This window comes from Tubulanus polymorphus, chromosome 4, assembly GCF_964204645.1.
Source record: "Tubulanus polymorphus chromosome 4, tnTubPoly1.2, whole genome shotgun sequence".
Taxonomy (NCBI): Eukaryota; Metazoa; Nemertea; class Palaeonemertea; order Tubulaniformes; family Tubulanidae; genus Tubulanus; species Tubulanus polymorphus.
This window is the reverse complement of record NC_134028.1, coordinates 18,966,022-19,254,379: the sequence shown is the minus strand read 5'-3', so window position 1 is coordinate 19,254,379 and position 288,358 is coordinate 18,966,022. Positions and strand designations below refer to the sequence as shown.

At 38.0% G+C, this 288,358-nt stretch overlaps 10 protein-coding genes and 2 long non-coding RNA genes across 31 annotated transcripts; 6 read left to right on the top strand and 6 right to left on the bottom strand.

The window, feature by feature from the left end:
* Nucleotides 1-5,833: 5,833 nt before the first annotated feature.
* LOC141903844 (von Willebrand factor A domain-containing protein 3A-like) lies at nt 5,834-37,138 on the bottom strand. Of its 2 annotated transcripts, none has more exons than XM_074792184.1 (28): nt 37,014-37,138; nt 33,465-33,536; nt 31,786-32,034; nt 28,055-28,144; nt 27,679-27,835; nt 25,500-25,606; nt 25,249-25,374; nt 24,980-25,088; nt 22,736-22,801; nt 22,233-22,364; nt 21,339-21,477; nt 21,148-21,251; nt 20,807-20,982; nt 19,804-19,923; nt 19,411-19,485; nt 18,667-18,761; nt 17,670-17,915; nt 17,075-17,193; nt 16,933-16,977; nt 14,192-14,264; nt 13,074-13,336; nt 12,179-12,297; nt 11,812-12,099; nt 10,215-10,359; nt 9,929-10,080; nt 8,931-9,057; nt 8,625-8,804; nt 5,834-6,206 (listed from the first exon to the last, which is right to left on the bottom strand). In XM_074792184.1, exons 1-28 carry the CDS (start codon nt 37,043-37,045, stop codon nt 6,132-6,134), a joined length of 3,681 nt encoding a protein of 1,226 aa, XP_074648285.1. In that variant the 5' UTR covers nt 37,046-37,138; the 3' UTR covers nt 5,834-6,131. The 2 variants fall into 2 exon arrangements, with proteins under 2 accessions (XP_074648285.1, XP_074648284.1); XM_074792183.1 differs by lacking the exon at nt 16,933-16,977 and adding an exon at nt 15,356-15,487.
* Nucleotides 37,139-37,794: 656 nt separating this feature from the next.
* On the bottom strand, nt 37,795-49,489 carry LOC141904367 (dynein axonemal assembly factor 5-like). The gene is made up of 10 exons (XM_074792952.1): nt 48,829-49,489; nt 46,620-46,949; nt 45,548-45,780; nt 42,895-43,104; nt 42,191-42,334; nt 41,264-41,432; nt 40,979-41,129; nt 40,455-40,602; nt 39,550-39,898; nt 37,795-39,055 (listed from the first exon to the last, which is right to left on the bottom strand). The coding sequence occupies exons 1-10, from the start codon at nt 49,487-49,489 to the stop codon at nt 38,901-38,903; spliced, it is 2,550 nt and encodes an 849-aa protein (XP_074649053.1). The 3' UTR covers nt 37,795-38,900.
* A 1,897-nt stretch (nt 49,490-51,386) lies between these two features.
* On the bottom strand, nt 51,387-62,756 carry LOC141904589 (uncharacterized). Its single transcript, XM_074793205.1, has 3 exons — nt 62,627-62,756; nt 60,679-61,233; nt 51,387-54,715 (listed from the first exon to the last, which is right to left on the bottom strand). Exons 2-3 carry the CDS (start codon nt 61,187-61,189, stop codon nt 53,340-53,342), a joined length of 1,887 nt encoding a protein of 628 aa, XP_074649306.1. The 5' UTR covers nt 61,190-61,233; nt 62,627-62,756; the 3' UTR covers nt 51,387-53,339.
* Nucleotides 62,757-68,283: 5,527 nt separating this feature from the next.
* LOC141903169 (uncharacterized) lies at nt 68,284-86,543 on the bottom strand. 3 transcript variants are annotated; one of them, XM_074791198.1, is made up of 12 exons: nt 86,490-86,543; nt 80,533-80,738; nt 80,367-80,426; nt 80,003-80,143; nt 77,526-79,040; nt 77,276-77,377; nt 76,177-76,293; nt 74,975-75,066; nt 73,917-74,030; nt 72,632-72,760; nt 72,400-72,500; nt 68,284-70,622 (listed from the first exon to the last, which is right to left on the bottom strand). In XM_074791198.1, the coding sequence occupies exons 2-12, from the start codon at nt 80,668-80,670 to the stop codon at nt 70,501-70,503; spliced, it is 2,631 nt and encodes an 876-aa protein (XP_074647299.1). In that variant the 5' UTR covers nt 80,671-80,738; nt 86,490-86,543; the 3' UTR covers nt 68,284-70,500. The 3 variants fall into 3 exon arrangements, with proteins under 3 accessions (XP_074647299.1, XP_074647300.1, XP_074647301.1); XM_074791199.1 differs by having other exon boundaries at nt 72,632-72,721; XM_074791200.1 differs by lacking the exon at nt 80,367-80,426.
* On the top strand, nt 85,874-102,025 carry LOC141903170 (testis-expressed protein 47-like). Of its 2 annotated transcripts, XM_074791201.1 has the most exons (10): nt 85,874-85,930; nt 86,715-87,152; nt 89,347-89,419; nt 89,612-89,715; nt 90,610-90,657; nt 93,377-93,483; nt 99,257-99,413; nt 100,236-100,299; nt 100,375-100,476; nt 101,852-102,025. In XM_074791201.1, exons 2-10 carry the CDS (start codon nt 87,051-87,053, stop codon nt 101,893-101,895), a joined length of 801 nt encoding a protein of 266 aa, XP_074647302.1. In that variant the 5' UTR covers nt 85,874-85,930; nt 86,715-87,050; the 3' UTR covers nt 101,896-102,025. The 2 variants fall into 2 exon arrangements, with proteins under 2 accessions (XP_074647302.1, XP_074647303.1); XM_074791202.1 differs by lacking the exon at nt 90,610-90,657 and having other exon boundaries at nt 85,878-85,930.
* Nucleotides 102,026-111,218: 9,193 nt separating this feature from the next.
* On the top strand, nt 111,219-111,773 carry LOC141904641 (uncharacterized). Its single transcript, XR_012619161.1, has 3 exons — nt 111,219-111,239; nt 111,394-111,526; nt 111,713-111,773. It is a non-coding gene; the product is annotated as an uncharacterized LOC141904641 (long non-coding RNA).
* LOC141904639 (phospholipid-transporting ATPase ABCA3-like) lies at nt 111,765-140,670 on the top strand. Of its 6 annotated transcripts, none has more exons than XM_074793268.1 (21): nt 111,765-111,896; nt 119,732-120,049; nt 120,208-120,504; nt 120,796-121,049; nt 121,136-121,373; nt 121,609-121,782; nt 121,867-122,048; nt 122,695-122,853; nt 125,230-125,359; nt 126,796-126,950; nt 127,883-128,038; nt 130,734-130,944; nt 131,030-131,279; nt 131,614-131,774; nt 131,864-132,856; nt 133,661-133,876; nt 134,110-134,342; nt 134,650-134,982; nt 135,357-135,544; nt 135,649-135,819; nt 138,759-140,669. In XM_074793268.1, the coding sequence occupies exons 2-21, from the start codon at nt 119,734-119,736 to the stop codon at nt 139,276-139,278; spliced, it is 5,337 nt and encodes a 1,778-aa protein (XP_074649369.1). In that variant the 5' UTR covers nt 111,765-111,896; nt 119,732-119,733; the 3' UTR covers nt 139,279-140,669. The 6 variants fall into 6 exon arrangements, with proteins under 6 accessions (XP_074649369.1, XP_074649370.1, XP_074649371.1 ...); XM_074793269.1 differs by lacking the exon at nt 111,765-111,896 and adding an exon at nt 111,912-112,014 and having other exon boundaries at nt 138,759-140,670; XM_074793270.1 differs by lacking the exon at nt 111,765-111,896 and adding an exon at nt 111,988-112,007 and having other exon boundaries at nt 138,759-140,670.
* A 1,162-nt stretch (nt 140,671-141,832) lies between these two features.
* Nucleotides 141,833-242,323, bottom strand: LOC141904043 (tRNA-dihydrouridine(16/17) synthase [NAD(P)(+)]-like). Of its 11 annotated transcripts, none has more exons than XM_074792488.1 (12): nt 242,223-242,278; nt 204,353-204,479; nt 157,355-157,621; nt 155,877-156,036; nt 155,415-155,527; nt 146,764-146,846; nt 145,980-146,228; nt 145,793-145,889; nt 145,127-145,224; nt 144,199-144,397; nt 142,044-142,119; nt 141,833-141,963 (listed from the first exon to the last, which is right to left on the bottom strand). In XM_074792488.1, exons 3-12 carry the CDS (start codon nt 157,607-157,609, stop codon nt 141,857-141,859), a joined length of 1,437 nt encoding a protein of 478 aa, XP_074648589.1. In that variant the 5' UTR covers nt 157,610-157,621; nt 204,353-204,479; nt 242,223-242,278; the 3' UTR covers nt 141,833-141,856. The 11 variants fall into 11 exon arrangements, with proteins under 11 accessions (XP_074648589.1, XP_074648585.1, XP_074648586.1 ...); XM_074792484.1 differs by having other exon boundaries at nt 157,355-157,610; XM_074792485.1 differs by having other exon boundaries at nt 157,355-157,610; nt 242,256-242,278.
* Nucleotides 242,324-256,613: 14,290 nt separating this feature from the next.
* Nucleotides 256,614-262,700, bottom strand: LOC141904366 (uncharacterized). Its single transcript, XM_074792951.1, has 3 exons — nt 259,912-262,700; nt 257,389-259,807; nt 256,614-256,691 (listed from the first exon to the last, which is right to left on the bottom strand). The coding sequence occupies exons 1-3, from the start codon at nt 262,698-262,700 to the stop codon at nt 256,614-256,616; spliced, it is 5,286 nt and encodes a 1,761-aa protein (XP_074649052.1).
* A 7,287-nt stretch (nt 262,701-269,987) lies between these two features.
* On the top strand, nt 269,988-271,340 carry LOC141903952 (uncharacterized). Its single transcript, XR_012619114.1, has 3 exons — nt 269,988-270,283; nt 270,955-271,052; nt 271,220-271,340. It is a non-coding gene; the product is annotated as an uncharacterized LOC141903952 (long non-coding RNA).
* Nucleotides 271,341-272,187: 847 nt separating this feature from the next.
* LOC141904640 (COP9 signalosome complex subunit 3-like) lies at nt 272,188-287,800 on the top strand. Its single transcript, XM_074793273.1, has 14 exons — nt 272,188-272,313; nt 274,256-274,385; nt 274,728-274,837; nt 275,000-275,049; nt 277,291-277,383; nt 277,537-277,611; nt 284,535-284,639; nt 284,794-284,934; nt 285,666-285,767; nt 285,845-285,916; nt 286,371-286,457; nt 286,939-287,052; nt 287,138-287,218; nt 287,610-287,800. The coding sequence occupies exons 1-14, from the start codon at nt 272,262-272,264 to the stop codon at nt 287,673-287,675; spliced, it is 1,278 nt and encodes a 425-aa protein (XP_074649374.1). The 5' UTR covers nt 272,188-272,261; the 3' UTR covers nt 287,676-287,800.
* On the top strand, nt 280,926-281,426 carry LOC141903286 (uncharacterized). The gene is made up of 3 exons (XM_074791384.1): nt 280,926-280,935; nt 280,985-281,108; nt 281,297-281,426. Exons 1-3 carry the CDS (start codon nt 280,926-280,928, stop codon nt 281,424-281,426), a joined length of 264 nt encoding a protein of 87 aa, XP_074647485.1.
* Nucleotides 287,801-288,358: the final 558 nt, after the last annotated feature.

Sequence of the window (288,358 nt, the reverse complement as noted above, 5' to 3'; positions counted from 1 at the left end):
CTATTCAGAATGGTTCTAATATATAGATATTAGTTAAAATGATCCATCGATGGCCTATTTAAATTTGGTTCATTTATCAGAGACGAGATATTTGGGGGTCTTAGGTTTATGGGTCTTAGGTTTAGTATATTATATATAGGTGTCACTAAACCTAAGACCCCCTAAACATAAGACCTAACGGGTCTTAGGTCTTAGGTTTAGGGGGTCTTAGGTTTAGTGACACCCGGTGGCTAAATGCAATACCGCAGGGGCGGGTCGTATAGAAAAACCATTGGCGATAAATCCAAATTTAGAAAATATTGGCAAAAACCATAGGAAAGGGTAAGTACTACTCGGAAATACAAATTTTAGTTCCAAAAATTGTAATTTTTCTTGTCGGCCCCTGGTGGCCATAATTTGAATCGAATCGACCCATAATAAGGGTTCTGACCCAAGTGATATCCCACTTGTGTTACAAGGCTGTTAAGTGCACTGTCGGCGGCGGTGGCGTATTCAGACGCGGGTAAATAAATCTACACGCCTCTCTCAACTAATGTTGAGCCGGGGGCATAAAAAGATCTATCCAATTCGTCTTCGGTCTTCGTCGATATCAATTACGTAGAATGCCCGGGCATCGAATCCGTTACACCACGGGCTTTAAGAAGTCTAAACGTCAGATAATTAAAGTGCAGTACTCAAGTACAGCGCAACAATCGTCCAGACTTCAAAACACGAGTTTTTTCATCAATATACTCTCAGGCATGCCAAAAATGAATATTAGAATGTCAAGCGTTGATTACGTATTTATATAGATTACCCATAAAACTGAGGCAAATATAATTGCCCCTTTAGTTTAAGACATCGCCGATTAACACTTACTCAAATTCCTCATGCCCCAGCCCAAAATGAGCACTGAGAATAAAGGACCACGGGTCCAGTAGGATCAACTGAGTACATTTTACATTTGAGCACAAAATCGATTTGTTCTTGGATTTGCAACAGCGTCTGACGTTCTAGTATAACAGATAAATGTTTTAAGTAATTCTAGTTTATTACTCAACTCGATATCTCCCGGTTGATTTATGTAGCCCCGGCAGTAATGTTTCATATGGCCTCTTAAATTATCAGGTTATCCACCTCTTCAGAAATCCTAGATTCATCGCTGGCAGAGCTATGTTTAGAGGTGTTTTTTAAAATTAAGTAACAAGTGAGTCCACCCGAATTAGGAATGAGGACTTTGGATTCCGATTTAGACAAAATACATGAACCTGATAAAGTTAATGCGACGAAATAATGTTGAATGATAAATTTATTGTCAACATCATAACTAGCCATCTACATATATAAAAAGCAGTACGAGAAATATATGGTTTTGTTTTAAAAACACATTTAAAGCTGTGCATTGTGGTTGGATATTTCGAAATTTTTACTCATTGCTGATGAATAGATAAAACGATGTATATATATATATATATATATATATATATATATATATATATATATATATATATATATATATATATATATATATATATATATATATATATATAAAACATTTAAATTGTTGTTTGGACGTAACATATAAACTTGTCATAACGTATGAAAAAACATTTTAAAAAACATTAAACCGGTACAAAGATAACCTTAACTCTAGTAGAGCCATGATAGATTTGATCACAAATTGCACGGACGGATAGATATTCACCTGCAATGCAAGCCTGTAGATGGATAGGGCGGATGTCTTTTCGAATTGGTTTGATGACAATTATGATTAAAATCAAAAAAGTTGCGTTTCTTTCGTAAACAAACCTCCTCAAATTTCTGGCTTGTAGCGCGTCACTGAGACGTTATATAGTTTTCTCGAAGTACTAAATGTATCTATTTCAAAGTCTGATAAACTCAATAATTCAAAGTCAATTGAGTTAGCAATCAATGCATGGCTTACAAGCATGTCGCATGTGATACCCAACCAGTATTTTACTTGTCACAAAAATAATTTTGATGTGGTACCTTTTAAAGTCCTCCTACAAGATGAATCAAGTAAATAATTCACAGAAATTAAACCTGAAATACTCATTTGTAGCCCTATCAACCTGGAAATAAAAAAGAGGACGATACCCCAGTTCACTTGAACACCTGCTATTATCTACAGCTAAGTGGATCAGCGAAAAGGGCCTCATTGTGCAGCACAAGTAATTCAAAATTGTAAAATAATAGAACAGAAGTGTTCAGTATGATTCTTCTAATAATTACAATAATTGACACAATTAATCCTCTGTAAATCTCGGCCAGCCTAAAAAGTCCTCTAGCTCTTCCTAGTTGCAGATATCTTTTCTACATGAATTCGTTCCTGAGAACTACCGCTATGTAAAGCCACTCCACTTCTACTAGGACTCTGCTGTCATTACACGGTTATTCTGTTCCAGAAATAATCTTTCAGTCTGATTATTAAAAGGTGTGTCATGGTCCGTTACATGATTCTGTATCTTCTTAGATTAATAAATAGAGTGCATATTGGGTTCAGGCTCTTGACATCCAGATATGTCCCGAGATATTTTACTGGAAAGAAATGAAAATAATGAAGAAAAATATTAGTACATGCATATACATGTACAGCTAGTATACACCTCATTTCCCTTTTACCATGAGGCCAGCAAGGCCTTAATAGTTTTGTTCAGACCATTTGAAATGATATATACTTTACTTCAGATCGCCACTTAGAAACCCTGTATCCATAATTCCTTCAAATTAACACTTTTCAATCGTTTATATTTCATTAATCTGACAATCATTACAGCTCTAGAATTTCTCAAGAATGATTATTCTGTATTATTGTAACATAATTTATCGTTAAAAACAAAAGCTATTGGTGGCCTATAATGTAAGCCTATACAGACACAAATGATCTTGAAACTCATCACAAAAATTATATCTAATTTCAAATCGTGAAAATGAGCCAAATTTCATAATTTGCTTTAGCAGTGTGCATTTTTTTGCTATCACATTTGACACTTTCTTCCTTTGGTACAAAATTACTTGTGAAAGAGGCTTAGTTTCTCTTCGGAGCGTTTAAAACAATCAATGTACGGTACTGATTTTGGTTAACAACGATGGCTGCCAGTAGGCCATCATGATTCTGATTAGGCCAGTTTAAGGACAGATGTATCTAGGTTAGATACATGTATAACCCAAAGATCAAGACAATCCATTGAAGCATCTTTAAAATTTCCCAAAATAACTAGATTCTGTCTATGGACGAACAGAAGGACAAAAAGGGAACGCAATAGCCCACTGGTAGGCTAAAAAACGAGATGGCTATTCATTTGCAATGAAACACTTTATTCATGGTATACATGCTCCAAAATATAAGGTCAAATTTTTAGGTTGAATTTGATGGAAAAATCTCAAGGTCCATTAAATTTGAGTAAAGCAAGCATTTCCACAATAACTGAACCCCTGAACACTTTCTATAAAATCCACTTAAAGTATGTGATAGAATATCCAGCGTATCAAAGTTTTAAATGGATTTAGTTATCTAAAACCTGGATAGATGAATCTACATCAATATACAAGCTGTCTCAGAAAATGTGTTACCCAACTTTTAAGCTTAACTATTCATTAACTATAATGTAATACATTTTTGGGAGGGAAGGTTGGAAGACCGAGATGTTTACTCAATGAAGAAACGCTGAAATGCAATAGTAAGCAATGCATGGCTGAGCAGTAGTGTGTTTATGAATGGCCATGAAAATGGTATGGAACCGAAATTACATATTCTTCCATTGTGTATGTTCATTGTTAAATGACCAGCTGCCAGTAAGATAATTGAAACTAGAAAGAAACTTTAAAAGAGGACGTTCGTTTGTGAAACGCATGTAGACCCAGACACCTCCCACATTGATTGGAAAATTTGAATACCGGCTATTCAAGTGTCATCCTACTGCGTAATTCAAAAATTATTCTTTGGGATTCAAAAATCGAGGAATCAACCATAAATTCTGCCATAAGTTTTACATCTATTCAAAAAATTGAGTAGGAGGCCGGTGAAGGTTTTAACGTTTTAAGTTAGTTCTCATGAGACTGAATGCAAGTGGATTTAGGGGTTGGACTAGTCCTACCCTTCAGAATTTGAATGTGCCCGCCAAAAAGTATTTGAATAGATTTTCTAAGCAAAAATAAATCCAAATGGCATAAAATACCCCTTTTGGTCCTATGTATTCGGAGGGCCAAAGGAACCCCACCAATGTTTGCCTTGCCCTTAGATAACCATAAAATAAAAGTAGTCAGGAAGTATTAATGGCAAGAAAACTTGAGTAAAATATTTATTAAACACATTTTATAACAGGATATGATCTGTAGTCAAATGTGTGTCTGCCAGATGATGTTTCTTCTAGGCTGTTTATATCCTAAAAGTAAAAAAAAACAAAAACAACGACAATAGATATTTCAATACATGTCCCCTGGACAAGAATTATTTCAGAGAGAGTCTATAAAACGTGAATACTTGATTGTACAATCTAATGGCATAGCAGTTGGCCCCAGTTGAAAAATCATTGGACAAAAGAAAAAATCAAAAAAGTTTTGGCGCCAAAAAATCTAATTTGTTGCCAGGTTTGTTTACACATGTGCGCGATGCACGTGGTTATATTATTGTTTACATCTGACGTCATCGGCAGACCGCAAGCCCCGCCCCACGTGTCAATCAAATGGCTTATAGGCAAAATGTTAAAAGAACCCAACTAAAAAAACTATACAGTGCAACAATCCGGGATTTTCGGTACAGAATCCGACGCCAAATACCTTTCTCTTAAAGGTTTTTTGGTGTATATCGGATAAATAATAATTATGATATGCACTTCATAAAATTTGAAGTGGATTGCTTCTGATTCATGGCGGCTGTATTTAGTCACGTAGGTCAAACTGACAGCATGTGTGTGCACAGGGGTTTGGCGATGGGCTTGGATTTTATTTCCGGGTTGTTGATAATCTCGCGAGAATGGCGCTAAATATGAACTGCGAATAAATTCAAAATATCATGGAAATACCTTGTGTTTATATTGTTTATTTATCCGCTATAAAGTTTCGATAAACAATTGGTCGTTAAGAATCATTATCAGACGGTCGTCACGCTTTACTATATAAAATCACAAGGGATGAAACGCAGTTCAATTCGTGCCAGCCAGAAAGTTGGGACAGTCACGTGACTTAACGCTTCTTATTTGACTGAATGCAAACCCGAAGCATCTAAGACGGAAACTATGATACGAAAAATATTTGAGAATAACTTACATTCAGATGCATTTTTTGACTATGAATTGTATATTTCATCATAATTTATTCTGTATAAGTTATTTATTTCATATGAATCCTAATCTGACAATTGATATCGGTCTGTGAATATGTTAACTTTTCATGTTGAAGTTTTAAATGCGATGACGTCATCAGAATGTCACGTGACTGTCCCAACTTTCTGGCTGAAAATTTAAGTACAGCGGAGGCCTGGCGTTTCATCCCTTGTTCTTTTATATAGTAGCGTGGCGACCGTCTGATAATGATTCTTAACGACCAATTGTTTATCGAAACTTTATAGCGGATAAATAAACAATATAAACACAAGGTATTTCCGTGATATTTTGAATTTATTCGCAGTTCATATTTAGCGCCATTCTCGCGAGATTATCAACAACCCGGAAATAAAATCCAAGCCCATTGCCAAACCCCTGTGTGTGTGTGCGTGTCGAGCGGACCATTGCGTAATTTTCAATGCTGCGAACGTCTGTAGATTCTCACAGGGCCTCTATGCGCTCACAAAGAATTAAGTTAAGTCACCATATATGTTGACACTCACCTTTAAAGAGACTTCGTACGGTCCTCTAAAGTTAACATCCACGATACAACGATTTTAAAAATGGCACTTCTGTCGATCACGTCATAAGCAACACGTGATGTGTGATGTCACATAAACGGCGTGAAGAGCATTTTTTCAAGAGGGCACAGCAAAAACTAACCAACTATTTTTAACCAAATTCAATCCCAACTTGAAGACACCATTTCTGATGCGGAATTCGAGGAAATCTCTAACTAACTGGCTTTAAAACGACCTTAAACATCTGTCAACCAAATCGGAAGTGCGTCATCAACCGGCAAACCGATCACAAGGACGTTCGTCTAACGAACGTCCTAATAAAATCACCAAACCACTGGATTTCACTCTCTGTGATATTTTCCTGCGGGGAATTGTAAAAAACAAGGTATCAGTATTCAAAACACCACGAGCAGGAATCCAATACTTTAGTGTTCGGAAAGTAATAGATTTTGGGAAATACTGAATCTCATGTGTCAAAATCGACGTCGAGCTCAACTGTACATTGGTTAGATGGTTACCATACTGAACAAGTTCCAGAGTAGATTAATTAGTAAAGCAGACCAACAATTTTATCAAGGAGATGTCAGTCTTAGTTGATTTAATTGCAATGTCTCAAATCGAGTCAAATGACAGCAGAACATTTATAATAAAACACACACAATGCAATAATCCTTATCTCTTGTATTGGTTCGACTTCATTTTAAGGGCCATTCAAAACATGCTAGTACCCAGCAATGCGTGACCCAGTTATGCATTTCAACTGGCCATCCTCAAACAAACATCTACGTCTACCTACCATACCCCCTAAAAATTGTATTTCAATTATAGTTCATGAATGATTAGTCTAAAGCTACACATTTTTTGAGACACCCTTCATATTGGTGAAACATATCATAGACATCATTTTTGACTGTCCCAATAAACCAAACAACACATTCTGAAAACTGCTCAGTTAAGTGAACATTTGGATGTGTATTTGAATAACGTCCCCCCCCCCCCCATAACTTATTCATCTCAAAATTTCTCTCTTCACTTGAACCCCTTTATAAAAATTTTTCCCTTCTAGCCTGCCCTTCTTTCTTTTGGTTGTTTCCATTTACTCACTGATTAAGCTTTGATGTTTTCCATCACTTTAAATTTGGGTTTTGTGTTCAAATTGCTTTAATGTGTATCATTACCCCTAGTTTGCTGTTTGCTATTAGGCCAAAAAAATATATATTCTGTTTCTGGTCAGGCCCTTCTGTACGAAATGATGTGGTGATGCGTTTTTTTGTTGTTGTTTATTTTAAATGTTCCTACATTTGACTATCGAGTGTGATGGATTAGTCGACAGGAACAAGTCTGAACCGACGTATAGTAGCCGGCCATTCAAAATTGACATCGATATCAACATGCTTTTGGTTTTCATTCACAATCAGACAATAGCAATGAATAGATAGATGGACTAAACTTCCGCGTTTTACTTCCGCGGTTGACGACATCGGCGACTAGTTGGCGCTAGCGCACAGTGCGCAAATTTCGGAGCCGATTTTTGTTTCCGAAAAAAAATTTTGATGCGGGGGTTCTAGATCGACGCGCATGCTGACCAGTAACAGAATACATTTTTTGTTTGGCCTTACTTACTCTGTACTCAATTTTTATTTTATTGTCTTTGTTATAAATTACTTTACGATTATGAGTAATACGTTTAAGCCGAAAATGTTGCTTTAAATATATTCTCGTCTACATCTGAAATTTAACGCCTTTTGCTGATTTATAGTGGGATTTCTCTCGATTATTCATCCTACACGGATTTTGTGTATCATCTCGACTTATCTCTGTAATGGTTAATGCTACCCACTAAACTCAGGACAGCCAAACACTGTGCCAATAATTGCATTTAAAGGTCAACTGCCCTCTAAATAGAATATTGAGTAAAACCTATTTTTCAAATGTGACACATGTATGTATATAAATCATAAGTGTGTTACTAATTTTGATTTTGGTAAAGCCATTACTGAGAAATAAGACTTTAAATTCGGCTATTTTCACCAGCTTCCCGTAGACAGCATGTGCGCGTTTGCTGTGAAAAACCCACGATTGCTGACGTCATTGTAGTCAAACAAACATTTCCACGCGCATTGTACCACTGAAGAATAACAAACTTTTGGTGCGTTTTATGAATAGCTAAGCTATGGAAAACTAATAGATTTGATTGAGAACAATGAACTTAGCTTTATTCGATAGATTTTAAAACAATCCTTGATTAAATAAGCACTGTAAATCTGAAATAATCCAATAATTTCATCAAAAACTGTTTTTAGGCCTACGATATACAATACAACAAGTAGCGGCACACCTCAACGAGTAAGAATTCTTTTTTTTAGAAAGGCCGATCACCACAGCCATATCGGTGTCAAAAATCGAGGGATATCCCGATATGACATCAGGCGGGAAAATGATAATTATTTTACAGAATTCCTTCAATTTCTCCTTTCAGAAATAAATTAGGAAAAAAAAGTAGGAATTAGAGGGCAGTTGACCTTTAAGTTGGTTCCCAAACATAGATTTTTATCCAGGTGAGGAATGACCACCAACACTGGTTTAGTGCCTTTACATATGCATATCTGAATGTCAGCTGTCCCAAGTATTGCGGGCAGATTTAAGCATTACGAGAGTTTTCTGCCATTCTTCATAGTATAGATAGAGGAACGTGCATTGGATCATGAGTAACAATTGCATTGAGACTGACTGTTCTATGACAACTTAGTAGAAGCTAATAGTCCAATTAATTACTTACCACCTTTCCAAGGATATCGTCTTGCCTAGCCATTCCCTTAACAAAATCTCCAGCCCCTCCGTGATGCGAGTCATACATTTTTTTGAATGAATGACATTGTTGTAAGTATTGTCGTGCTTGTGCAATTTCAGCTCCTAATCGTTTCAAATCATCTCCTTCAAAATCTGGTAGTTTTGGATACTGAAATTTTCAAATACAGCATACATGTATAATGTTGCTTCTAAAAACAAAAATTCTATAGCAGTTTCAGAAAAGTTTGAAGGCTTATTTTTTTTAGGCTGGTTTTTTGGTTTCTATGGTTCTCACCTCCAAATCATGTGCGCCTTCACTTATCAACTTGTGTGCAAACAGATCGGCGTCAAAGTCACTATGACAACTATGGTATCTTCCACCAGTTTCAGCAGCTAACAATTTGAGGAAATTATTAGCAGTGCTACAAATGAAATGAAGATGATTTGAGTACAAAGCTGAATCAGACATGAACTTAATTCCCATATTTTCAATATAATTCTAAAATTGCTAGAAACCTCAGGTGACTACCATTATCAGATGTTCATTGTGTGTGCCCACGTGATATGTCACACCACTAAGCGGATAGCATCCACCGATCTTAACCACCAGGTACCCGAATGAATTGTTGTGTAATCTTTGAAAGTTTTGTGGCAGCAGTTAGGAAAAATACTGGTAATAAGTGATGATGGCAAAGTTAGTAAACCAGGGGTCTAGGGACACAATGCTAGACTTTCTGATGATAACAATTTCCAACATCAATTTCCAAAAAAATATTGGTACAGAATTAAAAAACTATGATACTCAACACAATCATAGAACATTTTGTATACTACACTTCTGCAGTTGATTGTGGTTACAAAAAATGGATAGGCACTAATATCTAGAATACTATATTATCCCACTTATCAACCCGTGTGTCCACACATGCCAACCTGTACAATTTGACCGTATTCGTTACCCTTTTTCACTGAAAATAATTATCAGTACCGTAGTATCAATAATGTTAAAAAATCACAAAAACAACCTCAAGAAATTTAAAAACTACGAAATTTCTCAAACCTCAGACTGATATTAGTTACAGGTAATTAAGATATGATCGGTAAAACTAAAATCGTAGTTTATAAATCTATTGATATTTTTTTGTGAGCAAGTAGCATTTTATGAAAAAAAAAAAACGTAACAAATACGGAGGAATTGTACAGGTTGGCATGTATGGACACATGATAGATGGTGAAAGCTGAAAAATATGAGTGAAACAGAAGTGAAAATTCATTATGTTGAAAAATTAATACCTATCAGCACAGTTGAATGAGATTGTATTGATGTTGACTTGACGTGTTTCATTCATTTTGGCCACTTCCCTAAGAACCAAAGATGTTGATGTGTCTGGTTTGCCATCTGTCAGCAAATAGATAGCTTCAACATCTGCATCGGCGAATGCTACCTATGAAATAAATGCATGAAACTGCACACTAATCTAGTTGCTATTTGAGGCCATATCAATGTCAATGGGTAAGAGAGATATGAACAGTAACAAACTTAAATCATATACATGTATTTATGAATTAATTTGTTTACCTCTAATGCTTCAAGAGTGCAAGTATTTCCATTGGCTTTCAGAGATGATACCCATTGTACAGCACTATGACAGTTTTCTTGATTGGCAGGTACAATCATCTCCTCCCATTGCTCTACTTCACCAGAGAAGCTTATCACGTTGAATCTAAGAAAAACAGTATACATGATAGACAATAAACTACGGTACATGCTGCCTGGTATAATGAAATGCTGATCATCTCATGATTTTACAAACATAGATGGTAGCAAGGTGTTTTATGTCTATTATACCTCTATATAAGATATTTCCCATAATTATGCTGACAATTATCAAATATCTAGACTGTAACTAAAAACTTGTCGACATTTTCCTCAAAAAAAATTTTTCACATCTACGTTTGAAGTCTGATGAGATTAAATATGGCTGCCAATTGTGAAAAATTGACCAATCAAAAACCTGTTATTTTTTAGACACCCTGTATAATATGACAGATATCCATATCACACATTTGAGCTTAAATGTATTTAGAACCCGGTCAAATGTCCTTGACCAATCAGATGGCTGTATTTGCCACTTCTATTTTGTGTATAAACTTCTACAAGCTCTGCCAGTTAATAAGAACCTGGTACTATTGTATATAGAAATCTATCATGCGACCAACCACTTCTCTGAAAACGACAGGAACGCAATGGGATTCCAGACTACTGAAACCGTTATCAAAACCTATACCACCTGAGCTACGAAGGATTGATATAGAGGCCTGTATTTCATAAGCTATAGTTTTGGGTAGTTACCTAATCATTGCTTGTATTACACACCACATGAATGTCATCTTATATTGATTCTACAGTGGCGGATCCAGGCTAACATTTCAGTACTGCTCAAAATAATACTGTGAAGCGAGCAAATGTGATTGATGTTTCTAACCTATACACAGAATTCAAAATAATGCCCCAAAATTTTACAAGTTGTTTTAATCATATTAAAAAAAACACTTTTATTTGTTGTTTTTTATTTTTTGTTGAAGACATCATTCAAAGATTTGCTTTGGAATGTCAACATACTGCTGTATGAATAATGTTTTTGCGATTACAGAAAGTTGTCAGAAACAAAAACTTCCAATTATCCTATAGTCCAAACATTGTGAATGAAATTGAATTGAATTTTTAATTTGTGACTGGAAAAATCCATATTGGAATATGTGCCTTTTATGGATAATTGTGTAACAGGTGGGTATGATCATAATAAATGCAATCATGAATTTGCATTTGTGTATCATCAGTGTCCAGATTAGATTGATAATAATTTCATCACTGCGACAATCCAAACACATGGCTAATTAGCATGATGCAGGATACTGACAAAAAGTGAACACACCAGGCTGCTGGGACTTAAGCCCAAGTAAGCTCAATATATGTCGGCAAGGCACTACAAGGTACATAGGGTAGGCAGCGCATCATGCAGCAACATGACACCTTCTCCTGGAAGATATTGAAAATTGCATGCTCTGAAAATCATGCTGAGGTTTGTCTTGCAGCTTAAAACCTTAGAACACCTCACACTAAAACAGAACACTCTGGAGAGAATGGTTCAAGAACATGCACAACCCATTCTCACCTTGCATTAATTTCATACAACTGATCCCACACAAGAGCCACTAGCTCTTTCTTCAACTCATCCATGTGTGGTTCCATCGAACCCGACGTATCGACCAGTATGCAACACTTTCTGTGTATAACTGTACCAAAAACACGCCTGCTACCACTCAACAACCACTGTAAGCGACGCAGGTATCGTTTGAGAACAATCTCAAGTTTTTGTTGATATGTTTCCATTTCGTGCGGCATTAATTGTAAGTGTCTGATCGTACCTTTTACATTTACACTTGGAAACACATTGCAATACCTGGAAAACAATTACACTTAATAATTTTTCATCCTAGTCAATGGATAACATACCATCACAGAATACTCTTTGTACGTACTTTGCTTGAACATTCTTGTTCAATGACTTCACCTTTGATTCAACATGTTTACAGTCTGGTCCCGACACAAGTTTTGACAAATCTAAGTGCAAATGATTCAATCCATACATCCGTAACCACTATGAAAAAATAAGAACAATATATCAGAGAGGAAGACACCAATCAGTTCAAATTGAGGATTTGTCATTTTTCAAATCTATTTTAAAATTAGTCAAATTCCCCGAGTTGTCTCAGATTTTTCTAGACTTTTCAGATTCCTTTTCATTTTCCAGGTTTCCTATGGCCACCCAGTGTCATCCATGTTTAAAATGAAACAATACAGTATATGCACATTACCAGCTTTAACAGCAGTCACTATATTGATTGGCAGCTAGATGGGACATAGCCAGATTCTTGGAAAACTTTACCTAGGTAATTTTTTCGCATGATACGCACTGACTACAATACACATTTATAAACATATGTAGAGTACTTGCTCAGTTGGCTTTTTTTGTCAAAGATAACATATTTTGCATCGCAGAAAAAAATGTTTATGCAGTACTTATGAAGTGCGGATGGCTGGGTTAAAAGCAACAAAAATTTCCATTGTAATATGAATAAGAAAAATATTGTAATGGCCAGTATTAATTATTGGCCAATTAATATTTGCTTGCCTGAAAATTAACAATTAGCACATAATACAAACAAGAGCCAACTGAATTAAGTGATTTTGTGGAGGGAACGATCTATACATGTCCATACACTATTCTGTTTTGCCACTATTCTATTTATTCTGTCTAGTAAAGAAGATGACTAGAATGCAGCAGAAATTTAACCTTTGAAAATTTGAAAAAGCTTTGATCAAACACATCAAAATTCCACCCATAGAGGGGTTATTTGTTTGGTAATTTGTTACCTGTTTCGAAGTAACTTGGTCCTCTTTCGTGGGAATAATTGGGTCTCCAATTTTCTTGCGAATAGATTTCTGTGCAGGGTAGGCTTTAAAGACCAAGCCTACTTTATTCTTCTCCCCAGTATAGAATGGTTGCTGAATAGCTTTCTTGTTTGTTTTGATTGGTGACCGCACGGATACCATCGGATCACGACTCGTGTTAGGAAGACTATTTGATGATTGCGACCTCCGTCTTGTCAGCATTAATCGATTTGTACTACTACTTACTAGGAGATTAAAAAAATTCTCAAGCAATTAGTTTCGGGATTTAGTAAAATTTCTAGTAAACAGTAAATCCAAAAGTTTAACTAGGGGTCCAGGGACACCGAGCCCACTTGGGAAGTGGTTTAAAATGCTCAACAATCTGAAAATTTCAATATTCAACATCCCAAGGTGAATGACCTTGGAACTGAACACAATCATAGAACATGAGCTGCAACTTTGCAATTGATTGTAGTTAATTCATTTCAAGGAAATATGGTATAAGCTACCAAAGGTTCTGTAAGTTGAAACCTGATATATTTTTCCATCCATGAATGAGGACTGGTGACCCTAAGGTGGCTGCCAATCGCATGACAATTGACCTATCAAAAAACCTTTTTGGTCATGTGTTGTTGCTTGATAAGTCTATCTTGGAAATTCTGATGTTTGCTGTTGACATTCATTGTATTTTCAAAGAGTTGTAGGCATTTTCAGTACCGGATGACGGTTAGATAACACGTGGACATAATAAACAGCTGATGTGTCAGCAGTCATCAAACGACTAACGGTAAAAGTTACCAGAGGGGTAAAATGGCAAAAAGGCACTAAGCCTAGATCAATGTTCAAACAACAATAGTCTGATAGTGAAACTACAGTCAGGTTGGCTCAAACCAGTCATTTAAATCTGGATTTTGATGTAATGCAGATATCATTTACAGTCTCTATTGAACAATATGATATTCAATCCAGATTTCAGGTACAGTAGTACGTTGTGGTAGGATATTGATCCAATTGTAATAGTAATTAGTAAGATGTTCTCAAAATAAAATCTAGAACTGGAACCGGATGTTAGATTTCAAACTTTTCATTAACCTGCTTACCATCCATTTTAGCACTTGATGGTCTCATTTTGGCTTGTGGATTTTCCTCATTGTCACGAGTTTCTCTCATATGCTGTGAAAATAAGCATTCAATTGAATATTAGACACATTGAAAATTATACAGAGACCTTCTTTACTTAGACAAATAAAGATAAAAGAACTTAGACAAATAAAGATAAAAGATACTAATTATATAAGTATGCCTACAATACATTCTTATGATGATGAGATAAACTAGAGGTTCAGGGAATCATGCCTTGTCGAAATGCTTGACAATCTGTCAAAATTCAATTTTCAATCCATAACCTTCACACTCACCACATCTTGATTCTGTTTGAGCTACATAGGGCTGCAGATATGTCTGGGAAAGATACATGTACAGTCAAACCTCATTATTACGCCCTTTGTATTACCGCCATTCTCACCTACCACCGTCTTATTCCCGTCGCACCGTTTAGCTGTATCTAATTGATCTTAAATGCTCTCGCAATAACCCCCCTCGCTTTCCGCCGACCACCACCACACTATCAACAATACATTCCTACAGTAATGCATTGTTAATATGCCCCCAAATACCGCCATCGAGATTTAGTCTACCCTGCACGCTGTGTCAGCGTACAATGCTTCGAGACAAAGAGACGCTCCCTTACAGTTCATCCATTAGCGAACTATAGCAAAAAGTAACAATAATACATCTATCCTGAATCCACTCTGAGTAACCTGGTCAATTAAGAGATATTATTAGTTTCATCTGAGACCAACAGAGGGGAAAGTCCTTAAAGTAGTGCCCGAAGAATTCAATGAATATGAAGAGAATGCGATGATGGTGCTTTTGGTAATTATTTGGAGGATCACATCGAGCATTTCTTTATACCCCCATTCCCGTTATAACGCCAAAATAAGCCAGGTCCTGATGGTATAACGAGGTTTGACTGTGTAACCATTATCTATAATATCAAGACAATCCATTGAGGCATCTTCAGAATTCCCCAAAATAACTGGATTCGATTTATGGACGAACAAAAGACAAAAAGAAAACGCAATAGCCTGCTGGGACTTAAGTCGGAAATGGGCTCTAGAGAAACTAGGCATTAAGCATTAAAGATTCTTTGTATAAGATGTAAGATGGCATGAAATAAGATGAAATAAGATGCGCTGACTTACAGATCTAGCAAGAGACAGGGCATTGTGTTTTGGCTTATATTTAGGTGCAGGTAAAGCTTTACATTTTGGCGGAGCTGGTAAACTCTTCATTATTTCACTTTCATCATTGCTAAATGCTTCATCCTGCATAACCTGAAATCAGCCCAAGCAGATATTATATATATAGCAATAAGCGCTAGATCTTACAAAGGTAGCATGTACGCATACCGTAGCCATACGTTAACCCATTAGCACTCAGGAATTTCACTATGTAGTGTCAATAACTCCTCAGAAAATGTTATTCCGTAGTAAATAGTCAAGGCTTTCATATGCTGAAAGATTTGATGGGGTGGGCCCATGAAATTCATCCAAACTTACTTGGATTTGAACTGAGCGCTCAGATCTGTCATGTTCATACTCGAAATACTCGAGAAATTGAAATAGGAGGATGTTGATTTCTGTTCGGTATTTCGAGGACTTAGGTGTCTAGTTTATCATTAGCTATTGGGTTCGTATCATAACAGTTTTTGTGCAGCATCTGAAAAAGGTGCCGGGACAGATTCGGGCAGCTTGCAGAGTAATAGACGGCTTGAGTGCTAATGGGTTAGATAGGACTAATGGTTTCCATCCCAATTTTCCATAGCAAAATCTTCCATATACTTCCAACATTCCAGGTACATTATCAGTCATAGGCAGCGCTGCCAACCTTGTTTTTGTCTTTGGCTGAATACATATAGAACACATGTCCCAAGTTTACCAGTAGTTTCAACAATTTTTCCAGTAGTCCCAAATTTTCAAACCAGAGGACATTTTAAGAGAACAAATGTTGGTCGCCATATTTGCTTCACAACTTTTTATGCTTTACTAGTGCCCCATCTCCACTTATATGGCACTAGTTCAGTGTAAGAAAGACCAGATGAAGACTGGCGGTTTCCATGAGTTAAACGAAATAAAGATCGTTGATCATCGGGTCAAAATATCCAGCTGGCAATATGGCACTAGTTCAGTGTAAGAAAGACCAGATGAAGACTGGCGGTTTCCATGAGTTAAACGAAATAAAGATCGTTGATCATCGGGTCAAAATATCCAGCTGAACTTACAGGTATGATTGAGAGAAATATATGAAAATAAAATGTAATTTGCCACAAAAAATTGATTTTGCATATCTGTAACATGCTAATTTTTTCCAGTACTCTCTGGTGTAAAAAATCTGTAACAATTTTCTTAAAACAGAATGCCATATTAACACACAATTCTACCAAACGGTTATGGAAAAATCAAAATGGTTGGCAGCTCTGAAAAGACTATAAATAGAAACCCCATTGTCTCCAGCTCTTAGCTCTTCAACGTCTATGAAAAGTTCAAAGAAAACATAATTGAAAGTTAACTGTCTTGATCCATAATGAATGGCCAGATACACACTGACAAGGAGTCGACCATAAAACATTCACACACAACCTTTGAGCTATCTAAGTGAAGAATATATTTTGCAGTTTGTATATCATATCTAGGCCTATGGTATAAGTACAAGTGTAAGCTTTGTGCAGTGTTAAAGCATACAGCAAGTGGCTCAGGTGTCTGAGTAGATTCAGACTTGCCTTCATAGAGAACGTTGTTTTTATTGGACGCATATCAGCGAAATCCTGAAAACATTTCATAACAAATGATTTTGTTAGAGATGCAACATACCATGAGACGAAATCATACTTTTGAAAATAAAATTGATGGAAAAAATTTTACCTGATATTTTGAGTATCGGCGTTTCACTGAATCGACTAACATGGAACATTTTTTTGAGAAGTTAATGGCTCTTTCAATCTCCGCAGTCAGCCTCAATATATCATCACTCTCAATGATACCTACATTTGAATATACAGAGACATTCATAAGTGAATATTTCTAACTGGATTGAGAATATTAATCTATGAATGACTTAATTTATGAATGGATGAACTCTAATGGCACAGAAACATAAGACAAGCAAAACATATAGTGAATAAATATTACTATAAATAGGCAAAGAGGGCACATGGTTTATAATTGTACTTCACGTAATTGGTTAAGCTGGGGAGATGTAAAAATATCTTTGTTTTATAGGTATCTTTCCAGGTTTCTAAAGTATGCACCAAACTGAATCATAAGATGATTTTGTTAAAGTATTTTGATATCATAAATATGATGGACGTAACACATTAATAATATAATAATACATTCCAGAAGCTCATAATAAACTCACTGCCAGTGTATCGTTAAGTTCAAAGTACTGAGCTAAAAAACCTGTGGTTTCCATGGATTTTTTGCTGGTCATTATTTATTTCTTCATCACTTTTTTTACCTGTTTCTCTGAACCAGTGAAACCGTCCACCAGTTGAATGTGCTAATGATCTCAATGTATCAGCTGTTTTGGTTATGTTAGCGTATCTACTTGGAATCGCTCCTGAACTGTTATAATCATCAACGTTAAACAGAATCGTATGAATCCTAGCATCACGTCCAGCGCAGCCCTCTTCAGCATATGAACAGACAACATCTCCAACCTGATCCGGTATGCCACTTGTAAACAAGTATACGCCATTCACCTCTGCAAATTAAGGATTTACTTTTATTTTTTGTTATAAAATAAAATACTTTTATTTTTTGTTATAAAATAAAAAATATAGTTAACTTCAAGGGCGGAGCAAGGATTGTTGGAAAGTGGGGGACCAGGGTCCTGAAGGGCTCAAAAGTAGAGGCTCTTGAAGAGCCTATCACCTATCAAAGAGGAGCATCATCATTATCTATAGCTGTCAGTGATACAACAATTGCTATTTACAATTAGTCGCAAATGATGAACTTTCAGCAATGCAAACTGACTGATCCAACACTTAGTCTAGCACCGAATCACCGACCATTGCCAGCAGTCTTCGGTTATAGCACTTGATGAATCGTTAGTTGCCAATGGTTCTGTCATATTGTAGGGCACACTTGAGCCCCACTTTCACGATGTGTGACAGGTGCTGCCACCTTGCCCTAGAGATATTAACTAGACAATAACATGTTGGTGGCTATGACAATGTATTGCAAGGATGAAGAGAAACATAACATGAACTTATCCTCGAGTTTTATCTAGTTTGCCTTTTGAATTCTGGATCAAAATGCCTGATTTTTTTTGTCATACTAAATAATTGATACGTAGGTTCAACTGTGATGAAGAAAGATTTAACTGGACATACAGTAAAATCTGCTCCACTCTGTGATTTGGAAATTCATAGGAACCATGCAAATTGACTCAAAGAAATGTCTGCATTTAAGTCGAAATTAGGCAGTTGGTATTGCGCAGGGCAAATACTAACCGATTCCATGTTTATTTTCCTCTTCATTTTCGAGAGCCATTCTCAACGCCCCTAGGAAGTTACGACTTCCTTCACACTGAGATTCCAGTATCCATCTATAAGAGAGATAATTACATACATAACAAAACCTTTTGAAAATGTTTAAGAGCAACATTAATTGTACCGCTATACAGTACATGGTTGTATCTATATAGATAGAACATATTTTACCAAAATTCACTCTGTGAACATTGGATGAAAATGTGTTGAATCACAGGTTAGCAAAAAGGAGCAGTTTGGCCATAACAATCCTGTTTTGCCACATGTCATCACATTCTCACAAGAATAATGAAAAACAACATATTTCATGAATATTTAACTGGAATGAACTTAATTTTGATTCTGGTAACAAATTAAGAAAGCTTCTCTCCTACTACTACTCAGGATACAACCGGGAATATGACGAACCATGCTGAAAAGTGAGCGTCGTATATATCGTATTTTTCCGGGTTATTCACGGAATTCATTTACAACACAACTTATAGATAACTATAAAAATACGACTTACACGTGACTCGTACATCACATAAGTCGTAGAAAAATCGTCAGTCCCGAGGGCTACGACTTATGCGGGGTTGACTGTATAACGGATACTTTACAATATACACATAATGCGGATTTTGTACCATCTGGCACTTTAGACCCAATGTTAACTTAAGTAAAATAAGCTCTTTGACTTGCGAAGATAATATGCTTTAAACTTACTTCCAAGCGCTTTGCAGAGTTTCAGGAGATACTTTAGCCATAGCAGTTCTCCATGCTTTTGGATTACTACCAAACCTAAAAATCAAATACTCAATGATAAGATGTTTTGCATAGGCCTATGTTAACTATGTTTATCAGAAATTTAGCTAAACCTTTTCATACTTTTATATGTAATATTACATGAAGTAATCGGTTGAAAAGATGCTATGAAGTAATTAAATAAAGTTTAAATACCAGGGTAAGTAAGAACCTTGTATTGCATCCTGATTATTTATGAATCTTAATGAATTTAGAAGTCCAAATTAATAGCGTACGTTAGAAATGGATGAAAAATTTCTCTTCTTGAAATATATGTGAAAATGCACTGTCTATTTTTAAGGCATTGCAACTTACCCGATAATGTTGAAGTATCGTTTATTGGCAAGTTGTTGTTCCATGAGCAGACGCAGAGAATGCTGTATGTGAATTAGGTAATTCACATTCGAGACAGACAAATCAATCAGAAATACAACACTGCAAACACAAACAAAATATGATGTGACAAAAATTGCTATTTCATGACATGCGTATAAAGCTAGTTCATAAAAAGCTAGTTCGTAAAGCTTGTTCATTAAGCTATTATATTTAGCACTTCAAGGTTGTGGGAGTTGCATGCTTAAAGCTCCAATACCTAGATCTAAATCTCATAAATTTTAGAATAAATTGTTAGTTAAAAAAACATTTTCTCGTAAGATATGTTTTTACCAGGGGGAAAGTGACATTTAATCCAGATACCACTACTAAAAATATTGCCACTATAAAATGTAAGCAATGTTGTCCAAATTGATTTTTAACGCATTCTAAGCAGGGTCCGATCTAAGGAATAAAAGCCACTTGCCCGTGGGGCAAGCATATCTGAAATTTCATTTGCCCCCTCAAAAATCATCTTGCCCTTCACAAGCAGTCCAAATGGTGACACAATCATCTGTTGTATCAAGTGGGAAAAAAGCTTTGAAACATTAAATTGCACATAAAAGTGCTTAGATCGGACACTGCTAAGGGAACTTCGCATACATTCTACATACGACTGGTCTATTATGTTTTGGGAAACCAATACCACTTCGAAGGAATTCCTGTAGCATGAATTGGATGTGATGGAAAATCAAATTGATTGAATCTATTACTAAGACTGGTTATTTTACTGGTTACGAAGACTGGTTACTTGGTAGTGAAATAGATATCTAATGAGAACGAGTCCTAAAAGTACTGTCAATCAAATTAATACATGACTCTCCCCCAAGCAGTTCTCTAATTAGGCAGTTCATCAATATTCTAGAAAACAACAACTGCTGACTTGCAAGAACTGTTCTAATGAACTGAAAATTTTGCATAAGAAGAAACATGCTTTAAATCTTACTTTTGCTCAGCTATAGCTCCAAATATGCGTCTGCTATTATTGGATAACCAACTGATACGTTTCTCATACAGACGAACTGTATGACCTAACTGTTTCTGATATTCGAACAACTGAGCCATATCTACGTGCACATTTTTCATTGAACCATCATGCCACTGAAACTGTGCCATTACTTTCTACAAATAGATAATATGACGGATTATGATAATATTTCACAGCTACTTAATCCATACAATAAATGAGCGAATTAAGGATCCGGCATTAGCCTCCGAACTACGAGATATAAGAACAGGCATATCCTATTCTTTTAACCACAAAATTGTTTAGTGTGAAATACTTACTTCATGCACTTGTGATTGCACAGTTTTTCTAATAACTGGAATGAATTCCTCCTTGAATGAATACGCATTAGGTGCTAGAACCTGATAGAGATCTAAATTCTTGGCTGTAAATATCACAAAGAGAATGTGTAGCAATGAAATCTTAATAATGAAGAAATAAGAAAAAATTATGTTTGTGATGTGTAAAATACCTTTTAGTCCATGTTGTTTAAGCCAGATGTCCGAAGTTGTTGGTTGAAATTTTGGCATTTCAACAGTTAATGGTTCCTCATGTCCAGGTGGTCTTGGTAAGAACCGCGATTGAGGTAATTTTGACACTTCAGTCGAGATCTGAAGTCATAACAATGGAATTTTACAATAGAAGCGGAGAAGCATTTATATATTCTAATGCAAATAATAATTGTCAGAATCAAGTGGCTTTTCGAACTTGGATGATGCTAGAGTCGACTACGCTTATATAAGGCTGGGGACTGGCTATATCCATATAGTATAACAAACCTGCCAACCCAACAGATATCATCTCAGGGACATGAACATTTTTTGCAGGGATATTTGAGCTTTGACAGGGACAATTAATGTGGCTGAAGTACAGGGAAAAATCCTTGTTTTTTAGGGGAAAAGTACTAATTACAGGGACAAAGTACAAATTTCCCAGGGATATTGCAAGAAATTCAATATTTCCGCCGTATTGGATGAGCGAGAAAGCTAATTTTCAATAGGTTTCATTCCTGGACCAACCCCATCATAGCTACCAACTTTCAAGAAAATCAATCGTAATTTGGAGCGTGAAGAGCGCATGATGAACGACAAATAAAATAGAATCCCACCCCACCCTATCAGAGTGACATTATTATTTCTTTCTACTACGAGACGCGCTTGATGAAACACTCTAAGCTTCTGAAGATATTTCATCATCGTGCGCCTTGATGAAAGAGACCATTTTTCAATCTGGCTGTCGGTTGGAGCTGGCAGACTCAACGCAGCGCAGTGCTGCTGGCGGAATTGACTTTCTAACTACCAACACAGTGAGGAGTCCATTTTAGGATATATACAATGATGATATATATGTAGCCAATTGTTTTTACCTCATTCATGATGCTTATGAGAGCGCTACCCATCATTCCTTGTCTCATTTCTTTGATTTTGTTTATCACATCCTGCACTTTTTGAATCTCTCTTAATAATGTGCTGATATCAGTGCCTGTGTAAATTTGTTCCTGCCAATGGAAGAATTCAATGAAATGTCTAAATGCCAATTAATGAAATGTGAGCTGTACGTAAGATTTACAGCATTTAAATATGTAAGATTACTGAACTTTAGAAGTACGTCATCGAAATATGAAAGATTTCATATGACTTCGAAGAAGTTATCAAAAAAAATATTGCCTTTTCTTTGATACAGTTCTTTTTAAATTCATATTTATCAGAATTCCAATCCTCCATTTTATTACTTCCCACAGTTATTTCATTATATTGCTCAAAAGACCTATATGAACCGACTTTTCGAAAGTAGAAGTAGGCCTAATGTTCACTGAATGTATCGCAAATTGGTTGCTAGGGATCTTACAGTCAACAGAGAAATTTTTACCTCACATGTCGCAGTGTAACAGTGATATCTGCCTTTAGATTCATCAGCTAACTTCCTCAATGTCAACTAGAAAACAGAAATAACTGTATTAAGGGCAAATGATTAGACCAAATAATTGGCATACACGGTACTTCAGTAAATAAATGAAACCAAGTCAGTAGCCTAAATAGCATACTTGCTATTTGAAATTAACTAGCTACTGAAGGTCACTGGCAACTTCAGAATTCCAGAATGAATACTTAATTGATTTAAGTAGAATGCTTGAATTAGGTTCTATTGAAGAATAACTAGGGGTCCAGGGACACAACACTACTTGGAAAGCAGTCTGAAATGCTTAACAATATTCAAGGCCTTCCCTGAATATTGAGAATCGTTATGCACTATTGTAGATAGCCTAGGCCCATATATCTATAAAAACACCAGCAGCCCAGAATGAACTCAAGAGAACATGCCTCAGAAGAGTATGTGGATGGTATCTGCAGCAGATGCCTCCTTGGCAAATCCAGTGATATCACGGTGATCCATTGTACTGAACTACACAGTGAAACAGTGAGTCGTTTTCATTATGTTAAATAAATCAGTAAAATTATGACAAAAAATGTATAGTTAGGTTAATAGGATTGGTATTAAACTGCAAAATAGGAATTTCAAAAATTAAGCAGCTGCCAATGATCTTGTTTAACTCTTATCCACCTAATTCAACAAATCAAGTAGAATCGTATAAGAATAGAGGAATTGAAAGAGAGTTACATGTCTATGCTATAAGAGACAAATGGCGAAACTTTGTCACGGGTTGGCGCAGTCTGTGTGATTTGGATTAACAAGTTTTTGGTACCACATGAAAGGTACTGGCAGTGTGTATGTTAAAGTATCAATTTCATGCCGATACGATGAAGTTTAGACTTTTGGACAATTTAGGTTTGGACGCTCCATACATGTATAGTATGCTTGACTACAGAGACGCGGGCGACCCGAATTCACTTCCTGCCTGGGGAATCTAATGGTGGAGATAACTGTATCTATCATCGTGCCTTTTTCACACTGATAGCTATCTGTTTGCAAGATTCAAAGGCTATTTTGTTAAGTGAAACAAATTACCTGGCTCACGATAAACCCCCCTCCGAAAAAGTAAAAGTCACAGTAGTTTAGGGAATATATATTGCTCACTGATAGGCATATGTTTTTGCTAGTTTGGCCACATGTGGCCATATCTATTTTATGAATATTGAACAAAATGAGCGTCATCATAAAGCTATCTTATATCAAATAAAATAAGAAAACTGGAAAAACGAACTGCAAGTCACATCAATATAATGTTGGCATTGCTATGTAACCTGACCACAAAAATTGCTGATTTTTCCAAACAACAAAGGCTGCCAGTTGGCCATCTTGAATATGATCAAGCTAGTTTTTGGGCTGCTGATGTGTCTTTGATGTGTCTAGGTTAGATACATGCACAAAAGCACCAAAAAAATATTAAGACAATTAACTGAAGCGTCTTCAATGTCTACGCACAAACAGGCCAGACAGAAGAACGGACTGACAATGGATGAAAAGTCGATGCAATAGCCCACTAGGACTGGAGTCCCAAGTGGGCTGAAAACCAAAAAGATAGAAGTTTAGGACAGAAGTACCGTAAACTCTGCCTAAGTCGGATCCGGCCGAGTCGCATTACCGCTCAACTCGGTGCAATATAAAAAAAATTTCAGTTTCCTTTATAAAGTAATGCTTTAGTATACACCTAAGTGAAACTGGTATTCACCTAAGTGAAACTGAATTCTGACATTTTATGACCAGACCGATAAAGCTCGTAGGGCCAGCGCTGATGGTTCCGAACAGTAAATGAATTCTGCGGGTGGGTTCGAATCCCGGATAAATGTCGCTGACAGCAGAACGACTGCTGGCATGCGAGGTCGCACCCGGCATGTGAAAGCTGACGAGGAGATTCCACGGCTACAGATTTAGGGCCAATCGATCATACATGAGACAGATGATACAAGCCACAAACAACCAAAAACTGAGGTCACTTATTCAGACAGTACACATTTGATTATTTGTATATAATGCAATTTTTATATAATAGATTTTACAGTGAATAAACCTTATATTAGCAACCATAAATGAGTTCCAAAATATTCAAAAAATTGGTCTTCCAAGTAGGATTCCGGCTATGTCGGACGAAGTTATCGGGTACAAATTGATCCGACTTAGGCGGAGTTTACTCCAATAAATAGGCCTACTTACATTTGTGAGATGGTTACTGCAGTCATAAGCTACGGTATGTAGAGGCATATCTTTTCCAACTCCCATCTGACTGACAAAATCACACAGGATGTCTGCATTTTGATCTGGCCTAAGGTAACAAATGAAAAATGAGTGACAGGGGTTTCGGACACCGATTAGGCCTAGTTTTCCAGCACACAAATATACCGTTGGGAACATCACGAAGATGGTGGCCTCCAAAAATTACACAATATACATTGGAGAATTAGCAATTTCATTTGGAAACTTACACACTTCCAAGAATCAGCACAATTGAATTTATATCTTTGAGTTTCATCACATGTTTCATGGCTTTCAGTAGATTACACCCTCCACTTGGAGTGAGACCATCTACAAATTCTTTAGCTTCATCAATTCTACAATAACATGTTTTTAATACCAAAATGAGTGGAAGGAAGATCTTGCGAAACTGGAAAACCTAAAACAAACTAGCACCATCTATGAATTAATTATTACATTAAAAATATACTTAAGGACTTACATCCTTCCATTGACGTCGCGTACAGTTTTCCAACACGAATTTACCTCTGAGCCAAATGCACATAAGTACAAACTCTTCTTGTTGGAAAGTTGTTCATCGATTAAATGCTAATTCAAAACAAAAAAATAAGAAACGTTTCAAAATTCGCACAACACGAAACAGAGGATTTCTAAGTTTGTTGTGGGCAAGAGCCAAAATCTATCACCAATAGGAACTACTTTCATGAATATGTTTTACTCAGTTTTGTCAGGCACTCATTTGTAGAATGAATTCATCGTTACACAGATGTCAAACTGTTAATGCTCTAAACAATTTTATGAAATGAGGCCCTGGGCTCACGAGCAAAAGGGTTAAACAGGAAGTTTCTTCCCACGGCGAATGAACTGAGGAGTTCCGATTTGAAAATGAAAAAATGTTTACTCGCAGTTTGATAAATGAAAATGATCGGTTAAGTCAGACAAAGCTGGCCAAAGTCTTGCACTATCATTGGATGGTTTAACTTGAAAAATCCAACCCTGCATTGTGGGAATGTTAAAGCTTCTTTGCTTATTGGCCAAGTTTTAATTGCCATTTCGGCAAAATATACCAACATTTCAAATAGGGTTCTTACAGATCAGGGAGCCTTAAATTCCCTGGCCCTTGACTAAAAGTTCCCTTTTTGAATCATCAGATATCCTGGGGCCATTTCTTCTGGTTTATCAAAGAATTTGTGATTCTCTCCAAATGTATACAAGTAGTCCCTAGGCCGGTCACATGGTATGCAAATTGCCCACACGCTTAACCCTAACTCTAGGCTGATTGGTCAGAACTGATCACATGGTATAAACAAATAGATCACACCCGCAGCATTACCAAATCTAAACAAGACCTTATAAAGAAAAAGGCTCGACTGACTGAAGGCCTTGTTAGTACGACTGAACTTCTCTTTTCTGCTGGTAAATAGTGGCTCAGATGTTATAAGCCACTATTGCACCAGATGTTTGAAATAAACTTTCAGTACTGACTTTTCCCTTATTTTCAAGAAAAAAGTCAGAACCCCCTGATTTTCCCTAGAGGAAGAAAAAAATTCGGAATTCCCTAATTTCCCTGATCTGTAAGAACAATATCCAAATTCATTCATCAGATCTGCACAAAAAGTCCAGAAAAAGTTGCCTGTGAGAGCGGTACATTTGGGGCTGAGCGTGTTTTCATCAAAAACTACATTGAACTCATTTATACCGATGGAACTATAATCACATGTTCAGCAAAGCATATTGATTGAATAAACATTGGCTCAAGCATGACATAATCGATGAATTAAGTCAAAAACTTCTCATGAACTGGAATGATTTCATTTACGCAGATGATCTGGATTACTGCGAATGTGACGATGGCAGCATGGAAAAATAAAGTTACCTATAAATAGTAGCAGATTTGTCCGCTTGGAATCCCCTTTTTCTGTATCTAGTTTATTTCTATGGTTCTGATAACACTGTCTTATCATTTTCTCTTCATTGATAAGTAATAATTTAATTATGTATTCTAAATAACAAATCCTAGTGGTATGATGTGAATGCCTTGGAAGTTTAAAAAAATTTCTAAAAAGGTGGCAGCACTTACAGATTGCTGATTGAAGATATATCTATACGATATATCACCTTTGTTCACACGTACATACCCTACTAATGATGTAGGCCTATATCGCTACATGTGAGATAATACAGTTTTCATAATTTGGTCTTATCGAATTCTATAGGGCATATGTTGTTTCTTATTAGTGAATCAGAAACAAGTTTCAATTCAGTATTTCATGTACATACAGCCGCAGGTTATAACATTGTTAACACAATAGTTTAATCTAGGTTACTGCCAATTACAACATATCTTTCAACAAAATACATTTTTCCTCAGATATGATAAAACTTAGATTACCTCATTAAGCAGATATGTTTTCAAATCATTGCCACAACTTAAGAACACAAAAAGACCACTCTCGTGTGGTTAAGCCCGAAAAATGAACCAGAGAAGAAATACTTCACTACTATATCAAGTCTGTTCTGCTCAAAAAACCTGTAAATATTCTTACGCATTAGGCCTATATCAACCTCCTCATCCAGTATGCACTAAATGATACATCAATGACCCTTAAGTTAAAGTTAAAGTTAAATCAAAAAAGAAAAAGATATTCAATCATACTAACTAGAAGTGCTTCTTGAAATGCGGTAATCCTTCCAAAACCTGTATTTGCATCACTCGTATCGACACAAACTGCCACTTTAGTTCCTTTCACTAATCCAAACATACGTTTACTGCCCATTAACAACCATTTTATTCTCTTCGTATACATTTCTATCGCCCTATAAACATATTTTTATCACCAATCAAATATGATGCAATAAGTCAATCAATGACAATGAAACTGGCTTAATCCATATCAGTACAGACGGAAGAAATCCATTTGGTTTATGAAAAAATTCTTAAACTTTTGTATTCATAATCAATGAATGGTTTCTTAAGGAATATCCACATTGGGTTTGAAATTTCCATTGAATTTTCAGTTGATTTTGAAAACTTACAAGTTGAGCTTGTATTCAAATTCATTGATGTCCATGGATTCAAACTGAATATGTTGACTCATCTTTCCAGTCTCTTTGTTCGGTTTCGGTCTGACATAGAAAATTCAAATAAGCATTAAAAATAGAATAAGGTTGCCAGAGACAATGGATTTGGGCTCTCTTGGGTGGGTGAAATGCTTGTCAATCTGGAAATTTCTATATTCAATGACCCTGGTGACCAAATACAGAAATCAATCACCTTGAAAGTCGACACAATCATAGAACATTATGTAATGAGCTACAATTTTGCAATTGATTGTGGTAACAAAATATCTATATGTGCTGTACTGACACAATGGAAATAGAGTAGACTCTGCCCAACTCAGATCTGATCAACTCTTATAACCGATCAACTCAGATATTTTTCTAGATATTTTTTGTGACACTAATTATGAAATACATAACATCCAACTCGGATATCATACAATTCGGACAAACTTTTATGGTCTCAAAAGATCCAACTTGGGTGTAGTCTACTGTACTATTTTATTCTTTATTCAATGCCCCCTGGTGACCATATAACATATAGGCTTATATTACTTAAAGAGTCAATCTCCTATAGACCTTATTGGTTAATCTGTATTGATCCTTTTCAGCTAACGTTATTCCCTTTAACCCTTTCAGTGCGTCTACACAGCAGTGAGGTGTATAAATCAGTGATAGATTTTGCTAGTACACCGCACTGCGGTGTATTGATGTAATTAGCAATCATCTCTCTTGAAAGATGGCAGTACATGTCAAACATAGTGAAATATCAGTAACTAACGATACACCGCGCTGCGGTGTAGACACACCATAGTGGTATTCCCATTGTTCAACATACTAGGGTGTAATTATTCAAAATTATCTCCAGCACTATAGGGTATTAATAAGTCAGCACTGGAAGGGTTAACCTTCTCTGTCTAATTCATTCAGTGGTTCAGATACAGATTTTTTTTCATAGATGTACATTCTAAACTTGAACTTACTAGATGACATTCAGATCAGGTACAATATATTTCTAGATTATTGAAAATTGAACTGGGAAGCATCTTGTGGTCGGGTTAGCAACAAGTTCGATAAGACATTCGATGAATTCTCAATCTGTTCACAACCTACAGCAAATCAGTTCAACTGTTCAAAATTAATGATAGTTATCTATGAGACCATCAGTCCTTTTTTATTTTTATTTAAAAACAGTTTCCACTGAAAAAGTTTCAAATAAAAAAAAGTACAGGATATAGTTTTCAGAAGTTCTTACTGTTTGTCAATACAGTGGAACCTCATTATAACGAACTCGGATACAACGATTCTTCAGATATAACAAATATAGAATTTTGTCCCAAGTAAAAAAGTTTAACTAATTTCATACTAGATATAACAAACTATTGGTTATAACGAACATATTTTCTGGTCCCATGAAGTTCGATGTAACAACGTTCCACTGTACCATTCTAGTAGGTGTGTAGGTCTAGTTTGAATGCTAGTCTGAATACCAGTCATTGTTAAGGGTTCCCTACAACATCTGACGCCGAGTCCGAATCCATATTTGTAATGTTGCTTCACTTCAACTATTTTTTGAGGCCACTAGTCAAAAGTTTTGAGTAACTGCAATCATAAAAAGCTACTTAAGATTACAAATTTATGCCCTAACAATAGTTAACTTCCATCTGATTACAGAAGAGTCAGTTTGAGGTAAGTTAATGGTGTTTTAAGTGGTGAAATAGACGCTCAAAGCCTCGTCCTTCAAAATGAGGGTCTAAAATTAACCTTATATGTGCACTTTGGCCCTTGACGTTGTTTGGGGAACAACGGCTAGGTACTAGACTAGCTTGAATGCCAGATGTTGGATCATTCCTAACTTTCTGTTTTTCCCCAATTTTCGAGGGTACGTCAACTATTCAACTATATTTCTAAATGGCCAGAATGGAAACAATAAGCAAGACTCTGCTTAGTTAAGCTGCCAGACCTTGGATTATTCCTAACTACCGTTGCTTTTTCTTCAGTGGCTACAAAGCGTTCTAGAGCATAAGCTTTAGTAAATATTAAAGAAACGCCATTAGAAAGGGAAGTTATCATTCAATATACTAATAAAGTGCTATGAATTAAAGATCTAAACGTAAGTGAAAAAATATTTTCCAAATCCGAGTAAAGAATCGTTATCATCAGCATGAACAAAATATAAATTACCTTATATCTACAAACTAATTTTGATTTTTAGATTACAACTTCAGAAAACAATGATTTTTTTAAGAAAAAATAGTTCAAGTTATAATTGTTCGTTTGCCCCCTTTGCTAACAGAAATATAGACATTGTCGAAATGATGCACATGGAGTGGACTAGTCTGAATACCAAATGATGTTACGGGTTCGGGAACAACAGCTAGATACTAGACTATGAGTGTTGTCCCGATATCACGCTATTCGGCATCTAATTTTAAACAAGTAAAATCGTTATACTACTTATATTGACAGGCCCGTTGGTTTTTATTTTCATCATTTGCGTCGTAAAAAAATCCCTTTTTTCCACGAAATTCTGAATAAGAACCTATCGATATTTTTATCGCTCCAGAAAACCCGGAAGTCTATGACGCAATGGGATTCCCTGTATAACTGAAGCAAACGGATATCAGCCGCTTGAAAACCCAGGTATCGCCGATCGGCGACTTCCACCATGAGATTCCATATGCATGAACTCACCGATCAGCGACCGCGACCAGTTAAGAGCTCGGAAATTAAAAATATAAAACAGCTCCTGGTGACCTTGACCTTTGACCTACAGGACCCGAAATAAAACCAGTTACTCACGGTATCTAGGATAAGCCATCCAAAAAATGTCACCAAATTATCTTAAACCGTCTATGAGATAGTGCTCAGAAATGAAAAATACATAACAGCTTCTAGTAACCTTGACCTTTGACCAACAGGACCCGAAATTTAATCAGTTATTTATGATCTCTAGGATAACCCATCCATAGAATTTGAGTAAGTTATCTTAAACCATTTATGAGTTAGAGCCAGGAAATGAAATTTTGCAAAATGGCTGCGTGTGACCTTGCTAAGAGTCTTCTTTAACTCATTTCAATCAGGGAAAAGAGAATCCATGTAATGAACTAAATCAATTAGTAATATATGTTTCCATCACAGGGGTTGGCGATGGGCTTGGATTTAACTTCCGGGTTGCAGATGATTTTGCGAGAATGGCACTAAATATGAAATGCAAATAAATTCAAAATATCACAACAATACCTTGTTTTTACGTGTATATTGTTATATAAGGCCATAGGATAAGATTGTTGTTTTCGAGCAATCTTATATTTCTTTTAATGTATGATGTGCCCCAAGTGCATACATTGAAACATCAAAACAATAGATCAAAACGTCTGCAAAATTTAAAAATTGACGAATGTGCCCATAGGAACTGGTTGCCAGTCAGTTATCTTGATTCCATGGAACTTCCCAAAATAAGTGGATTCGATAATGAATGGAACACGTGGACAAAAAATGAAAGCAATAGCCCTCCAGGTTTCCCCCTAAGTTGGCTAAAAAAAACTTACACCATTAGGGCCTACAAGATATTCAGTGGCACAAGAATCATGTGGCAGAGAAATTAAGTTGTTGTCTTAATCAGGGCCCATCCATGGTTTCAACAACTCTGATGCGAGAATGTCCTGCTACTTTTGTATTGCATATAGAATGAATCGGTTACTCACTTTCCTACTTTGCCCTTATCAACTAGATCTTTGAGGGTGAGCTGTAAATGTTCGATATTATGATTTCGTAGCCATTCCTCCGAGCTCTGACCCTCACTTGCTGAAGCGTACATATCTTTAACTCGCTGTAGATCATGAGTCTGGTTGATGTGCGTAACAGTCAATTCTAGAGGAGGTTGAGCATCTTTGTACTGTGTGATCTTCCAATCCGGAAGTTGAATTTGTAGATTCATCATCTGTTTGCTTCTACTATCAAAAGAAATACCAAGAGTTGATACTTAAATACTGTGAAATACTGTTTCACCAACTGGTGAGTGCTAGAATCCCGATGCCGGATTGAATGGCCAGCTTGATATGTATATTATGGTGCAACAAGCACCCGGGTGATGCCTATTCATTATTTCATATTTCAGTAATGACTTTTCAATCAGTCAACAATCTAAATTTAACAATTTTGAAGCGTTTTGCAAAATCTGTTTATAGGATTTCTCATTTCACTTAGGAGAAAGCTCTAACAAAGATCGTTTTCGACTCTCAGTCTTAAAAAATGTGATTCAAATGAGAAATAATTCTCATTCTAAAGTTGGGAGATCAAAGTTACACTCTGCAGTAAAAAATAAATTAGCTTGGCGCCACCTATCCAAGTATAGCAAAACACATGTAAGAACTGAATTGTCATGTTACCCCAATGAAAATTGGGAGTGGGGGTATGTCCCAAAACTCTTGCATAAACGCCCCCTGGTTTTACAGAAAAATGTTGGAATTATAAGTGCTTGCCCGACAGAATATGGTAATAGAGTAAACCTATAATTTTTTCATAACTGACCTGCAGCTAAGGCAAAAAGGATTTCCGTTTGCTGTAATCAAGTTATTAATTGATCTGAATAGATGCTGAAATAGGCAACATTTCAATGGATGTGTAAACCGCTATAACAATGGTGTGACAAACAGCTGTGTGGTTTTTGCGTTTTTCATCTAACGTTGGCAGTTCATTTGACAGGAAGATTTGGTGGATTTTTCCTATGATTCATGCTTAATAAAAATGAATGAATTGGGTTGTTGGATGAATAATATTAAATTGAATTTGATATTTTTGGGGTGAATGAATCGAATTGAATTTATGGATCAAGATTAAATGTAATGAATTTGAAGATCAAAACTTCATAAAAATTAACGAAACTCAAGCTGTACCAAATAGAGCATGTAATTCAACTAAATTCAAGTCACAATGATTGTTTATAAAGATCAACTGATACAAATAACAAGGTTACCCCTCACACCAAGTGATGTAGTCATCCGCATATCTATTGACTTGGACCAAAGAATGCAAAAATAGAATCTATCAGCGATAGTTTACTCAGAATGCAAGATAGACCAATTTACACAGATTTCTTTTTCTACTTATAACACTTTTCTACTGTTAATTTTACGTAGGCACTATAGTCGGGCTTACTTTTTTATTCATTTTAGGGGGACATATTACTAGTAGCCATTAGATAGTAGCTTAGGTGACATAGTACAAGTCACATAAGCAAGTAACATGACTCGAAAATCGTGTCACTACATCATCGCAGCTAACAATGTTCAGAATTGAACCAGTGCCAGTTGGGCTAAAAGATTAACATGATTGATAAAGTAAATCTGAATTAGGCCTATTTCTTGGTACAATTGATAAATACCTGTTTTTAAAATTCATGTCAGTCTCTTCTTCAGTTTCATCTTCTTCCCCTTCTTCATTTACATCCTCATACCTACATGATAATCATAGTGGTCAATAGTAACAATGTCATTCAGCTTTGAAAAAGACTCCTGATAGGTCACAAAACGTCAGCGCAGGTAAATTTCAAGGTTATGATTTAATATATTTAGTGACCATATGAAAAAAAAAACCAATGACCTTGAAACTCACCGCAATCATAGAACATGTAATGAGCTACAATTTTGCAATTGATTGTTGAAGCAAAATATGCCTAGGTACCAATATAATATAGAAATACTAAGCAATTGTACTATTCAACGCCCCCTGGAGACCATCCAAAAACAAATGACCTTGAAACTCACCACAATCATAGAACATCTCATGAGCGACCACTTAGCAATTGATTATGGTTACAAGATATGCATGTGCCAGTATAAACAGGTATATTATTCAAAATATTTAACTCCCCTGTTGGCAAGAACAATGAATCGGGTCATCCAAATTCCTCGTGAAAAGATGTATCCTATGCCAGTGCTGATCAGATGCAAATATCAAGACTATAATTCAAGACCTAAGTTAAAACTTGATATTTTCCTCAAAAAACCTTTTTCTTCATACGAATGAGCACTGATCACACTAAGCTGGCCACCAATTGCGTGTTAATTGGCTGATCGAAAATACCTGTCTGATGTATTAAGGACCTCTTTTCATAGAATGCCCATCACAAGTTACAATGCGAAATGGCAAACCATTAGGAAGAAACAGGTCTCAGAATTCAGGCCAAAATTGGCCATCTTGAGTCTGATTGACCCAATTTTTATCATGCTGATGGAACCTTGGGGGGATACAAATATATCTGAAATATCAAGATAATTGATTGAAAAGTCTTGATTGAAATTTCCCTCGAAAGCTAATTTTGGTGAACAACAATGGCCGCCAGTTGGCCATTTTTAAATTCTGAACAGGGCAATTTTTTTGTTGTTTTCATCTCTCAGCTATAGTTTACTCAGAATACGCTTATCTAATGCTCATAGGCCTTAACAGCTTCAGCGGACCATAATGTGGCATCATCTACATCGTTATGCTAATGAATAGATCGATGAGGTCATAGCAATGTCTATGAGTGATTTTTTCAGCATTACGAACATGTGCTGAGCAAACTATCTAAACCTCTAATTGGTCTTAATATGACCAGTGAAACTGTGCAGTCTCAATAAACCATCGTTTTTACATCCATCAGACACTGTATTGAAAGATTCCCAAAAAGTTACCTTTATCATATTTTCATGTGGAAATGATCAGCGTTTCGGTTGAAATTTTAACAATATGTTTCCTGTGTTTCCATGCCTACGAGCCATGACCAGGCCTGTACATAGTGGGGAGGGGGAGTTCGAAGGGTTCGGACGAACCCCCTTTTGTGCCCTTCAAATTTTCAACGTATGAAAATTTTCGCAAAATTTTTCTAAAAAGTTTCATCCCAAAGTAAACAGGGCACATGTAGTCGTCTCTATTAATCACACAAGTAGAGAAGGGGCAAGATTTAAAGAAAATTTCAAAGAAAAAGGCACATTCGTTCGTCAATCAATTCTCAAAAAACAAGAAAGGGTATTTCAATCCCAAAAGTAGAAAGGGCGCACAAAGGCAGGTAATTTCACCAAAAGGCATACCATTCTTCATGATTTTATCTGTATTGCCAGGAAACTACATGTCTATGCAGTAAATTTCCTAGAAAGCACTTTGCATCAGGACTTCTTATTGCTTGGAAATTGAACCAAAAAGCAGTCAATTTTCAAAATTTTCCTGAGGACCCCCAAACCCCCTCGTTTCAGAGATTCTTAAAAATAGAACATATGTAATATACATTGGAAATATATAAATAAAGGTACATATTCAAAAGTCTCACGGCCACCAGCACCGGGATTGCCTCATGTAAAGTCTTTGATCCTGGCTTGATTGACATGGGAAACAATAACCCTTCCGATTTTTGTCATGTATGCAGAAGAAAATACATTCAAATTAAAAAATAAAATGCTCTAATTGCTGCACAAAAAGAGTAAACGAGTAGATGATACAAATATATACCTTTATTTATATATTTCCAATGTATATTACATATGTTCGATTTTTAAGAATCCAGTCACAGTCTGAAAATATTATAAAACTCTAATTTAACCGATCCCAATTAGCAAGCGATGCGTGGGCGGGCTGCAGCGGTTGACATGTGTCAATCGGCGCGCGTCGCACGTGTCCGTTCTGTGACCGTAGCCGGAGCGCTCCATATGTGGGAGTGCTCCATAAGACGGTTTTCGGCGGTAGTTAGCACAACTGTGGAGTCGGAGGAACCAATAGGCCTATGGCGTCTCATTCGGTCGAAAAAACGGCTAATTCAGGCCCAAAATATTAAAATTTTGACCCAAAAAAAGTAAGTTTTTTTGGCTAAAAGTTACTAATTTTTATTCCCAAGACCTCACTGATCATCCTCGCTTGCCAGGGGTCAGGTATCACTACCAAACTCGCTTCCACCAGCCCCCTGGTCTCACGAAGCGTGATTTCATTACTGGCGCTGTTACGTATGACGTCATATATCGATGTGCGAAATACTTCCTTGTTCAGTAAAACGTTCACTGATTGGTCTATTCAACGGGAAAACCAATAGAAGCCTAAATTCGTTTGTTACAAGCGCTGTGATTGGTACGACCGGATTCTGGTCGGCTAGTAACGACTCCAACGACTCGTGAGGTCAAGGGGTTCGGCGAACAGCTTTAGCGTAGTGGGTTCGAATCCCTTGATGGGTGAAGATGCTCACTGATAAATAATATGCTAAAATAAACATTTTTGGGAGGGGGTACGAAAGTACAATAGCGCCCCTTTTGTGTCCAGTCCTTGTGAGTGAATTAAACTGGTCATCCAACAAGCAGTACCAGGATGGACGTAGGCCTAATTTAGCCTACTAAGTAATTACCAAGACGTAGGCCTACCACCGAGGTGACATAAAAATATAACTTTTTAATCGGTTTTTACACATGGAATCATACTATACGTAAGGTAAAAAAAGTGCAGATCCGCACCTCTCGTGATTGACGCAATATACTCAATTACACATCACTGTTCTAGCTTCGAACGGCAGCGAACGTGTTAATCTAGCCAAATTGTCTGATATGTTTGTTGCAATTGACAAGAAATTTTAATTTTTCTTCCTTTAATTGAGTAGTTCACATTTTTTCAGCAAATATTCTAAACAAATCTTCACTTTAGATTTATCCATCCAATACTTGTTCAAAAATTGTGACGATCTCGAGACAAAATCCAGGCTAAAATGTACTTTCTAATTAGTGTAGATACCATAAAATAAACCAGTGTACTGAATAATGAATTGCTGATGACATTTTGCCTTGGGTCTGAAAATCAGTGATCACTGATCATTTAGATTTAAAATTTAGTTAGGCTCCTGACCTTATCTAATGTAATTTTGATTGAACCATTTTGCACTTTTGCCTGCATTTTTAACTGACAAAACATGAATAAATACCTTTCATCCTCGCGAAATTTACGATCGGCCATTTCTGTCAAATTCTGCCTTTAATACTTTAATAATGCCTATTAGTTTCTTATTTCGTTCCAATGTTTGTTGCCATCAACAACAATCTGTCGCCATCTTTCTTAACATCAATGCAATTCAATATATTGACAAAACTATCGAATTCAAATTCAAATCTATCGTCTAGAACATTCTTTTTTATTCAATGATACTTGAGACCAACGATTTCATTTGTAATGGAACACACGTTCGTGAAGCAACTTCTTTTGAAAACCTATCTTTAATCGTTTGATGGCTCAAACCCACCTAGGAAAAATATTACAGATGTAGTGCAGCGTTTGAACGCTAGATGACACGCCTAGTCCGTTGTCATGGTTACGTGTAAATAACGCTACCTGGCCACCAGCACACAATGCAACAATGCATTAATTTTTTTCTTAATTCCTCAAACGATTCATTATTTTTTCAATAATTCGATTAGGCGTTAACTTGTAGCCTACATTCTTGTGAAACTGGAAGCCACCACACGAGGTTGGTGAGAACAAAACAGATAGTCCTAAAATGTCTTGAAATTTTACTACAGACACAGTCTCACAAAAATCAACTCAAATTAATTTACTCATCCATTTATCGTAAATTGATTTAAGGAGTTAATCTTTTTCCTGAACTGGACCCACATGACCTTGTCAGTTTTTAAGCAAATCCAATTATTCAACGAAACTCAACTTTTCGAATGTAATAAAAAGTAATAAATAAAAATTTATTTGCTCTATCAAATACATACAATGGCCATTTTCACAAGTTTCTGGATAACTATAGGTCATTCAACACGAGTAGCAGCTTTTCATGTCCTGGACAGAGATTAATCAAAAATTCTGAAAAACAGCCAATTTCTTTCACAAATTGTGACCATAATTATTTCAGCAATAGGCTAATTGTTTGAATAGAATTTTGAGAAATTTCCGACATGTAACGATGAATTCTAATCTGTAGAAATTTACTCTGAATTACTATACCAGCACCAGACATTGTCATATCCCCGATTTTTGCATTCAGGTTTCGTCGCAAAGATGAACTATTAATATATATGTTTGAAATATTCATAAATCTAATCTTGTGATAGGCTCTGTCTACACAATTCATCTTAAGTACGGGGTAGTCCCCTACTAGTAAAATATTCTTAGAATGCCGTAATCATTTTCTATCCTCACGGTATCTAAAACAAATCATCTCCATCACAGTTTTTTTGGTGCTCATTCATCTCCGTCACAAAAATTCATCTCCATCATAAGCTAAAACTAACAATTTAATACTTTATAATAAATAATAAGTAGTTTTAGCAAATAGTACATCTCTTTAAAATGCAAATACGGTAAATACTGTTTTTACCGAACAGAAATATCTATCGTAACTTATTATTTGTATATATCCTCATAAAGAAACATTCATATCTAATGTTTTTGTATCCAATTCTTTTACCCGAACTATGTGTGGTTAAATGCAACATCAAAATTCAAAAAAGCCTAGAAATTACCTCGAACTGCATTGACCAATTCAAAATTGGTTTCTCTTTCACGTTTTTAAGTGACTTTGATTTTTTCAACCAATTCTTGACGTGATGGAGGTGATTTTTCGGTGACGTCATAGTGGCCATCTTGGCATGTCTTAGTCACTGCTGAACATAGATGGTTTAGGTCCTGACCAGTTCATTTATCAATTCTTTTTGAAGAAAATGATAGATAAATCATCTATCCAGAGTTTGCTTAGGAAAGCAGCTACTCGCGAAGAATCACCGAACTATTCATTTCTCATGGCAAAATTCATCAAATACATAATTGATCTGGCAGTAATTATAGCTCAGAAATTAACCCCAATAAATCAACTGTTATTCGAGTTAACGTATTCTAATCGTAGTTTCTCTATGTGGATGATTAATTCATCACAAAATTTCGATGTACGATGCTTGTACTTAACATTCTCTGTTTCAATTTTCAGCAAAGGTGGATGAATACTAGCAGCAATTTTCAAAACATCTACAAGAAATAACAAAACAATGAATCAGAATAAATTCAGTGGGAGTGGATACCAGGTTATCATGGAATTCAAGTTCTAACAGCCTAAAATTTTCTTAAAAATTTTCAAGACTGAATTATAATATATAACCACCGCACTGTAAGAATGTGCTTCCTTCCAAAAACTATTGGATTAAATCCCAATATATATTTCAACTTTGCTTGAGAGGATGTTGGGTGGCCTATAGCTCAGTCAGTTTTAGTAGTACATGCCTAATAAAGGTCTTAAAAGGAGCAGAATGGATGGGCAGCTGAACTAAAACATTGATTTTTAAGCCGTTTTTATTGATGGAGTCATGTATCTCTTTTTAACCGCATTCAAAGAACACTTTTTGGCAATCCTTCTGTGTGTGAAATGGATTAATCAATGTTTTAGTTCAGCTGAGCTAGGCCACCCGATGTCCTCTCAAGCTAAGTTGAAATAGACATTAAATATCCTATTTCTGGATTCTTACCAAATACAGCCTGTTGAATTTTGGGTTCCGGGTCATCCATATGAACTAGCAAACCTCTGTATATGGCTTCAATATGAGCCTTGTAAAGCCCGACATCATAATTATTTTGGAAACAACCAAAATATGCATTAAATGTATCACATATGGCCAGACGTATGTCATCTTTACTGTCGTCTAAACGTTTCAATAATTCCGGGTACATGTTGTGCACAATGTCCATATCTAAAGAACCAGCCATTGTTGAAAATAGACGTGTCAATGTATGACTGGCAGTCAATCTCGTAGTGTGGTTGGTATCATCTAACAGTGAAATAAGTTGAGTCAAAAGTTGATTTACCATAGGTTCAATCTAAAACAAAAAAAATTGAATATCTTAAAAATGATTATCAAAGTGAATTGAAAATTGAAAACTAGTAAACTTATGATTATAGCATAATATTGTAGCAAAGAAATTTTCCTTTCTACAGCACTGATATGGGGAGACCATTTCTCACATTCAACCCAAAAATTCAACCCTCAATTAATGCATATAACTACCGGTAATTCAGTGTGACAATGATAATAAGGATTATTAGATATAATAATAGCTATTAATATAGCTGCAAAGCAGCATTTACAGGTTTTCTATCTCAAAACATCTAGGCTTGATATACAGATTAAAGGGAATTATTGAAATGAAATAATTTGTCGATTGTCGGGATTCAAACCTAATATATGATGACTGGTACAACTATGTTAACATAATATATCGCGATCTGACCCTCAAAGTTACCTTCGAAATCATAAGGTTCGAACAGGCACTAAACCCAAATTTAATTTGAATTGACATAGATCGGCTTCAAGCTCAAAGTGAATTTCATCACATGTAGGAGTGTAAAACAATGTGATAATTTGATAAAACTTACAGTCTCTTTACTGAGAACTCGGCTTTTGAACAAAGTCCACAGACACGCTACAGCTATAGTACGTATGGCGCCAGCAGTTTTACCGGCTTTCCAAATACAATTGGGCATTACCATCTGTTCTACTACAATACCAGCATACAAACTAAATCTATAATGAAAAGAAGAACACTATTAGGTGAAAATGATGCAGATCATTGGCTCAATTTGGACCCCTTGAGCAAAAGCTCTTGGGCTTTACTTTTTGTTGGACCCCTGGCAGTCAATATTTCAGATAGGCCTAAGGGCACAGACAAATTTAAGGGGTCGCATGTGTCGTGGATGCAACACCCTGCATCCGCCCCCGAAATCCAATTTAAACTTAAAATAAACTCAAATTAAATTTTAACTTTCGGTTTATCATTATTCAACTAATACAAAGTTCACATAATTGACCCCCTCCGAATGACTGTCAATGTATGCAATTTACCAGAAACGTCCCCTCCCCTCCCAACATACACAATAAACCAATGCAACCTCAATCTTACTTGTCTTTTGAATCGATGCTATTCGTTGAATTATTCACTAGTTTTGAGAGAAGGGTGAAAAATTTTAGTCTTATTTCCGGATCTTTCTTGTTGTGAAGACAAGCTACAAATATCGGCATTATGTCATCAAGAAAATCACCAACAACTGGTCCTAGAAATAAAACAAAGAGGTAAAAGATGTCAGGTAGTAGATGGAATTTTCTTCATATGTTATAAATGGAAACTGTTCTGTAAGTATAAGCGGTGCATCATGAAGCCAATCATCAGAAATACAATAGAATTTACCTGAATCTAATAGAACTTTATCGAATATAGCTCGTTCTAAAGAAAGACTTGTCCAATTATTGTGACTCTGTTGATATTCGGTTATCAATTCTTTCATATGTAAAGTGTAGAGCATTTGCAAACTGTCGAACTGGTGAAGATCTGCGAGGCTTTTGAGAACTCTCTGGCACTGTAGGAAGAAAAACACCGGTATTCAAATGAGACCAGGTTTCTCTAAGTCCACTCTTATTCACAATATAAAACTAGTAATAAAAGGTGGGAAGCCTACCCCTAAATAAGTGCCTATTTTTTCTCGCCTCAATTTCCTAGATATAGTAGAACTCACTTAATTCGGATGACCAGGAACTGCCAAGATTTATTTGAATTAGATAAAATCTGAATTATGATTTAGATAGTTCCAGCTTAAATGAACCAAATATATCATCCGAATTAAGTGAAAATCCGGATTGAAAAGTCGCAACTAAGCGAGTTCTACTGTACACCATCATTAAGACCATCTGCTGTTTTGAGGAGTTTAAAGCTTAGCGTACAACTGCGTGGCTCATGCCAGTTGCTAGGTCCATAACTGAAATGTGTTATCTAGCAAATGTTCTTGAGGGTATCTCAAGTCACGTGACAAATTGCTTTGTTTTAGTCAGTTGCGCCATGTGTTATTGATTATTGGGGGCTCACATCGAGGGATATGACAGTAACTGAGCACAACTAGTTGCTCAAAAGTAGTGGACCTGGAGGTAGATGGACGCTAACCAGTCGTAAGCTAGCGCAAATTGACAAATTCGAGCAACTGATTGTATCCAGCCAGTTCCTCTCATCTCATGCTCTGAAAACTGCCCAGCAACTAGTTGACTTTAATCGCAGTGTCGATGTACGCTAGGCTTAAGAACATCCTCAGCTGATCTAAAATTCACTAAAATTGTCAATACTTACCTCAATGAATATATCTTGTTCAAGACACAAAGCAGAAACTGCTATTAAAACACAGAATAGTGGATAACTCTGCTCAGTGCTCGAGTCTTTAAAAACTGACATCAAACCATCAACACACGATAATAACTGGCTATGTACAGAATTCTGGAAACCAAAACAAAAATGTGAGAAGAATGTTGCTGCAGATGACGTATGCCTGACATGACGCTTAAGTGTATAATATGCTCTGAGCTTATGTCAACTTGTGTAGAGTTTTAGCCAGGATTATGGAAAACACAAAATGGCTTCTGGTGAGTTTGATACTTGATGAACTGGACCAAAGATCCAATCAATAACGACACTGTCTAATTCACCAGTGAATTGACACAAAAATTGTGTCCGTGTTGGAAATAAGGCTCATTGAAAATAATGCGCCAGTATAAAAATTGTGCATCTTGCAATAGAAAATAAATATTTTCAAGTTTCCTTAGTTTGATAATTACTTTCTCTTAATTACAACATTATCAATAACCAAGGGTAAAATGACTCTTAGTCTAAACTGTTAAGTTAAACATATGAGAGGCAGACTGAATATTTGGGTGATACATTGAAAAACTTTTTCTTCCTTTTTCAACTCCAGGATTTCTCTAGGAAAAATTTCTCCAACAAGGTAAACTGTATCATCGCTCAATGTTATGAGGCCTACTGAGAACTTTGAAACTTACCAAACTGGTGTGACAGACATCCGGTGACGAAATAGTTTTAGCAATGAGTCGAAAATATGGCATCAGTTGATCGCTGGAAGATCCACTAGTTATTCCTGTCAAAACCATTAAATGATTGTAAGACTGGCTTGACTGAATGGCTGGTAAAACAACCTTAACCCAAACAGATGGTTCCACGAAATATCCTAGTAACTCTGTCACTTTACAAACCTACCAAAACATAAAAACAGGAAAACTTCAATTCAAAAATAATGCATCATTGGACCTGGATTTAAATGATGAGGCAAAAATTTTTATCCTTGAGCCATAGGCCTATCGTATGATAGCATTAAGCAAAACATCATTCTCATAGGTTCTTTGGGCATGAGGCTACTATTACGGTAAGTATTATCACAAAGACACTAGGGGTCAAGGGACACCACGCCTACTTGGGGAAGTGGTTTGAAATGCTCAATAATCAGAAAATTTCAATATTCAATGCCCCTGGCAAACATATTTAAGATTGAAATGACCTTGAAACGGACCGCAATCATAGAAAATGTCACAAGCTACAATTTAGCAATTGAGTGTGGTTACAAAATATGCCCAAGGACCAATACCATAACAAAATACTAAGTTATTTGGCTATTCAACACCCCCTGGTGAATATATTAAGAAAGCAATGACCTTGATACTCATCCCATTCATAGAACATGTCACAAGTGACAATTCTGCAATTGATAGTGGTTATAAAATATACTTGGGTAACAATACAATATGAAAATACTAATAAGTTATCCAGTTATTTAACGCCCCCTGGGGACTATCTACAATATCATTCTGATGACCGAGAGACTCAAAACAATCATAGAATGTCATGAGCTACAATTTTGCAATTGATTGTGGTTATAAAATATCCATAAGTACCAACATAAATAGGCAAATTGTACATATTTCAATATTCAACTGCCCCTGGTGGCAAACAAGTAACTGGGCCACCCCAATTCTACAATAATCTTATGAGATAAATCTTATGACAGCGATAACATATATCAAATATCAAGACTATAAAACGAAACCTATCGATATTTTTCTCAAAAAAATTTTTTCTTCCTACAAATGAGGACTGATGACACGAAGATGGCTGCTGATTGCATCACGCTTGATTGATCAAAAGATCTGTCCGATTTGTTTAAGATCCCTTTCAAAAGTATATAAATCATGAATTTCAATGGAAAATGGCAAACCATTCAAAAGCTACAGGTTTTGGAATGCAGGGCAAAAAGACCTTTTTGGGCACAAAAATAGTCACAGGACGCCCATCTTGCGTCCGATTGACCAATTTCTCATGCTAGTGCACCATATGTGGATACAAACATACTTAAAAGATCACGATAATGTTCAAAATTTCTCATGTCAACTTCAAAATGTGTAATAAGTACTGACTTAGACAAACAAGTCAGCCATCTTGAATCTGACCAGGCCAGTTTTTGGCCAAATACGATCGAAGCGTCTCCAAAACTTCTCAAAGTAACTGGATACTGTTTCCGGACAGATAAACAGATTGGCGATGGAGGAAATGTGAATGCAATTGGGCTAAAAGGGGGAAAGAAAATGATCGTTATCAACAGGTAATACAGTCTTAATACCAGTCGTTGTTACAGTTCTCTACAATGTCTGACGCCAGACTGTCATATAGAGGTTAACTCCTGTTTTTTGCAATGTTACAACTGATTTCAGTGTCAAATCAAACCTTTGTACTCAAATGAATTAATTAGTTACCTTTTTGACTTTGAAAACGTGCTTTATAATAATATTTTTGATGATTTAAATCGGGAACCAGAGAATTTATTGATTTGATATGAATTGAATTGATTGTCACAATCGGGATTTCCAATACGGAAAAAATTAATAAAATGTAAAAATTCAATATGTCTCTCTAAAATTACTCTTAATATGATTTTTTGTTGATAAAATGTATTAATTTTGGCGAATTTTACCTTAAGAATTTGAAACAAGAATAACATCTGCATTGGCATCAGTGTCAGTCCAAGTTAAAGTCCAAATCCGTAATTTACCCTCCCATCATGCAACGCGAAAAGCCGCCATATTTGTAATGTTGCTTCACTTCAACTATTTTTTGAGGAGACTAGTCACAAGTTTTGAGTTACTACGATCGTCAAAAGCTTCTTAGGATTACAAATTTATGCTCAAACAATAGTTAACTTCCATCTGATTACAGAACAGTCAGTTTGAGGTAAGTTGATGGCATTTTAAGGGGTGAAATAGACGCTCAAAGCCTCGTCCCTCAAAATGAGGGACAAAAATTAACCTTATATATATGCACTTTGGCCCTAAACGTTGTTTGATGAACAACGGCTAGGTACTAGACTACAGTTAATAGTTCTCAACAGAATAACAAGTGGGTTTTCTACAAAAAAAGCAGAAGACCCTGATAATCAAGGGAATTACAACATGATTTCCTGTCTAATGATCAGGAAATCCTAATTTACTATCAATCATTATACATATCTTGTAGATAACAGCAAGTAGTTACATCCTCCATTTATCACCATGATAATTAGTAATGTCAGGATATTTCAAGAAACCATCTTTCTGATAGGATCCATATTTAAGTCTTAATTTGGTAAATTTTGGAAAGATTGTTGCTTACATTAGCTCTAACAGCCACTTCCTCATCACAACATGCCTTATACAATGCATTCAATACTAATTCCAAATGTTGTGTAATGTATTCCTCTGCATTCAGTATCAGATGGTACATCAGTTGCGAGGCTTTGATTCGTGTATTTACAACCCAATCACCAAGATCACGACTTAACGCTGGCAGAATCTTTGATACGTGTCGGAACATCAGTGTACGACAGCCTAAATTTGGACGCTCAACTGAAAAAAAAAGACAAAAAATATAAGATCTCTGAAATATCATTTCACTCTATAAATTACATTTCCTTCAATTTAATGTTGTTATAGACAAAATTAGTAAACAAGTCTATCTGCTGTTGTTTCTATCTACACTAGCAGCGCGTAAGTGGATTTTCCAAGCTTAACCCTCTTTTACATTTCAATGATAAATAATATCACTCTTTTCTCAATCAATTTACTAAACTATGAAGAGTAGGCCTAAATATACACTGTAATATCCATAACTTCATAGTCTAGTTGTAGGCAGAGATATTTTGGATTTGGTGTGTAACTCCAGTTCGAACAAAAGATTGAAGTAAGATAAAATCCCACTATTTACAGATTAAAAGAATTTTAAAACAAGAATTTATTTATTAAATCTAAAATATTTAAAAGACACGACGTTTCGATCTCACCCTAGAGATCATCGTCAGGTGTCGATGATATCTAGGGTGAGATCGAAACGTTGTGTCTTTTAAATATTTTAGATTTAATAAATAAATGCTTGTTTTAAAATTCTTTTAATCTGTAAATAGTGGGATTTTATCTTATTATCCGTTCACCACGTTTGAGTGTGGTCATCGTTCTAAAAGATTGAAGTGTTTTCAAAACTTCCCAAAATAACTGGATTCCATCTATGAACCGACTAATGTACTATAGATGAACAACAAACATAATAAGCCTGCTGGACCAAAGTCCCAAAGAGGCTAAAAATCTTGAGGACTTACCTTATAAGAGAGCTTGTAAGTCACTGTCTTAGGCATTTATTGGTCGAATGCCTCATAATTACAACGATAGAATATATAAGTCATAAATTTTACCTGTTGGAGGGTAATGGGCTGGCGGTGGTTTCATAAAATCCTGTTTATCTTTCAAGTCATCTTCATTTTCTTCTTCATATTTCAGACCAATGTCATGCCAGAGTGACTTTGTAATATCATGCACTTCGATGACATCATCGCTCATGCTCGATAGTAACAATGGAATCAATTTGTGATGAAATGAGTAACGATCGCGTAAATCTAACAACCATCCTCCAACGACTTGCGTAACAGCTTTCCGGACAGCGGGTGATTGATCAAATAATCTTTGAGCCAAATGTGACACAACATCATCAACGGATTTACCATTACCGTTCTGTATGACATCACCTACAATCAACAACATTTTTAATAAAACTACAATAAGTGGGATATTTTTCAGACAATACTTGAACAGAGATGAACAAATTTCTATTCCTTAATGATGTCCTTATAAGGGCCAGAAAGGACTGGAAGTTGACCTAAAACATTGATTATTAATCCATTCTTCACTGTATTGAAGGATAGCAAAAAATCTGCACTGATAGGGTTTCATGAGAGAAAAGTGACTCTGAGCCATTATTTGAAAGCTTAACAATATGTTTCCATGTCTACCAACAGAAGTTTGGTATGTAGGCATGGAAACATATTGTTATACTTTCAAATCATTCAAGTCACTTTTCTCTTTTCAACTCCTATCAATGAAGACTTTTAGGATATCCTTCAATTCAGTTTAAGATGGATTAAAAACCAATGTTTTAGGTCAACTTCCAGTCTTTTCTGGTCCCAAAAGACTTTTATCGGGTATGTACAAAACTAAAAGTCTATTTATTTCTAATTGTCCATAATCTTTTTGGGATATTTCGCTTAGTTTTTTACATACATACCTCGAATAGGTCTTAATCGAATCAGTAGAGTTTTGCAGTCCAGATAAATCATCGTTTTATATCCATTTTGCACCGAGTGGAAGGATTGGTGAATATTCTCAAAAATTTAGCTTTAAATCGGCAAGAAAGACAGATCCATTTGGATCCAGTTTGTTTACTTCTTATGCAAATGAGCAGTGTGTACCATGTGATCTGGGTAAGTTTATTTCTTATGGGGAGAGCACATTGCTCGCACGTGTTTCACTACGCGGGCACTACCACAATGGTTGCGCTATCATAGGCCTAAATCATTTCCAAACCGCATTGTTTTGATAGCTTTGACAAAGCCATGTTTATTTACTAAAACAGCTTTCTAGGGTAATTAATATTGTGAGTCGCTGATTGGTCTCTTGGCGACAAGAAGCTGCTTCATCCCCCATGATATAATTGACGCATCCCCACCTCATTGCACATGTGTGCAATGACTCATTTGCATAAAGAAATAAAAGAACAAAAACAAAATGGCGGTCGTTCTCGCCGATTTAAAGCTTGATTCGAGAATATTCACCAATCCTTCAACTCGGTGCATATGGATATAAAAACGATAACTTATCAGGGCTGCACAACTCTGCTGATTTGATTAAGACCTATTTGAGGTATGCACACCCAAAATCAAGCGAAATATCCCAAAAAGATCGTGTACAATCAAAAATAAATAGACTTTAGGCCACCCGATGTGCTCCCAAGTCAAGTTGAAATAGACATTAGTCATAAAAATGCAGATACAATACCACACAGTAGATGGTGGGTTCAAATTTGAATATAAAAATCTTAGTTTCTCTTCGATGCCATCTTCAAATTTCTAGGTCCAGCACTGAGTGGGCAATGAGAATATGCTATAGGTAAAATAGTTTGAATTGGTTACACATACATGACTACGTACGCGCATGCATGCAAGAATAGGGTTAGGGTTAGGTGAGGCTATAGGCCTATACTTTCATCAACCCTGTAGTTGAGTTCTGTGGCTCAGTGGGTAGGGTAATACACTGGATGACTGCGCTAACCTACCCACGTATGGCTAACCTGTGCCGTGGAATTCACCGTACAGTCACGTACAGGTAACCACAGCGTGAATACAGTGAACCCCCATATACTGCCCACATCGGTGCAGAACTAATGTTGGCGGTATAGAGAGTATGGCGGTATATCGGGAGTGTTTTACTCTGTATTGGTGGTGGCGGGGGTGGCGCTAAATAGACAGGCAGTATACCGAGGGTTGACTGTAGTTACAAGAAGTCGAAGAATACTATTGGCATCATATCCACTGAACTTCCTTCATCATCTCATGCAAACTTAACACTCACCTAGGCATTCAACAGCAGCTGTTCTGACTCGGGAATGCTGGTGTGACATAGTCAGTAACAGTGGTTTAATCAATGCCTCAGACTGCATGTGAAAATGTGTCGAACATTTCTTCGATAAATTTGATGCACAACGACAACTTTCTTTCTTCACCTCCGGATACGGATCGACGATTGTTCGGATCAAAATCCGCACAAAGTCATCGAGATAAACGTGAATTCGATGATCGCCGAGTTTAATGAGTACGGAAAGCAACTGTATCAGCAGGAAACGCAATTCTTCCGACCCTTCGGCTAAATCTTGTTGTCCGAGCCGCTGCACTAGTACAGGCATTATACTTGGTAGGAATTCAATCGGTTCAGGAATCTTCATCAGAAAATCGGTTTCTAATTGAATGGCCAGCTCTCGGTTCTTTTCGGCTTGATCGGAAAATGAGTACAAAAGCGATCTAGAAATTTCGGAGAAAACGGCTTGCAATACCGTAGCGTCGATCGGGTTTGAAGCATCGATCGTTTCATTTCGGATCCCCTCAAGAGCTTTTTTACGTTGAAATTTGCTACCGGTGCCATCAGATATAACGTTTAGAAACCTTGCACTCGACTGGAGGATGGCATTAGCGGAAATGTCGTTACCCGCTGCCGAAATGTTATCACCGTTCGCCATATTGTTTGGCCAAGTCGTTAGGGTAAGATCAAATACAGTAGAAGCGGTCATACTAAACACCGTCAGGAAGACCGTCGACACCGTCCTCTCCTGTCATGAACTTGGGTTATACCGCCAGGAAGTTTAAATATAGTTTTGAATAAATAATATAATGATTGTAAATTGTGATTGTGAATATTCTATCGTAAAGTCAACACTACTGAACCTACTGTGCAAATTCAATAATTGGCAAACTGTGCAAAACTGGTTCAATTTGGAAATTGAATTTCTCTGGAGATTTTTAGTTTGGAGGAGGAACATAGTGAAATCACTAAGCCCTACTGCGCAAATATCAATGTTTTATAGTTATTTGACGCCGAAAACCCCGATACCTATGCCTTTGTTTATTTAAAGGCCTCAGTTCCGTGTAGTCCGCTGCGTCATCAAAATCGGTGTTTCCAAATTACGTGGATTTGCCCGCTGGGAGTTCATGGCTTACTAATAACAGAAAGCCGGCGTTAATCTCCTTGTGATTTTTTCAGATTCTTTTGGGGAGGGTGTGAACTACAGGCATCGGTAACTCGCCGTCAAATATTTCGATCATCTAACGGACCAATTGGCGTATGCTACGCAGGTCGGATTACGGTATTGTCATTTGAAGCAGATAATGACTACAATTATGACTAAACCACTTATAATAACTTCAGAATTTGATATGAAAACTTTTATGAATTTGTAGTTTTTGTGGAACTTTAATTGTGTTTGACCTGTAGTTACTGTTGTGAGCCAAGCGTATATTCAATGAAAAAACAAAATACTGTAGGGGCAGCCGTTATCAAGCAGTGTTTGCTACCCGGTTACCTATCATCCATACTCCTCGGCCGATCTTCCTGTACCGTACACGACTATTCTTGATTATATTGAGAAATATTCTGTCAAATTCGGCACCGCACAAGTTTATGCGGTACTTCCTAGAATCTCATGCGAACGCCACTTTATTTCAGATGGATCTAAACATGGAATCTTCAGTTTCAGTGGCAATGATCTAAGCCGCGTTCACACGAAAACTAGTTAGACCGGTCTAAATGGGTCCGTACCTGGCCCGGTCCAAATATAGACCGGACCAAATTTTGGTGAGCGTTCACACGGCGTTTTGACACGCGGTGATAAAATCGCTTGTCATCGGGCCCACAAGATGTCGCCATCTGCTAAATAATTAATTGCGCCTGGATGAAGTCTTGCTTCCAGATTCCAAGTAGAGCAAGACATTATTCATTTGACCAATTCGATCCTATGTCACGTTTATACATTTTTGCGAATTCGATTTTATTCTATCACGCTGAAACTCTAAGTGTCGTTTAAACACGGATCAAAGCACGGCAGTAAAACGGATGATGATCGCGATATACGAATACGAATTACGCTCCAAAAATTTCCATTGAATAGGGAGGAAAAAGGGTACTTAAAAATAATTACATAAACGATAATAAAAGCATTTAAAACTTAATAAACTGGACTCACACTCTACCGCAGAGGTTGCGACATCTACCGCAGAGATTCAGAATTACGATTTAGACCGGACCTGGTACCAGTTTCTGTCCACACACGCGTATTTAGACCGGTCCAAAATTTGCTCCGGACCTGGTTCGCTCTTTAAGACCGTGCCAAATTAGTCTGGTCTAAACTAGACCGGTCTAAATTTCGTCGAGTGAACGCGCCTCTTATGAACCATCGGATATTGTGAACATTTCATTATTCCCCCCAGCGATTCGTTTTTTAGAACCTGGTTTAGGAACCAGGTTCGCAATTAGCTACAAGCCTGCAAAATTAGTTCTTTTGAGTTAGTGAAATGCAACAAAAAACTCAAAAAAGAAACAAAGACACTCAATTCACAAATATTTAACTATAATTTGTCAGGTGTTAATGATATTAGATAACAAACAATACCGGCAATGTGTCACAACAGTTAGAGGAAAATTGAGACAATTTATTATGTACATAGATCTGCTTCTGTAGTGCCAACTGATATTTTTCTCCATCAGTATCTCTTAAGTATTAATGAGACGCACTATATGAATACATTCCTGTCCTCGTAAAACCTTTCACAAAATATTGTCGGCAGTGAACTGAAGGTAGGGGCGCACGAGCGTATTTTTTGCCCGATCATGGCAAATTTGTATATCGGTCGAAAAAATCGCCCGTGTGGCAGTTCACGGCGACGGCGATTTCGTCGGCCAGCATTAAACATGTTTGATATTAACACCCGATTATTTACGCCGGCGATCGGATCGCCCGCAAAAATTCGCCCGTCTGCCCGCACTCGGCGAATTCCGCCGAGCGATCCATTCCTATCAAACAATAGGACGCATCGTTGATATCACGTGATTTATTAACCGTCTCCCATTTAAACGGCGTATGCTGTCGGTTTGGTCGCTACGTGTGCCCGCTCTTAATCGGGCGTATAAATTCGTCGGCGGAATCAGGCAAAAAAGTACGCTCGTGTGCCCCTAGCTTTACAATATGTATATCATATAACATCTTTTTAAACATAATCAAAAAATTCTACTGAGAAGCAAATTTTAAAATACTGGTAGGGTCAACCATGCTCAGATTTGATTATCAATAAACCAGGGCTGATCAATAGCTATTCTATGATGATATAAGTCAAAATCTTATCAATGCTAGCATGAAATCTTCTGTCTGAGATAGGAATAGTATACTAAGTCAACCCAGATATACCACCACCGATTGATCCCCAACCTGCCTAACACCCCCTTCAAAGACTATACTTGAGCCAATTTATGAACCTCTTGTTAAATGATTTATAGGATCTGAAGTCATAAGATGTAACATAGATTTTGTATTGGTGGATGTGAAAATTTCCCAGCGGCACTGGGACTGGGACCAGCAAAATGTTACTGGTATACATTTCGGACCATTCAGATTGACAAACACTGGGGACATCAAATCATTCTACCAGTTTGAACAGAATGACGAATTGAATTACTGAAATTTATTACTTCGTTGTTCTTAAACTAAACTCATTCATTACTGATCATGAAATAATTTATTCATTTATGACAGGGTGTCATTTATTTATTACGTACGCATCAAGGGAGGGGGGAGGGGGGAGGGGACAGTGCAATTGCGTACTGTAACGCTTAATGTATATGAAAAAATGGCGGATTTTGCGTACAGAGGGGAGGGGGGTTGGAAAACTCAAATTTTATGCGTACGTAATAAATGAATGATCCCCAATTAGTTAACGAATTACATGCACAATGATATAAAATAGCATGAAAGCCATTATTACTGCATTGAAATTTTACCATTTTTGGTGGAATAGTCGTCAAATTTTGAAAATTATATCACGACTATCATCGAAAATAAGTGAGTCGCCGAAAATGTGGACTTCGCTATCGCGATAGTCTAAAAAGTGTGAAAGTATACAAAAAGTTCTCGGTAATCTTCTTTGGTACACCACCTAAACTTGCGTATTGTCAACATTTTAGAAAATTTAAAACATTTTAGTATTCGTTTGAAAAACTTACATCACCCCCACCGCTTAAGAATTCATTACGTACTAGGCCTACCAATTTCAATTACAAAGATATACTGTCCAAAGATTGATGAAAATGTGGTTTACGGGTTTCTTTTCTAGTTACACGTACAGACATTAGTCATTTATCACTATACTACAAACAGTGTACTTCACACTACAAATTCAATGGTGAATTTCTGAAATGGGTGCAGATTGATACCTGCAAAAAATACATTAGTCTATTCATGATAACTCCAAGCCAACTGTGAGTTGTCAGTTACTACTTATGAATCCACCTCTGGGATTTATAGCTGGGATCAGTAATAGTAATCATTTATGGTGTTTTTGTTTTGTAGATCGTGTGTTATGACTGCTATTACTACTATTATGACTGCTTCTTGTTTGATAGCCAGATGATGATCGATGCAATATATCAATGTCTACAGCGGTGGTGCTACTAGTAACTGTAGCTGATTGACGGTGCGTGTCTTGAACCCAAGACGTCAAATAATCCTGCCTCAGATTGGCCGACCTTGTCGAGTTATGTTCATTATTTTGATCGGAACCTTCAATCGGGCTAGACTGATTGCGTTTCTTCGCACTTTTCTTGGAACCTTTCTTCCTACGTTTACGCGGTTTCGAAATATGATTCAAATTATCATCTGATGAGGACCAGTCAAATCGGTTTTGATCCGGGGTGTTATTTTGTGGACAGGTCCCTGACGTGCTGGGTATTGACGGTGACAGAGGAGGTGTAGGTGAAAGTTTACGCTTACGAGCCTCAGCTGGGTTTGAAAGAACCGGTGAATGTTTGATTGCAGCGTGTTCTGGTGATTCATGCGATTTCTCACGTCTCCAATCTCGTTTTTCTGAAGCCGATTGCGAATCATCTGACTCACTTCTCAGAGAGGGCGAACACATTAAATTTACAGCTGAATCTGGCGAATATCTAGTTTTACTTCGATAAGAAGAAAACCCACAACTATCGGAATCATTTTCAGCCTCATAACGAGTATCTGACCGCACGGGAGAACGCTCCTGATTCGAATCATATTCGGATGGACTGTAAAGATATCCTGGATCTTGGTAGTTGTCATTATTTTGCAAGGAAGCGTTTTCTGACAAATCATTCTGACCAGATTCGTCATCGGAGCCGTTATGTCGAGTGGAGCCATTATAATCCGAAACGTAACTTTGCACAGAAATACCGTTATCAGACGCATCGTTTCTTGGAGAAGCGTATTCCGAAGGTGAACGCCCTAGAAACGATGGCGACGGAAGAGGACTATCAGAAAATCCGGCAAGTGAATCCGATCGAGCATCTTCATTCACATCATCATTATCACGGTAATCTATATCAGACTCAGCTAGAATATCACTCGAATTTTCATCATTACCCGAACGTACATCGTTTTCATCCGGATTTGCCCATGCGTCGTTATCGCCATCGTCATCACCATTGCCAAATAAATTTTCAATGTTACGCTCAATTTCATTCGTCGCGAATTCATCGGCAACATTATCTTCTTCCTCATTGCCAGAAAAAGATGTGAGATCATCATCATTTTGGAAATAATCATCGTAATCATCCATAAAATCACTGTAATCATCATTCACTGTATTATTATTCCTCTCCTCGACCTGCGACAGCTGCATTCTCAAATCTAAAACTTCAGTTTTCAAATTCTCCACAGTTTTCATCAAATCTGAAATGAATAAGATTTTCAAAATTGAATGAGCAGAAATCAGAAACATGATACAGTAGACTCTGCTTAAGTCAGAGCCGATCGACTTGGATTGCTGTTCAGACTCAATCAGTCATCTGTACAGCAGTTCTTTAGCTGGGATGAGCTGACAACCTATAAAATCTGTGGTATTTTTGTGGAGTTTCAAACGTGAACCAGCTGAAGGCGTAATTTCTTTAATTAAAAGCGTTTTCCGAGCACTTAAAGCGATCTTGAACCCATGCACGACTATTATATTTTGGAAGGTAATGGCTATTTCCAATGTGGCACATCCTCATTCGTTGACAATCAGCATCTCATGCATTACGGTTGAGGCTGAATTATTGCAGTAAAAATGTGGCGATGAATGCTCACTAAAAATCATCACAGCGTTTAATATCTGAAGGGGCTTGCCACATACGAGCGCGGCAACAGTAGTAGGCCTGTATACATTACTACTGTTGCCATGCGCGCGTCTCTGCAACGGATGATAAAATACATACACATGTAGTAGATACAAAATCAGTGTTGCAATGAAAACGCATTGAAATGCAATACGAGACAATAAGTAAAACAGGTGCTGAGCGCTTTTCAGTACACCAGATTACCAATTGCACCCGACCAGCTGCGTGGGACCATCATCACCCCCTTATACTTTTACATCATTTTAGGACTATTTAGAAGAATCATTTTTCAGTACCGAAATCCGCGGGGAAGTCTCATCCCTGCTTTAGAGAGGTGTTTAAGCAAGTGTAATGTTTGTTAGTAGATTAACCAAAAGCTACCCAGGGCCAAAACAAGGGTCTGAAATATTTAGAAATTCCAATGCATTTTCAAACAATTTCTAGGCACTTAAGTGACATTAACGAGAATATAAGCTAAATCTTGTAGTGTGTTGTAGACTATTGTCTTATTCATTGCGGGTGTAAAAAGTGCTCCGAAAAAATTGCCATTGTATTTTCAAAAGGGCACAGGAGAATTGCGACAGGAGCATGTGCTCCTGGATCGTTCTACCATATAGGCCTACTTCTTGGCTACCATATTAAATGGGAAAAACCACTCTTTCGTTCAAAGAAATATGACTTGGAGTATGTTTGAAAAGCATTTATTTGCTGATTTGCTTTTAGAAGGCATCAACCATGCAAAAGCTGCATACATGCAGTTATACCAGATCCCTATCCCTTTCCCTAGTAACTAGCATATGGGAATAAGAGGGCAGCCTACAGACACCAAGTCGACTTGGTAAAATGCTTTGACAATCTGACAGTTTTGTAATTCAATGCTACCTGGTGCAAAGAAAGTAATAGCCTCAAAACGTCCCACGCACGCCTTGTAGCCTACCCGCCACCCCCCGGCCCAGCACTCTCCCTTGAGGGAGTTTTCAAGGAGTTTTAGGCCTCGCTTTAGATGTTTTCAAGGGATCTAGGAGTCGTAGGGAGCCTATAAAATACAGTGCATACAATTGAATTGGATTGGATGAAATTTTGTCAATAAAATAAAATTGCATTTGATGTTTTTTCTTAGAGGATATAATTTGATTGATTTTACAATTCATGCACATGGCAAATTAGCATAGGCCTATCAAGGTCATCCAAGCCTAGCATCGATTTGAGAAAAAGATATTTTTCCTAACAGTTGTCAAGGATAAATTTTCTGTTGTGCAAAAACCAAAAGTCAACACACAGAAATCGATCTTGAAATACAATTTTTAATCTTAATTAAAATGAAATCCTGAAATAAAACAGTAGGCCTAGAAAACGCAGGTTCACCTAAACACCTGCTGATTTCTGCGGCTAATCCAATCATGGAGGAGACTTGGCTCTCTGACTGGCTTTATAGAACCGATAATTCTGCATTCAGATTTTCGTGAAAAAAACCTCCTGTAAATTCTAACGAGGCCTTTTTTCAAAATTTGTCTTCCTAGGAAGGAATTCGAGAATGGATAATGCTGTAATGCATGATATGCTCTCTCAGTTGCTTTGCTTATAATCTGAAATCCTTTAAATTACTTATGTATTTGTAAAGATATATACGTTGAGAAAACCTGGGAGTATGTGGGAGGGCGATATATCGGGGGTTGACCAATCTGAGGGTTGTGTTACAAACTTTAATGGTCCGTCTGTCCTGGATCTCGATGTTGGTGATAGGCTGTCCATGATCGTGCCTGAAATCCTCAGCATATCCATGATATCCTGGTGAAACTTGCTGCTTTTTCTGGCGAAGACTTGACAATCAGTTTTTATAAGGATAGTGATAGCCTGTTAATTGTCTGAGGGGGTGGGTATAGACAGCAGATTGACAGCTGCATAAAAACCTTTAACTTATCTACGCACGATACATGGAGACTGACAAGACTAAGATGGTCACAAATTACGTGAAAACTGCCAAATAAAAAAACATGTCTTAAGTATTTAGAGATCCCTTTCCCAAATAACTCATCAAGAATTTTAACAGATAATTGCAAACCATTTGTATTAGCTATTTGTAAGGTCAAAACTCAGGCCAAAAATGACCTTTCTGGGCATAAAATGGTCATAGGGCAGCAATTTTGTGTCTGATCAACCCGATATGATGGTGGGTCCTAGGGGCTTACATATCAATATGAAACATTAAGGTAGATTAAAGTGTCTTCGAAATTTCTCTTGAAAACTTCAGAACTGTGCAATAAGGGCTGATTATTTTGGCAAACAAAATGGCTGCCGGTCAGGCATCTTCAATCTGATCAGGCCATTTTTTTGGGCTGCAGACATGTTTAAGGTAAATTAAATATCATGAAAATCATTGAATCATCTCCGAAATAACTGGATTACGTCTGCGGGCGGATGGGACAGACAAACAACTGATGAATAGAGAACACAATAGCCCGCTCCAGTCCCAAGTGGGCTAAAAAGGCGCCATATTATTTAGGCTTTGGCCCACATATATCATTGGTACACATTATCTTGATCTGATAAAAGGTGCAATATAAGTAATGATTCATTGAAACATGGGCCAATGTTTCAATGAATCATTATTTATCCTAAATTGCCCAAGGTCTTTAATCTTGATTTGATAAAACTGTAGGAATAAAATCTAATAAAATTGTAGCGGTTTAAAGTTAAAGGGTAACTGACACTTTTTTTTTTATTTCAAAATATGATGTATTCTATTGATCTATACACTCATCTTCAACTGTTCTGTTCCAAAATGTTTAATTAACGCGCAATTTGTGATTTTGTAACAAGATTTTTGACCTCATTTCGTTGTTTACATCGCTTACTGTTCAGCGTCGGCTAAATCAGCAGGTGCGCGCTGCAACGTCATTACAGGCCGAGCTGAGAAATAGCGTCTATAGAAATGCGTTGAATTTTGAGGAAACTGCGTGTATTTTCCGTTATATCTCAATGCCAGATTGTTTTACAGCTTTGAAACTGGCCAGGGAGGTAAAAGGATCTATTGTCTATTGCATAAACCTATTTCAAAGAATCAATGAGTAATTTGAATAGGCTAAAATCGATCAAATTGAAGATGCAGATTTCAATCCGCTGCTATGAAGCTATTTTAAAGTACATTATGCTAAGCTCTCAGCACTGTTACTGCTGCTCCATAGTTCACCTATAGTTCAGCACCACAAGCATACTACAGTGTCTTATGTGATCACAGATTTCGATCTCGCTAAAGAATAAATAGATTTATATTCGTTTACTATTTACTATTTTTCAAAGTCAAAGTCTTTTCTAAGTAGGCCTAGTTTGAAAACTAACACTTCAAAACTCTACAAAAACTTTCATAAATTTCTACAGCCTTTACAACAAATATTCAAAGGATTAATGTTTTTCGATTAAAGTTACACGCTGCAGAAGAGTTTTGATAAAAACATCACAAATCTTTCACAAACATTATTTCTAAGTTTTAAAATAGGATGGATGAGGAAATATTCTTATTTTGTGACCAAAGCCGCTACCAATACAAGGTATATTTCAAGAAAAGAATTGAAATTATTCTTGCAGGTAATTCTGTCTTAGTTTCATCATCAGTTCATAAGTCAAAATATTCTTAGATCTAACCATGATCTTGCTTACTATCACTAAATGATATTACAAAACGATGATTTAAACATCCATGTTCCCTGCTGTCTACTAGAAAATGCCATGGATTGCTATTCAAATCCTATTTTTGCGCTTAGTTTGAACGGATATGGTCCGTTCAACAGCTAATTATAATCATTAATATGCAGACTTTCAAAATCAAGAGGCATTTTGTCTCAATTCGAACGCCAAATAGGTATAAAATTAAGTTGAATTGCTCTTGTAGCTTATTTCCTATTCATTTCTTTAGACATCATTTCCGAGCCGTTACTTTAGTGACGTAGTTCTATTAATAGACACAGCACCACGCGTTCAGCAGAAGCAATGTATACACTGAACAGGTGCGCGAACATCAAAATCATCAATTCTGACTAGATTGAAAAGATTTTTTGACGCCTTATAAAACGTTACCATTATGAAACCTAAACAATGTTAACCATTCAGCGTCATTTTACAAACGACAACCGTAAATCGATGTGCAAAACGTCACAGGTTTATGTGTACACATACAAGCTATTTGGCAAAATATTATTGATAAAGATGTAGAATGGCTCCCTGTGATTATATAATGACGTCTATTTGAACGTCGAAATGTTATATTGCATTGAATATCATGAGAAGATGTATTGTAATAGTAAAGGATGTATGATTATATCAGGAGCGGCAGGCATAAATAGAAATGATAAGTAAATCGGACTATTCGGTTAAATGGCGGATGTATACACGATTTGGAAGTCTGATTAAAAGTCAGACCCTGACATGGGGATGCTAGTGGAATGACGAAGCTATCTACGATCTGAGTAGGGCCGGCGTGAATTTCATCGGCGGCTACAAGCGGTAAAAAACGTGTTAACATATAATTTCAATATTCAAATGTTTTAGAAAATATGTTCGATATAAGGGGTATGCAAGTTTCATGAGATTAGCAATTTATAATAGCATAGCTGTCATATACGGCTCCGCGTCCATTGATGGCATGTGTATAAGGTGACAATTCAATTCAATACTTTATTGATCCTTATTACATTGAAATTCCGGGATAAAATTGAAAAAACTTACAAATCTTAAAATAAGAAAATACAAAATACAAGACACACGGTTAATTCATACAGAATAACATGAATAAGTTCTTTAAATGACAATGTCTACTTCAACCCAGACTCAAGTCTAGGATATCGAGTGACAACCAAACCGGGCCCCAGGACCGGGCCGGCTGGCTACACGATATGATCAACGTCATGATGAAGCAAACATCCAAAGAACTCTTTCTTCAACCATGGAGGCAATGAAGTTGCAGACCAGCTTAGAGGCAAAAGTGAATCGATGTCGGTCACAAGTTGACAATTTTTTTAAAATTAGACCAGTTGAAGACTGTATCATCTACCCAATCGCCAAATCTCATAATTCCCCAAATTTCTTAAAACTTCGATTTCAAATTTGCAATTCCACATTAGCTTCTCGCAGAAATTCTACATTTTTTCGCAGGCGTCAAATAATTTATTAAAGTTAATTTTCTTGTTCCAATTATGAAATCACCTAGCCTTATTGTATACTATAATATATCGTTTAGTGTAAAAAGTAGAAAATCTTAAAAAAAGTGTCAGTTACCCTTTAACAAAAAATGGAGAAACTGACCAGTTGGGCTGCAAATTTGTCTAGGATAGATAAAAACATCAAGATAATCCATTAAGGCGTCTTCAAAACTTTCCAGAATAACTAGATTCTGTTTTATGGATGAACGACAAAAGTGAAGGCAATAGCCAGCTATAAAACTATCGTATCTAGAACATAATATATCAAATCTAATAATCATATCAAATATCTAGAAAAGTTTCCAGCAATGTCAACCTCCAGAAATCGATAAAACGGCTTACTTACCGGCAACCATATTTCTCAGTGATTCCACACAATTATGAGTGATCAAATCTTTGGCTAGAATATGAAGGCCACATTGTTTATTGCACTGGATTTCTTTCCAGTCACATTCCGAATCGTGCTTTGCTTCGTGCTTTGCTAAAATCTCACGTTGACACTTCTTATATTTACAACGAATGAATCGATAGTCACAGTTATCCTGATGAAACTGATCAAAGAACTCGACGACAAACTGCACCGGGCAGCCATTTGTGAAATTCTTGCATCGTATTTCGAGTTTATTGATCATGTTCTGTATAAGCGGCAGTGCAGGTTTCAGGTGAGCCTCGAGCAGCGGAGAATGACGACACGTCGGACACGAATCTTTTGTATCGAGCCATCGAGTAACGCAAATACGACAAAATACATGTCGACAAGGACTTTCCACTGGTTGGTCTAAAACAAACTGACATATGCAGCATATGAGTTCGTGATCGGGGGGCTTCACGAAGCAATCCACATCAAATCGAGACATGACGAGGACAATCGTCGTCCTTAATACCAATGGTGAAACTTGTCCTAAAAAAAGGCAAAACCAAAACGTTACGTTATTACTGAGTATGGGGTCATTCATTTATTACGTACGCATTAGGGGAGAGGTCAGTGCAATTGCGTACTGTAATGCTTAATGTATACGAAAAAAGTTTGTGTACAGAGGGAAGGGGGGGTTGAAAAATTCAAATTTTATGCGTACGTAATTAATGAATGATCCCAATCTACTACGTTGATGACTTTAATAAACAAATGACTTAGGTATGGTATTCGCTTACTACACGTCTAATGGCTGAAATGGACCTGCAAAAAAAGTGGCCAGAATGTTACGTCAGGTGTACCTGAGAGTGAGACCACAGGCACTTGAATATGGGCTTTGATAATGGATAAATATTTAATAATTCACCAGCGATACGTTGTTCCTACTTCGATAATCCGCCATGTTTTATAATATTTTACCCATGATGCAACGCGCGCCCGTCGTTTAACTATACTATACAGAAAGGCTGTATCGATTCTATCTCCGTAATGCTTAAATCTACCCGTAATTATCGGGACAGCCGAACACTGCCGATGATTGCCGAAGTACGTCCTTAGTGTCAATTTTAAACCTGAAATATAAGGAGCGCCCATAATTTCAATTGTAGATGATTTTTTTGGAAACATTGACACTGTTTTAGCTCCATTAAAGATTTTAACTGGCAACAAAATTGATTTTTGAAAATTCGCGATGCCTCTTCAGGATTGCTGTGACGTCATCTGTCCCGATATTTGCGGGTAGATTTAAGCATTACGGAGATAGGAACGTTTCCAGCCTTTCTGTATAGTATAGGTAGACGAGGGATAGAACGTAGTAGTGGCTTTCGGATAATGTCATATTTGATAAGATTTTCAGTTAATATGAGGGACGCATTGGATCATGGGTAAAACAGTTGCATCATGGATAATACGGGTTATAGGCCTAACGTTCGTTACCGGAAGTAGGTATCAGTTTTCGCGTCAACCGACTACATTTCAATGAAAATCCGTCGGTTCAAATTTCCAGTAAGCATTTTCTCAAAAACTATAGACGCACTCACCTCTTCCAAGATTTTCCAATTTTTTGAGAAAATGCTTACTGGAAACTTGAACCGACGGATTTTCATTGAAATGTAGTTGGCTTACGACGCGAAAACTGATACCTACTTCCGTCCAGTAACGAACGTTAGGCCTATAACCCGTGGCAACCCCATTGGTGTTTTTATCAGAGATTACGATAAATTTTATCATTTTTAACACACCAACAAGGTCAAAGCCCATATTCAAGTGCCTGTGGTGAGACTAAGAGTATTTTAGCAATAGGCAGGCATGATGAATTTGTGTTGAATTTTGAATGAATCGAATGTGAAGAAGGATGAATGAATTGGTTCGGTTTACACACCACCCGCAGGACGATCTGATGTATTCACACTTTACTGGTCACTCGATAATTTCCTCGACTCTGCATCAAAAGCGCAATAGCTGACTCAAAATTGCTGCCATCAGTTAACTTGTTAACTTGACCATTAATGAGTAAATCGATCGCTCCACTCCACCTCCGCTCCCGATCCAATCAGTTGCACTAATTATCAAATAAAACCTGTCATCGTGTCGATGTCGATACATGTTCGGTATGTTGTAGGCGCTGAGAGGGCCGGCTCCGTCGCTGAGATACTTATTCTGATGGGTTACTGTAGTAGTGGCTTTCGGATAATGTCATATTTGATAAGATTTTCAGTTAATTTGAGGGACGCAGGTTCTTTGTCGAGATTTGTGAAGTGGACCAACGGGCACGGTTTTTGGCCACGCACTTATTGTCGACCAAATAGCAATTTTCACTACGTTTATTTCTCTCCGCGACTTGAGTAGATCCAAAAACACGTTATTTCGTTTTTCAGTCTTCAGAACGTCAGAAAAATTCTGCGAAAAAATCCCAATACTTTTAAATGACTCTGGATCACTGTGCCCGACTACTGGTAGATGGGAAACCAGTAAAACTATTTTTTGAGACTAAAATAGAAATAAAGAATCAGCTATTCGAAATTCAATTTTTTTTCGAAATTTAGACGGAAATCAGGGAAAATTTTTTGAAATGTTATGTTAATGTGAATCAATAATTGTTTCTTTGATCGATGAGGTCACCGCAAGAATCCAGCTATATGGTGACGGTAAATGTTGACATCAATTTGCAACTATACACAATGTATTGTTAAAAATTGATATCAACATTTGATGTTGATCAACGGACTGGTTCGCCCGTTTTTGCTTGAAATATTGCGAATCACTTTTTGCGGGACTTTAATACAAGCAATACGCCAACTATTTTATCATTGGTCCATCCCTTGCGTAACGTGGTCCATCACATAACATGCCTATTATCGATGGATGAACGTACTGTGGTCTATTAACTTTATTAACTATGATCGATTTTATGATTTTTGTATTCGAACATTAATACTTAACTTAAAATTCATTCTTAAAAGTCTTTAAACTTGATAAAAGGCCTAATTCTCTGTGATCGATATAACGATGTGGAGTCCGCCACTCAGGGTTTTTGCGAGGGTGAAGTTGGGCCCCAGAAAAAGTGGTATGGGCCTATAGTGCCTACCGTTCTATAAAAATGCACCTTGAAAAATATCAATTATTTACGTAATTTATTAAAAAGCGTTATCAATTGCGCGGAAAGTGCGCGAGAGTTTAGTTCACGCAGAACGGGAAAAATTGATGTTTGCAAGGAAAGTACCCGGTATATGATATGTGAGTGGATTTTATCGAGTACCCGGTACGCAAATTTGGAGGATTTGCGACGGAAATGCGTTGCGTGGCGTTAGTGAAAGATCACTGGGCCTATTGCGATGAAAACGATCCACCGAATTCTCTTTCCAATCTTAGTTTTTCAAAGAACATTCATTTTTTATGCGAAGGCCACAGGAAGTAAAACTGTAGCAAAAGATGCAGAATCAATGAGAGAAATATATTCCCTAAAACTACTGCGACTTTGGCTTGAGTTATGTCATTGAAGCAGATGTGGTGATATGTGTTCGGGGTTTCTGGGGCCCACACTTGTTTCAAATGACAAAATAGCCTTTGGATATTTCAAACAGATGTGCACACGGCCATACACGGCCAATGTCTTTCATGTGGTACCAAAAATTTGTCAATGCCAAGTGCACTAGACTGCGACAACCCGTGACAAAGTTTCGCCGTTTCAAGTATAGATTAACACCATGCATATGTGTCATAGTGAAAAACAATTTTATACGATATTGAAGATGCACTCTCGCAGATGGCGGTTTTAAAACACTGCAATTTACCAACCATAGTAAAACTGTGAGTTCTGCATTCCTCAATATCAGGATATCATCAGCCATCACCAAAAATGAGTTTGCATGTTAGAGCTGGCCGGTTAACTGATCCAGATTATGGTAGACCGGTAGGCTCCCACAGTGCTGACGACAGTGTTATGTTTTTGGGCCAGGGAGCTAGTTTCGGTGACGATATTTTAGCTATAAACTAATACTTTACATTCATGTTATTTTCACAATTCGTCATAAATGAGAGATGTTAAATGTTGGGTCCAGCGCAAGCCTTTGAGGGGTGCACTTCCAAGACCCACGCGTGTTAAGGTACTAGGCCTATACTCTCTATTGAGATAATTCAGAAATTGACATCTGTTGGAAATATTCCGCGCGATGGATGTCCTCATTGGTGATGTGTCGATTGGTGCCACCGGGTTAGTTTGGGTTCGGTATATTGTTCCGCGGTCCCTTACTCTATTGTCTTTTTCCTCTATTACAAACTCCGGTCCCTGGCGAGAAAGTCGACCACGAACACAGAAACCCGAAAACCAAGGAATAAAAGGAACTCCGGATTTAGATATGATAATACTCAACTTTTATTCTAACAATTTTAACTTAACTTTAGTCTCAACAATTTATAAAATTCCCTACCTTTTAATTTTGAATTTTGTTACAAATCCCACACACAAGAAGATACAATTCAACCAGATAGCCGAAAGTTATCTGTTCTATAGTCTTCTAGTGCTTCCCCTGAAAATGCTTTCTAAAATAGTCCGCTCTCTCTCGAGGTGCGGCCCCTTTTATACGGCTGCGTCCACACCCAAGAAAAGTCCAGAACCCTGCTTGCGGCCAGCCGTAAAAGGGAACGAGCAACCAACGCAGCACCACGACGCAGAGCTGGGGTCCTGATTCCTAGACTTTTCATTCGCTGCTAACTTTAACCCGGCCCTCGACGTCATGATACCTGCCGGTCTGCTCTCCTTCTCAACCGCACCGAAGAGATTACATACTATTTTTCCAACCCTCGAACTCATTTATTTTAACTTATCCAATGATTACAATTCCCACAATGAACGGTATTTAATTTTGTCTAAATAGTAATATACAATGTAAGCCGAAATATCATTTTTCTTATTTATATTTTTATCATCATTAGTACATTCAAAATTAAACACACAAACTTTTATTAATTAAAATAATAAAACCCTTTAATGTCACTCTTTAATATTACTCCTTATTATCGATTTATCAGACTAAGGGTCAGCGAGTGTTTCATAAGTTTATTTCATAATTGCTCATTTCCACGAATTCTTCTCATGACTACAGCGCCGTAATTACCTTCAAATGATTTAGAATGCTCGTCTGATACAAGTATAAATGTTTCAGACAAACAACCATTAAGGCGGATAATGTATTATCGTACAAATGATAAATTGTTTGGCAGTTGAAATGATAAATTGTTTGACAGTTGAAATGATAAATTGTTTGACAGTTGAAATGATAAATTGTTTGACAGTTGAAATGATAAATTGTTTGACAGTTGAAATGATAAATTGTTTGGCAGTTGAAATGATTAATCTGTCAATTTAAATGTTATTCATGTAAATTATGTTTATATATATATGATTATTTTAAGAGGAATAGGGGTAATAGGCTTTCAGGTTAAAGGTTGAAGGGGCGAGTGAGTAAAAAATGAAAATAACAATAATTTACAGTTGAATTAGGAGTGTGCGCGACTAATTCAACTGTAAATTATTGTTATTTTCATTTTTTTACGAGCTCGACCCTTCGACCTTTGGCCTGAAAGCCTATTATCCCTATTACTGGAATCGATACAGTTACTAGGTGATTAGAAACCTCTGCGAAAATTTGTAAATCCAGTATCCCTGCTGCTTTATAGGCCTACTGTCCCAGCGAATCCACGTACGTGGTACTCGGTAATGTATGGCCAATATTCTTGACAGTTCATGAATTGAAGATGCATTCTAGGTTAAAATTTATAAAAAATGTCCACAAAAACCCAGCAATGAAACAAACAATATTGCATATTTTGATATTAGGGGACTTTTACGAGATTTCATGGATCAGTTTTCATGAATCAGAAACTGTTTTCACATTTCATCATTTCTCATTCATCAAATGCAATTTAATTGTGAAAACATGTTTCACGTCAGCTGAAATTGTCGCTTAGAACTGAAAGAGTATATTGAATCTAATTCACAGATGATTTATTTGTTTGACAAAATTCTACAATAAATTTTTATCAAAATCTCACCCAGAAAACTTCTAGTCACATGCAACACGGTAATTTGTAATTTGATTAATGGAAATAAACATTCAGAAAGTTAGCCTCGACGGAAATGAACTCCTCGAGTGTGGAACCTCATCCAAACCTTGAAGTCCTCGAGGGTGTGGATCGATCGATCCGCGTCATACCTTGAACTCCAAGTGCGGAGCCCTATCACAAACATTGTGAACCAAAAAATGAAATCCGGTGTCCAAAGTGACCAGATGTGTTTCATTTCATTTTTTCAGGTCATAGAAGTGAATTGTAACAAGTCCTTCAATCTGTCGGAGTGTCCTAAACTCAAGGCTGAGTGTTAAATTAGGTCCGTTGATTCAATCGAATTTCTAGGAAACTTCATGGGATCAGCTCATTAAACAGCATGCACGGTTTTTGGGACAGCTGTGTCGTCATATATCATATAGTTGGGATGATTATTATGTTGACGACTTAAACAAATGGCGACTTGGTTTGATTACGTTCGAGATACTCATTCTGATTTAAAATAGAGACGACTTTAAAAATCTGACGACTATAAGCGAGTTAGACATTTTATTTGACGCGGGTCGGTGCGCGCATTTTTCATAATTTTCTTTTTTTCAGATATAGTCATACCTCGATTTAACGCCTACTGCCTGGATTTCATTGGAAACTGAACATTCGTATCTAAAATGTACAGGAAAAACCCCAATTTACCGCCCCTCGCATACCGCCACAGCCAACGTAATCTCCTAGTACAAATGTATTACAATATTTCCCGATTTACTGCCATCTTTGAGTAACTTGATCTTTAATAATATTACGATACGCCACCATGAAACGATACCGATGTCCTGGTTCATCGATCCGATGATCACCACGCTTTGTTGCAAGTCTATCCCACCGGTAAGGTACGGTAATTAAAACTATTTCATTAGATGGCACCGACACCGAAACGAATTGAACTAACGGTAAAAGATAAAAGGAAGGAATAAAGATGACCAATTTTCCATACGATGGAATAAGAGTGATTTACGGCGATATATGCATAAGGCGGCGGACAGTGGCGTGTCTATTTACGAATCGATCTGCAGCGATTGGTATCGTAGTATGAACAATAAATGTTGCATGTGATTTGATACCTATTCTATAGCCTACGATGTTTTCCTGATGATGCGCCCCAATGTTTATTATGTAAAAAGATTTTAATTGTAAAAGGATGTTTTTTTTCAGATTTTTTTCGATATTCATCACATCAATATACATCGTAGCCTACTGAGCAGATAATAGGTTAGTTATTTGAGTGACTCGACATAAACCCCGATTTACCGCCATACTCTATTTACCGCCAAAATCAGGAATCCCCAAGGGTGGCGTTAAATCGAGGTATGACTGTATAGTGGCTGCACGGCTTCCACAACCGATGAGGAACCAACAATTCATTTTAGTGGCCTTATATCTTACTTTCCTAAAAACAAAGAAATCGATATTTTCTCGCAAGTCTAACAAATTTATTGAGTTCTTTTTCAAAGCATTTACAACAAATTTTCATGAACAAATCAAATTATCAATCACGAATCATATTTTCAATTTTCAAATACGATGTTCATGCGTGGAAGACAGAAGAGATCAGAAAATTAATAATTGCCCAAATAATCAGCAGTTACCGTCGATTCAACTAACTCAAACAATCGAAATAATGTCAACATTAAGAAATGTCAAACACCTTGAAACAGACTTTTGTAAAGAGAACCAGCTCTACAATTAAACCTGTACCGTATTGTGTGACTAGCTCAAATGTAGTAAGCGCCAAATGTTAATTAAGTACTGTACATAATTTTGTCCCAAACCTTTAATAATAAACTATCGGTATTCAAGAGTTTGCTAGGCCAGCCTGGAAACCCATAACACCCTTACCCAACTATCACAACCTTCACAAATACTTTGATTCAATTCACCTCAGGCTTAATACAAGATGCATGAAAAGTAAAGAAATTTATAAACTACATTCAAGTGGTTAAAAAGCTTCAGTGAAAATTTGATCGCAACACATGTAAGCTTATTTCATTTACATCCTGCCATGGTACAGCCAAACTAGCGTAAGCCATCTTTTCATACAATTTGTAAAATCACTAAGGCTTTAAAATCTTGTTTCTTTCCCTATTCAAAATGCGTTTAAACAGGGCCCCTACAGATCAGTCATTCCAGAATTCAAGGACTTTTCAAGGAGAAAATTCAAATTTTCAAGGAAGTGCCTGCATCATTTTCATATTCCAATTACTGTAGACTCCTCCTAAATCGGTAGTGTTTATCTTTATTTAGTAAACCATTTAACTCGGTGGATAATCCGTGTATAAATATATATCATAACTAAGCCTAATTCCTAACAATTTTCTAATTGTCAATTTTTCAAAATTCAAGGAGTTTTCAAGGACTTTTGGGCATTTTGTTCAAATTCACGGATATTTAAGGACCTTGATTAAACATTTTTGGTTTAGGAGTTATCAAGGAATCAAGGAGTCTTAGGAACCTTGATAAAGTTGCATAGTAAATATACACTGTACATACATATGTGCATATAGCGAATTCATACGACATATATGAGATGCGAGTGCAGCTCAGATCTCACTCACGTAATTCGTATCAATTTGAAAGGTCCCAAGAGCAATGACTAATTAAGAGTTTGAATGTACCATGGTATCACTATGTTGTCGGTCTATACATGAATGTAACATTAACAAAAACCTTCATCAGTTATCATTGACTACAGGGGCGGATCCAGGGGCATGTTGTGACCATGTCGACCAAGAAAAAAGGGCATATTTTCTTAATTTTTGGCGGAGAGGCATATCAGCAAAATTTTTTTAATTTTACTATCATTTAAGAGCTTTCTGAGCATTTCTGAGAGGCATTTAGTCAAGAAACAGGTTATATATTTAGGAAAAATATCTATTGTGTATCTCAGGTGGTTGCAACAGCAAAAAATAAAAAGGCACTAAAATTCTGACTGTGTCGGGCGACACGGTCTAAATCTGCCCCTGGACAATGCATATAAATTGGACCGCCCGACGGTATCGGTATTCCTCATTGACACTCATATAAGCATTGTTAATAATGCATGTATTGGTGGAGTTGACACTGATTTAAACAGCTGGCCCAGATTGAAATGCAGTAGAGTGATACAGATTAACAGAAGTTAATTATCAGTCTGGCAGTTTTTTATTACCACCAACATTCACCATCACATTGTAAATTCTTATCAATCACTGACAGATGTCTGACCCGGGTCAAGTGAGCAGCGTAAAGTAAAATTAATAGTTGTTTCAAAGAACTTTGGCACTCACATGAAGCTGAGCAGATTTTTAATACCGGTAGGGTTTTTGCAAAGTAGGAGAATACACTTAGTAATGTTCGAACGAAATTCACCAGGCCCGACTGATTCAGGTTAGGAGTCTACTGTACAATGTACCAGTATATATGGTTAGGAGTCTACTGTACAATGTACCAGTATATATATATATATGTAAAGCAGATGTAAAATGGAATGTTTTATTCTACAGTGTATATTAACTAAAAACACTACAAGAGGTTATATAAGAGGTAATGCCAAAATCTACACTCAAACAATATCCGGAAGAAAATGCATTTTCAAAATTCTGGTAGAGTTTTAAGTCATTCATCTATGAAGACTTTCGATTCTCCTGGTTGATGTTTTCATCTTTGGCTGCTGAATTTTGTACGTGAAGGTTTCCCAGTTGAAGAGACTGTTACACTATTTGAAACTGCCTTGTGTTTCTTCATATTTGCATTACTAACACTAGGGTTCTTGCGCATACCTAAAATATTGAGAATACAAATGTCTATAGGTTACGAACACTACAGCATGCCCACTGTAAAATCAGATGTTAGAAGGATAGCTGACAAGATTTTGGCAACCATAATTGCCAAGACTTATGTGACAATTTGAATAAATGATGCTGAATCTCGTCAGTGCAATCATAGACCATGTCAGCCGAAAACTTTGCAATGATTGAGGCTACAAAATATGCATTAGCACCTATTGAAAAAAATAACTTCGACCGTCAATTCAATTTTGACCTTATTGGGATAATCCTGGTTCCCGTTCCGTGACAGTGCTGACAATCATAGATTAGTCAGTTGTTTAGTGAAGGCCTTTTCTTGGAGAATATCAGCAGGTGATGGCATCGCTACACTCAGCCACGGCAGGAACTCCTGCCACACTAGACCACGTGTGCAGTTTGTCCCACGAAAACTTGCGCCACCAATCAGATTGCTTGTTGTGTATTCGCTGAGGCTAATCTTCACGGAAAAACTATACACGGGAAAACCTGGGCTAAAATAAAACAGGCTATCTGATTGGCTCGTAATGACATCCTCTAAGCTGCCATGTAGCTGCACACTAAGTCTAGTGTGGAAATCTTGATGCCATCAGGTTCGAATCCCTGCTGGGGGAAGATGGTTCAACTACAGGAAACTTGCCTAGCTCGGTTCTATTAAGGCCGTAATTTTTCTATCCACATAACCAAATACTGACTTTTAAGATTTGGGGAAGATGGTTCAACTACAGGAAACTTGCCTAGCTCGGTTCTATTAAGGCCGTAATTTTTCTATCCACATAACCAAATACTGACTTTTAAGATTTGGGAATTTTAGGATTTTTACGTCAACAAAAAGTTCATCTAACTTAAAATATATGAAAATTTACGGGTTTTTTAGGCATTATCGTTCTATTTAATTACTAAATTACTCTACTGCATGCATGCGACCTAATTTCATGTTTAACAGAATTTGCTAGCTATAATCTATGCTGCATCAAATTTCATGATCCTAAGTGAAATTATTTCAGTACATGTAGTTATAGATGTTTATAAATGTGCTGCAACCATCGCGTCAAAATCTACATAGCCTACTATCATCAGAGTTGGGGCATAAAAAGCATCTTCAAAACTTTCGCAAACATCTGATCTGTGTCTGTGGGTGAAAAGTGAATGAATTAGCTGGCTAGACTGTCAGAAGTGGGCTTAAACTCCCGCCTGACATGATCCCTTCCAAAAATATGTCTATCATGAATTTCAATGGAAAATGGCAAACCATGAAGATACACATCTCAGAATTCAGGCCATTTTTGGCTCAAAAAGGTCACAGAATGGCCATATAATATTTATATTAAAGGTCGAGATTGAAAACTTGAACAAAAACAACAAGCCCAAAGGCTTTGACACTACAGCTATATTATCCCCACAAGGGCCTCCAATGTTATTCAAGTAACAAGGTTGAGGTTGTGCTTAGATCAATGTTACCGCGTTGGCCCAGCGGCAATCACTTATCAGACTGTTAAGTATTTTTTAAGGAATAGCCAGGAACACACTAAGGGTGAGCAATTTAAGTCATTTTATTCTGCTTTTTGGCCACCAAACAGCCCTCATGATTCTGAAATGTTCCATCAAAAAGTAATTTGATTCTACGGTTGAACGAAAAGTAAACAAAATAAACCTTAGGGGCTTAAAAACCCCAATGTAGTTTGCAAAACTTCTTGCCGAGAAGCAAAATTTTATCAAATAACTAATAGCAAAATTGATGAAGAGGTTTTACCTGTGTTATCAGTCTTTTTAGATTTGTAATGTGTTGGTATTTGATGAACAGAAGAAGCAGATTTCCCAGGAGCCGTCTTCGGCCGTTCATTTGCAACTGATCTAAAGATGATATAAGCAAGCAAAACAAACTTTTGAGACAAGCTTTAGTTGGAGAGCAGAAATTCAGGTTAAACCCTTAACCCAACTACTCAAGTCAAAATGAAAAATCAAAAAAAGAAGAAAGGACATACTTGTTGAAATCGTCTTTCACCGGTTTTGAAGATGTCCCTATGTTTGATCGCTGAGTTTGTGGCTGGTGTCCCTGTATTGGTTTTAGTGCCCTGTTGAAAAGATATTGAAATTGTCGTCTAACTGGTCCGCTGTAAAGAAAAAAATATACCTGCAAGCAGGACTAGCAGGTTACCACCACCACCACAACATCCTTGATTTACCCTTTAACATTTTCACATCCCCAAATGTCCTTACGCCAATTTGGCTATTAATTCTTTCGGTACCATTCTCCCATTATTGCAAGATGAGGAGTCAGATATTGCATTCTTGCAGACCAGATATAGATGGCATCATGTTCTGGTTTTGCTCAATTTGTATTGCACTCAAATGTTATTATTTCGATCAAATTCACAAAATAGCCAACTTTTTGTTTTTTCTTCAACTTTTGGCTGAAAACTAGATTAAAAACTAGACAGACCACTTGAGTTTGTTGGTGCATAAATACTCCGAGATTTAGCAATATAATGCAAGTAACAATATAGTTAAAAGCTTTTAAATAATCTACAATACATCCTCAGACTGCATAAGACTGCTGACGATCACGAGTAGTGACTAAGACTGTGGGCATGACACTCTTCTTGTAAGCAAGCGACTAACTGGTCCTGTCATTACGATGAAAGAGTTTGCATAGCCAAGGGCGTATCCAGACTGGTATAATGATTTTATCTGAATTAATTTTCATATCGAAGGAAAACTTGCAAGATGAATATATATTTAGAAAATTAAGACTATTTTAGTTTCTAATGTTAATGTAGCAGATTAAAATGTATAAATCATACCGAAGGTATTTTCACAATCAAATCACAGGAAGAAATGGAATTCAAGACAAATTCTGATAGGTAAATAAGTAAAATGAATGAGAGAAAAACGACGTCTGGTTATATCCCTTGAAGTATGAAATAGGAACTTCCAGTTGCATCCGTAACGATGATCCCGAGCCATCCGAAATGGTGAATTCAAACATTTTATAATGTTCGATAGTTGCTACAATCTTTTAGTAGAGATTTTGACTAATTAACACCTCAGAAGCAAGCCATTGAATACAAGCGAATATAAAGCGTACTAGGGTAGACGCAGTAAAAAGTGCTAGATTTTATTCAAATTATCAACGTAGTCCACCTTTTACACAAATTACATTCTCTACCCTCAAACAATATACAGATGTATGAGTAATTTCAAAATGTAATCAAAATCTAATTCACAATATCCAATCTCTATTTTGAGTGTCTTGAAAATAACACCGACCTTAGATCAATATCATTAGAGCGATTGGTGATTTCCCTGGTGGTTGCAGGAGTTGGAGAAGTGATGGGAGCTGTTTTAGGTCTTATATTGGCAATCATTGCTTCTTCAGCAGCCCTAAAATAAATAAAACATACAAATCTTCAATGAGGTATTTCTCACCTGTGCTTATCAAGTTTTTAACAATCACAATCATAAATACCGTTTAGCATTTATGGGGTCTTTTACATATCAGATGGGTTTTTTGAGGAGTGAACTCTTATGTAATTTGGGCCTATCTTAGTCTCACAGGCCCCTTGCATAAGGAATATCCATGTGGATTCGTTTTTAATTTGGATAGAAGTGAACGCAGGTCTGAGGCCCTTCCCAAGACAATTTTGAAAATTTGATGCAAGAGATAGCTTCTAAGCGATTTCCTTCATAACGACGCTATAAGTAAATGAACAAATAAATTTATTTGTTCAATACAGTGAAATTGAATTGGATTTAATTTTTTTGGCAGAATAAAATTTGATTGAATTTCCAGTTTGAGCACATGACCAATTAGCATATCAAGGTCATCCTTGCAATTTGAGAAAGAGCTATTTTCCCCGCACTTTGATAATTGTCAATGAGATTTTCTGTAGTGTAAATAAAAATTTTCCTCCCAAAAACTAAATCAACTTAAAGATTTCACAGAAATCAATCTTGAAATTCTGCGACTAGCCAACCATAGAGGAGTCATTGCTTTCTGATTAGCTTGAAAACCGATATTTTTGCGTTCAGATTTTCGCAACAAAGTTCGTGAAATTTTAAATGAGGCTCTTTTTCAAAATGCAGCTCGTTAGGATTTGGAGAATGGATAATGCTTTAATGATGATTTGTATGAGTATATGCTCAGTTGCTTAGTCAAAAAGGCCTTACCTCCGGAAACCATGTCATTTAAATTCGCTCAATTTGTATAGTAATAGGCTCAGCCTACGGCTGGCCTGATAATCATGAAACTAATTAGCAGAGTAAGGCCAGGTTCAACGAACAATGCCCCTTAATAGATTTTCATTCATTGTATTAAAGCATCTTACTTGGCACGCTTTTTTCGTTCTATAGCTTTCAGGGTAGCAGAACTGACTTTCCTAGTAAGAGACTGTCCACCTGTGCTGGATCTACGCGAGTCCTACAAATACAAAAGCAATTTCAAATACGAATAGCAACTACATCTAAATTTTCACATGTAATATATGCATGAGTTTTTACTGTGACTGAGCCTGTCTCTCACTCTATTACTCTACTTAACTCACATATACTCTTTTCTCTTCTCAAAAATGATCTAACTATATATGTTTAATGTACTTTTGATAATCCATCACAACCAGGACAGCATTAATTTTACCAATAAAACAACTACGCGCCCAGGACACCATGCCACTTGGAAAGTGGTTTTGAAATCGGCGAACATCAACCTGCTGTAATTCATCCTGCACTAATTTGCTGTTTTTGACTTACATACCCACCCTAGCTGAAGGGGTAATGAGTAAAACAGGCACTGAACACTTTTTAAGTTAGCCCCGATTACTTATCCCGATCGTGCCAGACAAACCCACTTATAAATGGCAGTGGACCAGGTTAGTGACATCAACCCCAGGCCTCAAAATAATCTTGAGTCCTATCGACCCAATTTTTGTTATGCCCATGGGCCCTGGGGGGATTCAAATATAAATGAAAGATCAAGATAATTGATCCATGTGTCTTCAAAATTTCCCTCAAAATGTTCAAAAACTTCCCAAAATAACTGGATTCCGTCTACGGATGGACGGACGGACTAACGAAAAGTGAACGCAATAGCCCGCTTGGACTAAAGTCCCAAGTGGGCTAAAAACTGCAGTAGGTTTTTAAATATTGCTGTGGGTTGCTGTGCCCACCCACAGCATTCTATGCTAGAAAATGCTGTAGGTCATAATTGCCTAAATTTGAGGCCTGCCACCCCCCTAACTTTTTCATTATTTTTTGACTAATCAGAAAAATGTTATTTTTTGGTACAGAAACTCACAGCCCACCACAGGGAATTCTTATCCCTGGAAATGCTCAACAATCAGATAACTTCAATATTCAGTGCCCCCTGGTGAACATAGATGGTAACCAATAACCTTGAAACTCACCAAAATCATTAATGTAAGGAACTTGTCATGAACTATAATTTTGCAATTGGTTGCGGTAACAAAAATGTGTACCAATATAATATGGAAATATTATAAATTCTTCTGCTGAAATCTTTATCAATACATACCATTTCTCTAAAGCGCCTTTCTTGCTCTAATTCTCGAGTCAATGCTATATATGACATCCTCTGTGAAATTGGGATGGTGAAGAATATGTCATGAATTTCCAGTAATGCGGCTCTCAACTACAAAAAAAAGTAACACTACACATACTGCAGGCAACGATGATATAATGGTTGACCATGTTAAAACTACACTGCTTACCTAAATCAATTTCAGGGGCCAGTTTTCACAGAGCATAATTAATCCTTGATTATGATTAAATAACTAATCATAATTAAATTATCATAATTAAATCCAGTTAGGTGGTTCAGAAAATGAAATTAATGAATTTAAGGATTATTATCAAATAAATCACAAAATATAATTCGTCTCTAGAGCGTTATTAAACTATTGTAGCAAGGAACTTATCTGTTGCATGAGATAAGGTATCCTGCGTACAAGACATGCTGTAGACATGTAAAAAGTGCCACTGACAGAGTAAATCATGAATATTTCGAAAAACCTTTTTAATGCCTCGGACAAGTTAGTTTTTATTTTTGACTTTCTGAGAATCTGTAATCAGGTATATTACTAGTACGACACACGGGTAAATCGTTTCTTGAAAGCGAAATTGATTAAGATAAATCATGCTGATTTTCCAAGCGAAAAGCTGGGTTACTGCCGTACGGCAACGAAGTGAGACATCAAAGCAGATAAAAATAGGCTGTCGAGCCTTCGATGGATCCATCAATTGATGATGATGATGACAACGATGTAGGCCTAACCTCCCTAGCGCAAATTTGGGTCATGTGCATCTGCAGCCAAGACATCGACAAACTTTGTCAGCTGATGTCGACAGCAAGCGACTGTTTGTTACTGACGGGTGCATCACGCAATACGCCAGCGCCAGCATTCAATAAAAACTGCAACTATGATTGTGCTGGGTTTGCAAATTATAGTTTACTTTTTGCGGTAAATACGATAGTTACGGATACAAAACCAATCTTAGGTCAAAATATACACACACAAACGCAATCGCTGTGAATAGTGATAATCTAACCATTAATGTTCCTTTTTATTTTAGATCTCATTTTTGTGTAGGTTTCATCAATTTAACATACATACCTGTGCAATGACTCTCTCTTGCAATGTAACATCCTGCGATGAATATATACCACGTTTTATAGGAGTCTCTGATTGAAATGTTATAGCAAATTGCGCAGTATCCTGTTGAATAAATCAGAGGTATCAAAATAAATTCAGCCACCAACAAACTAGAATGTGACAACCCCACGTACATCTCCCTGTCTTTTACAACGGGTAAATTGAGGGATTGAACTTTTAAGATATATGCGCGTCATCATTAATAACTTACTTTAACAGTTTTCACTAAAGCCTGAACTTTTTCAGAGGCTAGCAATCGTCTTGTAAGGAACCCTTTAGCAACAGCAGACAATCGATTGAAATTCACCTGCATCTCAGCAGTAAAGGCTTTTTCCGGCACAATAATGGTGGGCGTTTGTTCTCTACGGTTGTTGGGTTGAAAGTGATGGTAGTGAGGAGCTACATGCTCCTGGTTAGGTATGAATGCCGTTTCAGGTTTCGTTTTATGATCGATGATTTGAGATTCAGGTGTGGCATCAGTACCGCGATCAGTTGTTGACGATAATGGCTGAGTAACCGCTGATTGTTGGCGCAGTTCCTCTTCAGCTTTCTTGAGCCGACGTTCCTGCTCGCGCATTTCCAACTGTAGTAAATACTGTTCGTGTTGTTGTTCCCATAGCAACTGAGCCAACTGTTCGCGCTGTTGTTCTTCGAGGCGTTTACGCATTTCGTCGAAATGCTGTGTCTGCAGTTGTAGATATTCCTCGTCAGTCAGTTCAGATGAGTGGTGATCGTAGTTCATGGAAAATGAACTTGGATTCATGTGAGTTCGAATCGTTTCCGGAGCTGTGACGTAAGTAGATGAATCGGAACTCTCCGATGAACCACCTCGGTTGTTAATGCTCAACGGTATATGTTGTGGTTGTTGACTCAAATGTTGTAAGTAACGTTTCAAATGTTCTTGTTTTCCAGATCTTTGCTGAACTTCCAACTCAGAATGCGGTTGCGATTGAGAATCAACTGGAGGATCATTTGATGCTTCAGATGTGGCCTCCACCCGTTGAATGACAGTTACATCGTGATCATTCTCATGGTCCGAACTGCCGACTATCGTATCGCTATCCCGTAAGATTGACTCTCTTGTTGGCAAGGTGCCAGTAGAACTAATTGTAGAAACAGATCCATTCATGTACTGCATTATATCGGTACTGTTAGTGGATAAAAGCGTAGCTGAATCACCTGATATAAACATATTATGATCTTCTCGACTCGAAACTGCCAACTGATCTTGAATCAAACTATTTTCTGCAACATCGCTACCAGAGCTGATTCGATCGCGAGAGGATTTGTCACTAACAGGACTTAAACTGACATTTCCCAATAATGATGCTGGCTTTTTCGTAGTTTCTTCAACTGTTGACTTTGTCGTCAATGGAGCTGACGATGGAGTTGATGATGAAGCTGACAGCTCTTCTTCAAATACATCATCTGTGGGAGAAATCTGTGTCTTTTCTTCTCGTAATATTTTTGCAACTTGCTTGAAATGACTCGACTCGTCCCGCGCTATCACTGTCTGTTGATATTCACTGCTATCACTACTACTGAATATGTAACTAGCCATTGGCTCTATCTCTCCAGGAGAAATTGCGCCACCAGTGCCACCTGATGACATCCGACTCGTTGAAGGTTTTGGAATATCTCCAGAATCAAAATCAAAACTCTGATTGACGTCTACACTGTCTGTGTAATCGTGTATTGGTGGTACTGTGAAAGCCCTTTGAAAACCCTGAAACAAATCATAAATTGAGAAACATTGTACTTTAGATCCATAACAATTCTTACAATTATTGAATATGATTTCCAGGGATGAGAACGCCGACCTGTAAAATCCGCGGGTTTTTTTTCTTGAGTTACACACGCGAACAAGTTGACGGCATAGCCGTCAGCACTAGCGAGCGCCGAAAAGCGCGAAGCTATTTCGGGAGGTTTGGCGGCCCTCCCCCAAGAAAATTCTAGAAATTAAATGCGAGCACTTAGAGCGATCTTGAACCCATGAACGACTATTATATTTTGGAAGGTAATGGCTAGTTCCAATGTGGTACATCCTCATTCGATGACATTCAACATCTCATGCATTATGGGTCGAGCCCTGAATTATTGCAGTAAATATGCGCCGATGAATGCTCACTAAAAATCATCACCCAGTAGTGTATAATATCCGAAGACGTTCGCCACACACGCGCGGCAACAGTAAGTAGGCCTATATACATTACTACTGTTGCCGCACGCGCGGTTCGGCAACCGATCGATAAAATACATACACACTCATCAAGATCGTAGTACAAATGTAGATACAAAATCACTGTGTTGCAATGAATATGCATTGAAATACGATACTTTTACGTGACGATGAGTAAAACAGGCACTGAACGCTTTTACGGTTCACCTGATTACCGATCGCGCCGAAAACGCCGGACCAATTGAGTGAGATCATCCCCCCCATACTTTTACATCATTTTTGGACTATTTGGAAAATTGATATTTTTCAATACCGAAATCCGCTGGGAATTCTCATCCCTGGATTTCAAAGCCTGTCGAACATTTTCTCCAAAAATCCTTTTCCCAAATAAGAAATTAAGAACGAGGACTAATGAGACTAAGATGGCTGCTGATGACTGAAGTCCCAAATGGGCTATAAAGTATCGAATATACACGAGTCCCTCTTTTACAAGATAAGGTTAAACTTACAACAGTAGTAGTCGAAGAATTGTCAACAATCTGCTGAACTTTTGCCAATAATTCTTCACGTTTCCTAGCTTTGATACGACTTTCGACTAATAAAGCTTGATGTTTGTATGTGTTGCATTCTTCGCGTATTCGAGGAGTCATCTACAATGAATGAAAACACATCGATGCCAGAAGGGATCCAGAACAGAAAACAACCTGTGTTTTGCACAACAAGCGCCGAAAGTATGAAGTGATTTGCGACGTCCATGGAAAAACGTACGAAAAGTGAACGCAATAACCCACTGGGACATAAGTCCATACGGCTAAGACTGTGATTATATGATTTTGTGGATTTACACCATAAAATACAGAGTTCAACCATTACGTCAATTTCAAACAATCCCCAAATGGAGGTTTCTGTTTTTGTCAACACAGATGGAAATTTCTTAAACAATCAAAATGCCATGCCAGATTAATTTTGATTAAAATACTTAGTCAAACTGAATTTTACTAAACTAGGGAGAATTTCGAACAAGGTTCAGAATTCTTACCAGTGGTGGTAGAAGTGGTTTTCCGTTTAATTTCATGTTGGATACAAATCCTTTTCCTATCAATGCAGCTATCCTCATTGAAGATATTTCATTTTCGACGTAGTCATCATCAAACAGTTTCATTATTTCATCCATCATGTTTTCATTCAGTACAGGTATTTCAGAATCATTTAGATCAATGCATAGGCCCCAATGAATTCTTGTCTCTGTAAAAAAAAGTTAACTATAAGATCAGTGGTTCACAGTCATTAAATAGACTCTGCACTACTGCACACGTGTATCATGATATCTGCTGTACCCTATAGAGATTATGGCGATGCACTGAATCTTTTTAGAACATTTTCGTTTCTGTGGTATATTGGGAGAAATTTATTGGAAAGGGCACTTGACAAGTGTAAGTGGTCGCATGTACCGCAGGTGTGACCCCTGCATTGTTTAGTAACCTAAGAAGTCACGGCTTTGGTTAAGATTGGAGTCAGAAGTAAGACATTTGTAACATTCAATATCATAGGCCCAGCTATTAGCTATTAGGCTATATGATGCAATTTTGCATGATATTGATGGCAATAACTTGAAAATGAACAAATCCGTCTTGTCTGTTTTTCATGTGTTACTGGCCAAATGGTTAAACGAAGCTGTGGCTATGCATTTAATAGGCACATATTCAGTTAAGGGATCTTGAATGATTTTTTATTCCAATGTTCCATTGCAATGCATGACTGGGACTTCAGAAATTGATCGACATGTTATTAGTTAAAAGCATCCCATTTAAGCGTATACTGACTGCAATCAGAAAGGCCTAAAATTAAAATTTTTGGCTTCAATTCTGTACTAGGCCTACTACATAGATAGCCAGCAGAGGGGTACTACCGCATCAGCCTAGGCCTGCTTCAGATCTTGAGCATGTAGTAAATTATACATAGTGGCTTTCGTAAGGACCTGTACGAATAATATTCCGGAGGCTATTCGTACCAATGGTGTTGGAAGTGCACCTACGAAAGCCGCAGCAATACTTTACTGAATGACTTTTTTTTCTTTGATTACCACGTTTTTGAAGAAATAAAATAAATTCGCCATGGCAATATTTAGAACCTGTCCAAAATTGGTATTTGGCCGCAGCAATCAAAAATTGGATTCAGACTTAAACTTGGACTGACATTGATGCCAATGCAGATATTATTCTTGTTTCAAATTCTTAAGGTAAAATTCGCCAAAATTAATGCGTTTTATCAACAAAAAATAACATTTAGAGTAATTTTAGAGAGACATAATGAATTTTCACATTTTATCAATTTAGTCCGTATTAGAAATCTCGATTGTGGTAATCAATTCAATTCAAATAAAATCAATTAATTATCTGGTTCCCAATTTAAATCATCAAAAATGTTATAATTAAACAAGTTTTCAAAGTCAACAAGGTAACTACATAATTTATTTTAGTACAAAGGTTTGATTTGACACTAAAATCAGTTGTTGCATTGCAATAAACAGGCGTTAACCTCTATATGTCAGTTTGGCACCAGACGTAGGGACTGGTATTCAGACTACCGATTGTGAAACTAAACCACAGACAGGTTACTGACTACAACCAGACGGGCGTTTAACAACCGATAAATTCAACCGATTTTCCAACAATTCAAGCAGCCTTGCTCAAACCGACGCCAGCGTAAAAAGATGGTGAATCTCCCGTTGAGGGCGCCACTTAATGGTTTCTCAAAGTCTTTATTTCGGGTCATCCTTATTACCGAGATGACGTATTTTACCGGGATGAACCGAGATATAATGAAATATAGCATATTTATTTATTCCTTATCGATTTTAACACTTGAAATCATGTTATATCAGTAATAAATACCTTCTAGTCATATTTTACATATTTTTTTATTTAAAAAAATTTTGACTTCAAATACGTAAACTCGGTTAGCAATAAAATTTCATTGAATTTGATTGATCGACGATCTCATCTCGGTAAAGTTAAGTTATTTTTCTACAAAAATATCCGACAAAATATGTAAAATATGACTCCAGGAGGCATTTGTTACATATGAGTCATTTTCCAGAACCTGCCCTGAGAGGCCACATGGCTTCTCAGGGCAGGAACCTGCCCTGAGAGGCCAGTCGTTTGAATCAATAGAAAATGAAAACCCATACAACAGAGTGAGCTGAAATGGCGGCAAGGTGATCGGGATATTCAGATTCAAACTAAAGTTTTCGATCATACAATAGAAGACTACGCTGTATTCTATAGAAATAAATTGAGATATACAAATGCTTTTAATCATATTAAGCTAAAACAGTTAAAAAGTCAAGACGATAGGGAAACAAAAGTTACCTAAAATCAAAATATGAATTTTTGTTGAAATATATAAGAAAATAGAATTAGAATTGATATTTTTCAGAAACAAATTAAAAAATACTAATATTTTTCATAGAAATAAAGAAATGAAAAAAACTTTTCCTTGTGGGAACATTTCTTATCAAAACATCATAAAAAATTTCATCTATAACTTAATGAAGAAGAAAAATCACAATTATTCTCAGGAATAGAATTTTGCTGCTATGTTAGGTAATTAATGATAACGATGATACAAGTTTTTTGTAAAAATTAAATTATATGATTCCAAGCGGCGCTGTTTTTATTTGTAATCTATAATTTATGATTAACGTGCTATATGTTTCTTCTAATTTCTTTGCACTTCACTTTCTTGTGTTACATTTGCATACGTATTTCTATACATTGTTTGCATCAATAAATATGAATGCACTTGTGTTAAATAACAAAGTCCTTATCGCATCGTAATTAAACTGGCTATCGGCTTGCTCACAAATTAATGGGAGGTGACGAAGAGATGAGGAGAGCATGCCGCAATTGCTCATTACGTCAATATAAAACATACGACACATTTTCTAAAATCATTTTGGTAACATGCGTGAGGCCTAGCCTAGATTGCAAATGTAGGAAAAATCTGTATTATCGAAACGAAACTGGCCTCTCAGGGCAGGTTGATATTGGAAGTCAATCTGCAGCAGTTGAACTGGCCTCTCAGGGCAGGTGATATCTGCAGAATGAAACTGGCCTCTCAGGGCAGGTTGATATCAGAAGTCAAACTGCAGCAGTTGAACTGGCCTCTCAGGGCAGATGATCTGCAGAACTCAAACTGCAGCAGTTAAACTGGCCTCTCAGGGCAGGTGATCTGCAGAACTCAAACTGAAGCAGTTAAACTGGCCTCTCAGGGCAGGTGATCTGCAGAACTCAAACTGCAGCAGTTAAACTGGCCTCTCAGGGCAAGTTGATATCAGAAGTCAAGCTGCAGCAGTTGAACAGGCCTCTCAGGGCAGGTTGATATCTGCAAAATGAAAGTGGCCTCTCAGGGCAGGTGATATCAGAACTCAAACAGCAGCAGTTGAACTGGCCTCTCAGGGCAGGTTGATATCAGCAGTCAAACTGCAGCAGTTGAACAGGCCTCTCAGGGCAGGTGGTATCAGAAGTCAAACTGCAGCAGTTGAACTGGCCTCTCAGGGCAGGTGATATCTGCAGAATGAAACTGCCCTCTCAGGGCAGGTGGTATCAGAACTCAAACAGCAGCAGTTAAACTGGCCTCTCAGGGCAGGTTGATTTTGTGCAGAATGAAAGTGGCCTCTCAGGGCAGGTTGATATCTGCAAAATGAAAGTGGCCTCTCAGGGCAGGTGATATCAGAAGTCAAACTGCAGCAGTTGAACAGGCCTCTCAGGGCAGGTGGTATCAGAAGTCAAACTGCAGCAGTTGAACTGGCCTCTCAGGGCAGGTGATATCTGCAGAATGGAAGTGGCCTCTCAGGGCAGGTGATATCAGAACTCAAACTGCAGCAGTTAAACTGGCCTCTCAGGGCAGGTAACGACAGCAGACTAGGTACGTATATAATTGAACCCGCAGGGCTGAACAGATTAGATTCAATTGCATATGCCTTATTGCATGTGGCAACTATAATTATGCCATTGTCATTAGATAAAGTATAAAACTGATTAAAGTTGGCCTGCACTCAGGTAATTAACCTAACGAAATAATAATATGACATATGATCAACCAACCCTTACCCCGGAGAAGAAAAATATGATCAGCAGAATTACAATAGAGTTTCTGCAAAAGCAGTAGAAACTCCCGAAAAATTCAGTTGAATTAGAATATACAGCATATTGAAACACACTAATATCAGTGGACGACACAAATTGTTTCTGTAGGCCTATAGGATATTTGAATTATTAAATTAATGCTTTGAAATTTATATAATCACCATAACTTTTCGTCGTCGGTTAACTACATACATTTCTTATTATGAATGAATGTTAATTGAAATATTACTTTTGTTTTATTTGTTAGGTTTCGATATATCAATACGTTTAATTTATTTCATTTTAATCCATTTAATTTCATGACTCGACAATGTGCATGTCAAACATCGGCGAGATAGTTCGCCGTTTCATCAGAATTATAGCCGAGTTTTCCATTTACACTGCTTAATTGCGCCAATGGCCTCTCAGGGCAGGTTTCTGCCCTGAGAAGCCATGTGGCCTCTCAGGGCAGGTCTGCGGATTCTTAAGAATGACCCTTCTCATTTGTTACTGATATATAATATGATATCAATTGTTAAAATCGATAAGGAATAAATAAATATGTTATATTTAATTTCATCTCGGTTGATCTCGGTAAAATACGTCATCTCGGTAATAAGGATGACCGTTTATTTCTGGCGTTTTCCGCCAATTCCGGCCAAGCTAGCATCGGCTAGGCTAGTTAGTTACCTAATCGTTGGTGGTAAGCTTTTTATAATCGGATGGGCTTATACCAACGTTAGGGATGACAAGAACCAAAACACGGTTGAAAAAAGTAACACTTCAAAAATATACTTTCTATTCACTTCAGTCCACAATTAATGGCTTAATTCACAAACTAACACAGGTACCTTTCGAAATAATCCAATTTTATGTATGTTTCGAGTGGTTAATGAACATTATTTTGAGAAATTAATTAATTTCTCCACCAATTTCGCCATTGGCCGCCATTTCTCTGTATTGCACATGTGGCATGATAAGACAAGGGGACCTACAAGGATTTATATAAAACTTCCAAGACGAAACGACAATTTTTATTTTTGATGGTTTTCCAACTTATATTTCAAATCTTCGTGTTTTCCATAATAAATAATGAAATAATAAATCCTGGTAAAAGAAAAATGTGAATAAGTGTTGATTTCTTAATTTTTTTCAATTTCGTCGTTTCGCTTCGTCAGTTTGAGCTGTTGTCCTGGCCTCAGTCCACAGGTGCCAGCACCTCCAGTAATTTTCAAAATGGCAGCTGTTGACCCGACGGAAATTTACTCTCACTTTACGGCCGATTTGCACATGGATTAAGATCGTCAGGTGAGGTGTTATAGGTATCAGACAAACTACGAATCTGTTGTGCATCGATTACAACAAAAATTAGACGGATATCTTAAGAGACAATGAAATGCCAGGCAAATTACTAGTCAGTCAAATTGGCTGACGAAGATTTCATACAAAAATGACCTTCCCATTCCTGACTGTGGTTTGTGAAAATATCCGATTGTGAAACTAAACCACAGACAGGTTACTGACTACGGCTAGGCCTATGTATGTTTCTTTTTTACAGGGAACGTATTGAAGGGAATAGAGCTAACATTGTCGACAAATCACACAGTGTAGCCTGTAGGTTAATACGATAGATTCTATCTGCTATTATCCCTAGTAGTACTACTAGTACTAGTAGTACTACTAGTAGTAGTACCAAAAAAGGGGCTCGTAAATGTATCAGAGTTGTATGTAGGTAATGTAAAAACGATAATCTATAGACATAGGATTAACAGAATATCGTTTTTACATTACCTACAACTCTGATCTGTGAGTAGTACAGAATTCTTAATAGGCGATGCGATGGAGTATTCATCAATAATCATAATACCATTAATCCAAATGCAACGACAACCCACTATAAAAATCCGGGGAAACGCTATAGAGCGCGCACAAGTTTCAATTATGGGTAGCTCCGAGAATATCCCAATTAGGAGGGAATCGATATAGTGGCAGCGATCCCATATAGCAAAAAATACGGCAGGATGAGTCCAAAGTATAAAATTCAAAATGATTCGAATTTCCTTTCATAAATTAGTTTTTCTTTTAATTCTAGCCGGCAGTCAGAAGGTCAAGACCGGCAACCAGTCTACACGCGTTGCCGGCTAAAGGATCGCATTTCGTTTGGCTTTTGCTGGTATAGAACTCAAGAGTTCTATGGTTTCGGTTCCTATATTTTTTTCTGAGGAGTAGCAAACTTCCCCCTGATTGCTAAAATGGGTTAAACGTAAATCGCAATGTCGTAAATCCTAAACCGACGCTTCACATTGACGCTTCATGAATCGGGACTTCTCACGCAACACCGCGGTTTGAAAACTCCAAGGTCATATGGAGCATTTCATGGCAACAAAAATAACAAATCCTACTCAATCATCATCATTATTGCATCGATATGGACTTCGATAGGCTCGCTCACGATGAAGAAGATACATTTATCGACAGCCGAACTTCTCTTTTAGATATTGTAGAAGACAAAATACGTGCCCAAAATAAAGTTGGTTGATTTTTTTCAATTGTGTAACTTGCAGACTAAACTAAATAAAGACAAAGTAAAAAAGAAGCAATTTTTGCCCAGGCCACAGGCACTCGCCGATGGGCTTGGGATACAGTTGCTGGGGTTTTTGATAGTGTATCTGTTTTGAGTGGTTATTCTGCAATAAATCCGAGAAAAAACGTCCTGTGCAAAAATTGCCAAAGGGCTTGGGTGATTTTATTTCCAGGTTGTTGATAACCTCGCGAGAATGGCGCTAAATTTGAAGTGGATATAAGTTTAAAATATCACGGATATACTTTGTGATATTATTTATTTATCCGCTATAAAGTTCCAATAAACAATTCATCATTGGTCGTTACGGATCATTAGGCAGTCGCGACGCCTTACTTTTAAACTTTGCGATGCCTTACTGAGGTGTCGCAACTACTTGATAAGGATCCTTAACGACCAATTATTTATCGGAACTTTATAGCGGATATATAAACAATATCAACGCAAGGTGTTTCCTAGGAGTCACAGTCATAACGTCCTCATGTCAAAATGTCCTTGTGCCAAATAATTAAACATCCTCCAGTCGAAACGTCCTCGGTCAAAACGTCTTTATCTGTATAAGGGGCTTATGTTCTCTCCACACTCTATCAACGGTAGAGGAGAGAGGGCGGCACCTCACGATAGTCACCTTTAGGAACCTTGATGCTTTAAAAAATCTGAATTTTTTTTAGATGTATTTAGATCCCTCCTCCGATAGTATGTAATTAGTATGTTGTAAATAACGTTTGTCTTATGTTTTAAATACTTTCATTTTCTGTTTTTGTAAATATTGATCGATGCCTCATACGCCATATATATTAAAGGTCATATATTCAGCTTATAACTTGGATTTAACAGTAGTAGTAACTATATGCATTGACGGAATTTATTGTATGATAAAGATATTCTGGCGTGAGTGAGGAAGTTTCGACCGACGAAAGTGAGGACATTTTGACCGGGTATGCGAGGACGTTTTGACCCGACACCTTTCCTAGTTAGTTACCTAATCATTGGTGGTAAGCTTTTTATAATCGGATGGGCTACACCAAGCCTACCAATATGTAGTTTGTGAAAATATCCGACCGTGAAACTAAACCACAGACAGGTTACTGACTAGGTGTTTCCATGATATTTTGAATTTATTTGCAGTACGAATTTAGCGCCATTTTCGCGAGATTATTAACAACCCGGAAAAAAATCCAAGCCCCTGTGTTTTTGTCCTTCCAATTCCATCATGTCCATTCCATTCCAATAGTGCAGTGGATATTTTACCGTATACGGCAAAGTGTTTACTTCCACTATTTTACCGTAACATCATTGCTATATATTATATTAACTTAAACTAATAAAAGTAACAATAAAATCATTTTATTGGGTTTAGGGTTTACCCCTAGGGATAGGGTCAGGGTAAGGTTAGGTGCTATATCTAGTTACAACATTTTGTTGGCTTTCAGCAAGCTTGGTGGTCTAGTGGGATGACGCTGCGCTAGAATTAGTAATATACTGGCCCAGGTTCGAGTCTCGCACTATCCGCTCTATTTTTTCTAACTATGTTCTCCACACTTTCCTTGAATTTTCTAAGTCGCGCACCAGTGTGCACATGCACAGCGTAAATGAGCCAATCAGCGACGATGTACGATCATATAGCGGAAATAAACACTCTGCCGTATCCGGTAAAATATCCACTGCGTTCCAATAACAACAATTTTCTCACTTCTTCGTACAACTGTCGTAGTGTAATGTCGTAACCCCCTTTCAAAAATGTTTATTCTTGCATTTATCAGGAATATAAATCGGTTACATTTAGCAAAAATCTCATTACTTCACCCACACAGCGATGGACTTGGGATGGGGGGTTTGTAATTGATAATACGTCTGTGTTCTTAGTGGTTATTGTGCGATAAATCAGAGAAAAATCATCTTGCTACTGATACATTTAAAAAGATAATGGCCACTGGCTCCACACACAGCGACATCACAAAACACTAACAAACTTCGTTTTTCAATCTAGAATTAAAACTTTTATTTCATATGACACTCACTTGTGACATATGACACTCACAATCATGTCATTCCCAGTAGCTCATAGCCAGTCATTCTCTGACCATACAGATTTCTATATGGATTGCAGCTTGATTTTGAACTGCTTTATTTGAAATTGTAGAAAAACCTAGTACATCGGACTGTCATATTATCTAAACTGCAGCAAGATGTTCAAGAGAAAGATGAAATTTCAGGTGAGGCGTTCTATTTCAGTAAATCTTGGATATGTTTCAGCCTGGGCCAATATAACTTATTTGATCGTGTACTCTGTAGGCTACATCGCGTGATCAATGATATGACTATATCAACTCCAAAAATTTCTTCATTCTGCTATTTTAGGCCTGTATTCAAATTCAAATAGGCTAAGTCAGTTTATTCAATTTCAGGTTATTATGATAGATTATTCAAAAATGCACTGAATTCATTACAAGGAGAACCTGTGTCTGGATTACTTCTGATTTATCCTGAATATTGTTTACATATCGTAGAAGTAAGTGGTTTACATAGATGAACAATCTCCGAATTTCCAAAATTTCAAAAACACCATATTTTTTGCTAACTATGTAACACATACAGTCAAACCCGCTTTTTCCGAATCGGTTTTTGGTCTAATCCAGATAACATCTGCATGCCATTTCTTCATTAATACCGGTATACAACAAAATAACTTTAAATCCAGATTTCCCGGAATTTCCAATATTTAGCGGATTCTGCTGTATATGCATTATTTGTTTCCTCGATGCAGGATCAGTTTTAAGGGAGCATCTCAAAATTTCGATGGTTACTTCAATTAGAATAACTCGCGGAAGGCGGTGAGGGGGGTGTTAAGGCCTCCTGCCGATTCATCACAACTGCCGAACTATCGATTTATTGTGGTGCAAGATAACATTGAATTGAATTGCAGTTTCAAATATATAACAGGCAGTTGATTTAACTGTCTCTCTTTTAGATGCTGTTGGTATTTTAGATATATTTGACTTTGTTTATAAAGTCCATTAGAGTTTAATAGGTTTTCCACTTGTAATTTTGCTATTTAATTTTTCAATTAAAAGTTGTGATCGAAGTACACTCGTGAGATGCCTTATCTTTGTCTGTGGTCTCTCATTAGAAAATCAATAGTTCCAACTTTGGCATGTGTCTAATCAAAGGGGGGGTAAGGGGGGGTTAAAACCAATTAGACAGTTATTCTAATTGACAGAACAATAGAAATTTTTTTGAGATGCTCCCTAAGTTTCTCGAAGCTGAGTTTTGTTATGGCAAGTTTCTAGAACCCATAATATTTCCTATGATTGTGAGTTTCAATAACACATGTACATCACAGATTTTAATACAAACAACTTTGCATAAGTCATACAAATTTATCAAAATAATATTATATTTTTAGCTTCGCTGTGACCGAGGGGTTAGGGGGGTGAGCCGTCGTCGTCCATCGGTTAGTTTGTTCATTCATTCATTCATGCGTGCGTCTGTCAACTTTTTGTTTAAGTTGCTACTTATCCTACATTTTTAATCAGATCAATTCCATATTTGGTATGAATGTTCTATGGACCAAGGCCTAAAAAAGTTACAGAGCCATTATTTAATTTGTCCACCAGGGGGCGCTTCTGGGGTGTAGATTCTATTTCTTCAAATTGCTACTAGCCCTACAGTTTTAGTCAGATCAATGTCAAGTTTGATATGAATGTTCTATGGGCTAAGGCCTACAAAATTACAGAGCCATTTTTGGATTTGTCCCCCAGTGGGTAGCCCTGAGGGTTGGGCTCCTATTTCTTCAAATTACTACTACTCTTAGAGTTTTAACCAGATCAATTCCAAATTTGGTATGAATGTTCTATGGACCAAGATCTACAAAGCTACTGAGCCATTTTTAGATTTTTCCCCCATTGGCGCCCCTAGGGTTGGAGCTTCTATTACTTTGAATTGCTAATAGTCCTAGTTTTAATCAGATAAATTCCAAGTTTGGGATGAATATTCTTTGGACCAATACCTACAAAGTACAAAGCCCTATTTTGGATTTGGCACCCCTAGGTATGCAGCTTCTATTTCTTCAATTCACACAGCAGAGCTTAATAAGCCGATAGGCTACTTGTTTAAAATACCCGGTAATCAAGTTCATTTGACTTACACGATGTACAATGAATACCGGGTAAGTCAAATATTTGGGAATCTTTACGAGTTACTGCAAGGCGACTACTGTGAAGCTGACTGTATTCAACTTTTGAATTATTACCTGGTAGTTCCTACACATGAATGGTGATCCCTGGACCTCTGATGGTAGGATAATATGAAAGCATAGCCAATCTGAATTGGGTTGCGTATTACCAATAGGCCTACCGTTATGAGCCATTTGTAGAATATGGTACCATATGCACAATTTGTGCATACAATGTATTTTCAATGGTATAGACAAGCTGTTTTGACCACTAGAAATGCAAGATTGCCCTGAATTTCACTGTCGGACAAAAATCCCTATTTTAGATAATAATATCTAAATTCAATAAAAAGGTCGGACAGGATTTGATCGTGACATAGGGATGATTGTTCCCTTATTTCTTTGATTGATTGATTTGATGTGACGCTCATTTGGTGTCCATTACAAACATCCAGGGAGAAACACACTTGATGATAGGATGGTAAGATCAAAGCTGTGGGTAGTTGGGTGGTGAATGGGTAGTGTAGTGTGATCAGTGTGCATTTGTGGCCAGCACACAGATCACAACGATCATGGTTAGTGAAGTTAATACGTCCAGGGAGAGGCAACATGTGAAATGAGGTGACAAAAAATTCAGTTTATTTCCAAACCACCCAACGCATTTCTTTGAAAGAATCAAATGATTTAGATTTCATCTTTCATTTTGATCACTCATCATCGTACAAGATACTAATTTTCCATTTAAGCACGAGCGGGGTGGCCGATCGCATGTGCAATTATTTGCAGGCTTTACGAATGTTTCTTTAATTAAATCCTCCAAAAGTTTATGAGTTGAAATACATATGAATGAAATACATGGGAAATTATCAATATTTCAAAATTTTGCATATGCTCAAAGATCCATCTTAACCATTGAAGATCCATCTTAACCATTGGAGGTCCCCTGGTATGCTGATAAACAGGTTGAAACACTATACACGAATAAAAAATGTGAAAACAGCATCATATTAATCAATCATGATTGATTTAATCATGTAGATATAAAATCGTAGGAAAGGTGTCCAGGTTGGCGGGTTCCGGTAGGCTATTTGACGCTGTTTTGTTAGTAGGTTTATATCCGCGGACGCTGATACAGCAAGTGTAGTGTAAACATGTGGATTGTGTTTACAAACAGAATGGGGAGCATGCGCACTGCAAACAAGATGGCAGAAATTCTCTTGTGAAAAATTGCATCCCAGGCAACCATCAAGGCCAAACATACTGATCGTGAACATTCAATTATGAATATGTACAAAAAAATATGTATGATATTTGGCATTTATTGTCAGTTTCAATGTTGTGCCATTCTCGCAAGATTTTCAACAACACGGAAGTCAAATGCGGTAAATCATGACTTGAATTGAATGACTACCTACCACCCCTCATTATTGTTCCAGAACCAAATGTTCCGCAGTGACTACATATTAGTAATATAATTTTAGAAATGGCCATAATTTTAACTTAAGTTGTATATCATTATTATCTTTCAATCGTGATTGCTATAGGCCCTAATGTTTTTGTAAACCGCCATTAAGGCTTCATGTTTCGTCTGCAATTCACTGCAAATAGTTATGTAACTACACAAATTTATATGTTATTGGCCACTGTACACTCAATTGGGACGGTTCGTGACTAGCTTCACTGCGGCATTATCATTTATTAGCATCGCCATATCACATCATCTAGTTATATTGTGCCTTGAAACCCTAACAGCTGGAATAATTGAAATTCATACAATTTCTAACATTGATAATTAAAAAGGTGGCCATGTTTGTTTCTGTTGCTTGGCGTAAATCCCGCACGGTGGCACAACTGCACGGAGTGAGGCCAATACATCCAGAATGATCAGGCTTTACATAGTACAATACATAGGGAATCCCCCTCACCCATAAGTGTTCGACCTATGTACTTACTGAATGCCAATAACCAATTTATAAATATTTTTAACGTCATATTTCAGAGTTCATCTGACATGCTTGTTTTGCTCTTCAAAGATTTACTGGAAAATGAAAGAAAGAAAACTGGTTTTATGGAAAAGTCAAGAATCTTAGTTATATCACATGATATATCCTTTTATCTATGATATTCATGTTACTTTTTGGCCAATAAAGAGCTTTGGTAGACACTCTAGGTGGCACAAAACAAAGTGTTGAAAACTGCGTACAAGAGTGTTTCATATAAAACCAGACCCTCAGAGAATGGCCCATAATTTCGGTGAAATTGGTATATGGAGCTAAGTATTATTGAGATTACATAGGGGATTGTTGGGTAGCTCTACACAAAAAATCACTGATTAGTGACAAACCACTTGGGCGGACAATAGGAGATCACAAACAAATTTCTATTCGCAAAAAGCATCAACCTCAGCATCAACCAAGAGTTATGGACCATTTTCACTGGTCAGGGTCCGGTCATTATTAAATGCTCTGTAGATACCCTCAAGCCCAAGCCCGTAGGTTCATCCTTTCAAATGAATGGCCTTTTTGAGCCATGTTCCGTTTTGAACATTTGATTATTTCAAAAATATAATGACTAATTTTTGCGCTAAACACCGTTGTTCAGTAACAACATTTGACCACACTTAGAACAAAACTGTTTAATTAGATGTGTATATGTAGGCTTATGGGGATATTATGGCCAATGGCCAATAGTGAGATGAAACTGACTTAGTCTTTAATTTGAAGGTTTGTTACATTATTTGTAAGATGTCATAAACCTCTTTGTTTGCTCCCAGTGTACCCATTTTGGTGATGATAGAATTGCCCTTTTGAAAAGCTGCCTGTACAGACTTGGCCCTGATTCTGAATTAGCACAGTAGAAACCTATTTCTATTGGGAAAACAGCTATTTCTCAGAAGATATACAGGGTGTCTCAGAAAATGTGTTACCCAAGTCTTTAGGTTACTCATTATGCGAAGCAGCAGAAACCCTCTTGTAATTCTCGTGATTATTACCTTTTCCACTTTCCAGACAAATTTTTTTTCATAAAATGTAACTCTTCTCAGATTCGAATACTAACAGCTTGTAAATGTGATTTTCAATTCTGACAGAAATATAACTTAGCGTCTGAGCATTTCGAATTCGCTTATAGTGATATATGATGAATTAATCTCGGGTAAAAGAATTTTATCATGTCAAAAGAGTGACCAAGAATGTATGTAGGTGTGAATTTGATATCTAAGCTACTTTGAGTTCTATCATATATAGTCTACCTCGGATATAACGTAGCAGTCGGGATGAGATAATTTACATGTTATAACCGGAATACGGTATAAGTGTATACCGAAGAAACATTGTTATATCCGAATGTCATTTAAAACCAAGGCCATGCCTGTGTGCATAACAAAAAAAAATCTTTCAAAAATTGTTTTGCAAATCGTCAAAATCTTGTAGATTGCTCATGGGTGTCAGTGGGAAAATCGAAATAATAACCAAAAATTTGAAATTTTTTTTAATTCTGGCGTTTGATCCATAATACCAAATCCGTTACCGTACAGTGCTGCCATCTCTCCATAATCATTTCACTGGTTTTTAGCCCACTAAGGACTTTAGTCCCAGTGGGCTATTTATTGCGTTCACTTTTCATCCGTCCCTAGACGGAATCCAGTTATTTTGGGAAGTTTTGAAGATCCTTCAGTGTCTTGATATTTGGGTTACACATGTATCTACCCTAGACACATCTTCAGCCCAAAAAACTGGCCCTGTCAAAATCAAGATGGCTGCCCGGCAGCCATTGTTGTTCACCAAAATCAGCACTTTTTTCCACATTTTTGAACTTTTTGAGGGAAATTTTGAAGACGCTTCGATCAATTACCTTGATCTTTCTTATAGGCCTATATTTGAATCCCCCAAGGGCCCCTCAGCATAAGAAAAATTGGGTCGATCAGACTCAAGATGACCATCCTATGACCTTTTTAGTGCCCAAAAATGTCAATTTTGGCCTGAATTCTGAGTCCTGTAGCTTCCTAATAGTTTTCCATTTTTCATTGCAATTTGTGATGGGTATTCTTTGGAAAAGGATCTTTTATACCCAAACAAGTATATGTGATCAAGCAATTATGATGCAATTGGCGGCCATCTTGGTGTCATCAGTACTCATTGGTAGTTGGAAAAAAGTTTTTCCACATTATAATGATACTTAAGCATATTTTGTTACCACAATCAATTGGGAAGTTGTAGCTCATGACATGGTCTATGATCGTGGTGAGTTTCAATGTCATTGGTTTTTGCATATGGCCACCAGGGGGCATTAACAATGCAATAACTTGGTATTTCCATGTTATATTCGTACCTATGCATATTTTGTTACCACAATCAATTGGAAAGTTGTAGCTTATGACATGGTCTATTGTTGTGGTGAGTTTCAAGGACATTTGTTATTCAATAAGGTCACTAGGGGGTGTTGAATAGAAAAATAACTTAATATTTCTTTATTTTATTGGTACCTAGGCATATTTTGTTACCATGATCAATTGCAAAGTTGTAGCTCATGACATGTTCTATGATTATAGTAAGATTCAAGGTCATTGGGTTTTACATATGGTCACTACATATGGGACATTGAATAGTAGAATAACTTAGTATTTCCATTTCCATATCATATTGGTAACTAGGCATATTTTGTTACCACAATCATTTACAAAATTGTAGCTGCTGACATGGTCTATGATTGTGGTGAGTTTCAAGGTCATTGGATTTTTCAAGGTCATTGGATGGGGCGTTGAAAATTGAAATTTTTAGATTGATGAGCATCCGAAACCACTTCCCAAGTGAGCATGGTGTCCCTGGACCCCTAGTTACATTCCCTTTTTCTAACAGGTTTATGTTTGATTTGTATAGGCTTATGGACATTTTATTCATATTTTTCAATAGTTTTGGTCGTACAGTCATATCAAATATGGATATTCTTACAGCCAGGATTTTTATTGTAAGCGGGTAATTCTCGACATGGTAGATATGCAATATCATACATTGTTTTGAGTCAATCGAATGTGACTGTATGTCTATCCGTCCTTCAGCTGCTGAGCTTTGTTAATGATGTAATCCGTTAACACATTTTAACTTCGGCCAGAGGTTTATTGTTATTGCTGGTCGGTCTACAAATCTTCACACTTATTGACAATTTGCTGGTGACCAAGCGTGTTTGATTCTAATAACCAAGTGACTGCTCAGTTTATTCGGCTACATAAACTTCCACGGTTCGTTGACCATCATTGTTTTTTTTTCAAGTATGGATTTAGAAGTCCTTAAAATCTAGTATCAGCAGTGGCCCAGGACCAGAATAAATGATAATAATAATAATAATTTATAAATATAGCTGCATAGCAGCGATAACAGGTTTCTGCCTAACTGGTTCATACATGTATATCGCACTTGGCAGCGTCATTGAAATAATTCTACAGTCCATAACATATGACTTATTTCCAAGAAGCCCAACCTGGGTCAACAATATGCTGGATATGTGGATCCAGCTACATACAAGGGCTACCACGTAAAAAGTATCGATGTACCAAAATGGCTTAACTGAAGATATGGTTCTTTCAGAGTCCCCTGGTGGCAGTTGCATGAACTAGTCTGTCACACATGCTCTCCTTGCGCGTTTTGATCTATAATTTCGTTAATACTAGGTTGATCTTTCTTTATGCATCAATTCGTTCAGTGAGGAATTTGCATTCAGAAATAAACAACGAATTTTTTTTTAAAGTTGTTGAAAACTTAACGACGTATGCTCAATGAACATTAATTTACTTCAATCACAAAGAGGGAATTATAGGTAACAAAATTATTGCATTGTCGGGATTCGAACATGATGTGGTATCAACTGCGTCAACGTCTTTGAAGCGATTTAGGTAATGTTGAGTTCATCTGCCAAACGGAAGATGGTACAAAATGGCGGCGATAGATGAAACAGAAAGGGGAAATGACGGATCGGGACTTCTATCAGTCCGAGGGATTACGTGATTTGCGAAAACAAAATGGCGGCTTTTTGAATCGCTCATATATGAATCAGATAGCGAGAATTGACGTGTCCGGACTAATGTGAGTCCGAATCCGTTGACGGTTGAGTTGACGCTCAAGGTCATCCGGTAAATTTTAGGCTTTTCGGGGTGCACTTTTATCAATGGATGACGATTCTTTGCGTTATTCTTGTCGCTTTTTAGACCCGGAATTTACGCGGGATTAATTCATAATAAATTACTATACGCAAATCGAAATGGCCAGGTGCTGAGTTACATTTCTGACAGAATTGAAAATTACGTTTATAAGCTGTTAGTAGTCGAATCTGAGAGGAGTTACATTTTATGAAAAATTTTTGGCAGGAAAGTGGAAAATTTATAATAATGATAATAATCAACAGAATTACAAGAGGGTTTCTGCGAAAGCAGCAGAAACCCTAATAATAATGATAATAGTGCTTTCTCGGCGATCTACAACTTACATATGTATGTATTGAAATATTTCAATAAAACATTTCTTTTATCGAATTAACAGTGATTCTTATCTCTGTTATTTTGTTCTGCACGTCAACTTATCAGATTAAGATTGAGTTCTTAATAGAACAAATCAAGATCTTTAGCGATGTGATATTATCAAAATGCTTCACGAATGCATGTTGAAATCAATTAAAATCTATTGAGTACACATGGTTTAGTCCAGTTTCAAAGCTGGATCACATCAAAAACTTGGTATAAGTACATATACACATAAGTGCCATATGCAAAGGGGTACGATTAGTTCATGCAACTCCCAACGGAACTATGAAAGCACCGAACAAGGTACATCAGTACTTTTTAAGTGGTAGCCCTTGTAGATCCACATATCCCGGATATGTGTCACGCTCCTTCAGAATAGTCATATGTTACGAACTGATAAGAATTATTTTGGTGAAATCTTTGTGTGCTTCCGAGTGCGACATTTAAACCAGCAAGGCAGAAACCTGTTGTCAGTGCTTTACAGCTATATTTAGCTATAATTTTAATTATAGTTTAGGGGGTAAGGTTAGTAGACTTGGATGTCTACTTGAAAATGAAATGCAAAATAAGTCATGCATGGCTGAGGACTAGCATGTTTTTGAATGGTGCTTAAAATGGTGTCGAACCAAAATTAAAGATTGTTCCATTGTGTACGTCTTTTGAAAAATCAGCAGCTGCCAGTTGAAAAAATGATTTAAAATCACCAAATCACTGGATTTCACTCAAAGTGATATTTTCCTGTCGAGATATGTAAAAACCAAGGTATTCAAAAGACCACCAGCAGGAATTTTTGACTTAAGTGTTGGGAAAATGACAGATTTTGAGAAATACTCAATCCGATATGTCAAGATTCGACGTTGAGCTGAACTGTACATTAGTGACTAATGGTTATGATATTGAAGAAGTCCCAGATAAGTCCCAGAATAGCTTAATTAGTTAGAAGGACCAACAATTTTGTCAAGTCGAGCCAAGGTCTACCAACCTTACCTCCCAAAAGATTTATTTCAATTACATTTAATGAAAAATTAATCTTTAAGCCACGGTAACACATTTTTGAGACACCCTGTATATCTCCAGCTGTATGGGATGATGAAAGGTTAATATTTTTCCTGTCAAATCTGCTTGATTTCCTTATGAAATAAAATTCCAGCTCAGTGGCCTGAACATTTTCATCTAGCAGTGAGTTGTACATGTACATGTAGTTACAACTGTTTTAACAGCCCCAGTCAGACAGTCCTGTAAAATAGAACTTTCATCTGCATTTTTTCATAAACTGAATGCATTTCATTTATACATTATGATTTAGAATAGGCTCAGTCAACGGTTTTAAGCTCATTCTTTTAAGTACCTTAACAGTTACTTAAACATTCCGACACGTTCGTATAGTGGTTGGAACTCACGTGTGCTAGACATCCAATCACAGAACATAGCCTTATATGAACCGTCTGATTCAACTGATAAACTCATCGTTGATGTTCTAAATCAGCTTCTTAAACTTGGAAATTTTCTTTCAAAAACCCCGAAGGTGAGGATTAAGAATATAATTTTTCTTGTTCAGTTTTAGAAAAGGCTTTTTTTTATTACTTTGAGTACGGATTTAACCAGGGAAAAAAAGAAGAGCCGATGGGAATTATTTGTTTTAATATCACAGATGTCTTCGAATACCTAGTACAGTCAATTCCAATTTATTCCTTTTCACTTTAACTTCTTACTATGTACTACGGACCGCCTACTGATGGCATAGTTAACAGCCAAAACGAGGTTTCAGTTTCAGTAGTTTTACAAAATTATTTCTTTAAATTTCCAATGTTGGTCTTGACACATCTAGAATGTTTTATTTAACTACCTAGTAAGCATCAATTTTCATCTCATTGGACTCATAAATTGAATAAATTTGAAGCAATTGAAACTCAGACGGATTGGCATCATGAATCAAGATAATTGAAAAATAATGCGCTGGTTATACACAATCTTCTTACCACACTGTCTAAAATTGATGAGATACCTCAACTACAATAAAAGTTTTTATTTCCACGTTTTTTAAACTATAAAATGAAAAAGAATAACCCCTGCCCTTGTTTGATACCTTCATGTTGCTGTGATGAGAAACAAGGCATCTTTTTTGTCTGGCCTTAAACACAATCCTCTTTACCACATTAAATACAGTGGAACCGCATCATAACGAATTCGCATACAACGATTCGTCGTCGATATAGCAAATGTAGAATTTCGGCCAAAGTAAAAAAAGATCATAAATTTCATGCTGATATAACGAACACATTTTCTGGCTACGTAATGAGGTTCCACTGTACTACATGTATGACTATACTAAATTTTTCTATGACAGTTGAATTTCAAGAATACGCTAGACACCCTGAGGGAGAAAGTACCAGAGTTTATTCCACAACAGTGTAAGTTATATGAAAAAGGCTCAGCTGTGATAAGTTGCAGGGGATGGTAGAATAATTTTTTTATCTGATTTACAGTGGTTGTTGGATATCTGGCTGAAACTGATGATCAATGCATGACCAATCTGGATGATATCACCAAAATATATTCGAATCCATTTGATTTCACAATGCAGGGAGGTATGTAGGATATCACTTAGCCTTCCAAATCCCTACCTAAGCCAATTCTTGTTAACTGCACTGCACCGGTATGCGATGATTGCTTATTACAAGATTGCACTAACAACTTCCAATGCTAGAATTTCTTTTTAGCCCACTTGGGACTTTAGTCCCAGCGGGCTATTGCGTTCACTTTTCGTCCGTCGTCCTAGACACATCTTCAGCCCAAAAACTGGCCCTGTCAGAATCAAGATGGCTGACTGGCAGCCATTGTTGTTCGCCAAAATCAGCACTTTTTACACATTTTTGAACTTTTTGAGGGAAATTTTGAAGACGCTTCGATCAATTACCTTGATCTTTCGTATATATATGAATCCCCCAAGGGCCCATCAACTAAACAAAAATTGGGTCGGTCGGACTCAAGATGGCCGTCCTATGACCTTTTTAGTGCTTAAAAATGTTAATTTTTGCCCGAATTCTGAGTCCTGTAGCTTCCTACTGGTTTACCATTTCTCATTGCAATTTGTGATGGGTATTCTTTGGAAAAGGATGTTTTATACCTCAGACAGGTATTTTTCATCAGCCAATTATGACGCAATTGGCGGCCATCTTGGTGTCACCAGTACTCATTCGTAAGTGGGAAAAAGTTTTTCCACATTATATTGATACCTAAGCGTATTTTGCTACCACAATCGATTAGAAAGTTGTAGCTCATAACGTGTTCTATGATTGTGGTGAGTTTCAAGGTAATTGGATTTCGTATATGGCCACCAGGGGGCATTGAATAATACAATATCTTAGCATTTCTTTATTATATTCGTACCTATGCATATTTTGTAACCACAATCAATTGGAAAGTTGTAGCTCATGACATCATCTATGAATGTTGTGAGTTTTAAGGACATTAGTTTTTCTATATGGTCACCAGGGGGCGTTGAATAGTAGAATAACTTAGTATTTCCTTATTATATTGGTACCTAGGCATATTTTGTTACCATGATCAATTGCAAAGTTGTAGTTCATGACATGTTCTATGATTGTGGTGAGTTTCGAGGTCATTGGGTTTTGAATATGGTCACCAGGGGGCGTTGAATAGTAGAATGACTTAGTATTTCCATATTAAATTGGTAACGAGGCATATTTTGTTATCACAATCAATTACAAAATCGTAGCTGCTGACATGTTCTATGATTTTGGTGAGTTTCAAGGTCGTTGGGTTTTGTAAATGGTCACCAGGGGGCGTTGAATATTGAAATTGTTAGATTGTTGAGCATTTGAAACCATTTCCCAAGTGGGCATGGTGTCCCTGGACCCCTAGTTTCACAAGGATTTTCTCTCACAGGGATTTTAGTTGAACACATTTCTCTTAATATTATATATTCTTCTTTACTTGCAGAATTAGTGTGGCCATTGCCTGTAAGACTGTTCCCATACAACTGAAACGAACCCTGGTACACCGCTCTATAGTACATTGGGGTTGATGAATTATCCGTCCTATCATTCTTTTAAATTGTTTTGATTAATGCATATTTGTTCATTTATAATTATTGAAATAAAACCTATTATTTAAACGGAAATCATCTCGTTATTTTGATGAATAGTCGAGAGCCTCGAACCGAGTCCATTCGGGGTGTTGGCTATGTTTCATTGATCCTTGATTGAACCAGGGAAGTGTGATGAGAGTCTCATCACACTTCCCTGATTGAACCAAAGGTTTCGTACGCTCTCTCAATCGACGCACGTGACACATGCGATAACCGAATATGCAAAGTACTCCCTCCCTTGTTCACAAATAATTTATCTGTGGGTCCCTTGGAACGATTCCTGGTTCAACGATATAATTTGTCTATATAAATTATCACATGAATAATTAGTAGATTAAAATATCTTACCTTGGTAAGTAGAAGTTTGATTGTAAATCTACGAATTGAGGGATTACATGAGTGGAGATCACTTCCGTGTCACAATTCACAGCTATGAAGGCAAAATAACCTGAACCAACACTAAATAAACATGATAATTCTAAAATAAAAACACGTCAGAAAGGGTGGGACCAATCTGCGAAAGAAGAAAGGGAGGGCATGTAATCACTCGCTCTGACGTAATTCGTAGAATTACAATCAAACTTCTCCTTACCAAAGTAAGTATCGTTTAATTTACTAATTCTCCAGCATTACGACATAATGCTCGGGATTCCATGAGATTTCAAAGACATTTTGCCTGAATATATCTAGAACAAGACATACCAAATTATGAAGAAGTCGATGCAGTAGATAAAACCGCCTCAGCCATAAGTTTTACGGACGGCTTAATGATATTATAGTAATTGACAAAAGTTGATTAACAATAGTTCTTCCTTTTGATTCTAAATTGACCTTCAAATCGGCAAGTTCCCCACACATCAGCTGTATAGCAAAAATTTTTCGGACTTCATCTTTCGTTTTATCGGTGTGGGATTCTCTACTTTATCGTTACAGCACGGAATAGTGTTTCTTCAATGGTTATAATGTTACCCACGGATCGAAGCATTGTTTTGAAATTCTTTTTCCTCGCGTTTCCGTATCTCGTTACCAGCTTCCGAAATTATGAAAAATGTTACATTAAATCGAGAACCGCGGCAAGAGTAAAGTTAAATTTCTCCAGAACTGTTACTGCGAAAAAGTTATTCCGTGTTCGCTGTCTTGGATTTGGAAGTATGATTCCAGTTCAGCTTTTCCGCCTGAAACTAATAAACAACTGAAATTCGCAATAGATCGCGCTAAGGAAGATTGCAATCACCAATTCTACAAATTTCGCCAATCTCAAAACTATCTAAAGTCTCAGTTACCTGACCAATATATCTGGAATTCACTATCGTCTATAGTTCACGACTCCGTTATATACCAGTAACGCAAGAAATCTTTGGATCTTAAGAACCAACTCGATAGATTGATCGATTCTACTGCATGGACTAAATTCAGCAAAACAGACAACATCGTTAATCCATCTTCAACCGTGTTAACATCTACACAATGTCAAATTCTCGGTTATGGTTTGAACTTTTCGCTTCCACAGCAGAATAAGCATTTTTCGTCACTCACTTAGAATTTCGGAAATTATCACTCAATAGTCTGGACTATAATTTCAAATTTATGAACTTACAAACCATTGTGATCAACTGAACATGAATTATTTTGATTATTTACCACGTCGATTCCGTCTCGCTCTTCATGAACTCCGAAACGTAACAACTGTTAAAATTTCAAAAGCGGAAAAATGTGGGAAAATTGTTATCTTAGATCTTGTTGATTATAATGCAAAAATGTTATCTCTCTTAGACAACCCCGATGTATATAAGAAACTTAAATCGAACCCCCTTTCACGTATGCAAGCCAATTGTAATAGAAATCTCTCAGATATTCTTAAACGGTTTCCGTCCACTAAAGAAACTTTGAATAAGTTCCATTCTCGTCTCCCATCACTACCTTTCACACCAAAGTTTTAGCTAAACAATTATCTCCTGTTCTTGGCTCTTTTTCCCCTTCGCACCTCCGCCATAACCAAGATTTGCTTGAACCCCTTAAGAATATTATTCCTGGTAATGAAAAATTCATATCTTTCGATGTTAACTCCCCTTTTTCCTTAATGTTCCACTCGGACCTACCCTTGATTTTCTTAAACGACGATTATCCTCCCTTAATATAAACCTCGGCATCCCTACCGACTGTATCATCGACCTCATTGCCATTTGTACTACGGACTCCTCTTTTGAATTTAATGGTATTTATTATGAACAAACATTTGGTATTGTTATGGGTAACCCTCTCAGTCCTATTCTTGCTAACCTGTTCTTCGAACATGCAGAATCAGTAATACTACCTCTGTACACGGATATACCACCCAAAATCTGGCTTAGATATGTTGATGATGTCCTTGCCTTAGCGCCCTGTGATTTTAACGTTGATAATGTCCTTTCGTATCTTAACTCTCTGTACCCATCCCTATCTTTCACTTACGAATGGGCGGTAAAATGCCTACATTTTTTTGCTTTCACTTCCCTCAGTATAAAACTTGCTTTAGCTCAAGGCTAACTCGTAGAGCTTTAAGAATTTGTGATCCATCTATGCTACTCGATGAAATAAAACACATCAACCAACCCCCTACCCTGACTACATTTCGAAAAGAGCTCTCCAAAAAAGCTCGCTCCTCGCATTTTAATAATAGAAACTCTAAAACCCCTACGCCGTCTGATAAACAGCCTATCATTGTTCCGTATGTTCCATTTTTGGAAAAATCTAAACTCCCTCTCCAATCCCTTAATAAACGAATAATTTTCAAGTACAATAATAAAATTAGTAACCTATTGATAAACAATAAACCTAAATCGGAATCTCTCAATTGTGGAAGATACAAAATACTATGTAAAGTCTGGAATAAAGTATAATTAGGTGAAACAGGTCGTAATCTCAACCAAAGAACACAAATTAGATATCAAAAAAACTCTAAACCAGAAAGTGCGGTTGTTGACCACTCAAATCAATTCAAATCATCACATAATTTTGACTTTTTAAACGTTAAATTAATCTACCCGTGTAATGATAAAATCACAAGACACATTTTAGAATCCGCTTTGATCATGGAAAATTCGGATAATTGCGTCAACCTGAACAATGGTTTTTCCCCTCATAACCAACTTATTTCTAAATTCATCTGCAATTTGGTTAAACTTTAATGTTCCTTTCCTCCCCTCTTTGTTTTGTTGTAATTTACTCAATTACTGTCACTCTCTCAACTTTGAATCACTTTTGTTTTAGTTAATCATACCTTTTAGCTTAATTCGCTCTTAATTACTTTATTTATTTAACTATTTTGTCTCTATGTTCTGGCTGGTATATATAAATATTTCTACTTCTTGTTAATTCAATATTCCCGAAGATGACTATTAGGTTATAGTCGAAACGTCGAATGAATAAAAACACATCAGCTATATAGGAAACATTTTTCGGACTTTATCTTTCGTTTTATCAGTGTGGGATTCTCTACTCCACCTGAAAGTTTCTGCGAGGTTCCTTCCAATTTCTTTATTTCAGCGGTAGTTATGACGTCCTCAACACTGTCTGAGTTCCTATGAGTCGCGTTGACAGTCATGACTGCTGTGTTCATGGTAGCGTTATCTGATTTCGTTGAATTCGGAACTTCTGTTTTCAGCATCCTTCGGTTCAGGTATTCCTGCGTTCGTCTATGGTTCCGATTCAGAGTTGACTTCGATTTCACCGCTTTCGATGGCTTCGATGACTGGACTGTCCATGTCAGTGTAACTTTGATACATCCTTCCTCGGCATTAATAGTCCAATTCTGAGGTGCAGTCCAGGCCACTGTGGCCAAAATGACATTAATAGGCAGGGACTTAGATGCAGCAAAGCACAAGCCATCCGAGTAGAATGACTCGAAAAACGATCAATACAAAAAAATTGGTAAAAATCCCCTAGGTAAAATCCCCTCCGTTAAAATCTCCAATTCTTCAAAGTAGGTAAAAATCCCCCTCCTTCTGAATGTAGTGTAAGTAGATACACTGTTAAGGTCAATTAATTTATATTATTGATACATATATCCAATTTATTATTGTGGAACATCATAAGGATATCATCAGTATACAAACTATAGTTTAAACTATTTGAATTAAAACATACTACAAATTAACAGTTCATTAATACTAAATTAGTACTTAAGTTTGAATATTTGGGGATTCTTACCTAGGGGATTTTTACCCAGGGGATATTTACCTTGGGGATTTATACCCAGGGGATTTTTTACCTACAACCCAACTAAAATGCCATGGCTAGATTCATCACAAATTTCAACTAAACATTTCCCATGACTAAACATTTCCCAATTAAACTACATGGAGGAAAGGCACATCAACACCATGTAGACCAGTTTAACGTAAAAGCAACAATAGCTATAGCATCAGGATCAGGTAACCAAGATAGAAACTGGACAATTTGTTTGTTCAACCGAGAAGCTAACAGATCAATCTCAGGAGCTCCAAAGGAATTACAAATATTGATGAAACAAGTTGGATTTAAGATCCACTTTTTATTAGATAGAGGTTGCCGAGACAATAAGTCAGCCTGAAAATTAGTTTTACCCGCAATAAAGGCTGCACTTAACCAACAGTTAAATTTCAGAGCGAAACACCAAATCTCTTTAGCTAAAGAATTAAGAAGTTCTGATTTAGATCCTCCCTAAAAAGATACATAAGCAATAGCCACCATTGTCAGATTTAACAAGAATATGATTATTGGTTAAAATGCTAATAAAACTTTTAAGACCAAATAAAATCACTTCAATTTAAAATAATTGTGCTGAATTGCTTCATCTGCATTCCAGTGCCCACATGTTTGATGATAATTAACAACAATAGGTTCAGAAGATCTGACAACATTATTAATCCACCAGAATAAATCATTTTTAGCTTTCTCAGATAAATGAACGACCCTAGAGTTATCATCCGCAAATTGTTTCAATCCTTCGATTTTGCATAAATCTCGATAATGTAACGGCCCCTCAGGGACAGCCGGTAAAACAGAACCCAAAATTCCGACAACTTTGGCTATGTGATGTAATGTCGGTAATGAAATTTCTAATAATGATTTGCATTCATTCACAACCTTATGGACTTTGTCCTGGCCAAGAAAAACTTTCCAAATCATGGAATTCAGCCAAAATCCTAAGAATTTCCACTGAGTACAGACTGACTTCTTTTCCGATTTCATCGAATGAATAATATAACCACAATTAACCAATTGTTATTCTGTAACGCCAGCATTGTTATCATCGCAACAAGGCTCGTCATCTCCTTGCAGATATTATATCATCAATGTATAATCTGTAGAAATATACCCCACTTCTGAAAAAGTTGGCCTTTCCAAATTAATCGAAGATATTTCCGATCGCTACAAGCGATATTGATAGAATAATAGGCATCTTTCAAATCAAGCGAGGCCATGAAATAACCAAAAGTCATAAGACTAAGAGCAGATTTCAACGAGTTTAAAATACTTGACATGTTTATTTAAGCAAGTCAAATTCAAAATAAGTCTAAATAATCCATCTTTTTTCGGAACGACGAAAATATTTTATATAAATTGACCCCTATCAGGTGAAGCAAATTCAACTATTTCACGACTCTGCAAAAATCTGATAATAGTGAGTCAATAGCAGAAGTTTCAACTCATTAAATTAAATTTAATTGAACGCGGTGGAAGAAATTGATTAGGAGGAATCAAGTTCCATTCAATGTTATCACCCAAAACCAAATTCAAAATTGATTTGTCACAAGTTAAAGTCTCCCAAAAGGAGACGAAATGTTTAATTCGGCCAGAAGAAACAGGAGATAATTGAGAACTTATTATTTCCTCTGATGTTGACCTCTTTTCTAAAAATCCTGTTTTGGAAAATTGGAAGACGCAGGCCTTATGTAAGGCTGGAATCGCCTGTTTGCATGACCTCAAGATCGATAGTTCCCACGACCTCGATCTACCATCTTCGTAACCATACGATTTGATCTTTCTATGTCACGCAACTTGTCGTCAAGTTGATCCCCATAAAGGTCTTTCCCAATAGGATTTGATGGGAGCCAAATTGGCTTATAAACATCGTTAGATCCACGCTTCAATAGTTCCCGACGTCTTAAAATAATTTCATAAACGCTTTGTGCAAATAGACTCAAGGAGTGATATGACGTCATACCTAGGTCTTTTTTTCAAAGGGTCTGGACCCGATAAAAGAACCATTACTTGAGTAACCGCAGTTATACCTCTTAGGTTATAATTCTGATTTTTTTTTGGCACTTCAAATCGAAAGCAGCCGATTTATTACTTGACTTTGACCAAATTGGCTGATTTCATTAGATGACGGCCAAACTCGGAATATTTTCAGGACAAGCGTACTGCCTGACAGATTTCTCCAATTTATCAAACAAATCCATCTTAAGATCCGAATTGTCACCACTAAAACTCCATCATCAGTTTATCGACGGCTTGGGCTAACTGCGGATTCTTTTTTGGGGGCCCGACATTTTTAAGACTCCATCGCCGACCTATTACAGGTCATAAAGCCGTTATTGTCATTATTGTTATGGTCTATCTTGGCTAAAATAGCTGCAAATTGATGCACAATGATCCTGCTGATCTAGACAAACCGATCATTATCACTTTGTAAATAATGAGACTCTAAAGCGTCAAGTCTTTTCTTCATCTCTAAAAACTCTGTCATAACAGGATCGACGTGACTTTCTGATGAAGTCTCGGGTTGAGCTGAACCTGAGCTTTTAGATTAGTCCTTATGTTTATCAACACCAACCGCCTGAGAAATTTTACTCGAAGACCCATAATAGTCAGGGAGGAGAAAAGACTGACTCGCGTCCTTCATCAATTGCTTGTTGAATCGACATTTCGTCAGCCACAAAACCAAAACAAGCTGACTCATCCTCATTGGCGACCGTAATTTCTGACCCAATATCAAGTAAATGTAATTTCTTATAAGTCGTCATGGCATTCACAAAACAAATTCAAAATACCTTACAACAGTAGGTACAGAAAATAGTTAACAAATATGAATATATAATATGTTTCACCTTACAACAGAAGATGACCACCGATAACGGACGAAAAACGATTTTGATGAGAGCACTCTCAAAATACGTCCGCCATCCACCAGCCAGAAATGTGGCGGAGATGAACGTGACTGAGGTGAATAACTGGTTGTGTAACATCAAATCGTTGATTAATGCTACGTGTGAAGCAGACGCGTTAGGCCCCTGCGTTAATCGTGTATTTTGTTGATTTGAAATGATCTATACTGTTTCTTTTTCTTCGTTATGTACAGTACCACTGAGCATTGAACTGGGCAAAATGACCTACAACAGCTAACATACTCGCGTTTCAAACACCCTTTGACGCTGAGATTTAAATATGGCGCCTGCCACTACCCTGGCAGGCATCAGACTACAATTAGCTTAGTAGCTCGAAGATGCGTAGGGTCGGACCCCAAAAATAGTACCTAGAGTGAAGAAGAGGTCCCCCATAAATGTTGCCATAATTTCTGCAAATGGGATAGGTAACGAATTTCGGTTATATGTATGAAATCCATTGATCCTGAGAGACAGATCGATGATGAAATAAGGGATTCCCTGGACTTTTTTTGCTTGGAGTAAGGGTACCAAACACGGTGGGGGATTCCCTTAGATATTTGGCTCGGATGTACTGGCATACCTGTACTGGGATACCCCTCCTTTCTAAAGGTTTGATTATTTCAAAAGTTAGGTTGGGTACGTGGGGCGAAAACCATTACCGACACAGAAACGAACCGGCTCCGAGTGACATGGTTCCGTACCAGAGTTGTCCCACTCCATCTAAGTTCCACTATAAGTCTAGGAGCCCACTCGGGTCTATTCTGCCACCATTACTGGTATCAGGTGAAGAAGGCTTGGAACAGCAGAGTGGAGGTCCTCGTCGTTCCGAGAATCGCGCTTGTATCCCCTTGCCGCTCGGAGACACGATGATCCACGATTTTGACAACATGCCGATGGACTGCAAGCGTGCGAAAGCGAAATGGCTGTGAAATCGTTTTCGGAGAGTACGAGAACAATTTCATTGTAATTACTGCCGTATGTTAATATATCGACGTTAGTCATTGGGAACAGTGTTATACACATTTCATCAATGCCTATAGCCAAGACCTGCCTAACAAATTATACTCGTTGTTTCGGATCGGCATTCTCTCCGCCCACTTTGCCTAAATCTATTCGACGATACGGTAGATTTAAATTTTCTGCAATTTCGTTTCGGATCAAAATGAAACCAGAACCGCTATCTTCCAAAGTACGCGCTTTCGAAGAACTATCGTTATCTGGATGAAAAATTTTAATGTCTACGACGGGTAGTATGCCTATAGTCCCGCACCTACTTCACAAGGGTTGTCTGACCAGTCGCGAACTTGGTTCTCGTTAAGTCAGCCCATGGAGATATATGGCGGGTGGAATATTCGCCATGTTTATGAATACCCTTTTTCTTCTGACAACGTGCACGGTTGTTTAAATTTATGATAACGATGGGCAGAACCAAAACAAAGTCTCTGCTCTCGGACTGCGGCTAACCTTTGATCTGGCGTCATCGCTAAAAATCTAGGGCGTTACCGCGGCAAGTTGGAAATTCTGAATATCACCTATCACGTGTTAGGTGATATTTAGAATTTCGGTATAAATCAGTTATATCGTACCCTAACCTCGGTACTGTACCTAGATTATTTACAAAACTATTGAAACCTATTATACTAGGTAGTTTGCGTATAGTGTAGGGTTGGTCGATCCAGGGCCATTCCATAGCACAGTGAAATAAAAAGGGCACGGACTTTAAAAGGGCTAGCCAGTAGGCCTATCCATACCCTGTGAGGACGTTCGCGAAACAGAGGGGTTTGGGGCCTTCCCCCAGAAAATTTTGAAATTTCATGTTATTCGATTAAACACTGGAGAGATGAACTTAGCCGGGCTTTTTACTAGATTCTAGAAATTTGTGTGCGCCCTTTATTCGATATCGCCATTAAATTTGCCTTGAACACATTTAATTTGCGACTTTTTAAGATTTTTTTGTGTGCAAAATTTGCCCTTTTTCAATTACACTTGCCAACGTCCCTTTTGGTGCCCTTTTGAGCAAAGGAGAGTGCCTCAGATTGCCTTTTTTAATTGAGTTGAATTTATTTTTATCCACATTTTTGGTTTAGGCCTGGTACAAAAGACATTACCGGTATCTTTAATGGCTCACAAAATGCCTGTGGATTCTACTAATTTACAAGTTATTGGAGTTATTGACCGATACGAAATTATTCATTGTTCTCAGAATGTCAGTAGTAAAGACGGGATGGGTGATGTATGTATGATTATATTTTGAAAATCTATAGGTAATGAAGAAGACGAATACATGGAAGATTAAATGTTGTTGAAAAGATCCTCTTCGAGTGCGGAGTGGAGCGGAGGAGACATCGGTACGTGCTTGACTATGGTGCTGTACTGCCAAAATTATTGTCGGAAGAGGTAAGAGGTCTGGCGATATCTGAAATGAAAGTATGAAATAACAGGAAATTTCAGTAGCAGCTGAAACGATTGATTTATTAGATGGTCCCGGATCATCTGAAATAGTCAAACCCTGAAAGAGACCAGTAACCAGTCTAATGTAAGCAAGGCAACCATTTCGTTCTAGCCTATCGGTTTTCCTTTTAGGCTATGATTTTCACATGGCGTGACGGCCCTGTGATATGCTAAGGAGAAACCTGGCGCGTGTCACGAGGATCGAATCATTGAATTGAATTGAATCATCAATCAGCTGATCAATGAATCAGGCCGTACTGTGACGTCTGAACTGAACTGACATGAAGTAGAAATATCAGTAGGCTAATAAGCTGCGGTGAGTGTACTAAGGAAACATTAAAAAAATGTATTATGAAATCTTAGTGACCCACAGCACAGCGACGGGGCACTACAGCAGGGCCCAGAGGCTCGTATCAGAGTTGTAAATGTAAATTGTAGGTAATGTAAAATTAAAAAGACGATAATCTGTTAATCCATAGAAGTGTAAACTTCAGTTGAGTTGCATATGAGCTATCCACGTTCCCGTCTCGACCTGTTACTGTCTCGACCCGTTCCCGTCTCGCCCCTACCGTGACTGTGTAGAGAGTAGAGACAGATGAGAAGGGTCCAGATGGGAACATAGCGTCCACGGGACTGTGTAGAGAGAGGAGACAGTTTTGAAGGGTCGAGACGGGAACATAGCGTCTACGGGACTGTGTAGAGAGTAGAGACAGATGAGAAGGGTCGAGATGGGAACATAGCGTCCACGGGACTGTGTAGAGAGTAGAGACAGATGAGAAGGGTCGATACGGGAACATAGGGTCCATGGGACTGTCTAGAGAGAGGAGACAGTTTTGAAGGGTCGAGACGGGAACATAGCGTCCACGGAACTGTGTAGAGAGTAGTCAGTAACCTGTCTGTGGTTTAGTTTCGCGATCGGATATTTTCACAAACCACAGTCAGGAATGGGAAGGTCATTTTTCAATGAAATCTTTGTCAGCCAATTTGACTGACGAGTAATTTGCCTGGCATTTCATTGTTTCTTAAGATATCCGTCTAATTTTTGTTGTAATCGATGCACAACAGATTCGTAGTTTGTCTGATACCTATAACACCTCACCTGACGATCTTAATCCATGTGCAAATCAGCCGTAAAGTGAGAGTAAATTTCCGTCGAGTCAACAGCTGCCATTTTGAAAATTACTGGAGGTGCTGGCACCTGTGGACTGAGGCCAGGACAACAGCACAAACTAACGAAGCGAAACGACGAAATTGAAAAAAATTAAGAAATCAACACTTATTCACATTTTTCTTTTACCAGAATTTATTATTTCTTTATTAATTATGGAATACACGAAGATTTGAAATATAAGCTGGAAAACCATCAAAAATAAAAAATGTTGTTTCGTCTTAGAAGTTTTATATAAATCCTTGTAGGTCCCCTTGGCTTATCATGCCACATGTGCAATACAGAGAAATGGCGGCCAATGGCGAAATTTGTGGAGAAATTAATTAATTTCTCAAAATTATGTTGATTAATCACTCGAAACATACATAAAATTGGATTATTTCGAAAGGTACCTGTGTTAGTTTGTCAATTAAGCCATTAATTGTGGACTGAAATGAATAGAAAGTATATTTTTGAAGTGTTACTTTTTTCAACCGTGTTTTGGTCCTTGTCATCCCTAACGTTGGTATAAGCCCATCCGATTATAAAAAGCTTACCACCAACGATTAGTTAACTAACTATGTAGAGAGTAGAAACAAATTTGAAGGGTCGTGATGGGAACATAGTGTCCATGGGACTGTGTAGAGAGTACAGACAGTTTTGAAGGGTCGAGACGGGAACATGGTGTCCACCGGACTGTTTAGAGAGTAGAGACAGATGTGAGGGGTCGAGACAGGAACATGGTGTCAACCGGAGAAAGACCGACAGGATCTGGTAGAGAAAGACAACGTGTCATAAATTTAACAATCATCTTTATTTTTTTTGTGCAAAATTCATACATTAATTTTCTTCATAAATTTGATGAATTCGAATTGATTAATGGCAAATAAAACATGCCCCAAACAAAATGCCCCGGGCCGGGTCGTTTGTAGAAAAAACGGTTTGAGAGACTTAAAGAAAGTTGATTTTATTTTTTAGAAACCAAAATAATTACACACGTGTAATTTATTCAAGATTATATTTGAAATTAGTTTACCGGTAGCTTTACCAGTAAATAAATATTATTTCTGGAAGGAAATCTCGACGGGAAATTGCTCACTTCGCATCTTGAATTTTTACTTCTGTTGACATTGGAAGTGTTTTCTTCATTCCATCTTTTCAATGAGAAGTTTAAAAAAATCTAATTTACTTTTTAAAAATTGTTGGTAGGTTTCACTGATCATTTATCACATGCGAAAAACGAATCCGATACGCGCCGTAGTGTTTTAGTTCGAAGCATCGACTGTGGTGGCGCTATTGTACGGTAGGGTCGAGACGGGAACGTGGATGGCTCATATATATATGCTTCAGTTTACACTTCTATGGTTAATCCAATGTAAATAGTTTATATAAAATAACAAGGGGGCTAACAACGCTCACAAACTACTCAACTTCAGTTGCTTACTATTTCGTTATTTCTCATCCGATTTAGATAATCCAGGCATGATATGAAAGTTAATAGCTTCCTGCTTCTAGTGAAACTACTCCCGTTAATTTCCAATGATAGTTCATGAATTAGGCCCTATATGTCTTTGAACGCGAAATTAGGGCCGAAAATGCTCTGACGCCGGTTTTTGCCGATTTCGCAATTTAAAAGGTTGAGTTCCACACGAAAACCTTCATCCATTTTGATGATCGAGGGCTTCAAATGCGCAAAACATTCTTTATTTTCTGGATATTGCCACAGGGACTTGTCACAATTGATAGTGAATGAATATGACCAGTATCAATGACCAACCCCAGTATCCCTGTATAATAAAAAAAGGGTGGCAACTAATCATCAATCTGAAAATGACCTCTCCACTTCAATCGACTGTAATCCTAAAAATCCTCAACCGATTCACATGAAATTAGCTTTAATACAAACTAGAAGACTTTCTGCTTCCAACGAGCCTATAACGATCACTCTATGACAAATATCTCACAACGAAATCGGTGTTTATTTACGGGAGATAGCTCAAAATGGAGGTGTACAGATTCTATTGATTCTATAGGCTATTATAATATTTTTGATGATTTAAATCGAGAACCGGAGAATTCATTGATTTGATTTGAATTGATTGCCACAATCGGGAATTCCAATACGAGCTAAATAAATAAAATGTGAAAATTCAATGTCTTTCTAAAATTACTCTAAATCTTATGTTTTGTTGATAAAACGCATTAATTTTGGCGAATTTTACCTTAAGAATTTGAAACAAGAATATTACTGCATTGGCATCAATATCAGTCCAAGTTTAAGTCTGAATCTGTAATTTACCCTCCGATCATGCAACACGAAAAGCCGCCATATTTTTTATGTTGCTTCACTTCAACCATTTTTTGAGGCGAATAGTCAAAAGTTTTGAGTTACTACGATCGTCAAAAGCTACGTAGGATTATAAATTTATGCCCAAACAATAGTTAACTTCCATCTGATTACAGAACAGTCGGTTTGAGGTAAGTTGATGGTGTTTTAAGTGGTGAAAAGACGCTCAAAATGAGGGACTAAAATTAACCTCACCTATATGTGCACTTTGGCCCTAGACGTTGGTAGGGTCTGAAACACGGCCCCGGCCCGGCCGCGGCCGCAGCCACACGTCTAAAACACGGTCCCGGCCCCGGCCGCGGCCGCTCTTTGTTTTCATTTAAATGGTCAAATGAAAGAAAAAAGAGATTTTCTACTATCTATCAAAAGTCCAAATATAGACTATTTCAACTTTGAACGGTTTAAGCTTCAATCGACTCAATGTCATTTTGCCCCAAGCCAGATGCCTATCTGCTATGATTTTCAGAAAATGGACAAACAAACAATAGTGTTCATTTTATCCCACAATGATCAACTAGTGATCAATACATAATAGGCCTATTCAACAACAACAAAAAACAGGCAACAAAACATAATCTCACCCAAATTAGAATCACCAGTCGAAGGAGGTAAATAACTCAGTTTCCCCAAAGTAAATTATCCATACAAGCTTTTCGGGTATTTTGTGGGTGACACATTTATGGTAGAAAAGTTGATTTGTTGGCACAAAGTAATGCACTCTCAATGCAGGTCTTTACTTAACCTAAGAACCAAAAAAAGCCTAAGGCCCCTGAAATATTGAGCCGCTTCTTCATGCGGTCTGTCAACTACCATGGTCAGATTAACATAAATACTGCATGTATGCATAAAAAATTTGAAAAATTAATGAAAAGAGCCTGTAAATTACGTGTGGAACTTGTAATGCTATAACGCGGAGCGTTATCTCAGGGGTTTCTTAGTTGAATAAAATCGATTAAAAGAGACTGTTGTCTTGGCAAATCAAGAGTGGTCACCTGGAGATAGATAAAACTAACTTTAGAGAAAATCAACAATCTTGACTTTAAGGCGACTTGCTAATTTGTAAACTATGAAACATTTCATAGAAATGCGTTCAAACCTTTTAGGGTGATTTTGCTAAAATCTTACTTTCACGCAAACAAAACCCAAAAGACTGCAAAACATCTCCGCCAGTCTGGCAAACGTAATATTAAGGATTCATTCAAGTATGATAAAATAACTATAGGCCCTATTTGGGGATCTTAAGTTTATGGATCTTAGGTTTAGCATGTTATGTCAATATATAGCCTCTTGTCTATAGTGTCATCTGATTCTCCATGAAACCTTTTTTCCAGTGGCAGATTAAGGGGGTGGTCTTGGGGCCCAGATTCCTGCCTTCCCACTGATATAATAGCCACTACATAAAAAAACTCATACTAACTAAATGTATTATTTTATCAAAATTTGATTATAGCTCCTCGCAAAGCAAAAGGGTAGATAGATAGGCATCTGGTTTGGGCCAAAATGACAGAGTCGATTGAAGCTTAACCGTTCAAAAGTGAAATAGTCTATAGAGAGAGATAGATAGTAGAAAATCTCTTTTTTCTTTCATTTGACCGTTTAAACGAAAAAAAGAGCGGCCGCGGCCGTGTTTCAGACGTGTGGCCGCGGCCGGGGCCGTGTTTCAGACCCTACCCTAGACGTTGTTTGGGGAACAACGGCTAGGTACTAGACTAACAAGTGCCAAAACACAAAAGTTACTCTTCAAAAATATACTTTCTATTGACTTCAGTCCACAATTAATGGCTTAGTTCACAAACTTACACAGGTACCTTTCGAAATTATCCAATTTTATGTATGTTTCGAGCGATTAATCAACATTATTTGAGAAATTGATTAATTTCTCCACAAATTCCGCCATTGGCCGCCATTTCTCTGTATTGCATGACATTTGGCATGATAGACAAAGTGACCTACAAGGATTTATATAAAACTTCCAAAATGAAACAAAAATTTTTATGTTTGATGGTTTTTCAATATATATTTCAAATCATCGTGTTTTCCATAATAAATGATAAAATGATAAATTTTGGTTGAAGAAAAATATGATTTAGTGTTAATTTCTTAATTTGCATTCACTGTTCGTCTGTCGTCCGTCCGTCCGTCCGTCTGTCCGTAGACGGAATTCAGGTATTTTGGGAAGTGTTGAAGACGCTTCAAGGTAATGGCTTGTTATTTGGCAGCCATTGTTGTTCGCCAAAATCAGCACTTTTTACACATTTTCGAAGTTTTCGAGGGAAATTTTGAAGACGCTTTGATCAATTACCTTGATTGTTCATATGTATTTGTATCGCCCAAGGGCCCATCAGCATGAGAAGAACTGCGTCGATCAGACTCAAGATGGCTATCCTGTGACCTTTTTTAGTGCCCAAAAATGTCAATTTTGGCCCAAATTCCGAGTCCTGTAGCTTCATACTGGTTCGCTATTTCTCATTGCAATTAGTGGTTGGTATTCTTTGGAAAGGGATGTTTTATACCTGGGACAGGTATTTTTGATCAGCCAATTATGACGCAATTGGCGGCCGTCTTGGTGTCCTCAGTACTCATTTGTAGGCGGGAAAAGGTTTTCCCACATTATATTGATACCTAAGCATATTTTGTTACAACAATCAATTGGAAAGTTGTAGCTCATAACGTGTTCTATGATATTTTGGTGAGTTTCAAGGTCATTGGTTTTTGTATATGGCCACCAGGGGGCGTTGAATAATCATGACATCGTCTATGATTGTCGTGAGTTTTGAGGACATTAGTTATTCTATATGGTCACCAGGGGCGTTGAATGGTAGAATAACTTAGTATTGCTATATTGGTACCTAGGCATATTTTGTTACCATGATCAATTGCTAAGTTGTCGTTCATGACATATTCTATGATTGTGGTGAGTTTCAAGGTCATTGGGTTTTGCATAATATGGTCATCAGGGGTCGTTGAATATTGATATTGTTAGATTGTTGAGCTTTTGAAACCACTTCCCAAGTGGGCATGGTGTCCCTCGACCCCTACTTTTCATTCTCCTTCCAACATTTTATGTAGAAAATAAGAAAAAAGGAAGCTACGTATAATCAGCCATAAGCCATAGGCCTATAGGAAGCTATAAGCCATTTTAATAGATCTGTGAGCGTATAAATTTATCTAATATTTCCATTTTGACCTTTCATTTTTTGATGGAAAATCTGTACTTCAACTAATTAAAAAGGCATCATTGTGTGCATTCGGTTGTTAGCTCGAAAAATTAGCTAATTTCTTCAAGTTGCTGTAGTTGGCTGTGAATTTGCCACGACATGGCCAGTGAATGTCATTTAAATTGGGTCAGCAGTGGTACAATGTTAATGTTTAGGCTTTTTTTGATTGTTTTTGAATGGATGACGCGAGGACTTCTCTTGGGGGTAAAGCCTTGAAAGTGCCTCTTTAATAGCCTTGAATTTTGGTTGGTCTTGATGCTATAAACCCTGATTCGTTACTGAACAAATTGATGCATAATATTGGCAGATCAATTGATTATTAACGAAATTAGGCATCAAAGAGTCACACAGAGAGCATGTGTGACGGACGGTAAATGAAACCTTAGTGGGCGACACTGAGCGTCACAGCTTGATTTGATTTTGTATAATTAATTCAGAAGATCATTACCAACAATTGCGGATCACGGGCTCATATCAAGGTTGTAGGTAGTGCAAAATTGATATGTTAATCCAGTGTCTGTAATGTATATGAAATAACGAGGGGAGGTACAACATTCACAATCTACTCAACTTAGTCGCTTAGTGTTTCATTATTTCTCATATATCAAAAAACTCAGAAAGTTACTAAAAATCTTTATTTCATTATATCATTATGCCAAAATGAGTCAAAGTCATACTTAGCCTATCACATGCACATGGCTATCAGGAAGATGATGAAATATTTCTAACCACATATATAAAAATAACATTAGGTTACGTTATCTAAGAAGCACTGAATTAGTGACTACACATTCATGTCACAGGTATTTGGAACTATGCTATCTAGGCCTACTTCAAATTAATCAGTTTTTTCGACATACCCTAATTTGACCACCATGAAATCTCTGTACGATGAACTGAGAACTTTTTCAATAATCAGTATACATATATCCAAGCCAAGGTTTTATATAGCCACGGAGGTGGAAAACTATTATTCACCGAGCTCATTTGAATGTAACTCACCTGACCATTTACTAATACACAGGTTAGATAATAGTTGTTTCTTGTTATGGAAGGGTACTGGGGGTCCGGGGCATATTAGAATGTATCCCAGCAGTGGGCTGTTCAAGACCCTTATTCCAAGTAGTAGTTGATAGAACATTTTTTTGATTATACGCACTAGACATGTTATTAAGGATGTATTTCTTGTATAGATGATTATGAATTATATGACTTATTATATGTTTATTTCTTTTTCTGAAAAATATCTTGATGAAACGATGGCCACCATGGCATTCTGAGGCCTGCTTTTTGCAAATCGTGACACTAAAAGGATAAATTATTCCTTGATTTGTAAGAAATTTGATCAATGTACGTCTTCCGTTTTAGATGGGATTATGGACACCTCTCTACCACTTATATAGTCACTATAACCTTCCATTATAATGGTTATCTTTTAGGAATGGGGGCACTGAGGCAGTTTCGATTATTACTATGGAAGAATTTTGTTCTGCATAAGCGTAAATGCTGGGTGACAATCATTGAGGTAGCAATACCAGCTGTGTTTGCGATTATCTTATTCCTAGTCAGACTTCGTGTGGCTGCCACTAATGTTAATCAACCTACTGAATGGCAAGATTATGGTATTGCATCATTCCCAAAAAATCTGACACCAGATCAATTCGAAACAGTGCAATGGAGGTTGGCTTATTGTCCAAATGATGATGTATCTAAGTTAATTGTACAGCGAGCTGGAGCATTATTGAATATTGTTACAGGTATGTAGGCCTATAGAATGTTGCCACTTCTCATATGAGTGATGAAGGGCGGGGTTTATTTTCCGCAGTATTACATGTGCTATGAATGGCTATAGCAAAAGTGAACGGTACCAATGTCCTAACATTTTGTGTACTTTCTTTTACTTTGTGTTATTTAGAAGGTTTAGGTTTTCCTACTGAAAAGGAGTTGGTGACATACTTGAGCCAGGTCAATAAAAGTACCCATGACGTGCTCGGAGGTGTTGTGTTCACTAATTCATGGAACAGAATTGATAATTCAAGTGAACGGCTCTCATATAAGATTCGTTTGAATTCTTCCCCAAGAAATGCAGGACGGCAGAAAATATCTATGAATCCATTTGGTGGCAAAGGGAAATGGTTAACTGAATTTGCCTTTCCTTTATTTCAAAAGATTGGCCCCCGAGAGAAGGAACATCCATGGGGTGGCTCTCCAGGTAATTTTCAATTCATGCATATTTTTGACTTTTTCAAAGTTAATATAGGCCTATAGCCTATATATTTATTCACAAACAAACGTTTAAATTTTGAGGGAAAAGAGGGGAAAACACATATTTTACATCAGTTCATGATACAGACAAAAGAATCCATTCAAATAATCATATATAGCTAATTAATACAAATATCATCTATTGCTGCACACTGTGTCTCTCATTCGTGTCATTTTTCAAAGAAAAAGCATAGTTCAGAAAATCGTGTATTGCTCTAGCTTATTGTGTGTATTGCAGGTTACATGAGGGAAGGATTTGTCACTTTGCAGCACGCACTCGATAAATCAATAATCATTCAGCTTGGTGGAAATGCGGAAAAACTGTCCAAGATTGAAGTTCACCTTCAAAGATTTCCATTTCCACCATATAACGATGATCCATATATACTGGTAATACAACAACAATTGCCACTGGTCCTAGTACTGAGTTTTATATTCTCTGCTTTGAATATTGCCAAAAATATTGTGCATGAAAAAGAACGTAAGCTCAAGGTTAGTATGTGAATGTTGATACATAAGTTTGTCCCATAGGCCTAGTTCTACATAGATGTGAGAACTTATGCAATTTTTTTTTATAGGAATCAATGAAAATGATGGGATTAAGTGGTTGGTTGCATTGGGCTGCCTGGTTTACAAGTAATATTATTCTGCTTACGGTATCTGTTGGTATAATGACAGTATTTCTGAGTATACAAGTTCCCGATCAAGGAGGCGTTGTCAACCATAGTGATCCATCCGTGATATTTTTTTTCTTATTTGTATTCTCAATGACGACCATCACTTTTTGCTTCATGATCAGTGTTTTCTTCAAGAAAGGTAAGGGAGCTTACATTATAAATCTGCATTTTATGTTATTGACAAATGATTTAAATTAGAAAATTTTGAAGATGTCAATGAGTATTATGTGTAGTATCAAAAATTCATAAGTCTTTATGAATTTTTGGTAGTATGTGTATATGATACAGTTATCTGGTTTTCTGGGTCTATGAAATTTGTAGAGTTTACTGCATTTTAGTGCACCTTTGTTTATAATTCTATGTTACTCTTACAGCAAATTCTGGCGCTGCAGCTGGAGGAATTCTGTTTTACTTGACATATGTGCCATATACCATCATTCAACCGCGTTATGAGTCAATGAATTATATCGGCAAACTCGGATGTTGTTTCATATCAAATGTTGCTATGTCTCTTGGAGGACAGATCATTGGCATGCATGAAGGGACAGGTATAGATTATTTTTTTTCTTAAAATTGTTTTAGTTTTATTATCTGTATAATAGATTCATTGTCTTGTGATTGTCTTGTGATAGGTGCTGGATTACAGTGGTCTAACATAAATAAACCTCCTACTGTTGATGATGACTTCTCCATGTTAGACATTATAATTATGTTACTTCTTGATATGGTGCTGTACATGGCTATAGCTTGGTATGTTGAGGCTGTAGCTCCTGGCGAGTATGGTTTACCTCAGCCCTGGTACTTTCCCTTGCAGGTAATGATAATATTCTTAAAGTTGTCATTGTGTGTACTTAATGAAAATTCCTTAAAGATTAGCAACACTCCATATGAACTCTTGGTGTCAAGCCTGACTTAAGTTGTACATTTAGTTAACTAATTGATCACACGTGTTTTGAACTACCACTTCCAATTTTGGGCCCCAAGGGATACCCCTTGTTTAAAAAGTTTCAAAACTTCGTCCCCGAGGATATTTTTAATTTCGTAACGTGTATTCCCCCTAGCAAGTCAGCAAGCCCATTCTTAGGAGTTTCTTTCTTGTTCATCTTTGAGATATCCTTTATTACTTTAATAGTGATAATTGCTAACTGATTACAATTGATAATACCTAACTGTTCAGATCTGGAATAACAATTTAACACTATGAGAGATAGTTGATTGGCATACTTTGTGTACTTGAGGCCTTGCGTACCGAAATACTGGTAGTTTATATGTGAATACTGCATACCATAAGAGCTTCCAACCCTCATATATGAATAAATTCATTAAGATTTGGCTGATGGAAATTGGGTTGTAGAGGTCTGTTGAGAATAAACATGTAACTAACCCACAGTGGTAATTTTTATAATATCATCTGTCCATGGCTATTTTTCGGAAATGTATTAAAATATATTTTTATTCAGTGCTCCTACTGGTGTGGAACTAAAGTCAGTCCTCTTATAAATGACGATGATGATGAAAATCAACCTCTTCTTTGCAACGAAAAAACAAGACAAATGGATTTCTTTGAAAAAAATCCAACTGGTCTCAAAGCAGGAATCAAAATACGCAATCTGACCAAGGTAGGATTGAAATGAAAATTTTAGTTGGCATTAATTGGATGCAATTTTTTAGGCCAGCCGTAGGCTGAGCCTATAACTATACAAATGGAGCGAATTAAAATGACATGGTTTCCAGGGCTAAGGCTCTTTGACTATGTGCAACTGAGCGTATATTCATACAAATCATTCATTTGAGTATTATCCATTCTCAAACTCCTACGAAGCGGAATTTTGAAAGAGGGCCTTGTTAAAATTTATATGAGCTTTTTCGCGAAAATCTGATCACAAAAATATCTGTTTTAATAAGCCAATCAGAAAGCAAAGACTGTGATTGGTTTAGCCGCAGAGATCAGCAGGTGTTCAGGTGAAGCCGCGGTATCATCTACTGTTTTACTTCCGGGTTTTATTTTAAGATCTAAAATTGTATTTCAATATCGATTTCTGTGAAATCTTAAGTTGATTTGGTTTTTGGAAGGAATATTTTTATTTGCACTACAGAAAATATCATTGACATTATTGCAAAGTCCGGGAAAAATAGCTTTTTCTCAAATCGGATGGATGACCTTGATATGCTAATTAGCCTTGTGCCCAAACTGCAAATTCAATCAAATTTATTCTGCAAAAAAAATATCAAATCCAATTCAATTTTACTTTATTGAACAAGGTCAAACAGCAAATCCAATTCAATTTTGTTTTATTCGTGAATTCCAGAAAATTCAATTCTATTCCGCATTCAAATCACTAAGACCAAGGGAAAAGATTTATCTGAGGTATTTGTTCCTGCCAGTTCCAGTCGCTCTCTGTGCTTCTTATGAAAGCACGATTAATTGAGTAAATTATTAGCCTGGGATTGACTAGTCTATCGAGCTGGGAGTGTATTAGGACAAATTTAACCCACAGAATGCATCATTTGCCATTTTATGAAAAGCTGACAGGCTGGCCATAGTGCCCCTTAGGTTAGCCCACTTGTTGTTAGCCCACTTGTGACTTTAGTTGATGCGCAGCGTAGTTTGCAATATTTACTGGAGCTGTGATGATAGCGCCATCGTTTTAGTAACACGTGTAGCTCATCAAAATGAACGAAGCCGTTGATATTTAGATAAAGCATAATCTATTGATAGAAAAAGATTCCTTTGAAAATATTTGAACTAAAATTAAATATGCATACGCCTGGGGTCATCGTGTCGAAAAAAACGTTTGTATCGATATGCAGTTGAATTTTAAAGATTACGAATTTGCATTAAAAAACACTGTACTGGTTGACCAACATTGTGTGGGAATATACTTGAAATCGAACCTGTGAATCGACGCGGCTCGTTCGCTACGATCCTGCCTCCGTGCGGGTATCGATTTGTTGACCCTACTTCATAGTTTCACGGCAATGTGTAGGTAGGGAATGTTGATGAGACGATATCACAACAGAGTAGCTACAGATTGGCGTGGCTACGAGGGAATGGGCTATGAGGGAATGTAGACTGTAACTTTGTATCGGTGTACAATTTGCGTTCTCACGTAGTGGCCTGGTATTGAATGGTATAGTTCGTAACTGTCACTGAGTGTCTTTGATCGAAATGTTATTAACCCAACCACATAGAAAGATTCTTTCTAGTTTGGAATTGAATCGAGCGGCCTCGGTAGCTCAGTGTCAGTGTGATAAGGCGTGATGCTGTTGAATCCACTATCAGTTCTGAGTGACAAGTGGGTTTGAGCCCTGCTGACTGCTTACAGTGTGCGGGCAACACTTCAGAGGCCGTGAGGCTAAATGACCAATTCAATAGGGTTAGTCTTGGTAATGACGTAAAGCGAAACAGCAATCATCAGCCGGCCTCAGTGACACCAACATCGGCATCGCTCTCGACGGTTTGCATGCGTATGTTTGACTGGTTGATCTACGTATGCATCACAGGATTTTGCATTCAGAAAAATCATTCTGTTTTTGTTTTCATTATTCAGTAGGACTTACATAACCACAGTCAGTCGAAATTACCTTTACAGTTGTACATCGTTGATATGAATCTTGTGTAGGGGAAAGTGCCGAAATTGTTGTATTAAATAGGTTTTTGTATCCAAATCTTGATTGATATAAACATCTTAGCCGGGACATGATGGAAAACATCAGAATAAACTAGTTTCGTCTTTTTAACAGAATCACATTAATGAGGTTTAACAATACAACTAGCCTAGGCTAAATCATTTGGCAGAAACCTTAAGTCTGTGGTCCTCCCAATCAACATAGTCATAGAACATTTGCCGGCAGATGTAATACATTAACTACTTAAAACCTTACCACAGTAATATCTACCAATGCTTCAAGGCCCATGGGCCTCTTGTACAAGTTCAAAGTCAATTATGCCGAAACCCATTATGGAAAGTTTCTTCTGGTTCCTTATATTGTAGGAATACTCTTCAGGTGCAATGATCAATGTAGCAGTTTCAGAAATGACCCTGGATATGTTTGAAGGACAAATTACTGCATTGCTTGGTCATAATGGAGCTGGTAAAACTACAACAATGTCAATGCTTACAGGTACCGGTACTTAGTTGATTTCCATTATGCATTAGATAGCTGACTGAGTAAATAAATCTTACAATTGCAGTTCACATCATTAGATTCAGATATACAAAATAACTTCGAAAATTGGCACATAGGCTTGAATTGGGCAAATCTGACCTACTGCAATACTATCATAGATTGCTGTGGATGGCCAATTAAAGACATGGCGAACCTCGGTTGATGACATGGTCAACTTAGAATTTGCCGAAAAACTGTTTTTGGCAATAAAATTCTTAGCTCTTGCATATAAAATTGCAATGACCTTGATTTGGGGCGTCGTCTCTGTGATTGGCTGTTTTGGGGATATACGACGAATTCAGGCGCTTCTAAAATAATTATGGGAAAGCTATAGAATTGCGAACGTTTCATTGTACTAAGTGCCGTATACGTGAAAATTTCAAATGCTCATCGCTGGTGAGAATATGATTATTTCACATATCCGCCATATGTATTGTTTCATTTTAATAGCCAGTGATTGTTTTGATTGACATTGAAGTGTAAGCGAACATTCACTTGCACATAAGGCCTCCATGTGCACGCTAAGTGCCAATCATTAGACTGTTGCACACACAAACACACAGGCTCGTACAGTACACTACTACATGGCGATGCTGTAACGCTGCTTGGCGCGTGCATGTTTGACGTGAAAATATGCTGAATAATCGTAGCAGAAGATGAGCGCTGTGTAATAAATTGTAATTTCTTGTGACCTGAAAATACTAAGCAGCAAACTATAGGTATAGGACGAGGTCTGAATATTGTAGTGGTAAATTCCAGGATTTAAAATGATCTAATACGCCAATTTCTTACTGCACTGGTATTTTAGCTTTCGCCGCCATACATTGGAAGAGGTTTCCAAGACTCAATATTCAGCCACCCTCTGATTGGTGACAAATGGATATTATTTGAATATTTTTTCATATTGTGAAAATTTTTTTTTGGAAAATATGAAATAGTTTCCCTGCCGCGCCTGTGCCCTCCGAAATTTTGGACGTGGACCGTAAAGAAATGTACATCTTTGGTCTTATTTGACTACAAAATAATTCTTTAAGAAAAATAAAATTCAATGTAATCTTGTGGAACTTTGAAGTCATGAATTAAAGATTTTTCAAGCAATGCCCTTGCTCCAAACAACCTCTAGCTTTCAAGGTAAACCACACTTTGCCCATGGGGCAATTTATTTAGGATCAATTTATAGAATTATTCTGAAAGTAACTTTCTGTTAGCTTCTGTTAGCATAAATTGTAACAACTGGATATTCATGGCTGATATTATGTCATTAAGATTTAAATAGGGTCTGCAATTAATATGGGGAGATAAGTCCCTCAGCTCTTAGCCATTTGGAAGGGCTGGGAGAAAATCTGTAAAATTTTAATTAGTTTTTAATGAATTAAATTTTTTTCATTAAGGATTTATTCCCTCTACTAGCGGTACTGCTAAAGTTAATGGTTATGACATCAGAACTGATATAACAAATGTTAGAAGGAGTCTTGGATTGTGTCCACAGCATGACATTTTGTTTGATCATCTTACTGTGTATGAACATCTTCTATTTTTCTGTAAGGTAATGTAGTTAAACTCGCTTTGATACTATTTCTTTCATCCCCGAAGTAGGTTTATTATAGGCAGACAGGTGACTGGTTATGTACACAAATTTGTTTTCTAAATTTCTGATCACATTTTGGGACATCTGAAGGTGAATTGGTGTTTGGGAGAAATTTTTATTTGCATTTCAAAAAATTTATCCTAGATAATTCAGGCGTGGATCCTTACTGTCGCACATGCAGCACGTGTGGTAGTCACAGTTTTCAAATGCCCTTGAAAAATCTTTGTCATCTAAGCCACTCAAAAGGGCACTATTTCAAGATATATCAATGTTGCTCTAGGCCTATACGATTGAATCGGTAATTCAAAATTTACCAAAAATCTAAAAAAGCCACAAGCAAATTGAATATAAAGGGAAATTTAGTGGCATGATACCGGCACTCAAACTCGCTCGCTGGGCATTAATACTGGCCCTTTTCAAAGTTGGTGCCCATTTTTCACTGTGCGGTAGTCATTGAATGGCCTGCAATTACGCAAGGTTTGGAAAAATATCTTTTTCTCATATTGGATGGATGACCTAAATATGCTAATTAGCCTTATGCTCGAATGCAAATTCAACTAAATTTTATGTGCGAAAGATATTAAATCCAATTCAATTTAATTCTATTGAACGAAATTACATCAAAATCCAATTCAATTTATTCTGTTTTCAAATCAATTGACCAAGCAAAAAGATAGATATGAGGTATTCATTCCTGCCATCTGTGCTGCTTTAAAAAGCTCAATTAGCAGGGAGTGTATTTTGACAAATATAACCCACAGATTGCATCATTTATGAAAAGTGAATATTACACGCTGGCCGTTGTGCTGCTCGGGACTCTTGTTAATCTTAGATTCTGTATATAGTGGGTTTTACACTTATAACCATCATTCTGACTTTTTTTATTTCAGTTAAAAGGTTACAATGATGATGATGTAGAATCTGAGATAGCTTGTATGATACAGTCATTAGGGCTGGAAGAAAAGCACAATGCTCAGTCTAAAACACTGTCTGGTGGAATGAAACGAAAGCTATCAGTTGGGATTGCTCTGATAGGTGGCTCAAAGGTTAGTGTCTTTTACGCAGATGGGCAGGGTATAGCTTACTACGGTTCAACATCCTTTTAGCCCACTTGGGACTTTAGTCCCAGCGGGCTATTGCGTTCACTTTTGGTCTGTCATCCGTCCGTCCGTAGATGGAATCCAGTTATTTTGGGAAGTTTTGAAGACGCTTCAATGTAATACCTTGATATTTGGGTTACACATGTATCTACCCTAGACACATCTTCAGCCCAAAAACTGGCCCTGTGAAAATCAAGATGGCGGACTCGCAGCCATCGTTGTTCGCCAAAATAAGCTCTTTTTACACATTTTTGAACTTTTTGAGGTAAATTTTGAAGACGCTTTGATCAATTACCTTGACTTTTCGGATATATTTGAATCCCCCAAGGGCCCATCAGCTTGAGAAAAATTGGTCGGTCGGACTCAAGATGGCCGTCCTATGACCTTTTTAGTGGCCCGAATTCTGAGTCCTGTAGCTTACTACTGGTTTTCCATTTCTCATTGCAATTTGTGATGTGTATTCTTTGGAAAAGGATGTTTTATACCTGGGACAGGTATTTTTGATCAGCCAATTATGACGCACTTGGCGGCCATATTGCTGTCATCAGTACTCAATCGTAGGTAGCAAAAAGTTTTTCCACATTATATTGATACCTAAGCATATTTTGTTACCACAATCAATCGGAGAGTTTTAGCTCATAACGTGTTTATGATTTTTGTGAGTTTCTAGGTCATTGGTTTTTCTATATGGCCACCAGGGGGCATTGAAAAATACAATTACTTAGTATTTCTATATTATATTTGTACCTATGCATATTTTGTTACCACAATCAATTGCAAAGTTGTAGCTCATGACACCATCTTTGATTGTGGCGAGTTTCTAGGCCATTGGGTTTTGCATATGGTCACTAGGGGGCGTTGAATAGTAGAATAACTTAGTATATCCATATTAAATTGGTAACGAGGCATATTTTGTTATCACAATCAATTACAAAATTGTAGCTGCTGACATGTTCTATGATTGTGGTGAGTTTTAAGGTCATTGGTGTTTGTAAATGGTTACCAGGGGGTTGAATATTGAAATTGTTAGATTGTTGAGCATTTGAAACCACTTCCCAAGTGGGCATGGTGTCCCTGGCCCCTAGTTTTCAGGATAGGAAGATGATAAGTAAAATATTTACATTACAATGATTTTTAAATCGATTATGAACGAGATGTTAGGTGCAGTAAATGATAATAATGTAATAGAAATCAAGAATTCACAAATAAATCCAGAATCAAAATAGCATAATGTAAATGATGGTGTGTGATATGAATCCGAGAACTCAATTGAGTCTCACTATCACCGCGACATAGATGACATAGAATCCAAATGAAAAACGTTTTCACTGTGAACTGAGCATTTATTCATACAAATTATGCATTCAAGTGTTATCCAATCTCCAATTCCTAGGGAGCTGAATTTTGCAAAGGGCCTCGTTAAAATGTACAGGATTTCAGGTTTTTTGTCTAAATCTGAATGCAAAAATATCAGTTTTATAAAGATAATCAGAGAGCTAAGCCTCCTCTATGATTGGTTTAGCCACTGAAGTCAGCAGGTGTTCACATGAACCCCAGTATGTCTGCATGTTACTTCTGGGTTTTATTTTAAAATGTAAAATTGTATTTGAAGATCGATTTCTGGAAATTTTATTTGCACTACAAACAATTCCCTCACAATTGTGCAAGGGTCTGGAAAAATAGCTTTCTTCATATAGGATGGATGACCTTGATATGCGAATGAGCCATGTGCTCAAATTGCAAAATTCAAAAAAAATTTAATTGGAAAATAATATCAAATCCAATTCAATTTTGACCGCCATTCAAATCATTAAGATACGATATAAAATATTGATATGAGGTGTTCATTCTTGCCGTCCGTGCTTCTTATATAAGCTTGATTGTACTGTGTAAATCATATTGAATATTATAACAAATATAACCCATGTTCTTCGTGTTCTCTAAAAATCTTCTTTCAAACGTGACCTCTGGCGTCAATCATCAACTCAACACATGGTTTGTTTTCTTAACTTGATTAAATTGTTATATTGTCGCTACTATAAATTTATCGCAAATCATAACATTGTACAATCAATGATGTAATCATTACAAGTAAATAAGGGGGGTTCGAATCGTGATCTCCAACCCACAGATTATATCATTTATGAAAAGCTAATATTAGGCTGCCCATAATGCTCCGTGGGGCTCTTGTTTTCCAATGTTTACCGCGATTGAAATATTTGCTGATTTTTCTTGCTTTATTGTGTCAGATAACGAATTTGTTACTGTTAGAGTAATGATGAAGTGCTTGTCCATTATCTCCAATATAAGCTTAGATAGTTTTCCTTGACGACACGGCATATACGTTAGTGGAGTTGCATGTGAAGGGTCAGGTGACTGAGTTGTTGCTTGCTGTGTTGAGGATCAGTGAAATATGGAAGTGTTAGCAGAGATGACATCTTGATGTTCTATCGTTCCTTTGTATAAATTTAGATTTAGCCTCCCACATGATGTGTGTTCTAAAAGTTAGGCAAATCATGAGTTCCAGTATGGCATGATTTTTAATAGGTTACCTATTGGTATTTGTACTTGATTCAATTCATGATCCATTCTACAACTTGTTCAAGTATGGGAATAGAAAATGGTATGTGTATATTGGTAGGTTGTTATATTGGATGAACCAACATCAGGAATGGATCCAGATGCACGACGCCATACGTGGGATATATTACAGAAACACAGACAGGGACGTACAATATTGCTGAGTACGCATTTCATGGAGGAAGCTGATTTGTTAGGGGACCGTATTGCAATTATGGCTGCTGGGGTGATACAATGCTGTGGAACTTCATTATTCCTAAAGAAGCGCTATGGTACAAAATTATACGTATTTACAGCTTTCTACTGCATAGAAATTCAATGGCAATTATTATACATGCAGTACCCGGTTTTTTTCAGGTGCTGGGTATCACATGGTGATAGTAAAACATCCAAATTGCGACGTCTCACTGATTTCGAATGTCATCTCAAAACATGTTCCTTCAGCCACTCTTGAGAGTAATATCAGTGCTGAATTAACATATATTCTTCCTCAGGAAAGTTCTGATCAATTTGAAGCTTTATTTACGGAATTAGAGCAGAATAAAGATGATTTGGGGATATCAAGCTATGGTGCATCAGTAACTACGATGGAAGAGGTGTTTCTGAGGTAAATACCATTTATTCCATTTTATTTTTACTGATACTATTTTTTTTGCAATACTTAACCCTTTTTCCTATCGTTATCGTTGGTGTCTCCCTCCATGCACTCCCGCTTCCCATTGTGCAGAGAACTGTTTTGGTGGAGGCATTGTAACCTGGATTCTTTTTTCTACATAGTCCCAAGATGTGCACTATGAATTCCATTGTTCCATCAATTTGAATTTTTTATGTCCATATAATAAATAAATTTATATTAAATGGAAGTAAAGTGAGAATGAAATCCTTCAATTCCATGCAACATGAATTCTTTGTTATAATCTGGATAATCTTAATTGATATAGGGTTGGTGAAAGTTCTGATGGAAATTTAAAAGGGAAATTGCAACATGATTCGGCAAATAGTACTTCTGGAAGTCTTGGTAATGAGCCAGCTTTGAATCGCAGCAATGCACTGGGTCAGTTCCCATTAAGCAGCAGTTCAACTTCAGGCTTCAGTTATACAGGTGCAGCCTTCTGATTCATACCTGGTAACGCTAAGCCAGTAAGTGTTGTCTGTCTTTTTCTAATTCGTAATCTGATTTTTTCGTTTTAGAATTTGATAGATCAATGGAGTATAACACCGGTTTTGCCCTATATGCTCAACAGTTTTATGCGATGTTTTATAAAAGAGTGTTGCATACATGGAGAAACCGTATTGTCACAATGACTCAGTTAGCTATTCCACTTGTATTCACTATACTAGTACTAGCTATTGTAAAGACGCTTCCGAAAATAGGAGACTCACCACCAATGATGCTGGATTTGGAGCGATACCCTAAAGTGCATGCAACCATAAGTGACTTGGTCAATACTTCATTGGTGAACAGTCTACATAAGTCATATGGGAGACAGTTCAAATTACAGTCAAATGTTCACATTAGATCTGTCAAAAATTTGACAGATTATTTAGTTAAACAAGGTTTAGAAAGTTTATACGTGTATTCTAGCGAATATTTGATTGGGGCAACATTCAGCTCAAATAATGGTAGTACCCTTGCCGTAGGTGGATTCCAGGATCAAGCTTACCATACTCCGGGAATAACATTGAATTTAGTGGACAATGCGTTACTTCATCACCTTACAAATCTGAATTACACGATTCATACAACGAACCATCCATTACCAAGAACAACTGAGGATAAAATCAACGACAGTTTTGCTGAAAGTATGATTGGATTTTCAATTGCGATATTTCTGTGTTTCGGAATGTCATTTTTGGCATCGAGTTTCGTCCTGTTTCTGGTGAAAGAACGATCATCTAAGGTGAAGCACAGTCAGTTTGTTAGTGGCGTGAATACATTTATGTTCTGGTTGTCTACATTTAGCTGGGATATCATTAATTATATAATACCGTGTTTATTATTATTGGTTACATTCGCTGCATTTGATGTAAAGGCATATATCAGTGACTATCATCTGTTCCATATATTACTTCTGTTTATGTTGTATGGTTGGAGTATCTTACCATTTATGTATCTGCTGTCATTCCTATTTACTGTACCCTCTACAGGATTCGTCTGGTTAACTATGCTCAACGTGCTCTCAGGTAAGATTCATCATTATTATGCATTATTTAAGTCAGTATTACAATTTTTTCATGATAACCACCGGGTACAATTAGTTTGAAGTGAAAATCCTCTCATGAGTAAATGAATGATTTTCTCCATCAGGAATATTACATTTTTAGCCCACTTGGGACTTAATCCCCAGCGGGCTATAGCGTTCTCTTTTTGTCTGTCCTCCGTAGATGGAATCCAGTTATTTTGGGAAGTTTTGAAGACGCTTCAAGGTAATGTCTTGATATTTGGGTTACACATGTATCTACCCTAGATATATCTTCAGCCCCAAAAACTGGCCCTGTCAGAATCAAGATGGCCGACTGGCAGCCATTGTTGATCGTCAAAACCAGCACTTTTTATACGTTTTTGAACTTTTTGAGGCAAATTTTGAAGACGCTTTGATCAATCACTATGATCATTCGTATATATTTACCACAATAAATTAGAAAGTTGTAGCCCATAACGTGTTCTATGATTGTGGTGAGTTTCAAGGACATTGGGTTTGAATATGGTCACCAGGGAGCGTTGAATAGTAGGATAACTTAGTATTTCCATATTAAATTGGTAACTTTGGTAAATTGGTTAATTTTGTTATCACAATCAATTACAAAATCGTCGCTGCTGACATGTTCAATGATTGTGGTTAGTTTCAAGGTCATTGGTTTTGTATATGGTCACCAGGGGGGCGTTGAATATTGAAATTGTTAGATGGTTGAGCATTTGGAACCACTTTCCAAGTGGGCATGGTGTCCCTGGACCCCTAGTTTATGGTAACTTCTGGTTTTCTGCAGGTATTGGGACAACTCTAGCTGTAGATATACTTTCAATACCTCAATTAGACACTGGAGATTTATCAAAAGTATTAGAATGGATATTCTTTCTATTGATACCAAATTTCTGTTTGGGGCGCGGTCTCGAAGATTATTATGCAAACTATGAATTTCTCGATATTTGTTTGCAATACCAGGAGCTTTGTAAACTTGGTATACCGAACCCTTGCTGTAAAGGTTAGTTATGTTAGTTGTACATTAAACAGTCTGTAATTTGGATTTTTTCATTGAAAGGTTTTTCCAACTCTTGCTTTGAGAATATTTTCCAACTTTTTTTTTTTGAAACTATTGTACTGAAAAGACATAGAGCTCACTCTAAGTGGATATATCTTATATTTGATTTTTATCCTAAATAATTCATCTCACAACCGCTAGTACAATTTTTGAACTAAACTGAATTTCTTTCACAGGTAACTGTGGACCGTCAAAGTGTATTGACTACCAAGAGAATTATTTATCGATGCAGCAGGGAGGAATAGGCCGTCCATTAGTGTTTATGTTCTTACAAGGTGTTGGTTATTTCATGCTGGTGTTCGCTTTAGAATCACAAATTTTCCATAGACTATGGTCATTGTTAACAGGGTTATTATATGATGATAATGAAGAACAAAATAGAGCAGATCAAATGCATGAAACTATAACGGTAAATAATCCTAGTAATATTAGGTTTCTTTTGGCTTAATTTTAAGGCTGAGTCTATAACTAAAGCAGCGGTGGAAATTTAAATACTTCGGGTATGGTTTCCAAATGAATGACTTCTCCATTGCTGCTGAGCACATATTCTGAATATATGAATAATGCTTCATCATAATCATAAATGAGGTCAAAACATTTAATAGTAACACCTGTGCTTGAATTCTTAAGCATACAAAACACGTAAACACAGTAGCAGTAATCTATTTCATAGGCTATCTGACCTGGAATTGAATTTTGTGAGTTCATCATTTTAGGTTGGAGATGATGGACCACCAGTGCAACATCAGTCATCCCAGATTGAAGAAGACAGTGATGTTGCTGTTGAAAGACAGCGTATCAATGATGCTGCAATAGAATCATTGTTTGAAACGGATTCCGTCATACTTCATAATGTTGTGAAGTATTATGATAAATTCCTGGCCGTTGATCACTTGAACCTCGGTATACCACAAGGGGAATGCTTTGGACTGTTGGGAGTTAATGGAGCTGGTAAAACTACAACATTTAAAATGTTGACTGGAGATGAGGTGTTATCCGGAGGCGAGGCATATATGAATGGATTTAATGTCAGAAACAGTCTGGATCATGTGAGTTAGATCATTGTATATTTGATAAGAGATGATGACAACATAAGTGAAGAAATCTTTTTAGCCCACTTTTGGATTTTGGTGCACAGAGTTGTTCATTGGTTCTCTACATGTTTTGATCAATTGTCATGATATTATGATATGGCTTCACTTTTAAGAGGTCATCTTGGACATAAAAGAGTTTATATCAGGTTGATTTTTTGCGATATTCACTTTAGAGAGCATTTCATCTATAATTCTTGTCACTCATCATTTGTATATACGTGGTGGGCTACAAGATATTTACAGTTTTAAGGCTACTGAATGAAGCGGAGTATTTTGTATACTGTTTGTAGTAATTGCTTTGTGAATTAACTTCAATATTCCCATTGTAGGTTAGACTACAGTTAGGATACTGTCCACAGTTTGATGCTTTGATAGATCAGATGACTGGAGTAGAAACATTGACTATGTTTGCTCGATTGAGAGGAGTGAAAGAAGTTCTGATTCCTCACATGGTCGAACGGTTGATTGTGTCGTTGTTACTTGACAAACACGCTCATAAACTTGTGAAATCGTACAGGTATAGGATTCCTCATTTCCTTCAAAAAAGATGACAATGTTTAGAGTTCTAGAGTTATAGTTGAGTTGACCAATCGGAGTAAACTGAACCTTGCTGTTTTTTAGCGGAGGAAACAAACGTAAGTTGAGCACTGCCATTGCGCTGATTGGAGACCCACCGATTGTATTTCTGGATGAACCAACAACTGGTATGGATCCAGTCGCTAAACGGATGCTATGGGATACGTTGTCAAACTATAGAGAACAAGGAAAAACTCTAGTATTGACCTCTCACAGGTAAGAATAGTAGCACATCTAGTTTTTTATGACCTGGTTTTTCGATTAACATAATATGTATGCCCAATGAAGCCTGCTTCATGATTATCACCTGCACAAAGTTGCTTACATCTCATTGTATAATATGTCCGCTCAAACAAAATACAACATTGTATATAGTTTGTCACCCACTTGAGATTGTAGAATGTGATGATCCTCACACAATTGCCGCTAGAGGGCTATATTGATTGATTGACTTTCTGGGAAAATTTCTTTTTGATTTTTAAAGATTAATCATGTGTGAAAAAGACACTGTATGGGTCTCCGCCTAAAAAGTTTTGGCACGTCAATACTTGCCTTAACAGTATACGACATGGGAACGATGACCTCCATTATAATACATTTCATAACCACTAAGAGGCATCATAAATATTGGCTAGCACTCCTAAAACTGACTAATAATAATGATAATATGTGTCTTATATAGGGCTAAATCCAGCCAGGCGGCTCAGAGCGCTTTACATTTTTCGATATTATTACCCTGGCCAATTTTATACTCTAACATGTATCAGTCATCTCTCCCTGGGGAGAAGTAACACTGAGCTGCTAACAAACGCTCAGGAGTCATCTATCCGGCCAGGTACCCATTTACTCCTGGGTGGAGAGAGGCAATGAGGATAAGTGTCTGGCCCGAGGACACTACGGCAATGTACGGGGTTCGAACCCACGACCTGGCTTCCCAGAGTCGAACGCTCTAACCGCTCGGCCACACCGCTCCACAACTGACAGACTGTTTGGGACTAACTGACAGACTGTTTGGGATCGTTCAATAAGTAAGTACCCACAATAGGAAGGGAAGGGGTGCAGTGAAAATGCAAGCAAATGCGTATGAGGGAGAGATGGGATCCAAGCAGGCCTAGTAGGCCTATGTACAGACCATTCTATGTCTTTTTATTCAGAGATGAGAATTCCCTGCAGTTTCCAGCGGATTTCGGTATTGAAAAATATCATTTTTCCAATTACTCCAGAACTGATGTAAAAGTAAAGGGGGTGGGGTGTGATGATGGTATCACTCAACTGGTCCGGCGCGATTGGTTATTGGGTGAACTGTAAAAGCATTCGGCGCCTATTTTACTTGTCATCGCGTAATGCATTTCAATGCTTATTCATTGCAACACTGATTTATCTATGTATCTACTACGATGTCAGAGCTGCGGAGCGGGGGCGGCCGCCCCACTTTTTTGCTCAACAAAAATTTTTAAGCTTTTTAGCCCACTTGGGACTTTAGTCCCAGCGGGCCATTGCGTTCACTGGGAAGTTTTGAAGACCCTTTAATGTAATGTCTTGATATTTGGGTTACACATGTATCTACCCTAGACACATCTTCAGCCCAAAAACTGGCCCTGTCAGAATCAAGATGGCCGACTGGCAGCCATTGTTGTTCGCCAAAATCAGCACTTTTTACACATTTTTGAAGTTTTTGAGGGAAATTTTGAAGACGCTTTGATCAATTACCTTGATCTTTCATATATATTTGAATCCCCCAAGGGCCCATCAGCTTAAGAAAAATTGATTGCACTTTAGATGGCCGTCCTATGACCTTTTTAGTGGCCAAAAATGTCAATTTTGGCCCGAATTCTGGGTCCTGTAGCTTCGTACTGGTTTGCTATTTCTCGTTGCAACTTGTGATGGGTATTCTTTGGAAAGGGATGTACTATAGCCGAGACAGGTATTTTTGATCAGCCAATTATGACGCAATTGGTGGCCATCTTGGTGTCCATCTTGGTGTCATCAGTACTCATTCGTAGGTGGGAAAAAGTTTTTCCACATTATATTGATACCTAAGCATATTGTGTTACTACAAACGATTGGAAAGTTGTAGCCCCATAACGTGTTCTGTGATATCGGTGAGTTTCGAGGCCATTGCTTTTTGTATATGACCACCAGAGGGCATTGAATTATACAATAACTTAGTGTTTCTATATTTTATTTGTACCTATGCATATTTTGTTACCACAATCAATTGCAAAGTTATATAGCTCATAGTTATATAGACATCGTCTATGATTGTGGTGAGTTTTAAGGACATTAGTTATTCTTCACCAGGGGCGTTGAATAGTAGAATAACTTAGTATATCCTTATTAGTTTGGTACCTAGACATATTTTGTAACCATGATCGATTGCCAAGTTGTAGTTCATGACATGTTCTATGATTGTGGTGAGGTTCAAGGTCATTTGGTTTTGCATATGGTCATCAGGGGTCGTTGAATAGTAAAGTAGCCTAGTATTTCCATATTAGATTTGTAACGAGGCATATTTTGTTAACACAATCAATTACAAAATCGTAGCTGCTGTCAAGTTCTATGATTGTGGTGGGTTTCAAGGTCATTGTTTTTTGTATATGGTCACCAGAGGGCGTTGAATATTGAAATTGTTAGATTGTTGAGCATTTGAAACCACTTCGCAAGTGGGCATGGTGTCCCTGGACCCCTGGTTTCAAAAGCACGCTGTACTGTGTAGCAGCTCGTTGTTCCCTGTACTAGGTGGTTGGCTCACGACTTCTCATGCTTCTGTGAATGAGACCGTGAAATGGCCACAAAACGCATTTTGAATTTTCAAAATTTATCTGGGGGAATTTAGAATGTTTAATTACTTCTTTAAGTTGTTTAGAGAAGCCAATCCAAGTGTTAAAGCAGATTTGCCTCGATTGTGTCGGTTTCTCTGATACGACGGTAGTTACCATTGATAAATTGAAAATCATTATGCGTACATACATGTGGTTTAAAAAAAAGTACTGTCAAGTACAATGGAGGGAGGGTGCTTATATATACTCTTTGAACAATCCCTTATAGTGGATACGTGAAATTCCCTGGGCTGCAGAAAACCTGTCATCGTTGTTTTGCCACTACATTTGAACTTTCTATCTTAAATTAAAGGTATAAAATGTTGTATTTTGTAGTATGGAGGAGTGTGAGGCTTTATGCACAAGGTTAGCTATAATGGTTAATGGTCAGTTTAAATGCCTCGGAAGTCCACAGCATCTTAAGTATAAATTTGGAGAAGGATACACATTGCTCGCAAAAGTTGGCCCTCCCACAGGGGGAGGTGCAACTGACCTTCAACCGTTGATGCAGTTCATTGAGACAACATTCCCTTCAGCTCACCTAAAAGATATCCATCAAGGATTAGTCCATTATCATATCACTGATACTAGTTTATCATGGGCAAAAATATTTGGAACTTTGGAACGAGCAAAAACTGTTTTTAATATCGAAGACTACTCGGTTAGTCAGACAACTTTGGAACAAGTCTTTTTGAATTTTGCTCGCGTGCAAGAAGAACCACAACTGACTGAGAGGTCCATTTGTAATCGTTGTTGTAGATGTATGTGTTGTTGTTCGTTGATCAAATGTTGTCGAGGAGAAGATGAACTTGAGCCATGTCAGTCCTCAGAGGCTCCATTAAGTGTTGATGTTTAAATCACTTTTTGTTATAGAATAGATGCTCTGCTTATACCTTTCAGCGCATTTTTCGAATCTTATCAAATCAATTAAGAAAACAGACTGCTCGGTAGTGTTGTGACTGTAATTATTTGAGTTGACCCGACACTAAGCAGAGGGTTAAGTTTTACGTACCGTTAATATGATTTTAGTTGGATTCACCAACTTAACCAACATAATGGGGTACCCACAGCGCCATTGCAGCAATTGAGGACTCTATACGTGTGGCAGACAAGGATCCGCCAGGAGTCTGCATTTGATTTCTTCTACATTTCAATTAAATCAGAATCAACTTTTCTCATGAATGAATCAATATTCTATGAAACACACCAATATCCAATCAGAATAAAAGTATCGTATATTTGGTGGGTGCTGTGGTATATGGATTTGGGAGTGTATATGGATTCGGGAGTCTAAAAATCCAGTTCATCGAAAACGAACTATGTAGTTTTGACAATGGAAGACCTACTGCTCATCTGGTGGGATAGCTGGTGTTGCGGGTTCCCCATTTATCCAGGTTGTTTACTAGTACTGAGTAAGTCTACTGTGAAGTCTTTAGGGGAGTTGTGCTGGGGATCCCGTAGGAAAGGGATACATGTACATGCTCTTGCAACAACGGGGCAACTCTGAGACAAAATCTTTCCTATCAAGGCAAGTAACAGGCGAATTCATCAGTATTTTCCTGAAGGAATTAAATCGCTATTATATGCTAGATAGAGATGAAGCTGATTAAGAAAATGATGAACTCGCCTTTGCCGCTTACATCAACACATAAGATGTCGTCTCAAGTTACCCTGTTGTTTCAAGTATGGCCATCCTACGAACGATATTAGAAACTACATGTAATTTAAATCTGTTATAAACTAATTATAGAGTGATTAAGACTGAAAATGACTAAATCACATTTTCTGATGCCCTGTATGGACGTCAGTGTTAATTTGTGTCATATTTTGTAATATAGCCTAGAAGAAACCTAACTCCGTTCTCGTTTGCGTTTAGTTTTATATTGTTCAAACCGCACTCTGTAATTCGTTTTGTTTAGTTCCAAACACATTCGACACTTGTTTCAGAAAACGCTCCTATTAGGCGCTTATAATGTTACTGCATGTAGTTTACCATGTAGTCATCCAAATACAAGAAGTTGCACTCGAAAAGAAGGGAGCTGCTATTAATACTTATGTGCATTCGACGTGCGTGTAGTAACTACGTAGTTTGATTCGCGTTTCTATTTCATTTTATCAAAAATGAAAAAGCAACGATCTCCGACGAATGCGTTATACTTCCAGGCTGTACCATAAGTGAAACCAAAGAAATCTGTGATAGTTTTTCAATGATTGAATAATAAAGATTTTATTGAATGTAATTGAGTGTGTTTAAAAAGAACTTTCTCAAATTTCCCCTGCACAAATGTGTGGCGTTTCACCACTGCCGATGAAGAAAACCTGAAAATCTTTTTGTAACAAACATAAAGCAAGCACTGAAGGTGTGAAGACACTGCAGGGGTTTGAGGGCTCACCCCAAGCAAATTTGCTAATTTGACGACTTCACAGAGCAACTGAGGATGAAATAAGTGACAATCGCACTGAAATTCATGATAAGTAACCATGTTTTTAATGGTGCGGCATGTTTATTTACATCAGGTGACCGGCTCCTGCCAATCACAAGCTAGGGTTAGGTTTAGCTGTTCCTTAGGTGGGAGGTGTTTGTAAACACACAGTGGCATCAGCTCTAGTCCATTGACAGTCGACACGTGATTTGAACATCCATCCGACGACCAGAATTAAAACAGAAATCAACACAAACATACCGGTATTGATATTTATTAATTTGATACAAACTATACAAACCTATAGAAATAATAAAATTGCCATGTTCAGCCTTTAATGACTTGAAGGAACTCGGGTTAATCATGGATAAAATGTCCAGGTGTATATCGTGTGTAACAACGATCTGATTGAAGTCGTAAGCTTGCCTGCCTACTTAAAGCAATCCTATCGTGAAATTATTAAAAACCATGTCAGTCAATAAATTATTCGTCAGTAATAAGCACTGGCCTCAAATTTGAAGAACTTTGGAGCTTCTGTCCTTATTGTCCATATGATAATGATGAAACGGAGGCTTAGTCTCACTAAGTTTGTAGCGTATATTAACGGGTCACTCATAATTTTAGTTGTTTTACGTCATTCAAGGGATGTATCAAAATTTTGAACATTTGTTGAGACAAAAATTCCAATAATCTATTTTTCGAAGATTTCATTCTCGTTCAAAGTCAGTTATCATTAAAAGTTCACACTGACCAAAATTGAGTCCTTTTTGTTATATTTTTTTCTTGTTTGACTTTTAATGAAATGAGTTTTTGCATACCGGTAGCCTATTCGTGACAGATCTTTTTACTACATACCAGTTAGGCGAGCCACTGGACCTTTATTTTTATTATTCCATGTGACCGGTTTCGCCTTGGTTTCAAATAAGAATCTATGTCTTGTAAGCAAATAAGAAAATGCAAAAAAATGGATAAAGACCTTGCGTCAATTGAACATATAAGCATTTATTATGATCAAGAATCACAGATAATTTCGTCACCAGTGGCTTCTAATTTGTTTTTCTTGTTTTCAACATTCAATGTGACCGGTTTCCCCTTGGTTTCAAATAAGAATCTATGTCCTGTAAGCAAATAAGAAAAATTCAAAAAATGGATAGACCTCTGAAATGGCAAAAACCTAACAATTATGATGTACCCTTACCATTACAGTCAAGACTTTGAGTGGTTGTCTTCTCTTTACAGCATGGTTTGCAAAGGTGATGTTCACATTTACCACCCTGAAAGAATAAATAGCATCATAGCAGCTACTATGATAATCGGTAATGGATAAATGATAATTCTCCTTATTTTGGATACAAAGAAAATTAAAATTCATGTCCATTAATGTCGCAAATCGGATCTTGAGGTGGTATAAATTTTCTGGGGATGACCCCCATACCCTATCAGTGGTGCTGTGATACTAGACTGAAAAGTACTCGGGAACTGAGGCTTGATCACGACTAGCAACAATTATTTGGGTTTTGTACTCACACCATGAATCAGCACGGCCGATCAAAAATCTCATTTTTTACAACAATCAAAGAATGCAAAATTAAGTTTTTCATCTACTGAACATTAATGGGTTGTAATTGGTGACGAAAATTACTTATATGCTTATGTCAAAAGCCACTTCAGTGAACCTACGCACATCAAGACTGCCAGAGAAATGTACTATTCAGTTCATTCCATTGCTGTTGTTTTGAAATAGGCTTATATGAATACCAATGCAGGAAAATAAATGTTCCAGAAAAAATATCCCTACTTGAATATGAGGAAGGAAAAAAATGTCCCAAGACTAAGTGGCTCACTGATTTCACAAAAAAGTAATGTTGGACACTGACATAACGTACATCTCGATTTAATCATGGGTCCAGAATGAAGGATATGTGGTGGGACCTACGTATTCGTTTAGGGCCCGTGGTTAATGATAAAATTGTGCAGATTAGCTGCGGCAAAACTGTTGTTATTATTTACACTGAGTAGCGGGATAAAAGTGGTAACCTGAAAGCTTATGAAAATTTAAATCCTGCAAGTGTAGCAAAATAACATACAGTCAACCTCAGTTAATCCGTATCACTAGGGACTGAGCTTTTTAGTACGGATTAAGTGATAAACAGATAACAGATAATTCGTAATTGATACGAATTAACTATTACCTGTATAGACTATGATTTAAGTGCACAATCCCTATAATAGCTGGTTATCTCTCAAACCGTGGATGACTACTACAGTAGAACCACATTCTAACAATCCATTGAGAGGAATAAAAAGTTCATAGTATCCGATGGTTCATTAGATCCATTTGATATCATTTATACTTGAAATGAAAATACCCCCTGGTGTGATGAAACACAAACCAACTGGTTTCAGTAGAGTAGGACGATTTGAAGCCATCGTGTGTCTAGTACAGATAACCCACAGGCCATGTACATGAGGGCGCTTCATCAAAGGACTTTTGCTGATTGACAGATAATAGCTGCGATCACACGGAGACGATTTGGCCCTGGCCAAATTGGCACAGATCAGGCCCGGGCCAAATTTGGCTTGTGCCTAATAAGAGAGCGCGTTCACAAGCAAACCATTCACTCGACACTAAACATTGTTCAAACAAAGCGAAGTGGATCATTTCCGGTGCCAGTTGCAATTCAAACGCAATCATTTGTCTGGTGCTAAAATTTGGCTCGGGCCTGGTCCGACGTATTTGGTCGGGCCAAATTTGGCCCGGGCCAAATAGACTTGGGCCCATTTGGCACCCATATGAACAGTTGTTCCGGGCCAAAATGCTCATGTGATCGCGGCTATAAGCATCTGTACTGAATATTGAGTGTAGTTTGAGACTATGACATTGATGGATTAACTTGAGTGTTGTGTTAGTTTCTCATATTTCCTACTGACCACATTAACCTCATTAGATTACAGATGTTTATACTTTTTTCACTTCAAGTCTATGTTCCCAACAGCTGATACAGCTTATACGGATTACACATAAGGATGTACATATAAATTGGACAACGGGGCCATGCATTTGTCTACGGAATAAGTGAAAATAGAGTACGAATTAGACATAGAATTTTATAGGGAATAACGTTACTGAAAAACAGGACCAATTTATTTATACGGAATAAGCACTTATTCGGTTTAACTGAAGACGGATTAACCGAGGTTGACCGTATTTGTGAAAAAAAAGAAATAAGAATATTACATATGGGACTTTTTTCCTGAGGCATAATTTAAGTTTCATTCCCTTCAACAAAGAAAATGGGTAAATATAAACATCTCTGCAAATGCATTTTGATTGGCTGAATAAACATACATACCTTCGGATTACGGCATGCGGAACATATTTCATACACGATTTTCGGTTTATTGTTCAATTGTTTCTGAGGATTTCGTAAAAGTTTCTTAATCTTATTGCGTGACATTGGCTGTCCATTTTCATCTACAATCACTTGATCATTGTGTCGTTTGTTGGTTCTCAGTTCACTAACATTTTCTTTTGGAGTTATGTCAGTGGTTCTAAATAGAAATATAAAATCTCATCGAGTGATACAGGTCCAGTATTATCAAGAACAACAGTTTCCATGAAGGACACACTAAGCAGACCATCAAAATTGAGTCACCTTGTCGCAACTTCTTGTGAAAGGAATGGATTTGACTGTTGTTTTGTCTTGAATATTCTAAGGGGCCACCCCTACCATACATGGAAACAAAAACATGGCTGCACACATTCATTTTGAAGATAATCAAGCTACAGTCAAGCCCACTTAAGTCAGATCTGATGGAAAACACTGATATTACAAAGAAGAAGATAGTATGTATGAAAATATCTTCAGCAACTAGAAACATCACTCAACTCAAAGACATCCAACTTGAAATTATAAGGTACAACTATTAATTCAAACAAATGAATGAATGCACAACATCTGGATTATAAAATGATAAATAAGTCTGACTTACCTATGACTTAAATGTACCAATAGGCAGGACTATAAACATGTATATTTTGCCTATGGCGGTAGCGTGGGGATCAGCAAAATTGTAACCAGTATAGACAAATACCGGTATAGATTTTAGGATGTTTGTCAGAAACATTGGGGACAGAAAAACTTTTAATCATTCTACCAGTTTGATAGGATTACCGAGTAGACCGGTACTGCTAATAGTGGGTTCTACTCAACTTCATCTTTGATAAGCCTCCACCAGCAACAAAATTAATGATAGTTATGAGAGAATTCGGATACATACTGTGGTGGTCTTTCATATGGCTGACATAACCAATGAGGTAGTGGCAATTTATAAGATGAAAATGTATTCGGATCATTATCTGCCTTTGCCATATCTTCCTGAAATACATATAAAGAGTCGTTCATTACCCGGTATGTATGCAAGATTTCGAACATTTATAGTTGCATGTCGACAAAGTGATATAATAAGGGAATTTGTCCCTTTGCTTCTTGTTTCTTAAGCACAGTAGACTTTTTCTTGTATCAATTAGGACTGGTAATTTTTGGGGCCTGGAAATGAAAGACAAAATGGCTTTCAGTGACCTTGAACTTTGACTTACAGGTCCAAAATCCAATCAGTTTCCACTCACAATTTGTCAAAACCTAAAATCAATGAATTACTTACAGCAAACAACACAACAATTGTCTGTGAAGTATCAATACAATGTGCGATGGTTATTGAGAGGGTGTGAAGATCTATATACACAAGGCATTGTTGTCTGTTGGCGAAATGATCAATACCAAAATTTACTTCCATCATCTAGTACAACCTCTCCGTTGAGTTTTAGGAAAAAATTCGGTTCTAGGGAATGTAAACCTCAGCGGACAGACAGGAAGGGACAACAGTATGCATAATAGAAAGAGACAATTTGGTGAGAGATTCACTTAGAATTAATTGATTACGAACCTGACAGCGTAGCTTAAGTGATTTAGTAATCCGAAACATGTCTGAGAGATTCTTAGCTTTAGCGAGTTCATGCCTAATATCAAGATGAATGTTTAAGCTAAAAATGAATTGACGAAACATCGTTGAGGCAACAAGTTTTGTGATAATTTTAAAAATATTAACCATTTAGAAGACTTATCAAACTTACGCATGATGAAACAACTTAAATAGATGACCTCTCACATAAGACAATGGACATGGATATTCTTTGACTAAATCTAGATATTCTTCGGCCATCTGCCATATTGGAGGATTGATACCAGAGAATAATGCCGGATTATGCAGATTTCCTTCTGCTGTCATAACACCATCAACACCAGTTTCCTCTAAACACCGGTTTACATCTTCCAAATACTGTATATTGCCATTAGCGAATACTGGGATTTTTACTGCATCTCTGAAAGAAGCAAGATTCAACAAAGGAATTAAATCAAAATATTGTATGTATATAAGGCTATAAATGATCATGCTGAAAAATGAACTCAATGTGTAGGAAGTGAGGTAGCATCCACTAGTGCAACAGTGTTCACTTGTCATATCAAATCACTCTTGAGCATTGACTGCTAGCGCCGCAGTGTTCACTTGGCTTATTATATCACTCCTGAGGTGTATATCAATTACTTATTCTCCTACTGCTTGCAAAAAATAGCCAACTTTCGGTTGAAAATTTGGAAATTAATAAAAACTGTCAAGAGTTTTTCTGTGACAAAAGCCAAAATAAATCCATGACATTTAAATGCTTCCCAGGACAGTGGGACAAACTATAAAATCCCATGAATGTTGGATTAGCAGCTATGAAATAATCATGTTTTGATAACATATGCTGTCCATTTGATTATTTGGGATTTTCTATTGGGCATAATATTTTTAAGAAATCCATTTATTGAGATTGAGTGAATGGTTGGTGAATAGGTACAAATTACAGTACTCACTTGACAGCTTTAATGAATTCCCACTTAGCAAGTCCGGTTTCAATACCTTTCTGTTCTTTGGTACGACCATGAACAGTTAACAACTAGAAATAAAATGTATTAACTTTAAAGGAGTCATGAAGAGGTAGGAAAAAATTTTAAATCTAATTTTTTTTTAATAAAATGATCACCATATACGTCTATAGTAGTTTCGTGAAAAAAAAAATTAAATATCATTATCCAATCCCAAGAAAAGCCTGTAGCATCGGCCCTAGCAACAGGACGCTTGCGGTTGCGCGTCGATATTGATGACGTCATTCTGAGAAGTCCTTGCCAGTGGCATACCCGGAAGCGTTCTACTACTACATTCATTCACCGAAGATTCCGCAAATTAACGCTAATTTTCACAATGCCCCGGCAGTGTATAGCCATGTATTGCTCTCATGTATTGTTCGAAGTTTGAGTGGCCAAAAGACCAAGCGAGAGCTAGAAATATGGACGGCTTTCGTGCGCACGAAGAGGAAAAACTTTCAGCCCACTCAAACCAGCCAACTTTGCTACAAGCACTTTTCTGACGAGGCTTTTTCTAACATGATGGCACATGAACTCGGATACGCAAAATCATAAGCAGTTATTAGGCATAATTCAAATACATTTTTCAATTATCTGACCAGCAGTATATGTCTATAATATGACCTGACAGCACCAGTGGTAATAATTAGCCAACTACTATAGTTTCAATTTGATGTTTAATTCTTATCTAAAACAAAAAAATGGTCAATGGTTGAGCTGGGTGTAGGAGGCTGCTGGTTCATTAGGCCTATATAGTCAGAGATGATGTAGAGCCCTAGGTCCAATTACTGAAAGAGGTCATAATGAATTAATTGACAATTATTTTATCTTGAAAACTTCGTCTAAAATCTGATGCCGTTCCCACAATCCATTTGCTGCAAGTCGAGTCTCCGAAGTCAGAACCCTCAGAAACGTTTGTGTCTTCAACACCAAATATCTGCGCTAGTGAACCCAGGTTAGCCTATGCCAAGCGAGAGAGGCAACAGTTAGTGGATAATGCTGTCGCAGATACTTGTGATGATAGTCAAGTAGATTTTGACATCTCTGGAGTTGAGCCACTTTCTGAAGTGCACCATAAAGGTAATTAATGGCTAAATCTTTTTTAGAATTCATAGACACACCAAACTAGTTTTTCACTTATCATTTTGCATAGTGACCAATCGTATTATACATTTTGATTATTTTCTTCTCCTTTAGCTTGCCAAACTTTGGATGAAATACAAGCAAAAGTGCCTCACCTGTCAAAATAAGTTCGACCACAGCTCATATCAGTAGGGACTCAAGTTTCTTCTCCACAGCCCAAAAAGCCAAGGAGACTAGATATAGATGAGCAAGACGATTTTGGATCAGCAAGTGACAGCTCTGATACAGATACAGAGAGTGATAAAAGTTACATTCCAAGTGATGAAGAGGAGGAGGAGGAAAATGGGGTATTTCACGAAATGAAGTAGGTACACTCTACAAATATGATATAATACATTCTTTTTGAGGGCTAACAACTGATTTTGACTTTTTCCTTTGATTTACTTACAGAAGCGATGAAGATTTGCCTTATCAAAAGAGAAAGAAACACATAGTATTTGAATCCTCTCTGCTTCAACTTTTGGTTGTGTGTATCTTGTGTGGAGGGGAGAATGATTGTTATAAACAGGTTGGTGGAGAAGGTTGCATTTTTATCATTTCAACTGAAAAAAAAACAGCTACCGGTACATGATTTCTTTTTCCAGACTAAATGTACTTTCTTACGAGTTCGTACCAAGTGTACTTGTTGCGGCTTAACGAATGAATGGCAGAATCAACCCCTGATCAACCAAATTCAAGTACTAAACATCTTACTGAGTGCAAGCATTCTGTTTACTGGCTCCTGCCCAGAAAAGGCACTTCGCATATTTCGGTACATTATGATAAAATGCGAATTAAATGAAAATATTATTAAATTATACGTATTTCTTTAATCTATTGTATCTTTTCAGGTTTATAAATATACAGTGCCAAACTGTTAGGACGTTTTTCAACCATCAAGCTCGATTTCTTTATAAAGCAATTAATGAAACATGGACAAAATCGAAAGCGAAAATATTAGAAAACTTGAAAGGCAGTCAGCTGATACTAGGAGGGGATGCTTGATTTGTGAAATTATTTGTTCTCTTTCAGAGCAATGAAACTGGCAATAGTTACAATACGGACCTTGAGGGATTGAAACGATGTTGAAAGGACTTGGAGGGTTTCACTATGGAAGCTATTATAACCGATTGTCACCGCCAAGTTGCCAAATGGATTAGGGTATCCTGGAATATTCCCCATTATTTTGATTGCTGGCATGTAGTGAAAAGTGAATTTTTGGCAAATACTCTCCGTAAGCCATAAACTGTGGACTTATCAAGTGACTTTAATGAAAGTTGTAAATTTGAAAACTTTTTATCTATTTTCAGATTTGGCTAAGAAACTGGACGCCATCTCCAAATCATTTCCTATTGTGAAATTGTGGATGAAGAGCATTACATATCATCTCTACTGGTGTGCTCAATCATCATCGCCTGGTGATAAAGAAGAAATCAGGAGGAAATGGACTTCAACAAATGAACATATTCAAAATATCCACCAGAACTGTCGCCACAGTCCATTAGAAAAACCGAAGAAATGGTTGAGACCAGGTACACTTTATAACTAAAAAGAAAATTTGATATATTTTGGTATATTTTCCTTCGAAATGGTAATTAACTCTGTATACAGGAAGTGAAGCTTGCGAGAAAGTTGTAAACCTGTTGACCAAAAAGCTATTCGTTGGAGATGTAACAAACATGTCATCTCTTGGTCAGACTAGCGGCGTAGTGTTACCATAGTGTGGTTAATCGTTTTGCTCCTAAGATGTTAAAATTCTCAAACCAAGGAACGTGCAGTAGGTATGTTATCTTCTAGCCAATTTGTATCCATTGGTGCCAGTTCTTATATACATTTTGGAAATACATGTATTGTTGAGATAATAATACCGGTATATTGCAGGATCTATCTGGCAGCTCTCCATTATAATGAGAATGCAGGACTTCTCTGAGGAGAAGAATCTTGTTTCTTTCTGTGTGTTTTATTTTAATAAATACAGTAAAACTATCTAACCATTGCTTTCAATAATATTGAAGGGTGCGATATTATAGTTAATTTTACAACATACCTGTAACTCAATCATACTCTATATCTATACTCTATATCTGTTGGCTGCTAATTGTGTGCACTTATTTATTTATCCGTCCTGCTTCTTGGGCTTGATGTGATGAAAATATATTTCATAATTTTTTTCCACTCACACGCATTATATCAGCATAGTTCATATTGATGTAATTCTTCTTTAAATCCCGAATACATGTACCTATTGACCAATGCTTCGATGAGCTCATAACATATGTCGAAAGAAATGAGGACCTACAAGCTGTATCTAGGATAGAACAGGCACCACTCTGTGAATCCTATGAGAAGCCTGACAAACATGAAGCAGTGGTTGGATTACTTTCAAGATTTTAGTTAGAAAAAAATTTTAATATATGACTTTTAAGCAGATCTTTACAATTATTTTTGGCACGTCTAGGTTTTATTTCTTAAGTTTAGGCCATTGATGTCCCTTAAATTTAAAGTCCTCTTCTAAGCCAGGTGGTGGAAAATGTGCCCTTATACAAGACACAACACAAGGTAACACAACCCTACTGTCAAAATATGTACCCTAGCTAGATTTATTGTTTGTATTTAGTTTTGCTGCACCCTGTAAAGAAATATGGACAGTGCTGCCATCTATTTGATTATGTAGTTATGTAGTTTAGCTACACAATAAAAAGGCTCTCAAGGTTGTTTTATCACAATGGAAGCCAGTCTCTATTCCGTCATCATCCATCGAGATCCCCCGAAAATGGCAACAGGTTATGGGCCCAGGTCTCGAGCACCTGTATATGATGGTGATGAGCGCAAGTATGAGTTATGGGAAACCAAATTCTTAGGATATATAAGAATCCAGAAAATGCACGATGTGGTGACCGGAAGATCACAACTCGTGGGCGAGCAGCTCGTGAATAAGAAGGCTGAAGCATACGCCGAGCTCGTACAATGCCTCGATGATCGCTCGTTATCCCTAATTATGTGCGATGCAAAAGACAATGGTGAAAAAGGACTTTCAACTCTACGTGAACATTACCTATCAAAGGGTAAGCCTAAAATAATTAGTTTATACCATGAACTCTCTGAAGATGAGTGCCGATGAGAGCACGACTGATTATGTTTTAAGAGCTGAAACAGCTGCTGCGTTCCTTAAGTCTGCTGAAGAGAACATAAGCGATAGTTTACTAGTGGCAATGATCATTAAAGGTTTACCCGAAGAATTTAAGCCGTTTACAACGGTTATTAATCAAAAAGTTGTGATTTCTTTCGCAGAATTTAAAGTTGCGTTGAAAAACTTTGCCGAAATGAATAAAGCTCAATCACAATTGAGTGCATATGATGACAGCGTGTTACATGTAAATAATACTACAAACTACCACAGCAGTGCGAGGGGTAGGCCACAGAATCGTAGAGTTAAAAGTGGCTGTCAGGTTGAAAGTTATCGATGTCATAAACCAGGTCACATTGCGAAAGATTGTAAACAAAACAGACCACGGCGATGGTGCGAATACTGCAAGCGATACACATGATACTAATTTCTGTAGGAAACTACAATGAGGACAAGGTCACGATGCAGCTAAATTCGTATTCGGAAACAACAGCGATAAAAACTCGTTCATTTTTAGTGTGAACTCCGATAACAACAGCGGGTATACAATAAATTCTGGTAATAACAGTTTACTCGTGGATTGTGGTGCCACCACTCATATCCTGAACGACGAGACAAAATTTCTTTCATTCGATGATAACTTTAAACCAGCGGAACATTTCATCGAGCTAGCAGACGGAACTAGAAAGAACAATATAGAGCTTAAAAGGGGAAATGGGCAGGTTTCCCTGACCGACTCACACGCAAACACGCATAAAGTTATATTAGAAAGAACTCTGTTTATGCCCAAATTTAAACAAAATATTTTTTCGGTCCAGGCGGCAACTGGACAAGGTGCAAAGGTGAATTTTTATTCAGATTCTGGTAATCTTACTGCTAAAGATGGTACTTTTTTTAATTTCAGAAAACATGGTCGTCTGTATTTTATGTATAATACCATCTCCTGCGAAAAAGAAGCACATAGTTTATGTGAATGGCACTGTATTCATGGGCATTGTAATGTACCCGATATAATTAGGTTAGAGAAAGTGGTCAAAGGTATGAAAATTACAGGTCCTAAAAGAGATTTTAAATGTAAAGAATGTGTACTAGGAAAAATGCCTCAGTCTAGAAATCGTGCACCAAATGAAAGAGCAAAAGCCCCGTTTAACCTAATACATTGTGATTTGGCAGGGCCAATCAAACCAGTTGATGATAAAGGTTTCAATACGCCTTATGCTGTGTAGATGATTATTCTAATGTAGTGTCAGTGTATTTTATTAAGAAGAAAGCTGATGCTTTACATGCATTTAGAACCTTTTTAGCCGACATAGCCCCATATGGGAAGGTGAATATAGTTAAAAGTGTAAGGAGTGATGGTGGCGGGGAATTCATTTCCAAGGAATTTGAATCCTTGTTGATAGAAAAACAGATAAAAACATGAAAAGTCCGCACCTCACCTAAATGGCACGGCTGAGATGTCATGGAGGTCACTTTTCAAAATGGTGAGATGTCTCCTATTAGAGGCTAAATTACCATAACAACTGTGGACGTAGGCTGTTCTAACAGCAGCGTACATAACGAACAGGTGTTTTAACACTCGTCTGAAGAAAACTCCATATGAGGCGCTTCTTGGCAGGCAGCCAAACTTGAGCCACATGCACACTTTTGGTCGTACGTGTTACGCTTATACCCAAAACAAGTCAAAATTAGATGACAGTTGTGAACAAGGTATTTTTGTCGGGTACGACAGGACAAGTCCTGCCTATTTAGTGTATAAGCCTCATAACAATTGATAGAGGTCGCTAGTGAGCGCTTAATTTGCTGCTCCTGTCTGCTCTATCTAAACTCAAGTTTTCCTCCAGTAATATATCTAGTTCACTGCTGGACAATTGTATGAATATGTAACTATCAGTGGATTTCATCTTGGTGACAATTAGCACTGCTTGAATAAAATGGATATGGTGATTTTGACTGGATTTAAATTCTGGAAACTATTAAAGTTTATTCTGTGTGGACTACTATACATAGAGATAGACGATCATCCATGCACGGTTATGAATCAACCAAGTCAAGCTGGTATCGAAATGGACTATACAACTGTCAAGTCGCTCATCAATATCAAATCAGTCATGCACAGTGCACTCAGGGACAAACTTAGATCATTAAGCATATATAAACGACCATCAACCAGGCGAAACCACCATGGTGGAAAACGTCACTTGACCTTAGGGGCTACTAAACTGTAGGTCAGTCAGAAATAAAATTGACAACATCTGGGATAGCGTAATTGAAAATAACCTCGACATTCTCTGCCTGACTGAAACATGGTTAACAAATTCTGCTAAGGATGAATATTTCGTCAAAGCCCTTAACAGAGATGGATTTAAGATTCACAAGCTACCGCCTGCTGGGAACAAAGGTTATGGTGGTGTTGGTGTTCTCATCAAAGGCACATCCAGTTCAGTCAAAATACTCAAATCGGACTCAATTATAACCTTTGAAGTGATGCAGCTGCAGATTTGCCTGACTGAAAATCGGCTTAGATGTATCGTGATTTATCGACCACCACCTTCTCGTGCTAATAAACTGACCATTGCTAAATTCTTCGTTGAGTTGACTGAACTCCTGCAGTCTCTGTTGAGTACCACCGACGACATAGTTATAGTTGGCGATATAAACTTTCATTTGTACAAACCTGCATTGCCTGATTCAAAGCAGTTCTCCGACATTCTGGATACTTTTGCACTCTCTCAGCATTTGTCTAAACCGACACATTGAGCTGGTCATATTCTGGATGTGGTTATAACGAGAAGTGACGCCAATTTTCTTCGGTCGTTGAGTGTCGGTGAATTGGTATCCGATTACAACCTTGTGGTCTGTGGTCTACGGCAGCCTAAGCTGATATTAACTCATGCCACTCTACCTACCAGGAAGCTTCAGGACATTGACACTGATTCTTTCAAAGCACGCCTATCAGTCATAAATGATGGTATTTCCCAATTCACCGACGTCACTGATTGTCTCACATATTTCAATCTGGAGTTAGGCGCTGCTCTCGATCAACATGCTCCGGTTAAAATCAAGCGTGTAACCTTACGTTTGTCTCGACGAGGATCACGACAAAGTCCATGATGCAAAATGTGTGAAATGTAAGGCACAAAGTCCATGATGAAAATGTGCGGAGCGTAAATGGAAGAGTACTAGACTCACAGTTCACAAAGAATTGTTTCTAGCCGCCCGTAGGCACTTCTGAGTAGTAATGAAGCAGATGTTGAAAATTCAAATCCCAGTGAGGAAACTACTGTCGAAAAATCTGACGTAACAAATAGTAGTGATCAAAACACTGATCGTAAATATCCCAAAAGGGAAAGTCGCAAACCTTCCTATCTTCAAGACTATGTTTTAAGTGACAATGAAGATAATGATTATGTAAATGCCACTTCTTGTATGAATATTGATTATTGTTATTATATGTCTCATACTCCAGGTAATTTGTAGAGGCTACTTTCGAGTTATCAACAGTTCCAGAAGACCGTCAAGTAGTGGGGGGTCGCCGGGTATACGCAATCAAGAGTGATGCCAATGGGCAGAAACAATACAAGGCACGTTTTGTTGCGAAAGGTTACTTGCAAGTTGCTGGAATAGATTTTGGTGAGATGTTTTCCCAAACTGCACGTTTAACGTCAGTTAGAGTGCTCATACAGCTAGCTGTGCAACATGACTTGGTAGTCCACCAAATGGATGTTAAATCTGCGTACCCGAATGCCCCCATTGACAGGGAGTTGTATAAATGTTTGAATTTTAAGAAGTGTAAAGAGATTTGCTTAGTTGGTTTCAGACGCCCATTGGGCAGCGTCCTCAGACAGACGCAGTATAACCGGATATTGCTTTAGTTTAGCCCATGAGAGTGGGCCTGTATCATGGAAGAGTAGAAAACAGCAGACCGTCGCATTGTCGACGTGTGAAGCCGAATATATGGCGCTTGCTGCGGCTGTGCAGGAATCCAAATTTTTGACTCATCTTCTAAAAGATTTTAATTTTGGAGACGAAGTTAGTCCAACTTTATTGTATGGGGCCAATAATCCAGTACAACACCAGCGCTTGAAGCACATAGACATTCCTTACCATTTCATTAGGGATGAAGTACGTAGCGGTAAAGTTGTATTGAAGTATGTTACCTCAGAAGGAAATTTAGCGGATATTTTTTTCTAAACCAGTGAACAAAAGAAAGCTGACAAAATTTTTTGAATCTATCTGTTAATTTTTGTTTTAAAAATTTTTGCTCACTTCATAGATGTAACAAAGATAGTGTTGACCCACTTGTACCGAGAACTACATTAATAATGAAATTAAAAAGACATACACTAACCTGACATCCTGCAGACTCTAACATTTGAGCATATTTTACTGTCTTCTTTATATCATGAAATACTCTTATTTTACAAGTAATTGGAACATTTAACTGCTCATTGCATAGACTTACTAGAAAAGAAAATAATACAGGTACATGTCCAGAGTTGGCAACCAAGTTTTGGAGTCTGGTAATGAGAAAGGATGCAAATTCTATTAAAAGGACAATCTTAATAGTCCTTGATTAAATCTTTAGATAAAATATGGGTCTCAAGTGATATCTGGACATGGGTTCTTAAGGGAAGTGCAGCCACATGTCGCAGAGTACATGTCAATTCACCAACACCAATAAAACTACGTATATCGATCGCAAGGCTCAAAAACTCGGTCTTTGTCCTGCATTAACGGTCGTCATGCCCGTGTAGGTGTGTGCACTGGGATAATTTTAGGAGAGCATTGTAAGATAAATAGGATACTTTACTCATTTTATGAAGAAGCTCCCACTCGTCTTGCAGGAATACACCATAGTGACCTCTTTTAGCAATGGCTTGTGGACAGCCGAGATTTAGATCGACAGCTTCACAAAATGGCTCAGCTAACTTTGCTGCTTTTAGTAGGATTTCTGGTTCATTGGCACAAAACTGTAAATAAGTTTTGTAAATAAGATTTACAGATAATTCTGGTTAGAAATCGTTATAAAACCCCCTTTTAATCCATCAACGAATATTTGCCAACAAATGGACCAGCCGTATTACATCACCTCCAGCATACACCCATGCTAGCCTAAATAAAGCCAAAACATACTAAATTTCATTCCCTATACTGCCTGTGATGATTTCAGTATACATTTGTATACTAATCTAAGCATGGAGATATTTTTTTCATATAAGGGAATTGTCGAAAAATTGACTGACAGTTAAATTGAATGGAACTCTCATCCAGCACATTACATTTTCAATTATCTATTCAAAGGAGATGTTCAGTTTAGCGATGTACTTGTTGTGTAGCTGCCTGTTTAGATGTAAAACCTACATTGCATGTTGCTTTTTTCTCAGTAGGTAATCTTTATCATTCGCTGTACTGTCGATGTTACAATATTGAAACATCTAAAACTATTTGCTTTGTATAGTTTTTTGCGTTGGATTTGTTGTTCCAAGGATCATGTTTTTTGTTACGTTAACAAAATGGCCAAGAGAGATATTGAAAAAGTGAATCAGTCCCTCCTGTTGGATTATTGGATCCTAACCACATTATGAAGCAATCGTTGGTTGGAGTTACATCACAGTCATTGGAACTTAACTGTGACTGTGACATGTTTCTAAAGAAGTCTGATTTACCATAAGTCGAGACTTTTTGTGATCAACAAGGTTGTGCTTAGATGCCTACGCCAAGGCCATGTGATGAAACAATGTAGATGTTGCAGTGAAATAACTGTAAGAAGTCATCCAACTGTTTAGCACATTGACAACTGTAAGCCAGAGGCATTGAAGCCAAAAGGGAGTTGCGCTATCATGGCTATACATCTGTACAGTGATACAGCTCGAAAATCTAAGAGAGATGCAACTTCAATTTGCATGCCCAGCGAATAAGTGTGATTCAGATGCCCAGCGAATAAGTGTTTTCTTCAACTTAAGAATTTTCTAGTTGGAACAATTTTGGGACGAACTGCAATATGTGTATGTATGGATCACTGAAGAGAAGCTATTTTGACGACTAATTATTAATACTTAATACCTAATAAGCTATTTTAACCTAAAACTGGGCTAAAAATTGTTTGTCCAACATAGAGAACAATGAAACAGAGGTCAACGTTTCAGAAATATTTTAGATATGATTTTCATCCACCGGAAAGCTGGAAGATTTAGTAGAATCAGTGTAGTTGTTGCCTTGGGATTGAGAAGATAATTAAATACTACTGTTTCAGAGAAATAAAAACATCTAAGCATATCTAATACAAACCTGGACAATAAGTGGTCGGTCAGCTGAACAAGACATCATCGACTCCTTTCTGTAATGTTCATCTCTTATAAAAACCGAAGCATGAATCATCGGAGTGTAGCATAATTCAGCACCATATCTTTTACTTAATAATCTCCAAGCTAACTCACTCTGATCAACCATTGGAGCGACAACGTACTTTGCACCGCTCAAATCTGTCCGCCAAAAATCATAGCCCTTCTTTTTCAATCGCACCTGTTCCTGTGTTGAATTCATCCTAAAAGATAACTGTCATATTTCTATATACCAATGCATTGACAACTTCAACTGACAACAGGTTTAAATATACCCAATTTTGGAATCAAATAATGAAATAGGCCTATAACAAGCCTTGCTTGTTGCATTTCAACTAATTTTGCCATTGCTTTGACTAAAATACAAAAAGATATAGCATGGATGAAATGCCTGTAAAGTTTATTACAGGGTTGCAGTTGCATATAACAAGGAGCGTCACAACCAGGGGCGGGCACAGGAAAACCCTGTTAGCCTAACCGTGGTTAGTGGCTTATCTGTGGTTACGCTAACCAGCTAAAAATAAGAGGCCGCACGAAATCGTGGTTAGTGTGCCGGTTAGTCAAACTGTGGTCTAGTCTTGCATTTCAACTTATTCTTTCAAAAAGACTAGTCTTTATGATTTTTTGGTGGTGTGCATTGAGCTGGGACGGAATAATTGGCCAATATTTCTTTTAGGATGATGATAGGAAAGCCGTAACCATGAATGGAAGACTGTATAGGCACATGATCACCACATACTTTATGTCATCATCGAGAAGAAATTATGACAAACAGAGTATTGAATCGCATTGGTTCCAACAGGATAGAGCTTCTCCTCACACTGCAGAGAAGTCATTAACTTTGGTGCATGGTTGAGTTGGCGTACAAGTACTGAGTTGGAGATCTCCAGTGAACTGGCCAGTCTGCTCTCCCAATGCGAACACATTGGATTATTTTCTCTCTAAAGGACAGGGTTTACCGGAACACACCAAAAACTATTGAACAATTAAAGAGAAACATAATCATTGAGATAAGAAACATTAAGGTGGAAAAAATTGGAATGGAGGCAAAATGGCAATCACACTTAAACATTCTGTAAAAAGTTTAAATCAAGATATAAAAGGTAATGTTATATAAATTTGAAGACTTCATGTTTTGTTTAACCTTTGGTAGCAATTTGGTGCATCTGTGCCGATCAGGTGTGGAGATATTGAGTTTAAAAAAGTTGCATGACTTATGGTTAAGCCTGTTGAGACCAAGCTGCTTTTAGAGATAGTTAACCCTTCCGAGTGTTTTCCCGATGATCGGGAATATTTTTTCATCAAATGCTACTCCCGGCTCCCGATAACAATCTTGCCACAGAAGATGATAAAAAAGCTGATCGGATATGGAAACTCCGTCCGTGGTTAGAATCACAGTGGAAAAATTTTCTTTCGGTCAGTAATGATGATGAAAACCAAAGCATAGAAGAGATTATGGTCGCCTTCAAAGGAAGGTCAATTTGTAAGCAGTACATGCCAAAAAAAACGAAAAAATGGGGCTTTAAATTGTAGGGGCGCTGTAGTGCATCTGGTTTCCTCCACGATTTCGCTGTATACCAAGGCAAGGGCACTGGCATTGGTATCGATGATCTGCCACACTGTGGCCTTGGCGGTAATGTTGTCTTGCAGATGTGTCAGTCACTACCACCAAATATACCATACAAGGTCTTTGCAGACAATTATTTTTCCAACTTTGAAATGGCAGCTGAACTTGCTCGACGGGGTCTTCAGTACACAGGTACAATTCAGCAAACCGTGTGCACAATGCGCCGCTAAAATCCGAGAAAGATTTGAAAGTAATGGGACGTGGAGCCATTTCCGCTGTGTACGAGAAGACCAGAAACCTGTCTCTCGTGTGCTGGTTAGACAGCAAGGTCGTGAGGCTTATTTCCATATATGCTGGAAAAGACCCGGTCGAGCAGGTTCAGCGATATAACAAGTCCAGCAAAACTCATGTGTAGGTAAACCGTCCTGCCATAATCAAACTCTATAACCAGAGCATGGGTGGAGTAGATTTGCTTGACATGTTGTCATCTCTGTATAAGCGACAGTTGAAGAGTAAAAGATGGTATCTGTATATCTTTTACCACACTGTCACCTTGGCAGTTGTGAATTCTTGGTTTTTGTACAGGCGAGATTGTAACTTACTTGGCATAATGAAGACCATGCCCATGAAAGTATTCCAAGCCACCCTCACCCAGGCTCTGGTAAAGAAGGGTAAGCCATGCCGTGGTCGTCCAAATTAATTTATTACTACCAGTGATTTGGCCACGGGCTTCAAGCAGTTAGTTTAACAATACCTATTTTTCTTTACCAAATTAACCGTGTATTTACTAAGATAATCATTAGTGTACCGGGGAGTCGTAGGCCTAAACTACACACGCCGAAGAGATATAGCGGAGAAAAGCTGTTGTGTCGATGAGGTATCAAAATAGAAGAATATATTACTTTATTCGGCCGCGGGCCTCAACCTCTATATCAATATCAATACTCTATATTTCCTACAGTACATACCGATCATTGTCAAATGCACTAGGTATTTACTAAATACAAGTATATAACACATTCCTATCCGTATGATGGACTCACACTTGACATTCGGAGTTAGCATTCGCTGTGGGGGAAAGGAGATCGTTCGCTGTGTCGCTTGAAGTGTTTATCGAGTTTTACGCGACCTTAAGGCTTTAGGCCTACCGGCACTGAGCTTTACTGTCTCAAACAAACACAGTATAATTGTTGCTTTTATTAACGGACTCATTGGATTGAACTTCAAAACAAAATTTACGATATTTAGGATGGTTGTTATTCCATAGGCCTACGACCAATCTGTCCGGATGTTAGGCCTACGCATATACATAGGCCTACATACCCTAGTAGCCTCTACGAGGTAAAAGCTAAGTTCACTGTAAAGGAGCAATCTGATTATTAAAATGCATGTTAATTAGTGATTAACTGGTTCTGACTTGCAACGATCAATCACAATTATCAATTTTATTGGCAAAAATGAAGATTTTTTTGAAAATTTCGCCTGAACAGACAACTTTATAAGCCAGACTTTTCATTTGAGTTTTTTCATCATAAATGAAACTGGTATTTCATTAATTCCTAATGACTTAGGCCGGGCGTAGGTCGGCCTTGCGACGGCTAGTGACTCACTGCGACGCAATTCACTGCGACCGCCAGCGACGATTGTGTCGCAACGACTCATTGACCTACACTCCCTTGTGACGGGTTGCGACCTACGTGCTCTTGCGACCGGCAGAAACTAGTCGCACACAGTCGCTGACAATCGTATCACAAGCAACTTGCACCGAAACTTGCAATGCAACGCGAGGATTGCATCGCGTCACAAGGCTGACCTACGTCCAGCTTTTAGTTACTGCGGAGCCCTAGAAATATCTTTTTTCTCGTTCAAAAGGCCTTTCGCTTGAAAATCTTTCGTCGGAACAAAATTTATTTCGTTCGAACCAATAATATTCTGTTCGATTGAACCAATTTGAAAAAATCGTTAGAACAAAGTTGAACAAACTTTTTTTGTCCAAACGAAAGGTTTTTCGTTCGAACAATCGTTCGATCGAACAGAATCGTTTTAATTTGAACAGAATTTTCTTGTCAGAACATTAAGTTTTTCGTTCGAACAAGTATATTGTAAGAAGTTTTTTCTCCGAACCAAAAGTATTAAGTATTTCGTTCAATCGAACAGAATTGTTTACATTCAAACATTCGTTCTAAAAAATTGTTTTCGCTCAACCAAATTTTTTTGCCGGGACAAACAGTTTTTCATTTCAACAATAACATAGCTTTTTATTCGAACACATTTTTTGTCAAAATGAAGAAAAGTTTTGGTTCAAACAAAAAGCGTATTGTTCGATCAAAGAATTATTTTCATTCAAACAAGATTTTCTTGTCGGAACATTAAGTTTTTTGGTCGAACAGTGTGTTAAGGTCGTTTTGGAAATTTACTCGGTCTGATATGTTTTGGATTACTGTGTATGTCATTTGCCAGGACATTAAACAGAAGACTACTTAGGATACTACCTTGCATGACTCCACTAGTTAGACCGACTTATTCCAAGATGAGGCGTTCCGTTGATTTCGGCTACAGGTTTTCGTTCAGAGATAACTGCTGAGCCATTTGGGCGACCTATCATTGATACTGTTTCCTAATAGCCTGTTAAGTAATGGCTGATGTTGTGCCTTATCAAATGCTTATTTTCACATCACCAATGTTTACGTATATGACGTTACCTTTACTTAAATTACAGGTTTACTGGTGCTTTCTTGTCACTTTGAATGTGACGGGACATCACTGAGCAGAAACAGACATTATCACTGTCCTATTTGTAACGACTCAGTGACGCGAAAAGAAAAATTCATCAGCCACATCGAAAAATATGAAAATGTTGCAGCATCAGAGTCCTCAACATCCCGTGTCGACATCCAACCAGAGACTGCAGCCGTATCTTCAGCATCCCATGCGATGGCTCCCGTTGTTGTTGACATCCAACCAGAGATTGCAGCCATATCTCGTACTCATGGACGCACCGATAATGTTACTTGTGAAATATGTGGCACTGTGATACGCTATAAACGTAATTTGAAAGCGCATATTGCAACACATTCGAAATAATAAACAACGCGCGTCGTCACGAAGGTGTTTGTGTTGATACTAAACAAGGACTATTCATGGTTAGAAAAAATTTGCATGGCCCCTGATATCCGCTCCATGTACTATATCGCACAGCACCGCCTGCACAAATTGAATGGGAGGAAAATTCTTGTTCAGAGTTTATGTTGGCAACAGTTCGCGCAGGTAATTCGACATTCATCTGCGACCATACAAAGAGTACTAATTATGCCATAAAACCTGGCTCCATAGCTCTTAACGAAAGATATCTCAGCGAACTTGTAAATAGAAAGATCATAAGTGAAAATTCGAAAAAACGAAGCCCAAAAAATCTACCAATCAGCAAACATGGATGGTGTGCCTTTACTATCAGTAATGAAAACCAGTGAGCGCTTTACGCATATGTCGATATATATATATCACATCCTGGGCTCATTTTGGGCGCTGTATTGTTACATTTGACTTATTATCGTCTCAACTTAACTGTCGCTGTACAACGTGCCAGAGAGGATGTATACACAAGCCATTGCAAAATGGTTCCTCCGGCAATCCAAAATCGCATTTTCAGACAACGAACCTGCTACAGAGCCCTGTCCTGCGACCGAAAGTGTTACCTGTCCTGCGACCGAAAGTGTTACTCAGCACAATAATACGTATCCACCTAATGGTGAAGCTCTTCAACAGTTGATCGCATTTCTCAAAACCAATAAGAAAATTCCGAAAACTCTACCAATCACTCCGCCGACGAGAAGTACAAAGGTGATAAAACCAAAAGAGTTGAAATGTCAATGCGGCAGTGATTTAGTCAATGTGCTATTCACAACTAAAGGGAAAATTATAGATCTCCTTAAAGTACATACAGGTAAATACTTATGTTTGACTTGACTTCTCGCTTTGTTTGACTTATCACCGAATATTTTTCATCTGTGCTCAATATCATTCTTAATTCTTTAGACGTTGCAGTTTACGTACATAAATGTATTGCGTGCAATCGTTGGTTTCGATACCAAGAATATGACGAAGGGCTTCACAATTTTGATGACAGTTGTTTCTTTACAATATGGCTATGTCTATGGATCAGAGCTCAAGTTACTCGTAAGTTACTCGATCAAACTTTAGTAAAGAATCACATGAATAGTGTTTAGAAATGTGTCTAAAAGTTCAATTTGTTTTACAGTCGCACACGGCAGTTGGACAAGTTACTGCTTCTCTTGAATACTTCACCAAAACGAAGATTGTGAAGCAGCAAGTTCTCAAAGCGTACATGCATTTTGAAAGTTTGTCGGATCATTCCTATGATTTTACCTGTGTCTTATGCGGTATACATCCTGCCATACTATCATTCGACACATCTCGAATGGTGAAGCATTTATTACCATTTGTGCTTTTCGCACAAATGGTAATACAACAGTTTACTTAATTTGTTAGGAATTTCCATATTTTTGTAGACAATTAATTAAGAGTTAATGTTTTAATTTGTTTCAGCAAATGATCTACCAAAGCCTCAAAATCCTTCCGATCTGATTGATATGGACGCATTTTTGGAAGAATTGAAGATGAATGCTTAGCAAATGGTTTCGTGTAAGGTAAAAAATATCTTTAACCTAAATACAAATATTTTCGATCTCATATTTAAAAATGTTACAATGATATTGGTATATCTGTATGCAGGTCGTGAGAGATCGACGTATAACGTAGAAGCAAGCTACGATAATTGGGCGCCATGGCTAGGAAAAAGCCGTGGCGACAATTGTGCATTTAACACCGAGCACAAAAAAATCCCAGATGAAGAATCAGTGTCGTCATGCGAATCCCTTGATGAATGCACATTGACTGCGAAGCATATTTTGGAGTACATGTACGATAAAGAGGTAAGCAAACGCATCCATATTTTCGTTTTATTAAGTTATTGTTCATTTATCTTCATCTTTTCATTCTATTTTCCATTTTAGTTCCCACTGAAGGAAATTAAGAAAGTATGCACAAGTATTGGGTTATCATCGATAGGGTCTAAACTTGATAATATCAAAAGATTGCAGCAGCATATTTTTGGAAAGCAAGAAATGGTGAAAAAATTCGTTAAGCTGTGGGGATCCTCTGGTAAGAAATATTAAATGCCGCAAAAACATAGCATCCATACTTGGAGGAGTCACCGCAAGTCACCAGTTATATGTGTTAAAAGTAATTGTTTATCTCACAGGTGGTTGGTAAGCGGCAAGTTGTCCACATCGAGTTGTGTACGGACTTAAATTCCTATTAAGGGGTGAAAGTGTAAGGGACCATGTCGACGTGATATTATCGATGAAACACCAACCGACAATGGTCGTGTGTGACATGGCACATAAACTGGCCAAACATGGGAATAAAAGAAAGGGTAACATAAATGAAGAAATCCCACACTTCGAATTTGAAATTATACGATCAAATTTATTATTACGAAACCACGTTTCGGCTGTTGACTAACAGCCATCATCAGGTGGAATGATGATGGCTGTTAGTCAACAGATGAGGGCTGATGATGGCTGCATTCCACCTGATGATGGCTGTTAGTCAACATAAAGGCAGGGATGAACTTTTTAAGGTCGGTACCAATTTGATGTCCTCTATGAGGGATCACCTTAACGAATTGGTTGGTCAGATAGTCAAAGATATTAATACAATCAAAGATCTCATTCCAGTAACTATAACTAAAGCCGAGATAACCAAGTCGAAACGCCCAAAGAGAGCTTTGGCCCCATTTATGGGGAAGTTTATGAAAAACCTCTTTGGCTTAGCAACCGATGAGGATCTCGCAAAGCTTTCAAGGACATCACTGACGTGGAGAATATGGCAAAGTTAAATACGAAGCAAATAAAAACAATTTCAGACGACCTGATTTCGTATATGTCTTCTGCGGATGCTCGCATAGCCAACATTGTCGCTGGGGTAAAGAATAATTCTAGTAATATGGACCAGTTGGCAAAAGATGTTGCGGCTAATTTTCAAAACCAAGGATATTTCAATAGATTAATTTTACTAGTTATCAAGCAATTAATGCTTGACTATCAATCCATGATCGATTAAACACGAACAACGCAACAATGGATTTTAGGAACTCAGACTCTTTCAGAGGGCTATCTACCCATGAAGTTTGTATCCCCGAAAGATTTAAAAAGGGTCTTGCAACACGTGCGAAAAGAGTTACAGGCCAAGTTTGTTGATTTCACCATCCAGCATAACGAGCTAGGGTTTTATCAGGTACAGGATATTGTTTTCACGAAAACAAATAATAATTTATTACCATCAATATTCCTTTATCCTCGACCAACGCCTTCTTCAGCTTATACAACGTGATGGTTTTTCCCATGCAATTCCTCGTCGACTCGCAGTACGTTGTTAACTGGGTTACCTGATTATTTTGGTATAACTGACGATGGCCAGTTTTATACTGAGCTATTGTCCAAATTCTATTCTTCATGCTCAGGCAAATATTTGAAATCTTCCTCCACTGCGATGTCGATGAAGTCGCAAAATATTCTCAGTTGCGCATTAGCAATTTCTAGGGACGAGTCTAAGTTGGTATCGCAATTGTGTGATATCAGGTACGAGCCGACGCTGCGTAGTTCGGGGGTGTAGTGCAGGTTAAAGACAGTTTATACTTGATGTCGGGAAAGCCAGCGACATGGGATTTGACCTGTCCAGGGAAACCAGTCCAGGCAATTAAAAGTTGTCTGTTTTGTTTGTTATCAGTGCCGTGCAAGTGCCGATTAACATCTAACACTTTTGAACTTAGCCCACAAATTTCGGCTTGTGCGGGTGATGTGGCACCTGTTAAATATTATAGCATGAATCTCCCAGTAGTATCGCAAATTTATAACCAGGAACAGCTGGACAATATTTTTGGGAGAACTACAGTTACAGATCCCATAAAAACGGAACTCCCTCATTTTAAGTTAAACATGGCTAACTGGTCGGGTCTAGTTGATAATGATAAAAAGTTTTCTTTGGATTTTAAAAGGATGGTCACCCTCTAGTGCCCACTGTTGTGATATTACAACAGTATTTTGGGCACCTGGCCCATGGTCCTAATCTTCGTTGAAAAATATTAATTTTTCTGTTAAATGACCTCTAAAACCCGTAGTTGTAATATAACAACCGTATAGTGGCGCCGGTTAACGGTAGTAGCATGAACTAACCAGGAAGTGTGAGCTGGAATTTTTCACGAGCTGGTCACAGAAATTTGGACTTTTGAAGACTGGAATTTACCAAGATAGTGGTATGTATCATAGTTTTATACCAGTTAATATTGAAATTAAATGTATAAAGAACGTTAAGAACGTATTCACAGTAAAAAATTATGCATGACTTGTATGTGAGGGGAGGGCTAAAATCGGTGTTTGTAATATTACAACAACAGGCATTTGAGGAAATTTCAAGTTCAATTCAATCAAATTTTTGGAATTGGATTTTAATATTTGTAAAGCATTGATTGGTAAATTAAACTATAGTAGTCCATGGTATCATTATTTCAGATAGCAAATACATCAATGAGCCTTGGAAAAAATACATCAACTTGGAAAATTGACGGCGATATTGTAAAAAAAAATCTATTTATTTCAACATGTCTGGTAACACCGAGATTCATTATATTTTTCAGGATGATTATGTCTAGAAGAAGTAAATATAAATCTGTACTTGATGTCCTAGAAGCCCTTGATGATGGTAATGATAGTGAGTCGAGTGAGTTAGATGAGGAAAGTGATGATGAATATGGGCCAGAGGTGGGTTTGACACATGATCATTCAGATAGTGCTGACGACGGCGATGATGATGGGTTCGATACCTCAGATGATGAGCCCTTGGGTAATCTAGTTCCTCAACCTGGTACCAGTACCCAATCAAAAACCAGTACTTCATATCGCTGGCGCAAAGGTGCAAGTCTTCAGCTGACTGATACAACGTTCACGGATAACAATTTGACACCATCATCAGAATCTGTCGAGACACCATATGAATATTTCAGTCGGTTTATACCTCGAAACATGCTTGAGGTTGTAGTGCAGTTTTCGAATGTATATAGTATCCAGAAGAATGGAACTGTAGTTAATTTGACAACCAAAGAACTTGAGCAAGTTTCAGGCATGTATTTACTGATGGGCCTGGTCAAAATGCCATCTGTCAGAATGTATTGGGAACAGGAGACTCGTTTTGGACCAGTTGCAGATGTAATGGCACGTCGAATTTTGCATTATGTTGACAATGAAACTGCAACTGATCAACAGAAAAAGGATAAAGCATGGAAAATTCGCAACTGGTTGGACGCATTACGACATAATTGTCTAAAAGTGAAAACGGAAGAACATAATTCCGTTGATGAAATTATGGTGGCCTTCAAGGGGAAATATTACTCCATACGCCAATACATAAAGAACAAGCCACATAAGTGGGGCATAAAGATTTGGGCCAGAACTGGCATATCTGGTATTCTCTATAACTTCGATATATATCAGGGTGGTCGTGGCACACGTTCAGCGCTTGGCGTCGGTGGTGATGTGGTGACTGTAAATCACTACCACAACATAAGAATTACTAAGTTTTCGCCGATAACTATTTTACTGGTTTGGGGCTCATTGTTGCATTGCGTTCAATGGGTATACATTTCATTGGTACAATTCGAAAAAACAGATAACCTAATTGCCCACTGCTGTCAGAAAAAGAGGTCTTGAAAAAAGGCAGGGGCTCCTATGATGAGGCTGTGGAGACAAATTCTCAGGTGGTGGCTGTGAGGTGGGCTGATAATAAGGCTGTTACATTGGTGTCATCATATATCAGGGTTGAGCCTGTTGATGAGGTGAAACGTTGGGATTAAAGCAAAAAAGACTTTGCTATGGTGAAGCGTCCGAACATTGTGAAGATGTACAATGCCTATATGGGTGGCGTAGATCTTCTGGATAGTTGTACATCACTTTACAAATTTAGAATCAAATCGAGAAGATGGTACTTGTACCTATTTTGGCATTCCGTCATGGTAGCAGCAGTCAACGCCTGGCTGCTCTATCGTAGAGACTGTCGTCTTCTTGGCTAGTTCGAAAGAAGTGATGAATAACAGGGGATTTCAAGCAAAAATTGCTAATGCTCTAATCTGGAAAAATGCGCAAAGAAAAAGTGGTAGGCCACTGGCTGATGAAAAATCCCCCAAACCAGTGAAATTGGTTCGTTCGCCCTGTTACCGATGTTCAGAAAGATGGATTTGGCCACTGGCCAACAAGGCTCGAAAAAAGAGGACGGTGCATTCTGTGTAAAAAAGGCTGTGAGAAATGTAATATGCGATTGTGTTTTAGCGGTGACAGGAACTGTTTCATGTGTAATCTACTATCAGAATGTTTTGGTGAATACAGTCAACCCCTGATATACTGTACGCAAGTTGGTATGTTGGTATCTTGACTGTACGCAAGTTGGTATGATAGAAATGATAAACTGGCATTGAATCTTATGTTTTACAGTTTGTATGTTCCAATATAGTGTCAACTTAGCATTTATAATAAATATTGAGGTTTGATTTCTCTGGTATTAGCCTAACAGAAAGTTAAAAAAAATAATTTTATTTCATTTTTGTGAACCTCAATGCCCGCTGTTGCAATATTACAATATTGCCAAAAAGGGGGGCCAAAGATTTTTTTTTTACATTTGGCTACAATTTTGTGGTTTTTGGGTCCAGATCCATCAATTTAATACCTCAAATATTTTTTTATCAGTTTAAAACTAGGTCTGGGCACTAGAGGGGTAAATCATACCGCTATTTATGCATCGAAGGCGGATACCTTGGCTGCGAAGTCAGACGAGTCTCGCGATGACTTTGAATGGACCATTTCCGATACGCCAGGTCTCCTAAATATTGTAGCCATTGCTCTGTCTTCGGCTAGCATGCTATTGTGTCTATTTATCTTCATTAAAACAAGGAAGGTTTTGGGGATGATGGCAGTTGCGACTTCACTGCCTCTAGAGAAGGCGTTTACCGTCGTCTCGAATAAATCGTATGAACTAATGCTAGATTCCCTTGAAAAGGGTATCAACAAAACGGTTTTGGTTAAAGTTGTAACTGAACGGTTTGACCTTGCAGATATTCCCATGTTGGAAGTCATATTTGTTTTGGTTTCCTTTTTGGTTGTACGGGTATTGATCATGGATATCGTTTGTTTGATTTGTGCGATCCTGAAATGTTGCTCTCCGTGGAGTAGTATTGAGCGATCTGAATTACATTGTGTTATTTATCTAGAAATTTGTAATGTTAACGAGTCGGTTATACCGTTGGGCGATTGGCCATTGGCGACAATGTCTATATATGTATCATTTTGATAATTAGACACTGATATGAAATGGATTAAAAGATAATAAATAGATATATTAATTATAGTATGAGGCATATTAAAATGAAGAGGCGTAATGAGTACTCAATTTCGATTGTATGTTTGCAATAAGTGTATGACAGGCCTGCGTATTTGAACTTAAGTGAATAACTTATAGTGGGATATGAAATATTATATGTTGAATGTTGTATTTATCTATGCGAGGGTTTAGGCTGCATAAGAGCTCTTGCGGTGCAGAAGTGTTTTGAGAGGCTGGGTGCAGATGACCAGTTCGGCCTTCACGTAATGTGCTAGTACCATATTTTCCGGTGTACAAGTCGACCCGGTGTATAAGTCGAGGTCAAATTTTCAGTTTAAAAAGTTGTGCTAGGGCTATAGTCGGTGTATAAGTCGAGTCGCTTCTTCATAAGTTTACATATGTCACATTGAAAACAGTGCCGATGTCATTCTCATAGTAGTTGAGAGTCTTTACCACTAATTGCATTATTAAATCATTGGGATCTGTTGTTTCTAATATTAAATTACCGGATTAGTGCTCATTGTTTGTATCCACGTGTTGAATGTATAGAGTATACGTTGAATGCCGCGTGCCTGTAGTCTATTATTAGACTGACTGCGTATTGATTATTGGCACGCTGCCACAGCATCGCGGCTTATATAAACACTGTACAATGAATATACGCGGTTTTCTTTCTCTTTTGATTTTTAACATTAGTTAATTTTGAAACATTTCCAAACTATTTTTATCAACATCCTAAATTCTAATTGGTATATGAGTGTAGCCTAACATAAATTAATATTCCATTTCATCATGGCGACCTTGAACTCTAAACGTCGTCAGTTTAAAACGATATCGAAAGTGTAGCCGGTGTGTAAGTCGACCTACGTTTTATGGACATGATTTTTGGTCTCAAAAACTCGACTTATACACCGGAAAATACGGTAACCTCTTACGTGACTCTGATGTAGGCTGCCTTTAGATTGATTTATGTGTGTACAGAAATTGTAATGTAATTATTGTAATTAAATAATATTGATGTTTAAGGATGTAAGTGTGTGAAATGAAAATAACTTTAGGATGAAAAGAACGGTTGCTTTATGTTGAAATTTGATGACTTATAAAATATGTAAAGAAAAAAAAAATAAACATTGTTCTGGATGTATTTAATGTCTTGGTAGTTTGCTGTTTTTATCTATCTTTGTATTATGTTACTTGTATTATTATGTATTGTGGACATGGATTGTGGAACAATCATTATCATTTCATGCTAGTGTTTTAGTGTTGGTGTTGTTATATTGACTAAATAGGTTTTTCCTGTCTAATATCTTTGAGGACCTTATGTCACGGTTCAACCTGCTTGACATGCGTTTATGTACTTTTTTCACGATTTCGGTCCCTGGGGACAGGGCCTTTGCGGAAGGGGGTATATGTGACAGCGGTATTATTGATTTATGTTATTGATTTTCAAAGCAGTTCGATTCATAAATAGAACTGCTGCTGCAAAAGATAACTCAAACTTTTTGACATAAATGATTCGATAATTAAGAAGTGAACTATATATACTAGTTGTTTTGGACGGTAGAGGGAGACTGCTGTAACCATCTAGATCATTGAGATCAGTTCGCTGAATAAAGTACCACTGAAGACCGGAACTCTGCGTGCAGTGACTTTTTTTTTTCTTGGCTGTTTGTGGTATTTTCACTCACTCAAGCGAAATTCAAAGATCCCGTTGGTGACAGAAGCATTGAAGGATGAGATGAATTCTCTGAATAGTAACCATTAGCCATAGTACTGGAAGTCGTACCCCTGTGGGTGGAAAATGGGTGTACTCAATTAGAGAGAACCCAAATGGCACTTCTATGTAAAAGGTCAAATATGAAGCAAAACGTCAAGTCAATTCAAAGGGATTGTCTACGAGGAAATTTTTGCTCCAACCAAAAAATTGACTTCAGTACAATCTGTCATGCAATTAGCAGCTTACTATAATCTTAAGTTACACCAGATGGATGCAAAAACTGTGTACTTAAAAGCACCTATCGATCATGGAATATACATGGAACAACTGGAAGGATTCCAAGAATCAGGACCAGATGGTCAAAAGCAAGTGTTAATTAAATAAGTCACTTAATGGCTTAAAACAAAGAAATTGGAATGTTGTACTGGTAGACCCATGTGTTTACACAAAGAAAGTTCGTGACAAAATTATCATAATTATTGATTTGGGTTGACGATTAACTGATCGCAGCAAGGGATGATATATGTTCATATGAAACAAAGCAATGCTCAAAGATAAATTCAATCTGAAAGATCTCAAGATGAAAGAGCATTATCATTGTTTTTGGGCATCGACTTTGAGCAATCAGACTGTGTTGTAAAAATGGGTCAAACGAAATATATCTCGAAAACACAAATCAAGGGCCACTCCATGTGAGCAGAAATTAGACTTCCACAATGAAAAGTCCCAGAATTTGATCCCACAAAATATCGGGAAGCAGTCGGAAGTCTAATCTATGCAATGACTTGTAGGCGTCTGAACTTATCCTGGATTGTCACAAAATTGTCCCAACATTTATCGAACCCGACTGAATAACATTGGATTGCTGTAAAACAATGTTCTTAGATATCTCAAGGGCACTATAGATTTTGAATTGTGTTATAGAAAATGTGACAAAGATTTAAAACTAATAGGTTACTGTGACGCAAGTTGGCACAGGAAAAGGGCAACCGGATATTTCTTTAGTTTGGCTAAAAATGGTCCACCTATTTCGTCGAAATTGAAGAAACAGCAAACGTTTGCTCTTTCGACCTGTGAGTCAGAATATAAAGGTGTTAGCTAGTGCATTTCATGAATGCCTTTACTTGACGCAATTGTTGAATGAAATTGATATTTGTAAGCCTTGTGAGTACGGTCCAGCTCTGATATGACGATAATCAAGGGACCATAGCATTGTCAAAAAAAACCCTGTAAACCATCAAAGGTCTAAACACATTGATGTAAGATATCATTTCATTGGAGGTGAAGTGAACATTGGAAAGGTCCAACAAGAATACTGTAGCACAGATAAAAGGATTGCTGATATTTGCACAAAGCCAGCAATTCAGCACAGGCTTGAAAAATGCGAAGGTTACATTTTTGGTAGAATTGAAAATGTTATTTGAAATTTATTTGTTGCGAAAGTGTTATCGAATGAAACAAATTACTGTAAATTGGCGATTCACTTTTTCGATGAAAGATATGTTATATTATAGGATGTGGTGTACCATTCATCATGTTTAACTAGAAATGTTATTTTCAATTAGCGATAGTGTAGATTGGTTTTGGTTTTGGCTTATTTGTAAGAGATCATTTTTTGAAGAAATTATCAAAACATTTGAAATAAACTATTAGCTTTAAGAGCCAGGTATTTAGAAAACTGTGAAATTATAGCAGTGTGTATTCACAGCGACACGAGAGGCCAAGTCAACCAAAAATAAGCATCATAATGGGCGTTCAATCTCTCTCTCTCTCTCTGATGACAGCGCTCTTAAGAATAAAAAGACAGCTTTTTACGAAGGTCTGTATTTAAATTCATAGCCATTCCAAGTTTGATGTGAAAAATACCGCATAAGCTTTTATGTATGATTAATTTGTTCTAGCTAAAAGGTGTTGTGCACTGTATACGTCGAACCCCCTAGAAAAGCAATACCTGGGCCAGTTAATCATCACATTCGGAAAGTACGATGGAAAATCATTCAAGTGGTTACTCGAAAACGATGTGGGTTATACTAAATAGTGAGTACGCGTACCGCCGAAATCTCCGAAATCAATGATGGGTGGCTGAAAGATTCTCTGGCCAAATATGTGGATTACTTCCCACCAGTGTCATCGCACTTAGAAAAGAATGTAGATTATTGTCTCTACGGGCAGGGAAAATTCAAATTCAAAGAAATGTGGGAATGGTACCAGCAACATCTTATATTCGAAGCCGACCCACAAATTGGATCTGATCATGATCGGTCCAAGGCCCAGGCAGCTTACAGATCAGTTAAACCATGGATAATGACTAATGAAGTAGATATCTCGAGCAAATCAATGAAATGGTTTCGCCAGTACATACTAGATAGAAATAACCAAGTGGTATGTTCGTATCAGTTGGTGATGTTGAAATTTACTGATTTAAAGTGAATGTTTTTCTGTATAAATATAATTTTCTTTGTAGGTGTCAGCAAGAACAGAAGAAAGTATGAAAACAGAAACCTGTCCATCAGACCTTGATCCAACCTGGATAGACGATTCGTTACTAATTCAAGCTGCTGAAAGCCTATCAAAGGGTATGTTCTTATATTGGTATATATTTCATTTAATTCAGATCCTAACAGGTTTGTTATACTTCTAAAATATCACTATAAATAGCTTTAGTAAATTGGCTTGAAATCCATACAAATTCAACCAAAATCTTAATCAATTCCATAAATAATTGAAAATTTATATTGTACTGAATTGTATGTAGGATATGAACCATCAGATGAACCCTCGGAGCAAGAGACGAAACAATCAAGAACCGTCCCAATGCCTCAGTCAGTCAGTAATGCTGAAGTCCAGCCAGTCAATAAAACTATGCACGTACCGAGTTATAAAATGAAACTGATAGACTAATTATACGATGTTTTTACAATAATCAAGGCATTTCACTATCATATCCATAGTTATTCATGTTCAGTGTTCTAATATTTCGAAATTTGTTGGTTAGTAAGTTTGAATGACCTTTATTAGTTACAGATTATGTATAATGACATTGTGTTCACTTTTTGTTGGTTGCCAGTCCATTCATTCTTTCTTTAGTCTGTCTGACCAACCGTAGATGGAATCCAAATATGTAGGGAAGTTTTGAAGATGCTTGTAATCACCCAAATCACATTTGCAGCCCAAAACTGGCTCGATCAGAATCAAGATCTGGTCTAGGCCATATTTCTTGTTCCGGCAAGCGGACCTTATGAAACTGATGAGTATTTGATCTAAACTAAAAATGTTTTTTTTTAGATAGTTTATGAAGTTGGGAAGGTCCTAATGGCCTCACTAAATCGGATATTGGTTGGCTCAGGGAAAGTGAACGTGGGCTTTTTCAGAATGTTATGACATATAAGGATATCAATGGTGATGAACGTAAACGTAGAGTTTTGAAAGATGATCGAATGTGGTTCTATCCACCAGATATTCCGGGAGTCGTTCAGGGTCGACCTCCAACTGCCGACTCATTTTTCCGTAGCCATTTGTTTTTTTGGCGGCCAGTTGTTGTATGGAAATATTAAGTCTAAAGTGTCCACGAAAAGAATGCCCTGCCCGGGAGGATAAAGATGTTTATTTGTATCGATGCAGTTACTCGAACACAGTTAGGCGCATATGTGACATGGGAGACTGGTATTATATGTTGACTGAAATTTAAGCTTGTTTGGCATGTACGAAAGCTGCAAAAACATCGAATGAACATCGCATAGGTCGCTTCTCTGCCTGGTAACCAGCTATCTTATCACAACTTACCAGAGCTCATCAAGCATTTTTTCCTGCAGTACTCACACCGAGGTAAGTTCAGCACTGATAATTCATTGCTGGCATAAGAAATTTAAATTCTACATTGTATTCAAATTCTACAATATATTCAATTTTGCTAAACCTATTTCTCAGGCGTGGGGTTGGTCGGGAGATAGTTCGACTATTACGTGACCGCACAGTCGGAAATACAATGGAGAAAGTACGACGGCAGGTACAGGAGAGTCACTGTGAAGATTACCTCAGCAGGAAAGATATGTACACAACATTATTAACGTCATTAACCAGATGAGGATCGATTGTCAGTAAGTATAAATTCTTTAATCGCTTGATGAATATTAATTTTAATTTTTGAAATGCATTACATCAAAACATATATGAGCTGCAAACGTCTCGATATCAGTATTTATGTCAGAATTTGGTCTCTCAGATTATATGGATCATGAGTTCGAGTCACCTCCAGACCGCAAGGAGCTTCCAAGTGCCAAACTTTTCCGGAAAGCATTTCTAATGTCTGAGGCAGAGAATGTTGATGATTATCCGTCTCAAATCATGTCAACCTTCGGGAAAGTTCTTAAGTTTGATTCCACATGAAAGGTAATTGAGAAGTCACATACAGATACCATATTCATATTCTTTGGATCATATTATCTACAGTCTGATGTTTTACTATTTTCTTAGATCTGCAAAAAACTCTCTGGTTCTGGCCGTGGTACTGCAGAGTGGTGCACGAATGTCGGCAACGAATCATCGCAGGTGCTTATATCAGTTCTCACATGTGAGGAATCCGTGGAAAAGCTGAAGCCTATGGCAGATGGATTGATAAATCGGTATGAACATGCTGGAGAAATTATGTATGTTGATCGTGGCTGTTGCCGTTTAAATGGTATCTCTTCGATAGTGAATCTGTTCGAGAAATGGGCTGAATCAGGAATGGTCGTTCGGTTAGACATATTTCACTGGATTCATCGATTTGATGCTGCTGTGCGAACTGATCACCATCCAAAATACGCATTATTCAAATCTGCCGCTGTATTTGCGTATAATAAAGCTGATATGGACCAACTGATCAAGGCAATTAGAGCTGGATCCCCGACACTTTTGAGTCACTTATCAGATGGTGAAATAGTCTCAAACCATCTCTACAAGGACGATCTAAAACATTACGTACGTAGGATCACAGTTTGTATCAACGAAACGTACGCAAGAGTTCAGAACGTAATCGACACCCTGAAGGGCCCTGCTGGCATGGATGAAAATCAAATTCATCTATTCAAAGACGATGCTGCAATTGATAAAGTGTGGACTGTTCAACAGAAACACTTAGAGTGTATACAGGACCCACCAGAAAGGAGTATGTATACGATAACCAAGTATATAAAGCGCAATGATGTTCAGCTGCCACATTACAAGACAGTTCGTGGTAGCAACAGTTTAGAAAGCTTTCACTACTTCCTTCCTCAGATGATACCTGGCCCTCACTGTGCTGCAGTTCCATTTCAGCGTCACCTTTTAGCAGGAATAGCACGGTGGAATTCCGATAGAGAATCTGCAGCAGTAATGGGCCAGAAAGGAAGAAAAAATCGTTACTTTAACTTTTCTCTCATCAGCCGACTTAACGAACATTGTCTTACGCTGTTTGGTACCAAAAAGGAAGAAAACTTTCAACCCCCAGTACCCATACGAAATGAATTGATCGGATTAGAGTTCCTCTTTAGCCAGTCAAGTGAACAATTTGACCTGTGCGACCATTACGTGAAGAATAAAGAGATTTTACAGACTAAAGATATTGAATAGGACGACGAAATAGAGCTGGAAATAGATGCCGATATCGAACAGGAAGATCTGAATGACAGCAACTATGAAAGTGATGACCAGCAGATCATCAATCCATCTGATATTAACGTCAACCTTACACATGAATCAGAATCGTCTGATGTACTGTATTATCAAACAGCTGTGGCTTCGTCAAGACAGAACTGCTAGGATTTCCCCGCAAAAATGGATCATAACAAATATTTACCAAAGGCTGCAACAGCGAATTACGGTAGATGACCCAGTTCTGAGCAAATTAGCAATTCGTTTGTTGAAAGTAAATACAACAAGAGCCCCAAGGGGCACAATGGCCAGCCTGTCAGATTTGCTTTTTATAAATGATGTAATCTGTGGGTTATATTTATCAATATACACTCCCTGCTCAATATCATTTACATAGTAAAATCGTGTGTTAACACAGACAGCAGGAACGAATGTAATATAGAAATACTAAGTTATTGTATTGTTCAACGCCCCCTGGTGGCCATAAAAAAATCAATGAGCTTGAAACTCACCTCGATCATAGAACATGTCATGAGCTACAACTTTCCAATTGATTATAGTAGCAAAATATGCTTAAGTATCAATTATGATGTGGAAAAACTTTTTTTCCACCTACGAATGAGTACTGATGACCCCAAGATGGCTGCCAAGTGCGTCATAATTGCCTGGTCAAAAATACCCTCTCGGATATAAAAGATCCCTTTCCAAAGAATACCCATTACAAATTGCAATGAAACATGGTGCACCATTAGAAAGCTACAGTACTCAGAATTCAGGCCAAAATTGACATTTTTGGGAACAAAAAAGGTCACAGTACGGCCATCTTGAGTCCGATCGACTCAATTTTTCTTATGCCGATGGGCCCTCGGGGGATACAAATATATACGAATGATCAAGGTTATTGATAAAAGTGTCTTCAAAATTTCCCTCGAAAACTTCAAAAATGTGTAAAAAGTGCTGATTTTGGCGAACAACAATGGCTGCCAGTCGGCCATCTTGAATCTGACAGGGCCAGTTTTTGGCCTGAAGATGTGTCTAGGGTAGATACACGTATAAAACAAATATCAAGACATTACCTTGAAGCGTCTTCAAAACTTTGGAACTCTCACGAACTATCTAGATGGTTATCTCTCGACCTCAATAGCTTCAAGACCCATCTCAAAACAACTTTGTTCCATGCAGCATACCATTAACTCTCGGAAAGCGAATTGTATTTAACATTTTTTGGCAGAATAAAATTTGATTGAATTTGCAATTCGGGCACATGGCTAATTAGCATATCAAGGTCATACACCCGATTTGGTAAAACCTTTTTTTCGCGAACCTTGCGCAATTGTCAAGGATGAATTTTCTGTAGAGCAAATAAAAATTCCTCCCAAACACCAAATCAACTATAGATTTCATAGAAATCGATCTTGAAATACAATTTTAAATCTTAAAATAAAACCCGGAAGTAAAACAGTAGACGATACCGCGGATTCACGTGAACACCTGATTTCTGTAAACGAAATGTTGGTTGTGACAAAATTGTTCAGACGGTTTTAGGTGGTAATAAGTACGGAAACGTAACGACCATGGTCGACTTATTCGATGAAATCAGGCCTATGTGATATCCAAATTTTGACTTTTTTATTCTCCAGACCTCCCTGATATAGAAATAAAAAATTTTGGTGGTACGAAAGTGCAATCACAGCGCCGACGGGGACAGAGCCGTGTCAGAGATCGGCGGAGTGAAAATTGAGGTGGACGAACACGAAGAAGTAGGCTATTGCGCTACTTGAATCACGAAAACTCCTGGCGCGGCCCCGACGCTTTTCGTTGATTAAGTAATACAAATATCATGGAATGGGTTTTCACAATCTACCGCTGGTATTTACGGGATTTCAAAATCACTCCAAAATTCAAAGAAACCTCGAAATATCGAACCGGAACACTTCCGGTAGATATCCGCGGCTGCCCAACCGGGAAACTTATTTGTTTCAATAGATATTGATAGGATCAATCATCTTCACCCGTCAAGGGATTCGAACCCACTAAGCTAAAGCCATGCCAGAATCGGGTCGGGCCAATCACAGCGCTTGTAACAAACCACATTAGGCTTCTGTGGAATTTCCCAGTAAATGGGCCAATCAGCGAACACGTAGCGAACGCGGAAGTATTGTCGCGTGTTGATACATGACGTCATGCGCAAAAGCGCCAGTAATGAAATCGCGATAATTCACGTGAACAGCTGCTGATATTTTCAGATAAACCAATCACAGGGAAGACACAACTTCCTGATTGGCTGATAAAAATTGAAATTTTCCCGATTTAACTTTCGTGAAAAATGCAGAAAACATTTTTATGAGACCCTATTTCAAAATTCTGCTCGCTACGATTCCGAGAATGGATTACGCTTAAATACGTGATTTGTTCGAATATGCCCTCACTTGGCAAGCAAAAGAGCCTTTTGTGTGGAAACCATGTCATTTAAATTCGCTCCATTTGTATAGTAATAGGCTCAGCCTACGGCTGGCCTAAAAACTGTCTCCGAGTTCATTCGACGACAGGAAGCCCTGGCAGGTAAGAATATAACTGACCACGGTTTATCAGTACTAAAACGGTATGAAAGTGTACCCAGCGCTGAACAACCACCAAGTAATGAATTACTAGAAAAACGACCACCAAATCACAGACCAAGAATACCAAACCAAATACACAGATGCAGTCAATATGTCTGGCACACGACGCGACTCAAAGTTAGTCGGGATTACTAAGTTGAGCCATCATCGAGCGATGAAAACAGCTCAGCTGTACCAACGTCAAAAAGTGGCAGTCTGCTCCCAGAACCTGCAGTCCAAAAGCCAAGTGAATTTGCCTCAACTTTGACTGAAACAGTGCAAACAGGTACACCACATCAACCGTACACGCCTACCACACAACCTTCCACTTATATGTATGTATAGGTGATACTATTAGAAGATAGGTATTGCTAATAGTGAGTAATGAGTATTATCTTTAATACTGATGTATAATCAAAATATTTTCATAGTCTCTTTTCCCAAAGGCTCAGGGGATTGTTGCATTTAGAGGTACATACAGGATTAACTCACAACAGTTTTTATGGTTACCCAATAATGAGGAATGTAAACCCTTTAGTGCCTTTTGTACTCAAAAGAGTACATTTTCCCAAAAATTTCTTTAACCTTTAAACCCCAATGAATAATTTAAATTCTAATGAAAATGTGTTGGAATGCCCAACGGCATCATTTGAGCACATACGTTGTAAGGGGCTCACACACTTGATGTGCTTTTTTGAGTACACCAGGCACTTAATGCTACAGCGGGTAAAATGTACATGAATTTTTATTATTCATTATTATCTGTATATCTAATACTTATCTTTATAATTTTTCAGGTCTTTCTATGGGAGGAAGTGTAATATGCACAGTCGAAGACGAAGAAAGTGACCATGGGCTGATCGCTGATGATAGTGATGACGATGGAAATTATGCACCATCCGACGATGAAGATGATTTAGATGAGCCCAGGCTTTCATTGCACTCAAGCAATAGTGAGACAGACACTGGCGAGACATCTGATTCTGAAGAAGATATGCCACTGACACAGGTTGAACATAGAATGAATCCAAATAAAATAAGATGGAGTACTGCATTTGAGTTTTTCTGTATCCTGTTTCACAACGATTTAGTGGAGGATATTGTATTCCAGGATAACCTATTCAATATATGGCGTAGTTTACAGGAAGGTGGGCGAAGATTTCTACCTCAATTTTCAATAACTGATTTATTGAAGGCATTCGGGATAAATCTCTATATGGGTGTGGTGAAACTGCCCAACCATAGAATGTACTGTTGGTGTATATGAGGGAAAAAGGTATCTTTGCAGTATCAACCATTCAGGAGACCCAGACAAGGAATTCCCAAATTGCTAAGGAGAAAAAACTAAATTAAACTGGTAGAGGATCAATTGATGAAAAAACTTTTGAAGATAAGGTTGTGGTGTGTGCATGGTTAGATTCAAAACGGGTTCTAACTGCCTCAAATTATATTGGCAAGGAGCCAGTTGGTGAGTGCAAGCGGTACGACCGAAAAGAGAAAAAAGAAATTGTTGTTCCTCAACCCGCTATTGTGGAAACTTACAATGAGTTTATGGGTGGAGTTGATAAAGCAGATATGATGTTATCCCACTACAGGACAAAATGTAGAAGCAGAAAGTGGTATATTCGCATATTCACTCATCTATTGTCTCTGTGTCTTGTAAATGCTTGGTGCATTTATAGGCAAATGGGTGGCAAACAACCAATGCTTGATTTCCAAATTGAAATTGACGCGTATGGCTGGTATTGATACCGAGTCCGATCAAGAAGATGAACCCAAAGCAAAGAAACCAAGAGTTTCATACAGTGCGAGTGATGTTCCGCGTGGAATCAGGTTTGATGGACGAGACCATTGGCCCATCCAAATGGAATTTCAGAACCGGTGTAAAGCCGAAAACTGTAACGCCGATCAAGATTTATGTGCGCTAAGTGCAAAACTGTGTTATGTGTGTTGGGCTCAAACTGTTTCTTGACATTTCATGATGCTATTTAATTCTTGCGATTTCAATTTGGAAATCAATCATCGGTTGTTTGATGTTATTATATAACAGCTACATTGATTATGGATTCAAATATGAACTATATCCAAATTTCGAGTTGGGGTAAAAATTGACATTCGGTAGTAGTAAATGCCTGCTGTACTCATTTGAGAACAATCTGTAAATATGTTATGGAATCAAAAATTGGTTAATTAAATCCATAAGTGTGTTATTTTGATCATATTTAATAAGTTTATTGAGGTGGTTTTGTTGGATTTCAAAAAAGTGTCCCAGGCACTAAAGGACTAATGGGGAACCAATAAACACATACAGGCCTATGATTTATGATAAAAAGTCAGAAAATTTGATAACATAACATTTTATGTTGATATGTATTTTTCTTATTTCAAATATAAAGTGTCAGCGGCTATTGCTATTGCTAATGAAATCTATTATCAAAAAAGTACACACCGTGATGGTATGGATTGAATCCTGGTGGTCGCCCGTGTACATGTCACTCCTGTTCAGAAATAAGACAACATCCATATCTAAAGTCAGTTGTTTGAGGAAAGTCCAGTAGCTTTGAACTATCATTACAGTAGATCAGATGTGGAGAATAGATTACTTGGTCATAACATAGTCATCTAAGATTTGTAAATGCATTAAAAAACAAATACATATTTTTTTGATTAATCAAATTTCTTTTGTTTCAAGTGATCATATGAATGATTATGTTGATGAGTTTATGCATATGCCGACAGTTTAACCCTTTGAGACCCACTCTCGCAATTTTGCGAGCGCCGGGAGCAGTTCCGTCGGTCCCACTCTCGCAAAATTGCGAGCACCAGGCATGCCTACTTTACCCCGACGTTTCAGCGTAACCTGCGCCGGATTTTAGCTGCCACCGCCTGGGTATGCAAGTAAAGGTTCAATGCGTCCCATTGAAACTATTGGAACGGTATGTTGCTACTCAAGAATTTTGCGAAAATTGAAGTTGAAGCGAATTGCAGTTTTTGGAATTTTATCGCTAAATTTGAAGTAAATGTGACATTTCCGGCACGGTTTTTGGTGAAAGGAACGTTCATAAAATGTCAGGCAGGTTTAGTGATCATGAAATAAGAGAGATATTTGCTGACAGTGACTCTAATGACAGTGACTCAAACGCTGAAAGTGGTTCAGAAAGCGATTTTGAACCCGGAAATGAAACCGAAAGTGAACCCGGAAGTGATTTAGATGCGAAAGTAAGTGACAATAATGGTGAAAATAGTCCTGTAAGTGATGATAATACTCCTGATAGTGATGATAATCAGTCTGCTGATAGTGACAGTACTGATAATGACAATCCCCAACCCCCAGCAGCACCTGTCGTCCGTGGTCGGGGACGTGGACGTGGTCGAGCTACTGCTGCTGTTAGAGGCAGGCGGGGTCGTGGAACTGGGAGAGGTTATGCCCCAGTGCGTGGTCGTGGTGGTCGTGGTGGACGTGCACAAGGTGCCAACATTGATCAGGATCCTGATTGGGCTGAAGATAGAAACCACCCCCCTCCTAACTGGTTGCCGCAGTACAACTGTCCGAATCCAGGTGAGCCCAAGTTCGATACAACGGACTACACGCCAATTGACTTTTTCACAAAAGCTTTTCCGGACACTATTATAGACATGCTAGTGACTGAAACAAATCGTTATTTTCAACAATATCAAAACAGTGGAAATACTACTGATAGTGTTCTAGAAACCTGGTATAATGTCACTAGTGACGAAATGAAAGCATTCCTGGCATTGTTGTTACTAACGGGATATGAAGATCGGGGATCTTTTCGTGCACATTGGTCTACTGATCCTCTGACTGATAAACCAGGATTCCGAGCCGTAATGAGCCGCAATCGGTTTTTGATGCTATTATGATTCTTGCACCCTGTGAATAACGAAACACAAATTCAAAGAGGGCAGCCTGGTTATGACAGGACATTCAAGGTCAAGTCTTTGATTGAACAGCTAGTTCGCGCATGGAATGATGCCTTCCATATGGAAAAGTTCCTGTCCGTGGATGAAGGCATGATAGCCTTCAAGGGTCGAACTTCTATGTTGCAATACATCAAGAGTAAGCCTGTCAAGTGGGGCATGAAAGCATGGATACTGGCTGGGTCGAAAACTGGTTATGCCCACAATTGGACGCTGTACAAAGGAGCGGACCCAAGTTGACCTTGGGTATCGAGTTGTTATGGACGCATCGCAGAATGTTAGGGCTGGCCAGGTCATAACATGGGACAATTTCTTCACTAGTGTGAAACTATTTGTGGACCTAAAAGATCGAAACATTGGTGCCTGTGGCACAGTTAGGGCGAATCGTGCAGGAAATCCACTAAAACTGAAGCAATTCACGGCCCCCACCAACAAACGACAATTGCAGGACATGTCGCCTTTGATGTTATGGCATAACGCGTCAGACATGTTAGCAATTGGTTGGTATGACAAAAGCCCAAATTGTGTATTGTCTACTGTTAGCAATGCAGGTGTTACTGTGAAGCGTATTCGTTCACGTGAAGGAGAGGATGGTTACAGACATATCGAAAAACCAAATGCAATTGATGACTACAACACATTTATGGGTGGAGTTGATTTGAATGATCAATACAACTCCTATTTCAGCATACTACATCGTTCAGTGAAATGGTGGAAAAAGGTTTTTTGCCACCTACTTATCACAGCAGTAACAAATGCATACATAATGCACAAGGTGTCCAATGCTGCTCATGCATTGACCAGTAGACAGTTTCGTTTGAAGTTATGCCATGAACTTATTGCTGACTACCAACGTGCACCTCATCAACCTGGTCGTCAGATTCGGCATAACGATGCACCACAGCGTTTGAATGGAGGAGCACATTTTATGGAAAAAACTAATGGCAGGCCTGATTGTGTTGTGTGCACACTTAGAGAGAACAAAAAGTATGTTCGCCGGCATCAGACACAAAGGCAGTGTAAAACATGTGTACCTCCTGTACCTTTGTGTGACGTTCCATGCTTTGAGATTTATCATCGTTTTGTGGATTATAAGTGTATTGGAGGCAGAATCACATGAATAATCAGTAAGGTGAGACAAATCATTTCAGTCTCTAATATACTTCTATGCGTTATTTCTTGAACAGCTAATGATTTTGAGACAAAAAAGACAATTTTCGTCAGAATTTGAACGTTTTTCATGAATTTTCCATAATTTACCCCAAAAAATTTTTCAAAATATGACAAATTTGGTCTCATTAGAAAGCTTATAAAGAACTGTGCAAAAGTTTCTTATACACCAAAGCTGTATCTCTAATAGGCTGGGAGCTACAAGCATTTGAATATAGGACGTTTTCGCCTTGCAATTACCTTAAATTAATCTGGGACTGGGATAGCATGTGTAATAATTAATCCGGGTCTCAAAGGGTTAAGTATAATGGGTGCTGCCATCTATCTATACTATGAGGAACCTTATAGTCTTCAGATTCTAAAGTTCAGTCTACAGTTTCTAAAGTTTATTTCCGTCTGTAATATAGACTTTCTGAAATTCATCTGCACATCACTAGTGCCGAAGCCTGTTGGCCAGTCCAAGCATCGACTCAGTGTATTTGGGAAAAATTAAATGCAAGCCAATAGATGTATGGCGATAAAACACTTTATAGTCAGAGTTACCAGTTTTTTAGTAGTAATTTTGATATTGCAATTAAAGCGGGAATAGGATGTGCTATCTATGTGAAATCAATAGTATTGGTACGTACAGTTCGACATGAGAGAAATCATTCAAGTTTTGAAGAGGGAATACAATTTATTTGAAGGCTGAAATTCACGACAAGCTAGTCTTCTATTTTAAGATATCACGCTCGATTGAAACGCAATGATTTGTGTGAGAACCCTCTAGAAGTGCCCAGGAGCCATGGAAATGCCCCAAAATTTTGACCCAGATCCCCTTTAAAATTCTTCGGCGCATTTATCAAATGGCTCCACCGTCGATATTGATGGTTTAAATTTATTTCTTGGTCGGCCCATATATTTTATGCTGCCACTGCCCCTGGCATGTTATGAGCTACAATTTGAGAAGGCCCAATGACGTCAGGCAACCAACTATGATTGGTTTGCCCAGCGTCGTGGACCGACTATATTCCACAAGCACTGGGTGGGTCCACACATAATTAATTGTAGAGAAACTATCAAAGGTCCCCCACCGAGTTCGGTTGAACGGATGCATAGGGACCAAGCTTTGGACAGTTCACTTCAATGACCTCAAGCTCTGTCATGGATCTGTGGTTAAGATGCCATGTTATTGTTTTGGATTAATGCTTAATATTGAGTATAGTTATTCAAACTGCTGGTAGGCGGCGTGACACAAATATGTACTACCTCTATTTAGTGAACACCTGTCTACAGTGAACGATTTCTTCGGAACCCCAAGCGTTCATTCTAGAGAGGTTATACTGTATTAGAAATGTTGAGAGTAACAACGTGGGCAATGAATGGTTAAATCACGCGGCAGAGTGCACCTGTGATAAGGTGGAAATCGTTTCATATGAGGGCAAAGCTTTTAAATGATTAGACATTCGGAGGTGTTTCATCAACAAGTCAACAATTCAAGTATGATTTTGATGTATGTAGAGATACGTTATGACAAGCATATTGAATGACAGCACCACGTTTAAGCTGTGCATCGATCGTTGCATAGTGGAATTATAAGGTGGAATTATCTTTATTGTATCCATACAAAGTTTATTCAATGGTGAATTTTTGCGAATTTTTCCGCAGAGTCCTAGAGATACATTTTGGACATTACAGAGTCAGGGGAGGAATTGGCCCACATGGTAAGAGGGCCCCAAATGAGCTGATGCCGCAAAGAACAGATATTTAGGTTGGCCCTATCGAAGTAAAAGCAATGCCTGCTGACATTATGTAGGACAATCGCAGACAGCTTTGTCCTCGGAACGTCATAAGACCTCCAGTACGATAACGTGAGTTCGCCAAGTCATGCGTTGGTTCATTGACAGAGCATGCACCTGCTGTCAGCTGCACTCGTCCAGAATAATGGACAACAGCGCAAAGTGGCTAGAGAAAGGGAGATTACTACGGATAGAGAGTGAAATATGAGTCCCACAATCACAAGTTCGAAAGAGATTTTAAAACATCAAAACTATAAAGAATTTATTAAAACCTCGAATTTTCGGTTTTATCCTAAAAACCATTCTCAAGAGTGGTCGTTCTCATTCTCTTCATAGTTTTGATGTTTTAAAATCTCTTTCGAAATTGTGATTGTGCGACTCATATTTCATTTGTCTCTCGCGATTTTTTGCGTAGTTTTATCACGTAAGGATAGAAAGTACTTGGTTAAATCTCTTAGAACACATAACTGTAAAATGTCTTGTCTCTACTATCTTTTTAGATCAGACTGAAATATGGATGCTCTAACATTGGACACTTATAACTCCTGAGACCAAGCGTTTGAAAGGTCAGCTCATCAAGGACAGCTGATTGAGCTGCACTCACAGGCTCAGGCGCACTGATTTGATTTGGATGTGGGTGAGTTCGTACAGTCATGTGGCAAACACCTTTACGACCCTAAAATGGTCGTGGTAGGTGGGGTGATTCAGGGAATCAAGGCAGCAGTCACTTCATCAAGGAGATCACCATTCCACCTCTCAACTAGCCAGTTTAAAGATCTGAAAAAAGACCTTGACCAGGGTTGTCGTGCATTATAATGGATTAGGCAACGTCCTGGAACCCAACTTTTCGATATTGTGCAGTGTGGCCAAGGTCGGGGAGGGTAGATCTTACTCTGAATTGGGATAAGTAAATATGTGAATTAAAGACCCTACCTAAAAATTCTTGGGGCTATTGACAACAGAGTTGTGATCATCACAGTTTCTTGATATAATCAATTTTTACGAACTTTCTTATAGCAGAAAACTGGAGGTGTGATGACTATCATTGGAAAAACAATGGTGTAAAGAGATTCCTATGCATTATAACATCAAATATGTACAAGGCATACATTTCCGTAAAGAAATGGCCAGTTAAGCGGATGAAGATTCAGGCCAAGTAACAAAGAAGAGTCCACTGCATACTTAAGACCATTAAAATTTCTTTAAAATTTCCATCGAAAACTTGAAATATGTGTAAAAAGTGCTGATTTTGGCGTACAACAATGGCTGTCGGTTGGCCTTCTTGGATCTGACCGGGCCAGTTTTTGGGCTGAACATGTGTCTAGGGAAGATACATGTATAACCAAATATCAAGACATTACCTTGAAGGGTCTTCAAAACTTCCCAAAATAACTGGATTCTGTCTACAGACAAACGGACAGACGGACGACAGATGAAAAGTGAACACAATAGCCCGCTGGGGCTAAAGTCCCAAGTGGGCTAAAAAGGACTTCGCTTCAATTAAAAATCTCGAGGCACACGATTTGAAATGCCAGAGTAAGACATCAAGGCTTTGAATATAGGTGCAAGCTTTGTAATTATAAAAATGGGCGCCGAGATTTGATTCGCCAACAAGGGCGAAAGACAGATCAAAGACATTCCGAAGATGCAAGGTCGATTATCGAAAAAGTCAAACTCATTGCCATAAAGGACGCCAAAAAATTTCGAGTTTGATCCCCCTGAAATACAATGTTTAAGCCGTTCGGAAAATCCAACCGTCGACCCAACCAAAAGAAAATCAGGGAAAGAAAATAAAGTTCCGTCCGGCAAGAGATTGAGATCGCCAATAACCGGCAAAAACGAAATACCCGCTCAGAACCCCTGAAACTGCAAAAGAAACACCAAGAAGTCAAGTGATCCCGACCCCGCCTACGAACGACGACTTTCAGAAGATACTAGAAGAAATCCGTAAAAATGCCTCCAAGCCGGCTTCAGCTATCTTCCAGAACCACTGTGACGCGACCCGATGGCTCCACTCAAATTATCACAATTAAAAGAAAAACGTTGAACGTCTCGAATGCTAAAGTAGCCGAGGACGACGCTAGTTATCAAACTATAGTCCACTGTGTTTAGAAAATTTCAAAAAGGCAGAACAGAAGACCTTGAATGCCTGAGAAACTTCACATGTAGAGAGTGATGAGGGGGGGTTGCCTCAAAAAGTGGTCGCACGGTGAGACCTAAAAGGATTAATAGCGTTTTCCGAGCACTTAGTGATCTTAGGCCCATCATGAACGATCACCATGTTTTGAAAAAGTTATGTCTATTTCCAAAACGGCACATCCACCTTTTACTAACAATCAGCATCTCAAGTAGTAGAGGTAACAACGCCTTAATAAGTAAACAGTGCGCTGCGCACTGCGCTATCCGAATGATGGCAATGCTACACTCAGCCACAGCACAAACCGATTAGGTTCAAATCCCAGCTGAGGAGGATGCTATTACACTCATCTTCGACACTATTTTCATTCTGACTCTAACTTTTGTTAAATCTGGTATATTATCTTAATTATTCAATTCAATTCATAAACAAGTGTTCTACTTACATTCACTGTTAATGCCAGAAACAGAACAGTGTCTGTTATAAGATTTGGTTACAAGCTGTCAAATATGATACGATTCTAACGTAATGTTTTTTTATCCAATAGGCCTAGTCCATTTCTTTTGACAATGTTTAGGCTTCTAAATTTGAATTCAACAAGCTGTTATATGAACAGCATTTTGCAGTGCCTGAATTGTCTGCCTGGGTTCAGCTAGGGAACAATGCGATGAATCGTAAGTTTATTAACCCTTACAATACCACTACCGTATGGCATACGGTACAAATTGACAAGCTAGCATACCCGTACCGTATGTGATACAGTATCACTTAACCCTCCTTCTAGAAGGGCATATCTATCAGTATCAGCCGGTGCTGCCATCTGCATAAAATCAAAGATGGCAACAGCCATGAAAAAAACAATTTGGCTGGATGAAACAGTTCAGCAGCTCGTATATGATGCTGACAGTGATGCTGGTGACTTGGAATTTGGTAGTGAACAAATTGAGTGTGACAACGAATATGACAGCAACAGTTCAGATGATGTGACTTAGTCAGACAGTAGGTTTATAGTGCCAGCAATGATTTTGATGATGAAAATGAAATCAGTGACAATTTTTTTAGACCCTGTTTATACGGTTGTCATGGCAACGGACACCAATAACAATAATGAAGAACCAGAAACTGTCCATCTTCAAGGTCACATATATTCAAATAATTTGTCTTATTTGTAAGCCCAATGGTTATCAACACCATGGTATACAATGTATCAGTGTCAAATACATAGATACAAATTTTCTGAGGCCTGAAATTACACCCCAATGAAACCCCTTACATCCGGCCTTCCGACATATCGGTGGAGAAGTTGGTAAATTAGTGGAAAAATAAATTTTTCTAGTTGTTCTATTGCTTTGAAATTTTTACTACATAAAGTAAGGATATATGGCATACAATTTTAGTTGGAATTGAATCGATCAGTGCATTTTTCTGGGAGACAGAGCAGTTTATCTGAAACTTTTTCGTGAATTTTTTTCATGGCGGCCATCTTGGAGTATGTGACCTTGACCTCAAGTTCACTTATATCCAAATTATTTATGTCTAAATTGTTGGCCCAAAAGTTATCAACAACATGCTATATAAATTTTCTGTGTCAGATACCTTGGTAACTATCCTATGAAATTTCAAATATAACCCTATAAATCTTAGGAAGAGAGTTCAAATATCCGAATAACCATAGAAGCAATAACATTAAAAACCTCATTTTCTAATGAGTAAATACAGTTTATTAACACGAACGTTTTCGGATCATATCCCCTCATCAGGTGAAATACAAGTGAATCAAATGATTAAACTACAGGTTTATATACAACATAAGTTACAAAATTACAAGTGCTAAATTCTAAGCTAATTACAAACCAAGTATTTAATTACAAACTAATTATTTGAATACATTTAGGATAAAGGATGAGCCGTTTTGAAATAATTGTTGATTTAAAGAGGGTCGTTGCGCTTTAATAAACAGGGCCTCCCTAATTTTACAGTCGAGATCAGATGAACCTTTGTCTAGAATTTTGAATTTGTTGTTACTGAATTCCTGATCACAAGTGTGACAAATTGCGAGATGTTGTCCAATCGCAGAAGTCTTTGATCTGTGTTCCTTAATCCTGATGGCCAAATGTCGTTTAGTTTTCCCAATATAGGAAGTGTTTATATCACATAAACAATTAAATTTATATATGACTTAAATCCTTAAATGTGACGTGACCTTAAATCACGTATTGAAAAAACTGTTTACCACAAAAATAGGACTATATCTGGCGGCGAACCGAATGTGAATAACTCTTTCCTTGAAAGTATTAGACATGCGACCATCTCATTTATCAACAGCGCTAAATCAGTATGTGGCTCGACCTGGAACCGACGTTTCTACCGTACGATTGAAAAACTTCGGAAAAACAAGGACATTAAGATCTGCTCATTTGACAAAGGCAACGGCATTGTTATTTTGGACTCTAACGAATATTTCGATAAATTAGATAAAATTGTATTTGATAAAAGTAAATTTACTGAAATCAAAAATGTGAGAAAGAATCACCCTGTCATATCTAATGAAACCAAAATCTGCGGATTTCTGAGAAAACATGTGAAACAGTATGTAAGTTCAGAAATATTTGATTCTATCTACCCAAGCGGTAGCCAACCTGGTAAATTATATGGTTTGTGCAAAGTGCATAAAGATAACTTTCCATTTCGACCCGTTGTATCAATGATCGACACTGCTGAATATAACCTGGCCAAATATCTCGATAAAATCATTAAACCACATATACCGTCTAAATTCATGTTAAATAGCACTTGGGAGTTCCTTAAAAAACTGAAACAATTCGTTTTTAAACCTTCTGATATTCTAATAAGTTTTGATGTAGAGTCACTTTTCACTAATGTTCCATTGAAAGAAACCATTGATATAGTTTCCGATTATATATATGCTTCCGACTCTAAACCTACATATGATCAGGCTACATTCAAAGAATTACTTAAAATCGCAACTTCGGGTTTGTTTATGTACAATGATCGTATTTTCAAGCAAGGGCAGCCCCTTAGGCCCAACCTTAGCGAACTTTTGTCTTGCCCATTTTGAAAACTTGCTCCTCTCCAAAACTAATTACAAACCGACACTATACCTGAGATACGTGGACGATATTTTCGGCATATTTCGAAATGTATCCAGTTATAGACTATTTTTTGAAGAATTGAATCGCCTCCATTCTAACCTTAAATTCACTTTTGAACAAGGTCCTAATCTATTACCTTTTCTCGATACCGAAATACAAATTCCGTTAGAAACCGGTAGTGACTTTATATCTCGAGTGTACAGGAAAGCTTCCAACACAGGCCTACTTTTGAACTTCAACGCCATGTGTCCGTATAAATGGAAAATAGGACTCATCAATACCATGCTTTTTCGTGCCTACAATATTTGCAGTGATTGGACCATCTTTTCAGAAGAAGTCAATTTCTTGAAAAATCTGTTTAAATCTAATGCATTTCCTATTCATGTCATCGATCAATGTATTAATAGATTTTTGAAATCAAAACAGAACTCAGAACCTCAACCGAAACCTGTTGAAGATGGAATTGATCTATTCATTTCATTACCGTATATTGGTAACCCGTCAATCCTATTTGCCCGAAAATTAAAATATCTATTTAAAAGGAATTTTGAAATCAACTTGAAATGTGCATTCACTACGACCAAAATTAAGAATTTTTTCTCTTTGAAATGTGCTACCCCTAAATCGCTGAAGGCTAAAGTCATATATAAATTTAATTGTTTATGTGATATAAACACTTCCTATATTGGGAAAACTAAACGACATTTGGCCATCAGGATTAAGGAACACAGATCAAAGACTTCTGCGATTGGACAACATCTCGCAATTTGTCACACTTGTGATCAGGAATTCAGTAACAACAAATTCAAAATTCTAGACAAAGGTTCATCTGATCTCGACTGTAAAATTAGGGAGGCCCTGTTTATTAAAGCGCAACGACCCTCTTTAAATCAACAATTATTTCAAAACGGCTCATCCTTTATCCTAAATGTATTCAAATAATTAGTTTGTAATTAAATACTTGGTTTGTAATTAGCTTAGAATTTAGCACTTGTAATTTTGTAACTTATGTTGTATATAAACCTGTAGTTTAATCATTTGATTCACTTATAACCCTATAAACCCCTAAATTCCCTCCGGTACAGCAGTGGAGACACTATGTGGTATTGAAAGGGTTAATACAAACTATTAGTTTGGTAGCTAAAAATGTGAAATTTAATTATCATTTCATGCTTATTTCCTATTCATTTTAGGCTTGAGTTCAAATTGCTTTAGGTGTTTGCTGGCGACAGCATTTGAGGGAGACAACTATCCATTGTTTACTGCTGTAGATGGTAAGCACCGGTGTCACAATCTATATTGGAACTTGCTTATTTTTAGTTGTTCGAAAGATTTTTCATGTATGCATTAATAGAAATACTACCGGAAATATGACCAGTAAGCAAGATGCTGAAGGGGTACTTTACGTGTCTATCGAGAAAACTGGAGGCAGAAGATCTGTAAGCTTTTAACTAACATTTCATTTGTCTTGTCTACATTTCCAATGCAGTATTTTAGTGAGTGCTGGTTAGTATATTTTGTTCATTACTTCTGATCTAATTTTAGATCATTTACAGAAATGTTCAAGGCCAATTGGTCTCAAACAAGTAAGTGCACTGCCATAAATTATTATTGTATTGTGAGTTTCATATGTGAAACATTTGTTTTATGAAAATTATTGTTCATCAAATTTTTCTTACAGCAACTTGCGTGAAGTGTGGCAATCAGAGTACAGTTATGGACACAAACCTGTGTGTTTCTCTGCCATGCTTGGTTGGTACAGTAAATATTTTGTATTGGGAAAATTTTAATTTCCCCCTCATAAATTTGTGTGTATCTTTGAGCAAAAAGTATGCACATTCAAATGTTAATAAGATCTGACGATGCACCAATCCTTGATACAGGTAGTAAGTTAATCTGGTCTTTAGAAATGGCTCTATATGCTTTATAAAACATAAATTAGGGTTTTCTGACTTTTGTCGAAAACCCTCTTGTAATTCTGTTGATTATTATTATTAGGGTTTTCTGTTACATCACAGAAAACCCTATTGAGATTCGCGTGTTTCTTATTATTATTATTATTATTATTTTTTTTTTTCCACACATTTTTTGTCAAAAGTACATAGGCTTTTTTACATTACCGCTGTTGCCGATACAATCCGTCTGATATCATTCAGCTCAGTTCGATCTACAAATACTCCGTGCGAATTTTGAAGAATCAACGTTACAAAAGCACTGTCGGGCCGTAAACATCGAAAATTGAGCCCCATTCAAAGAGCCGACATGTTTTTCTAAGTCGTCTTTCCGAAATCTACCGCACGTTTCTTGGGTCACATCGATTATCAATTCAAGCATAAATTAACAAATTTATTACCCAAAGATTGCACATTCTGTCGTGGTTTTTAAAAACTAATTTTAACAATAACCCATTTTCCTCATCAAATTATAATACCAATACACAGGAAATTTACTACTTTAGATTTTAAAAGCACTGTCGAGCCGTAAACATCGACCAATCGACGTGTGTCACTACATCGTCGTTCCGGGAATCAGCTGCGAGTTTCTCCTCATTCTGAGAATCAAATCAAGTACAAATTAATTTATTACTACCAGTGATTTGGCTGCGGGCGTCAAGCAGTTAATTTAGCAATACCTATTTTTCTTTACCAAATTAACCGTGTATTAACTAAGATAAATCATGAGTGTACCGGGGAGTCGTAGGCCTAAAGTAAACACGCCGAAGAGATATAGCGGCGAAAAGCTGTTATGTCGACGAGGTATCAAAATAAAATAATATATTACTTTATTCGGCCGCGGGCCTCTATATCAATACCATCAATACTCTATATTTCCTACAGTACATACCAATCATTGTCAAATCCACAAGGTATTTACTAAATACAGTATATAACACACTCCTTTCCGTATGCTGGAGTCACACTTGACATTCGGAGTAAGCGTTCGCTGTGGGGGAAAGGAAATCGTTCGCTGTGTCGCTTGAAGTGTTTATCGAGTTTTACGCGACCTTAAAGCTTTAGTATGGTGGCTGATAAGATAAAAAAACACGAATATGCAAATGAGGGCGACATTACGACAAAACTAAAATAACGCGAGAAAACAATGATTTTGATTTTGTCGCCCGCGACAATTCATTATTTTGGTTTTATCACCCACGACAATTCATTACTTTGGTTTTATCGCCCGCGACAATTCATTTTTTTGGTTTTATGTTTTGTTTTTGTCGCCCGTGACAATTTTCTTTTTTGGTTTTGTCACCCGCGACAATTCAATATTTTGGTTTTATCGCCTGCGACAATTCAATATTTTTGTTTTAATCGCCTGCGATAATTCATTATTTTGGTTTTGTCGCCTGAGAAAATTCATTATTTTGGTTTTATCGCCTGCGACAATTCATTATTATGGTTTTATCGCCCGCAGCAATTCATTAGTTTGGTTTTGTCGCCCGCGACAATTCAATATTTTGGTTTTGTCGCCCGCGACAATTCAATATTTTGGTTTGTCACCCGCGACAATTCAATATTTTGGTTTTATCGCCCGCGACAATTCAATATTTTGGTTTTATCGCCCGCGATAATTCATTATTTTGGTTTTGTCGCCCAAGAAAATTCATTATTTTGGTTTTATCGCCCGCGACAATTCATTATTACGGTTTTATCGCCCGCGACAATTCATTATTTTGGTTTTATCGCCCGCGACAATTCAATATTTTGGTTTTGTCGCCCGCAACAATTCATTATTTTGGTTTTATCGCCCGAGACAATTCATTATTTTGGTTTTATCGCCCGCAACAATTCAATATTTTTGTTTTATCGCCCGCAACAATTCGTTAGTTTGGTTTTATCGCCCGCGACAATTCATTAGTTTGGTTTTGTCGCCCGCGACAATTCAATATTTTGGTTTTATCACCCGCGACAATTCATTAGTTCGGTTTTATCGCCCGCGACAATTCATTAGTTTGGTTTTGTCGCCCGCGACAATTCAATATTTTGGTTTTATCACCCGCGACAATTCATTAGTTTGGTTTTGTCGCCCGCGACAATTCTTTTTCAGTCCACTTGGACTTTAGTCCCAGCGGGCTATTGTGTTCACTTTTCGTCCGTCCGTCCGTCCGTAGACGGAATCCAGTTATTTTGGGAAGTTTTGAAGACGCTTCAAGGTAATGTCTTGATATTTGGTTTATACATGTATCTACCCTAGACACATCGTCAGCCCAAAAACTGGCCCTGTCAGATTCAAGATGGCCAACTGGTAGCCATTGTTGTTTGCCAAAATCAGCACTTTTTAAACATTTTCGAAGTTTTCATGGGGAAATTTTGAAGACGCTTTGATCAATTACCTTGATCTTTCGTTTATATTTGAATCTACCAAAGGCCCATCAGCATAAGAAAATTGGGTCGATCTGACTCAAGATGGCCGTCCTATGACCTTTTTAGTGCCCAAAAATGTCAATTTTGGCCAGAATTCTAGGTCCTGTAGCTTCCTACTGGTTTGCCATTTCTCATTGCAACTGCTGATGGGTATTCTTTAGAGAGGGATGTTTTATACCTGGGACTGGTATTTTTGATCAGCCAATTATGACGCAATTGGCGGCCATTTTGGTGTCATCAATACTCATTCGTAGGTGGGAAAAAGTTTTTCCACATTAAATTGATACCTAAGCATATTGTGTTACTATATTCAATTGGAAAGTTGTAGCCCATAACGTGTTCTATGATTTTGGTGAGTTTCAAGGTCATTGGTTTTAGTATGTGGCCATCAGGGGGCGTTGAATAATACAATAACTTAGTATTGCTATATTATATTTGTACCAAGGCATATTTTGTTACCATGATCAATTGCAAAGTTGTAGTTCATGACATCGTCTATGATTGTGGTGAGTTTTTAAGGACATTAGTTATTTCATATAGTCACGAGGGGGCGTTGAATAGTAGAAAAGCTTAGTTTTTCCTTATTAGATTGGTACCTAGGCATAGTTTGTTACCATGATCCATTGCAAAGTTGTAGATCATGACATCGTCTATGATTGTGGTGAGTGACATTAATTATTCCATATAGTCACCAGGGGGCGTTGAATAGTAGAATGGCTTAGTATTTCCTTATTAGATTGGTACCTAGGCATATTTTGTTACTATGATCAATTGCAAAGTTGTATTTCATGACATGTACTACGATTGTGGTGAGTTTTAAGGTCATTGGGTTTTGCATATGGTCACCAGGGGCGTTGAATAGAAGAATAACTTAGTATTTCCATATTAAATTGGTAACGAGGCATATTTTGTTATGCCAGCGACAATTCATTATTCTGGTTTTGTCGCACGCAACAATTCAATATTTTGTTTTTGTCGTCCGCGACAATTCATTATTTTGGTTTTATCGCCGCGACAATTCAATATTTTGGTTTTAACGCCCGCGACAATTCATTATTTTGGTTTTGTCGCCCGTGACAATTCAATATTTTGGTTTTGTCACCCGCGACAATTCATAATTCCCCGTGGTTTTGTCGGAACATTAAGTTTTTTGGTCGAACAGTGTGTTAAGGTCGTTTTGGAAATTTACTCGGTCTGGTATATTTTGGATTACTGTGTATGTCATTTGCCAGGACATTAAACAGAAGACGACTTAGGATACTACCTTGCGTGACTCCACTAGTTAGACCGTCTCATTCCAAGATGAGGCGTCCCGTTGATTTCGGTTACAAGTTTCTGTTCAGAGATAACTGCTGAGCCATTTGGGCGACCTATCATTGATAGTTTCCTCATAGCCTCTTTAGTAATGGCTGATGTTGAGCCTTATCAAATGCTTTGTTGAAATCCACTGTTGAACAGGATTTTAAGACTGTGCAGAAAACCCGTTATCGCTGCTTTGCAGCTATATTTATTATTTATTTTCCGCCTATTTTCGTCAAATAAAATCCATCTCCATTCAGATTCGGCAATTAAAAGCTTCTAAAAGAAATGTGTACATTGATACTGTAATAACGGTCTCTCTGAACCAGCAGATTTTCTAAATGTACTGTCTATCTTATTTGAAACTTGAAATTAGTTACCGGAACTAGGTTACTGTCAATAAAGAATTGAATTGAACCTGAATGCGCATGTACCGATAATTCGTCCAAAAGAGGAATGCTCCGAGAATATCAGGTCTGAGCCAAGACTTCACGGGTCCGGCGTTCGCGAGTCCTACAGGTTTATGAACATTTGTTTGTTGTTACCTCTTTTATATTGTTGTTTTCTTGTTATAGTGGTTATTTTATTTAAGTATATTGCCGATCTGTTCATGTAACAAAGGCGTCAATAAATAATTTTTGATTTGATAAAATTTGTAAATCAAGGTTGCTGAGTCGCGGGTCTAGAATAACGTTCGACCACATTCAGACAATTCAGCTTCAGAGAGAAAAGAAACGACAGAAAAGTATCAGGTGATTATCGATAGCCTACTGGAACACACAGTTGCCAAAAAGTGTTAGGCCTGTGCCGGTTGGTGCGTACTGGGGCAAAAATATACCGGTTGGTCTGTTGGTTCATTTGTGAAGTGTGGAAACTAAGTACGCCTACTGCACCGGTATTTATTTGTCTATCTAGATGATCTAGATCTAGGGCCTATTATAGTAGCCAATACCATTTTAAGTACGAAGTTGTTACCCGTACATGTCTGTACGGCGATCTCCACAGGTTAACCCTACATGAGTTCCTGTAATCAACGTATGCACATGTGTGAAAGAATAGGGTTTTGGTTAGGTGAGGCTATATGTAAATTAACTTCCATCAACCTTGCAGTTGCGTTCTGTGGCTCAATTGGTAAATCACTGGACTACTGTTGGATTTTTTTCATTTGGTTTCGAATCCCAATATTGCAAGTCAGAGCGTCAACGTACTCCCATACAGCAAACCTGTGGAAATCACTGTACAGTCACGTATGGGTAACTCGAGCGTTTTAGTATTGAGCGAGTACGATAAGCCTACCATGCCTACGTACTACAAACACAACTTTTTCCCTCTTTGGCCCTACACTGATGTTACTATAACTGGTGCCATTATCACATAGATAGGATTTGGTCAGGACTAGCCTAAAGTCTAATTCAGTCTATTGCACTATTTACGCAGAATACCACACGCAGAATAGCTAATTGATTTGAGCCTTGCGATTAAATTTTGCTAAGGCCTTGTCTGACCTGCTGACATTTATATTCAAGCCTAGATCCAAAACCTTCGTGTGGTCATGGCTTGTATACCACGGCTTGTATACCGATTTCAAGTCCTTGACTGTTAAGTGTACGATACAGCTGTACGCATTATAACAATGGGAATAGTAAGGGCCTATTGATTGGGCTTATTATTTCCTGCTTTAGAAATTCAAAATTCGAAATTAAAGCCTAAAGTTCATTCAAATATCCAACATCAGTGAAAGTTTGAAAACTGTATGCATGTATTGTTTACAATATAGGTTTTCATGTTCTATGAATGTTTTGCAGTTCAAATGGGTGTATGCAGATTCCAATGTCAAACACATGAAATCAAATGGTTAAGGGCAGTCAACACCAAGAACTCTCTTCGGCCGATGTTGCATCATATGATAGAAGATCTGATTCTTTCATGTCAAGCAAAATGATTCAACACGATCGACATAACACTGGAAAAGGTTTGCAGTGACTTACAGTTCATTTCATTTAGTCCGTGTACTTTTTAGCCAATTTGGATTTGATTGTAATTTAAACTCTGGAATCGAGAGACAAGTAAAGCAAGTGGAAAAAAGTTATGCTTAATTCTCATATTCGAATTTAATTCAAATTCATTTTATTACATCATATTTACAAAGCATATCATTGGTTCATACAGTAATTGAAATTAGGACAGAACAAATATTATTGTAGAATTTTCAAAAAGGTAATGAATATCTATAACGAAATGAAGATATTTTTTTAATAACTAAGAGTGAATGTCCCATTTATTTGGAAACACACGTTACTAGTCGAATAGGTTAGATATTTACTCACATGTAGCACGCAAATTTATAATTTATGGAAAAGGTATGGAAAATGAAATTGGCCTTCCCGTGGGCACCCTTTTATGGTTTGACTTTTTCATTGAAATTTGTGATGGGCATACTTTAGGATACCGGTTAGATCTTTGGCATAGACGGGTTATCGATCAGTCAGCTGTCACATAATTGGCGGCCATCATACAGTCCTCAATTCTAGGTGAAAAAGAAGAACGGGAGGGACGTATTATCAACAATTATGGCCGATTCGTTGGTTGAGTGGGTCTTTCAAAATGTACGTACGGTAGGGGGGGGGGTCAATAAAATAAGTACCAAGATCGTACAAGGGGGAGTGCATGGGGGTCTAAAAAACCGCAAAATTGGCCGTACATACTATTTGAACACTCCCCAACCAGTTATTCTTTCTCGCCCCAAGGGGAGTTGAATATTATACAGATTGTCTATTTATAATGGATATTTTGCAACCACAATCAATTGCAAATTTGCATCATGACATTTTTGGTGGGTTTCAAGGTCATCATTGGTTTTGGTATATGTTTGTCAGGGGCTTTGAATATTGAAATTGACATATTTTCCAGCATTTCAATCCACTCTTCAAGTGGGCATGGAATCCCTGGACCCCTCATGGGTACACTGGACATTTATCCATTGTTGGGCTAAAATAGCCATATATAGTCCCATTTGTACCAGAAGCGTTATGTTTCATCAATTTAATATACTGCCACTTGAAACCTGGTTCCCATTTGTTTGTTTTTAAATAATCACATTATTCATCATACACAATGGAGAAAATTAATACATTTGAAGAGATTTCATTATATATTTTGAGCAAAAACAGGTAAACATGTAAAACAGTCATCCCTCTGCTATTTTTGCCAGCTCTGGAACGCGCATGGATAGTACATGTAAATTCAAATACAATTACAATTGCTTGTTGTTAATTATAATTTGAACATGTTTTTCATTCTAGAAATTGCTACTTCAAGATATCCATGCACAGAAAGGGACATTGAACAGACGATGTCTAGTCAGCTCAAATACGCACTGTATAGAAAAGGTGGCAATAAGGCACGATGGACTGGCACGATAGACTCGCACGATAGACTCTGACACAAGTAGTGTTTGAACTTTTTGATGTAATTATTTTAGTTTATTTTTAGCGCACTTGGGACTTAAGTCCCAGCGGGCTATTGCGTTCACTTACAACAATATTGTTTGAGGTTTTTAGGTCGAGTGAAATGGCTTAACCCTTTGGTGCCTGAGGGGTTCGGCCGGTAAATCTACTAATCAGCCTGAGCAATTTCTATTGTTTCTATGAATGATGAAGACGACTGATAATGAAATTGCTATTACTTTTTTATTTTTGGTGCTACAGCATTCAACCAAGTATCGAATTAAAGGTATATTCTAGCAGAATTAGAATCCATTGTCAAAATTTATACATATGGTAATGGGGGCCAGCTAGAAAATTTTGGGTGAAATTCTTTTGGTGAAATTCTGAAAATGGAACTCTCTCTTATCTTGCCCTTATCAGAATAATCAATTGCAGGGGATTCCATAGACTGTTTCTAACAACATATAAAAAATTAGGGCATAAGGCCAAAAAATAAAAAAGTAAAAGCAATTTTTCCTCAGAAATTCAAAACCAGATTTCAAAATTTTGCACACGCTGAAATTTCAGATTTAAGTTACCAACACGTTTTATTCATTTCAGCTTATAACAAATGTTGGCAATTACAACCTATAATATTCATTAGTTGTCTACTCTCCTCTTTCCTCTCTGAACTGATTTTCCAGCTTTTTGTGTCTCACCATAACAGTACAAGACGAAAACTATATCATCCTAATTATCTATATCACTTCCTGGGGATGAGGGGATAAATCAAGGTCACTGTCAGTGTTGCTACCCCTAGGCACCAAAGGGTTATTTGTTTTCAATAATGTTTTGTTTTTAATTTTTATAAACTGCATTGAAAAAGATGTGGAACAGACAATGTCGAGCCACCTAAAGTATGCACTATGAGTGCATTCCATTATCTTCTCCGAATAAGTCTGGGTATATCCCTGGGGATCCATTTATCCGTCACGTGATAGTTTGGGCTCCCCCAGGGAAGTTTAAAATGAGAGACACTCGGAGCAGGTTACTTAAACTTCCCCTGGGAAGCCCAAACTACCACGTGACGGATAAATCAAACGCATCCAAGTGATTCCCGGGTATACCCAGACTTACTGGGAGAAGATAATCGAACGCGCTACATGAAAGGTGGCAGTAAGGCACAATAGACTTGCACGATAGACTCTTTACACAAGTAGTGTTTGAACTGAGGTACAGTTCCTCTTACTCACATGTAAAGCCACTTAAAGTATGCACCATATATAGGGACACCAATATTGTTTCATAATTTTGAAACAGTTGATGATAAACCATTCAGTTGATTTTAGATTTTGTTGGATGGGAACATGTAGTTGTGCAAAAGCCTCTTATTATCAAAGGAATATTGCTCTCTCGATTAGTATGTCAGATAGTGAAAAGTAATGTTCGTACTTCATTTTGAATTATCTAAGCATGAGCTGTCCACAGATAAGGGAATTTTGAAGTATCTTGCTAAAATCAGGGAATACAGTATCACATTATTGTCTCATGGTAAAAGATGAACTTTGTATTTAGAGTAAAAAATCGACTTGCTCAACCATTTTCAGTATTTTTTGTTAGGTTTGTTGATTTTTGTAAACTCACGGGTGCCTCGACAATGGATGCCTGTAAATCTATGAACATGATTAATCGTTTTTCAATAAACAATTTTAAAAATAATTTCAGCTTGTTTTGTCAGTAGTTATCTTCAACATCTTTTCAACGTGGACATGTGACCTCTATTTCAACTTCTTATCAACGTTTAATGAAGGTTGTAAACTGACGTCAGGTCAACATTAATTTCAACCTAAATTCAATATTCGCTTTCAACATTGATTCCACGTAGAACCGTGACGTATTTTCAATGTTATCAACACAACATTGATTCAATATCTATAAATTACGTCAGCTCAACTTTCATTTTAAACTTAAAATCAATCAAAATTAAACATCTAGTTCAACGTTTCATAAACGTTGATAGTAGGTTGATGCGCTTGCAGATGCAGTTACTGGTATAAATTGAAAGGCATGGAAGATGCTATCAAAATGTCATCATAGTTTCAACAGTCGGCATTAATTAAGAAAAAATCCATCAGTTTACTACTTACGTCATGGTTTACAATCAAATACAATAGAATGTGAGATCATAGACAGGTTTATCTGTGTTTGACTGAAACCAATAATTCTTACAAACTAAATAAACATTTAAGTAAACTGCTGTTTATGAAGTATGCAATATTTTTGTTACCTGTCTTTATTTCCCCTTCAATGTTTGCTCAACCAGGGGAGTCATATTTGGCATAGTCACATTATAGTTGTTATTATGGTATAAAGACTCGTCTTAATTGCAAAAATGCCAATGATCAGTAATAGTTGGTAGCCTTTAATAAGTTTACAATTAGACCTTGAACTAAAGGTGAATATAAGTTTGCTCTATTCCATTTATTAATGCAATGGATGATAACTTTATTTGCGATGTTTTGATAAATTTTTAAATTTAGTCTTGTCAATTAAATGAATGAATGTACTATACGAGCAAAATTCCTGAAAATGCCAAAGGGGTAACATATCACAAACATTTTAATGAATGTAGGTACATGTACAAGGCATCAGTAAGGTAGAATGATACCTGCAACAACTAAAAGGATTCTGAATCCCTTTAGTTGTTGTAGGTGTTCATTGTTTCATTGTTTGTAGCTTTTGAGTTGAATGTTAAGTTGATGATAAATGTTAAAAACCCACTATATACAAATTACTACATGTAGTTTAAAAATCAAGAAATTATTAAGTCAAAGATTTTAAAAGACACAACGTTTCGATCACACTCTAGAGATCATCTCATGATCACACTCAAGAAGACAGGAAAGAGCCCAATTTTTACTGGACCCGTTCTTATCCATTATGATAAAACAAATGAGTCATACAGTCAGTTATTTCAGTCAATGATGAAAGCAAATGACAAAATAGTAAATGTCGCAGCATTTGGTACAGATGGCGAAACAAATTTTAGCAACGCTGCACACAAATTTTTTACTGGTGCTATACATTTACGTTACACACGTCATTTTGAGGCCAATGTGAAAGATCAATTAAAAAATGTTGATTCTGTAACTAAAGCTAATGTATTGTTTCAAGTATTTGGCGATAAACATTCACCTGGACTAACTGACTGTTCGGTAAAAGAATTCGACATCAAACTGACGGAATTAGTTAGTGTTTGGGAGCTTACTGGTAAAATGAGTTCATTTATCAAGTATATGAAATCAAAATCAGATATGATTAAGAAAAGTATTCTCCAGGACGTCCGGACTAATGCAGGACTTGGAGCGTCCCCTCCGAAATTTTATACAAACAGTTAGGAAAGTACAAATGCAAAGTTAAGGAATTGGATGCAAAGAAGGGAAATGGGTCTGTGTGCATTCGTAAAATCTTTACACCAATTAATCTTGGACGAACGCGAAGAGATAATAAAGGCATATGCCGGTATATCGGAAAGTTTTGAAGTTAGGCAAGAATTTAGTAAGTTTTTATTAAAACCTGCATTTTTTTATATGAACGTAGATGAGAAATTTTTATCTCAAGCTAGATCTCTCACTATGCATGCTCTTCATGGTGAATATCCATGCAATTTCTTTAATGCAACATTGTCTGTATCCCCTCAACAAGCCAAAGCCCACTACAACGTTAGCGTAAGCGAATCAATATTGAAGGGTGTATGTTAAAAGGCATCCTCCTTACTTAAAAATTTGTCAGCTATTCTTCCAGCACCTTCAACCGATGGCTCATTACTGAACTATAGCCTTATTAGCGAGCCGTCTGCTATAGATAATCAAGTTACTTTTTCTTTGAAGAACAGCAAATGCTTCTGTAAATGCAATCAATACAAGTTTCATTATTTTTGCTCACATAGCATTGCTGTTGCAGAAAAATTGAAACTTTTATCACATTTCTTGACATGGCATAAGTCAAACATTTGACGCAGTAATCTATTTAATATATCGACATCGGACATACGATTAAATTCACTTGGAACAGGAGAAATAGGCAACGTTTAACCACAACTACCTCAACATTCCCCTCAAGATTTCCAATTTACATTTCTTCACGGAAGGGTTTGCTATGGTTGCTGAACAAATTTTACACCAGAAGAAAAAGAGAACCCTAATGATCTTTGTATTCGGCATTTAGATTTCAGGTCCTACCCTTGCCCAGTTACAGGAAAAATTAAAATGACCAAAAATCTGCATGATATTCATCAATATGAAGCATCCAAATTTTGTACCAGAAAAGTTAGTAATTTGTCCAGAAATTCGCGAAAAGCTTAGTCCTGAGCATTTGAAAAAGCTTACCCATTTCTTCAATGAGGTCTAAATTTATAAAATAATGTAAATCCTGTTAGAATTTCCTTATGTTCAGATTATACATACATGTTTTCAGTCATCAGATGTTTATCAAGAGTTTGATAATGTATAAGACTAGAAAAGGTCTGATTTGCTTGAGCGTCGGGTGGCCTAGCTCAGTCAGTTTTTGTGGTTCACACCTGTTAAAGGATAATGATATGCCTACCAACTGAAATTTGTTATACGTTGGCAAGGATTTTGAAATTTCAAATCATGGAGTCACTTTTCTCTTTTCAACCCCTTCAAATGCAGTCTTTTTGCAATCCATCAATACAGTTTAAAATGGATTAAAAAATGTTTTAGGCCAACTGCCAGTCTTTTCTGGTCCTATTAAGACTTTTATGAGGTATGTACCAATACTAGGGGTCCAAGTACACCATGCCCATTTGGGAAGTGGTTTCAAATGCTCAACAATGCCACAATTTCAATATTCAACGCCCCCTGGTGACCATATACAAAAACCAATGACCTTGAAACTCGCCACAATCATAGAATATGTCAGCAGCTATGATCTTTAATTGATTGTGATAACAAAATATGCCTCGTTACCAATTTAATATGGAAATACTAAGTTATTCTACTATTCAACGTCCCCTGGTGACCATATGCAGAACCCAATGATCTTGAAACTCACCACAATCATGAAACATGTCATGAACTACAACTTTGCAATTGATCATGGTAACAAAATATGCCTAGGCACCAATCTAATAAGGAAATACTAAGTTATTCTACTATTCAACGCCCCCTGGTGACCACATAGAATATCTTATGTCCTTAAAACTCACCACAATCATAGACGATGTCATGAGCTACAACTTTGCAATCGATTGTGGTAACAAAATATGCATAGGTACAAATATAATATAGAAATACTAAGTTATTGTATTATTCAACGCCCCCTGGTGGACACATACAAAAACCAATGATTTTGAAACTCACCAAAATCATAGAACATGTTATGGGCTACAACTTTCTTATTGATTGTGGTAACAAATTATGCTTAATAGGTATCAATATAATGTGGAAAAACTTTTTCCCACCTACGAATGAGTACTGATGACACCAAGATGGCCGCCAATTGCGCCATAATTGGCTGATCAAAAATACCTGTCTCAGGTATAAAACATCCCTTTCCAAAGAATACCCATCACAAATTGCAATGAGAAATGGCAAACAAGTAGGAAGCTACAGGACTCAGAATTCTGGCCAAAATTGACATTTTTGGGCACTAAAAAGGTCATATGCGACCATCTTGAGTCCGATCGACCCAATTTTTCTTATGGTGATGGGCTCTTGGGGGATTCAAATATATACGAACGATCAAGGTAACTGATCGAAACGTCTTCAAAATTTCCCTCAAAAAGTTCAAAAATGTGTAAAAAGTGCTGATTTTGGCGACCAACAATGGCTGCCAGTCGGTCATCTTGATTCTGACAGGGCAATTTTTTTGGGCTGAAGATGTGTCTAGGGTAGATACATGTGTAACCCAAATATCAAGACATTACATTGAAGCACCTTCAAAACTTCCCAAAATAACTGGATACCATCTACGGACGGACGGACGAATGAAAAGTGAACGCAATAGCCCGCTGGGACTAAAGTCCCAAGTGGGCTAAAAACTGACTGACCTAGGCCACCTGATGTGCTCTCAAGTCAAGTTAAAGTAGACATTAGATAACCCGGTGTCATCCACGTCTCCATCCCCCAGCGCATGCGCAGTTAAATGATGTATCTTTTTACTGAAGAATAAAATACATAGTTAGTTGTAATACGGAAGTCAAGGCTTCAAGTTGATTCTTTTGACATCATGCCGTGACCAGGATCTTCGAATCAGAAAAAATGTGGGTGCAAGATGCTCAAACCTTGCACTTCCCTGATGTCATGGAGCATATTGACTCCATCCAATAAATCCACCAAAGGACCCGATGGAGACAAATTTGGACACCTCCTTCGAAAAATTCCTTCTGGAGTGCCGGATATGATCAAACCAAACTTCGACCATATTAACTTGGTCTCGGGATTGTAATAGCACGGTATATTTTCTATTCAAGTTCTTTAGATTTCTACACATAAAATGTTACGAAATATTATTTCAGACGCTTTTGTACAAGTGCATGTAATTGACACTAACATATTACATACCGTATCGGTTAACCTGGAAAAGCTTTTACTTTGTAGTGAGTGCTTTAGTTTTATTAGAAAAACTACCAAATGAAAACACAGGCTTGTAGATACATGGGCCTGAAGGGTTGAAACACCTCTCTACAAGGCGAATTGCACCAACATTTCTACGCATCAATATTTTTATCAGCTAGCTAAACATGACGCCCAATAGTTATTATTGCTTACATCTATGGCGATGCAGTACAATGCGTCAAAATTACGTATCGTTCATTGTTCATTTATTGGACGTCGAGTGTATGGTGAAAGTCAACCAGTCACGCATCAATAAACATAGTTTAATAACTACAACTGCTAAAAGTATACTTAAAAAATTTACTTTACTTTCAAAAGGTATCAATTTTGACGAACTACTATTATATAATGAGTGCTGTAATAAGTTGCTTGATAACGTTTAATTTTGAAATTGTAGGTTGTAATTGGCAAGAAATCCGGAACTTCAACGATCAAAGATGTTGAAAGAGAAATGGTAGTTGGCAATTTGTGTTTATTAGACATGGCAAAATATGCAGATTACTGGCCTCAAATAGGCGAGGTGATGGAAATAAATGACGAAGTTATAAAACTACGGTGGTATAAAGGGGGGTTGACTGGAAAGATAGAACCGGAGGTTCTATTCAAAAACGGCAATGGAAAAATTGACTGGATAGAGGAAGTTAGTCGGCCCGTAATAACGGCAAAGACTGTACCCAAGCCGTCAACCTCTAAGTCAAAGAAGAAGAAGTCCGTACCCAAGCCATCGACCTCTCAGTCAAAAAAGAATAAAAAGCAATTGAATAAAATTGAAAAAGTTAAATTCTTGGAGGACTTCATACAGAAACGTGATAAGCCTGATGATCCGATCACTGAAGTCGAACTGAAACGTATACTAGAATCTTTGAAGGACATTGGTGACAAGACAGAAAAGATAACTTTACCACAATTGAAGTCTCTTCTAGAAGTGGCACTATGATTTTGGTAGAAAAAGGAGATGTAACGTGTTCAACTAGCTTTCAATTCTCCAGAAGGCAAGGATTAATTTTACCTACAAATTATATTACATCATGAATGTATTTCTATAAATAATCTATACACAATGCATGTGATGTCCTTAGATCTGCTTAGGCCAAAAGAGGGTGCAGGCTGCCCTGCCCCATTTTTAGCTACCTGTGTGCCCCAAAAACACCCTTGGTGGTGCCATGCTGTATAAATGAGAACTAGCCACTATTACCTACTTGTTCTTTCATTTTATTCAAATTTTCAAGTTTTCCCTGCCCTTGAAGCATGAAAATCATGCATAAGGTTGCCTTCAAAACCTGAAAATTGTGCCTCAGTGACCTTTTTCCTGCAATGAAGTTGAGCCCTTCTCAGATCCTAGGGGCATCACTGAATTTGTTGGCCTTCTTTATATCTTTCAGGCCCAGTACCTGGTTATTACACAGCGAATGAAACACATGGAAGTATATTTCTGAAATACATGGATGAGCCACTTTGCAATGATATACTTTTCCAAACAAACTTGTATATAAATCAGAAAGACCGACATATATCGCCAATAACGCAAGAGGAACTGTATGGTTTTATGGGAGTCAACATAGTTATGGGATACCACGTACTTCCCAGCTGGATGGATTTTGGAAAACAGACTTTGATTTGGGAGTGCCATATGTGTCATCTGTCATGCCTAGGAACAGATTTGCCCAGATCCTATCTAATTTGCATGTTAACGACAATAGCGAGATTCCCGAAAACAATACTGACAAGTTGTTCAAGTTGAGACCACTGATTAGTGCAGTAAATCAGAATTTTGTGAAGTTGTACAATGTCTCTAGAAGGTTTAGTATAGATGAAAGCATGAAAAGGTTCAAAGGGCGCCACTCAATCAAACAGTATAATCCTATGAAACCCATCAAAACGGGCTACAAACTGTGGATGAGGGCTGACCCTGATGGATATATATCTAAGTTTGATGTGTATCAAGGTAATGATATAATATAAACTCATGTTTCTGTATTATTGTACATGTATTGTTTTGTGCAACACTGTATATGTAAAGATGGTACTATGAGAAGTGCTGCCACCTAACGCTATATTGGTAAAATAAAAACTCTCTTTGTTCTCTCTCTCAATGGACACAGTCGTTAATGTGTTGGTGTCTTTGTTCCTCTCGTATATTTGAGTTCAGTAATCCGTCATCATCCGGAGACCGTGACCTAAAGATGGCAACAGGTAAGGGTACCTCTGGGCAGGATAACACTGATGATCATGATGAAGACCTGGATATGTAGGCCTTGGAGAGGAAATTGTCATCTCTCTGTGTTCAGACCTAGTTGATAAAAATCATCAAGTCTATTTTGACAATTTTTTCACTAGCATTCCGCTATTGGAATATTTAAATGTGACCCATGTTTTGCCTCTCTGTCATTCATCGTTTGAATTCGATTGATGGTTTGACAAAAGGGTACCATCCATTGTAACTTATCATCCATGCTCCCTCTTTTTGAAGTTTCATTTTTTTACATTTATCTTATCATTATTTTATAGGTCCTGGTTATGGAAAGAAGAAAAAAGCTACAAATTGTTGATGTCCTAGAGGCACTCAGTGACGGAAATGACAGCGACCTCGAAGAATTGTCTGAAGAAACTGGTGATGAAGAAGACTATGGACCTGAACCTAACCAGGACATAAATGAAGACTCAGATGGATTTGACTCTTCAGATGATGAACCCCTAGCGAACTTTGTGAATAATCTGTTAAATGATGTGGACGAATCCCCCACGATGGCGCAAAAAAATTTGATCCACCGGATGCAATTTTCCGAGGTAATCCCCTGACAGAACCAGATGCATTATCTTCGCCGTATAAATACTTCTGTAAATTCATAACAGACGATATGTTGCGGTTAGTTGTACAGTGTTCAAATGAGAACTCCCTTCAAAAAAAGGAACTATAGCTAACCTGTCTATAAAGGAACTTGAAAAACTAATCGGCATGTATCTGTTGATGGGATTAGTAAAAATGCCTGGTGTGCGCATGTATTGGGAGACTGAAACCAGATTTTCGCCTGTTGCAGATACAATGAGTAGGGAGAGGTTTCGGTTCTTAGTTACTATGCTGCACTTTGCTGATAATCTAAATGCTAGTGAGGAAGTGAAAAAAGACAAGGTTTGGAAAATTCGACCGTGGCTAAACCTGTTGCGAGAAAATTGTCTTACTGTTGAGCCAGAAGAATATAACTCTATAGACGAAATAATGGTGCTGTTCAAAGGGAGGTACAGCTCTATAAGACAGTATATAAAAAACAAGCCTCATAAATGGGGTCTCAAAATGTGGGCACGTACTGGCACTTCTGGTATACTGTGTGATTTCGACGTGTACCAAGGTGGTGGGGGAACACGCTCTGCTCTTGGAGTTGGGGGTGATGTTGTTGTAAAACTGAGTAGCACTCTGCCTGCGAACAGCAATTACAAGGTATTTGCAGACAATTATTTTACTGGTCTAGCATTAGTAGCCACCCTGAATACCATGGGTATTCATTTCATTGGTACAGTACGTAAAAATCGCCTTCCCCGATGTACATTGTGTGATGACAAGATACTGCTCAAAAGGGGAAGAGGGTCGTATGAAGAGGTTGTTGATACAAATTCAAAAGGGGAAGAGGGTCGTATGAAGAGGTTGTTGATACAAATTCAAATATTGTTGCTGTGAAGTGGGCTGACAACAACTGTGTGACAATAATTTCAATATTTGTAGGGGTTGAACCAATAGACCAGGTTCAGCGCTGAGATAAATCTCAGAAGACATACATACCGATCGAACGCCCAAACATTATCAAGATGTACAATTCATATATGGGGGGAGTTGATCTACTAGATGCTTGTACTGCGTTATATAAATACCCAATCAAATCTAGGAGGTGGTATCTCTATTTATTTTGGCATAGTGTGATGATTGCAGTTGTAAACGCGTGGCTTTTGTACCGCGGTGAGTGTCGTTTGCTGGGTGTGCCTACAAAAAATGTTATGTGCAATAGGCATTTCCAAGCAAAGGTTGCCCAAGCACTCATTGGAGTTAATGATCAGAGAAAGAGGGGAAGACCCCTCGATGATGAAAGGTCCCCTAAACCCCCCAAGCGGATTCGAACTGCCCCTGTCACTGACGTGCAGAAGGATGGATCTGGCCGATGGCCAATAAGATTAGAAACTAGGGGTCCAGGGACACCATGCCCACTTGGGAAGTGGTTTCAAATGCTCAACAATCTAACAATTTCAACATTCAACGCACCCTGGTGACCATTTACAAAAACCAATGACCTTGAAACTCACCACAATCATAGAACATGTCAGCAGCTACGATTTTGTAATCGATTGTGATAACAAAATATGCCTCGTTACCAATTTAATATGGAAATACTAAGTCATTCTACTATTCAACGCCTCCTGGAGACCATATTCAAAACCCAATGACCTCGAAACTCACCGCAATCATAGAACATGTCATGAACTACAACTTTCCAATTGATCATGGTAACAAAATATGCCTAGGTACCAATATAATAAGGAAATACTAAGTTATTCTACTATTCAACGCCCCCTGGTGACCATATAGAAAAACTTATGTCCTTAAAACTCGCAACAATCATAGATGATGTCATGAGCTACAACTTTCCAATTGATTGTGGTTACAAAATATGCATAGGTACGAATATAATAAAGAAATGCTAAGATATTGTATTATTCAACGCCCCCTGGTGGCCATATACGAAATCCAATAACCTTGAAACTCACCACAATCATAGAACACGTTATGAGCTACAACTTTCTAATTGATTGTGGTAGCAAAATATGCTTAGGTATCAATATAATGTGGAAAAACTTTTTCCCACTTACAAATGAGTACTGGTGACACCAAGATGGCCGCCAATTGCGTCATAATTGGCTGATGAAAAATACATGTCTCAGGTATAAAACATCCCTTTCCAAAGAATACCCATCACAAATTGTAATGAGAAATGGCAAACCAGTAGGAAGCTACAGGACTCAGAATTCGGGCCAAAATTAACATTTTTGGGCACTAAAAAGGTCATAGGACGGCCATGTTGAGTCCGACCGACCCAATTATTGTAATGTTGATGGGCCCTGGGGGGATTCACATATATCCGTAATTGATCAAAGCGTCTTCAAAATTTCCCTCAAAAAGTTCAAAAATGTGTAAAAAGTGCTGATTTTGGCGAACAACAATGGCTGCCAGTCGGCCATCTTGATTCTGACAGGGCCAGTTTTTGGGCTGAAGATGTGTCTAGGGTAGATACATGTGTAACCCAAATATCAAGACATTACCTTGAAGCGTCTTCAAAACTTCCCAAAATAACTGGATTCCGTCTACGGACGACGGACGAAAAGTAAACGCAATAGCCCGCTGGGACTAAAGTCCCAAGTGGGCTAAAAAGGGGCCGTTGCAAGATGTGCACAAAGGGGTTCACAGATACAGCATGTGACAAATGCAACGTTAGGCTCTGTTTCAATGGGGAACATAATTGCTTTAGGGCAATTCATGTGTAGAACATGGTGATTTGTAACCATAAAAAAATTTTTAAAAATTTTTCAGTCACTGTATGTAGTACCTGAAAATGAATTTCTGATGATGTTGAATACTGAAAATTAAACGATTGAATAAAAAATAGAATGTATGATATGTTATTTGGACACCTTGTGTTGATTTATCTTGGATATTGAGGCTTTACATCTAAGTCATGTTTTTATAATCTGGTAACCTTAAGACCTGATGTTGTAATATTGCAACATTGCCAAAAAGTGGGCCAAATTTTCGGAAATTTCAAACTCACCTCAGGAGACTGTTATACTATCACAAATGGACATGTACAGCAATGGATGATTTTTTTTTTGTCTACCGGAAGTATGGTTGGGCTCTAGAAGGTTAAACGACCCATCCTCAAACATCTATTCTACATGAAATCGGTTGGACCAATGAAATTCAAGAAACTTCTTACCCTCTTGAAGCCTGCCTTCAGTGAAGTCGGCTCCAATTCGAGACTAGCAGAAGAGCAAAGTTAGAAAATATTTTGTAACTACCTAAAGGAAGTGTCGGGTAGGTACATGATTATGGCATATTTTCTACACCTAGTTTGTTCTTCAAAATTATGTACACATACCGGTACTATACAAATATACACATTTGACACAGATATCATTACATGTACAGTCAACCCTCGATATACCACCCACATCGGTGCAGAACGATTTTGGAGGTAGAGAGTATGGCGGTATATCGGGGGTGTTTTACTATATGTATTCTTATTGAAATGTACATTGAAAAAACCTGCGGGGGTGGTGTTGGGAGGGCAGTATATCGGGGGGTTCACTCTACATGTACGTGTGTAATCATTTTGAGTGTTCAACTACCGCAGCCTAATTTTAGAGCAGATCACCAAAATTGTGCCTTTATTTATAGCTGGAAGGAGAAAACCTGGGAAAATTTTAAGGTTAGAAGATGTGTTGCAGTTTGTAACTGAAATGGAAAACGAGCCTCTTCTTGGATATGGCATTCATCCCAGTGTTGTATTCGGGGATGTTTCAATACCACAGAGTCAAACGTGCATAAACCAGCTTACCCTTCCAAAGAACCTTTCAATAGAGGATAGAAATTCCTTTAATCTTTTTGACTATGCATTCTGCAATAGCTATTTTGGCTTGAACTAAACTTTCGAAGTATCTTTGAGTCTTAACTATAATCGGATTAAAATCGGATTGGACCTACTGCATTTTATATTTTTAACACATTTTATCGAGACATTATAATTATAGCTTATAGCCCTGTGTATATATACAAGCATTTCAGACGGCTTCCTAAGTGGACATGGCGTCCCTGGACCCCAAGTTGAAATATTAAGAGTTACATGTTTAGTCTTTAAAGCATTTATTCATTGCTGTATTTTCAAAGTAAATGTTGTAAGATATGGCAATATTGGGTTACACCACTCTGGTCATCATCAGAGTCCTCAAGTGCATCTATCAATTGTTCGAGTACTTCGTGTAGTTCTGCAGATAACGGATTCGGAATTTCTGGTATAAAGATCGATTGTCAGGAAGTGGAGCTTCTGGATCTGTTCCATAGGTTGATAGATCACTCTGGCAACATAGATATCATAATTTGATTATTGACCTCATGTATTTGATATTTTCATATTTTTTACAAAATAAATGGATGATATGTCTATTACTTATTTCTGTTACTTACTGTGTCTATATTTCCACCAAAGAACTCATTGCTAATGTGGTTAAACGAATCTCGTGTAATATTTTGTAATCCACTGATGAATAACTACATAGGTGAGTGGTTCTGAACTGTACGGATTTTGTGATTGTTCCACATAGACACAAACTGTCTTAGTGACTGGTTTATGCATGGCAAAAATACTCTATGTAGACAGTATAGATGAACTTCATTGTCCGGATACATATAGCCTTCTTCTTCCAGATATAAAAACCTATCTTTGTACTGTGAGATTACCATTTCATTAACATCGCGCCAAAGACGTTCTATCCTTGTAATATGCACACTACGCCCACATAACATACTGCAATTTTTTTGCTATATTGTTCGACCTTGTTCGGTCTGGCAGGGGGGTGTGTAACAAAATTTCATTTCTCAAGACAGATACCTCCATCCCCTTGTTTATTAGTGACCTTGCAGAAGATACCTTTCCCCTTACTCCAGTGCCGTCGATAACCCACGGCTCCTTAGCCCCGAAATTGTTCCCGGTAGTAAATAGTACCGCCGCCGTATTTATCTCGCCTTTTACACATGAAATAATTATCGAAAGCTATCATGTACGATACCGTTTGAAAGAGGATTATAAAGTCTTGACTCGGTGAAAGTATCTACGAATTTCATCGTTATTAGGCGACACGAGCTGTAGTTCATTAGTTGAGCCGATTTCGCCGGTTTGTTTACTTCCGGTACGAGCACATGGCCCGCGAAAATTTTAGAAATTAAAAGCGTTTTCCGAGCACTTAGAGCAATCTTGAACCCATGAACGACTATTATATTTGGGAAGGTAATGGCTATTTCCAATGTGGCACATCCTCATTCTATAACAATCAGCATCTCATGCATTACGGGTCAAGCCCTGAATTATTGCAGTTAAAATGCGCCGATGAATGCTCACTAAAAATCATCACACAGTTTATAATATCTGAAGTCGTTCGCTATGTATGCGCGCGGCACTAGGCCTATATACATTACTACTGTTGCCATGCGCGTGTCTCTGCAACAATGATAAAATACGTACACATCGTAGTAGATACAAAATCAGTGTTGCAATAAATACGCATTGAAATGCAATACGCGACGATAAGTAAAACAGGTGCTGAACGATTTTATGGTTCACCCGGTTACCAATCGCGCCGGACCAGCTGAGTGGCTGAGACTATCATCACCCCCCCCCCCCCTATACTTTTACATCATTATTGGACTATTTGGAAAAATGATATTTTTCAATAATGGGGAATTCTCATCTCTGGAAATTGCTTATGAGGCCATTGGAGACTGGATTTAAATGTGTTATGCGCTCATGGGATGAACCTTCACGCAGTTTCCTTGCTAAAGAATTTCTTAATTTTATAAAGAATAATATCCCTGCAAATTTATTTAGTGATGACTCAATGAAAAATTTGATAAATTTTCTTGAGACAAATTGGTTTTCATCCAAAACATGGTCAGAAATACTTAGCCAATATATCGTACTATAGCTACTGAACGTCACAATCTCCTTCTCATGACAGACAAAGTTACTGAACGAAAATTCAAAGATATAGATTCGACATACTTCAGCAATCATCTCAACCGTTTGATATCAATTTTTGTAGTAAAAATTCTCCATTATGTATTTGATGATGATTTAAAGGCGGCCAATTTTAATTACCAAAAATCTTCGGAGAAGTTTCAAACTATCCGAAAGAAGACTTTAGTGCGAGAAACCTGTGATAGAGTACATGAATTGTAAAAGGGTGGATTTTTGGTTGATGGAGATGGTTTGGGTGTTTTTTAAAGTCCTCGTAGAAAGTAGAAAGTTGAATAGAAATAAATGGTCTGAAGATCTTTCAAATCAGCCACTGTCTGATCAATTATTTGAAAGAGCCACTAATGATAATGACCTTCAAATGTTAGAAGATAGATTACCATCAAGTACACCTATAAGTAGACAGTTTCTCTCCTCTTGCGATTTCAATCAGTGAACACAGTCATGATATAATCAGTAAATGTCGCAGTTATGTTGGAGACTTAGATTCACTTGCTGCGAGACTTTATTTTCACTTGCTGTGAGACTTTATTTTAATTATTGATTCACCTTGGTTCCGGATGCAATACAAGAGTAAAATAGGAGATAATTCTCATATAGTTAATCTTCAACTTGGTATTTGTAGCTGCGAAGCATTCATTATGAATGGGCAACCTTACTTCTGCAAACATCTTCTTGTCTTAAAGGCTCACAACAAGAAAATAAACAGTGTTGATGAACTGACGTCATCTTACTTGTCGCATAAAATTGAAAGTGGAGTCAACGATTATCCATCTCGGGCAGTGTTAGAATGTGAACTTACTGCATAGCACACTAAATTAGTACGACACCTAGAGTATCTGTACTGCACTAAAAGTTTATGTATGCATCCACAGTTGATTAATAAAGTAAGTTATTCATTAGTGTTCATAGAAGATACGTTGTTATTGTTTATCCTCTGCTGAGAATCAGAAATGGCTAATCAAAGTCAGTCAGTGACCCAGGCTCATTCATCTAATACAGTACCGTCAAAAGGTTATGGGCCCAGGTCGATATGCAAGACTTTGTTTTAATGGAGAAGAAAGAGATTTTGAGAAATAATGGGTTATCTGGGTTATGGGCTCTAAAACTCTTCGTTTTTAGAGTCCATGGTTATCTCAAGTTACAAAACTTGAAAGACGTCGTTGAAGGAAAAATCGTGAATGATGATAAAAATGAAGAGGCATTTACCGAGATAATACAATACTTAGACGACAAGAGTTTATCGCTAGTAATCCGGGATGAAAGGACAATGGCCAAAAGACTATGGATATCTTATGTCAGCATTACAAAGGTAAGGGAAAACTGAGAATTATTTGCCTTTACACGGAACTTACGCCTTTTTAAAAACGAACTCAGAGTCAACAACTGACTATGTCGTTAGGACCGAAAAAGCAGCCACAGCCCTGTAGGAAGCTGATGAGAATATATCGTACAGTTTGTTAATAGCAATGGTATTAAAAGGGTTACCGGTATCGTATAAGCCCTTTGAAGTTGTAATGACTCAAAACGAAAATGCATAAGAGTCCCCGATTTCAAACAAGCTCTGAGAAGCTATGAAGAAACCGAGAAAGCAACCCAGAATTTGCGTGAAGCTGACAGCATTAAGAAAATGCGCAATCCGGTGTTTAATAGAAACCGTGACCAGAGTTTTGTAGTTTGCTACAGGTGTCAGATTGCACATTGCAACGACACCTAGAGTATCTGTACTGTACTAAAAGTTTATGTATGCATGCACAGTTGATTAATAAAGTTCAATTGGGTGCAATACATATGACCAATGGTTTCACTGGAAATGTGTTGGTTTGACTGATGAACCGAAATGGTTTCGTCTTTCCTGTAACCCGAACATGTAAAATCCTGACATTTTGCTTTGCGAAAGCTGTGGAGTGAGTACCTGGGAATAAAAACATGGGAAGGGTGCTTTCTCTGTGACTTTTTTGAAGTGTACCAATTCTCTTAAGAAAAACAAGAAATAAAAGTTGGTCACTCTAAGTCTTTTCCTTTTTTACCGTATAGTAGTTATGTGATAGTAGATTTCGTTGAGTGAAAGTAGTTAAGTGATAGTAGATTTCAATGATTGAAAGTAGTTAAGTGATAGTAGTATCATAAAAATGATTGATTGGGGGTAATTATAATGAGTTAAAGTTGATTGGTAGTTGGGATAGGGGGTAGTGCACGAGTAGTGACGTAGCAATGTATAGCTTATATTATATAGTGTGTGTGAGTAAAATAAAGTCAGTTAAGAAACAGAATTCAGTCTTGCAGTCAGTCGATCTTTATCCCGGTAACAATTGGTGGAGAACCTGGCTCAATGAACGTTGGTCCAGCTGGCTGTACACGCTCGAAGGTGCAGAAGGAAACGGCTAAGATGAACATTAATATTACTCCGGAGATTTTTCATGGGACCGGGCGGTGTCCGAGGACTTGGTTCGACCGGTTCCAATATTTTGTCACGTTGAAGAGCCTGACAAACGAACAGTCCATGGCAGCTTTCCCGCTGTTGTTGGGGGAGAGCCCGCTGGAGTGGTTCCAGGGGCTGGCGGATGCGAACCGCATTCGAGCAGAGGTTTGTGTCGCCTCTACGCAGTTATACCGACGTGGCAAACGTATTCACGCAGGTTCAGCGGCCATCGGAGGCCGTTTTAGACTATGTCGCGCGGGTAGAGAAATTAGCGAAACAGGCTGAATTACCCGACAAACAAGTGTTACAGGCGGTGGTAAATGGCCTGCGGCCGAACATAAAAGGGTTTGTGTTGCAGGCGGCTCCTAAATCAATGGAGGAGCTTAAGTCGAAAGCGGCGTTATCGGAGGCCGCATTTGGCACAAATAGCCCTTCAGTGTCGTTTGCCATGGATCAAGAGCGAAAACTCGATGATTTGTCTGCGCAGGTTGGGCAACTGGTAGAAGATTTCAAGCAGGTCATGGTGGCGATGAGCCAGCGGGACGATCGCGGCAATGAACGGCTACATAGATCACCATCAAGACGGACGCCCAATGACGTTGGTAGGCGGCGGCGGTCTGGAAGCTGGGGCAGTGGCGAGGGAAGAATGCGGACACGGCCAACAAATGGCAGAGACTCAAGTGTGTACTCGCGGACGAGGGAAACCGGCAGAGACTTAAATTGAAAGAGCTTGTTACGGATGTGGTGAGTTAAATCATTTGCTCAGGGATTGCCCAAAAAAGGGGTATAAATGTTACGAATGTGGGGAGTTGGGTCATTTGGCCAGGGTTTGTCGTAGGGCTAAGCGCTCGCAGTACGAATAGGGGGGCGTGCCTGTCCAGAGGGAGGGCTTAAAGGAAATTTCTCTGGGTAGGCAAAAGAATATGGCTATTGGCTCGTCTATAGACGGAGTGCCGGTGGACGATAACTTGGTGGGGGTAAAAATTAACGGGCGGCAGTTTACGTCGTTGTTAGATTCCGGGGCGCAAGTTTGCTGTATCACTCAATCTGCTTTAAAATCAGCCTTTAATAGAATTCCAGCATATGATAATTCAAACGTTAAATTTATTCTAGGTGTATCGGGCGAAAGAGTTCCTGTTTTAGGAGCTATTGACTTAGATCTAGATTTTGGTCCATGCGTAGTTCGGCAAACATTTTATGTGTTTCAATGTCTGCCTCGTCAAATTATCCTGGGTATGCCTTTCTTTAAGTCGAGTCAAGCAACAATTTGTTTTGGTAAACAGTTATTGTATTTACGAAATTCCAAATATACAGTTGGACTGATTCTGCCTGCTCACATTGGGTTAGCGCGAACAAAATATCATCTAACGGTTCCGCCAAAGTCCGAATACGTATTTCCCGTAAGAGTTTCACGGTCATACAAAATAGGCCAGGGTATGATGTCTCCATTGACTAGTTTCACCAATAAGTATGGACTACAGGGTGCCTCGGTAGTTTTATCTCTGGATCAGAATAACTTAGTGGCAAGATTTATAAATCCGGGTGAACACTTTATCGAAGTTCCCCGAAATACAGCCGTGGGCAAAATATTTTCTGTCGATACAGTGTCTAAATTTGACGAGTCGGCGATGGACGCGGTAGCCCCCGAAGGTAATAGTCCGACAGCTTTGGACGAATTTGAGTCAATTGGGCGCAGTCTCGGTGTTAAGATAGATAATCCTGAATTATCGGCGTCTCAAGTAAAACAATTATATCAGTTATTGGGTAAGAATAGGGATGTTTTTAGCACCAGCATGTCGGAATTAGGGGAGGCAAAGTCCTATCCTCATTTTATTGACACTGGGGACGCACAGCCCGTACGATCTCGGGCCTATAGGTACCCTCCGGACAAAAAAAAGGTCGTCGAAGAGCTGACACAGGAATTGTTAGATAACAACTTGTGTGAACCATCCACCACGGCGTGGCAGAGTCCTGTGGTACTCGTCAAAAAGAAAGACGATTCCTGGCGTTTTTGTGTTGATTATAGAAAATTGAATAACGTCACCAAACCTATGAGTCACCCACTACCGTTATTAGAAGAAGTTGTCGATTTAGTTGGTGATAATAAGGGGTCATTTTTTAGTTCATGCGATTTGAGATGTGGGTTTTGGCAGGTACCACTTCACCCGAGTCTAGGTGTAAAACGGGGTTTGTAACGCACCAGGGTGTATTTCAATGGCGTCGTTTACCTTTTGGTTTGAAGAATGCTGCTATTTCGTATCAGAATGTCATGGCGAATGTTTTACGAGGTTTAAATTGGAAATATGTGTTATGTTACATTGATGACCTGCTGATTATGTCGGAGACATTTGACCTTCATTTAGAACATCTACAGGCAGTTTTTGATAGATTAAGGGCATCGGGTCTTACACTCAAACCGTCAAAATGTTGTTTTGGGGCTAAATCCGTTGAGTTTTTGGGGCATATCTTTCATCGCGAGGGCGTAGCTGTAAGTCCGAAGAATACTAAAGCGATATTATCGTTTCCACCTCCAAAAACTAAAAAGGAATTAAGATCATTTTTAGGGAAGTGTACGTATTACCGTAAGTTTATAAAAGGCTATAGTAAGGTTTCGCATTGTTTGTATGAATTGTTGAAGAATGACGTAGATTTCCAATGGGGTAAGGACGAGGATCAGGCATTTTTATCGCTTAAAAGTAGTTTAGTTAGCCCACCGATCTTAGGTTATCCAGATATGAGCAAACCATTCCGCGTCACGACTGATGCAAGTGGATACGCGATTGGGTATATTCTAAGTCAAGATCGGCCTGAGGGAGAGAAAGTCATCGCTTATGGGGGTAGAGCTCTGCGTAAACATGACAGAAACTACGGAATTACTGATTTGGAGGGTCTAGCAGTAGTCGAAGGGGTAAGAACATTTAAACATTATTTGTCGACAAACCCGTTTGAGATAGTGACAGATCACAAAGCACTTGAATACATAAATTCGAATAAGCTATCTAGTGATAGGCTTCTTAGATGGGGGATTTTCTTAGGAAATTTTCAATACACGATTAAGTATCGCCCAGGAAAAGACAATGTTGGGGCTGATTGTTTGTCCAGACGGACGTACGGGGGCGGTGACAGCGGTGACAGCAATGACAGTGAGGACGAGACAGACATTTTAGACGTGCTGCCTGTTACAAACCACGAAAACTCAGTTAATACAATGCCTGTTTTTGAAATAAACCTCGAGTACGCTTCACCTGACGTACCTAGTCAAGCCAGGCAGCTTGACGTCTGCATAAGTGAGGTAGAAAATAGCGAGATCAGTTTTGAGGGCGATTTGGGGAAACTTCGAGAGGCTCAAGCAAAAAGTAAGGACTTCCACGACATGGTGGACTTTTTGTTGTCAGGGAATTTACCCGCCTGTAATAAAACGGCTAGAAAGATCACCTTCGCCGCGGAACAGTTTATTGTCGATTCTAATACTGAGCTGTTATACCATTTGTATCAGCCACGATCGAAGAAAACGAAGACATTAATTAAGCAATTAGCGGTTCCGGAATGTCACAGAGGTGAAATTTTAGCCGCTTATCACAACTGTCTATTAGGGGGTGGTCACAAAGGTTTTGATAGGACATATTCCTCAATTCGCGAGAAATATTTTTGGCCGGGGATGTATTCGGACATAAATGATTACGTGAAAAGGTGTACACCATGTCAAATCAACAAACGCGACTTTCATAAGAAAAATGCCCCATTGCACCCTCTACCCATAGTGCCACGATTTCAAAGGTGGCACATGGACATTTTAGGGCCTTTGCCAGAGAGTGATGGATACAAATATATTCTTCTAGTAACTGAGAGTTTTACTCGGTTTCCTGAGGCTTTTCCGTTAAGATCACAATCAGCAGAGGAGGTGGCTGATGTTCTATATAAAGAGATTTTTACTCGTTATGGCTGCCCTACATCAATTCTAACAGATAGGGCTCAAAACTTTAGATCAAAATTGATACAAACTATCTCGAAAATCTTTGATGTCAAACGCATTTATACTTCAAGTTATCACCCCGCAACAAATTCCACCTGTGAACGACAGAACTCTGTCATCGAACAAACTCTGCGTATGTACATTAATAAAGAACAGAGTAATTGGTCCAGTTTGTTGCCAGGCGTTATGATGGCTTATAGGGTGGCGCCGGCTAACCAGGCCCATGGGTTTTCGCCATTTTGCCTAATGTTTGGGGAAGAGATGAGAGTACCCGTGGACTCTCTTTTTGAATTTGTAAAAAGCAATATAAGGGACGTACAGCATTACATCGCTGATATGCAATCGCGTATAAAGGTGTTTCAAGATATAGCGTCCGAGAACTTAAAGGGCGCTCAGACTGAGATAAAACGCAAGTATGACAGCCGTAACACGGGTGAGCCAAAGTTTAATGTCGGCGATAAGGTTTTGGTAAAGAACGAGAAAGTGAAGGTTGGGTTGTCAAAGAAGCTTTCACAAAAATATGTTGGTCCGTTTTATATTTCTGCTTTGGGGCCAAATCATACGTACGAGTTACGATACTGCGATTCTGATAAAATCCTAAAAAGTTTGACCCATGCAAATAGAATAAAAATGTTTTTAGATTCAAAGGACAGTTATTATCAGCAGGCGGATGATAAGATAAAAGAGAAATCGACTAGTGGGTCAGAATTTTATATAGTTAAAAAGATTGAAAGTTGTAAAAGCATTGGGGGTAAACGAATGTATAAAATTTTATGGGAGGATGGTAGTAGGACTACAGAACCAGCTGAAAATATACCTGAATCCTTGAGGCGTGGATTTCATATAGCTAGGAATATGCAGGGAAAGTTAAAAAAGTATAGACATAGAAGGTAATTATGAACTGTATTTTGAACTTTACTGGGCAGTTGCTTACCGCAGAGATTAATTACACACAAGCGTTCGTTAGCGCGGGCAACTTTGGCTGGTAATTAGTGAAAGTTTTAATTTATCTGCGTTAAAGGTGTGGGGAATGTTAGGAATCTTATATTTGCGTTAATTAGAAAACAGTCATTAAGCGAGTTCTGGCCAGGTGTTAGTTACCGGTAATACACAGTTATGAAAACAGGGAGGTTGAAATATGAAACTGGCTGTTCATTAGTGCGGGAATTTTATTTATCTTTGCTGACTGTTGTTTCTTCTAGTCGGGATCTTAATTGATCTACAGGTGTGAGATGTTTATAGGGTTCCAAGTAGGATTTGGAGTGAGTCAGCTTAAACTTATTTCTGTTCATTATGATTCAATCCAGGTATGATGGCATCAAATGGTGGGGTTAATTAATTATTGTTCTTATTTAGGGGATAAGTGCCTTGGGTACCCTGCTGCAAATGGTTTAATTCAAATATCTTTAACTTTGTGTGTTTAATATATGTATTCATTTTCGTGTATGATTCTAACGTTCAGTGATATTCATGTGGAACGCGATGGACGGTGTTGATGTTCAGTGTATTTGACGGTCTCGCGATTGATGACGTGTTTGCGAACGTTGGTGGTAGTTTTTTCCTCCGCGAACATGATACGCGGACAGTGGTGAACTTATGATAATCTATATGTATCTGTTTTCTTTTCCTCGTATTGGTTAATGATGTTGTGTTCATTTTAGTGTATCGTTTTGTAGATTGATATGAATGCTTATAATATTGTATGGTAATTTGTGGGGACAAATTATTTTTTTGTTGGCGGGGGGTGGTTATCATAAAGATGATTGATTGGGGGTAATTATAATGAGTTAAAGTTGATTGGTAGTTGGGATAGGGGGTAGTGCACGAGTAGTGACGTAGCAATGTATAGCTTATATTATATAGTGTGTGTGAGTAAAACAAAGTCAGTTAAGAAACAGAATTCAGTCTTGCAGTCAGTCGATCTTTATCCCGGTAACAGTAGATTTCATTGAGTGAAAGTTGTTACGTGATAGTAGATTTCATTGAGTGAAAGTTGTTAAGTGATAGTAGATTTCATCGAGTGAAAGTTGTAACGTGATATTAGATTTCATTGAGTAAAAGTTGTTACGTGATGTTAGATTTCATTGAGTGACAGTTGTTACGTGATAGTAGATTTCATTGAGTGCAAGTAGTTAAGTGATAGTAGATTTCATTGAGTGAAAGTTGTTACGTGATAGTAGATTTCATTGAGTGAAAGTTGTTAAGCATACAATATTCTTCGTGCTGGTTTCCTACTGGTGAATTTTGTTGCTTAGGTTTAACCCTACGCCGCCCAGGCTATCATATATGATAAGCCCACTTTAGGACCCCCCAAATGCCACCTAATTAGAAATACAACCCCAAATGCTCAAACAATCATTTCTGATAGGTATCATACGCCTTCTGACAGATTTCTGTGAAGATAGCTCAAAATTTTCATCGGCGCTAGTAGTACCAAGATGGCAGCCCCCATGAAAATTTGGATATACGTTTGAGGTAAGGTAAGTAATTTCTTTTAAAAATCAACTTTAATTGAAAAGATATGCTAATATAATAGTATTCAGTTGTTACTACAATATGTGGAGCTAATAAATGTAGCATTATTTATTCTGAAAATCCAATGGGCCTGGTCAAAATTCACTCATCATATATGATAGGTTGGGCATCTATAAGTGAAGTTCGGTTGTCACTGGAAGGACTGTACTTTGTCTCTTTGATGCTACCAGTGGCTACTGTCATAATGGAGTTCGTCAGGGTTTGTAATTGAATGCCCCAACATAACATCGGCCATAGTCTGGCAGTGTTCAACTTCTTGACCATGCCACATACATCCTAATTTCTTTGCAAATAATAAAAATTGCTTCCTTATCTTTATTTTCAGGTATTTTGTCGTCCAACTACTACCGAATGTAATGGCAATGTCTAGTCGAACTAGCCGTGGGCCCACTAGGCTGAATGTTGAGGATGTCATTGATATGTTGGATGATGGAAATCAGAGTGAATTGGAAGGTTTAGAACAATCCGATGATGATGATGTTCCGGATAGCGACGGCGATGTAAATACGTCAGATGGCCACCGTTCAGATGATAATAATGACGATGGATTTGATAGCGACGATGACATACCGTTGGCTGACCTTTTTGCAAATGACAATCTAACGAGAAAACAGGACTATAAATGGGTTCCATTTATTCCACCTCAAAATATACCAATTCGAGGCGATACTGTCTCTGATATCGATCCTGAAACCAATTTGCCTGTTGACTACTTTCGGAATTTCATCGATGACGACATGTTAGATCTGCTTGTCGATGAAACAAACCGATACAGCATAAAAAATGGTAAGGTCTAAAATAAAGCATCTATTAGGTCCAGACAATGGTATTTATGTGTATTTTGGCACACAGTAAAACCAGCATTAGTGAATGCTTGGCTTCTGTACAGAAGAGTGCAAAACGAAAATGATATTCCAAAAAAAAACATCTCCCTCTGAGGCGATTTCAGGCCGAGGTTGCACAGGGACTCTGTAAGTCTGGAAAACCGGTTGGTCGTGTAGGCAGACCATCACACGAAGACGCAGAGATTCTGTTTCAGCAAAAGAGATGCAAGGTAGCCACAGCACTAGTGTCCGATGAAGTTCGAAGGACCAAGTTTGACCATTTCCCTCATGGGACCTAAAACGTATGTGGTGTTGTAATTGCCAAAATGGTACCCTACCTTATATCAAATGCATCAAATGTAATGCATACTATGCTTAAATAAGCAGAGGAACTGTTTTTTGGCATGGCATAAATGATAATATTGATTGTGTAACATGTAATTCGTACCATATATATAGTATGCTCAGACCTGAAAATGGTCATTACTGTAGGACACTGAACAGCCATATTCTGTTTGTAATTTTATTTGAATGATACCAGAACCTTTTTTGATAACAATAAAGTTTTATCTGTAAGTTTGAAATGTGTTTAAGTTTTGATAATTTTTAAGGATTTTTACATATAGATGCCCAAATTATCATATATGATAAGGCCCAAATTTTGGCCCACACATGAAATATTTTGAAACTGATCTTGCTTTATCGTTTGCATGGGTCATATAAGTGTATGTTCGAAAAATGAAACTTGGTCCATGAAACATTCATACTAAATTTGAAATTGATCTGATTAAAACTGTAGGACTAGTAGCCATATGAAGAAATAGAAACTCCACCCCCAGGGATGCCGCCTTGGGGACAGATCCAAAAAATGGCTTTGTAACTTTATAGGCCTTGGTCCATGAAACATTTATACCAAATTTGGAATTGATCAGATTAAAACTGTAGGACTGGTAGCAATTTGGAGAAATAGGATCTCCACCCCCAGGGCGCCCCCTGGGGACGAATAAAAAAAAAGGCTCTATAACTTTATAGGCCTTTGTCCAAAGAACATTCATACTAAATTTGGAATTGATCTGATTAAAACTAGGACTAGTAGCGAATTGAAGCAAAAAGTGACGGACGGAGACGACGATGAATAATCCCCCTCACCTATCAGCTCGGCTGACCTTCAGTCACAGCGGAGCTAAAAATCAATGTATTTTTCTGTTACTCATTTGGGATTCGAACCTTGCACTTACATATATACCCTGGAGGTCATCAAAAATCATTATTTCATATCCGGGATGCAATAACATTTATACGTGGCAAACAATAAACCAGCGACACTTAGATCATCAAAGTTCATGTCGTAACGCTTGAAATACGATCAGTAATTTTCGGGATTTGGGAACGGAGACTTGGACGGAGACTTGGGAAACTTTATAGTTTTTGCCCACGGCAATGCGAACTCCATGTTATGTGTAGAAAATGTATTTACTATTTTTTATTTGTATTTTGTAGTTATTGTTAAATAAACGTTGAGTTATAAAAGAAACGCATTACAGAACTTGATTCTTTTGATGTTTTGAGTCCACACTAGGCCTCGGCCCCTACTATACTATACTGTCAAATCCCAGGTCAGACTGTTCGACGATGACTGCCTCCTCTACCGAGAAATTAAAAGCTTCAACGATGACATAATTATGCAAGAAGACCTAGCATCACTCCAAACATGGGCTAGAGAGTGGGGAATGTATTTCAATGTGAAGAAATGCTATATTATAAGTACCTCAAATCATTCCCAATACTTCTACAGCCTAAACAATGAAATTCTAAAACAGGTCAGCAGCCAACAATATCTCGGCATTGAATTTTCGGAAGACCTCAAATGGCATCAACACATCTCGCATACATCACACTTGTTCGGCCATTACTAGAGTATGGGGCCATTATATGGGACCCCTATCTCAGACAAGATATAACCTGTTTGGAGTGCATAGAGTACCGCGCAGCGCGATTCATTACAATCGACTACAAATCAAGACAACCAGGTTGGGTTACAAAATTGCTAATGGAAAATAACCTTCCGAGTTTAGAAGAACGTCGTCTGAAAACATGTCATGGCTTTATGTAGAGGGTTGTCGAGGGGCTGGTACCGGCCATACCCTCATCAGAGTTCTTAAAACCAATACCCCGAGGCAGACGAAGTCTTCGTCAGCCAGCGCGTTATAAAGACTACTCAACAACCGACATCGTCGATCGTTATACATAGGCTACAACAACTCGAAGTGCTTTATTGTTCCCTTTGCGAACACCGAACAGTACAACACTCATAACAACACTTGATTGATTGGAATAAACTGCCGGAAAATAGCACCTGCTCTGGTACAACTGAGTAGATTGACGCCCAGCTCAGCAAAAATTAACCTTACTTGCGCTCTCTACTGCGACGTATTGCTACAGATAACAGATTACTGGTATTCAGACTAGCCTTAGGGCTAGTCTGAATACCAGTCGTTGTTATGGTTCCCTACAACGACTGACGCCAAACTGTCATAAAGAGGTTAACTCCAGTTTTTTGCAATGTAACAACTGATATTAGTGTCAAATCAAACCTTTGTACTCAATCAAATAAATGAACTAGTTACCTTGTTGACTATGAAAACATGTTTTATAATAATATTTTTGATGATTTAAATCGGGAACCAGAGAATTTATTGATTTTATTTAAATTGAATTGATTGTCACAATCGGGATTTCCAATACGGACTAAATAAATATAATGTCAAAATTCAATAAGACTCTCTAAAATAACTCTAAATATTATTTTTCGTTGATAAAACGCATTAATTTTGGCGAATTGTACTTTAAGAATTTTAAACAAGAATAATAATTGCATTGGCATCAATGTCAGTCCAAGATAAAGTCCGAATATGTAATTTACCCTCCCATGATGCAACACGAAAAAAGCCGCCACATTTGTTATATTGCTTCATTTCAACTATTTTCTGAGGCGACTAGTCAAAAGTTTTGAGTTACTACGATCGTCAAAAGCTACTTACGATTACAAATTTATGCTCAAACAATAGTTAGGCCTAACTTCCATCTGATTACAGAACAGTTAGTTTGAGGTAAGTTGATGGTGTTTTAAGAGGTGAAATAGGTGCTCAAATCCTTGTCCCTCAAAACAAGGGACGAAAATTAACCTAATGTTCACTTTGGCCCTAGACGTTGTTTGGGGAGCAATGGCTAGGTACTAGACTAGCCTTAGGGCTTATAGATAAGCCTACTTCTACTTCTACATTGAATTGAATTGACGTTCTTCAACTTGGTTGAATAATTCATTAAGCAATGATTTTTATATAGGCAGTAGTTATTTAAAAGATCCGGTCACCGACTACTGAACACTATTTTGCTAGATATCGTCTCTAATTGGCTGATTTACTCCGTGCATACGCAGAGAGGTGTGCGACTTAGAAAATTTGAAGGAACTGTGGAGAACAGTTTGAGAAAATAGAGCGGATAGAGCGAGACTCGAACCAGGGCCAGTAAATTACTAGCGCAGCGTCATCCCAATAGACCATCTGTAGGGGAACCAGTCTAATGGTATATGGTAAGGTGGCGCCACCAGCAGTGTCAGTGGAGTTTTGTGTTGTAAATGGCGCTCGCGCTTTATGAGAACGTCTGGTAGAATCGTTAAATAAAGTTGACTGTAAGTTTTCATCAAGATCTCGCGTTGTTGATTTTATGTAGTTGGAAGGACCCTCTACATAATGGCGCCCAAAGCGTGGGGCAAACCTTACAGGTAAACGGTTTATCTAACTTTTTCGTGCGTTTTCGAGGTGTGGTTTGGCACACGTGACCAGACGGAGCGCGCCACCAGTTTGAAGTAGTATTGTCGGGCCACCTGAGGAGTCATCCGCGCATGATCCAGTCGTCAGTCTCGTCGTTTAGTAGTAGTGTCGGACCACCCACGGAGTCATCCGCGCATGATCCAGTCGTCAGTCTCGTCGTTTAGTAGTAGCGTCGGACCACCTGAGGAGTCATCCGCGTATGATCCAGTCGTCCGTCTCGTCGTTTAGTAGTATCGTCTGACCACCCACGGAGTCATCCGCGTATGATCCAGTCGTCCGTCTCGTCGTTTAGTAGTAGTGTCGGACCACCCACGGAGTCGTCCGCGTATGATCCAGTCGTCCGTCTCGTCGTTTAGTAGTAGTGTCGGACCACCTGAGGAGTCAACCGCGTATGATCCTGTCGTCCGTCTCGTCGTTTAGTAGTATTGTCGGACCAACAGAGGAGTCATCCGCGTATGATCCTGTCGTCCGTCTCGTTAAACTTAGTAGTATCTTCAGAACATCCGCGTATGATGTCCAGTGAAGAATCCAAGTCCGTTTTGCGACGTAATACTGCGGAGTATCTCAAGTGTTTGTGCGAACACAATCATTTAGGTGTGGCCTTACTCCCGTCAAAAGAGGATAAAGTCAGTGCGCTCGCGGACTTAAAAGTTATTACCGAGCCATCTCCCGGACTGGGTAACTCGTTGAAGACTGATGGCAATAGTGTTGAAACTATGTTCAAGGGATTGCTGGCCCATTTTTCTGAGACGCGTCGCGAGGATAACGAGGCTTTGTTAAAAACTGTTCATCAATTAATCGAATCGAAATTCAACGTAACTCAGTTGCGGAGGTTAATCGAGCTGCAGAAGCTCAACAACAGTGATGATATTCATTTCTATTTTAAGACCTTTGAGAATTTGGCTCAGCGTTATAACCTTGCGGGCAGTGAGTATACACGTGTGTTAGAACCCTATCTAACAGGACCTGTGCAGCAGGCATATTTCGCATTATCTGATACCGATCAGAAGTGTTATCGCTCCGTGAAAGAGGCCATCTTATCCACCGGCAGCTTATCGTGTTAAGTTTCGTAAAGAATCGAAGAATCATCAGGAAACGTTCGTCGATTTTGTAACGCGTCTGGATGACTACGCGCAGGAAAATACGCGTTGTCTTGATGGTTCCACTACGTTTTGTGGCGCGTCCTTAAATACTGTTCCGTTGCAGGGCCCGTATTTGACGAGTACCTTAGTTGGTGTTCTCGAGCGATTCCGGGAAAATAAAATTGCTATCTCTGCCGATGTCGAAAAGATGTTCCTCATAGTGTCAGTTCCGGAAAGGGATGGAGATTGCTTGCGCTTCCTCTGGTGGCCAAACAGCGATACCAGCCGCGCTCCGTGTACATATCGTATGACTCGTCATTTATTTGTCTCCAAGTTAAGCAAACACAGCGTTGCGACAAGCTGCCATAGATAACAAAGAACATTTCGCACCAGAGATTTCAGAATCATTTTTCAGGCATTTTTATATGGATGATTACTTGAAATCGGTTAACTCTATGCCAGAGGCAAAGGTTTTCCTGGATGGTGCCACCAGCCTCTGCAAAAAGGGCAGTTTCAATTTGCGCGGTTGGATTTCTAATAGTCGTGACGTGATGGAATCCGTTTTGCCTGAAAGTCGGGAGTAATCTATGTGTTTGAATGGTGATCCCGAACCGTCGTCAATCGAGAGTGTCTTAGGCATGATATGGGACGTACGTGCTGACACATTTTTCGACCGTCGATTCCGGATCGTGCCCCTTCTCGACGGGGCTTGTTATCGATTGTCAGTAGTGTGTATGATCCTCTGGGTCTGATATCGCCTTTCGTTTTTCCAGTGAAGTTAGTCCTGCGCAAGTTGACATCTACTATTGGACAGACAGGATATGTGAAAAACGAATCTACTCGTTTCCGCACGTTCGTGGCGAATAAGGTTAGCGCCATCCGTGCAGGGCCCGACGAACAGAAATGGAGACACGTAAGATCAGAGGACAATCCGGCTGACGAAGCGTCTCGTGGGCGGAGTCTCAACTGGGCTCACGCCAAGCTAGCAAGGTGGTTACAGGGGCCGGAGTTTCTTTATCGAGCTCCTGACGAGTGGCCTAATGAATCGTTTGATGCGTCGGATGATCCGGAAATAAAGAGCCAACCCGTGTTCCGAACCATGCATGCGCGTGAGGGTGAGGTGCCTCACCCGGTCTGTCAGTTAATAGACTACTACGGAGATTGGTTTAAACTGCGTCGGGCAGTCGGCTGGCTGATATCCGTTGTTCATTATCTGCGTGATAAAGTTCGGGGCAATCCTGTCGACCCTGATAAGTATCGTTGCCTCAGCTGGAGACACTTTCGCAATGGAACCGATTTGATCGTTCGAATCGTCCAGCAGCAGCACTTCCCCGACGAGCTAACCGTCCTTCCCTCTGGTCGTGTCAGTCGGGGAAGTAGATTGTATCAAATCGATGCGTTTTTGGATCAGGATATGATACGAGTTGGTGGGCGCTTGGGACGAGCGACAATTCCCTACGAACAGCGTCATCCGTCAGTTCTGCCGAAAGATTCGGATGTGTCCAGATTGATCGTTCGTGATGCGTATAGAGCTGTAGGACACCTCGGTCGCGATTCAATTTTAGCTCATGTGCGGAAGACCTACTGGATACTCGGAGTTGTGACATTGATCAAGTCGGTCATTATTAAGTGTACGTTGTTCCGTCGTTATCGCGGACGAGTGAATGAGCAGAAGATGGCTGATCTGCCTCCCGAGAGGTTAGCTGTAAATGAACCACCGTTCAGCCATACCAGAGTGGACTTCTTTGGTCCTTTCGAAATTAAACGGTCGCGATTGGTTCTAAAAAGGTATGGTGTGATTTTCACTTGTTTTGCGTCGCATGCTGTCCACTTGGAGCTCGCATTCTCGTTGGACACCGATTCGTGCATAAATTCGTTCTGGAGATTCGTAGCCCGAAAGGGGCCAGTGAAATTTATGCGTTCCGACAACGGAACCAATTTAGTCGGAGCTGAGTCCGAGATGCGTCGGGAATTGGAAAACTTGGACGTCAACAAAATATCTAAGTCTCTTCAGCAGCGCAGCATCCAGTGGGAATTCAATCCGCCCAGTGAGTCCCACTTAAGTGGTGCCTGGGAGAGGCTTATCCGTTCTGTGCGTCAGGTCCTGTATGGCTTGCTGAGAGACAATCCAGTAGTATTAGATGATGATTTACTGGCGACTCTATTTTGCGAAGTGGAAACATTTTGAACAACCGTCCTATCACCAAAGGTTCAAGTGATATTCATGATATGGAAGTGCTCACTCCGAACCATTTACTTCTCGCGCAAAAAGGAAAATGCGGTTCCCCTGGTAATTTTGCGAAGACCGATAATTATGCCCGTAAGCGATGGCGTAGCGTTCAGTTCTTAGCGGATCAATTTTCGGTGGGTGTTTGAGTATTTGTCCACTTAACAGTTGCGTCACAAGTGGCAATCCGTTAAGCAAAATCTTCAGATCGGTGACGTCGTATTGCTGGTCGACAACTCATGCTGCGATAGTTGGGCCATGGGCCGTGTTGTCGAGACCTGTCCAGACAAGAAAGGTTTCGTTCGATCCGTCTTGGGGAAAACCGCGAACACCGAGTTTATCCGTCCGGTCGATAAATTGATCACGTTGCTGGTAATGGATACGTGAATCGTTGTTATGTTTCCATATATCGTGGCGTCTCTGCTTGACATTTGTATACTGAGTTGTTTCTTTCTACGTTTGATGCGTACATGTACAATAGTTTGGTATAGTTTGATTATTATGTTGTTCTGTGTGTAAGGTTAAGATTATTGTTCTTGTAGGATTAATTCTGAGGGTTTATATGGTTAATACGTTTGTATGATTTATAGTTAGGGGAATACATTGTAGTATAAGTTCCTTGTTCCTCGGTCGGCATATCGCCAAGTATTGATGTGCTGATATTTTTTTGTTAGATGTCTTTGTGCATAGGTTTGCTAATGTCGTAGCTCAATCCCGTTTGCACCGGAGTTAACTTCTGATCGAATGCAGGGAGAACCGACCTACGAGTTCCTCTCAGCTCTTCACCTCACCCACGTTCCTATTCAGCAGGATGCAGCTGTGTCGTTCCTCCTTGTCCCGAACTGTAGAAGCCGGAGGGAAGAATCCTCGAACGACCCCGAACCTGCAGAGTAAACAACACGTAAACTTTGTCAAATGCCACAGTTTATTCAAGAACGTACTTCACTTCATAGTAATATGAAGACGACTCACGCTCCCCTTACAATTATTTACAATCAATCTAACAAATATATCTCACATTACATCAAAACTGCATCATTTAATATCACATTTTACTCACCCAAGATTCGTTAATTTATCAAGCAAAAGAACTGCGTTACTAAATACTTAAGGACACAGACCACATACACATATAAACCACAAATAATCAACAGCGCCCCCTTGATAACGCTCAGCGCGGGAAAATCTACCATGAATAATTTCCCCTAAACACACAATCAATTCACCCCAAACACCCTGACGATCAACAACTCGAAGCTTGAGCACATCGTAGTATACTTTAAAATAGAGAGAAGATCAAACTAATTTACCTGCAGAGTAAACAACACGAAAACTTTGTCAAATGCCACAGTTTATTCAAGAACGTACTTCACTTCATAGTAATACGAAGACGACTGACGCTGCGGGTCTCCAAGGACGCCAACTCAATTTGGCGGCGCCACTTGCCAGACCAGTAAAATGACCGCGGCACGGAATTCGGAGTTACATATCGACTCCGGCAAAATCGACACTACGACATACTTCCCCCGCCTGAAGAACATTCCGTCCCGGAATGTACCTGGAAATTCTCTTAACCCCCTAGGAATAAAGAAACCTGTCACAACTAAAATAACTACCTCCTGCTATAAAACATCCGCACAACCCGGCTAGGTATATAACATAAATAAACAAACTAGACAATCTCTGCAGACCATTGCACGGTATCACAAATCAGTAAAATTCACAATAAAATACTATACCGTGCTGACCAGAAACTGGACCACAGCATTCAGCAAGCATGCGTTACTGGCTACACTCGCATTTCCGGCCAACGACACTAAATAATCAGCCCCCTCTCGCCATTCAGGCTGAGTCAAGGACTGGACATACTGGCCCGACTCCATCCAGCCAGGTTTATTTCGCACCCGCTGTGATCTGCGAAGATATACCTCCTTCTCAGGGGACCTGACTTCAGGAACCTCTGGTGATGGGGCCACTTCCTCCTGCAAGGTCGTACTATCCTCGTCGTGTACAGGAGTCTGAAACTCTATGGGGGGCGGAATGTTATCTACGCCACTGAGTTCCTCACCACTGTCACTCCGGTTACCCCCGAGTCCGACGTCGGGCATCCTATGAAGAATGAAAAACTCATCTCCTTCTTCATCACTGGATTCCCCCACCTTACTATCCACAATCGGCGGCTGAGGAATCATTTCCCTAGAGTGTTTTACCCTAGGATTCTCCCCCTCGCGGGGAGGACGAAGCTCTACAGCCAAGACCCTCAAGAGGTTGCGGTGAACAACACGCCTCTTTTTAGAAACTACGTTTCTGACCTCGTACACCGGTACTTCACCTGCCGGCTTCGATTCCACAATGTACGGATCCGCCTCCCATTTGTCAGCGATTTTATGTCTGGTTTTAAACCCAGTACACTTAACCAGTACTAAATCCCCAACTTCCAGAACACCTCCCCGAGCAGCTTTGTCATATCTGACCTTGTCATAACCCCCGACTGTTTCCATTCTCTCCTTCGCAACTCCCCAAGCATACTCTAGTCTCTCATCAACCGTCTTAGCGAACTCTCCAACTTCCCCCTCCTCATCAGCCCTCAACCCATAACGCAAATCCACCGGTAACCGTGGCTGACGACCGAACATCAGATAATATGGCTCAAAGCCGGTCACCCGATGAGGAGTGCAATTGTACGCAAAGACCAACGAACTAACATAATCCTTCCATCCACCTTTTTTACCCTCCTCCAACGTACCTAACATGCCAATGAGAGTGAAATTGAATCTCTCACACGCCCCATTGCCCATGGCATGGTAAGGTGTGGTCCGAGATTTAGTCACTCCGGCCCGCTTGCAGAGTTCCCTGATCACTTTGCTTTCGAAGTTCTGGCCCTGATCGGAATGCAACACTAACGGGATACCAAACTTGGTAATCACCTGCTCGTGCAAAACCTTTGCAACGGTAGAAGCGAGTTGATTCCGGGTTGGAAAAGCCCAACAATACTTCGTAAAGTGGTCCGTTATTACCAACACATCTTCAACTCCTCCTGATGGCTCGATTTTCAAATAATCGATACATAACAGCTGAAACGGATATGTGGTAACTATCGAAGAAAGAGGAGCCCGTTCAACCGTTGATTTAAAAAGTACACAGCGTCGGCACGAACGTACATAACCCTCCACCTCCGCTCTCATTCCTGGCCAAAAGAAACGATCGCTAATAAGCGCAACTGATCGATCGCGTCCAGGATGAGCCATCTCATCATGCAATGACTTTAGCACTGAGGCTCGCTCGGAATTAGGCAGGACCACCTGCCACCTTTCTCCCGTGTTACCTCTCATCCGACGACAAAGTAGTCCATTTCTCACAGAAAAACCCGCTAAGTACTTTCGATACCGCCTACTCTCACGGGAAGTAAGATTTACTTTCTTCCCGCTGACTAAAGCTTCCCGAATGGGACCAATAATGGGGTCTCTCTCCTGGGATTTTAACAAGTCGACCTCCCCGATACCGAAATCAGCCTCCACGAACTTAACGTCGCTAACGACAGACTGGCACACAGCTGCAAAAACCTCGCCTGATATGTCACAATCCCTGTTGACCTCCAAGTGTTCCGACCTAACCCCACATCGGGACAAGAGATCGGCGTCGACATTCAATTAACCTCGACGATAAGAAATTTCCAGGTCAAAAACAGACAGAGCCTGAAGCCATCGGTGGCCGGTGGCATCCAGACGCGCCGTCGAAAGGACATATGTCAGCGGATTATTGTCCGTAAGTACCCGACAACGGTTCCCATAGAGATAATCTTTGAATTTGTCAACTACAGCCCACTTGAGGGCCAGGAACTCTAATTTATGAGTCGGATAATTCCGCTCGGTCTTTGATACAGACCTAGAAGCATATGCCACGACTCGTTTACATCCGTCTTGCTCCTGGTAGAGAACAGCGCCGAGACCAGTTCCGGAGGCGTCTACGTGTAACTCAAATGGCTTCGTAAAATCTGAGAAGCAAAGCACAGGAGGCGTCGTGAGACAAGATTTCAGCTCCCGGAAGCTATTCTCCTGTTCATCTCCCCACTGTACTGAGTTTTTCTCTGAAGCTTTTCCTCGTCCCGATTCAACACCCACCAGTAAATCCGTCAAGGGCTTGGCTATAGACGCGTAAGAGCAAATGAATTTGCGATAAAACCCCGTAAACCCAAGAAATTTACGAACCTCCCCAATGGTCTTGGGAGCAGGCCAATCAGAGATAACCTGGATTTTACCGGGATCTGCTTCGATGCCCTCCGACGACAACCTATGCCCTAGATATATGAGAGACGAACAACAGAATACACATTTAGCCGGATTAAGCTTGAGCCCTGCTTGGTGCAACCGCTCAAAAACGTGTTGTAAACGGACCAAATGCTGCCTAAAATCGACCGAATGTACAAGGACATCGTCCAGATAGCATAAGCATTCGCGCATACATAAGTCGCCCAAACATCTCTCCATCAGGCGCTGAAAGGTGGACGGCGCCCCTGTAAGTCCAAAGGGCATAACGTTGAACTCAAAAAACCCTAAGCCTGGACCAGCAGAAAAGGCAGTTTTTGCTTTGTCGGACTCTTCCATCTCGACCTGCCAATAACCTGCCTTCAAATCAAGGCTCGAAAAAAGTTTCGCCCCAGACATTGAGTCCAAGAGATCATCGATTCTGGGCAAGCTAAAACTATCGGCAACAGTTTTCGAATTCAACGCCCTATAATCGACACAGAACCTCAGCTCACCATTTTTCTTCCTTACCAACACAACAGGTGACGCGTAAGGGCTGGACGAGTGCCGGGTTATACCCGCATCCAGCATCATCTTCAAATGCTGGCGTACCTCTTCGAACATAGCAGGGGGTACCCGTCGGTACCGTTCTTTGATCGGAATCTTATCTTTCAATAAAATACGGTGTCGCACCATCGATGTGCGCCCGATGTCATCGGCAGACTTGGAAAATAAACAAATTCCAACTGTATAGAAAATCTCCCAACTCTGAAAACTCAGCCTCGCTCAAGGACGTGTCCTTAAAATTAAAAGACGCAAGAAAATCTTTTTTACTCAGATTCTCTAAATCACTCGAATTATTTACACAGTTTGTCTCAGCAGTCATACTAAACAAATTACCGCAACCGTTGACAGCTGGCTCGGGACCGTCCCTTGCTGACCAAGCATCAGTCCCGAGCCCTGCCAAGCGAACCGGCGACACTAAGAAAACATTGGAAACGGGCGTCTTAGCCGGAATACTCACCGGACATGAACCCACATTCCTTAAAACTACCGTCACCCGATTCACTCCGTAGCCGTTCAAAGACGACACCGATGGAACCACTGTAAGCGTTCCGGGTAAAACGACCGTAGACTGACAGGTCATCACCGTACTAGCTCTACTCAACTCCCCTCGGATGATTCCATGAATTGCAATTTCGCTCATGGGAGGCACTTGTATCGGCTTTGTCGTTTTTACCAGCTCTTCCTCCACTTGCGCCATTGACTGGACGCATGCCTTCCAAGGCAGGGGTAACTCATCTACGAGTCCGCATACCCGTTTCAAGACATTCGTGCCTACGACAACCGGTACTACCCGGTTATATTCAGTTTCCGGCACAACCAGCGACAATACCTCGATTTCTTTGTTCCCGATACCGAGTGTCACGACAGTACAACCGAGATAGGGCAACTTATGACCCGCAGCTGTCGAAACATTCAAGATCCCCTCCAAAGGGTACACTGCCGCACCTATCTGTTGTGCAAATGACACCGACACCGTTGACACCATGGCGCCAGTGTCAATCAGGGCCTTGCAACCGACACTATTTACGAGAACCTCTGTCTCACTGGAGGTCCCAATAACCCTTCTATCAACTCTTCGCGAGACGCAACCGACGGCGATTTAATTTCCGACTTGGGCTTTTCACCATGGCGGGGCCCAACGCGCCCAGAACGCTGATCCCTTAGGAGTTTAACGGTGGCTGTCCTTTCCCACAATCCTGAAAGTAGTGATCACCAACGACATTACATTTATAACAGGTGTAAGTGGGCGGAGGTCGACGCAAACCCATGTCGTTCCTCCACTGAGGACACTCCCTGACAAAATGACCAGGCAAATCACACTTGAAACAGCGCTTTGTCGAGATCGGTGGATCAGGGTCAACCGAAACCTTCGTATCGGTCTGACTCCTTCCTTCTACCCCCAACCCGAACTGTTCCACCACTCGATCTATATGGTCAACTCGTTTACTTAAGCGATGAATTTCCAGTTCGAACCCATTCAATTTTCTAACTACATCATCTAATTTAGCAGCAACATCCTCTAACGAGACTGAACTCTTAAGTTTTATCTTTTGAGGTTGAACTGCGTGCTGCTGCACAACTCCCGACCTTCTGTGTACCGGTGTTGTCGAAGTCTTTCCTATCATGTCCTCCACACCTCTAGCTTCCAGGACCATGTCAGGGAAACTAGCAGCCGTGGAAAGAGTCGGTCGCAATGCCAGCTTAATCTGAGAGTCCTTCAGACCGTTACAGAATTGCGATCTTAACATCTCCTCACTTACTCCCAGAACACGACTCTTCAGGGTCTCGAGACGACAGGCCCAAAGGGCAACGGATTCCTCGGGTCTTTGTTCCGCAGTAAAAAATGCTGACAATGCCTGAGTCGGAGTCGTTACTGACCCAAACACGGAATCGAATTTCCGCAACACATCCTCCGGAGTAACGCTACTGCCCATGCTCAATACAATCTCGGCCGGCAATTCCCGGACCGATCGTCTTATTGGAGCCAAAAGGGCGTGATCCGAAATCGCGGGATCAGTTAATAAACCTTCCACCTGCGACCTCCAGAGTTTATACGTGGTTTCGCCTTTCCGCTCACTTCCAGAGAAATTGTCCAACCGTGGTGAGGAAAAAGATATCGGCTGAACCCCAACAGCCCGCTCTGGGACCACTTTAACCGGGGTGACCGAGTCTAATTTCGACTGTAGGAAGCTACGCTGAGCAGAATTCCTCCTAACGGAGCTAAGAAGGCGTTGAGCCTCTTCTAGCGCCTTCCTCTCCCTCCCCTCGGATAGAATATCCCCCACTTGCTCAGCCTCCGCGGCATCAATACAGGTGAGTGTAGCGATAGCCTTACCTACTGGCAACTCACCCACCGACAACAAAGACATTACAGTAGACACTCTGGTGAACATCACAAACCAACCTTTGCCGCGAGGATCCTCGACAACTAATTCCACCACTCCATAAGCCATTAAAGCAGTCGACAACTCACGCTCAGTCACCGATACAGGATCTATTTCTACAAAAAGTACACGCTCAAGCGTCGACATGTTTCAAGTCAATTTCTTACCCAGTATATACCGTACGAAATAACCTAATATGGACGTCTAAATTTCCCGTTAATATACTCACACCCGTAACCTGTGAACACTATGATTTGAAAAAAACCACGTTGATACAGTTATCGACAAGAACAGTGTTGATTGTTTGTACCGTAACTACTTACTCTTATGCGATAAGCTAAAAAAAAAAAAACACTCTACCCCTAGCTCCACCAACCACAATATTATTGTAACAAACAAGCGTGTTAAGTGTACCACAATCCTAGCAAATCGAATTACAATTAATCAAAAGCAAGCAAAAAAAAAACAATCAAATAAAGCAAAAAAAAAAACACAAAAAAACAAAAAAAACAAAAACAAAAACAAACAAAAATGACAAGAAAAGTAAATAATTAAACACAATTACCTACAAGACACTGTAAACATAAGACTTATATTCATGCAGTATTACCAAAAGAAAAATATAAACAAAACTCAAATAATTGAAGCGTCCTTCGCTAATGAATTAATAACGAATATCGGCAACACAGTTTAGTTCCACACAATCAACTAATAACGTGACCGCCACAAAAACCGAACTAAACTACACCACCCCACGCCGGACATTCCCGATCCGCCACAAAAACGAATTCTCCTCCACGAAACGAAATCTATGAACGAAAACTTTCTGCGAACGCACGCAGAATCATATACGCCACAATCACCAATACGAGCACGAATACCACACACCCGAATTTAGTATAAAATCATGCAACACAAGACGACACTGCAGATTCCCAGCAGCGTTAATCAAATAATATGGTTTTATACTAAATTCGGGTGCGTGGTATTCGTGCTCGTATTGGTGATTGTGGCGTATATGATTCTGCGTGCGTTCGCAGAAAGTTTTCGTTCATAGATTTCGTTTCGTGGAGAATTCGTTTTTGTGGCGGATCGGGAATGTCCGGCGTGGGGTGGTGTAGTTTAGTTCGGTTTTTGTGGCGGTCACGTTATTAGTTGATTGTGTGGAACTAAACTGTGTTGCCGATATTCGTTATTAATTCATTAGCGAAGGACGCTTCAATTATTTGAGTTTTGTTTATATTTTTCTTTTGGTAATACTGCATGAACATAAGTCTTATGTTTACAGTGTCTTGCAGGTTCGGGGTCGTTCGAGGATTCTTCCCACCGGCTTCTACAGTACGGGACAAGGAGGAACGGCACAGCTGCATCCTGCTGAATAGGAACGTGGGTGAGGTGAAGAGCTGAGAGGAACTCGTAGGTCGGTTCTCCCTGCATTCGATCAGAGGTTAACTCCGGTGCATACGGGAACGAGCTACGACACTAAGATTTTATTAATGATATGAGTTAGGATATTTTGACCTTTGAAGGGAATAATTGGTGACCCAATTATGGGGCCGGTATGTTAAGCTCAAATATCTGTTTTACTCCATTTGGAGCCCTCCCAAATTGGATATGTTGGTTTCTGTGAGTTATTAGCTAGATTTTTGTACCGGAAATTTGAAACACAGTTTTAATGCGCCATTCGATTTCAATGCTGATAGAAGCTTTGTAGCTCTATGGTATAAAAGTTCCAAATGTTTCGGTATGCTTAACCGGTTTGTTGCTTTCTGTATTACTTATTGTGTTATTATGTTACTTAGGTGTCGTGACGTGTTTTTTCTTGTAATTAATCGTCATTGTGATTGATTCTGTACGTCGTTGTCATTTAATCGTCGAGTCTCGCTTAGCTTAGCTTAGTTACGTTTGTTAAGAATTGGAAGACGCATTTGCGACGTTTAACTTTTCCGTCGTTAGTTGATCATTGTTTGTTCGACAGAGTTACACCAATAAAATGATTAGGCATGAATATGATTTTATTGTTACTAATGGATCTGGCAAATTAGCGTTCAGAAGTCGGTGACCGGATCCGGCTAAATAATCACTTCCTTTTTTATAAGCCTTAGCGTGGAATTGGTAAATGCAAACCTTACCTACGAGCTTATAGATTCTGTTTCGCTATTTACCTTGGCTACGCCAAAAAACGACATTCGAATGGAACTAAATTATATTGTATTGAATTTGTTATATTCACTTCTGGGTTGAAAAGTGGGTAGCTCCGAGAATATACATGTCGTCTCACAGCAAATAGACTAGTTGCCGGCCTCTTTACTTACCTACTAAGTAGTTAAAGAGCGGTTCTACACTCCACCATTTTACATTTCGATGCAATGTGGCATCCGACAATAACCAGAGTTGGCTAGTAGGCCTACTTAGAGTGAAAAAGAGATCCCCAAAGGATGCCATATTCTGCAAATGGGAAGTGACGAATTTCGGTTGAAATCAGTTGACAGATTGATCATAGAGAATTCCTGTTATGAGTTTTCCGGTTTGCTCGGCTACCCGTACTGGCGGGGTAGTCTAGAGAGGCCAATGAAAACTCCGGTTTGCTGAACCACCCCTCTTTGCGGGGATGCGGTATGATGTTTGATCTGGCAGTTTCAAGTGGTTAATGGCTGTTTCAAGTGCTTACAACGATGCTTATTTCTTCGTGGTACATGGTGGTTTAGAAAAAGATTTCATAATGATACGCTCACCGCGTGGGCTTCGTAGAAAGACCACTACCTGTGACCTTCCCAAATTTTAATTGTCCTGTCCGATTTGGTTTCATCCAATTGAGAGACCATTATGAGTTTTCCGGTTTGCTCGGCTACCCGTACTGGCGGGGTAGTCTAGATAGGCAAATGAAAGCTCCGGTTTGCTGAACTACCCCTCTTTGCGGGGATGCGGTATGATGTTTGATCTGACAGTTTCAAGTGGTTAATGGGTGTTTCAAGTGCTTACAACGATGCTTATTACTTAATGTGGTAGGCCGAATCGAATTTCCGCAACACATCCTCCGGAGTAACGCTACTGCCCATGCTCAATACAATCTCGGCCGGCAATTCCCGGACCGATCGTCTTATTAGAGCCAAAAGGGCGTGATCCGAAATCGCGGGATCAGTTAATAAACCTTCCACCTGCGACCTCCAGAGTTTATACGTGGTTTCGCCTTTCCGCTCACTTCCAGAGAAATTGTCCAACCGTGGTGAGGAAAAAGATATCGGCTGAACCCCAACAGCCCGCTCTGGGACCACTTTAACCGGGGTGACCGAGTCTAATTTCGACTGTAGGAAGCTACGCTGAGCAGAATTCCTCCTAACGGAGCTAAGAAGGCGTTGAGCCTCTTCTAGCGCCTTAGTTGATCATTGTTTGTTCGACAGAGTTACACCAATAAAATGATTAGGCATGAATATGATTTTATTGTTACTAATGGATCTGGCAAATTAGCGTTCAGAAGTCGGTGACCGGATCCGGCTAAATAATCACTTCCTTTTTTATAAGCCTTAGCGTGGAATTGGTAAATGCAAACCTTACCTACGAGCTTATAGATTCTGTTTCGCTATTTACCTTGGCTACGCCAAAAAACGACATTCGAATGGAACTAAATTATATTGTATTGAATTTGTTATATTCACTTCTGGGTTGAAAAGTGGGTAGCTCCGAGAATATACATGTCGTCTCACAGCAAATAGACTAGTTGCCGGCCTCTTTACTTACCTACTAAGTAGTTAAAGAGCGGTTCTACACTCCACCATTTTACATTTCGATGCAATGTGGCATCCGACAATAACCAGAGTTGGCTAGTAGGCCTACTTAGAGTGAAAAAGAGATCCCCAAAGGATGCCATATTCTGCAAATGGGAAGTGACGAATTTCGGTTGAAATCAGTTGACAGATTGATCATAGAGAATTCCTGTTATGAGTTTTCCGGTTTGCTCGGCTACCCGTACTGGCGGGGTAGTCTAGAGAGGCCAATGAAAACTCCGGTTTGCTGAACCACCCCTCTTTGCGGGGATGCGGTATGATGTTTGATCTGGCAGTTTCAAGTGGTTAATGGCTGTTTCAAGTGCTTACAACGATGCTTATTTCTTCGTGGTACATGGTGGTTTAGAAAAAGATTTCATAATGATACGCTCACCGCGTGGGCTTCGTAGAAAGACCACTACCTGTGACCTTCCCAAATTTTAATTGTCCTGTCCGATTTGGTTTCATCCAATTGAGAGACCATTATGAGTTTTCCGGTTTGCTCGGCTACCCGTACTGGCGGGGTAGTCTAGATAGGCAAATGAAAGCTCCGGTTTGCTGAACTACCCCTCTTTGCGGGGATGCGGTATGATGTTTGATCTGACAGTTTCAAGTGGTTAATGGGTGTTTCAAGTGCTTACAACGATGCTTATTACTTAATGTGGTAGGCCGAATCGAATTTCCGCAACACATCCTCCGGAGTAACGCTACTGCCCATGCTCAATACAATCTCGGCCGGCAATTCCCGGACCGATCGTCTTATTAGAGCCAAAAGGGCGTGATCCGAAATCGCGGGATCAGTTAATAAACCTTCCACCTGCGACCTCCAGAGTTTATACGTGGTTTCGCCTTTCCGCTCACTTCCAGAGAAATTGTCCAACCGTGGTGAGGAAAAAGATATCGGCTGAACCCCAACAGCCCGCTCTGGGACCACTTTAACCGGGGTGACCGAGTCTAATTTCGACTGTAGGAAGCTACGCTGAGCAGAATTCCTCCTAACGGAGCTAAGAAGGCGTTGAGCCTCTTCTAGCGCCTTCCTCTCCCTCCCCTCGGATAGAATATCCCCCACTTGCTCAGCCTCCGCGGCATCAATACAGGTGAGTGTAGCGATAGCCTTACCTACTGGCAACTCACCCACCGACAACAAAGACATTACAGTAGACACTCTGGTGAACATCACAAACCAACCTTTGCCGCGAGGATCCTCGACAACTAATTCCACCACTCCATAAGCCATTAAAGCAGTCGACAACTCACGCTCAGTCACCGATACAGGATCTATTTCTACAAAAAGTACACGCTCAAGCGTCGACATGTTTCAAGTCAATTTCTTACCCAGTATATACCGTACGAAATAACCTAATATGGACGTCTAAATTTCCCGTTAATATACTCACACCCGTAACCTGTGAACACTATGATTTGAAAAAAACCACGTTGATACAGTTATCGACAAGAACAGTGTTGATTGTTTGTACCGTAACTACTTACTCTTATGCGATAAGCTAAAAAAAAAAAAACTCTCTACCCCTAGCTCCACCAACCACAATATTATTGTAACAAACAAGCGTGTTAAGTGTACCACAATCCTAGCAAATCGAATTACAATTAATCAAAAGCAAGCAAAAAAAAAACAATCAAATAAAGCAAAAAAAAAAACACAAAAAAACAAAAAAAACAAAAACAAAAACAAACAAAAATGACAAGAAAAGTAAATAATTAAACACAATTACCTACAAGACACTGTAAACATAAGACTTATATTCATGCAGTATTACCAAAAGAAAAATATAAACAAAACTCAAATAATTGAAGCGTCCTTCGCTAATGAATTAATAACGAATATCGGCAACACAGTTTAGTTCCACACAATCAACTAATAACGTGACCGCCACAAAAACCGAACTAAACTACACCACCCCACGCCGGACATTCCCGATCCGCCACAAAAACGAATTCTCCTCCACGAAACGAAATCTATGAACGAAAACTTTCTGCGAACGCACGCAGAATCATATACGCCACAATCACCAATACGAGCACGAATACCACGCACCCGAATTTAGTATAAAATCATGCAACACAAGACGACACTGCAGATTCCCAGCAGCGTTAATCAAATAATATGGTTTTATACTAAATTCGGGTGCGTGGTATTCGTGCTCGTATTGGTGATTGTGGCGTATATGATTCTGCGTGCGTTCGCAGAAAGTTTTCGTTCATAGATTTCGTTTCGTGGAGAATTCGTTTTTGTGGCGGATCGGGAATGTCCGGCGTGGGGTGGTGTAGTTTAGTTCGGTTTTTGTGGCGGTCACGTTATTAGTTGATTGTGTGGAACTAAACTGTGTTGCCGATATTCGTTATTAATTCATTAGCGAAGGACGCTTCAATTATTTGAGTTTTGTTTATATTTTTCTTTTGGTAATACTGCATGAATATAAGTCTTATGTTTACAGTGTCTTGCAGGTTCGGGGTCGTTCGAGGATTCTTCCCACCGGCTTCTACAGTACGGAACAAGGAGGAACGGCACAGCTGCATCCTGCTGAATAGGAACGTGGGTGAGGTGAAGAGCTGAGAGGAACTCGTAGGTCGGTTCTCCCTGCATTCGATCAGAGGTTAACTCCGGTGCATACGGGAACGAGCTACGACACTAAGATTTTATTAATGATATGAGTTAGGATATTTTGACCTTTGAAGGGAATAATTGGTGACCCAATTATGGGGCCGGTATGTTAAGCTCAAATATCTGTTTTACTCCATTTGGAGCCCTCCCAAATTGGATATGTTGGTTTCTGTGAGTTATTAGCTAGATTTTTGTACCGGAAATTTGAAACACAGTTTTAATGCGCCATTCGATTTCAATGCTGATAGAAGCTTTGTAGCTCTATGGTATAAAAGTTCCAAATGTTTCGGTATGCTTAACCGGTTTGTTGCTTTCTGTATTACTTATTGTGTTATTATGTTACTTAGGTGTCGTGACGTGTTTTTTCTTGTAATTAATCGTCATTGTGATTGATTCTGTACGTCGTTGTCATTTAATCGTCGAGTCTCGCTTAGCTTAGCTTAGTTACGTTTGTTAAGAATTGGAAGACGCATTTGCGACGTTTAACTTTTCCGTCGTTAGTTGATCATTGTTTGTTCGACAGAGTTACACCAATAAAATGATTAGGCATGAATATGATTTTATTGTTACTAATGGATCTGGCAAATTAGCGTTCAGAAGTCGGTGACCGGATCCGGCTAAATAATCACTTCCTTTTTTATAAGCCTTAGCGTGGAATTGGTAAATGCAAACCTTACCTACGAGCTTATAGATTCTGTTTCGCTATTTACCTTGGCTACGCCAAAAAACGACATTCGAATGGAACTAAATTATATTGTATTGAATTTGTTATATTCACTTCTGGGTTGAAAAGTGGGTAGCTCCGAGAATATACATGTCGTCTCACAGCAAATAGACTAGTTGCCGGCCTCTTTACTTACCTACTAAGTAGTTAAAGAGCGGTTCTACACTCCACCATTTTACATTTCGATGCAATGTGGCATCCGACAATAACCAGAGTTGGCTAGTAGGCCTACTTAGAGTGAAAAAGAGATCCCCAAAGGATGCCATATTCTGCAAATGGGAAGTGACGAATTTCGGTTGAAATCAGTTGACAGATTGATCATAGAGAATTCCTGTTATGAGTTTTCCGGTTTGCTCGGCTACCCGTACTGGCGGGGTAGTCTAGAGAGGCCAATGAAAACTCCGGTTTGCTGAACCACCCCTCTTTGCGGGGATGCGGTATGATGTTTGATCTGGCAGTTTCAAGTGGTTAATGGCTGTTTCAAGTGCTTACAACGATGCTTATTTCTTCGTGGTACATGGTGGTTTAGAAAAAGATTTCATAATGATACGCTCACCGCGTGGGCTTCGTAGAAAGACCACTACCTGTGACCTTCCCAAATTTTAATTGTCCTGTCCGATTTGGTTTCATCCAATTGAGAGACCATTATGAGTTTTCCGGTTTGCTCGGCTACCCGTACTGGCGGGGTAGTCTAGATAGGCAAATGAAAGCTCCGGTTTGCTGAACTACCCCTCTTTGCGGGGATGCGGTATGATGTTTGATCTGACAGTTTCAAGTGGTTAATGGGTGTTTCAAGTGCTTACAACGATGCTTATTACTTAATGTGGTAGGCCTACATGGTGGTTTAAAAAAAGATTTCATAATGATACGCTCAAAGTATAGGCCTACCGCGTGGGCTTCGTAGAAAGACCACTGCCTGTGGCCTTCCCAAATTTTAATTGTTCTGTCCGATTTGGTTTCGTCCAATTGAAAGACTGCCTTTTCCAGTTAGGGCATTTTTGGATCACATCACTCAGGAAATGACTTACGCTTTTGGGCCCTTTCGTCGGTCCCACGTGTTTCATTTGAGCTATAGACCACATGGTGACACCATGATGGTCAGAAACTGACCAATTGAGATATTTCCGAGTCTGAACACCTGACTGCGAATTTCGGAAATTTATCAAGTCATGTTTGTTTTCAAACTACCCAGGTATCATCATTGCAAATTCATAAATTGACCATCACTGACCACCACTGACCAATTCAAACTTCTCGAATATGAGTTCGATATACCGCGTTATGGTGTCAAACTAGAAAGGATTCGCCATAGATATTGAGAATTCATAAATTGACCATCACTGACCACCACTGACCAATTAAAACTTCTCGAATATGAGAACGATATACCGCGTTATGGTGTCAAACTAGAAAGGATTCGCCATAAATATTGAGAATTCATAAATTGACCATCACTGACCACCACTGACCAATTCAAACTTCTCGAATATGAGAACGATATACCGCGTTATGGTGTCAAACTAGAAAGGATTCGCCATTGAAAATTCATGAATTGACCATCACCGACCACCACTGACCAATTGAAACTTCTCGAATGTAAGAAAGATATACCGGTACCGCATTTGGTGTGAAACTAGAAAGCATTCCCCATTAGAATTCATAAATTGACCATCACTGACCACCACTGCCCAAGTGAAACTTCTCGAATATCGTCGAATTCGAAAGTGGTTGTCGTCGTATTGTTATTTCTAGAGACCAGCAGCATGTTTTGCTACTGTTTCTGAATGGCGTTGACATTATGGAAATATATTACTCCTAAATAGGTTACACATCTGGATCACAGCACCTCACTTGCCGCAGTGCGTAATTTTGACTGCATAGTAATGCTAATACATAAACTTTTTTACTACGTGACTCAAAGCTTGACGCGAATCATCTGAACAGTACTGCGTTTGAAAACGAATAGAAAATGTTTGCGAGAAGCACCTGCAAATAAGTTATGATAAGATTAAATCTATGGTTAATCGATGCTTAAAAAAAAACAATTAAATCACAGGCAAGATGACTAACAACCGTCTTTCAACCAATCAGCGCGATGCCAATTAATTAAATCATTAAACGCATTAGGCTCCTAATATTTGTGATCATTTGTCGTTCTTTAAACTTGGCCACTTTTGTTTCAGAAAACCGCGTACTAGACCCGTGGTCACCAAGGCATTAAAAAAGTTTTGAAAATTCGATGGTAACGATTTGTCCGTCAAAAAACTGTTTCGTTAATATTTCAAGTTTTTTTTAACTCTTGTACAGAATTCACTATATGAAAAGTGTTCATAGGAATTGAAATTCGGTGTGATATCAGTCACCTGTTACCCCTTTTTCATTGTCAGTTCTTTATTGCACTATCACGCGCTCTTCTAAAATAGAAAAGAACATGTGTGTTTCGTTATAAACAAGGTTAAATTCCAAACGCACATGAAATATCACACAATATGCACATCTAGCATTTTCTCTAACTAGGCCCTTTCCAAATGGCAATTGTTTAATTTTTCAACGGCCGACATTCAGAAGCACCTAAAAACCAGTGGTAGCGCTTGAGATTTTCAGTGTAGGTCACATCTCACATCGACTCGGCTCGCAGTCGGTTCGTTTAATGGGAACACATCTGGTTGACACTAGTTTCACAGTTGACGAAATCAGAAAACTTTTTTCAAATGCCTTTGATAACATCTTAAACATAGTATTCTTCTTAATTACATTTCGTTGATTCCATAGATATGTTTTTATGAAAATTGCTCCAGTTATAACGGATTCAAACATACATGTGAAATCATTATTTTCAAAATATTCAATTTTCTCCGCTTTTGAAGAAATTCTGACACAATATCATCTCCACTCGACACATGATTTTACTTCGGCGCCTTTAAGGGAGTGTCCCTTAAAGTTGAGTTCTTACGTAGTCAAACAAGGAGATATGCCTGATTCCTTTTTAAAATTTAGATTTCGACAGATATCATCAAATTACTAGAAAGGGACAGCAGCGTTCGGTCATCCACGAAAAATACCTAAAATGCAGTCCTAGGGTTATGGAAAAACAGGACACGAAACATACAGAAAAATCCTTTGTTTGGTTGACTGAAATTATTATTGAACTCTTAAATAGCGACATTCAGAGAAACAAAAACATAAGAATATAATCTCGCCCACCCGTTAAAAAACATAACGTAATGATATGAGGCCATGTGTCATCTTTAATTGAAATAACATTATATTCATTCTCATGCGAGGATGGGTCTCCAAATTCATAGGATGAGGAGAATAATGGTTTGAATGATGAATACAACTGATAAAGCGCCAATTTCACTGATTCTTGCATATAAATGCTCAAAGGCGCTTTACAGTAATCGAGTAAACAGGCGCGTTTTTAGGAGTTTTTTGAATTTGAATTCAAATCGGGTGTTCATGACGACTATAGGCGCTTTTACGAAACTGAATCTTTGTAAATCGATTTAAGTTTCACGTTTACGGCACGCGGTTTAGTGAATCCGATTTGGTAAATCAACTCGTTTATGGACGCGGTTTAGTAAATTGATTTATTAAATCGACTAACTTGCTCGGCGAGCAAGTTAGTGGCGATTTAGTCAGTGAAATCCAACATGGCGTCCTCTTCGACCGCGGGCTAAAGACATCTATTGCAGACCATCATCTATCAATAATTCGGTCACCATTGACGCCCATTTTCTTTCGAATCGCAACCTTTAGATTGATAAATTGATTCGACTCATTTACGAAAAACGATTCGATTTACTAATCCTTACGTTTTCCAACATCGAATCGGATTTAGCTAAACCGAATCAGATTCAATTTCGTAAAAGCGCCTTATAATTGAGCATTCTAGGGCTGGAGCAAGAAACGTGTGGGATCGTCCGCCAAGGTATCGCTAAGGAGTCAGTCCGTGGTGGCTATTGAAAGCGACGACCGCATATGAATGCATTGATTGAATGACATCTCAAAAGTCAGATTATATAAAATTAAACATGATATACGGATAGGTTCTTCCAATTTGGCCTATACTGGTAAAAATGAAATGACCCAATATGTGATATAAATGTTCAATCAAAAAGTAGAAACCGAATCCATAATTCAGTATGGTAGGCCTATTGTTACAACATCAAACACTCAAATTCAATCCTTTGTTAAATTGGAAGCCAGTGTAGATGAGCAAGTATCGTGGTCCCTGATTTTAGCTATCGTAATAATTCAAGCCACGCGATTTTGAACTGTTCAACAAGTTGGAGTTTGTGTAAAGATGAATGAGTTTGAAATGGAGTGGACTTCAGATATTACTGTTTGCATGCCTATGTCTATTACTTAATCTTTTTACTAATCATAGAAAATTGTGGTAAAATATTTGACTCGACGGTTGGTTTTAGATTGTATCTCTCCAAGCCAGAGGTAATCACTGATATCGGACTACAAAAAAATTCCTTGTGTAAAGCTCAACTTTGTAAATTCCTGGAAAAGCTCGCCTCGGATATTTCAATAATGATTAAACATTAATTTTCCCAACGAAAAACCTAAACAACCAATGTACGCTTGCTTTAAGTTTACCAATGCACTATCGTTGCTTTTTCTAGCTATTTGTACTGTTTGCCGCAAAAAGATTGCATCCTCTATTACAGGATTTAAGGATACAACTCTAAAACCAGTTAGTTTAAATTAACCATTATACAATATGATACATGACCAAATACACTGTTAATATGAAAAAGATCCAATATGTACACATTTCAAATCACAAGCCAAGTTTTATCATTAGAAAATAACGACACAACGTTCGATCGTTCACTAGAGATCATCTTTTTGAATTTGTACACAGTGAATTTTCGTATCGTATTATGGTATTATCAATTCTCCGCATTTGAGTGTGACTATTCTACGAATACAAAGTTATTTTTAGCAATGAAGTTTTAATTGTCATTTGAAATGTTAACTATCCACTGGTATGTAAACTTACTAACTTTTGGCAACTGACCTCAAATCGTGGAATGGGCTCATGTAGCCTGCTGATCCACTCTTTATTAATACTACTAAAGAAATATTCAGTATAAGAAGTAAAAAGTATATTAAAGTACTATTTATCTTTATATCGCAATAATTTGTGTACGTATGATTGAAAAACGATATTCTATGGAGTCTCGTGTTACGTACTTATGATTATTGTGTATAAGATCAATAATTAGCAACCCTCCACGGATACGAAGCAGCCTAAGTTTACATCCTACCATAATTTTCTCTAAACTCTCAGCATTATATCAAGATCGGTCTTAGAAAATATATGAAGGACGTGTTCACAGGTTAACGAGGCCAAAAATCTTCCTCAAAATTTCAAATTTTTACGAGCAAAGATAATATACTTCATGCTTTTGGTGCAGAAATAATGGATGTCCACAAATTGCAAATTGTGTTTTCAAAGTAAACGATCCGAGTGTGGAATTGTTTCGAATTCAGGGTTCTCCCATTTACTCTCCGGTATTTTACAATGTTTCAATAAGATACGTAAGTCGCACTTTTGTTGTGATACAGCTTTCTCTATTGGTCAGCGTTGTGATCACTTAAAATTACCCATAAGTTTGAATTCTCGCTGAACTACTACATCCCTTATAACGAATATATATTTCATATGAGGCGATTAACTTTGATGATCTGCGGTCAGTGGACAGCAGTTACGAAACATTCAAAACTACTACATTATCTTCCATCTATTCATTATTCATATATATGATATGATATGATATGATATAATATCTCCTTTAGTGTTCAGTTTAAACGTCTTGAACGCAAAAGTTTGACAAGTTTCGCATAATGGTACCGATACGCACGTTTACACTAGTGAAATGTGCACGTTACAGGCTAAAATGCGCACGTTACAATTACAAATCGAAACGTTGTTCGTTCAAAACCCGATGTGAAAATCTTTTGCATTTAGTGGGAAATTTCAAAGTTAGCTCGCTTCCTACAATAAAAATTGGACAAGACTTTTAAAACGACACATTTAATAAGAGTAGTACTGACGAAGGATTCAGGCAATACCCCGTGTTATTTCTAAAAACATTTAACCGGTAATTAGACAGTACTGGTTAGGCTGGTACAGGTAAAAGAGTTGTTATATTTACGTTCAGACCGAATGAAATTATTTGATACGAGACACGACTAAGTTGTGTCCGAAACAGATAAATATAGCTATGTGGTCAGTATTGGTCAATATTTGGTCACTTGAATAGTTGTTAGATGAAAGCCCACACCATTTCTAATTATTAGACACCAAACACGACTGTGTTGCTTCTAGAATAAACAAATTACTTTAAGGTCAGTATTGGTAAAATATTGGTCAGTTAAATAGTTGTTAGATCATAGCCCGCACCGTATCTAGTAGCTCGACGCCCAAACGCGATTTTATTGCTTTACTAAACATATAAATTACATATGGTGGGTTCTAGTTAGTGGTAACTGGTCAGTACTGGTCAAGCATTGGTCTGTTAAACAATTTTTAGTTTAATGTCCACATTATATCTAGTTATTTGACACCAAATAACTTAATTGTTTGCAAAACAGATAATTTACTATATAGCCAGTACTGGTCATGCATTGGTCAGTTGATAGACCAAGGTCCACGCCACGAGTTATTTGATACTAAACATTATTGTGTCGTTTCGGAAAATTTATCTGTTGGGCAATTTGTGGTCAGCCCTGGTTCGTTAGTTCTTATTTTGCGGGCATTTTATCTCGAACCACCGAAAGACTGAATTACTAATTAATTCAACAGATCATTAATTAATGGAAATGAAGATCAGTGTTAACTAAGTCCTTAGTCTGAATGAAATGTATGTGGTATTATATGGGTGCTATGGTGCTGTACACCGAACTGTAACTTTTTATTTTCACTTCTACCGTAATTGACTATGATGTTTTCAAGTGGTCTTATGTACCGCTAATAGCCGAAAGTCGTTGATTTATGTGAAATTTACACACAGCGCCACCCGTTGGTAGTAAAAGTCACCCGAGCAATACGGGTGTTAAATAGATACGCTAGCAAACCGGCATTCTCATAATGCTGCCTTTTCCAGTTAGGGCATTTTTGGATCACGTCACTCCAGGAAATGTCTTAACGCTTTTGGGCCCCTTCGTCGGTTCCACATGTTTCATTTGAGCTATAGGCCACAATGGTGACACCATGATGGTCAGTAACTGACCAATTGAGATATCCCCGAGTCTGAACACTTGACTTCGAATTCCGGAAATTTATCATGTAATGTTTGTTTTCAAACTACAAAGGAATCGTCATTGCAAATTCATCACTGACCACCAATGACCAATTCAAACTTCTCGAATATGAAAACGATATACCGCGTTATGGTGTCAAACTAGAAAGGATTCGCCATTGAAAATTAATAAATTGACCATCACTGACCACCACTGACCAATTGAAACTTCTTGAAAGAACGATATACCGGTACCGCATTTGGTGTGAAACTAGATAGGATTCGCCATTAAAATTCATAAATTGACCATCACTGACCACCACTGACCAATTGAAATTTCTTGAAAGAACGATATACCGGTACCGCATTTGATGTGAAACTTGAAAGGATTCGCCATTGAAAATTCATAAATTGACCATCACTGACCACCACTGACCAATTGAAACTTCTTGAAAGAACGATATACCGGTACCGCATTTGGTGTGAAACTAGAAAGGATTCGCCATTAAAATTCATAAATTGACCATCACTGACCACCACTGCCCAAGTGAAACTTCTCAAATATCGTGGTCGAATTCGAAAAAGCTTGTCGTCGTATTGCTATTTCTAGAAACCAGCAGAAAGTTTTGCTACTGTTTTTGAATGGCGTTGACATGATGGAAATTTATTACCCATAAATGGGTTACACATCTGGATCACAGCACCTCACTTGCCGCAGTGCGTTATTTTCACTGCATAGTAATGCTAATACATAAACTTTTTTACTACTTGACTCGAATCATCTGAACAGTACTGCGTTTGAAAACTCAACGAATAGAAAATGTTTGCGGGAAGCGCCTACAAATAAGTTATAATAAGATTAATTAAAAATTTCGATGCATGAAAAACAATTAAATCACAAGGTGACTAACACCCGTCTTTCAACCAATCTGCGCGATACCAATTAATTAAATCATTAAACGCATTGGGTTCCTAATATTTGAAATCATATGATACAATAGTTGTTCTTTAGACGCCACTTTCATTTCAGAAAACCGCGTACTAGACAAGTGGTCACCGAGGCATTAACCATTCCTTCAAGTTTTGAAAATTCGATGGTAACGCGGATTCTTTGCCTCTAAAATCTGTTTCGTTAATAGTTTTCTTTATATGAAAAGTGTTCATAGGAATTGAAATTTGGAGTGATATCAGTCACAGCTGTAACCCTTTTTCATTGTCAGTTCTTTTTTGGAATTCAAGTAGATTAGTGAAAATATCAATGATGAAGTTCACTTATTATATCAAGTAATGTTTTTACTGTCGCATGCGAGTCGAAACAAAAAGATCTATCCAACTGCATATCTTCGGGTATAAACTGTGATATCCTTCAGTATGTTATGAATATCTTTAAAAATTTGTGTTCTAGTATAATACCCGAAGGTTTAACTATCGGACACATAAAAGATTCGCCATAATCAAAGTTTTTAAGAAAATCTTTTTTCGAGAAAGAAAGATCTTTAAAAGAACGATTGGCGTCATGATCGTCCGCCAATAAGGAGCCAGTCCGTGGTGGCTATTGAAAGCGACGACCGCATGTGAATGCATTGATTGAATGACATCTCAAAAGTCAGATTATATAAAATTGAACATGATATATGGATAGGTTATTCCATATATACTAGTAAAATTGATGCCCAATATGTGATATAAATGTTCAATTTAAAAGTAGAAACCGAATAATTCAGTCTGGTATTGTTATAACATCAAACACTCAAATTTAATCCTTTGTTAGATTGGTAGCCAGTGTAGATGAGCAAGAATAGTGGTCCCTAATTTTAATGTGGACTGTTCAACAAGTTGGAGTTTGTGTAGAGATGAATGAGTTTAAAATGGAGTGGAATTTAGATAATACTGTTTGAATGTCTATTACTCAATCTTTTTATTGATCATAAAAAATTGTGGTAAAATATTTGACTCTATGGTTGGTTTTAGATTGTATCTCTCCACGCCAGAGGTAATCACGGATATTGGACAACACAACATTCCTTGTGTACAGCTCAACTTTTTAAATCCCTGGAAAAGCTCGCCACGGATATTGTAACTGCCAATCTTGAATCTTGCAAATAAACTTAACGCAACAATCTTCTTGGTTTAAACGCAACTCTTTGACTTTTTTATTCTTGAATCAACTTAATCTTGTGTTGTTCTTGACATATCTTGTCGTTGTTCTTTACATATGTTGTTGTTGGTTTCTAATAAAATAAACAATATTACACTATAAGAATATTGCAACATAGGAAATTAATATCGAAAGTAAAAAAAAAAATGTCTTCCATCTTTACCGGAAGTCACGTACTCAATAACTAAATTTAATAAACTTTCGCGACTGATTTAAAGCACATTAAACTATAGTTACTGATTACTGAATATTAATACACATTTAGAAGATATTCTGCTATGTACTTACAGACGTTTTGGGATTGATCTAACATAAATTTGGCAGAAACAAACGTAAAAACTAAAACTGTCTTAAAATTGCAATCACATGGATACCATCTTAACTTTTAGTACAAAGAAATACCGCATGAGGGCGCCACTAGCTAGAGCAAAATTAACTGTTACAAATTACACAATTGAACACTACATCACCCACCTTCTTAAGGGCACGTAGGGCGCTTAAAACAAAAAATTTAAAAAACTAGCCTTATGCTTATAAAACCAAAAAACCTTAGTACTACAAACTACAAAATTATCAAAAAACATCACATAACCAGCTTAACATTAAACCACTATAGGCTTATCTTAAGAAATTCTGTTTACGCTCTTTAAAATTACAAATTAATACAAATTGTTACAAAGTTACTTATGTACACACTCGAGGTGCACAAGTTTATCAACTGGGCGTAAAAGAGAATTTTGCGACCTTGTCTTCAAGGTAACAACCCTGACTTTATTGTCCTTTCCCGGATGTACGCTAATAACTCGGCCTAGCGGCCAACAACACCTAGGGAGTGTGTGGTCCATCACTAAAACAATGTCACCAACGCTAAAATTGACGCTCGGCTTTTGCCATCGCTGGCGCTCCTGTAACACAGGCAAATACTCTTTAACCCATGCACGTCGCCAAAACGTATTGGCAAGATACTGTACTTGACGCCACTTTCTCTTTATATACATATCAGTAGGTTTAAAGACACCTGGCGGCATGGTGCCTCCGGCGCGCAAGAGCAAGATATGATTAGGCGTTAGGGCCTGTAAGTCACTGACATCTCCAGAAATCGCGGTAAGTGGACGCGAGTTAATTACAGATTCCACTTCGCACATAAGAGTGGACAAATTCTCGTCGTTTAACACTTGTTGGCTTAACAACGCATTAAGCACCTTTCGAACTGTTCTCATGCAACGCTCCCATACGCCACCGAAGTGCGATCCACTTGGCGGATTAAATTCCCACGTAATTTCGCGCTGGAGCATGAATCCTTCGATTTTCTCCTGGTTCCACCCAGCTATTGAATCACGTAATTCTCGTTGAGCTCCAGTAAAGTTGGTTCCATTATCACTTCTTATACACTCCGGGTTGCCCCTCCTGGCTATGAAACGTCTCAGAGCATTTATGAACGCAGAGGTGTCCATAGAATTAGCGATTTCCAAGTGGACTGCTCGCGATGACATACAGGTAAAAATACAGCCATATCGCTTTACTTGACTTCTGCCGATCTTTACCAAATACGGACCAAAATAATCAATTCCGACGTTCGAAAAAGGCGGTTTATCAGCGACTAGCCTTTCAGGTGGTAAGTCCGCCATCATTTGTTGACCTGGAAGACCTTGTCTCTTTTTGCAGTCAATGCAGTCCCTCAGAATACGATATACTGCTGACATACCGTGGACTATCCAATACTTCTCGCGTACAAGTGACAGAACGTGGTTTCGACCGGAATGTCCAGCCCTATAACGATGGTAATGGCGGATAATAAGCTTAGTTACATGTTCATTTGGTGAATGTATTAAAGGATGCTTCTGGTCCTCGTTCCCTGTTGAGTAAGACAGACGTCCACCAACTCTCAGCTGTCCATTTACCACTATGGGGTTTAGACGCCGAAGTACACTAGTCTTCTTAACGAATTTGCGATATTTACGTCTATCTGTCGTTCTGTTCTGCTCCAGTCTTTCCATTTCTTTACCGTAAACTTTACGCTGTACAGCTTCAACAATGGCGCTTTCGGCAGCTCTCAATTCGGGTACAGTTATATGTTTGTATGCGGTACCTTGAGCTGCAGTATTTAGTCCCTTCCGTTTAGAGACAGATTGTTTCAGTCTTGCTATAAAACGCATAACCAACGCCGCTACAATTTTGGCCTTATGCCACGTTGAAGATCTATCTGCTATGTTTAGCAGCACGCTGGTTGACGATGAGTTGATTTCCAAGTCCTTTGAAACAAATGTCTTTTTAACTTCTGTATCTTCTATTGATACATCGTGATTTCCGAATTCTTGTCGAGGCCATTCGCTTTCTTGTTTTCGTAGAAACTCTGGCCCAGCAACCCATCTGTCATTTTGCAGGAATTGCTGAGCAGTGAGTCCTCGAGAGACTTCATCGGCTGGGTTTAAAACCCCCGGTATGTATCTCCATTGCTCTGGATTTGAACCTTCTTGGATAACTGATAACCTGTTTGCGACGAATACCTTGAAACGACTACTCGTATTGCTGATGTACTTCAAGACAGCCTGGCTGTCGGACCAGAATGTGGAGTTGTCGATATCCAGGTCGAGTTCTTCGCGAAGCATACGATCTAGTTTCACTGCTAATACTGCTGCAGACAGCTCGAGACGTGGTATTGACATCACCTTGAGTGGGGCCAATCTCGACCTTGACGCTAAGAATGCAGAATGTATGTGCCCATTTTCATTAATAAGACGTACGTATGAAACTGCACCGAATCCTTTCTCAGATGCGTCTGCAAAATGATGAAGCTGTGTTGAAGTCGCGCGACCAAAATTAGCAGGTCTAATACATCTTGGGACTGAGAACTCTTCCAGCAGGGGTAGGTCTTGCAGCCAATTACTCCACTCACGTTCATAATTCGCGGGTACTTTGTCATCCCAACCTAGTCCGGACTTACACAGGTGTTGAGATATGACCTTCGCTGGTAGCAGTAATGGCGAAGCAAGTCCGAGCGGATCGTAAATAGCACTGACTACAGACAACATCCCACGTCGAGTAACAGGTTGTGGCTTAATATTCACTTTAAAACGTAACGTATCAGTTTCCATGTCCCACCAGACGCCGAGGACGCGGTCACCAGGCAGATCATGATCACCCAATTCGCGCAGAGGGGGTGCTCGTTCTTCTGGTGTTCGACAACTTCTCTCGAATTTGAAGCAAACTTAGTCAGTCGAAATCCACCTCTTGACAATAGACAGCTTAACTGATTGATCATTGTTGTGGCAGCTTGAGACGATTCCACAGACCTGAGACAATCGTCCACGTAAAAGTTTCGATGTACCGTTTCAACTATATCTGCGGCAAAGTCCGCTCTGTTGTCGTCTGCTGTCCTATGTAGAGCATAGTTACAAACACTTGGTGATGAGGCTGCTCCGAAGATGTGAACCTTCATACGGTGGTCAATAGGTGGCTGTTCAATATCGTGGTCTGGCCACCACAGGAAGCGTAACGCGTTTCGATCTCGTTCTTCAACATTCACCTGGTGAAACATGCTCTCTATGTCTCCAATGAATGCGACATGTTCCTGTCGGAAGCGACTTAATACACCAATCAAGGAATTAGTGAGATCTGGTCCCTGATACAGCATGTCGTTTAGTGATCTACCCTGATATTTAGCTGAACAGTCGAATACCACTCTAAGCTTGTCTGGTTTCCGCGGATGCCATACTGGGTGGTGAGGCAAGTACCAGACATATGGCGATACAACTTCTTCAACTGGGACTTGTTCGGCGAATCCGAGCTCCAACAGACGATCAATATATTTTGTATACTTAGCTTGTAATTCTTCATTTTTTAGGAGACGACCCTTCAGTAGATTCAATCTGTGTTCGGCCATAACTCTATTGTTGACCAATTCTGAAGGAGGGTATTTCCATGGTAACCCTACCTCGTAATGATTTTCTCTCATAACAGCTGTACTCTCGATCGCTGAGAGAGCTTTCTTGTCATCCACTAACATAGCTGAAGCATCAGTAAATGCGTCGCTGAATTCACGATTGCAGAATTCACGGAATCTCTGATTAAGTTCATCATCGCTGCCTTTGACTAGATTAACTGAACCTTTGTTGATCACTTCATATGGCTGGGCTGTACCATATACTGTCCAGCCGAACTGTGTACGTACAGCAAATGGACCGTTGCTGTTAGCCGGTTTCCGTACTTCTATTGGTTCCAATGCAGCTGGATTGTCGTTACCTATCAGCAGCTCCACACGAGAGTCGATGTTTGAGACTGTAACGCCATCCAGGTGGGGCCACTTGTTGACTTCGTCTTGACATACCATGTCATTCTTCGAGACTGGTAAGGACGGTGTAGATAGCATGTTCCGCAGCTGAAGAGAACTGCACCCATCCAAACTATAGGCATTGATTGATATTTCCCGACACTCAACAGTCTCAACCCTTCCTAAAGTGCTCAGCTGATAGCGTTTATACTCAGCAGGAATTTTAAGACGATCTATCAAGCTCTCGGTACAGAATGAAACTGTTGAGCCGCTGTCGAGTAGCGCGTACGTTGTTAGCTGACAATCATTAGCTTTCAGCAAAACTGGTACTATAGGTAGCTTTACTGTTCCAGGAACTGGATTTCTTACAAAAGCATTCTTCACGGGTGGAGGCTGTTCTGTATGCAGCAGACTATGATGGCGTTTGCCACATGTACGACACGATGCTTGACTACGACATGTCCTAGCTCTGTGCTTCATCTTCATACAATTATAGCATAGCGCCTTTTCACGAGCAAACTTACGACGATCTTCAACTGATTTGTCTAAAAATATTTTACACTGATAAAGCCAGTGATTTTCACTACAATAAACACAGTTCTTTCGTGAGTCCTTAGAGTATATTTCTTCAGCGTTCGTAGTAAATGTTTTCTTTTTTATCGGATGATTCTGTTTCGATTTATCTTTCGAGTCATTAATGTCCCCGAATATCGGATGAGTATGAACTCGTGCTTCATGTTCAATAAAACTAGCGATGTCTGATATTGTTATTTCTCGTTCAAGGTTCGTGATGTAATCTGCTTTCGTACGCCATCTCTTTCGCATGTCGTAAGGCAGTCTGTAGATCAAACGACGCATAAAGTCTGGATTCTCTATTTTACTCACGTAACCAATTTGACTTAGGACATTCGCACAAGAATTTAATATCACAGATAGCTTCTGGAGACTTGCTCCGTCTTCGGAACGTATTGGAGGGCCATTCGTAACCTTGTCGATATACGCAGTTGCGATCCGGTAATTCTGGCCATAATGCCTTTTTAAGGCGTCGAGCGCATTGGCGAGACCAACATTTGGTTCATTGGTTAAGAATGCTTTCACTACTTCGTTGGCTTCACCCTTCGTATACTGTTGTAACATATATAAACGTGTACTTGCATTTTGAGTTTTCGATGCAATAAGATTTTCATATGCAGAGATGAACGGGTAATAATCGATCGGATTGCCATCGAAAGTGGGCATCTCTGGTTTCGGAAGAGTTAATTCAAGATTACTCTGCTGTTGGTGCGAAAACACTTGTTCTACGCAAGACATCATATTACTCATGTCACTTCTTGAGTTAACATTCTGCGGATACCACTCACGTGCTTCGGCCGATAGTGGCGGCACCTTTGTTTCGGTTTGACTGGAACTAAGAATTGGTTTCGATGATCTCGGCGCACCGTCGTTGTCACAATCTGCTTCGTTATATACATGCTGCCTTACAGCCGACTGTTCCAGTTCTGATTCGATTTGTAGCAATGCCGCAGCAGCATCGAGCTCTAGGAGCTGTTCTTTATGTTTAAGTTCGAGACGTAATTTTTCTCGCTGAAGTTGTTGCTGTTCTTTGGCTTTCAGCAACTTAGTTTCTAGGCTACGTCTGGTAGCTTCTTCTTCTAACAGCTTTAAACGTATCGAGGATGTACTTGAACACTGACTTACTGAGTCTGATGCATCAAGGTCACGGGTGAGGTCACCGTACTTAATCGTGGAGTCAGCATCTTCTTCCTGTATTGTCTTACTTGTAGTTTTCTTCAATTTCAGTTCTTCCGTCATCTTTAGTCTTCGTCTAAACTTTTGTAACTGCCAATCTTGAATCTTGCAAATAAACTTAACGCAACAATCTTCTTGGTTTAAACGCAACTCTTTGACTTTTTTATTCTTGAATCAACTTAATCTTGTGTTGTTCTTGACATATCTTGTCGTTGTTCTTTACATATGTTGTTGTTGGTTTCTAATAAAATAAACAATATTACACTATAAGAATATTGCAACATAGGAAATTAATATCGAAAGTAAAAAAAAAAATGTCTTCCATCTTTACCGGAAGTCACGTACTCAATAACTAAATTTAATAAACTTTCGCGACTGATTTAAAGCACATTAAACTATAGTTACTGATTACTGAATATTAATACACATTTAGAAGATATTCTGCTATGTACTTACAGACGTTTTGGGATTGATCTAACATAAATTTGGCAGAAACAAACGTAAAAACTAAAACTGTCTTAAAATTGCAATCACATGGATACCATCTTAACTTTTAGTACAAAGAAATACCGCATGAGGGCGCCACTAGCTAGAGCAAAATTAACTGTTACAAATTACACAATTGAACACTACAGATATATCTCAGTAATTTTCCCACAAATTCTCCCCTTCGAAAAACCTAAACAACCAATGTACGCTTGCTCTAAGTTTGCCATCGCACTATTGTTACGTTTTCTAGCTATTTGCACCAGCCGTTTGTAGCAAATAGATTGCATCCTCTATTACAGGAGTAAAGGATACAGCTCTGGGACCCGTTTCTCAAAAGATAGTTTAAATTAACCATCATCCAATATGATACATGACTAAATACACTGAAAAAGATCAACTATGTACACATTTCAAATTTCAAACCATGTTTCATCATTAGAAAATTACGACACAACGTTCGATCTCTCACTAGAGATAATCTTTTGAATTTGTACACTGAGTTTTCGTATCGTATTATCGTATTTTCAATTCTCTGCTTTTGAGTCAACAAGTACAAAGTTATTTTAGCAATGAAAATTTAATTGTCATTATAAATGTTAAATATCCACTGGTAAACTTACTAACTTTTGGCAACTGACCTTAGATCGTGGAATGGTCTCAGGTGGCCTGCTGATCCACTCTTTATTTATACTAGTAAAGAAATATATAAGACGTAAAAAGTATATGAACATATTATTTATCTTTATATCGCGATAACTCGTGTACGTATGATTGAAAAACGATATTCTATCGAATCTCATGGTACTTATGATTATTGTGTATAGAATCAATAATTAGCAACCCTCCACGGATACGAAGCAGCCTAAGTTTACTTCCTACCAAAATTATCCTCGAAACTCTCAGTATTATTTCAAGGGTCGGTCTTAGAAAATATATGAAGGACGTGTTCACAGGTTAACGAGGCCAAAAATCTTCCCCAAAATTTCAAATTTTTACAAGCAAAGATAATATACTTCATGCTTTTGGTGCAGAAAAAAATACATGTCCACAAAATGCAAATTGTGTTTTCAAAGTAAACGATTGAGTGTGGAATTGTTTCGAATTCAAGGTTTTCCCATTAACACTCCGGTATTTTTCAATAAGATAAGTCAAACTATTGTTGTGATGGCCAGTTGAATACCTCATCATTATATTGAAAGATATGTTATACTTAATGCATCTTTTCTTGGGCCTTACAGCTTTCTCTATTGGTTAGCGTTGTGATCACTCAAAATTAACCATAAGTTTGAATTCTCACTGATCTACTACATCTCTATAACAAAAATATATTTCATATCAGGCAATTAGCTTTGATCTGTGGTCAGTGGACAGCAGCTACGAAACATTTAAAACTACTACATTATCATTCCATCTATTCATGTATATATAATATGATATGATATCTTCTTTGTTCAGTTTAAAAGTCTTGATCGTAAAAGTTTGACAAGTCTCGCATGTTGGTACCGATACGCACGTTCTCGCGAGTGAAATGTGCACGTTACAGGCTCAAATGCGCACGTTACAATTACAAATGGAAACGTTGTTCGTTCAAAACCCTACGTAAAAATCTTATGCATTTTAGCGGAATTTCAAAGTTAGCTCGCTACCTACAACAAAAATCGGACAAGACTTTTTCAAGCGACAAATTTAAGAGCTAGTAGTACTAACGAAGGATTCACTCAACATATAAATTACTTATGGGGGTTCTGGTTAGCACTGGTAACTGGTCTGTACTGGTCAAGCATTGGTCACTTAAACAATTTTTAGATTAATGCCCACATCATATCTAGTTATTTGACACCAAACAACTTAATTGTTTGCAAACAAATAATTTACTATATGGTCAGTACTGGTCAGTTAAAAGACCATGGTCCACGCCACATTTGATACCAAACATGATTGGATTGTGTCGTTTCGAAAATTCATCTGTTGGGCAATTTGTGGTCAGCCCTGGTTCGTTAGGTTCTTATTTTGCGGGCATTTTATCTCGAACCACCGAAAGACCGAATCACTAATTAATTCACCAGATCGTTAATTGCTGAAAATGAAGATTAGTGTTTAACTAATAGTCCTTGTCTGAACAAAATGTCTCTGGTATGGGTCCTATGGAATCATGTCCTTAACTGTACACCGTACTGTATCTTTGTACTGTATCTTTTTATGTTCACTACTACCGTAATTGACTATGATGTTTTCAAGTGGTCTTAAGTACCGCTAATAGCCGAAAGTCGTTGATTGATGTGAAATTTACATACAGCGCCACCCGTTGATAGTGAAACTAACCCGAGCAATACGGGTGTTAAATAGATACGCTAGCAAACCGGCATTCTCATAATTCGGACTCTTTGCCTGGGGTAACTAAGGCCGGTACCAAGTCGGGAGATTGCTTTCAATATTCGGCTCAGATGCACTGGCAAACACGTACTGGCCGGGGATAGTTATTTCTTGGAGTAATCATTTGACAAATGTCAGAAGAACTTGAGAAATCTTCGTTCCTTCCAGCGGTCCGCAAATCAAATCATGTAAGTTGAATTTGAAACTGAAACATCGTATATATTTCATAAATTACATTCTTGATATATCAATCGGCGTTACATTAACATCGTACGTTCTTGGTACCGAATTGCAACGCGTCGGGCATACACGGATACTGTCAGCGGCGGATCCAGGACCCATAGAGGGGGTGCACAAATCCAAATGGGGCGGGGGGGGTCTGGTATGGTGGCTGATAAGGGCCATAGCGTAAAATTCCTGGTATGTAAATGAGGGCGCCAGAACGCCAGAACGCCAGTACGCCAAAACGAAAAAAAACGTCCAATTTTCTCTGAAAGTTCGTTTTGGCGCGCCAAAACGAAGAAAAATTCCGTTTTGGCGCCCCCGCCAAAACGAACTTTCGTTTTGGCCCCCCGCCAAACAACGAAAAACGTCCAATTCTCTCTGAAAGTTCGTTTTGGCGCGCCAAAACGAACAAAATTCCGTTTTGGCCCCCCTGCCAAAACGAACTTTCAACCACGTAAAATAATTCTATATATGCAAATTTATGCAAATTACACACAAGATCAACGCACCAAATTGAAAAATAATTTTACTGTGGTTGAATGTTAGTTTTGGCGGGGGCGCCAAAACGGAAATAACCGCGCCAAAACGGATTTTTTTTGGTTTTGGCGCGCCAAAACGAACTTTCAGAGAGAATTGGACGTTTTTCGTTGTTTGGCGGGGGGCCAAAACGAAAGTTCGTTTTGGCGGGGGCGCCAAAATGAAAGTTCTTTTTGGCGCCCCCGCCAAAATTTGGCTTTCCAAAACGAACTTTCCGAGAAAATTGGACGTTTTTTTTTTTCGTTTTGGCGTTCTGGCGCCCTCATTTACATACCAGGAATTTAACGCTTTGGCCCTTATCAGCCACCATAGACTGGGGATCCTCCCCCAGAAATTTCTTTTGAAATTAGACGCACGGAGACACGTTCTGGGTAAGATCAGAGTACCATTTAACTCGCAATTTGAATAGCGATTTTCACAACTTTCATGAACGATGTACTGCCGTAAAGCGCTGGTATTTGTAAGCGACGACATAAGCTTACACATTTTCAGGGATTTTTCACATGCTTGTCTTCGTTCTCACGAAAAGGTCAGTCCGTAAAAGATTAGCGAGGACTTTAGGGGGGTGCACGTGCCCCCTGTGCATCCCCCCTGGACCGCCACTGATTGTAATAGTGGTCAGGGATGCGTTAACGGGCTGTTGATCCATCATTCAAATATATCTCCAGGCAGGGGAAAAGAAACGACCGATCGTCTGACCGTTACGGCTGCTGGCCGTACGTCTAATATTGAATAAACGGTGAACGGAAAAAATGGCCAAGGAAAAAATGGCCAAGGAAAGAATGGCTAAGGTATTTGCCTAAGAAAAATGGTCAAGGAAAAAATGGCCACGGAAAAAAGGCCAAGGAAAATTAAATAGAAAACTAACCATCATTTCATTGACTAAAAAGAAATCAAATGCATTGATGTTTTGACATGTCACTTTTTGAGATTATTAGACCTATTCCTGGATTAGTTTAGGTAAATTTATGATAAGCATATCTCACTTCGGTGTTATCAGACACTACACCAGCTTGCTATATAAATTACCACACAATTTCAATGCATTTACCTTTGATGATTTGAGACAGTCTGTGCCCTAATAGCTTATTTAGATGTTTTGAAATACTAATTAAGTTGATTAATTAAGTTTAAGTTAAAGTTTATCACTATTAAGTTTATCCATTGCCCACTTGCATGATAGTTCTTTCATGATAGTTCTTGATATATTCATTATATGTATGAAATTAAATGTAAGTTCATCAAATTTCTGAACTCATTATACCGATTCTATTGATTTTAGCCCCATGAAAAATAAATTATGTCATAAAATTGAAAGCTTAATGTTTATTAACATTGTCAGTAGTTCTCATAAATTTTCCTAGGCCTTTTTTTCAGTGGCCATTTTTTCCTGGCCATTTTTTCCTTGGCCATTTTTTCCTACAATACAATCTTAAGGTCAGTTAATTAATTCATATTTATTGATACATATATCCAATTTATTCATTTTTTACTGTGGAACACGATTAGGATATCATGAGCATACAAACTATAGTATGTACACTATTTGAATTAAAACATACTACAAATTAACAGTTCATTGATACTAAATTAACCGTACTTAAAGTTATCGTGGGTTAGGAAGGGTTCATCGCACATTTAAAATATATTACACTAGCTTGAATCTAAAATATTTCAAATTAAAAGTTCATTATTGCTTATAATTCATGGCATCGCACAGCTCAAATATACCACAAATTAACAAGAGTACACAGTTCAAAAATATTCCAGTTCGAATTTTACAAATAAAAAGTTCGTTTCTCTTATTAATTCGAACAATTTATTTTATTCTAAGAGAAACATCTTGCTTTGAAATCTTTTTGAAAATCACCAAGTGGGGATTATTACCGACTTTGAATATTTGGAGATTTTTACCCAGGGGATATTTACCTAGGGGATTTCTACCTAGGGGATTTTTACCCTGGAGATTTTTCCCTACAACATTCTGGTTATGGGATATCTGGGTGGAGGTATTTTGGGCGGGGGAGTTATGGCCCGGATTCAAAATTAACTATACATATTGTCTAAAAACAAAACAAATGATAATTGACAAATAATAATATTTATCATAATAAAAAGATTATTACCGGTATAAGAAATAGCTAACCCGATAGATAGATAGATTTGCATGCTTTAAATTGCAGAGTTGATTTAAAATCAGTCTCTATAAAATCAGTAGGCCTATCTATATTGCAACACATCATAAAATTAGGGGTCCAGGGACACCATACCCACTTGGGAAGTGGTTTCCAATGCTCAACAATCTAACAATTTCAATATTCAACGCCCCCTGGTGACCATATACAAAAACCAATGACCTTGAAACTCACTACAATCATAGAACATGTCAGCAGCTACGATTTTGTAATTGATTGTGATAGCAAAATATGCCTCGTTACCAATTTAATATGGAAATACTAAGTAATTCCACTATTCAATGCACCCTGGTGACCATATGCAAAACCCAATGACCCTGAAACTCACCACAAAAATAGAACATGTCATAAACTACAACTTTGCAATTGATCATGGTAACAAAATATACCTAGGTACTAATCTAATAAGGAAATACTAAGTTATTCTACTATTCAACGCCCCCTGGTGACCATATTGAATTACTAATGTCCTTAAAACTCATCACAATCATAGACAATGTCATGAGCTACAACATTGCAATTGATTGTGGTAACAAAATATGCTTAGGTATCAATATAATGTGGAAAAACTTTTTCCCACCTACGAATGAGTACTGATGATACCATAAGATGGCCGCCAATTGCGTTTATTAATTGGCCGATCAAAAGTACCTGGCTCAGGTATAAAACATCCCTTTCCAAAGAATACCCTTCACAAATTGCAATGAGAAATGGCGAACCAGTAGGAAGCTACAGGACTCGTAATTTGGCCCAAAATTGACATTTTTGGGCACTAAAAAGGTCATAGGGCGGCCATCTTGAGCCCGATCGACCCAATTTTTCTTACGGTGATGGGCCCTTGGGGGATTCAAATATATACGAAAGATCAAGGTAATTGATTTGCCCGTTAATGTTTCAAGTACAGTCGATCCTGTATTAATGTTAATACTTATTGCATATATAAATTACGGTGTATTTGTTTGGAGCAATAAGATAATGTTCAAGTTAACTGGGGGCGATCTAGGGGGTAAATCGGAGGGTCTTCTCAGAATTCTAGGGGCATCTACTAGGCCTAAAGTAAAAGAAAAGGGCAACATTGTTAACACACCGAGCGCAGTGCTCCAGGCTAACACTGCTTCGCGCTGATAAATTTTGAGATTCCAGCAGTGGTTTGAAGCCATTTCCTGTGAACTAAAACGTTACAAAACGATAACCTATAACCTCCACCCCCGGCCCATGCCCTCCAACTAAAAAGTCTTCGGAAATAGTGCACTTTATTTCAAGATAAGACAAATTATTTAGACCTAGTGTAAAGACCCCCTGGATCTGCGCCTGGTTAAAGTTCATCCAACTTGATATTCGTCCACAAATTTTCTTCCATTCGTCTCGCATGCCTAGACATTTCACCGTTTCGTCAAATATAGTCGTGAGTTTGGTTTTTTTCTGACCTGTCTTGAGACCTGACATGACAGGTTCTGGAAACTCTGCAGACCATCATTCACCGGACCCAAGGGAATAAGGAACACTACTTACTCTACTAAGGTAGTAGTCAGTAACCGGACTGTGGTTTAGTTTCACGATCGGATATTTTCACAAACCACAGTCAGGAATGGGAACGTCATTTTTGCAGGCAATTTTCGTTAGCCAATTTGACTGACGAGTAATTTGCCTGGCATTTTCTGGTCTTGAGATATCCGTCTATTTTTTGTTGTAATCAACGCACAGCAGATTTGTAGTTTGTTTGATACCTATAACACCTCACCTGACGATCTTAATCCATGTGCAAATCGGCCATAAAGTGAGAGTAAATTTCCGGCGATTCAACGGCGGCCATTTTGAAAACGTGTGGTAGGTGCTGGCACCTGTGGACTGAGGTCAGGACCACAACACAAACTAACGAGACGAAACGACGGAATTGAAAAAATTAAGAAATCAACACTTATTCACATTTTTCTTCAACCAGAAATTATTTCTGCATTATTCATTATGGAAAACATGAAGATTTGAAATATAAGTTGGAAAACCATCAAAAATAAAAATTGTCGTTTCGTCTTGAAAGTTTTATATAAATCCTTGTAGGTCACCTTGTCTATCATGCCACATGTATGCAATACAGAGAAATGGCGGCCAATGGCGAAATTTGTGGAGAAATCAATTAATTTCTCAAAATAATGTTGATAAATCACTGGATTATTTCGTAAAGTACCTGTGTTAGTTTGTGAATTAAGCCATTAATTGTGGACTGAAATCAATAGAAAGTATATTTTTGAAGTGTTACTATTTTCAACCGTGTTTTGGCCCTTGTCATCCCTTACGTTGGTATAAGCTCATCCGATTATAAAAAGCTTACCACCAACGATTAGGTAACTAACTACTAAGGTAGCAGGGTGAGAGCGACAATGACATCAACCAACAGTGGGCCTCGCCGAAAATTCGTACCACCGGTTGCGGCTAATTAGTCAGTAATTGTTTAGTTTCACGATCTGATTTTCAAGCAAGCCCATCCGATTATAATTTAGGAAGTGGATATTTTGCCAATGCGGCCTTATTGGTCTAACTGCAGTTTGGGTCACCTATCCACTGGGTGGCGCTAGTGTTATTAAAGAATAGTGTTATGGTAAGGTTAGGTACATATAACCATTAGGGACACCTAAACAGCAGTCGCTCATCCCACCTGCAAGCAATTTTTGCCTGAGGCATCTGCCAAAACTAAAAAGTGCTCTTTCATCCAGCCTGGAGCGTCTTCTCAAGTGTTTCTTATATGAAAAGTTATTTATTTTGCAGATTCAAATGGAGGAGACTTCCGAGGAAAATCTATCATGGTACGAAAAGTTCACCAAAATTCCTTGCATGAGAAAATCACTGTTAGCAGGAATTAGTTCGGGACTCGGAATCGGGGTTGTATCGTTTCTAGCTTCCAGTAATCCCCGACGTTCTACCAACGTCGGTTTTGGTTCCTACCTACTAGTAACCATGGCAACATGGTCGTGGTGCCGTTATAAATGGTCGGAGGAGAGATTTAATTCGAGGAAAATAAGACAGGCAATAGATAAAAAATTACTTATAGAAGGCACAGAATTAGACAAGGCATTGAATGAAGAAAGCGATGTATGAAATGGTGAAAATAATGTGAAGACTTGTGTAGTTGTCACTTTTGTATCAGTATCTTACCTCTATTTATAAATATAAAATTTGTTTGATATAAAGTGGAAATTTTGTTTAAAAGGTTGTTTTACACTCATTTCTTTCTTAGACTGGTTGACAATTTCTTCTCAATTGAAATCTGTTTCTACCTAATGGGTTTGCTACGTGGAAATTACAAACCTACTACAGTGAGATGGTTTAAGTCTACAAGTGATCTTATCTTCTCGGAGTGGCAGTTATCATGTATTACTATTTGCCACGTGTTGCTTTTAATACCAGTTGATCGAAGCAATTGGGTTCAAAATTAAGATAAATAAAATTAATTTGAATTTTAAACATACTCTGGCAATCATAATCATTTTGGTACCGCGTAAGCTCAACATATTTACTGAGTACATTCGATTATACCCGACACATATTCAATTACGCTGACATTCAAGCTAATATTGTTAGACCTACTAGAATTTGAAAAGATAATTGAGATAGCTTTTTTGACTTAATGATAAAAATGTCAAACAATTTTATCTATTTTCATTTTACTTAATGCTTTGATGTTGCTGATGTTTGAAACCCGGTAGGTTATTTACGTAATTTAAGGTGTGACCATCCGAACACGCCTCTACAAAAAATTGGTAAAAACAGCACCCTTAATTGAAGTGTATATTTCCATGACTTATAAGTTATGGCAGCGTTAGAACAATACGTGAACAATGTACGGTCATTGTCAACGCAAGGTAAATATCGAAACTGCGTTCCGTTTCATTTGGACTTTCGTCGTAGTAATTAATGGCAGCATTAAATCCCTCTGCTGGCCTAAACTATGCTTTTTTGTTACTACTTAGTACTTGTAATGGAATGTAGCATCCTCGCTTGCCAGGGGTCGGGTATCACTCCCGAAATCGCTTCCACCAGCCCCCTGGCCTCACGAAGCACGATTTCATTACTGGCGCTGTTGCGCATGACGTCATATATCTTTGCGAAATACTTCCTTGTTCTGTAAAACGTTCGCTGATTGGTCCATTTGACGGGAAAACCAACAGAAGTCTACTGTCCTTTGTTACGAGCGCTGTGATTGGTACGACCGGATTCTGGTCGGCTAGTAACGACTCCAACGACTCGTGAGGTCAAGGGGTTCGGCGAACAGCTTTAGCGTAGTGGGTTCGAATCCCTTGACGGGTGAAGATGGGAATGTAGTAACACAGGGGTTTGGCGATGGGCTTGGATTTTATTTCCGGGTTGTTGATAATCTCGCGAGAATGGCGCTAAATATGAACTGCAAATAAATTCAAAATATCACGGAAATACCTTGTGTTTATATTGTTTATTTATCCGCTATAAAGTTCCGATAAACAATTGGTCGTTGGTTAAGAATCATTATCTGACGGTCGTCACGCTTTACTATATAAAATCACAAAGGGATGAAACACCCTTCAAGTCGTGCCAGCCAGAAAGTTGGGACAGTCACGTGACGGGTCAAAACGTCCTCGCTTTTTTCGGTCAAAACGTCCTCACTTTCGTCAGTCAAAACGTCCTCACTCATGCCAGAATAACTTCATCATACAATAAATTCCGTCAATGCACTACTGTTAAATCCGAGTTGTAAGCTAAATATATGACCTTTAATGTATAGGGCGTATGAGGCAGTCGATCAATATTTACAAAAAAAGAAAATAAAAGTATTTAAAACATAAGACAAACGTTATTTACAACATACTAATTACATACTATAGGAGGAGGGGTCTAGATACTCTAAAAAAAGATTTTTTTAAAAATCAAGGTTAAAGGTGACTATCGTGAGGTGCCGCCCTCTCCCCACTACCGTTGATTGAGTGTGGAAAGGACACTAGGCCCCTAATACAGACAAGGACGTTTTGACCGAGGACGTTTTGGCACGGGGACGTTTTGACATGAGGACGTTTTGACCGTAATTCGACTTAACGCTTCTTATTTGACTGAATGCGAACCTGAAGCATCTAAGATGGAAACTATGATACGAAAAATATTTGAGAATAACTTACATTCAAATGCATTTTTTGACTATGAATTACATATTTCATCATAATTTATTCTTTATAAGTTATTTATTTCATATGAATCATAATCTGACAATTGATATCGGTCTGTGAATATGTTAACTTTTTATGTTGAAGTTTTAAATGCGATGACGTCATCAGAATGTCACGTGACTGTCCCAACTTTCTGGCTGAAAATTTAAGTACAGCGGAGGCCTGGCATTTCATCCCTTGTGATTTTATGTAGTAATAATGATTCTTAACGACCAATTGTTTATCGGAACTTAATAGCGGATAAATAAACAATATAAACACAAGGTATTTCCGTGATATTTTGAATTTATTCGCAGTTCATATTTAGCGCCATTCTCGCGAGATTATCAACAACCCGGAAATGAAATCCAAGCCCATCGCCAAACCCCTGTGAGTAGTTAGTAATGACTCATGTAAACGCTATTTTGCCCTCATGCTAATTTTTTTTCTGATTGCATACTTGATCTATGCCTAAAATTTGAAACATTCTGGCGGAAATGCAGTCCAAGCGAGCTACAGGGCCAATGCATATGGTCCGTATATGAATCGGCAAAATGGTGTTTACTAGAATAATTGCCAAAATACCCCCTTCTAACAATATAGGCCCCCTATGTATGAATTTATTTTCCAGGGAATTTTGCTCAATTGTGCGAATTCATCAGCAAAAGTACTGAAGTCCTTGGAAAAAATTTGCCTCATTTGGACAACTTGTTGGGAACATTAGACGTGCAACAGCATTCTCTAGGAGTCCTGGGAATATTGTACGTACTAGCCTTACCTTCATTACGTCTTACACTCTGAGTTAAATTTTGATAATTCTGTTCTGTTTACCGCCACATTAAGCATGCATTTAATCGAGGGAGGTGAACAACGAAACAAGATAGAAGTACATTTTTTTACTTAGGCCACACAAAGAAATACCTGGGTTTCTCGAGTAAGGCAAATACTGCCACATCATAAAAAAGTACCCAATTAAGAAGTAAAATGCGCTTACCTACATAACTGTAAATAATTGTACAGTTGTCTTTACCCTTTAAGATGACCTCCTGTTCCGTATTCTTAACAAACAACACGTCTATTGAAACTCACTTATCTTTTCTTAGGCTGGTTAAGTTGAGCAATCCAATCAGTGACTTTGAAACACTGTTTGTACAAATTCAAGAATTCATCAATTCATGTAATGGTGAGCAGTGTCGCTATGCTGTTGACAGCTGTAAGTATATCTCAAAAATCATCTGTGTTAAAATCATCTGTTGTTAGGCCTGGTGCAGACAGTTGATGACAGATTTTTGAATTCACCATGCTTTATCTGCACCTCTACACGGTATTGAGATAAAAAACATTCTTTTCTGTACAAATTTTTCTGTACATTCAGATTCAGAATTATGTCACAAGTTTACACAGAGTCTTATTGATAAGAAAGAGGTAAGCATTGCCAGAAATTTTATTGATATGTTTCTCATATATTTCCCTGAAAATTCGTATTAATAATAATTCATTTGTTTGTATCTGATGATAACGATTTAATCAGTACCCAGTCCAATAGATCTGAGTTATATTTGACTCTTGGTTAGAATCTTTTATTTCCAAATATTAAGCCCTTGAGAAAAATTGTAACAACTTTCGAACCAGGTCCGATGGTCACAACGGTTTTAGTCAACTTTATTGAAATCAGTTAAATCCACATCTTGGTTTGATGCAGATATAAATCAGGGTTCATAGCAACTCTTAATTCCTTGAAAGCTCCTCTAAATTGAAAAATTATTTTCAAGGACCTTGAATATCCTCTAATTTTGAGAAGTATTACACACCAACACCTTTTTAGATTTAAGTTTATCAAAGGGCACTCCTACCTAATTGAACTTTTTAGCTCGGCTGTGACCGAAGGTTAGCGGAGCTGATGGGTTAATAGGGGATTATCCATCCGTCTGTCATAGCGTCTGTCCGTCCATCAACTTTTGCTTCAATTCGCTACTAGTCCTACAGTTTTAATCAGATCAATTCCAAATTTCCAAGGCCTTATGGACCAAGGCCTATGAAGTTATAGAGCCATTTTTTTTTATTCGTCCCCTGGGGGGTGGAGTTTCTATTTCTTCAAATCGCTACTAGTCCTACAGTTTAATCAGATCAATTCCAAATTTGGTATGAGTGTTTCATGGACCAAGGCCTATGAAGTTACAAAGCCATTTTTTGGATCCGTCCCCCTGGGGGTGGAGTTTCTATTTCTTCAAATCGCTACTAGTCCTACAGTTTAGTCAGATCAATTCCAAATTTGGTATGAATGTTCTATGGACCTAGGCCTATAAAGTTACAGAGCCATATTTTGGATTTGTCCCCCAGGGGCGCCCCTGGGGGTGGAGTTTCTATTTCTTCAAATCGCTACTAGTCCTACAGTAGCTTTAATCCGATCAATTCCAAATTTGTTATAAATAGTTCTATGGACCAAGGCCTATACCATTTTTTGAATTCGTCCACTAGGGGCGCCCGTGGAGGTGGAGTTTCTATTTCTTCAAATTGCAATTAGTCCTACGGTTTTAATCAGATCAAGTCCAAATTTCTATTCTATTTCTTCAAATCACACAGCGGAGCTATATAAGCCGAGAGGCTCCTTGTTTCTACACTGATACTTTTCTAATGACGTGAAAACTCGTATTTTTCGTATCTTTTGAGAAATTAACCAAAAAGTGTCAAAAATTTGATTTATTTGAGCACGTTTTTTTTTTTGCAGCATCTTTAACTGTCTAAAATAACACATGTGAAAATTCAATGCTATTTGCTTCGGAATAACTTTATCTCATAAAGATCCTATGCTTTGTTCGGTAGTTATAGGCTTTCAAAGACGAAACCCCCCAAAATCGGTTATATATAATTTGTGTTGACCCACTTTGAATTCCATCATGACATCATAGCATTCGTTGAGTATGTAAATTAGGTGGATCAGTCTATGTGCGCGTTATTTGGCTAAACAAAATGGCGGCACAATTTGAAGAAGTTAATATTCATCATTTCTAGCGCGAATACTGATATTCAAGGCGTATGATATAACGATTTATTGTGTGCAATGTGTTCAATGATTCATCTGGTTTTGCTATCCCGTGGATAAGGTAACGTTGCATCTGACAAAATTCTGGTTTCAAATTGCGGAAATTTACTCCTTGTTCGCCACAAGGCAGATTCACTGATGATACTGATCAGCTGTTGGCATCGAATTTTTTAAGACGAGTCTGATATTTATACGACTGGAATAATTGTTATATCATCATTAATTGAAGTCATTTTATTGTCGTGTACAGTCACGTATACGATATCGCCTTATACTCTCGTGTTCACTGTGTGTATGTATCAGTCAACGTGCGCTACGGTGTATATAGCGCGTAAAAATGATTTGTCTTGAGTGAAGATTTGCATAAACTTAGTCACTCATAGTCAGGGATGTATTAAAATAAACATTAATTTGTTGAGACAAAAATTCCCATAATCAATTTTTCGAAGATTTCATTTTCGTTACTTAAAAAGTCAGTTATCACTGACCAAAATTAAGTTCTTTTTTACATATTTTTTATTTTCAATGAATTTCTGCGTACTAGTAGCCTACATGACAAATTTTTTATTTCACACCAGTTTAGCGAGCCACTGGACCATTGGTCCTTTATTTTGTATTTTCAGGCAATCCGAGGAATTAATATTGTACAGAAAGCGATCAATAAAATCCAGCTATTTCCATCACAGCTGACATCGATTCATGGAGATCTTTGTCAGGTAAGTGGAATTCAAACCTGAAGATTGTATTGAAAATTTCAGCTACTATATTAGACCAACGTATAATCAGATAGAAAAATGCCTCAGTTTTTGATTTATTGATTCTTAACTTAAAACATTATCATAAAAGTATTTCATATATTTTTCTTTTAGCTGTGTTTGCTGTCAAAGTGCTTTAAACCTGCCCTCCAGATTCTAGACATCGATATCACAGATATATGTAAAGAGGTAACCCCTCATTTATATCTTTAAGCCTTATTCAATTGCCCACTTGTCTCATTATTGTTATAAGGCCTAAATGACGTATAATTAATGCGCTTGAGGCATTGATGAAATGGTCAGCATCGTTAAAATTCCTCGGAAATCTGTTCTTAGCTTGCATATAAAATTGCAATGGATGACTTAAACGTAATTATTATAGTTGGGTTCGTCAAAATTCACTAAAATTGATGATTAACAAATGATATATAAAAGATAACCAGTTTATTTTAAGTCCAGGTGTAGAAAAGGTTTTATGATAATAGATATGATAGGTGTACATAGTGTTTTGAATATGATAGAAACTATAGATGATTAACATGAAGGTCAAATAATTATGATAAAGTAAATCTAAATAAGTAAAATACAGCAAAGTTTATCTAGGCCTATATTAAGATGTTTTAGCTACATGCAATATACAAAATACATTGTTGAAAAATGCAAAGACTGACTTACCTAAAATTGATGATTAACAAATGATTTATAAAAGATAACCAGTTTATTTTACGTCCAGGGTTAGAAAGACATAACCCGAGCTAAACCACAGGAAGATGATTTAGGCCACTGGTGTCTGGTCAAAACGTCCTCATGTCAAAACGTCCTCGCATACCCGGTCAAAACGTCTTCGCTTTCGTCGGTCAATACATCCTCACTTCATTGGTCAAAACGTCCTCACTCACGTCAGAATAACTTAATCATATAAATAAATTCTTTCAATGCATAGTTTATTACTACTGTTAAATCGACTGAGTTAAACGCTTTTTTAATATATGATCTGTAATGTATAGATGGCGTATGAGGCATCGATCGGCGCTCTCATCTGGCTTGGAGTTTTTTTATATCGGCAATTCGCAAAATCGAAAATTTCAGGTGGCCTTGCCGGGCCAATGATTTTGCTGTTTATGATTTTTTCCCCGAAGGAAGGTTATTCAAAAACCTTAGCTAGGCCCGATCGATAACATATATTTTGTGATCGATGAAACAGCTGCGTCTAAAACATGATTGCATAGCATTCATAAACAACAGCATTCATAAACACGTGATCGGTCGAATCATGATACCAGTCGAATAGCCCCGCAGACCGGGACCGCAGAGCCTTTGACATGGCTGCAACCAGAACACTTTCTGGTGCCCCAAACCCCTCGAAAAAACAGACGCAAATTTTTCGTGCGGTTGACACCTCACGGCCGTCAGATATGAGCCGGGCCAATGTCAACTTGCTTCCGCTGGCCCTTGATTTAGGACTCTGTTGTTGAGAATGAATCCGACTCGAATACGAAAAAAGACCAGAGACAGACGACGACGACTCTTATCATGTGTTATATGAAGAATTCTGATTCTATTTTACATAGTTTGACATTATATATGCGGCCCAGCTTTGCTAGATGAACATGTGTGAAGTGTGAAAAGGTAATCCTTACACAATACAACATTACAATATTATCACAGTTAGTTTAATCGTAATTCCCAACATCTGTTTCAATGACAAAAATGATAGTTTTTAAGTTACAATTTGTCGTAAAAGCATTGTGATATTTGATAACTTAGCCAAGTTGGATTTAATCTGAGGAGGAACGAAATCGAGATACAAAGTTGCAATTGTTAGAGATATATCAATCTTAATAGCTTATGGAGATTGAAAGCACATACTTAAATCATGCTAAAGAATGATATTTTCAAATAAGTTCTTTAAATTTTCATATGATGAGTATCACTTTGAAGAGATACTGAATGTACTTTAAACTTGATGATTCAAGCCTTCGCTATTTAGGGAGAGTGACATCACTAATTAGAGTAGAAAACTAAATTGGAAAAGAAAAACTTATAAATAAATCATGAGTGAGCAAGGTAATGAATTCCAAATGAATTATAATTTGGGTACAAATAAATTATGAGTGAGCGAGGTAATTGATTACAAATAAATCATAATTTAAGTAAAAATAGATTATGAGTGAGCAAGGTGATTAATTACAAATAAATTATATATGTGTGGGTGAAAATATATTATAAGTGAGCAGGGTTTATTTTGATATACAATAACTTGTATTAATTTAATTGCAAAATTGCATTTGTTATTAGTGAGCTAAAATCGGCGTGGGGCAAAATTGTATAAATATCGTTTGCTCTGGGGTCTCATCACTCATTGCTTGGACACTGTTCTACTGCAACACAACGATACTACAATGATAGTGATGTAATCAACCGACTTTCACCAAAACCAAACAAGACGATGGCTGGAAATAGCGATTTTTGTATAGACTGCATGTGCAAAAGTGGCGTCAGTAGAAACGACTATAGAATGGCTGTGAGGGGCACGCTCAAAATAAATTGGAAATGTATCTGGTGTCGAGAAAATAGCACTGTGATCGAGCCAAATGCTAAAAGCACGCGATTTTCAATATTACCCGTGGTCCAGATGGAAATACCAGAGAGCCGTCTCGCATAGCTCCAATTATTTGAGAAGATGAAGCCATGTAAAATATCCAAGAAGACTCAATAGAACTGGGGCCATTTGAGATACCTCATGATCGTGCTACGGATGAACCGTCCATTGAAGATAATACCCCTCTCGAAAACGCTTTTGATGAAGAAGAACAAGATATCCAATACAAAGTGGTGACTAAAGGCTCACAGAAAAAGAAAGAATGCCTTCTTGATAGTCATGGCTACAGTCATTCTGTTAAAACTCGCTGCACCGATGGAAATAAAGTATGGACACGTGGTGTGAGAAATAAGAATGTTTGGTGTTAGACTACAGTCTGACAGCATGGTCAATCTTACACCTGCGGTCCACATCTGCACTGTCATGAAGCCACACTGGGTGCAGCGCGGGCAACTAAAGTCAAAGCAGCAATAAAAGAAGTGGCAAAGAGTGATATCTTTACGTCAGCCGTGGCAATCACAAATAAATCACAAAAGAGTCATCCAAAACAAGGTCTCACCACAACCACCAAACCGATACAAGCACTGCCGAAGGTTGAAAATCTAGCTCGAGCTACAGACACAGCCAAAAGCTACGACTGGCTGATCCCACAGATATCAACTTTGAGATGGACAACAACTTCATCCCTGGCGATTTTCTGATAGGTGATATTAAACACAAAGGAAGAAGGCACGTCATGTTCGCTACCCGAAACATGGTCAATCTCTTAGAGAAAGCGAAGACATAGTACGCAGACAGCACATTTAAAGTAGTGAAGGAGCTGTTTTCTCAGCTGTTTAGTATACACGCCTTCATCCGTCAAGGTGACAACAGCAAACAAGTTCCCCTCCTGTTCTGCTTGATGTCCGGTCGTAAGAAGAGCAATTACTGTGCTTTACTTAAACATATTCTTTGAAACAGTGGCCACCGATTTTGAGGCTGCAATGTGGAAGGCATTTCCTAATGTCTTCCCAGATGTCGAAGTTCGAGGCTGCAGTTTTCACTGGACACAGTGCATTTGGCGAAAGATCCAAGAACTTTGGCTGTAAGCTATAATCAGCACAATGAATAATACAAGTACCTTCGACAACTCATGGCATTGCCATACCTTCCAGCCGAGCATATCACACCTCTTTTTAATTTGCTAAAGGAAAAAGCTACATCTCCACAGATCCAAGCACTGGTTAATTTCATGGATGAAACATGAATACGTGGCAATATCTGGGAACCGAGCAAGTGGAATGTATTCAACCAGTCGATAAGGACGAACTATGACACCGACGGATGGCACGTTAAACTTAACCGCCAAGCAAAGAAAAACAGCCTCCCATTTTATCTGCGGGTTACACTACTACACGAATAAGCATTAATGGTCAATCTTCGAGTGAAGTTGGTGTCAGACAGCAAACTGAAAAGAATACAAAGAAAGAAATATAGACAGATTCAGGTAAGAGTCTTCAAGATATGGGACAAGTATACAGAAGGAGATATTAGCGCAAAACAACTGCTCCGTGAATGCTGACACATAAATGGTTCTGTCGTCGATTGATTCCAACCCCACCAAACCCAGTCATATCAAACAGTCCTTTTCAGGACCATTTGATTTCCAAGAAAGCTTAAGTCAAAGCTCAGATTTGCGCTTAAAACCCACAACGACTTTAGCCTTTTTTCTGGGGGTATTATATATATACAAAATATATAGTCCTATATAATAATCGAATGCGGTTAGAAAGATAGCAACGGGGTTTCATTTATTTTCCAATTTTCTTTTTCTGAAAAAAAAGGCCAAACAATGGCATGGTTTTGATGCTTTGTCAACCTGCAAAAGAGAAAAATAATCATCGAATTAAATACTTCGTCAAAAATCTCTATTTAGTTTGTACGATTATACTCCGAGGTTTTTATCATTCATCGCCACGGGCCGTTTTGCAATGATTGGACAGGGGATTTCGAATCTAAATATAAAAAGCTGTACATGATAGAAATACGTATTAGCAAAATGATTATAGTTTTTTAAATGTTGGATAAGTTAATTGAATAATTAGTCGAATTTGATGACTGATTTCAAAACTGATTTTTCAAAAATGCTGGCAGGCACGTATGTGTAAAGTATAACAGGATTCTTTTTTATTTATCATTGGATTAAGACCTTCTATGTATGTGACTGTTAATATTTTTCCCTGATTTATCGTAGGCTGGCATTCACAGGGGCCCGGCCTGACAAAAAAGGTTTTTATAAGACAAGTGTTTTTATATATAGTACCTAGGATACTGGGGTAAAAAACCTTGTGCGGAATACGTACCCGTTTTAATTGTTCTGAAACTACGTAGAATCTATCGATGTGTCCAGATATGTGATAAACTGCAATTGGCATCAACATTTTTTAAATAACCCAGTCAGGGACTCATAAGTCTATTTAGATATAAATTTCGGGGAAAAATACTTATTATCTAATAATGGCCAGTGTGTTCACAATTCGATCATTAAATGGCCGCAAAATTGGATTTGCTGATCATCGAATCGTTTTCTGTTAAATTCATCTCGATAAGCGCTGATATACCGGCGCGGAAACCCAAAAATGTAATGTTACATAAAAAACGTAACTCAGTAATATATTGGGGCGGCTCGAGCCACGCTAGGCTGACTATGGTCTGAGAGGGATCTATAAAAGTTGGATTTTTTTAAACATCAGGTTCCTAAAGGTGGCTGCCCTCTACCACCACTGATTGTGAGTGGAGAGGACATAATACAGACGAGGACGTTTTGACCGAGGACGTTTGACTGAGGAAGTTTTGACCTGAGGACGTTTTGACAAGAGGACGTTTTGGCACGAGGACGTTTGACCGTAATTCAGGCCACTCCCCCAGACGACTGGTCCAACACTCATGTATGATTGGTCAAGTTTTGTTTTTCAGCAGATAACTTTAATTGTTCAATTACTAGAGTCACTCAGTCTGTAGCAAACATTGTTTACAAGAAAATATAGTTACAGTCACTGGTATTTTTGAACACTTATGTACAGATAATTATTGAATAGGTTTATGACATGTTTAAGAGACTAGTGTTATAATAAGCAAATATTCGTTAATTAGTTGATTAGATAAACAGGAAAAAGTCTACAGATAGCTACAAATATATATAGAACTATGAATATGTAGATAATTAAAAGTGAATTACTAATATTTTATATTTGAAGATTATTTTATATATATTCCCTATAACAAATTTGAAAATATACTTGATATAAGGCCAAAAAAAAGGTGCCTTGTTTCTCATCACACTTTTGTTTTTTACCATGACGAGGGTGGGCGGTTTTTATTTTGATGTACTTTAAAAAAAAAAAAGTAGAAATAAAAAGAACTGTTTGAATTTTTTTTTGAGATGCGGGAGGTGTCTTTTTATTTTTATTATATCAATAAAAATATCCCTCTGACATATTTTCTTCAGATGCGGGAGGTAGTTTTTTATTTTTATTTAACTGGAAAATCACTGCTTAATCCTGAAAATGATTAGTGAATCCTGAAAATCCATTGCAACACCTCAACCGGCCAACGCATTTTCGAAAAGTTCCATCACTGTTGACTCTGGAGATACTTGTAGAATTGGCCAACATAGTATTGGCTTCTTTTGGAATATTATTTGAACAGATAGCAACATCTTGGACGCTATAAGCACCACATTTTACCAAGAGAAATCGCTTCGAAATAAGAATCACGCCAGAAATCAAGCTCCACAGCGACCTTGGCATTTGAAATTTAGGCCTACGGTAACCGACTCCGTTGATATGGGTTCGAGTCACCAGTGTGGCGCCGATGATGTTTATACGATCAACTTTTCTTGATACGTTCATAGAGAAATAAAATGATAAGAAGATGACGATATGCGTAGTATATCAATGCGGGCGGGCGGATTTTAATTTTTATAAAAAACAAATTTATTTTCAAGCTATGATGCGGGAGGGCGGACTTTATTTTTATCGCTAATTTGCCGATGATTTTTCCGATGCGGGCGGGAATTCAAAATCATGAGAAACAAGACATCTTTTTTTTGGCCTAATACCCTGTAATATAATTATGGGAAAGCCACAATGGAGGAAGCAAGATTGCATGCATTTCCACTCACAGGGGCTTGTTTGAATTTCTACTTTTGGGTTGTTGATTATCTCACGAAAAAGGTGCTAAATTCAAACTGCAAATGGATTCAAAATATCGAAGAAATACCTTTTGTTGATATTGTTTATTTATCCGCAGTAAAATTCTTATTCTGCGATAAACAATTAGTTGTTAAAGATTGGGCCTATGCCTACTACATACGTAAATACAAACTGCTACTATTCAACTGTTGTTGGTTAGTTTAGAATCTCTTTCCAATGATCCGCTTCAAAATATTCCTAATAGTTCAAGGTAAACCACTTTAACCATTGCCAATTTATTTCAATAATGGATCATTTTTGGTTTTTTTTTTTGGTAGGGTGGTCAGTACGATGCTCGACACTTATTACTTTATTATTACTATGGCGGTATGATTTACACAGGATTGAAGAACTATGAGAGAGCGTTGTATTTTTATGAGATCGTGAGTAATTTTGTTCTACTAGTGAAAATGATTATTGAAACATGACGGCTCAGAAATTTTTGGTCTGATTTTGGCAAATGTTCATTTCCATAGAGTAAAATGTTTTCAAATATGTTTTGACCAAAATTACTGATGTCTCTTTGTATATCTTCAGGCTATAACAACACCCAGTATGGCTGTCAGTCATATCATGTTGGAAGCGTACAAGAAATACATCCTGGTTGCATTGATATTACATGGTAAAATTCCATGTTTACCGAAATACACATCTCAAGTAGTGGGCAGATATATAAAGGTATGTTCATTGTTGAAAACCTAAGCAGTACTCTTGTTTTAGCCCACATTGGACTTTATTCGGCCCAGTGGGTTATCATGTTCATTTTTCGTCCAACATCTGCTATTCCCGTAGATGGAATTTGATTATGGTATCACTGGTACTAAGTCGCAGGAGATGGTGCGGTTTTAACTGTACAGCGTTGGCATTTGCCCGATAACTCAAAAATCAGTTGAGATGAAATCCTGAAATTTTCATACCAGTGTTTAGTGTATGGTAGTATGAACATCAACCCTATAATCACATTAAGGTGGCTGACTGACGGCCATCTTTTATTTTAACATTGTACGTATCGGTAGAAGAATCTAGGTCCAAGACCTATCGAAAATTTAGCTCTCACTCTTCCAATGTGGCTGGTAAATATTAATAATAATATATCAAAATAAGAGCTTATAGTGGTTGATATTCATTCATTTATGGAGTCAATTAATATGCCGATGACTACATCAGTGTGCCTAGAGAAAGCAACGAGACAAATCATTTGTTTTGGAAAAATCATTTATTTAAACAGACACCCGACTTCCTCGGATTTTGTTGAAACTTTGAGAAGTCTGACAGTTGAAAATGGTGATTACATGTATCAACTTTCAATTAAGGCCACCAAAAAATGTATCTTTAATGTAATTAACCAAGATCCCTGGAATGTTGTTAAATGAAAATAATGGTGAATAAGTAACCACATTGCTCTTCAGCCTCTTTGTCAAGGATATCAAGATATTTCAGTGGCTTATGCATCAAATAATCCCACAGATTTACAGGCTCAAGTGAACAAACACCAGGATACAATTATAAGGGTAACTACTTATCATCTTTATAACAATTTTCCTTATCAACTTTTCCTTATTAACTTTTCATAAATTAAACATTATAGGATAGCAATATGGGCCTTGTGAAGCAGTGCATTTCTTCTTTATACAAGAAAAATATTCAGAGATTGACAAAAGTAAGTAATGATGAATAGGTTAACAATTAAAAGGGGTGATCAGTAATGAACATGGATATACGGTACCGGTACGTAAAAGTACAGCTAATGCAGGTATGAATCTACTTACTAGACCCACCACCTTTCCTGCTATCTACACCAGTTTTAGACCAAAATTGGGCATATCGTATCATTAAGGGGCATCCTGAAAGAAAGCTCATTGGAAGACGGTAACCCATTTTCGGAAATACAGAAAACAATCATATGTACCGTATCTAAACTTTTTTGGGTATCAGTTTAATATTTTTCATTTTCCTGTCAAATTTCAGGACAACTTGACTTTTTTAGAAGGGGGTTCGCACCCCCTGCATGCACCCTTGCCTTGGATCCGCCCCTGATTTTGCTGTATTGTAGTGATGACGACTGAGAATGGGTAGAAATTTAAATCTCAATTTTGCTACATTTTTATTTGCAGACATTTATGACCCTTTCATTAGCTGATATGGCTAATCGAGTAAAACTAACGGATCCAGTTGAAGCTGAGAAATACGTCTTACACATGGTGCGCACTGACATTTTGTAATCTGCGTACCTCGGATTAGTATACCGCCGATTATATCTCCTGCTCAGGCTAACAAAATGATTATGTCTGGGATGTGGTATTACATGGAATACTAATGCGAGGTACTGTAGCAATCATACAAATTAATGTAATATGCCAAGGAAAAGTTATATAAAAGTTCATGTATGGTAAATAAATACCAAAGAAAGAAAATCAAACTAACATTACATTTGACAGCAATATGAGACAGATCCTGAGATAGGACCGTTTCATATGCCCTTATTTTATTGGTTAACTTTTACTATTTTGGAACAATGAACAATATATGAGTTATACACAAGTCATTTTTCAATCAATCATTCAGTATTGGGGCAAGTTTGACTGATTAAAATGCTGGTCTCTTCAAACTTGTGTCTTTATCACATAAAAAAGACCTTGGCACTTTTGTTGCACTAATTTACAACCTCTGTTTCTTTGTCAGATTGAAGATGGTGAAATTTATGCGTCAATAAATCAAAAAGATGGCATGGTTAGTTTCCATGACAACCCAGAAAAATATAATAACATCTCAATGCTGATAAAACTCGATGCCGAGGTAATGATTGTTGATTCTGTATTCCTTCAAATGGTTTTGATAAAGTATAAATATAAGAAGTTGCTTGATCTGTATTTATTGTTAGATGCAACAATGCATTCAATTGGATGAAAAACTACAAGAAATGGATCGTGAAGTGGCTGTTGATCCACAGTTTGTTAAAAAGGTTTGTGCGCTTAAGATTTGTATCTATCTCTCTTCGGCAGGGATTCGAAGCTGATTTCCCATCATGCCCCTTTTCTAAATTTCACCCCTTTCTCATTTCGAGTCACTGAGGCTATTCTACTACGGTAATGACATAGTTTTGGTCCGATCTTATCGCTTTAATCTATAGTAGGCTACATGTAATAATTTGTCTACCTGGTATGCTTTCTAGTTTAATTTTTTGATTTTTTTAACACTCAAATTCTTGGCAGAATAATCATGATTTGAGTTTGAAACACCTGTAATACTTTTCAATAGATAACATTCATGTAATAATATTAAACTTCTACATGTATGATAAATGTCTATTATCAGACAGGAAAGGATAGTGTATTTTTGAATTATAATTTTAGAATTCTGGAGTACATGAAGACGATATGCCCGGATCATCTATAAAACTTTCTACATATGCGATGTAACACCCTCATAAAAAGTATTAGAATGTGCTTGAATACATCTATCAGTTGCTACACTATAAATCTTCGATCATTTGCCTGGGTTATTCATTCCCATGTATATATTGGAATGCCAAAATGCCAATGAATAAAGAAAATGTTGTTATGTTAAAGTAAAGTTTTAGGGTTATTCAACGATTTATACGTGTCACCTGGCCAGCCATCAGGCGCGGATCCACGCTGTCGCGATTGCCGCACGTGCGTCAGTCAGAGCTGCTTAAAAAATTCAAAAAGTGCCAAAAAACTACAAGCATATGAAAAGACAAAGGTTTAGTTCACATTGATCCTATGAATATCAGACTAATGCACAATTACCTTCTCACGTCGTAGTTTTTGTTTAATTATATACGCTACGTTAGTATTTTTCTTTATACCTGGGGCCAGTTGAAATTGTTCAACGGAAGATAACTCTTTTCCGGCGTATAACTCTTATCCGGATGGATAACTTATAGGAAAAGGAACTAGCCTGGATAAAGTTATACGGCGGATAAAGTTTCGATAACTTATAGGAAAATGAACTAGCCTGGATTAAGTTAAACGGCGGATAAAGTTATACACTGTTGAATAACCGGCCCCTGGTGTCTCTCATACATCCATCTTCAATGAAAATGCAAAAATAATTTTACTGAGGTACTAGTCTTCCAAGT

What these genes read in the sequence shown, in the direction of transcription:
- LOC141903844 (XM_074792183.1), bottom strand. Translation starts at nt 37,045, where the DNA reads ATGGCCGATCGTAAATTTCGCGAGGATGAAAG. An exon ending in CATTTCAAGAAGCACTTCTA is followed by an intron (nt 25,607 to 27,678) that starts GTTAGTATGATT and finishes GTTTTGAATTAG; the next exon opens with CATTTAATCGATGAACAACT. An exon ending in ACCAAGTTACTTCGAAACAG is followed by an intron (nt 12,298 to 13,073) that starts GTAACAAATTAC and finishes ATTTTTTCATAG; the next exon opens with TGGTTACGGATGTATGGATT.
- LOC141903286 (XM_074791384.1), top strand. An exon ending in AAGATCCAAGAACTTTGGCT is followed by an intron (nt 281,109 to 281,296) that starts GTAAGCTATAAT and finishes CTGGGAACCGAG; the next exon opens with CAAGTGGAATGTATTCAACC.
- LOC141903170 (XM_074791201.1), top strand. Translation starts at nt 87,051, where the DNA reads ATGGACTTCGATAGGCTCGCTCACGATGAAGAAGATACATTTATCGAC. An exon ending in ATTGTTTACATATCGTAGAA is followed by an intron (nt 89,716 to 90,609) that starts GTAAGTGGTTTA and finishes TTATATTTTTAG; the next exon opens with CTTCGCTGTGACCGAGGGGT. An exon ending in TTAGTTATATCACATGATAT is followed by an intron (nt 93,484 to 99,256) that starts ATCCTTTTATCT and finishes TTACTTAAACAT; the next exon opens with TCCGACACGTTCGTATAGTG.
- LOC141904640 (XM_074793273.1), top strand. Translation starts at nt 272,262, where the DNA reads ATGGCAGCGTTAGAACAATACGTGAACAATGTACGGTCATTGTCAACG. An exon ending in ACGGTCATTGTCAACGCAAG is followed by an intron (nt 272,314 to 274,255) that starts GTAAATATCGAA and finishes TTTATTTTCCAG; the next exon opens with GGAATTTTGCTCAATTGTGC. An exon ending in ATATTCAGAGATTGACAAAA is followed by an intron (nt 285,917 to 286,370) that starts GTAAGTAATGAT and finishes TTTTATTTGCAG; the next exon opens with ACATTTATGACCCTTTCATT.
- LOC141904043 (XM_074792489.1), bottom strand. Translation starts at nt 157,609, where the DNA reads ATGAATTCAACACAGGAACAGGTGCGATTGAAAAAGAAGGGCTATGAT. An exon ending in TAGAGTCTGCAGGATGTCAG is followed by an intron (nt 146,847 to 155,414) that starts GTTAGTGTATGT and finishes TTTTATTTCTAG; the next exon opens with TTGTTAACTGTTCATGGTCG. An exon ending in TTTAAGTTGTTTCATCATGC is followed by an intron (nt 145,890 to 145,979) that starts GTAAGTTTGATA and finishes ATTCATTTTTAG; the next exon opens with CTTAAACATTCATCTTGATA.
- LOC141904366 (XM_074792951.1), bottom strand. Translation starts at nt 262,700, where the DNA reads ATGACGGAAGAACTGAAATTGAAGAAAACTACAAGTAAGACAATACAG. An exon ending in TACGTGGACGATTGTCTCAG is followed by an intron (nt 259,808 to 259,911) that starts GTCTGTGGAATC and finishes CAAATTCGAGAG; the next exon opens with AAGTTGTCGAACACCAGAAG. An exon ending in ATCCGGGAAAGGACAATAAA is followed by an intron (nt 256,692 to 257,388) that starts GTCAGGGTTGTT and finishes TTATTTTATTAG; the next exon opens with AAACCAACAACAACATATGT.
- LOC141903169 (XM_074791198.1), bottom strand. Translation starts at nt 80,670, where the DNA reads ATGATGGATGAAATAATGAAACTGTTTGATGATGACTACGTCGAAAAT. An exon ending in CTTTAGTGAAAACTGTTAAA is followed by an intron (nt 77,378 to 77,525) that starts GTAAGTTATTAA and finishes TTTATTCAACAG; the next exon opens with GATACTGCGCAATTTGCTAT. An exon ending in TAAAAAGACTGATAACACAG is followed by an intron (nt 70,623 to 72,399) that starts GTAAAACCTCTT and finishes TCAATATTTTAG; the next exon opens with GTATGCGCAAGAACCCTAGT.
- LOC141904639 (XM_074793269.1), top strand. Translation starts at nt 119,734, where the DNA reads ATGGGGGCACTGAGGCAGTTTCGATTATTACTATGGAAGAATTTTGTT. An exon ending in AAATACGCAATCTGACCAAG is followed by an intron (nt 122,854 to 125,229) that starts GTAGGATTGAAA and finishes CTTATATTGTAG; the next exon opens with GAATACTCTTCAGGTGCAAT. An exon ending in AACAATGTCAATGCTTACAG is followed by an intron (nt 125,360 to 126,795) that starts GTACCGGTACTT and finishes TTTTTCATTAAG; the next exon opens with GATTTATTCCCTCTACTAGC.
- LOC141904367 (XM_074792952.1), bottom strand. Translation starts at nt 49,489, where the DNA reads ATGGCGAACGGTGATAACATTTCGGCAGCGGGTAACGACATTTCCGCT. An exon ending in AACAAGATATATTCATTGAG is followed by an intron (nt 41,433 to 42,190) that starts GTAAGTATTGAC and finishes TTCTTCCTACAG; the next exon opens with TGCCAGAGAGTTCTCAAAAG. An exon ending in AGCATCGATTCAAAAGACAA is followed by an intron (nt 40,603 to 40,978) that starts GTAAGATTGAGG and finishes TTTTCATTATAG; the next exon opens with ATTTAGTTTGTATGCTGGTA.
- LOC141904589 (XM_074793205.1), bottom strand. Translation starts at nt 61,189, where the DNA reads ATGTCTCGATTTGATGTGGATTGCTTCGTGAAGCCCCCCGATCACGAA. An exon ending in ACTGAGAAATATGGTTGCCG is followed by an intron (nt 54,716 to 60,678) that starts GTAAGTAAGCCG and finishes TATTCATTTCAG; the next exon opens with ATTTGATGAAAACTGTGGAG.